General features: G+C 41.3%; 1 protein-coding gene across 21 annotated transcripts; it reads left to right on the plus strand.

Moving 5' to 3' along the window:
- Positions 1 to 27,887: 27,887 nt before the first annotated feature.
- EDAR (ectodysplasin A receptor) lies at positions 27,888 to 190,925 on the plus strand. 21 transcript variants are annotated; one of them, XM_077482599.1, is made up of 14 exons: positions 27,891 to 28,441; positions 116,965 to 117,028; positions 118,738 to 118,872; positions 123,014 to 123,087; positions 123,431 to 123,553; positions 124,177 to 124,358; positions 124,878 to 124,963; positions 168,513 to 168,599; positions 171,452 to 171,577; positions 174,118 to 174,189; positions 175,687 to 175,762; positions 176,894 to 177,050; positions 182,754 to 182,814; positions 186,785 to 190,925. In XM_077482599.1, the coding sequence occupies exons 4-14, from the start codon at positions 123,037 to 123,039 to the stop codon at positions 187,117 to 187,119; spliced, it is 1,356 nt and encodes a 451-aa protein (XP_077338725.1). In that variant the 5' UTR covers positions 27,891 to 28,441; positions 116,965 to 117,028; positions 118,738 to 118,872; positions 123,014 to 123,036; the 3' UTR covers positions 187,120 to 190,925. The 21 variants fall into 21 exon arrangements, with proteins under 21 accessions (XP_077338713.1, XP_077338731.1, XP_077338725.1 ...); XM_077482600.1 differs by lacking the exon at positions 27,891 to 28,441 and adding an exon at positions 113,891 to 114,106; XM_077482592.1 differs by lacking the exon at positions 27,891 to 28,441 and adding an exon at positions 115,312 to 115,459.
- Positions 190,926 to 279,567: the final 88,642 nt, after the last annotated feature.

A 279,567-nucleotide genomic window follows, 5' to 3' on the forward strand; every position in this document is an offset into this window, starting at 1 on the left:
GTTATAATTTGCTTGCTGCTGAACCTGCTTTATCTGCTAAACCCCCCCCCTTTTCTCCTGAAACATAAGAATAGCTGAACAGATACGTTCATAACCAAAAGGGGGAAGATTGTACTGAACAGTAGCCATTGGATGCATCTTGAGGGTTAATATCTGATGTTAGAATCTCTCTGGCGGGAAAAGCTGGAAAAGGCATTTAAAATCTTTTACTGTAGTGGGTCGGTTTTGTACCTTCCCAGTCAACAGTTAAAGGTCTGAAGTTATTCGATACCATTCCCTGCTTTTCGATTCTTGGGTGGGATAACTTACTACCAGTATAGATGTACTCATTATAACAGCTATAATAATATTAATGTTAATATCTCTCCACTGCCTAGTTTGGGTCGCTCTAGGTAACTCAAGGAGATATACGGTATGAACTTGGACAGATGACCTACCTGCGAGGTGGAAAGCATTTGAACTAGCTTCCATCCGTTCTGTTTTTTTTTTCCTTTTTCTTTTTTTTTTTTTTTCTTCTTCTCTTTTTTTTTTCTCTGCTCTTGATATCTCTGATTTAATTGTTCATCATTGAGGGTGGTATTAGCCCCCTGGGATATCTCTCAAGGTCTGGGTGAGAGGTATATTAGGGATATTAGATCAGGGTGGAGATAGGGGGGAAGGAAGGAAAGGGGAGGGGGAAAACAGTAAAGAGAATAACTTGGCGATCGATAGATAGTGAGAGGTGGACCTGGGTCTGGCCAAAATGAAAGGAAAGGCAGGTAAGGCAAATAAGACGATCACCCCGGCGGCAAGCCCGGTTGGAATCCAAAAATATATGGCTGCAAATTCTAGTATCAGAGAGGATGAAGAGATCGGTAGCCCTAGAATAGAAAAACCATCCCGCTCGGGCCCAAATAGACAGAAGGGGGAAGAGGGTAGGGGGGTAAAAAACCCTACCATAAAGTTAAGTGAGGTTAAAAAAAAAAGCGGAGTAAACCCACAAAATGAAGGAGTAGTCCAAAATAATCCCCAGGGAGCGGTGGGGATGGGTAACAGAGAGGCAGAAGAAATGGTCTCGGATAGTCATAAAGAATTCCCCCAGTCCCCACAAATTAGGGAGATGCTCTCTGAGATGTTCTCGAGAATGGAGGTCTCTCTAAGGGCGGATATCGCAACAATAAGAAGTGATATAGGCTTGGTTTTAGGGAGAGTGGAGGAGATAGAAAATAGAGTTGAGAACCAAGAGTGTAAGATAGACGGAATTGTAGAACAGATAACAGCCCTCCGTAGGTCAAATAGATCAATTAGATATAAGTTGGAGGATCAAGAAAATAGAAGTAGGAGGAAGAACATACGGATAAAGGGTCTCCCGGAGTCACATAGCGGTTCCGCCCTGGGAGAGATAGCTCAACAAATTTTTGGCCCTCTAGTGGATAAGGAAGTTACAGCCCCATTGAAAATTGATAGAATACATAGAATGACACGCCCCCGGGGGATCAGATCAGAAGCACCGCGAGACGTTATAGTGCGATTTCACAATGTAGCAGAAAAAATGCAGGTAATGAGAAGAGTGAGAATGCAGTCTGGGGTGGTCCATGAGGGCACGGAACTGCAGATCTATTCTGACTTAGCGGGGGAGACATTGGGAAGAAGAAGATGTTTAAAACCACTCACGGAATTATTGAGAGCGGCGGATATCCCATATCAATGGGGATTCCCAGCATGTCTCATAGGGAAGAAAGAGGGACGATCTGCAGTTCTACGCTTCCCAGAAGACCTCCCAGATTTTTGTGACCAGTTAGGTATACACCCTGCTCCAAAGATTGAATGGGGCTGGGAGGATGTATTAGGGGGTCAGGGGAATAGCATCCAGGGGAGGAATTGGCAGGATGGGCCGAGCAGTAGGAGATGAAAGTAGAATACTGGAAATGAGCTGAGGGAATGGGCAGCGCTGAGAGCTGAGGAGTGCGGGAGGAGGGGGAGGGAAGGTGGGGGGTGGGACGGGCGGATAAGGGTACGAGTCCTAGGGATACTATGGGGGTGCGGCGAACACAAATATCGGCCCACCAGTGCCATGGGCTTAACGGGAAGGGGGGTGTCCTACCCAGTCTCATAAGACGTTCCGTTATAGGACAAGGGGGAGGTAGGGAAGGGATAGGGGGGGAGGGAGGGAGAGGGTGGGAGGGGGGTTTTGGTGGCTTTTTGGGGCTCTCACTCGGTCCTCCCATGGGGTTAAGGGGGACAGGTACCACTGGATCCACTAGGCGCTTCAAGAAGGAAAGGAAAATGGAAAGCGAAGTAGAAGGGAAGGAAGGAAGGAAAAGAAAAAAAAAAAAGAAGGGGAGAAGAAAGAGGGGGTATTACCCCGTGTAGAGAGCTATGGTAGTCCTTAATGTTATCACTTATAATGTAAGGGGGTTAAATTCAAAAAGGAAAAGATATAGGATAAATGACGAACTGCAGTACATGGAAGCTAATATAGTATGCCTTCAAGAGACGCATATAACATGCACTTCTGGGGTTAGATTGAATTCGGCTAATTTTCCGGTGTGGTTTTATGGGGATTCCCCATCCCCTTACGCAAGAGGGGTTGCGATAGGGTTCAGTAGCACAATGAGGTTTAACCTAGAAGAACGTCTAGTGGATCCGGAGGGTCGTTACCTGTGCCTAAAAGGCAGGCTGTTGAATGTTAAATGTACAATTGTCAATATCTATGCACCAAACAAGAATACGGATAGATTCCTGAAGAAAGTATTAAATAAAATAGAAGATTTTAAAGAAGGGAAATTAATCCTGGCGGGGGACTTCAACTGGAGTATGAACCCTAAAATAGATACTACAGGGGCGGGCCCTAGGATATCTGAGCACAAACAGAAGAAGCTCTTAAGGGCGTTAACGGCATGTCAACTATACGATACCTGGAGAACACTGCATCCAAAAGATAGGGATTATACATGTTTTTCCTCGGTCCATGGTTCTTTCTCCCGAATAGATTATATTTTTTTGGAACATTCACTTTTAAGGGTACTTAAGAAGGCTGAAATAAAGATAAGAACAGTTTCAGATCATGCACCTGTGCTGATCCAGCTGGAGATCGGGGGGGATCTGGGACCGAGGATAAATTGGAGATTGAATGAATCCCTATTACAGGATAAAGATACAGTAGACAGGATCGAGCATGAGATTACACAATTTTTTAATCTGAACGACACACCGGAAACCTCTTGCCCTGTATTATGGGAAGCGCATAAGGCAGTTATAAGAGGGGTACTAATAGGGATTGGCGCAGGGAAAAAGAGAGAGAGGGAGAGGAGGAAAACCCTATTATATGAGGAAATTCAGAGATTGGAACAGATGGGGAGACCATGGGGGCTTCGGGACACCCAAGATTTAATAACTAAAAAGCGAGAGTTAGATGAGTGCTTGGAGCAGGATAGAAGAACGGCCTACCATATTCTGGGAAGAGAAAGGTACCAATGGGGGAATAAATCAGGTAAATGGTTGGCGAGGAGAGTGAAGGAAAAGAAAAATAGAACTTTTATCCCAAAAGTAAGAAACGCTGAGGGGGACATACAAAATATGCCAGATGATATTATGAATACATTTTTTTCATATTATAAGGGCCTTTATAACATCGGGCGACAGGATAAGGTAGAGAATCGAGTAGGGGAGGAAATAAAAGATTATTTAAATCAGATAGATCTCCCCAGGGCCAAGCAAATAGAAATGGATGCACTAGAAGCCCCAATATCAAGAGGGGAAGTTGAGAGGGCGATTAAAAATACAGCTAAGGGAGGCTGCCCGGGGCCCGATGGTTTCCCGATCTCATACTATAAGCAATTCCAAAAACAGCTAGTCCCAAAACTATGCGATTACTTTAACGCAGTAGGGAAGGGCGGAGAATTCCGCGAGGAAACACTTCTGACGCATGTGGTCCTGATCCTCAAAGAGGGAAAGGACCCAACGGCAGTGGAGAGCTTTAGGCCAATTTCCTTGCTAAACTCAGACATCAAACTGTTTGCAAAAATTATTGCTGAAAGATTAGGACCGCACGTGTCGGAGTGGATCCTGCGGGATCAGGTTGGATTTATTGAAGGGAGGGAGGGTCGGGATAACACACTAAAGACCATCATGTTATGCCAAGAAGCGGTAAGACGGGGGGCCCCCACGGTACTCATGTCAATAGATGCGGAAAAGGCATTTGACAGAGTGGGGTGGGGGTTCCTGTTTGAAGTGCTGGAAAGGTATGGATTAGGGGAGAGGATGAGGGGCTGGATAGAGGCCCTATACACCCACCCGAAAGCTAAAATAAGAATAAACGGAGCCCTGTCTCGCCCCCTTGAGTTGCTCAATGGGACAAGACAGGGCTGCCCACTATCCCCATTATTATTTATATTGTCGCTTGAACCCCTGCTGATGGCCATTAGAAAAAATCGGAACATTCATGGGATATTGGCGGCCGAGAGGGAGTTCAAGGTCGCTGCGTTTGCGGACGATCTTTTGCTCTATGTTTCTAACCCTGGGGCTTCTATACCAGCAATAATGGAAGAATTATTAAATTATGGGAAGGTTTCTAATTTCAAGGTTAATATATCTAAATCGGAAATTTTGAATTTAAATACGCCAATAATAGAGCAAAACATCCTCCAATCTAAATTTCCCTTTAGATGGTGTGGGAGGGAATTGGCCTATTTGGGAATAAGGTTGACAGCAAAGATGAGTGATCTGTTTGAGGCCAACTATATGCCCATACTAAATAAAATTAAACAACATTTGGAAAGGTGTCAATATAAAGCTCTATCATGGACAGGTAGAATAAACGTAGTCAAATCGTTTATTTTACCAATCTTCACCTATACGTGCCAAATGATCCCAATAGTGTTACCACAGGCTTATTTAAATAAACTAAAAACTTTGATTAATAGGTTTATATGGAAAAAAAAAGCGGCGAGGGTGGCACTGAATACCCTGATAAGAAGTAAAGACAGGGGAGGGTTGGCAATGCCGGATTTTAAAAAGTATTATGAGGCCATAGCAATTTCACGAATCCCGGATTGGATACACAATAAAAAGGGAAAGGACTGGGTTGAACTAGAAATTAAGTTAAGCAGTAGGGAATTAGGGGAAATAGTATGGATACCTGCAAAACATAGAGAATTAGGCTACAGCACAAACACACTGACAAAAAATTTACTTCAGATATGGGACACAATAAATAAGAGACATAACTGGGGACATAACTCAACACTAATGCCACTATTGGACACTAAATTTTTTATCCCAGGGCAAGAGGAATACTTATATTATAGTAGATGGGTTAAGAAAAATAACATTAAATTACAGGAGGTGATGGAAGGAAATAGGATGTGCACATACGAGGAAATTATAGGGAAATGGGGCCACAAACCATTAGATAAATGGAGATATCATCAATTATATTATTTTATTCAGTCTCTACCACAGCCACTACGGGGTAAGGAACAACTTAGACCACTGGAGAAGTTATTAGTGAACCGTCAGTGCCTCGAAAAAAGGATCTCAAAACTTTATAAAATCCTAATAGAAAGAATAGAGCAAAATTACCCCCCGTCTAGAAAAATGGGAAAGTGAAATCGGGTCCTTAAGTAACGATTATCATAGAAATAAGATAATTAGACGTACCTACTCGGTTGCCGTAGACTCACAAACACGAGAGATGTCATATAAACTTTTTACAAGATGGTACATAACCCCACAACAAGGAAACAAAATATGTAGTGCGACCCCCCGGGCATGCTGGAGAGGCTGCTTGGGGGAGGGGTCATTTGCTCATATATGGTGGCTTTGCCCTAAGATACAGACATTCTGGGGTAAAGTAATTGAAACTATTTTTGAAATAACTGGGGAAAGGATCAGGAGGGATCCATGGGTATGTTTATTCCATGATATAGAAAAAGGGGAGAGGGAGTATGGGAATTCCTTGATCCCCTGTTTATTAAATGCTGCTAAATCACTGATACCGCTAAGATGGAAAAGATCGGATCCCCCCTCAATGAGGGAATGGGCAGAAAGACTAGAAAGGATACGAATTATTGAAGAGTCAATGTATAAACTGGATAATATGGAGGAGAGGTACCAGAATAAATGGCATCTCTGGGTATTATTTGGTAAAACTGAAAATTATTTGAAGATGGTGGAAGGTTAATCAAAAAGAAATCCCATGGAGTAGGATCGAGTGAGAGAGGGGAGGGGGGGGGGGGGGGAGGGAGGGGAAAGGAGGATAATCTTTATAAGCACTGATGCTGTATGTATTATTATGTGGAATGGTTTATATATGTTTTATAGCTGTTTGTAAATTTTGGATAACCTCAAAAATAAAGAATTTATAAAAAAAAAAAACTCATCTCATTGCGTGCTTAGTTTTTTATTTAAATGCCGTTCGCAGCACTTCCCTGCACACCCACACTTGACAGGGGAGCACGCAGGTCTGTTTGTGACTTGGTGCATGCTCAGAAACGCGTTGTGTCCTCTGTGTTTCCCTCTGACGTCACACGCTGCTGCGTCCCCACACACTGGGTGTGCACTTCCCTGCACACCCACACTTGAGAGAGGAACGCGCAGGTCTGTTTGTGACTTGGTGCATGCTCAGAAACACGTCATGTCCTCTGTGTTTCCCTCTGATGTCACACGCTGCTGCGTCCCCACACACTGGGTGTGCACTTCCCTGCACACCCACACTTGACAGAGGAACGCGCAGGTCTGTTTGTGACTTGGTGCATGCTCAGAACTGCGTCATGTCCTCTGTGTTTCCCTCTGACGTCACACGCTGCTGCGTCCCCACACGCTGTCCCGACTGGCTGGATTGGGACTCCAGGGATTGTGAAACACAGCTGATTTTGTGTCCAGCGCCTCGCCGCTGATATCGCTGACATTTCCATCTACAGCCCTGCCTGACAATGGGACTAAAAAGCGGACGGTATACTCGCACAGCTCTCAATTCTTTTATGTAAGTGAGACTTTTATTTGCTTATTAAATAAATGCTTTAAACTGACTTGGTGCTCCTCTATATGTTTTTCTTGTGGATAGAAAAAGGGGCGGGAGGAGACACACTTAGCTCCTTTGAGCTATCCCATGTGGTTTCCGCTGACTGCTAGGGACAAATGCATTCTGCTACTATATGCTACTCCTTGTGAACATTCAGGCTTAAAGGGACATAAAATATGTATCTGTTTATGCATCTGGTTTCCAGACTAACTATCACATTTTTAGAGGCTCTGAAGTGCCGGGACATTAAAACCACCCATAAAATGACCCAACTGTATTTACTAGTAGGCATGATGAATCTTTTGAAGATTACATTTTTCTCACAAATTTAGAGAAGATAAACAAAGAAAAGGGAAATTTATATTTTTCCACAAGTTGTCATTTTAATAGGACATATTTTGCACACAGCATGTGCATACTTAAGGTGGTTGTATCATCCGCTTTGTGATTTCTACCTACAGGTAAGCCTAAAGTAAGGTTTACCTGTAGGTCAAATCAATACCTCCTATATATACGTTTTAGGAGATATTCACCCTGCATGCAGCCGCTGACGTCACTCCTATTAATCGGAATGATCTTGAAGTTTGTAAACTTACTTTGTGAAGATTCCCACACATTTAGTTTCTTCAATTCTATGATATGTATTTACTATGCCTTCTGAGCTACAGAGGTACTGGGAGGTGGAATGTCAGGGTTTGAAGTCAGTATAGGAATCACAGCTTTCAGGCAGCAGGGTACCTTGGCATATGTAGTCCTTAGAAATTGAAAGTAAACAGCAGAGGAGAGGCTGAAAAACACACAGGGAATCCAGAGATGGCCAGCAAATAAGCAGCATTCACAACATGAAAGAGATTTTTTCCAGGTAAGTTTTTATTGAATTGTAAAAAAAAAAATATTGTTTGTATTGCTATTATAATGCTGATGTTATACAATGAAAATGTATGCTGTGATTATAGATCTTTTTTGACAAAATGGAACATGCATTTGTAATATTTCTACCAAAGATGAAAAGCTATAGACTAACCGTTGTACTGCCTAATCTATTCTTATACAGTATGCATCTTTACTACAGCACAGATTTGGACACTGATTTATGTCTGTACAACATTTAATGGTATAAAATGTTCAAGCACAGTTTAAAAGGTAAAATCAACAGGATGACGAAAAGCAGACTAGGGATGAGCCGAACACCCCCTGGTTCGGTTCGCACCAGAACTTTCGAACGAACCCCAAATTCGAACGAACGTTAGAACCCCATTGAAGTCTATGGGACTCGAACGTTCGAAATGAAAAGTGCTAATTTTAACGGCTAATATGCAAGATACTGTCCTAAAAAGGGTTTGGGGACCTGGCTCCTGCCCCAGGGGACATGGGTCAATGCCTAAAATGTTTTTAACCACTTCCCACCCGGCCAATGCACATATACGGCCGGGTGGGAGCCGTCTACTCCTGATAGGACGTTCAGGAACGTCCATCAGGAGGAGCGGGATCGCGCGCGCGCGTGCCCGCGCAGCGGCGCGATCCCGATGCGCCCGTGTCACCGGGACACGGCGCATCTCAGATCGGCAGGAGGGCTCTGTGATTGGCCCTCCTGATCACATGACGGCCGTGTCCAATCACGGCCGTCATGTGATGTAAACAAACAGCCGGTTGCTAGGCAATCGGCTCCTCCTCTCCTCACACAGAAGTCATCGCTGAGGAGAGGAGAGCAGATTGCTGCAGCCGGCTGATGATCAGTGAGTATGAGCTGTTTTTTACAGCTTTTTACTCACTGATCTTCAGTCTAGTGTAAACACACAACACACCACACAGTGTAAACACAGTCCCCACATATGTCCCCATAACACACATGTCCCCAAAACATACATGTCCCCAAAAAATAAAAACACATGTCCCTAATAATAAAAACATGTCCCCCACATATGTCCCACTAAAATCACTTGTCCCAATGATTATGTGCACACATATGTACGTGATCACCTGCACACATATGTACATGATCATTTGCGTACATATGTCCGTGATCACACAAACCAATTATTATACACTTAACGGATTTTTTTTTTACCAAAAACATGTAGCAGAATACATTTTGGCTTAAATTTATGACAAAATTTGATTTTATTGGATTTCTTTTAAAATAGAAAAAAGAAAATATAGTTTTTTTTCAAAATTTCCGCTTTTTTGCGCTTATATCGCAAAAAATAAAAAACGGAGTCGTGAATACATACCACCAAAATAAATCTCTATTTGTGCGAACAAAATGATAAAAATTTAATTTGGGTACAGCGTAGCATGACCGCGCAATTGTCACTGAAAGCGCTAGAGCAATGAAAGCTGAAAATTGGGCTGGGAAGGAAGGGGGCGAAAGTGCCCTGTATTTTAGTGGTTAAAAATGGCCGTTTTGGCAGGAGCACTGATTTTAATGATGATTAAAGTGAAAAAAAAAGTGAGATATTCCTTTAACCACTTGCTTACTGGGCACTTAAACCCCCCTCAGTCCCAGACCAATTTTCAGCTTTCAGCGCTGATGCACTTTGAGTGACAATTACGCGGTCATACAACACTGTACCCAAATGAAATTTTTATCATTTTTTTCCCACAAATAGAGCTTTCTTTTGGTGGTATTTAGTTACAGCTCGGAGTTTTATTTTTTGCTAAACAAACAAAAAAAGATGCAAAAAAATAAATAAATAAATCATGTTTTAATAGTTTGTTATAAAATTTAGCAAACGGGTCATTTTTCTCCTTCATTGAAGTGCGCTGATTAGGCGGCACTGATAGGCTGCATTGGTGGGCACTGATGGGCTGCATTGGTGGGCACTGATGGGCTGCATTGGTGGGCACTGATAGGCTGCACTGGTGGGCACTGATAGGCATAGTTAAGGCGGCACTAATAGGCACAGATAAGGCGGCACCGATGGGCACAGATAAGGCGGCACTGATGGGCAAAGATGGGCACAGATAAGATGGCACGGATGGGTGGCACGGATAAGTGGCACGGATGGGTGGCACGGATGGGCACTGATAGGTACCACAGATAGATGGGACTGATGGGCACTGATAGGTGGCACTGATAGGTGGCTCTGATAGGTGGCACTGCTGGGCACTGATGGGCGGCACTGCTGGGCACTGATGGGCGGCACTGCTGGGCACTGATGGGCGGCACTGGGGTGCAGCACCTTTGAGGCAGATTTTGGGTGGCACTGTGGGTGGCACTGCTGGGTGGCACTGTGGGTGGCACTGTGGGCACTGCTGGGTGGCACTGTGGGCACTGCTGGGTGGCACTGTGGGCACTATGGGCACTGCTGGGTGGCACTGACAGGGGGGCACTTACTTTATTTCAGGATGGCACTGCGGGTGGCAGGTTGGGCACTGGCAGGGGGCAGGTGTCCGTTTAAATTGCTGGCCGTGATCGGGACTGATGTCCCGAACACGGCCGCCGGCGATCGGCTTTTTTTTTTTCTCCTCGCGCTGTCAGCGCGAGGAGGAATACTAGCCGATTACCGGCTCCGTTTTATCACATGATCAGCTGTCATTGGCTGACAGCTGATCACGTGATAAGGGGTCGGGATCGACCCCTTACACGGATCGGTGATCAGGCGAGTCTCACGGACTCGCCGATCACAGAGCGCGCCGCGCGCGCCCCTCAGGGGGCGCGCCGGCCGCTCGTAACCGGGACTACGTCAATAGACGTAGTCCCGGAAATGTGGGTCCGCGCTGTTGCCGTCATTTTGCAATAGCGCGGATCCCAAGTGGTTAAATATGGTGCCTGGGGGGTGTCTGTAGTATGCCTGTGAAGTGCCACGTCTTTCCCATGTTTAGAACAGTCCCTGCACAAAATGACATTAAACGGAAATAACACCATTTAAAACTGCTTGCGGTTTTAATGTTATATCTGGTTCCTGCAATATGGTTGAAAATCATTGAGAAAAATGGCCATTACCAGCCTATTTAGGTCTTGTACGCATATTAAGGGGAACCCCGTACCCATATTAAAAAAAGGAAATGCGTGTGGCCCCCCAGGCCCTATATACTCAGAACAGCAGTATACAGGCGGTGCAAACAAGACAGGGACTGTGTAGGTTTGTTGTGTTAAGTTGAATCTGTTTGTAATTTTCAACTGGTACATTTTTAAAGTGTAGCTCCAGTCAAAAAAAATATTTTTAAGCTTTTTGGAAAACATAGGGAAGGGTTATCACCCCTGTATAATTTGTTTTGTCGTACATCTTTTTTCATCTCACTTGCTGTTGTCTCCTTCCGTTTGCAAGTAGGAGATGTTTGTAAGTTGGATGTTTGAAAGTAGGGGCCTGCCCTATATGCTCTGCAGAAATGGCGGAACAAGGTGTTGGTTTTGCCACAACATTGTAAGCCCTCAAAGTGACTCTTGGTGGGCGCTGGAGCGCCCTGCTGTGAACGATTATATCAAGAATTGTAATTACATGCCATTGTTGAACAGTGGTAGAAAAATTGACCTTTGGTGGTTGTGGTGCTGGTGCCACAACACTATAAGTCCTCACCGTTACTCTGGGTGGGCACAGGAAGGGGCCCTCCTGTGAAATATTATATCAAGAATTGTAATTACATGTCCCTGTTAAACAGGGGCAGAAAAATTTGGCCTTAGGCACTGCTGCTGGTGCCACCACACTGCAACCTCTGCCATATACTCTAGTTTTATTGCAGGAATTAGCCCTGCTGCAAAGCATTGCATCAAAAATTGTACTTAAACGCCCCTGTTAAACAGGGGCAGAAAAATTGGGCCTTAGGCACTGGTGCTGGTGCCACCACACTGCAACCTCTCCCATATACTCTTGTTTGATTGCAGGAATTAGCCCTGCTGCAAAGCATTGCATCAAAAATTGTACTTAAACGCCCCTGTTAAACAGGGGCAGAAAAATTGGGCTGATGGCATCAACCAGAACCAGAAATGTTCTTCCAACATATCAGCGGAGGAGGAAGAGGATAGACAATCAACATAACAGGACAGTCACTCAGCATCAGCATAGGCAGTCTTGAAGGGATGTGGTATTTAAAAAAAAATTATTCAGTTACATCAGCTTCAGGTGCTTGGTAGCTGTGGGTTATCCAAGACTGATTCATCTTGATGAAGGTCAGTCGATCAACTGATTCGGTGGACAGGCGCACCCTGTGATCGGTAACAAAGCCACCAGCAGCACTGAAGGTGCGTTCCGAAAGAACGCTGGATGCAGGACAGGCCAGCAGCTCAATTGCATACTGTGCAAGCTCTGGCCAGTGATCCATCCTCAAGACCCAGTAAGCCAGAGGATTTTCGGTGGGAAAGGTGTCCAAGTCTGACCTTGCCCCTAGGTATTCCTGCACCATGTAAATCAGACGCTGGTGATGGGTGCTGGAACCGATCATACCTTGGGGCTGCGGACTAAAAAATTGTCTGAAAGCATCAGTCAGACGGCCACCTTCTCCACCGCTCCTTCTGACCGATACCTCAGCAACACGTTGTCCAGGACCAGGAGTTTGTAACCTCCCAGTCTCTGGGAACGCGTTGCACAGACCTTTCTGCAAGGCCTCCCGGAGATGTCTCATCCTCTGCTCCCTCTGCGATGGCAAGATAAGGTCAGCAACCTTACCCTTGTACCGTGGATCAAGGAGAGTGGCCAGCCAGTAATGGTCCCTCTCCTTGATCCGAAGAATACGAGGATCCTTCCGCAGGCTTTGCAGGATCAGGGAGGCCATGCAGCGTAGGTTAGCTGAGGCATTCGGTCCGGAGTCCTCTGGGTCACTAAGGACAACATGATCCGCAGCTACCTCCTCCCAGCCACGTACAAGTCCACGTGTTTCTTGGGACTGTAAATCATCCCTACACGACTGCTGCTGCTGATGCTGAGTGCCAGCCTCCACCTCCATGCTGATACAATCATCCTCCTCCTCCTCTTCCTCCTCCTCATCCTCTTCCTGTGTGATGGGTGGCACAGCAGGAACACTGTCTGGATAAAGGGGGCCTTGAAAGGCAAGGAAGTCCTCCTCTTCCTGCCTCTGTTCTGCCTCAAGTGCCCTGTCCATTATTCCACGCAGCGTATGCTCCAAGAGGTGGACAAGAGGTACAGTGTCACTGATGCATGCACTGTCACTGCTCACCATCCTTGTGGCCTCCTCAAACGGTGACAGGACAGTGCATGCATCCCTGATCATGCCCCACTGGCGTGGTGAGAAAAAACCGAGCTCCCCTGACCCTGTCCTGGTGCCGTAGTTGCACAGGTACTCATTGATGGCCCTCTGCTGCGTGTGCAGCCGCTGCAGCATGGCCAATGTTGAGTTTCATCTGGTGGGCATGTCACATATAAGGCAGTTCTTGGGCAGGTTCAACTCCTTTTGGAGCTCAGCCAGCCGAGCACAGGCATTAAATGATCAGCGGAAATGCACACAGACTTTCCTGGCCTGCTTCAGGACATCCTGTAAGCCGGGGTACCTGCCCAAGAACCGCTGCACCACCAGGTTAAGGACGTGAGCTACACAGGGCACATGGGTCAGTTGTCCCTGTCGGAGGGCGGAGAGGAGGTTGGTGCCATTGTCACAAACCACCATTCCTGGCTTAAGCTGGCGTGGCGTCAACCACCTCTCGGCCTGCCCCTGCAGAGCTGACAAAACATCCGCCCCAATGTGGCTCCTGTCCCCCAAACAAACCAGCGCAAGCATGGCATGGCATCGTTTTGCCTGCGTACTTGCGTAGCCCCTGGAACGCCTACGGAGCACCGCTGGTTCTGAGGACAGAGCACTGGAAGAGGCCATGGAGGAAGAAGAAGAGGAGGGGGTGGAGGAGAGAGGTGTGTCACAACCAATAGTAGCATTTTGGAGGCGGGGTGGCGGAACAACCTCCAACACTACTGCACCTTGTCCTGCATCCTTCCCAGCTGCCAGAAGAGTGACCCAATGGGCCGTGAAAGACAGGTAACGTCCCTGTCCATGCCTGCTGGACCATGAGTCAGCGGTAATATGCACCTTACCGCTGACCGCCCTGTCCAGCGAGGCAAGGACATTGCCTTCCACATGCCGGTAGAGAGCCGGAATCGCCTTCCGTGAGAAAAAGTGGCGTTTGGGGACCTGCCACTGAGGAACCGCACATTGTACAAACTCACGGAAGGGGGCCGAGTCTACCAACTGAAAAGGCAGCAGTTGAAGTGCTAGCAATTTAGCCAAGCTAGCATTCAACCGCTGGGCATGTGGATGGCTGGGAGTGAACTTCTTCCGCCGGTCCAGCAGCTGGGGCAGGGACATTTGCCTGCTATAATCGGACGTGGGTGTACCGCTAGCAGAGTTCCCGGAAGCACTTGGCTGTGACACACCTAATTCTACACCTTCATTCCTCTCAGAGCAGGTTTCAGAGAGGACTGAAGGTCTAGTGGGGTTGGAGATGCCAGCTGATGAGGAGCAAGGAGAGGTCCGCTTTGTTCTTTGGTGTGGGTCTTTGAGGTACGCTTGCCAACGAGCTGCATGGCAGGTCAACATATGTCTGGTCAAGCATGTGGTGCCCAAGCGGCTGATGTTTTGGCCACATGAGATACGCTTGAGACATATGTTGCAAATAGCAGCGGTGCGATCTGATGCACTCGTCTCAAAAAAGGCCCACACCAAAGAACTTTTAGAATAACGCGCAGAGGCAGCGCTCTGCACAGGCGGAGCTCTGCGGTGTGATTCAGTCGGTGTGCTGCCCCTAAGCTGGCCCCCGGAGGGCATCCTGCCTCGTTGGACATGTGCCTCCTCCTCCTCCTCCCTCCTTCCAGGCACCCACGTGGAGTCAGTGCCCTCATCATCCCCTCCCTCTTCATCGCTGTAGCAAACCTGGCAGTATGCTGCAGCTTGTGGAACATGACTGCCAGATTGCTGTCCTTCTTGAGCATCCCCTCTCTCTGCGCTCACGCTACTGCCTTCCTCTAGCTGAGTGTCATCATCAGAGCCCACAAAACACTGGGCATCCTCCTGGAGCATGTACCCAACACTGTGCTCAAAGAGTTCAGGAGACTCCTCAGGAGGACGTGGTGGGTCTATGGAAGGAGTCACTGATGATGACATTGAGAGGAGGGAAGACGATGCGTTGGCAGCTGCTTTGCTACTACCCTGAGACTAGGTGAGAGAGGATGAGGAGGATGAAGAGGGCTTGGTCATCCACTCTACCAAGTCGTTGGCATGTTGCGGTTCAACATGTCCAGCTGCCGAAAAGAAGGACAAGCATGTCCCATGGCCACGTGCTGATGACAAAGCACCGCGTCCACGACCAGCACTGTTGTCTCTAGACACAGAGCCTGCTTGCCCTCTTTTATCGGCTCGCGCCTGTCTGCCTCTCCTTGCTGGCCTTCCAGACATGGTAATGGCCTGAAGGGAGTTGGGTAAAACAGCAGTTGGGTAGTGTATATTGTGCTGGAGGCACACAACACCCACTAACTCCTGCAGATGCCTTTATTATAGAACACCAGAGATAAAGGGGTATATACAGATGTATACTGTGCTGTGCTGGAGGCACACACAACTTCCAATAACTCCTGCAGATGGCAAGTGGGCTCAAATAGAGAACAGCTATGTAGGTGGATATAGCGGTATGTACTGGGTACAGAGCACGCAGACAGCACGCACTATCTCCTAACACTACTGACTGCAAGCTCTATTATAAAAGATAGATCACTAGCTATATAGGTGAGGTGAATATAGCGGTGTATACTGCGGTCAGGGCACACAGACAATAACCACTACACAACAGCAAGATAGAAAGTCGGCCGAAAACGATCGGTGTGTACTGTGTTGAAGGTACACAGAACACCCACTGCTTCAGACGCCAACACACTACACGAGGCCGCCGCGATGGCGGCCTTATATAGTGTGGGGCGTGCACTACACAGCCTGAGCTATGATTGGCCACAGGCATCCTGCCTGTGGCCAATCATGGCTCTCCTCGCTGCTGGCGCTGCGATTGGCCAAGCATGCGGGGTCACAGTGCATGCTTGGCCAATCATGAGCCATCAATGCACTGCGCCATCGCAGTGCATTGTGGGCCGTGAGCGCCACATGAATTTGACGCGAACGGACCAAAATGTTCGGATTTCGCCGAACAGACGAACAGCCAATGTTCGAGTCGAACGTACGTTCGACTCGAACACGAAGCTCATCCCTAAAGCAGACACTTCTGAATAGTTTAAAGGGGGATTTCAGAAGCAGTAATTGACACATGACTACAGTACATACCCAACAATCAGAAAAGTTAAAATCTTTTATAGTAGCATGATGAAGTTTGAGCAAAGCATCATCCATATCAAGATGGAGATCCCTGAAAGAAACAGCACATTCAAAGGCACTTATCTTCATTCATCGGAAGGCTTACTTGAGGCAAAAACACAAGTGGCCAACTTTGCTTAAGGAACACCGCTAAAAAGGGCTACTGATAAGGAGGTCCCACCAGCCCTCTCCTGTATGGATCCCGGACTCCATCAGTTTAGCAAAGGGGCTCAGGGAGCTGACAAGCAGTGGGAATCAGACCATGGTCAGGGAGGGTGATCAGTGTGGTGGGGGGGCAATTACTGAAACCAATCTCCCTGTGTGGCTGTCCCTGCAATGGTTGCTGCTTCTGCTCCCTCCCTCCTGGCGGCTTTAGAGTGCCGCAGGGAGAGTCATACAGGGGTATCAGTTCCAGTAATCCCCCCCCCCTCCATACTACTGATCATCTTCCCTGTCCTTGATCCGATTCTCACTGCTTATGGGACTCCCCTTTGTACCTTTCTCCCCTGCTGCATTGCCAGCTTCTACATCTCATCATCCCGTTGGCTTTCAGCTTCTGCAGGGGGAGCCACAGGGGATCAGTGCCAGTAAATGCCCCCCCCCCCACCGCATTGATCACCTTCCCTCTCCTCTGTTCCCTGGACCCCCCTGTTCAGACCACTGGTATTTTACCAAAGCCCCACCAACACCATTATGAATTTAAAAAAAAGAAAGAATAATACAACTACAAAGCATTGTAAAAAATAATTTAGAAAATGATTATTCGCTTATTCACATGGGTTCTCTGGGTCATACAGTGTGAATGAGTGGTTTGTTTGTGCAGAGTGGGTGTGCATATATGTAAATGATACGGTCGGAAAGCACCCCTTTAGGGTACCTTTATGTTAATCACTAGGATACTATGTAAAAATAATGTGCACAGAAGAACTTGAATCTGTTATGCTACAGGTGGAAGCTATTTACACTACAGACCCTACTTCTGATACCCATGCTGCCTAGTTGCATAAGCGTAGGGTATATGAGCTTCTGCTTCAAAAAGAATTAGAAAGAAAAGGCTGTGAACTTCCCAAAATTTTTTGAGCTTCTGGACAGATCAGCATTCCCTATCAAATAATAAGGAAAGAATCAAACTCTGCTTACTGTTAACAATTTTGCATGTTTATTTATTGCTATTGCTTTTAAAGCAGCCAACGTACACCTATAATGGTTCGTGCAGCCACGCCAACCTGCCGCAGTATAATGACGGCGGCTGGTCGTCAAGTAATTAAAATACCATTCTGTACAATATTAGGGGAAAAACGAATGAAACAGCACATTTTGGTGACTGTTCTAATAACAGGTTGACAATACTAAGTGGGAGATTTACCATAACTGGTGCACCCAGAATCTGGTGCAGCTGTGCATAGTCACCAAACAGCTTCTTTCTTCAGCTTGTTCAACTGAGCATTGCCAAAAAAACCTGTAAGTGGATTGGTTACTATGCAGAACTGCACCAGATTCTGTATGCACCAGTTTTAGGAAATCTCACCCATAGTGTTTCCTGAAGTTTCCACTTACAACTGATGTAGAGATACAATACATAAGTGATAAAGTATGCTTTTTCACCCATTAACCACTTCAATACCGGGCAATTTTACCCCCCTCTTGCCCAGGCCCATTTTCAGCTCTCAGCACTGTTAGGCCGCGTACACACGCGGGGACTGTTCGGCCAACTTTGTCCACTGAACAGTGTTTCGGCGGACAGTCCGCCCGTGTGTGGGCTTTCAGCGGACAGTTTCAGTGAACAGTCCGCTGAACAAGGTTTTTCGGAAATTCCGAAAAACTGTCCGCTGAAACTTTGTTTCAGCGAACAGTCCCCTCGTGTTTAGGCTTGTTCGTCAAACTAAGTTCCGCGCATGCTCAGAAAGGATTTACACGCCGAAAGTTATAATGCAGTGTATAGGACATCGTATTTTTCGTCCCGTCGTACGCGCCGTTCACGTCATCGCGCACGGTTTCAGCAAACTGTTCGTTCGTCGTGTGTGGCCATGTCCGTCCATGCTAATTTTGAGCGGACTGTTTGCTGAAACTGTTTGACGGACAAAGTTAGGCGAACAGTCCCCGCGTGTGTACGCGGCCTTACACTTTAAATGACAATTGCATGGACAAGCAATACTGTACCCAAACTACATTTTTTGCATTTTGTTTACATAACTAGAGCTTTCTGGTGCTACTTAACCACCACTGGGTTTGTTTTTGTTTTTTTTTGAAAATTATGAAAAAATGCGCTTTTCTTCATTTCTGTTATAACATTTTGCACAAACTATGATATATATATATATATAAAAATAGATCAATCCTGATGTACTGATGGTCTAATTTCTTGAGGCCCGAAAATGTCAGGACAGTACAGACATCCCTCAAATGACCCCTGTTTCTAACGTAGACAGTCCAAGGTATTTAGTGGAAGGTATGGTGAAATAACGTAATTTTTTTCTTTTTTTTACATTACAGTCATGGTATGTATATATGGTGATATATAGGGCTTGTCCATTAGTGGTTATTTGTGTCCACATGGATGAGTTTACCCGTATCGCATATCTGAGAAATAGATAATTTTATAGGGCAGAAGATAGATAGCGCATATCTTCAGTAAGACAGTATTTACTAGCCTACCTTGTCTTTTTCTGTTCATCTCAATTTTTTTATGTGGCCAATAGATGGAAGGAAAGACAGATATACCCCCATCTCTTGATACCAGGTGGTGTTAGTGAGTACGGATGAGCCTTACCGGGTGCAGAACATGTGAACAGGAAAAAATTTGTTTGAACACGCAAACCCCGTTAAAGTCTATGGGACATGAACGTGAAAAATCGAAAGTGCTAATTTTAAAGGCTTATGTGCAAGTTATTGCCATAAAAAGTGTTTGGGGACCCGGGCCCTGCCCCAGGGGATATGTATCAATGCAAAAATAGATTTTAATGCTTAAAGTGAAACAATAAAAATGAAATATTCCTTTAAATATCATGCCTGGGGAGGTGTCCTTAATATGTCTGTAAAGTAGCACATCTTTACCATGTTTATAACAGTGCCACGGCAAAATGACATTTCTAAAGGAAAAAGTCATTTAAAACTGCTTGCGGCTGTAATGTATTGTCGGATCGAGGCACTATCTATAAAAATACCCCAAAAAATGGCATGGATGTCGCCCCAAGATCCATACCAGGCCCTTCAGGTCTGGTATGAATATTAAGGGGAACCCCGTACCCAATTTTTTTTTTAAATGGCGTGGGGGTCCTCCAGGCCCCAAGACACTATATACGCTGAACATCAGTATATATACTATACGGCCTGCCCTATATACTCTGCAGATTGGGCCTTAGGTGTAGTGGTACCAGAACACTGTAAGCCTTCACAGTTACTCTTGTTGAGCGCAGGAAAGGGCCCTGCTATGAAATATTATATCAAAAATTGTAATTACATTCCCCTGTTGAAATGCAAATGTCTCACGTGCCAATTTATTAAGTGGATGGATACGTTTATCAGTTGGTAAAGGACAAAATCACCCAATTAAACAATTTGTCAACAATTCCATTGATTCCGTAATGTATGGTCTTACTTGTACCTGTGGCCCTTTATACATTGGCAGCACCACCAGACCACCACATAGTAACTCACAATAACTTACCTGTTAAATCATGCAACATCTTTCCTCTGATAATTTCTGTTAACATTTTACATTAAATCACTCTGAATACTTGTTTTTTGAAGTAGTCATGTGACAGCAAAGCTCCAGCTGACCTGTGCATGACAATGGTGCTGATATTCCCATAACAATGATGCCATCCTGTTGGTGTCCATAGTTGCCAGTGTTGTTAAGGAATTATTTGCAGAGTACAGCTTGGCAGGAGGGAGGAGACAGGAGCGCCAACAGGGGATCTGAAAAAAGAAGGATCAGGGATGCTCTCTGCAAAACTATTGCACAGAGCTGGTAAGTTTGGTATTTTAAAGAAAAAAAGCGGAACTTCAGTCATTCTTTCATCGTTCCATCTATTTAATCTTCTGCCCTTGTTGTTTTAACTTTGGATAGTAAAATATATTTTTTTCTGCCAGTAAATACTTTATACAGCCCACTTCCTCTTTCTTGTCTGCCCATTAGCCTAGGCTTATCACATCATGCACAGCTCTCTCTCTCTCACTCTCGTGAGAATTTACCAGGAAGGGAGGGAGGGTGAGTCATAAGAGGGCCAATGAAAGCTGCAGATCTGGAGGTGTGCCTCTGTGTGTCGGTGTAAATCCAGGAAGTGGACAGGCAGCAGCTTTGGCTGCCCACAGTTAAAATAGATGCAGCCAGACTTAGTGGATGGAGATTTCTGCAGCATACTTGGCAAGTACAGAATCACACTATATATAAAATAATATGCAAAATGGTTGGAGGGAAGCTTCAGAATGGCAAAGATGTTATTATTACAAATTATGTGAGCAGCCTGCAGTTCCTCTTTAAGCAGTGAATGTGTATGGATTATTTTTGAAAAATAAAGATATTGCTTAGTGCCACTTTAACCACTTCAGCCCCGGAAGGATTTACCCCTTTCCTGACCAGAGCACTTTTTGCTATTCATCACTGCGTCGCTTTAACTGACAATTGCGCAGTCATGCGACGTGACTCCCGAACAAAATTTATGTCCTTTTTTCCCACAAATAGAGTTTTCTTTTGGTGGTATTTGATCACCTCTGCGGTTTTTATTTTTTGCGCTATAAACAAAAAAAGAGCGCCAATTTTGAAAAAATGCATTATTTTTTACTTTTTGCTATAATAAATATCCAAAAATATATACATATTTTTTTTCCTCAGTTTAGGCCGATACATATTCTTCTACATATTTTTGGTAAAAAAAAATCACAATAAACAATTATTGATTGGTTTGTGCAAAAGTTATAGCCTCTACAAAATAGGGGAGAGTTTTATGGCATTTTTATTAAGAATTTTTTTTCTTACTAGTAATGGCGGCGATCAGCAATTTTTATTGTGGCTGCGACTTTATGGCGGACACATCGGACAATTTTGACACATTTTTGGGACCATTGGCATTACTACAGCGATTAATGCTATAAAATTGCATCGATTACTGGAAAAATGTCACTGGCAGTGAAAGTGTTAACCACTAGGGGTTAAGTGTGTCCTAGGGGAGTGTTTCTAACTGTCTGGGGGATGGGCTGTGTGTGACATGACACTGATCACTTCTCCTGATGACAGGGAGCAGACGATCAGTGTCCTGTCATTAGGTAGAGCGGGGAGATGCTGTTTATATCGGCATCTCCCCGTTCTTGAGCTCTGTGACACGATCGCGGGTATACCCGCAGCGATCGTGTCTGTGGGTTCCGCGGGCACGGTCACAGAGCTCGCAGCAGGCGCGTGTGCGCGCACAGCAGGAAATTCAAAGTAATGTATGGGTATGTTACTTTGCCCAGCCGTGCCTTTCTGCCGACGTATATTTTCCGACAGCAGTCAGCAAGTGGTTAACCATTACATCTACAATGATTTTGCACAGAGCAGGTAGGTATGCCATGTTTATTCTTTTAAAGAAATAAAAATTGTGCCTTTAGAACCACTTTAGTATGCAGCTTCTTTATCTTTTAATTCTTGCCTGTGTAAGCTGCTACTCCATAAACACTGCACCAAGTTTCTTAATTCGGGGTTACTGCTTTCTCCTTCGGAGTCCTATACAGGCACCTTTGCAGTCAGGGACTAGAGTTGTGTCTCCCTACAATAGAAACATACAGCACCATAGCCATGAATGGCATTACACTCCCTTTTCCCACCCCTCCCTTGTCATTCCCTCTCCTTTTTCCAAGCCAACAGACTGAATTGAGACTACTCTGTCTACTGTTAACTCTTTCCTGTGAAGATGGGACATTCAGGAAAGCAGCACTGACAGAGCAGGAACCAGAAGCATTAAAAGTTGTAAACATTTACAAAGCTGTGCTGTAACCCCACCAAAGTTTAACTGTGTGAGTGTGCATGTTGTACAGGATGCCAGGTATGGGTCCTGGACAGCAAGTATACTGCTCCACTATTTGGGTGGTGGTCTCTTTAAGGGAGATGGTTTGAAGACATTGAGAAATAACTGGTTCTCACCCATGCAGGGTAAGGATTTTGGGGGTAGTCCAGTTGGAGATAACTGATTTTCTGTACTCTTTGGATTGGTAAGTCCTCATTTGGGGCCTGGAATTTCAGAGGTTCAAAAAGTTTTGGGAGGGAAGAACCTCCAAACCCTGATCACAGGGACTTTGGTCCTGAAGGTGTTAGGCTACCTGTGGAGGTTGTCTTGAAAGGCAGCATGTAGAAATCAGCACTCATGTCGGTGAGGCAAAGTGGAGTGGTTCACAAGCTGTGAGGAAGTGTGAATTCTCGGGGAACTGAGACATTGTTGCTGAACCTCTGCGGCCTTTGGGGAAGCTAAACCTCAGTGTGGGTTGAGCGTCTGCCAGTCAGCCTGTTGTATGGTTTTCTCAATATCAGGATTATGAACTGTTTGTTTAACTTTTGTTGAAGGAAGTTATTTGTGTTTGTGAGAGTCAAATATAGACAATTTACTTTTACAAGCAGTCCCAGACCATTATATGACAACGTGTATGGACAGCTCCCTCTGGGGTCCTTGTGGTGTATAGACACTGGTAGTAGCCATCTTATTCCATCCTTTGGCTTGATAAGAGTCTGGTGTTTGTTATACCTGATTAGGGGATAAACAGATGCATATTTAAAGTGGTTGTAAACTCTCCCCCACAACTTTGTCCCATGTAAATCAGCATAAAAAAACCCTAATGAACACTGCTTGTAGATATCTTCTTACTTGCTTAGTATTGTTGTAATTCTTGTTGCTCTGTAGAATGAAGTCACTGAGCATGCCCAGATCTCCCTTGATTTAAGGCACACTCTCTATGTGCTTATCTATCTGTTATCAGGACTTCCTACGGCACAACACTGAACTCTGCTAATCACTCAGAACTTCCTCCTACAACCATGTGGCCTCACATACAGCCTAAACTTGGCAATTACTGCAGTCTTATCGGCTGAAGCTGATAAGTCTGACAAAGGGAAACATTAGACATCGGCACAAGTAAATACTATAAAATAAACAAGTAAGCTATGAACAGGGAAGCAGGGTTGCCATAGAAATGTTGGATTGAGAAGGAGGCTTGGTTAACAGTACAGGAAGTGCTCAATGTAAGGGCGGAAATACACTCCACTGTGTACTCTGAAAACAATACTTAAGATGGCGCTGCCTAACCCCTGGAAACAAGTTTTTCTAAAGTTTCTTCAAACAGTAAGTAATATGCGATTTGGGCTGGATTACAGTGGCTATAGTCTGAGAATGACTTATGATAATGGACTAAATGAAAAGAAGCATCAGAGTGGGAGAGTTTACTTCCTCTTTAATGCATATATACAATTACAACATTTGTAGTCCTAAGACTTTTTGTGGACATTTATAGAGAAACTGAGTTATTGTCAAAGACATTTTTATTGAATTCTATTTAAAAACATGTGCTGAAAAAAAATCCAGAGTGGGTTTGAATGTATTGGTTCCTTCACATGTGCTCCTGAAGAAGGCTCTCTGAAATGCATTGAGCCTACATGTGAATTGTGCTTGGAATCCATACACGTTGTAAACCGCTAAGAGGAGCGTATTTTTAACAATGCTTTTGTGCGTGTTTTCAAATGGGGTTTAATAAAATTGTCTTTGACAATAACTCAGTTTCTCTATATATGTCCATAAGAAGTCTTATGGCTACAAATGTTGTTGTATATATGATGTTTAGGGATGTGGATTGTGGACATATAGCCATGGAAAGAGTCCCCGCCGGCTTACGCTGTTTATTTTTTACCATCCCTGTCCCATTGCAGAGATTTCCCTTCACTTCCTGCCCCGTAGTCAAACAAGAAATGAGAGTGAATTGATGCAAAGTAAGGGAATCAATCCCCCCCCCCCCAGGCCCTCAGAACTAGTGTCCCTACTCGAAAATTTCAGAGTGGGTCTTAAACAGAAAGGGGTGTGGCCTTGAAAGGAAGGGGTGGGTCATATTTAGATTAGGGGAGCATGAGTTTAGTCAGGCCTAGGGCAGCACAAACCCTAAATACACTATTGCATATAGCACACACAGGTATAAACAAGACCAAGGATAAATCCAAGGGAACAAAACAAGCTTAACTTACCAACCAGCCCGCAGACAACCAATTAAACCTGTCTAACAGTATGCCTTAAAAGCAGGGGTTTAGTCTGCACACATTTGCAAATGCATGTGTAAGCTACAGAGCCTCATCATGGCACCCTGGTATCTGTGTTAGCTAACATTATCTTATAAGTGTCCCAACGGTGGAGGCACATGTATTCTGATGGATAGGTGAGAGCAGGTGGACTGAAGGGGAGCCACCCCTTCTTAAAGGTACAGGAGTTGTAACATTTTGTCATGTTACAACCAAAAACATAAATGTATTTTATTGGAATTGTATGTGATAGACCAACATAAAGTAGCACATAATTGTGAAGTGGAAGGAAATGATAAATGGTTTTTAATTTTTTTACAAATAAATATGTGAAAAGTGTGGCATGCATTTGTATTCAGCCCCCCTGAGTCAAAACTTTGTACAACCACTTATCACTGAATTACATCAGCAAGTATTTTTGGGGATGTCTCTACCAGCTTTGCACATCTAGAGAGTGACATTTTTGCCCATTCTTCTTTGCAAAATAGGTTGAGCTCTGTCAGATTTGATAGAGAGTGTCTGTAAACAGCAATTTTCAAGTCTTGCCACATATTCTCAATTGGATTTAGGTCTGGACTTTGACTGGGCCATTCTAACAGATGAATATCCTTAGATGTAAACCATTCCATTGTAGCTCTGGCTGTATGTTTAGGGTCGTTGACCTGCTGGAAGGTGAAATTCCATCCCAGTCTCAAGTCTTTTGTAGACTAACAGGTTTTCTTCTAAGATTGCCCTGTATTTGGCTCCATCCATCTTTCCAACAACTCTGACCAGCTACCCTGTCCCTGTTGAAGAAAAGCATCCCAACAGCATGTTTCATGGTGGGGATGGTGTGTTCAGGGTGATGTGCAGTGTTAGTTTTCTGCCACGCATAGAGTTTTGCTTTTAGGCCAAAAAGTTCAATTTAGCTCTCATTTGACCACAGCACCTTCTTCCACGTGTTTACTGTGTCCCCCACATGGCTTCTTGTGAACAGCAAACGGGACTTCTTATGGCTTTCTTTTAACAATGGCTTCTTGCCACTCTTCCATAAAGGCCAGATTTGTGGTGTGCATGACTATTTGTTGTCCTGTAGACAGATTCTCCCACCTGAGCTGGGGTTCTCTGTAGCTCCTCTAGAGTTATCATGGGCCTCTTGGCTGCTTCTCTGATGAATGCTCTCTTTGCCCAGCCTGTCCGTTTAGGTGGATAGCCATGTCTTGGTAGGTTTGCAGATGTGCCATACTCTTTCCAATTTCGAATGATGGATTGGACAGCACTTCATGAGATGTTCAAAGCTTGGGATATTTTTGTATAACCAAACCCTGCTTTTAACTTCTCCACAACTTTATCCCTGACCTGTCTGGTGTGTTCCTTGGCCTTTATGATGCTGTTTGTTCACTAAGGTTCTCTAACAGCCTCTGAGGGCTTCACAGAACAGCTGTATTTGTACTGAGATTAAATTACACACAGGAGGACTCTATTTACTAATTAGACTTCTGAAGGCAATTGGTTCCGCTAGTTTTTCTTTAGGGGTATCAGAGTAAAGGGGGCTGAATACAAATGCACACCACAAAATGTTGAAACCCCTTTTATCATTTTCCTTCCACTTTGCACTGATAGCACTTCACTGTTTGTAATATTTTTTTATATTGTAGTGTAGAGTGAAAATTTGGTAGTGATACCTGCTTTCTGATTAATTAGCTTTTTTTTCTATTTTTGAATAGCATGTGGGGATTTTATTATGTATTTTAATCACTTATAAATGTCCTGAAGCTACAAGATAGTGCTTAAAGTCCTATTTGGAATTATCAAACTCTGTAGATCCACTCCATTATTGAATATATGTAGTCCAAATTGCTATATTCTTCAAGCATATATCTTCTCTTAATGTCTCCATGCAGTGCTTGTAATCCAATAATCAATGTGCTTACCCTCCACCAGATGTGCTCTCACCTGAAATAATATGACCTTACAGTTAAGTATGTCCCTCAGGGACTCAATGGGATTTACTCTGTGGGTGGATTCCTCCAGCTTTATTTATTTCCCAATACTTTACTTCTCTGGTATCCTCACACCATATTTGGATCAGAGATGCACATGGAAAAAAATAAAACCACCAAACAGAAGTGCTTATAACAATTAAAAATCACTTTCCTTTAGTCCCCAATCCTCCAGAAACTACACTCACATTAAAAGGGTACTTACAGCGCTCCACATATATACAGCAAGATAAAACGCCAATGGTGGAGATCAGCAAAACAATATAGTTTACCACTTGCGGCCAAACACAGAGCGTTGTGATGTCAGTTGCCCCTCCTCTATGCGTTGCGCCACAGGGTCACGTGGCTTCCTCAGGGGGATTCTGTCATATGTATTGTTTTCTGTTTGTATGTATGTATGTAAGGTAGAGCAAGTGCTGATGTAGTGTTGGGGATGGTCGCTGATGTAAAAATAATCACTTGTCAACAGCAGTAGCATGTGTAGTGGTAAGCAGTGACTGTGCTGCCTTTGTTAAGCTCAAGAGCTGCATGTTCACCACCTAGGTGAGCAGAGTGCTAAGGGTTAAAAGACTGTAGAAAGTGACAACATAAAAGCTGTTATGTCATCTGGGGACAGGTAATCAATAGAGAGGGAAGGGGGAGGAAAAAGCACCTTTCAAATGAAACCTGAGCTACACATTTACAGAGACTGGGTATAGGTTCACTTATACCCAGTCTCTGTAAATGTGTAGCTCAGTTTTCTTCCCCAGTGCGTCATCCTCAGTTGTCCAGACAAGAGTTAATAGAGATAGCAAGGGACAGATAGAAGCATCTCCTATATGCTGTTGTTTTTGGCTAGGCAGTCAGGTTTTATGCACCATAACGCTCAATATGTAGCGCAAACTGTGTGCACACTTTTTTCCGCAGTGTCCCACGTTTTCTTTTTCTCAGGTAAGGGGTCCAACTTATGAACTTGCACAGTGCATTCAGAAGACCCCCCCTGCCTATGACACCCGGACAGGAATTTTGGGACTCATCAAAATGTTCCTACATGGCTCCCTAGTCTGCAATTACACTCCTGCTTAACTGTGAGCTGTAGAACGTTCATGGGCATTTACATTTTTGATTGTTAAAAAATAGATATTAGAGTGCTTTCAGGCAAACTGTTTTTTTTTTTATATTTGTATATTTTATATTGCATGTAAAATTTGTTACAGTACTATCCCTAATGTTGTAAAGCGCTGCGCAAACTGTTGGCGCTATATAAATTCTCTATAATAATAATCTACTGGCTAGGACTGGAATACACGTATGACCAGGCATTTGAACACAAAGCATTTTCTTTTTTTATCCGTGTGCAAAAATAACCTGTGGTCAGAGTTCAAGGAACAGCCGTACTAATTCTCAAGGTGTTGTTTTAGTAAAAAGCTTTATGCTAATGACTTTAAAAAGTGGGCATACTTAAAAGGAAAGCTGCGTGATCATTCAGGTTCGGAATATGGTGGAAAACCCCTTTTAATTGTGCCAAAGCTTCCTAACTCTTTAGGCTACAATTATACAGACAGCTCTTTATGATATAATACATCCCTTGCAGCAAACCGGTATTTCTTTTTTTTTTCTTCTTCTTCTTTCTTAAAGGAAGCCTAGATGAAGAGAAGACAGGTAAGCCTCTAGGTGGTGTCAGAGAGTTTACATGTATACATTAAAAGGGGGAAGAAGAAAAAAAAAAAAAACTCTGCTCTCTCCAGGCTAAGTTTAATCACTTTTTGCAAAGCATGTGTACTGCTCGGAGAGAGACGTAGTGAACACACTTAGGTCTGCAACATTACCTGGAAATAATAGGGACCTCAAAGGACTGGTCACAGCCTGGCACAGATGAGAACTTGGTCACAAAGACAGAGCCAGCCTGGTATCAGAAAAGAACGCCTATGAAAACACTGGATGGTCAGCGCTCATACCTTCTTTGAAATACACTGAAGGTCTCATCTGGTAAGTCCATTTTACTAAATATATATTCTATCTGCACTGTCACTGTCTGAAAAAAGTGTTTGACATTGCTCAAAATCAATGGCGTAATATGTCCTGCTTTTTGTAGAACTACAAGTCTCAGCTAACACGAACGTCCCTAGGGCCGTTGAGTTAGTCTAAGATTTGTAGTGTCATAACTACATTTGGTAGCCTCTTGGCGTTTGTTTTTTTTAATATATGGAACGTATATTGTATAAAACTGGCTTGATATCTACCATTTAATACAAGCTATCATTTTCAGATGTAAAATCCACCTCCCCCCCTTTTTTTTATATTGTTCCTTTAAAGGTTGTTGACTCTTTAATCCTCGGCCGATAATTAATTGCCTGTTTTGATTGCTGCATTCCTAATAAAGCAGCTGAATCTACAGTTTAGTTTCCTATCCAGGCGAGGCGGTGCTCATCATCAGCTCTTTGGCTGAGGTTGAATGAATGTGGGGAATTACAGCCTGCGAATACAAGCCCTCAAGCACTTGCTGCAATGTATCTGCAGCTACTGTGTATATAGCCAATTTGTGTGTACTCTGGGCATAAAGATAAGGCTCCTGTCTAATCCCCCTTTTATAAACAAAAATACCGCTTAAATAAATAGATAGCACACATCTGATCTTACGTCTATATCCGTATAGGCTCCATAAATATGGCAAAGCAGGTGAACCATTATCTACATGTTGACATTAGTATATACTGTAGATAAAAAGTCAGTAACTATAGCAGGACTTTCAGGTGGTGCATGTGTATGGATTATTTTTGATTTATTTTTATCTTGTTTAGTGTCACCTTAACTATTTGAAATATATGCGGTACTGGAAACGCAGCGAATCCTGAGCATTTCCCACACTGGATTGAAATTGCACTTAGTTCATGCAATTTGCCACCAGTATCAATGTTAAATGACTGGCACCCCCAAAACAGGTCCCAAAATGCAGCGCAAACTGTTTTGGGAACACCCACGCGACCTGATACCGGTGTGGTTAAACAAAAAGGATGCCTGCACCTTTTTACGTGCAGTCCGAATCACATGCAGAGTTCCATACCACACAAGTGTGAACCCAGGCTAAGCTTTTGTAGTTGTAAGAGGAAATTCACAGTTCATTGAATCTTGTTACTTCTTAGCCCTTGTACACACGATCGGACATTCCGGCGGAAAATGTCCGATTGGACCGCGTTGTTGGATAATCCGACAGTGTGTGGGCTATATCAGACTTTTTCCGTCGGAATGTCTGACCAACAAAGTTTGAGAGCTGGATATAAAATTTTACGACAACATGATCCGATCGGACTTTGTCTGATTGTTTGTGGAGAATTCCGATTGGACAAAGTTCCACGCATGCTCAGATCAAATTACGAGACCAAAGCTATTGGCTACTAGCCTGAACGTAGTCCCATCCTAACGAATGAACGTCATCACGAACGAACGTGATTTTCTCAACTTTGTCCAACCGTGTGTATGCAACACCAGTTTCGGACAGAATCCATCTAAAAAAATCAGATTTTGTGGTCGGAATGTCCGACCGTGTGTACAAGGGCTAAGGCTGGGCATACATTATAACATTTTCTTGCTCAATCTCCTGTAGATTTACCTTCAAATATGTAATGCGAGGGCCTGCCTGATTGCACACAAATTGTATGTTTTTAGGTTTGACCTCATATTATATGGTTTTGGTAAATCTAAAGAAAAAATGTACAAGAAAATTGTATAATGTATGGGCAGCCTTAAGCAGCTCATAGATTTTGCAATTTTCGTTCCTACCACCATGGGTAGTCAGTGTTGATGAGGGAATCCCTCCGACGGCACTATTGTGTTCTGCTGGCGGGAAGCTTTCCTTGCTGGCATAACACAATGATCACTGTTGGCAGCTGTAACTGCTGGAAGTGTTTGCATGAAAAAAATACAACAGGCTGGTTGTACTGAAGTCGATCGATGGATAAACTTCAGTACAACCAGCCTGCCCATAGATAGGTCAAATCCCAGCTGGTTCCTGCTGAACTGGCCAAGATTTGATCCATCTATGGCCAGCTTTAGCAACTGATCTATCAGTGCATTGGGATGTTGAATATAAGAACTAGCCACTAATTTGTATGTAAGCTCATCAATTTGCTGACCAAAAACATATCAAATTATCATACAAAACGTTTGCAAAATCACCTGGATAATACAAATGCATAACTGGTTTCAAAAATACTTTATGCACTACAATCAATAAGGAAGAAGACATTTTTTGCAATGGTTAATTGTTAAAAAGTTTTGCACGTTTTGTACAAAGACGACTCCATTGAAAAATTGTTTTGAATCTACCTACAAGTATCATTGTGCCATGTGCCTGGGAGACAAACCGTCACCATATCATAATACTGGGGTAGGGCTATAATCTAATAGAATGTGGAGAAACTAATAACTTTGGCTCCCAAAAATGCTTAGGAAACTTCCATTATGGGTCCCTACCTACAAAATGTAACCTCCATTCAAAAAAAGATAGAAAAATGTGAAATTATGCTTTATGTCTGAATCCAAGAACACAAAAGGTTGACTAATTTCCCTTTCTTTACCTTGTGATCTAGATAGTAAAGCACTTCCTGTCCAAGGGTGACAACACTCATCGTACTTTATTCACAGAGAGGCAGTGTTGTCACCTTAGAGCAAGAAGTGTGTTAGGACGGAAGAATACCTTCTACACCTAACTTCCCTATAACATAGGGGATAGGCATTCTGTAATTCCAGCACACTTCAGATTAACAGGTATTTAGTGCCCTTATTGAATAGATATAACAAAACACTACTAATGCGTGTACATCAGACGGACTTTAGATTTAGAACATGTTTCAAATCTTTCTGACGGACTCAAGTCCGGTCGAAAAATCCATTCGTCTGTATGCTAGTCCGACGGACGAAAACCGATGCTAGGGCAGCTATTGGCTACTGGCTATGAACTTCCTTATTCTAGTCCGGTCGTACGTCATCACGGACGAATCCATCGGACTTTGGTGTGATTGTGTGTAGACAAGTCCGATTCAACGGAAGTCAATCAAAAGTTAGTCGAATGTCCGTCGAAAAGTCCGACAAAATTCAGTCCGTCGAAAAGTCTGGTCGTGTGTACATGACATAAGGGTATATTTAACAGCTCTAAATGGAGAAAATATGAGAATTTAATTGATATACAGTACTTTAAACATAATCATGTATTAGCTGCACAATAACAGAATATATGTCTTTATAGATATTTTAATTGCAATCATGTATACCTACCAGTCATAGAATATTTGAGGCCAAGCGTCACATCAAATTGTATTTTAATGGACAACTTAGAACAGAATCCACTTTGATCAGCCTGAGATCTGTGAGCATATCCCGTGCTGATCAAAGCAGAGCGGGGCGCATGTCACATCTGTGCCCACTCAGTTTATGCAGACTCGGGCAGACCCCACTGAGCTTTATGGGTGGCGGGGTGTAAACGGACCCTGCTGACCTTTTCCAGACCTGATCAGACTAAAAGGTAGGCAGATGTAAACAGGCACAAGTCCATTTCCATCCACCTGTATATAGGGCTCCATGGACCTTTCCGATCAGGTCTGCCTGAAAAACTGATAGGTGTATCTCATCAGAACACCTGTGTGAAAGGGGCCTTATGGCCCGTACACACAATCCGAAAATCAGACGAAAAATACCGCTTTCGACGCGATCGTACGATAATCGGATCGCTAGTATAGAGCTTTTCAAGAGCCGATCGCGACAATTCATCCGATATTATTAGATTGGGCAAGCACGAAAATTTTTCTCGTATGAAACCAGATCGTACAATTTTCGTTTAGTCAGTACAGTTGTCCTCCGAAAAATACAATAAAAATACATTACAACACATGACATCACTTCTGATTTTTTTTTTCTGTTATACGAGAATTTTCAGGACTTTAGTAACCTATTAAATTTCTACTTGTGACTATTAAGCAAAAAAAGTCGTACGATATTTGGATCGTGTGTATGGGCCATTAGTTGTCTTGTGCAGAGAAAGTGAAGTTTATGTTGCTTTTGTGTCTGGCGTAATGTTCACTAGTGTTATTTATTGAGGTCTGTGGTTAAGCCTGTTGGTGTTTTACGTCTGGTATATGATTCGCAAACATTTTCTTATCAAGCTTGCCAGGACATAGTGCTGAAGTCAAGATAAAAAGGAAAGCAGAAAGCAAAAAGTCCACAATGACATCATATTTCTTGGCATGTTGCATAAACTACCTCCTTTCAGAGCAGTGTGTCCATGATAAGTAAACAGAGATAAAATAGAAAAAATATTAGGATTGCCGTTCCGAGTCTGGTTTTACATTATATCACATGCAGATTCTTAGGGTGAGTTGTGACAGTTTTGTATGACTACACTGCTGTCCATGTCAGTCCTTAAATGGCCTAGAAAATAGATGAATCATCAGACTGTATTTGCAATAGTAGCAATTGCAGGGCACCAGACATGCATTGGGAAATGATTGCTTTGGGTGTAGGCTTTAGGCTTTAAAGTTCAGCTTCAGGGTACCTAAAAAGTCTCCCTTGCAGTGGGGCTGCACTTGCACTGCAAGGGTTAACTGCTTGTTTAGCCTGGGGCAAGGGTCCCCTAACTTTTTTAACTAAAGGCCAGCCTACTGTCCTTCAGACTTTAGGGGGGCGGATGGTGGTCGGCGGGAATAAAAAAATACATAGCGTCTGTAGTCAGTAGGAGGAGGAGTTGTGTTCCATAATGGGTATTAGTAATAGGAATAATACCTTATCATTTGGTGTCAGTGGGAGCAATAATGCCCCATCATCGGTATCAGTGGGAGGAACAGTGTCACATTGTTGGTATCAGTGGAAGGAATAGTGCCCAATCGTTGGTATTAGTGAGAGGAAGGGAATTCCATTGTTGGTATCAGTAGGAGGAATAGTGCCCCATCATTGGTATCAGTAGGAGGAATAGTGCCCCATCATTGGTGTCAGTGGGAGGAATAGTGCCTCATCATTGGTGTCAGTGGAAGGAATAGTGCCCTGTGGTTGGTGTCAGTGGAAGGAATAGTGCTCCATCATTGGTGTCAGTGGAAGGGACAGTGCCCCGTCATTAGTGTCAATGGGAGGGATAGTGCCCCATCATTTGTGTCAGTGGAAGGAATAGTGCCCCATCCCTATGAGTGGAAGGAATAGTGTCTCATCATTTGTGTCAGTGGAAGGAATAGTGCCCCATCATTGGTGTCAGTGGAAGGAATAGTACCCCATCCGTATGAGTGGAAGGAATAGTGTCTCATCATTTGTGTCAGTGGAAGGAATAGTGCCCCATCATTGGTGTCAGTGGAAGGAATAGTACCCCATCCGTATGAGTGGAAGGAATAGTGTCTCATCATTTGTGTCAGTGGAAGGAATAGTGCCCCATCATTGGTGTCAGTGGAAGGAATAGTACCCCATCCATATGAGTGGGAGGAATAGTACCCATTCCGTATGAGTGGAAGGAATCGTGCACCATCTGTATCAGTGGAAGGAATAGTGCCCCATCCGTGTCAGTGGAAGGAATAGTGCACCATCTGTATCAGTGGAAGGAATAGTGCCCCATCCATGTCAGTGGAAGGAATAGTGGCCCATCTGTATCAGTGGAAGGAATGGTGCCCCATCTGTATCAATGGGAGGAAAAGTGCTTCATACCTGTAGGAGGAATTCCCAAAGGCCCGATAAAGTAGTCTGGAGACCACTGGTCTAGGGGAACAGAAAAAGCAATTTTACACACCTTATCCTCTACATCCCTGGCAGATGGCACTCCCCTCATGCTCCAGTAGTGGACTGACCTTTGGCATCCTCATGTCCCATGGTCTTGATGACATCAGAGGTCCTTAGATCACTTGAGCATAAGGATGAAAAGGCTAAGGGGTCCAGTCTAGCAGTGCAAAGGAGCCTACAGGAGCTGAAGATCAGGTAAGTAAATCGACTTTACCAGATCCCTTAGAAGGCGTAGCCCCATTGCAAGAGAGAATTTTTAGGTGTCCTGGAGTTCAGCTTTAAAGAGGTTATAAACCTCAGACATGAAATATGAACAAAGCATAGCCCTCCAGAGCATGTAATTGTCTTAATTAAGAGTACTGAGTGTAATATCTGTCTGCTGCTTCGTTCCTCTGCTATCAGCATGAATCACTTCTAACAAGTTTTCCTGACACCAGGAGAAAAAAGGGTGACAGGGAAGGAATCTCCTGCTAATTGACAGCTTCAGCTCTATTCCTGTGTGCTGTGTAAAGGGGGTGTGTCCCTTCCATCCAATCAGCACTCAGAGCGCTCCTCCCTTTTTTCTGACAGCTCAGACAAGCTTTTTTAAATTGTGGACTTTTTATGGATGTAGAGAAGAGACAGGTAGAAATTGTGTAGGATTTGTTGTATCTCTGTGTATCACCTGAGACCAGTCCAGTACATTAGTGTGTTTGTCAGTGGGAATGGAATTTCTTGACACCTGGCATAAATATTTATCCATGGATTTTGGGCTATTTATGTTGCAGATGATTTTACAAGGAACCCCACATTACTTTTGTTATCTTTTGTTTGCACTTTGTTATACATGTATTTGATTTTGTTATGTGATGAAGTGGTATATTCTCCTAATTCCTTTGAATTTCTTCAGATATTAATCAAGTTTTTTTCCTATTGCACATCCATGACGGGTAATGCTATCCATCCAACATTGTATTAGTGTGAAGGAATGAATAATAGTCTCTGCTTGTGTTTACCGGAGAGTCCTGAAAAGGATAACTAAACCCAAAAACAAAAATGTAATACACTGTGGCTTACCTGTCTTTAGATGTGGCAGTTGCATTTGCTTTCTTTTTCAAGTAAAACACTATTTCAGCAAGAACAGAAAATACCTGTTGATCTTGCCAGAAATGCAGGATCCTTTTCAGCTCTATGAAGATAAACAAAGGCAGACATGTTTGGAGTCCAGTCTTGGTGATGACTTGGCTCCCTCCATAGGTACAGTGGAGGAGTGAATGTAGCTACCCAAGGATAGGAAGTGTGTTATGTACAGAATTATCAAGTGAAAATACAGAAAAAGGCACCTCACTTAACCCCTTCTGGACCGCCGACTGTACATATACTGTGGCAGGGAGGCCCAGCTGTGCAAAATCACGTACCTGTACGTGATTTTGTGCCTGCGGTGTAAGGAGCACACGCTCGCCGCCGTAGCATAGCTCCCGGTGATTGGACACAGCGGGAGCCAATCAGAGGATCCAGCAGCCGCGATGGCCATCCTGACCCACCGATCATTCACAGGAAACATGGAGCAGCAGTGTGCCTATGTAAACAAGGCACACCGCTGATCTGCCAGTCAGGAAAAGAGAGAGAAACACAAACTCTCTGTTTTCCTCCAGTGTAACACCCCCCCCCCCCCCCACAGTTAGAAAGCACCTCCCCAGGACACACTTAACCCCTTGATTGCACCTGGTGTTAACACCCTCCCTGCCAGTGTCATTTATACAGGGATCATTTTTTTTAGCACTGATCACTGTATTGGTGTCACTGGTCCCCAAAAAGTGTCACTTAGGGTCAGATTTGTCGACCACATTGTCGTAGGCCTCCTAAAAATCAGTGATCACCGCCATTACTAGTAAAAAGTCATAAATCTAACCCATAGTCTGTAGACGTGATAAGTTTTGCGCAAACCAATCAAATTCTTATTGGGATTTTTTTTTTTACCAAAAATATGTAGCAGAATGCATATTGACCCAAACTGATGAAGTTTGAAATTAGATTTTTTACATTACAGAGAGTAAGGACTATTGTTTTTTATTCAAAATTGCTGCTCTTTTTTTTTGTTTATAGCACAAAAATTTTAAACCGCAGAGGTGATAAAATACCACCAAAAGAAAGGTTTATTTTTGGGAAAAAAAGGACATCAATTTTATTTGGGTACAGCGTCGCACACCTGCACAATTGTCAGTTAAACAACGCAGTGCTGTATCGCAAAAAATGGCCTGGTCAGGAAGTGGGTAAAATCTTCCGGGGCTGAAGTGGCTAAAGTGTTACTAAACCCACAACAGTAAAATCAGTCTGTATATGTAGTAAGCATGCTTGTTATACTCACTGTGAAACCTAAGGGTTTAATCATCTACAATGTGCAAAAAGGCTGTTTGATTTTGTCTTGTCTGATTCTCTCCTTCTTCCACAGTCACCAAACCATCTCCTAATAGGATAGAGTCTAGGGGACAAACTGCACAATCTCAGTTTGGTGTGTATTGTCAGAGAGGTTTTTTTTTTTCTTGGGAGGGTGCATGTGATCAGTACAGGGTCAATCAGCACTGTCCAGACAGAGGGTCAGGGGTCCTGCAGCCTTATAGGACAATCAGAGTAGAATAAAAACTCCTCCTACAAGCTTTAATCAGTGCTTGGCCAGACACTGATAGAAGCCACAAGATTGCTATATTCTGCTGATGAGAAAAGGTATTTAGCAGTTTATATGTACTAAAATAATTGCATTTCCATGTTCTGTGTACTGTGGGAGACCAGATAAAGTGAATGCAGGGTCCTGGGTTTAGTAACACTTTAAGGATTAGTACGCAATATAATGAGGGTTATTTACGAAAGGCAAATCCACTTTGCACTACAAGTGCAAACTAGACGTGCAAAGTGCACTTGGAAGTGCAGTCGCTGTAAATCTGAGGGGTAGATCTGAAATTAGGGGAAGCTCTGCTGATTTTATCATCCCACCATGTGCAAGCTAAAATGCTGTCTTTTATTTTCCTTGCATGTCCCCCTCAGATCTACAGCAACTACACTTCCAAGTGCACTTTCATATATATATATATATATATATATATATATATATATATATATATATATATATATATTATCTACTGTTACTGCTTCTATTAATAGTGAATGTTAACTAACCGTAGACTTGAAACCAGCACTCAATTTCAAGATATGTCCAAATGTCCAGGTTAGTTTATTTTTTTTTTTTCAGGTGCTCTATAATTTTTATAGGACTGCAATTCTAAAATTTTAACAAAACGATAGCTTTTATGCAGAATCGTTCATTAAAATAGTTTCAATATTGCAATATGCCCTGAACATATCAGGCTTTCTGAACTTGTGTGAAGCTAAGTGAAGTTCACCTGTGTTCGCTTCATACATCCAATTATGTGAGTTGATTGGACGTCTGAAGTAAACATAGGTCCACTACATTTCACTTCATTGCATTCTACCTAGCTTCACACTTAGTAAATCAGGTCCGCCGCTGTGTTCTTTAGTAGCCCAGCAGTGTTAGTTAGAAACAGATTTATAGACATGGTTTGATATTGATGTAGAGTCCTGCTTGGAACATGGAAATAAAAGAACAATCAAAAGAATATTAAAATTCATTAGAAAATAGTAAATGGAAACAGATTTCTAGTGTATACAAGAAAACAACAGATGATGGTGACAGATATAGAAAGGAAGAAACAACAAAATAAGCAGTGACAGTTGGTAAAAAGAAATGTGAACAGTGTGGGCACAAGATGCTACACAAATAGCTACGTTTCAAATATAAAAAGTACAACGCAAATACATTTCTTTGCAGAGAAATTTCAAAGAGTCAATTGCTTTCGGGTTTGTGATACTAATTAATGATTGTACTGTCATCTAAAATGCAAAATAATAGTTCAGAATGTTCATCGCCAAAATTAGAATAGTTTACTATTAGCAAAAAGCTCATGAGCTCCTCGTTAAAGAGTCTTGACTGATGGAAACATGGCTCATTAGAGTGGTTCATAACAATAATGCAGATAAGCTTGAAGTAGTTCAGATGTGATTTGCTGCTATGGGGTTTTGTGTCTTAAGGGGTTGTGTCTGAACTCCAGTCAAGGTGTGTGTAGCCTCTACTGACCTGAAGACCTTTATCCCTCATAAGGGTAGACCACCCACTGGCGATCACAGCTTTATTGGTGGTTTTATCTTGCCAGCGGGTAAAGTTTATTTAATGTTCTAGGCCAGTGATGGCGAACTTTGGCACCCAGATGTTTTGGAGTGAAGTTGAGCATCATGGGAAATGTAGTTCCAAAACATCTGGGGTGCCAAGGTTCACCATAACTGGTCTAGGCCTTCAGTTCGGTTTTTGGGCTAGTCTAACGCATGTCCAGCACTCATGGTAAGGACAGGCTTTTTGGGCCATTGACATGTACTGTTCAGTGTCCTCACAGTATAACTGTGGCTGGCATTGGTTTTGTTGTTATGATGTAAATTAGTAAAGCTGGGGGCCTTGCTGTTTTACAAGTTAACCCCCCTGACGGTCTTCCCGAGTCTGGCTCGGGGTGGAATTTTTGTACCATTAGCGGTAACCCCGAGCCAGACTCGGGACTGCATCGCTGGATCCAGGAGGAGGTTAACTTACCTTCTCCCTCGGATCCAGCGCTGTCTCCCCGCTGTACGAGCGAGCCGTGCCTCGCTCGATCTATCACGGAGCCGATCTCCGTGCCCTGCGAGCATTGCGACGCACGGGGACGGAGAACGGCGCCAAATTCAAAAAGTGAAAACACACAGTATACATACAGTATAATGTAATCTTACAGATTACATTGCTGTATGTAAATATTTCACATCCTTTTTGTCCCTAGTGGTCTGTCCAGTGCCCTGCATGCAGTTTTATATAATAAAAACTGTTCTTTATGCCTGGAAACTGGAGATTGTCCATAGCAACCAAACTGTCATTTTACATCAAAAATGGTTTTACACCAGCTAGAAAACGGCAATAATAAATTGTAATCACTTGCAGAATTGAGCGATAGCGATTTGTGGGGAGATCCGTCATCAAATACTGAAAAGTAATGACAGTGACAATTCTGCAACTGAGCAAATTTCAGTGTTTTTGATTTGATTACATTATTGAATAATTTTTATTATTGTTATATTATTATTTGGTACAATTATTTATAGTTATTTATTATATTATAATTTATGATTTCATTTTTCAAACTTTATCATACCCGGGATGTCTGCTAGACTCTGGTTTGGACAGATTTAAGAGAGTTATTCCTAAGAATTACAGGACTACAATATAAAACGCCAAATTTTCATGCAAAATAATGGTACCGCTTTTAGCACCTAAAATTCGAAATAATTGTACCGCCAGGGAGGTTAACCTGCCATCTTTGGGCAAAGTTAGGCATTATGTTTGGTTATTTCTTTAGGATTGTGCTTCTCATCAATCATGGAGTCTGGAGGATGGCAAGTCTATAGAGGTCCCAATCGCTTGTAGTCACTGGTCAGACAGAATAATAATCCTCATTATAAAAAAGCTCTTAAGGCAGGCATGCAGCACTCTCCTGTCTGTAAGTCTGTTATTTTTTTAATTTCCTTTAACAGGCAAAGTTGTCCTACAAAAATGTCCATGCTTACAATGGTCAGCTTTTTTCATTTAGTGTAAACCTTTATCCCAAAAGGAAAAATAAACTTTTTTGGAAATGCTTTAAAAGAGTTAGATGGAGTTAGGCTGTAATTATGAAAAAGTAAATCTAACAATACCCTCTTTATAGGTTGACAGTGCTGCTGTCCAAGAGTGCTGTTGTTGCTGATTATCCATACATACAGTGGAAGAGTGAGCTTGGCCACAAAGAGGTGTGTTACTGGGTGATTACCAGGTCAAAGTAAAAAAAAAAATGCCTAAATAAAACTAATACTAATACTAAATCTAAGGATTGGTAAGCTGCAATTTAACACATTTATGGTTTTGGGTTTAAGAAATTAAACTGAATGAGGCCCAAGCTCAGCTTAAGTTAATAAATACTACAATTCACAAAATTAATTTTGCAGATTTACATTTGTTTTATGTACCCTTTCTAGGAGATACATATTGTAAGTTGCATTTAGTACTTGAAGGATTCATGTACACTAGCAGCTCCTAAACTTGAGTTTAAGAGCTTTTGATGTTTTTTGCCAAAGCTCCTAAACTCAACTCCATAAAAGCCTATGTGTCAATGTACCCATAGGCTTTTAGCATGTTTGAGAGCTGTGGCAATTAGGTGAGGTTCAACCTCCCTCAATTTTCCTCTCCTGAACGCAGAAGAAGGAACGTTTTGACTTCCGGCCGCGGGAAATACAAAACGTGACAGAACCGCTGCAAAATTGCACCATGGCCGCGGTAAATGACGGCAAATTTTACATGAGGTACTGTATAATGTTGATTACCATAGTGCTCTCTGTTTCTATAATTCCGTAGGTGTGACCCTCAGAAGGCAAAATACAGCTTCTTACAATTTATTCCAACCATTTCTGCGCTCTGTTTCATTTAAGTATGAAATACCTGCTTTAGGGGAAAAGTCTGACTTTTGCATATATTTTTGTGATACAAAATTGTTTCCATAGGTGGAAAAACAGCTAGAAAACCCTTAAAGGGAAAGACAAAGCTAATTACAATTATTCATAAAAATGCTGCCTCCACCCTCTTCCTACCTATGCTACATAGCCTGTATAAAAGAAATCTGTGTACATACCATTTTTTTTTTTTAATCCAGTCCAGTCACTTGATCCATAAGCTAAGCTCCAGCTTCCCTGTGTCAACGAGTGGCTGCTGAAGGGGAGAGGAGCGACAACAACAGAGGCACAATGGAAGCCAGAAGGTGATGTCATAGCTCTGAGAATGCCTTACACGGCTGCTGGATAATGTGACCAGACCAGATTAAAAATAATTTTTTACACATATCATGTTTATACAGGCTATGCTGAATGGGGGGGGGGGGGGGGGGGTAGCATTTTTAAGCATAGTTTAACTAGCGTTTACTACTTCCACTTTAATTATTATATCTGTGAATTATCTGGTTGGTTGTGGCCAATGGGGTCTTTTATGGTTAAATATCTGCTCAACCAACCCATGATTCATGTCATCAAAAAGAGGGACCTCTACTCAGTGGCCGTCCTCTTAGATCCCAGATACAATGGTAAAATGGCTGACCTGCTTCCACCAACCCAGAATCAGACCAAATGCAACAGTTTGAGGAGGTTTTCTGTAACAACCTCTACCTCACTTTTTAATAATAGCAAAATCTGCTCTGATGGCCAAGAAGCATCTGTTGCTCTGATTTTTGAAATGCAAGAGCAGCAGTGCCTGCATCAGTGCAGCTTTTCAAAGATTTTTTTTAAACCACAGTGGCTAGGCCTGACCGCAGGCAGCACTCACAAGCAGTCCCTAAATCATGTAAATGCAGACTAGATTGAGTCTAGGGCAGATATGGACACTCCAAGCAGGAGGTTGTTACAGAGAGGTGAATACTCCTGTCCCCTGACAGTGCAGCATGGGTAAAATAAATCAGTCCTGGATTAGCAATGAAAAGTTGCCACTCAATCTTTCATCAGCTGGACTTCAGCTTCCAAATGTCTACTGTTTACTGCAGGGTAAATCCTGCAATGTGGCTCAAAGTTTACAGCCTATTCCAGTGCCAATGTACTGTAAAGGTGCCACACAATGTTTTCACAGTTGATCCTCAGTTCCAAATGTCTAGTTTTCTGCTGAGTAAATCCAACACACCTCAACATTTGCAGTCTATTCTGGTGCTCCATTACTCAAACACAATTTGGCTTTTGTCTCACAGATAATAACATATAATGTTTATTTCAAGATAAAACCTGCCTAATATTATATTCTTATGTTGTGGATTTACCAAACAGCTTACATACTGTCCAGCCACTGCACAATATTTATGAATATTGTCTCTCAGATACAGATACTACACTATATTTATTGATAAAAAGATAACAACATCCTTTTCTGTTTCTATTTGTTACCTATTCAAGTGTTCACATACTGTCTGGTGTTGGGACAAACGTCAGAACAGCAAATGTTCAAGTCAAACTTGTGTTCAGACCAAACCTTGAGCTCCTTTTTAACCCTTTCCTGTGCTGCACAGTTTTCAAGGAGATTCCAGTGACGGACAAACTATTTTTGCTGTTTCTACATCTCATCTGCTAGCTAAAATTAAAGCTTTACTCCAGGCATCTATAGAAGACAAAAATGAATTGTGTTCCGTATTCATTAAACACTTGATAATTTTAAACGTACCAGATAAGTCATAAAAAAGCTGCAACAAAGCATAATTTGTGTCCAGCTCCCCTGCCTTTGCTACTGCGTTTACTGGCAATTACCAGCTGTCAAAATGCATATAAATCCTGTGTAATATGACACTTGTAGATAGTCTGCAGGTGTCATTGAGTTAATACAATGTAAAAAAGTATTGTTAAATTATATTTATTATTTTATTCATATGCAGATAGTTTGACCTTTGATTTGCACATCACATTATTTAAATAGACCTTACAAGTAAAAACATTTTTGAAATGTATTCCAATTTAACCCCTTAATCTAATAAAACCTAATTAACTCCCTCCTTACCTTCTCCCCTTAGCTATCATTTTTATGCCCATTTTTCATTTTTTTACCAGTGTATTTTTTCCCCATTTGTTTTGATTGTTATTCTTTTTAGGTACTGCGTACAAAATATGAAAAATTAAAAAAAAAAAACTTTTTTATTTCCAAATAACTTTGCCTGGCTGTATAATTTTCATTTACAGAAAAACTACTTTATTTTAAAAGTATTCTATTTAAAGGACAAGAACATTGTCCAAAAGGGATAATTTTTACCTTTTTTTTACGTTTTTGTCTGTGTTACATACAGTAGAATATAAAATAACCTGCATTACATTATTGTCAAAAAAACAAGTTTGTCCACAAAAAGACAACGTATTACATGGTTATCTTAAAGAGGAACTGCAGTCTGCTCACATAATTTGTAATAAAATCATCTTTGCCATTCCGAAGCTTCCCTTCAACCACTTTGCATATTATTTTATATATAGTGTGATTCTGTACTTACCAAATATGCTGCAGAAATCTCCCTCTGCTAAGTCTGGCTGCATCCATTTTAACTGTGGGCAGCTGAAGCTGCTGTCTGTTCACTTCCTGGATTTACACAGACACACAGAGGCACACCTCCCACTCTGCAGCCCTGCAGCTTTCATCGGCCCTCTTATGACTCATTTCCCTTCCCTTCCTGGCAAACTCTCACAAGAGTGAGAGAGAGAGAGAGATGTGCATGATGTCAAAAGCCTAGGCTAATGACCAGACAAGAAACAGGAAGTAGGCTGTATAAGGTCTTTACTGGTAGAAAAAAAAAGTTTTACTATACAAAGTTAAAACAACAAGGGCAGAAGATTTCATAGATGGAAAGTTCAAAAAAATGACTGAAGTTCCGCTTTAAGTAATAGCAGGCCCATAGTGGAATGTAGAAATTCCTCCATAAGGTTTATACAGGTTCTAGAGTTCAATTGATTAAAACCATCATTAAATTTAGTTTTGTGGGGTTTTTTTTGTTCTTCATTTTTTTTAATACAAGCAGTAGTTGTATGGTATGGTATCCCCTGTACAACACTCTGGAAGGAGAGACGCAACATCATGATCCGGTTGTGCTGCACTGCTTATGTGTTAACAAGGATTATGCTGCAAGGAGCAAAAGTAAAGTGACAGAGACACAATTTAATAACTTTCCTGCTTATTAATGTACTGTAAAATCACCTGCAGGGGAAGGATCTGTAATTGCTAATTAATTATAGCAAAGAAAAATCAGGTCTTCTGAACCGACAGACAGGGCTGTGCTGTGTAACATTGTAAATCACAGAACTAGCTGGATAGAAATACAAATCCTTTGGCAGGTATAACAGTCTGCATTTACAGCGGTCCCTTTATTAGGTACACCTAATATTAGAATAAAACACCTAAAATTAGCTACACAACTTGCTGAAGTTCAATTGCTTGGTGACTCAAATTGCTAGTCAGCCAATCGCATGACAGCAACTCAATGCATTTAGGCATCTAGACATGGTTAGGACAACTTGCTGAAGTTCAAGTCGAGCTTTAGAATGGGGAAGAAAGGGAATTTAAGTGACTTTGAACGTGGCATGGTTGTTGGTGCCAAATGGGCTAATCCGAATATTTCAAAAACTGCTGATCTACTTGGATTTTTACGCACAACCATCTCTGGGGTTTACAGAGAATGGTCCAAATAAGAGAAAATACTCAGTGAGCGGCAGTTGTGTGGATGAAAAATGCCTTGTTGATGTCAAAGGTCAAAGGAGAATTGGCAGACTGATTAAAAATGATAGAAAGGCAACTCAGTCAACTAAATGGCAGGTCGTTGTTTCTAATTTTTACTGACAGCCTACTGACTAGAATGGTACCAGCTGATTGTAGAAAAGCCAATGTAGCACCAATATTTAAAAAGGGCCCAGAATACATCCTTCTATGAGGAGGTGAGTTGCCAGCTAGATAAAGGAAGGCCCATAGATGTGGTGTATCTGGATTTTGCAAAAACATTTGACACAGTTCCCCATAAACGTTTACTGTACAAAATAAGGTCCGTAGGCATGGACCATAGGGTGAGTACATGGATTGAAAACTGGCTAAAAGGGTGAGTTCAGAGAGTGGTGATAAAAGGGGAGTACTCTGAATAGCCAGGGGTGCCCCAGGGTTCTGTGCTGGGACCAGTCATATTTAATTTGTTCATAAATTACCTGGAGAATGGGGTAAACAGTTCAGTCTCTGTATTTGTGGACAATACTAAGCTAAGCAGGGCAATAACTTCTCCGCAGGATGTGGAAACCTTGCAAAAAGATCTGAACAAATTAATGGGATGGGCAACTACATGGCAAATGAGGTTCAATGTGGAAAAATGTAAAATAATGCATTTGGATGGCAAAAATATGAATGCAATTTAAACACTGGGGGGAGAACCTCTGGGGGAATCTAGGATGAAAAAGGACCTGGGGGGTCTTAGTAGATGATAGGCTCAGCAATGGCATGCAATGCCAAGCTGCTGCTAACAAAGAAAACAGAATTTTGGAATGCATTAAAAAAGGGATCAACTCCAGAGAAAAACGATAATTCTCCCGCTCTACAAGACTCTGCTCTGGCCGCACCTGGAGTATGCTGTCCAGTTCTGGGCACCAGTCCTCAAGATGTACTGGAAATGGCGGGAGTACAAAGAAGGGCAACAAAGCTAATAAAGGGTCTGGAAAATATTAGTTATGAGGAAAGGTTGCAAGCACTGAATTTATTCTCTCTGGAAAAGAGATGCTTGAGAGGGGATATGATTTCAATATACAAATACCATACTGGTGACACCATAATAGGGATAAAACGTTTTCGCAAAAAGGGAGTTTAACAAGATTCATGGCCACTCATTAAAATTAGAAGAAAAGAGGTTTAACCTTAAACTACGTAGAGGGTTCTTTACTGTAAGAGTGGCAAGGAGGTGGAATTCCCTTCTGCAGATGGTGGTCTCAGCGGGAGGCATTGATAGTTTCAAGAAACTGGTAGATAAGCACCTGAACAACCGCAACATACAGGGATATGCAATGTAATACTGACATATAATCACACACATAGGTTGGACTTGATGGACTTTTTTTTTCAACCTCACCTACTATGTAACTATGTAACAGTAACCCAAATAGCCACTTGTTACAACCAAGGTATGCAGAATACCATCTTTAAATACACATCAAACCTTGAAGCAAATGGACCACACTGGGTGCCACTCCTGTCAGCTAAGAACAGGAAACTGAAGCTACAATTCACACAGGCTCACCAAAATTAGAAAAATAGAAGATTGTAAAAGATTTGCCTCATCTAATGAGTTCCCAATTTATTCTGCAACATTTAGATAGTAGGGTCAGAATTTGGCATAAACAACATGAAAGCATGGATCCATTCTGCCTTGTATCAATGGTTCAGGCTGGTGGTGGTGTGGGGGATATTTTCTTGGCACACTTTAGGCCCCTTAATACCAATTAAGCATTGCTTGAATGCCACAGCCTACCTGAGTATTGTTGCTGACCATGCTCATCCCTTTATGACTACAGTGTACCAATATTCTGATTGCTACTTCCAGCAGGATAATGCACCATGCCACAAAGCTCAAATTATCTCACCAGTGGTTTCTTGAACATGACAATGAGGTCACTGTACTCAAATGGCCTCCACAGTCACCAGATCTCAATCCAATAGAGCACCTTTGGTATGTGGTGGAACAGGCGATTCACATCATGGATGGGCAGCCGACAAATCTGCAGCAACTGCGTGATGCTCTCATGTCAATATGGACCAAAATCTCTGAGGAATGTTTCCAACACCTTGTTGAATCTATGCCATAAAGAATTAAGGCAGTTCTGAAGGCAAAAATGGTCCAACCTGGTACTAGCAAGGTGTACCTAATAAAGTGGTCAGTGAGTATATGGATTTCAGCTTTAAATGATTGACAGCATGTAATAAGCAGTGAATCACTGGACTTGCTAGGGCACAGTATAAAGGCATTATAGCAGGCAAAGTGGATTTGGAGGGCAGCAAAATGTTTATTCTTGTAGGAAATAATGAAGCTGACTATTCTCAACTGGCATTTGGACCCAATTCAGCTCTACATCTGTGGACATCTGTCTGTGATACATAGTTATTTACAAAGCTTTCTAGCCTTTGTTTGACATTTTCAGAGATGGCTGATATATGGCTAAGAAAAATGGTCAGGGTAGCAGCACATGTTTGATATATAATGTGCATAGCTAATGTCATTTGTAAGCATATTTCCTCTGTATTAATGGTAACAATGTGTGTGTTTCTTCTTGAACTTAAGAAATGCACTAACGTCAGTTTGACTGCTAACAATTGAACCTGAAATGAACAAAAAAGTCAGAACAATGTACAAATAAGCAGGAGAAAAAGGTTTTCTGTGTTACAAGATAGTCAGTAATATGCAGAATTTTACAACAATGTGGTTTCCTTAATCTTCAGTTGCTTCATGTTGGATCTCTGCCATGGGATATAAAACAGTTAATTCATTCATTTTAAAATTATTGTGGTAAAAGTTATAGAATTACTCACCCACGGGACAGGCCCTTACCTATATTTCGGAAGTAGTACTTGCATCAGAAAGGCTGTTTAGGATGAACTATTCCTGAACTTTAAGGTATGCCTTTAGCAACTGCTGAAAATAGTATCATGTACTAAAGTAGGTGCACATTTGAAACAACATATTCAATTACCGTTTTCTAAGCAAAATCATTTTTCTGTGATTCAGCACAGGTTCTTTGAGATTTTGGTTTAGAGATTCTTGGAGGAGAACAAGATGAGTATACAGAGGAAGGGATTAATTCATTTTAGGGATTACTTCTGGAGTTATGTTTGGTTAGAGTTAGACATGTTTTCATGGGTTAGGTGATAGGGTAGGAGGTTGGACTCACTTAAGGGATTAAGTATAGAGGAAGGTTAAGAATCAGTTGCTTACTTGAAGTGTTAAAAGATATGAGAGTTAAATGTAAGAATGAAGTGCTTACCTTATGGGCTAAGTGGGAAGGACAGCAAAAATCAAGAACTCATTTTAGTTTTATATGGTGATGGGGTAAGAATTCAGGTCCCACTTTAAGGTTGAGTGATAGGAGTGATAAAGCCAAACCAACCTATAAATTAAACTGTACCTTTCCAGCAGATATATTATAATGGTGTACTCTCCTAAAGAACTCTAGGAGCCTCCTGTTATCCAGCACTTCTGGGTGAGTTGGACAACATGCAGGGTCATAGGCAGTGTACCCATTGCATCATGCTAATGTTGCTTAGGCATAACTCTAATGATGCTTCAATACTATTTACCCAAGGACAGGGCATCACCAGGAGACAGATATACTCACAAGGAGAATTAAAGTGGAAGTAAACCCTTCTATCGTTTTCAGTCAAAGAAGCTGCCATCTTGGCCTCTAATGATTCTTCAACTGCCATAATGCCGCACATGTGATCAGTTATGAAACCAGCCATTGGATGGTTTGAAAGTTTGGTTGAGAGCACAACCAATGTGAAAGTTAGCATTTCCGGCTAGATGTAATTTCAAAGAAGATTTATCTTTATGTTTACAATTGTAATTTGAAAATCTGCATTGCCAGCACCAGGTATACAGATACAGTGTCTTGGAAAAAACATTTTACATACCGTAGCTGCATAATCTCTACTTAAGATCCAGATAGCATATTTAATTATTACATCAGTAAGCTAAAAAGTATATGTAAATCCCATCACTATAATCTAAGTTTTAACATGTTAAAGCTGAACACCAGCTATGATCTTAAAGGGGTTGTATAAGCATTTTTTTATTTTTTTTATCTTAATGCATTCTACGCATTAAGATAAACAGCCTTCTGTGTGCAGCAGCTCTAGTAGTCAGCATCAATACAGTGAGCGCCACAATCTCCTGGGTCCTGTGCGGAGCGGCTTTCCCTCTGCACGCTGACTACAGAGGGCCGCTTGCTTGGCATTGCCACCATTAACAGAATGCCAGGAATTTTTTCAATGAATACAAGGCATTCTCTGATTGGACAAGGAGGAGATAACAATGTCAACCCCCTCCACTTCCTCCAGTCATGAATTTATGTTATGAATTTATTAAAAAGATACAAGCCTTTCTGTAACTGGCAGCAGTGCTGAGCAAGCTGCACCCAATTGTTTTTTTACTGCTATCCATAGCCCTCTCAAAGAGATTTTCCATCACTTCCTGCCCTGCGGACAATGTTTTACCGGAGGTAAATTAGAGGAATGCTCCAACTACAAAAAAAAAAAAATATCTCTTTAGTAGAGTAAAAGAAGGCTAAGCCTCTGTCAGATTTTTAGTTCTGTGTTAATGCAAACACTTGCAGATTTGTTCTCACTTCCTGTCAAGTGAAACGTTGTCAATGAGTCAGAAAATGAAGGAAAATCTCTCCAGTTGAGGCCCAGATAGCAGTAAAAACCTGGTACTCCAGGTCCAAACTAAAAATACATTTTGGCTTTAAATACACTTTAATATTTATCTCTCATAGACACCATGAGTTTCCACTGGGAATTATAAAACTTTACTTAATAAAGTATATATTCAATCTGTCAATCTCAGTAATTTCTTTTAAAGTAAATGAAAGGTGGGAAACAGAATATAGTAAACGATATCTTTTACTACACTATGCTCAACAGGAATTCATGGCACAGCTTCAAAGATCTGCATTATTATTGGGGTTACAGGAGTATCACCGCATGCTATGCCATCATCCCATTGGTTGAATTTGGTTCACTTTAGTGAATATTTTATTACAAAAAGTGGATTCCTAAGCACTCATGAAATGCATAGAAAACATAACCTTTAATTCTGCTCCAATCCAATACAGATTTCTAGTACTGGTAACAAAGGATTTTCATGTTGCTGAGTTTTAATTTCCTTTAAATTTGTCCTATATGAAAGTTGGTGCTAAAACTTGACATTTTATTGACAGAAAATATAGGATTCATATGGTATGGTTCATATGTCTGTGCACTTTACATGCAGTATGTGCAGTAAAAATGATCAGCAGTAGTCTTTGTGTATGGCTGCGTATCTAGTTAAAATATGCATTTGCTTTTGTTCACATACATATTAGATTTAGCAAACCTGAGACTATTTTTTTAGAGAGAGCAATGACTGCAGCAACTTGAAGTCTACACTTGAAGACTATAACAGGACAAGTAGGATACCAGTTTAATTATTAATGTACTCAAAGTGTTACTAATCCCAAGTGTCCAATTATATATTGTAATCATGAAACCACACTTACTTGCATCCCTGTATGCTCATTTATATTATATATTATATTGCTATATTGCCACTATGTTCTGTTTATCACAGGATGGATTTCTTTTTTATTTTTTGCTTACCCAGACTACCATTTTTGTAGTGGTTCCATTTGGTAGTGGAGTCTCTATTATGGATCCATCGCAAGTTTTGCACCCCCCACCCGGGGTACTTATATACTCAGACCCCTTTCACACCAGGGCGTTTTGCAGGTGCTATAGCGTTAGAAATAGCACCTGCAATCCGCCCTAAAAAAGCTACACCATTGTCTGTAGTGTGAAAGCCTGAGGGCTTTCAAACTGCAGCGGTGCGCTGGCAGGACATCAGGGAAAAGTCCTGCCAGCAGCTTCTTTGAAGCGGCGAAGGAGCGGTGTGTTTACCACTCCTCCCCCGCTGCTCCCCATTGAAATCAATACCGCCGGCAAAATGCCGCTATTGCAGCGTATTGCCAGCGGTTTTAACCCTTTCTCGGCTGCTAGTGGGGGGTAAAAGTGCCCCACTAGCGGCAGAAATGCGCCACAAATCCGCCACAAATTTTTAGCGGCGTTTTACTGCCGGATTTGTGGCGGATTTGTGGCGCATTTCGACCGCTAGCGGGGCACTTTTACCCCCCGCTAGCAGCCGAGAAAGGGTTAAAACCGCCGTCAATACGCTGCAATAGCGGCATTTTGCCGGCGGTATTGATTTCAATGGGGAGCAGCGGTGGAGGAGCGGTAAAACGCTGCTAAAAATAGCGGCGTTTTACCGCCCACGCTATGGGAGGTGTGGTGTGAAAGGGGTCTTATATACTTGCAACTGCTCTGAACAGCGGCACAGAAAAGTTGCAGTTCAAGAGAATTTGTGATTCAGTCCACTGTCTTGTCCACCTAGACAGTTTATGTCATTACTGATGTACTGCACAGAAAGAATAACCAAAGCAGGTATAAGAACTAAGTAAATAACACATTGGGAGTTATTTACGAAAGGCAAATTCACTTTGCACTACAAGTGCAAACTACTAGTGCAAAGTGCACTTGAAATTGCACTGAAAGTGTACTTGGAAGTGCAGTCACTGTAAATCTGAGGGGTAGATCTGAAATGAGGGGGAGCTCTGCTGATTTTATTATCCAATCATGTGCAAACTAAAATTCAGTTTTTTTATTTTCCTTGCATGTCCCCTTTGGATCTACAGCGACTGCACTTTCAAGTGCAGTTTCAGTGCAATTTCAAGTGCACTTTGCACTTGTCGTTTGCACTTGCATTGCAAAGTGGATTTGCTTTTAGTAAATAATCCCCAATATGTAAATGTAAAAAAAAAAAAAAGAAAGAGAAATGCTTTGAAATTTCAGTTCACAGCTTGAGTGGGATCTCAAGTTTATGCTATTAAATATTTTCGATGTTCAGGATGTAGTAAACAATTTTTAGGTTATGCCCCCTTCTATGCATGGGGAGATATATTTCTTTATTGGAAAGATGCTACCCCACCCACAAAATCTACATGGCACTCTGTTTTGAACTCTGTTCCACTGCTGTATAAGATCACTTCCCTTAATCGGAATTGCCCAAAAAAAAATTGTCAAAATCTGGTCAGGATGGATAAATGCCTGGAGCTCTATGAGTGCAGATGTACCTCCACTTGGCCATAATGATGGACCTTGATTTGCATTTACCCTTGTGTATCCATGTTCCTTAATACCCTTAAGGGGTTTGTACTCAGTACTGTCCTTTGTCCTCCCCCTCCCCTTTTTTTATCCTTCCTCTCCACCGCAATTTCACCCCCCCCCCCCCTTTTTTTCCCCATTAGATGTTTTCTGTTTCCTGGGATATTTGTTATTTTTCTTACTTGGTAATCCTCTTTGTATGAGTTTAATGTCTAATGTGTGTCATACACTGCTTGTACTTCAGATATTTTCAATGAACCTTTTCTTGTTAAAAAAAAAAAAAATGTATCTTGGTACATACATTTTACTATATTCATGATGTTAATGTAATGTAATCAAACATAATGGCTCTTGGTTACATCGTAATGAGTGATTCTACACCGTATGACATACTGTTCATACATGTGGCTTCAACCATGGGAGGATAGTGTTATTTCAAAATGGGTGTGTGATATAAAGAGGTCCATTTATAGGACCAAGATAGTAACCATGACAGTAACAGATCAACTTTCAGCCATAAAAAGCACTGCTCAAAGCTACCATTCTGCTCAGTTGCCATATTTCAGGTTTGGATGTTGTTTTGTACATTATCCAATTTAACTTTCATATTTTTCTAACATCCAATACATTTTTATAAAACACTCTGCAAAATTTAAATTGTGTAGATACTGTATTAAACTTTTGTAAAAACCTTGTCAGATTTCTATGGATAGTATTAGTTAGTCACATTCAACTAGACGTGTTCTATAATGTTAAAGACATTTCCTAGTTTCCCAAGCCACTTTTTCCAATGTTCAAATGCATGTCAGGAAGATACCCCAGCATTTATATCCTCACCTTATGGCACTTCAATCCAATAACCATGAAATGTGTAGATGCTCCATGTCCATGAACAGGATGGGATGTGCGGAAGGTGTAGAACCACACTGTTTTAGCCATGTAGTCCTATTATTGGTGTCAGGAGGTATGCATAGGTATTGTTTCAATTTACACAGCTAAAAGTATAAAATGTTGTCAAATCACCAGGGTAGAGATGTTAAAATGGCATCATAAGTTGAAGACAGATGTTTTTGAAGCCCCCCTATTCCTGTTCAGCAATGGTTATTCCATTTGATGTAGATGGCCTCTTTCACACCTTTTGTGAGCCAGATGTCTTCTCTGTCCAAAATGTGCATCTCACTTAGATCTACAGAAAACCTATCCACTCAGACCAGTACCTGCTTTTTGACTCTAACCACCTACTAAAACACACAGTGGCAAATATTAAGGTTTTGCAACATCCCACTGAGATGGTAAAAACAAACAGAAAGTCTATAGACAAAGAGCACAGACATCTCATGAGTGCTTTGAAATGTTGTGGCTACCCAGACTTGGCCTTCATTAAAACATTCACAAAGTTAAGCAAAAACACTGGACTCTTGAAGAGAGGGGAGAAGCAGAACACACCAATTAATATACCGTTGTCATAACAGCTGTATCTGGAGTGTTCTGAAAACTTTCTTTAACACATACTGTATTGCACCCCTGTGGTCCACAAGCCCAGTAATTCACTGCAGCAGAATCTTGAACATCCTAAATTCCCAACACCCAAACACAAGCAAAATAATTTGGTATATGCAGTGTAGTGAGGAATGCAAAGACCTGCATATTGGGGAGATAAAACAATCTATAAATAAACAAATGGCTGAAAACAGCGGAGGCTACAGACCAACACTCAGCAGTCTTCCCATGTCTTAAGGAGAAGGGCATTCTTTCGAAGACATCAAGGTGCACATTTTGGACAGTGAGGGAAGATGTCTCCTAAGAGACATGAAAAAGGCCATCTATATCAAAATGGAACAGCTGTCCATGAATGGGGTGGGGACCGTAGATGTTCATCTATCTTCTATATATAATCCTGTCCTGATAAGGCTACCCTGGCGATTTAACAACAATTCACACCTTTAGCCATGTAAAAATTGAGGCACGTGATTATGTAACTAGAACAAGTTGGTTCTACAACTTTTTCACCTATTCTGTTCTTTGACAATCAACATTTCATGTTGATTGGATTAAGGAGTCTTAAGGTGTGGATATAAATGCTGGGGTATCTTCCTGACACACAATGGAACGGTAGTAGTGGCTTGGCCAGGTACAAAATGTCTTTAACATTATAGTCCAGTTGAATGTGACAAACTACTATTAGCTATACCATGACTTGAATAAATGAGAACCTTCACAGACATACTGACTAAAATGTGTATGCTTTCTGGATATTTAAAAAATTGCACTGAGCTTCAAGACAATATTTACTATACAGTATTTCCTGAAATTACAAATCTCACATAAAAAAGCTAAAACAGAGTTAAAGGATAAGTTTACCTTTCTGAATATGTTACAAATGCATTTAGGGTAAAACATGTATCATATTCAACAACCTCCCCCCCACCGCCGATCCCCCCTCACCCCCTGTCACAATTTGAAAACAGCGTCATTCATTCACAGAGTTCCGTGAATGACTAAACTACAAATACCTTCTTCCATTGTTGCAGATGGCTTGTAGTTCTCAATGAACTGTGATGGCGTTGATGAGCACTCTCATAGTTAATTGTTTCTTCCTAGACTTCAGTAACTGTCTGCCCGCATGGAAGGTATGGACATTAGAGTCCTTGTATAGGCACTTCCTGCTATAAGGTGACAACACACAGTCCCTGTCTCCCATTCATATTTGCATTGTCACCCTGTCACAAAGGTGTCTGATGGAGACTACCATTTCAACACATATTAATCATAGTTGATCCACTGTGGTCAATATCAGAAGAAATGTCATACAGCACTGAAGTGAATGTGTGTAGACAACAAATGCAACAAAGGGCAAAAAAAATAAAAAAATATTTGTTTTAAAAAATATATATATATATATTTTTATGATACAGGATAATTTAGCAGACTACTAGATGTCAGTCCAGAGGAAATATAGCTGGCTACTCGGTGTACTATTCAGAATAAAACTGTATTGGCTACATATAAAATGACACAGTGTAAAAGCTCTAACGCCTTTCGCCTATGTAAAAGCTTGAAGCTCTAACACCTATGCTATGTCATTTTATATGTAGCCAATAAAGATTTCTTGGACTGTTTGCACTGGGAATTGAACATTGCAGCAGGCCTTTGAATTCTGGATACAGCATTTGAGCTAGGGTATGGTTTTGCTTTACTAGATGTCATCATTTAGAATTTAATTCTACTTTAATATGGATGTCAGACCAGTTGAGAAAGGAATTTATTAATCAAATTGAGACCTATAGGAAATCTTTGTAGTGACTCCTGGCTTGCACTGCCTAGGTGTAATAAAACTCCCCCACTATTTGCTATCATCTGTACAACTAGCTTTTCTCCATGGACAGCAAGGTTTTCAGGTTTTTTTTCCAACTTTCTTCCTATGAATTTGTTATAATGCATAATGCTACATTGTCTGCAGAGGTCTAACAATATGTGAACCCGATGAGTGTGAATAATGTAGTAATTATTGTAGTATTTAGAAATCTTCTGAAGTTGTTATGCCTAATTGCCTAGTTATATTTTGCATGAAAAATAATATGTAAATAGTAACGTATCTCCTAATTAAGTAGGAGTTTCTGTAAGTTTAGTGACTAACATAGATATGTATGTCACTGTTACAGTTTACAATAAAATTATAGAAAACCACTTCCCAAGAACTTTGCAATGCTGATAAGTTAGGATGAATGCCACACTTGAACTATTAACATAACTATGGGTAATAAAAACAGATAAATGTGCATAGACAGCCTGTTTTGATATCTTCAAGCCCAATGTATAATTACTAGGCAAAGCATCCAAAGATGACTAATGCCAGGTACAGACTCTTAAATGTGCTTTCCAGCATTGCTAAACTCAATTTCTAAAAGCCAACAAGCTGTTGTTAAGATGGGTGTTACTTATAAAATAAATCTCCATTTTTAATGGATGAAAGTCTAAAATGCGTTATGCTGTATTAGGCAGATACTGGATTCTTCAGTTTAAAAATATCTGCAAGTAATTTTCAGAGAAACATGAATGTTTCATTTCTGATGGATCCCTATACCCCTCAGCCCAATTAAACAAATACTTGATTATTCTAATGTCCCATCTTTGATATATAATATTTCACCTAATCATTAAAATGTATATTTATGCCAAAGATACATGATTTTTGCAAGAATTGTAGCTGCTAGTGAAGTTTTTTATTGTTATTGTAAAACGTGCAGGAAGCGATCCAATACAAACAGAATATTTGGATACTTTTCTTGTAAACTCCCTTTAAGTGTACGTGTCTCTGCTCTCAGGCCAGTTATTTTTTGGACTAAAGTCCTGCCAGCACACCTGTATATGTATGAATATGAAGTTTACTTTTGAACTGTAATTAAATGCACATTATACTAGTAAGTTGGCACCCTACAAGGTCACTTCCAGAAACCCTTTTTTTTTTTTCAAGTTACCTAAATAAGTAGAATTAAGAGTAGCAAAAAATAAAAACCACATTGAGTCAGTGGCATCGTAGACATATGAGATAGCCAAGCAGAAGTATCAGCTTAGTATTAGCTTGATTGACGCCAAACAGAGGTTGTCCTATCTTGTGCTTTAGCTGTGACAGCTCAGTTGGGCTGATAGGAAGGTATAATGGTTCATTCCCACAGCCTCAAAGCTGAACTCTGATGAAAACAAAAATCCTTACTTGCAGTGGAGCTACTTCCACACTGCAAGGGTTACCCGTTTATTTCTAGGAGGAATAGGTATAGGTCTCCATGCTTTCCAGTCACCTCGGACATCATTAAGGCCTAAAACACACAGCCTGAATGTCTGCCGGCATTGGACGGTTCAATAGAACCTGGCCCACATTTGACCCGTTTGTACTGCAGTCAGTCCAACAGAAGCCAGCCGTTTGTTGAAGGGGCATGCCGATCAGCACTCTCAGCCAATGGCTGAGAGTGTGACCAGAGTGTTCTGGTGGGGGAGCTGTTCCCCTGTCAGAACACAATAGAATAGCAGGGGAGATCGATGTACTAACATTGGGTAGTTAGTACAGCGACTCCTCCGGAGCTGTCAGGCTTTTACGTTCAACCCTGCTGGGTTGAATGGGAAAAAAACGACTAGTGTGTACCAGGCTTTAGACTGTTGCAGGGACTATAGCACTGAATGTAAGGATGCCAAGGGACAATCCACTGCTGAAATGTAGGGGAGCACCATCTGCCAGGTGAGTGGGGGATCAGATAAGTAAAAGTGTGAAAAAAAATAAATAGATTATTTGTAATTAGCTGCTCCTGGAAATTGCAGCTAGTACAATGTACCATAGTGTGTTTATGGGATCTGTGGTGGGTTAGAAGGATCTGTCCACAGGCAACGCTGCCTTAGCAGCCAATCAGCAACACTACTTGTGCACATACCCCACCTCTGCTGTGACCTCATTACCCAAACCAAGTCCAAAGCTGCTATACTGACCAGTTAAGGACATCAAACAAACACCAGATGCCCAAGAGTTCTGCTGAGCACACTCCTGAGAAGTATTGGTTTGTCACTATAAAATGCCCACCCATTTGTCCCATTATAGCATTCTGTATGCATAATTCTAGAACAAAATATGCATACAGCAGACGTGACTTCTATAACGACTGAATGTTTAAAGTACCATATAAAACCTGCATTGGCATTACCTTTCTGTTACGCTTTTGTTTCTTCTTTTTTATGTTTTTACACCAACAGAATGCACACAATTTAACTTCACAGCTACTGATTATATTTCCATGAATCCTCCAACAGGTTTCTTCTTGAAAGAAGCCACAGACAAAGGCTTCATGGACCTTCCCTGTCAAGCTACCCTGCATTATTATGCTTTTTATTCTTCACCATAAAAAAAATCCCTTGATTCATGTTTAACTATTTCCCTTATAGACTTTATAACAATTATCCGTTTAAATTCCAAACTAAATCTCTCCATGGGATGATACACCTGAATGCATTGCCTAGAAGTAAGTTAACATGTAGGCACATGCTGCCTTCTTACACACAGCATACAGACATAACAACATCCTAAATTGAGCAGGAGAGAAGGTAGAACATGAAGACCAAGATGTGGCAGGGTGAGATATCTGTGGAAATAAACATTTTCCTTACTCACAGAGGCACTATTGTTTTTTGCTTTCTTGTACAGCACGTAAACCTTGAGTCGCAAAGGTAATAACCAGGTAAAAAAACTATATATATATATAATATAATAAAGAATAATAAAAATTATTCAATAATGTAATCAAATCCAAAAAAAACTGAAAAAGGGACATGTTTTGGTTGCTATGGACAATCTCCAAATTCCAAGCAGTAAAAAACAGTATTTATAATATAAAAGTGCATGCAGGGCACTGCACAGACCACTAGGGACAAAGGGGGTGTGTATTTTTTACTACAGCACTGCAATCTGTAAGATTACAGTGCTGTGTGTGTTTTGTGTGTTTTTACTTTTTTGAATTTGCCGCCGTTCTCCGCTCCCGTGCGTCGTAACGTCGCAGGGAACGGAGCTCGGCGGCATTCGGCACTGTGAATCGAGCGCAGGACGGCTCGATCACACAGCGCGGCGGACATCGCTGGATCCAGGGGACAAGGTAAGTAACGATCCCTGTGTCCTCCCCTGCATCGAGCGGTGCAAACCCGAGTCTGGCTCGGGGTTACCGCTATTGTAATGAAAATCCCAACCCGAGCCAGACTCGGGATTACCGCTAGGGAGGTTAATATATATATATATATATATATATATATATATATATATATATATATATATATATATGGAAAGTATTCACAGCGCTTCACTTCTTCCACATTTTGTTATGTTACAGCCTTATTCCAAAATGGATACAATTCATTATTTTCCGCAAAAATCTACAAACAATACCCCATAATGACAATGTGAAAGAAGTTTGTTTGAAATCTTTGCAAATTTCTTTAAAACATTTTTTTTTTAAATTACATATACATAAGTATTCACAGCCTTTGCCATGACACTCAAAATTGAGCTCAGGTGTATCCTGTTTTCACTGATCATCCTTGAAATTTTTCTACCACTTGATTGGAGTCCACCAGTGCTAAATTCAGTTGATTAACCACTTCAGCCCCAGAAGAATTAATTAATAAATTTTTCGCAATACGGCACTGCGTCATTTTAACTGACAATTGTGCGGTCATGCAACGTTGTACCCAAACAAAATGTATGTCCTTCTTTCCCCACAAATAGAGCTTTCTTTTGGTGGTATTTGATCACCTCTGTGGTTTACATTTTTTGTGCTATAAACAAAGAGCACCAATTTTGAAAAAAAAATGTTTTTAAATTTTTGCTATAATACAGATCCAAAAAAAAATATTAAAAAAAATGTATTCATAAGTTTAGGCCGATATATATTCTTCTACATATCGCCGTTAAAAGAAATCGCAATAGGTTTATGTTGATTGGTTTGTTCAAAAGTTATCACGTCTACAAAATAGAGGATAGATTTAGGGACTTTTATTTTTGTTTTATTGTTTTTACTACTAATGGCAGTGATCTGCGATTTTTAGCGGGACTTTGACATTGTGGCAGACAAATCTGACCCCAAATTACACTTTTTGGGGACCAGTGACATTATTACATTGATCAGTGCTATAAAAATGCACTGATCAATGTAAAAATGACACTGGCAGAAGAGGGGTTAACACTAGTGGGCGATCAAGGGGTTAAGTGTGTTCCCTGAGTGTGTTCTAACTGTATGGGGATGGGCTACCAGTGACATGACAGAGATCACTGTTCTCAATCACAGGGAACAATAGATCTCTGGCATGTCACTAGGCAGAACAGGGAAAAATGCCTTGTTTACATAGGCAGTTCCCCGTTCTGCCTGTGTACAAGGTAATCACGGGTCACCCACAGGCATGCTCCCACAGCGTGCAGCGGGAGCGAGCCATACAGCTATGGTGATTCGCGCAGGAGTGCCATACTATCGCCGTACTCCAATGGCCTCTACAATCACCAGATCTCAATCTATTAGAGCACCTTTGGTGTAACAGGAGATTCACATCATGGATGTGCAGCCAACAAATCTTCAGCAACCGGGCTATGCTATAATGTCAATATTAAAAATCTCTGAGGAATGTTTCTAACACCTTGTTAAATCTAAGCCATAAAGAATGAAGGCAGTTCTGAAGGTAACGCCAATAGCCCATATTAACATCACAAAATAGTCATAAGTCACGGACTTTGAATAAAGCCTGTGAACTAAAGGGTGGCAGCAACCTTCTTGTGCCCTTTCTCTGTACCTTATATTTCTTCTATTCTTTCTGTTCCTTTCCATAAGCACGGCTATTTGTGTATATATAGTTCTGAAGGTAAAAAGGGGTCCAACCCAGTACTAGCAAGGTGTACCTAATAAAGTGGGATCTATTAGCCAGCAAGTGCACTTTCATGTTCACTTGCTGCCTAAATAGATCCCACCATTTTTCAGATGCCATGGTAATGAGATATTCCCTTTACCTGTCAGTGGTCATAATGATATGGCTGATCATTTGTATATATACACTATGTCTATGTCATGTGGTGAAAGCGGAAAAAATGGATATCGTAGTTTGTTGCGTATGGGGCTGTGAAGCCGATGGTGACCCATGTCCACAGCCAAAAGCTTCTACAATGGTCACATGAACATCAGAACTGCACTACAGAGCAATGGAAGAAGGTGGCCTGGTCTGATGAATCATGTTTTCTTTTACATCATGTGGATGGCCGGGTGCATGTGCATCATTTACTTGGGGAAGAGATGGCAGCAAGATGCGGTATAACAAGGCAAGTTGGCAGAGGCAGTGTAATGCTTTGGCCAATGTTCTGCTGGGAAACCTTGGGTTCTGTCATTCATGTGGATGTTACTTTGGTGTCAATGGGTCAGGGCTGTTTTAGCAAAAGCAATGTTAGGTGGGCGGTCATAATGTTATGGCTGATCGGTGTATATACAGTATATATATATATATATATATATATATATATATATATATATATATATATATATATATGTTAGCAAGAGCCACTGGGCATCCAGTGCAGCCATAGACACGGAATTGTACTCTTATTTCATGTCATCCTAATCCTATTTCAGTTTAAGAACAACTTTAATATAGGAACACTTATTGATACCTGCTAGTTACTACACACAGTGGGGTTGATTATTAAAGCAATTAAGTTAAGAGAATTTTCTTAGTGAGTGTGGTGAGGTTTCATTTTGCAAATAATACCCAATCACTTGCAAAAAAAAAAAAAAAACATTTTTGCTTGCACATGATTGGATGATGGAAGTCAAAAGAACTTCACCTTATTCACTAAGCTCTTATGTAAATTCCTTAGAAAAGTAAAACTACAAAGTGAACAGCCTATTTGCTTTCAATATATCAACCCCAGTATTTCTACACAAACAAACACATTGAGGTTTATTTACTAAAGGAAAATCCACTTTGCACTGAAAGTGCACTTGGAAGTGCAGTCGCTGTAGATCTGAGGGGGACATGCAAGGAAAATAAAAAACAGCATTTTAGCTTGCAGATGATTGGATGATAAAATCAGCAGAGCTTCCACTCATTTCAGATCTCCCCCTTAGATTTAGAGCCACTGCACTTCCAAGTGCACTTTCATTGCAATTTCAAGTGCACTTGCAGTGCAAAGTGGATTTGCCTTTTCGTAAATAACCCCCATTGACTTTAATTTTAGATCTGAATCATTTTTTTTATTGTTCTCTCAAAATAGAATAGTAGAAGTAGCATGCTGGTATGAGGGAATTTTGCCTATAAAGTGTATTTTCTTGCAATGCCAAAATGCATCGGTGCCAGCTTTAATCTTTGCCCTTTTAAGAAATAGACCTGTACATATTTTTATTATTTGATTTTAAAGAGAGCAAAACAAAATGAAGCATAAGCAGTAAAACACTCCTGAACAATTGGTACCATTGAATGTCTTGGCAGTATTCCGATAAAACAAACTTGGTTTGCTAAACCATCCATGTATAGCAATTCCTTATAATCTGGAAATCCGCCAAGCATCTGCACATAGTGCACAAAATGATCTTTATGATTTTACTTAGGTAAAAGGATTGAGAAGACCTCTGACGTCTAATAATTTCCCTCTATATTCTTTTTAATTAACCCCTTTGGAAACATAGTATCCTTTGACAACTCCAATCTACAAACATGACTGAATTGTGGACACTTATTATTTATCCTAAAAAGTTTAAATGTACTGCATGCCAACTATCAGTTCATCCCTAAGCATTTTGCCAAATATATTTCCTAGATGGATTTACTTTTTTGGCAGGACATGTGAAGACTTAGGCTGATGAAATCCATCTTGAAATTTTAATTTAGAAAATATATGTTTCTATAAGGCTTTATTTCCTGTGGTATAGATGGCAACTATGTTTCCCAGAGGCAATGAATTCATTTTTTTTTTTAATCACATTATATTTTTTGTATAATGCAGTATACAATAGTAAAAATCAGTCAGCCATTCAAGAGATCAAAAATGCAATCAATTAATCAATCATTCAAACCAAGGATAACATTTTATATAAAAAAAAATTCTGAAGGTCATTGTTTTTATTTAGCCCAGGTAATAATTTCAAACATCCAGTCATATAAAGGGAAATTTGATTTTCCCTTTTCTTAATTTTGACAGTAAGAAATAAATCTCAAATCACAAAAAGTTGGGCACTCCTCGATACATTATTTGGTAATTTTTTTTATTTTTCTTTAAGAAAAACTGTTAACGCAGCTTCTGTATTCTGTACAGGCTTAAACATAATATTTTAAATAGTAATGTAGAGTTTTTTTGTTTTTTTTACATATTTAAAAGTTAATTCTTTGATTTTTTTTTACACATATTATGAGTACATGTATGTGAGTTTTTGACCTATTTAATACCTAGCCTAGCAATGAGAGAGGAAGAGTCATTCATGTCTCTCATGATGAATATTCTTACCGGCCTTACCTGAGGGGTACAATACTGGTACCTACTGAACTAATGTGTGCTGCTGTTTCTTCTTCATTGTCTAGTCACAGGTTTAAGATGGTTCTGGACCATACTGTAATGCACAACTGTCATAGTCTACAGGGAGGTTTAGGATCTAGGTGTGCGATGTGATTGGGTTGCGTGAATTAGAAGATTGGCTGGACAGAATTACAGAATTTTTCAAATTTTCCTTAAAGCAGAAGTACAGCCAAAGCTCATTTGCCTGTACTTCTCCTGTTGATTCACAGGAGTGCAGTTCGTTCTTCACTCCTGTGAACCATTTTCAGCAGACAACGAGCTGAACTCCGCTGTTTGCTGACGTGACAGAGTCGGTCCACGCTTGGGCAAGATCGGGACAATGGAGTCGGGATCCACCCACATGCCTGGACTGGCATCTGGCTCAGTCTCTCTCGAGGATGCTGAGAGCCTGAGCCAGCCATTCCTGCCCCTCCACAGCCCAGTGCTTCAATGAGCGAGAAGGTGGTAGAGCAGAGAGGTGCTGACTGACAGGCACCAGCTCTCTGCTCAGGGAGCTGAGAGAAACGAGTGATCGGCACTCGGCAGTGTTCGAGTGTTAGAGATGCCGGGGGGGATAGATGCAGGATTGGACCAATGCTGCATCCACCTAGGTAACTATGATTTAAAAAAGAGAAAACCCTTACATCTATTTTGAAGAATGCTATAAAATAATTTAATGTATAAAATAAATAGTAATTGTACAATTTTATTTGCAGAAAAACATGTCCTACTTTTTTCCAAGCAGGGTTTATATTAAGTTTGTATTTTAAAAGTCTTCAAACTGTAATTAGACCACAGGTGCCCAAGCTTCTGCACCTTGACAGTACAAAGCTCTAAGCTAATAGTAAGCTCTAAGAATACTCATTCAAAGCAGAGACGGACAAGCAAATTATAAGATAAATGAGTTTGAATTATGCAATTCAACTTGTATCTTCTGGAACTGAAGCTGAGACTCTCTTTGTCTAACAAGATGTCCTCAGGTCCATAGCCCAGGTACCTCCAGATAACTGTCCTCATGCTCCCTCTATCTCCAGAGTGTCCAAATGTCTTCAAAGTCTTGATGTTTGATTATGAAAATATTGACAATATTCTATAATCAATATCTCAGTGGGCAGAGTGACCAACTTTGGTGAAAGATGCAGTTTTATTTTATCTGAAGACATTTATTATCTTCATAGTCAGTTTTTTGGAATAGGCTAACTACAAACATATCTGCCCTGAATGTATCCATTGCTATATATACAGTAGTATGTTCCAAGATGAAGGCGCTCATGAATTAGAATTAGGGGCTACACTCCTTCACAAGGCAGTGTGGCTCTTACATATATTTGCAAATCTAAAATGAAAATCTCTGTTTTTAAAGCAAATTGTTAAACTGTTTAATTTGTTTGTGTGCTGGCTAGCTGGTAAGTGTGCCAGGAAAATCTTGTATTGTGTTTATTAATGTGATACTTATCATCAATGGCAGCTGGTGTTTTTTTTTGGAGGGAGGGGCAGAAAACGATCCACCCCCCACTTACCCCATCTCGCAGGCAGCACTCTGGGTGGCGGGCGGCGTCGCCTTCTCTCCGACCTGTTCTCTCCGGCTGTTTCCTTTCTTCCTCTGCTTCTCCTTCCTCATCCTCCTGGTGGCCAATCCAATCAGATCTCCTTTTGGCCAGTTGGGTGAAGGGTCTCACAACAAGCTTCCTGATTGGCCTGGGAGGAGAATCAGAGTTACAATAGCAAATATTAATTCGCTATTGTGACACAACTGGGTGGGCGAACCCACCTTTTCTGAAGCCTATTAGAGCCTGTGGCTCTAAGTACATGCTTTAAACCCCCCCCAGGAATCCATGCATCCGGTGCTCTGCATGTAGATCAGGGGGTCGGACACATGGATGGGGGGGGGCACCCGTGCTCCCCTAATGGATGGGGTCCCACTGGTTATGACACTTTTTGTATTGTTTTACACCTAAATGTTGTCATTTGGAATTTATGGGCATATAGAAACATTTTTTAACATTAGGTGCATGTATAGTGTGTTGGCACACATTTACCCACATTTTAGTAAAGAACCAGGAGCAAGTTCTGTTAATACCTAATCTTTTTATAGTTTTCATGTCTGTGTGTAATTTTACATGTTATATTGGAACTTGCTTCTAGATTGTAATTCTGAGTGAAGATCACAATATCATATACTTACTTTTACCTATTACCTAATTTTTCTATTACTTATATGTATTCATGCTGCATATTTACTGTATCTTGTCATAGAGAATCACAGAAAGAGCAACTTTTTGCTGGAGTAGTGAAACTTGGAGCTGTTTTTTCATAAGATGTTTGATTTCATTGTGGATTTCCACTACACGTTCTCTTATTATAAAAATGAAGAAAATTATAAGCATTCCCACAAATTATATATCGAGTATTCCTTTTCATATGCAATTTATTAGGTATATATTGAACACATAATTCACTATCTGTTTCATAAGGAGGTGTTGTTCTGAGTCTCATATTTTATCTGTGACTTTATGTAATGAAAAACATACATTTCAAGAATGCTTTTTATGTTCAGTGCAATTTTCTTACTTTTATTGTAATGGCCATGTAGTCGATTGTACTGTATATGGTGTGATATGACATGTATATATTTAATAATGAAAGCGATTTCTTGTGACCAGATTTGGCTTTTTTAAGCCAAAGGGATCAGCAAACTTGGGGGTGACCTCAGAATTTATGTTGTGCAAACGTGTTAAAGAATACAAATCATGACTAGGCATATGGCCTATACACCACTGGACCAGAAAGATAGAAGCCAGGAATAGCATCAAGCCAAGGAAAACTTCTCAAGAATACTGTTGACAATATCGTCATCACTAGTTCCACCTTGATCACTCTATGAAATCAGGAAGTGACTCCCTAGAATGCATTCCAGCTTCTCCTGATAATGTCCCATGTTAATGACGAAATGTGTAGGGTGTAGGGTGTAGGGTGGTACTTCCAGTATGTCAATTTGGCTTCAGCTGGAATGCACACTGGAGAACCAGCAACACTTCCTAATGTCATAGAGTGATCATTAGACTGCTTGTACATGGTGTACGTGCATTTTTAGTTATTTGTTGATAAAATAAAATGGTTTTACACTACAGGAGGCCACCCCTTTTTCCTTTAACATCGCTGTATGAGTGTCTGTTTTACCTGAGAGAGCCATACAGAAGCAAAGTGGACTAGTGGTGGTGATATTGGCAACAGTATTCCCAGCAAGACTGGAAGGTGTTCCTGGCTTCTATCTCTCTGGTCCAACGGTGTATGGTCATACCAGCAGGAGATTTTTGACTTTCTTGTTATTGAAGAAGTCAAATGTATCTGGTGAGTGTGAAGTGGATCCTTTGTACAGGGTAGATTGGAGCACAATTTTATTTGGAGCATAGAACATAGTTTTAGAACACGCAACAACACATTTATATTTGATTTGATATTTGAAGATTTTATTTTGAATGTTTGATATTGACTTTTGAGTACTAGATCATTTTTTTTTGTATTTTCTTTATTTTGACACTATTTGTGTTTACGTCAGAAGCTGCACACATTTATTTTATGTTATAGTTTTCATAACAGCAAGATTTTGACCATTTGTTCGATTAAAGCGGGAGTCCGCCGGGAGTCCGCAGTTTTTTTTTTTTTTTAAAAGCCAGCAGCTACAAATACTGCAGCCGCTGACTTTTAAAATAGTGACACTTACCCGCCCAGCGCGCCCGCGATGTCGGCACCCCGAAGCCGATCTCTTGATTGTCTCTCGGGTGCTGCCACCGCCATCTTGGGTATGGGAATCAGGAAGTGGAGCCTTTCGGCTTCATTTCCCGGTTCCCTACTGCGCATGCGCGAGTCTCGCTGTGCAATAAGGAAGGTCCCCGCTGTCTCTGGGATCCATGTGTTTCCCAGCAGGCAGCGGGGGACTTTCGGAAAGGGGCGTAGATTCTGCGGAAAGGGGCGTACCTTCTGCCGGAAGTGGGTGTAGATACCTGTACTGTACAGGTACCTGTACCTCCCTCCCCCCTGAAAGGTGCCAATTGTGGCGCCGGAGGGGGGGAGGATTCCAATGAGCGGAAGGTCCACTTTAGGGTGGACCTCCGCTTTAAGAGCTTTTTGGGAGGTCAGAAAAGGGCACGCTGACAAATGAAAAATACATGCATTCTAGATCAGCTTTTCTGAACCTTTTTAGGTTGGTGCTACAGAAATTTGAGAACTAATGTGGCAGTTATTCCATTGTTATGTGGCTTCCAAATACTGTACCTGTACTATACAACAGATAACAATATAATCTTCCTATAAAATGAGACCGTACGGGCCGTGCAGTTGCAAAATAATTCAAGTGAAGAAGGTTCGGAGGGCAGCATATAGTATCATCTGGGGCAAATGACTGAAAATATTACACTGACTCCTATCATAAACTAATAAGGTTCTGTGAAGCACACAGCTTGGATAGCAGTAAAGACATTCACCTGGAACCACATAGGTTATAGGACAGAACTTCAAAATCTTCACTAAGCTTCTTATAGCAGATACGAGTAGACAGGGATCAATGAGATGGAACAGAGATCAATCAATCTATTGCAAAGCATGGCTGCAAAGCATGGCAAGACATACATTCTGGCTAAACTGTTAAGGTCTCAGCTAGGCAACTATAAGGCCAGCCATACACAGTTTGAATCTCTGCCAATCTCTGCTGAACTGGCCGAGATTCAGCTCATTAGTGGGCAGGCTGAATGTACCAAGGGGATGGATCCTTCAATTTGGGTACCACCAGCCTGCTGGATTCGACCCCAATTATTGCAAGTGGCTGCTATAGATGCTAGCGATAATCACTTTCTTCTTCCAGCATGGGCGGCTTCCCCCGCCCCCTGCCGGGAAAAGACAATTGATCAGCAGGAGGCATTCACCTGTCAACACTATCTGTGTTCATTTGGGAATCGTGCAAATTCCTTTCCTGCAACCCTTGGTTGAAATAGAATTTTAAAATAGTGCAGATGGCAACAAATAAACAATGATTCACAATGCATGTTCCAGTTTAATGCTACACATCTGTCCGAAATAGAAAAAATCCTCTTTGTGACAGCAACAAAATGTAAGTAAGGATACATATGCCCTTTGTATTTAGATAATATTTACTTACTAGTTCAGTTTTAGTCCCAGTTCAGTGCAGGTTCCTGCATCGCACTGAGATCTGCGAACCACTGCAGGTGCCAATGTAAAGTTAATGACACCCCCAGACCGGTTCGCAGATGACAGTGCGAACTGTCGAATGGTGCAGGAACCGGATTGCATAAGTGTGAACACCCATGCAATCCGATTCCAGTGTGGACCAAAAAAGGGTCCTGCACCATTTTGGTGCGAATGCGATTCAATTTCAGCCATACAGTTTGTATGGCTGAAATTGCATTGCACAGACATTGCATGTGATCTGCACAGCAATGTAGTGCGAATCACATGCGATGTCTGTCATCGCACAAGTGTGAACCCAGCCTTAGGGCTCATTCACACACAGTTCCAACACATAAACAATGTGCCTTGAGTTCCATTAAAACGAGAGAATAGGACATGCAACTACTTTTTCCAGTGCAATGTGTTGCATCCATTACTCCATGATGGTTAAAAATAATAAATTAAATGGTTGCATGACATTTCTCTTGACAGTTTTCCTGATCATGACTATGGCCACTTACTGTATAATCTCCACTGAGATAGTCTGTTACAGGCTCACAATGCATTAGAACAATTGGGAGATAGGGACAAAGTGTTGTCGTCCTATAACAGGAAGTGCCTGCACAAGGACTTTTTATGGCACCTGGATCATTAGGTCGTATTCTAATGAAAGCTACAGATCGAAGAAATTAAAAGTTACTTTTAAATTACAATAACGTGTTAAAACTTACATGAGATGTTAGTGACTGTATTAACTTATACTTCAATGTCATTTTTCTTATAAAATATCTTTTACAAATTGTATGGCAAATAATTCTTTGTTAGAAAAAGTAGAGTTGTGTTTAGGAAAATCACTGCTTTCCTTCGTATGAAGTTGAATCATGAAAGCCGAAGAAAAAAAAGAACAATAGTACCATAATATACAAAACTATTTATTTTTTATTTTTCCATAAAATGAAGGGGAATTCTGGCTGGTTGCTATTGGCAACAACTCTAATTTTGTACTCAGCTTTTTATATGCAGTTTTCATGAATCGTCCCTTAAACGTATTACAAATTTGGTAACAGTACTAAAAAACATCAAACACACCATGTGGACCGTTTGCCTTTCTTTTAGTTATGTAGTGATTGTGTGCCTTAAAGGGAGTTGTATACCTTTGGCAATTTCAGTCTCATACTATACTATTTTGCTTAATCATATTCACATGCAAGATGATTTTTTATTTGAAAATAAACATTTTTTTTTTTGGGGGGGGGGAACAAGGATGGAAATAAAGGGGGGGAGATGAGAAATAAGAAGATAACAATAAAACTTTGGCCTGGCTGGGAATAGTACCAACCCAGGACCAGACATAGGGTATGTGGAACCGAATTCAGAGGGAGGAGTTTCCTCGACGTTGTCCCCATACATTACCATCAACTTAGCTTTTTTTTCCTTGGATTTATATATTACACTATAAGGGAAGCAAGAGGTAAAGGAAATAGAACGAATTGTTATGTTTTTCTTTTTACTATGTATAAATATGGAAATTCGATGTATGATATTCAGACTGCTTATGAAAAATTCCATTCTTGTTTATATGAAGGAAAAAAGGGGAAAAAATAAAGAAATTGGAAAAAAATAAAATAAAAGAAAAAGAAAAAGAAAAGAAAAATGTTGCTGTCTGATACTAAAATGAACTGTACTCTGCCTATGTGATGCAATTGTGTGACAATATTCCAGCTATCATCCTTTAATAAAAATATAAAAATAATAAAAAAATAATAATAAAAATGTAAAAATGGATAATCACCAAGAACTAGGGCTGGATTAACATGTGGCTATTGGAGTTACAGCACCGGGCCCCTACCATTAACTAGGTCCCCTGTCACACACCACAGGAAAAAAAAAAAGATCAAGCTTCGAGGGTCGTAGCTTGGGGTCACAGAGATCCCAAATTTGGAGGGTAGGTAGCTTGAAGTCCTACCCCACCGCTGATCAAAATACCCCACCACTATGGTTCCAGAGATACAAGGCTCCTTGCACAGCCTGTCAGAAGTTGCATACAGAGTGGCCAGTAAGGGCTGAGCTTCTTTTTGATATCTGTTCTTTACAAGTTAAAATATTTTTTTTGCTAGAAAATTACTTAGAACCCCTAAACATTATATATTAGAAAATAAAATGGCGGTCGTTGCAATACTTTATGTCACACCGCAATTTTTTGGGGAAAAATACACTTTTGAATTAAAAAATAAGAAAACAGTAAAGTTAGCCCAATGTTTTTATATTGGGAAAGATAATGTTACGCTGAGTAAATTGATACATTACATGTCATGCTTCAAAATTGCACCCGCTCGTGGAATGGTGACAAACTTTGACCCTTAAAAATCTCCATAGGCAACGTTTAAAAATGTCTACAGGTTACCAGTTTGAGTTACAGAGGAGCTCTTTTGCTAAAACTATTTCTATCACTCTAACAATCATGGTGATACCTCACATGTGTGGTTTGAACACTATCTTCATATGCGGGGGGTGACTTACATATGGGTTCACTTCTCTGCGGGACGGGGCGCTTTGTATTTATGCATCTATGTATTTTACTTTTCAATTAAAAAAATTCCCCTTTAAGACCATTGGGTGGAAGTGACGTCACTTCCGTCATCCAATGGTATGAAGCAGAGTGGGGGCCATCTTTCCCTCATTCGGCATCCAGCCTCACACGGGAAAGGACCCGATCATCTCCACTGCTACTGACGGCTCTGGTAAGCGGCGGAGACCACAGGGGAGTGGCAGGAGGGGGGTCACCTTTCCCACCCCTGATAAAAGTGATCCCGTGGCACAGAGACCACTTTTATCTAAAAGCATATCGCCCGCTGGTTAAAACATTACCGGGGTTATGGCAGCTATCTTCTGCCATAACAATGGTATTCCACATTAAACAGCTGCCATATAATGACAAACTGGCCCACTCTGTTTGCAGCAGACTGAGAGGATGAGCTCACATCACTTGTCAGAGGCACTGAGCTCAATGGACAGCTTGGAGTCTTGGATCAATGGTAAAGTCCCATTGGTCCAAGCTGTCCAATAAAAATGCTGCAGAGGAGGCTCTCCTCTCACTCCAGTGTCATAGAAGGGGGAATGTATCTAAAAGATAAATGCTCCCTTCCAGCCCTCTTAACTACAAGGAAAAACATGGGTTTATGTGTGTAAGATTTACCCCATCCCATGTTTTTCTCACACAGTTAAGAGGGGGAATAAGAATCTGCTGTTGCTGAAAATGTACTGTTATAATCAAGCTAATCTTATATTATCATACTATTTATGTTATAACATAATGTTTTTTTTATCTATTTACCGTGAAATTACTGGTTGGAAGTTATAACTTCAAACTTCAGTAATTTGTCCATTAAGCCACCTGCTTGAGTACAATTTTTGAAAATATAGTAAATTACCTTAAAAACAATATATAATCATTATTTGTATATTACTTATTTATGCTAATTAACCCCTTGCCACCCAGGTCAATTCGGACACTTCGCTCCTACATGTAAAAATCATATTTTTTTTATAGAAAATTACTCAGAACCCCCAAACATTATATATTTTTTTTTAGCAGACACTATAGGGAATAAAATGGTGGTCTTTGCAACTTTTTATGTTACACAGTATTTGTGCAGCAATTTTTTGAACACTTTTTTTGTAAAGAAACTGTTTCATGAATAAAAAAAAAATGAAAAAAAACAGTAAAGTTATCTTCAATTTTTGTATATATTGTGAAAGATGAGATTATGCAGAGTAAATAGATACCTAACATGTCATGCTTTAAAATTGTGCACACCTGTGCAATGGCACCAAACTTCAGTACTTAAGTGTGGTGCCATTCCACAGGTGTTTGGTGCCATTCCTCAGTACTGGCATCTTTGTCGGGCAATCTCTGGGGGAGCCGCAGTCTCTACCCTCATAGAGATTGTCAGTGCTCCTAGAGACCTTTCCAGAGCATGAAGGGGTCGGGAATTTATTTCCATAAAAGGGCCCACCAAAATCCTCAGCACTCAGCCCATGATAACCTTAATGCAGCCCTGCCAATAACCCATGCTATCTTGTGGGTGAAAGGGAATTTAGTCACATGCCCTCCATACATGCCATCCAGAAGTATAGGACATATTTATTTGTCCTTAGTGGGTAAATTAAGCAGCACAGGGGATCAAAAAGAGTGAATAAAACCTGCACCACCACCATTAAAGCTAAACTATTGCTGCGTCCTGCATTGGCAAAGCATGGGTTCAGTTTCAGTATCTTCCCAAGCAATATGAAGACGGTGTTACCCAAACTGCCCCGAAATCCAAGTAAAGACCTCAGGAAGCCCACTCTTTTCAGCTTCCCCATAGGTGACATATACACTGATCGCAATCCTGCTAATCAGTTCTTCAAACTATACATGTGAGACAGGGAAATGAGGCCAATAGGGATAAGAAAAAATATTTTGTATGTTGTGCATCATTTTGCATTGGCTGTCTTCTCAGAAATGCACATCATAATAACTTGAACCTGTTTCCAGAAGAACAATGACAATATTATATTTGATAGCTTGAGAGCATCTTTAAGACATTTATGATTTTTTAAGGGAGCTACTAAATTTACATAGCATTTTAACACAAAGCAGATAAGGTATACTAGATACTACACTGCAGACATAAATCATAACCAAAGGCCCCTGTTTAAATAAGTCCCAGATCCAGTTACTATAGCTTGCATGAGCCTCAAGAAGCGATTGAGCCAGATCCTTTTTTCATTTGTGTCTCACACTCTTCCCCTTTCAGACACTGTAATCCACAGTGGGACGGGTTTTAGCAGCAGGTTTAGGTAGTCAGTTCTGCAAATCCAGAAAGCAACGAGCAGGGCTAGGCGTGATCAAATGCTGATTGACAAGCTAGAGTCTTGTCAATCTGTAATGAAAAAGCTGATAGCCATTTCCGCCAGCAACATTTTCCATCCTATTGTAGTGCAAGCAGGCAAAGCCTACATGAGAGTGACAATTCAGCTCTGAATTCAGGAGCAGTGCAGCATTGTAGCCACACCATTACAGGAAGCTTCATTAGATGGACTTCACTGGCAGGATCAACTTTGCAGGGGGACTAAAATAATACTATAAGTATAGGTGTACTTAAAATTCAGCAATTCAGCACATTTTTTTTTATGGGAGATCATAGTCCTACTTCAATTATAAAATGTTCTATTCATACTTTTAGAAAGCTGTATACAATCTTTTACTTCACATTTAGAAATCCCCATTTATGTTCAATCACCGTCCCTTCATTTGTACTTCAGGATTTGAAGTCACAGATGAAATTAACAGCAATACATTGCAGGTTCAGACAACAGTCGTGCCATGTAAAACACATCATGTTACAACATGGGCAGTGTTTATCTGTTAATGCATCTATGCTACTAAATACACAGGGATCTGCCACATAATTATTATTTATAAAATAAAAAAGTACATTCCTTAGTGTACTAGAAACATTGCTAGTCTGAAAACAATAGATTAACACAGGGGTGTAACTAAAGCCATAGTAGCTTATGCAACAGCTACAAACTGGACCTTGTGTCACATTGGGGGAGGGTATTTCACAGGGATAAAACATCCCTATTAAGGCTATGTGGTCTCATTTTCATCATAAAGGTAGCATTAAAAAATAATTTTGATAAAACTTTTACATATCATCCAGCTGCACGAATGAGTGAAGGCTTTATATGAATCAGTGCTACAGAAAAACTTTCTGAAAGCCAGCACTTGAACATAGGTCACCCTACCTCCCCATGTGACAGCGCTTGGACCTAGTGATAGTTTGTTCACGCACCAAACAAGCCTTGCTCTGTGGGATAGGATAGAGAGCATTCCGATTTACCAAATGTCTAGATGTCTGGGTGTTTTAGATAGTTGCAGCAGTAAAAAGGGGGATTGCATGCTTAATTTAAGATGTGACATTGGCAGAATCCCACAAAAGATGATGCACACCAATGACATCATTTCATGTGAAAACTCCATGTAGAAATTTATGCCACGTACACACGACCGGACTTTCTGGCAGAAAAGGTCAGACGGAATTATTTCATCGGATATTCCGATCGTGTGTGGGCTTCATTGGACCTTTTTTTTAAAAAATTCTGACGGACCTAGGAATAGAACATGTTTTAAATCTTTCTGAAGGAATCAATTCCTATCGGAAAAACCGCTCACGTGTATCCTATTCCGACGGACTAAAAACAACACAAGGGCAGCTATTTGCTACTGGCTATTTAACTTCCTTTTTCTAGTCCCATTGTATGTGTTGTACATCACAGCGTTCTAAACAATTGGATTTTGGTGTGATCGTGTGTAGGCAAGTCTGTTTCAATGGAACGCCGTCGGAACTTCGTGGAAAAAAAATGTATTTTCTGACAGAAAAACTGGTCATGTATGCGGCATAAGCCTTTTCAAGGTAAAATGTGTATCAATGTGTTGGCTTTATTTGAAAAAGGTGTGAGGTCTTTGTGGAATTCAGGTAGTGATACAAAGAGTGTAGGGCTCTTCAAGCTGGTACTTGTTTTATCCAGGGTAGTGCGGTAGAGTTTTGAGCAGTGCATTTCTCCACAAAACTGTTAGGTGTTTGCTAAATGTCTGCAGATTTGCATTGTTTTTGTTTATCAGTCAGTCAGTGGCAATGCTAGAGGGGGGAAAGGGGGGAATTGCCTCCCCATAGTTATTCTTTGCCCCACGTGTGCTCCCATGCTAAATTAGGCTGCTGCGTCTGGACAATCGGACTGTCAGATCGGGACATCTTGCAGAGCGGGAGTGCTAGGCACTGGAATGTAAACTGCTGCATAAACTGGCACTAATAATAAACTGTAACCAATACTAAGGACTATTACTACATAAACTGTCACCAATACTAGGGACTATTACTGCATAAGCTGGCACAAATACTAGGGACTATTACTGTGTAAACTGGCACCAATACTGGGGCTATTACTGTGTAAACTGGCACCAATACTAGGGGTTATTACTATGCAAACTGGCACCAATATAGGGGCTCTTACTGCATAAACTGGCACCAATACTAGGGGCTATTACTGGATAAACTGTCACCAATACTATTGTTTTTTGGGAACCTGCAAGGTAAAGCCATAATGTGCTAGTATGCATTGCATATATTTGTCTTGAATAAGAAGTTAACAATATGAGAAAATATGAGAACAGATATAGCTGGTTCCTACTATTAATTTTTACTTGTCTTAAGCCAGCCATACATGGATTGAAATGTGTCTTGTTCAGCCAGATTTTGTTCCATGTATGAACAGGGAGCTTGTACAGAAGTGGATCTACTGATCCACTTCTGTACAACTGACCTGTCGAATTGAACGATAAAACTGATCCACATTTGGGCTTTACACAAAGGTTCAAGCAACATGCCTCCATTTACCTGGAATAGGTTTAAAGTATTCATAGACAAAACAAAAAAGGGCACACCAGCCCACTGCATTACACAAAGCACCATTTAAAGCAAAAATAATAACCATACTCACAAACATGAATGTATAAAAATGTTCAAATGACATCCAACAAGCATAAAGTCTAGTACGCACTTGTAGTTTCCTGTCGTTCAACCCATCGGGCTGAACAAAAAAAGAAAACTGACAGCTCAGGAGGAGCTACTGTACTGATTTTACGCTGTTAGTACAGCGATCTCCCCTGCTGTGCTATTGTGTTCTAACAGGGGGGCAGCCACCCCCACCAGAACATTCCAGTCAGTGCCATTGGCTGAGAGCGCTGATCGGGAATCGATCAGCAGACCTTTTTCGGTCATGCCCATTAGACAGAAGCCGGCCGAAAGTCCAACCGGCTCCAGTACACACGGGCCAAATGTTGGCTGGTCTATATTTAACCAGCTGATGCCATTTGACATTTGGCCCGTGTGCACTAGGCTTAACGCAGACACTGACACATTCCAAATTACTGTAATATTGTTCCAGATTAAGAATTTACTAGTTGTTAAAGCAATAGTCCAAATAAAAAAGCTCTATAGCCAGGACTTTACAGAGAAGGAAACTGAACATTTGTGTTTAACATTTTTAACTTTAGATCCACTTTAAGTAAAAGAACTGAATGCTTTATTTCAGAAAATACCAAGCTTGTTGTCTGATGTTGATTCCCTGTAATTGTCTGTAATTGTGTAGACAAACTGATGCTGTTTAAGCCTTTTAAATTACATCTGATGACTTAGAATTCCTTTACACTCATTGACATACAATGTATTTACTAAAGCAATATATCTAACTGTGCTAATCGCATAATGGCCCCTTAGCAAGTAAAACATTGAAGCCTCAAAGGTGTTGAAAGGATTATACTCAAATGTGACTCATCCATGATACATTTCAAAGGCAACAATCTACCTTCTCTCCAGTCACACAAACAAAGCATTTTGGAATCTAAGGTGTCAATAAACATACAGATTGGTATGCCTAGTACTAATCTGCCAATAATCAGAATCAGGGGTGGCCCATCTATTAAGGGCAAACAGGCGTCCCTCCTCCTATCCATCGCCGCCTCCCCTTATCCATGCATCCGGCCCCTTTCAGGACACCAGATACATGGATTCCAACGTGGGAGGGGTGTTTTTTTTGTAGCACTGATTAAAGCCAGGGGCTCTAATAGGCTTCAAATTAAGGTGGGCTCGGGGCATAGAGAATGCGCCCATAGCCCACCCAAGTGTGTTACAACAGGGAATTAATATTCGCTATTATAACACTGATCCTCCTCTGGGCAGGAAGCAGGTTTCTGATTAGCTGAAAGGACAGGCAATCCTATTTATTGGACACCTAGGAGGAGGGGAGAAGCCACATGCTGGAAGCGGAGAAGAGGACACGGAGCTGCTGTGCGCTGTCACCCGCTATTTGCCTAGATGGGGAAAGTGCCGGACTGCAGGGGGGGGGGTGCCACTAGCCGAGTTGTTTGCTGCCCCCCGCCCGGAAAAAAAAAGCACCAGCCGCCACTGATCAGAATATACACATTTCCACTTTCCTACGTACCTTCACAGTATTCTCTCAGATATGAAGGGCCTGGATTAAAGTGGTATAAAACCTCAAAGAACACATCAATTATATTGCAGTTTACCAATGTGGTGACTGCATTCGTTTTCTGTTGTTGCTTTTTTTTTCCTTTATTTTCAGCTGATGATCCTGTCAGTAACACGCCTTTTGTCTAAAGCCTCGTACACATGCATTGGCCCAAACTTGTCTTTCATATAAACAGCCACATAATTGCTAGCCAACAAATACGAATGTAGTGACGTACTACGTTGTTTTTCAGCTCTTTAGCGACACTCTTTGGGCTCCTTCTGCTAATTTGGTGTTAGTAGAAGTTTGGTGAGTGTTGATTCACGCTTTTCATTTTGCACTTTTCAGTTTGTTTCTGAACGGCCGTTCGTCAACCAGCCCTGTTGCGGAATCAGAGGATAAAACGTGTTATTTATTATTGGCCTTGGATTTATTGCTTTGACATTATTTTTTTGGTTGAATAATGATTTGAATCTGTATATTTTCTATATTTTTGGATGCATAGAATGCACTTTTTGGTTAATTTTTATTTGTAGATAGCATGTCTAATTTAATTTGTTTTCTTTTTTTAACCACTTTCAGACCGGACCATTTTGCTGGCTTAAGACCAGACCACTTTTTGCGATTCAGCACTGTGTCGCTTTAACTGACAATTGCGCGGTCATGCGACGTGGCTCCCAAACAAAATTGACATCCTTTTTTCCCCACAAATAGGGCTTTCTTTTGGTGGTATTTTATCACCCATGCGGTTTTTATTTTTTGCGCTATAAACAAAAATAGAGCGACAATTTCGAAAAAAACGCATTATTTTTTACTTTTTGTTATAATAAATATCCCCAAAAATATATAAAAAAACATTTTTTTTCCTTCAGTTTATGCCGATACGTATTCTACTACATATTCTTGGTAAAAAAAATCACAATAAGCGATTATTGATTGGTTTGCCCAAAAGTTATAGCGTTTACAAATTAGAGGATAGTTTTATGGCATTTTTATTAATAAGTTTTTTAACTAGTAATGGCGGCGATCAGCGATTTTTATTGTGACTGCGACATTATGGCGGATACATCGGACATTTTTGACACATTTTTGGGACGATTGTCATTTATACAGATATCAGTGCTATACAAATGCAATGATTCCTGTGCAAATGACACTGGCAGTGAAGGGGTTAACCAGGGGGTGGCAGTCTAGGGGTTAAGTGTTCCTAGGGGCGTGTTACTAACTGTGGAGGGCTGGGCTTTGTTTTAGTAAACACTGATCTCTGCTCCAATCACATGGAGCAGAGATCAGCGTCACTTGTTGCTAGGCAGAACAGGGAGATGCTGTTTAAAACGGCATCTCCCCGTTCAGCTGCCCCGTGAGACGATCGCGGGTATCCCTGCGGCGATCGAGTCCGCGGGACCCACGACCAGACTCACAGGGGTCCCGACCAGCACGCGAGCGAGCCGCCAGTGGCGCACGCGCAATGGCAGGGCAGCATATAAAAATGGATGTACCTGTACGCCAATATGCCTGCCCGTGCCATTCTGCCGACGTACATTGGTGTGCGCCGGTCGGGAACTGGTTAATGCACAATAAAAAAATGTGTAGAATAATACTTGGCTATTTGTTTTACTTCAAATGACATTTTGGGATTAGGCAGTTATATTTATAAAAATACAATGTAAAATTGACAAGGGATACCAACATACTATGGGATAATAGTGTTGTGGTAACTTGTCCAAAAAAAAAAAAAAAAATGCATAATAATATTATTCTTGATATCACTAGAAAAAAAAGCCTGTGGAAATTTGTTTGTAATAACTCCATCAATATCACCAGCAAAGCAGCTTCATTATTATCCCACTAAAGAAAAAGAGAATGCATTTTGAGATTTCATAATTTGCCACGTCATGAATGTTAATTCTCCATTACGAATGCTAGTTTACAAGACCGACTGCTTCGTACTCGTCCTTGCTTCTGAGCATGCGTGTTTGTACTTTGAAATTTTGTCTGACAGACTTGTGTAAAAACGCTCGGAAAATCCGTCAACGCACATTTGTTCGTGGAAATTTTGAAAACCTGCTGACCAACATTTGTCTGTGGAAAATCCAACAACAATTGTCCGATGGAGAGTACACATGGTCGGATTTACCGCCAACAGCCTGCCATCGAACTTTTCCCACCGGAAAGTCCGATCATATGTACGAGGCTTTAGAGTGTCTCTGCTCTGGATGGAGGAATGACAGAGACACCTTTGGAAAGTAGCATTGTCTGGGGAGATTGTAGCGTTATGCCCTGTACACACGGTCGGACTTTCCACCGACAAAATCCATCAGATTTTTTCCGACGGATTTTGGCCCAAACTTGTCTAGCATACACACGGTTGCACAAAGTTGTTGGAAAAACGTATCGTTCTGAACACGGTGACATAGAACACGTATATCAAGGGAGCAGCCTCAGCAACTTCCCCCGATATCCTTAGAATTCCCAATTCTTGACAATTATCAATTGGGATGATGGTACTGTTATATGTATTACGTATATTTTGCATTTGAGGCTATACTCAGTCTATGGCTATAGAACACGTATGATGGGACTATAAACGGGCCAGTAGCCAATAACTTTCGTCTCGTAATTTATTCTGAGCATGCGTGGCAGTTTGTCCGTTGGAATTGTATACACACGATCGGAATTTAAACGATCGGATTTTGTTGTCGGAAAATTTTAGATCCAGATCTCAAACTTTGTGTGTCGGAAATTCAGATGGAAAAAGTCAGATGGAGCCCACATACGATCGGATTTTCCGACAACACGATCCGATCGCACATTTTCCATTGGAAAGTCCGACCGTGTGTACAGGGCATTAGACTAGCAGATTTAGATGGACTTAATTAACATACTGTACCAAAGCTGAACTTCAGCTAATACTTTTCAAACAGGTAAAGCAACATTTTTTTTTCTATGATATATATTATATATATTAATAAATAAATAAGGGATGACCTTTGTAAGCACCCCTTTTAGTGTTAAATAATTTGTCTCAGATCTCTAATGCCCACTTTGCTGGACAGCTTGGTCAGTTAAAGGGAGTTAAGTAACAGACTTACTGACTGGATCACTAGGTAAAAATAAAAGAAAAAAGCCTAAAAAATAAAATAAAACTCCTGCAGCCATCATATCAAAGGATTTATAACTGCAATATATTTACATTTTTGTTTTTGAGTTTAATACCACTACAAGGTTTTAGTCATCTGGTTCCCCTGTCGCCTACATAATGTGGGCATTTGATTTGGGTAACAATTTTTCCACATTATCACCATGGATGGCCAGAACTTTTGCAGACTGTGCTGTTCACTCTTGACTATGTGGTCCAAGAAAATACATACAAACACTGATACAAGACACAATACATACACTGTCCCAAGGCACAAACACATATTAAACTCTGTACAATGAATAGTTTCCATGAAGTTTGAGCTTCATTGGGGGGTAGTTCTTTTTTGGTATGTTCAGTGTAATTTGTTATTTTCAGAACTTTGTCAGAAATAGCATTTAAGATAAGATATTGGTTAGCATCAATAAAGCATGTCCAAAGCTGCTCAGTAAATTTGCCAGGGGGATTTTCATTCCACAACTCCTCTGGTTTTCCATTATGTGGATATCTAGCGGGTGTTAGGTCCAAGCCTGCAATTAAACAGGAACTTTTACGTCTGCCTAGTTGACAGCATGCAATAAAGTCATCAGATTTTCATTTAACCCCTTGCACTAGATTTTTTAAATATATATTGGAATACAAGACTTCATTATTTTTTCGGAAACAAAAGCTAAAATCCCCTGAAGGGAAGTTTACAAAACTGACTTGGAATTTTCAATTTTGAATATTCTGTCATTTCTGCACAATAGTTATAGTTGGAAGGACAAGTCCATCTGACTCAGCATTGGAAGGAATCCAACACATTAAAATGTTACAACTCTAATTTTGAGTGACTGGGCTGCCCTGCCATAGCTTCTGCTATCACCTTTAGCTGTAGGCCATATACAAAGGTTTCAGCAGTTCATATCCAACTATTTTTGACAGTAATTTTGTAACAGTTTTAATGGATATAAATACTAATAGCTAATAGTTGAACCGACAGTTGGACTCCAAAGGAACAGAAATTAAACAAGATATACTGAAAAATACATGTTGCATGCAGAGCTCCCCTTTAAGCCTTTCCCATATTAATATAAAATGGTTGTTTTGTAAACAGACACAGTTGTCAGAGAAGCCATAAGACACTTTTCATCAATAAGAATGAAGAATTAACTTTTTTTAAAATAGAATTAAGATAAAAGTTGAACTCAGTTTCCGGTTTATAATATTTGTGACATAAACAGTATGCATTTGACGTATTTTCTGATTGTGGGAATGGATGCTCTGAAATGTCTGGAAGAATGACTCTGTGAGATGTCCTTGAACTGTAGTACATGCATATATCTTATAATATTCATAAACTGTGATGGCCATAAGTTCATTAGTAAACATTTTAGCCTCTGAGTTTCTCAATTATTCATTCTGCTTAGCTGGAAGGAAATACTCCCACAAATGTTCACATCAAAACTTAGATGCTGTCTTGTATAGAGTTTGCTGATGATATCTTTTTTTTTGTTTTTTTACAACAAATGGTTTGATATACTTACATTTATTAGAATCTTTATTGCCCTATTGCCAACAAAAAAAATATATTCTCATGTATTACTCCTAATTTTGTTTGTTTAGATTTTAATTAGAATCAAAGCTAAAAAAAATCTTACTAGTAAGACAGTTTTTGCACTATAATCTGTATACAATGCAGGTCTGTGCTAAGGCCATGCAGTAAGCCCTGTTCTATTTATTAATTAAATTTTTTTTTTATCTAGCAGCAGTTTCTTTGAAACATGTACTGTATTTTCCACTGCGTTAGCACTTTTGTTCTACGGTAATAGGCCTCAAACCAGGCATTAGCTATGACCATAGTTACCTCCATGTCTACCCTCCCCAGCAAATCTCGGCAGCAGTCAGCTTTTATGTCATGAAATCGGTTTATAGAGTGGAAGAGATGATGCCTATATGTTCCATGTATTAAAAAGGGTCTTTAGGTGTAGATGTTAATAAATGTAAGTCAGCCCCAACAGGCCTACATGGAGCTTAGAACTTTTGTCAAAGGCTGTGATTTGATTTTTAACTTCCATGAATCCAATTTATATTCGGATAAGACCACCCCTGAGTAAGGTACTGATATAGGGTGCAAGTATTCACTTTGAGGTTCGGTTATATGGATTGGCTTCTCTTGTCATAAACATTTCCATGGCCCTAATAGACAAAACCAAAGGCACATCATCTTCCTTTTCCTGTACCTAATAGGACTGATGTGAATATTACTGATTACAGTGTTGTTCCAATGGGCTGACAACTGTTAAATGCAGAGGTCTTCAAACTTTCTAAACAAAGGGTAATTTTTAATGTCCTTTATACTTTAGGGGGCTAGAATGTGGAAAATGGGAGTAGAAATGGCCCAGCATCACAGAGAGTAAACAATGCCTCAGACTTGGTGGTCAATGAGACAAAAATAAATAAATAAATAGCACCTGCTGTCAATAGGAGAATTAATAACACCCAGTCATTGGTATTAGTGGGAAGACCTGTGCTCTAATGTTGGTATCAGTGGGAAGATAAGTGCACCATCCTTGGTGTAATTGGGATGAATTATGCCCTAATGTCGGTGTCAGTGAGATGAATTATATCCAACTGTTACTGTCAATTAGTGCAATGATGCCCCATCATTGGTGTCAGTGGAAGGAATTGTGCCACATTGTTGGTTTCAGTTGAAGTAGTGCTCCATGGGCTGGATAAAGACAGCCACATCCAGCCCATAAGCTGCAGTCTGAAGACCACTGATTTAAAGCGATACCTACAAATGGTCAAGTGGTCGATTGCACATAGCTTTAGCATTGTCAATTTCCAGTGATAGCAAGATCATTTGCTGGTGAAAAGCACAATTATGTTAAGCAAAGAGTGGATGAGTATTATCATAAAGTGGATAATAATATTTGTTTTTGCATGGCTGACTGAAATAGATCAATCATTTGTTTGGTATGTGCTTTCTGGCAAGTCCTTATTTTAAATGATTTTCTATAAGAGCGGATGTTGCTGTGTAAAGTTTAATGAACTCTTCACCTTAGCCTCTGAACCCTACTTAATTGTTGCTCTGCAGACATATCGGTTGTCAACATTTAACATTCCCTTTGTGTTGTATTGCACAGTTGTTGTTTCTGTTCTGTCACAAAACTGACAGCAAAGCTTTTGGCCACAATGCAGATCATTTAGCTGTCAATGCCCAAGGAGCTCAACAAGTGAGATTTGTGGTTTTTCTGGCCGCACAAACAAGACATAACTGGCACAGATGAATTCTGTAATTAAGTCTGAACTGACAAATAATGAAAGATTAAAGCAAGTAAAACGAGAAGGTGCCTTGAATTTGCTGATATTTTACAACTACGGATCTCAGTGATATAGGTGTTAAAAAGTTCCCTCACTTAAATGGGTGAGGCACTTTATGGTTTATGAACAAAAATAAATAAAGTAATACTGAAATAAAGCTTGAAATGCTCACTCTATGGAATAAAGAAGATTTGTAGTACTTTAAGGGTAAGAAGTTACAAATGTGAAAGAGGGCGTTTACAAATGTTTTTAAAAGTAGTTATATGCTTCTTTTTTATATATATACATTTTACTGGGATTTTGTAGCTATAAAAACAAAAAAAAATGGTTGTAACACCACAAAATATTAAAAGGTTTAATGTCATATTTTAGGTATGAATCGTTTTTTGTCTGAGTCAGCCCCTTTCTTATATTTGTTGAATACTTATACCTATAGCCCAAAATTATCCATGAGAATGTCAATGTGTCTTGCTTGTTCCAGGTTTCAGGAGAGGGTTTATGTTCGAATCATCTACTATAAGTAGTGGTAACATAAGGAGTCAGCATTGCCTTCCCTGAAATAAATGGGCAGTAACATGATTGATCTCCCTGCTTAAGGGCCCTCAGTTGTCTGCAGCTGAAACTGATGCCCTAAGCCATGTAGAAATACACGTTTTGGAAGATTTTTTTCTTGCCTTGCTGCAAATTTATGAAAAAGAAAGACAGTGTGAGCTAAAAAAGGCAAATTTATTTTGCATTTGGGCCATTTTTTGTGCAGACTTAAGTTCAGCTTTGAACAAAATAAGCAAGTCATAAAAGCATGAAGTTAAGAAGGCTACCACAAACTCTTTCCACTAACCCTATCTTTCACTGCCACAGTAAACCTTGGTAAATAAAGTTTATATCATTTATATGGTTGTGAGAATTGGCCTGGAAAAATCTTAAAGTGGTTGTAAACCTCTGAAATGAAAATAAGCAAAGCATATCCTTTTATAGTGTGTACTTCCCTCAAGCAAAAACATCTAGTGTGAGTTCCAACTTTCCTCTCCTTCTTCTGTTATCTGCATGATCTGCTATCTGCATGAGTATCTTCTCATCATTTATCCTGATACCCCCTTCCAGCAGGCGATTGACAGCCCTAGCTGTGCATGTTTCCCTATGAGACTGTGTGGGGGGGAGGGGGGTGTCCATTCCCTCCACTCAGATTACACTAAGCTCTCCTCTCCATGCTGTGCAATGTGTGACATTAGATCCCTGCCCTCAGCCTACTGAACTTCAGAAATGATGCATTAACTCTGATCTTTAAGGCTTTATGTACACTAGCCTACACTGGCAGCGCCTAACTTTGAGTTTAGGAGCTTTTGGTGTTTTTTTTGGCAAAGCTCCTAAACTCAACTCAGTAATTTACTAAAGGCAAATACACGGTGCACTACATGTGCACTGCAAGTACACTTGGAAGCGCAGTCGCTGTAGATCTGAGGGGGACATGTAAGTAAAAATAAAAAACAGCATTTTTGTTTGCACATGATTGGATGATAGAAATCACCAGAGCTTCCCCTCATTTCAGATCTTCACCTCAGATCTACAGCGACTGCACTTCCAAGTGTACTTGCAGTGCACATGTACTGCACAGTAGATTTGCCTTTAATAAATGAAACCCTTTGTGTCAATGTACACATTGGCTTTTATTAGAGTTTGGGAGCTGACGTGGTTAGCTGAGCTTCAACCACGCTCTCTTGAACACGGCTGAATCGCATTCAGGATAGGAAAGTTTTGCAGGAAAACGCCAAATGCTGCAAAACCGTGGCAAAATCGCAGTGCATTTTCCCACAGCCACGGTAAATGTAGGCTAGTGTACATGAAGCCTAAGAAGACTGTAGAGGAGAAAGGGCCGCAGATAAACAGGTACGCCTTATTTAAGAGGATTTGTTTCATCTCTGTGTATCACCTGGGGCCAGTCACTTCATTGGGTTATATGTAAGGGTTTACAACAACTTTAAAGTGCAGGTGTACCTTTCACTAAATTCCCCTCAAAATTCCCCAGTCTCTGTATAAGACCCATTTTAAAAGTCAACAGGGATTGAGTGCATGGGTGCAGCCAAGAGCAGAAGTTAACAGCTGAGAATTTAAACATAGATGCAGACTAAAGCTTTGCAACTGAGGTAAGTAAGCAGATGGGATGAGGGGTTTAATGCAGCTTAACTAAGTAGGGCTGGGGTTAATGATAGTTTGGTGAAAGAGATAGCTGTACTTTAATATCTTCTTAGTTAAGCCACGTAAGGGCCAAGCAGAGAACCATTGTTAGCCTATGCTTAGGTAATTCGTTGGCCTTAATCTAGCCCTGCTAGTATACTGTTCAATCAACATTTGTGAGCAGGGACTACAGCAATGAGCATCCAAACAGATTGTTTTATTAGGCAGGTAGTAATTCGGGAAACAATAATTATACACAAGAATGCACTATGCATTGCTATGTTATGCATCTGTTTGTAAACTCAGAACCCGTGGTAGACAAGGTACTGTAATTGTAATGCCCATGATAATTCAGGGTATCTTATTTAAGAGGTCTTAGTAGCAATGTCCCATACAAGTATACAGTATGTAAGTGCACTTTTTTACTGTTGTTTCTCTTCCAAATTGTTAGCATAATGTTGTTGGCTAACTAGTACTGATTGGCTCATTAAATATGATGTAGTGAACAATATATACCAAACAATAGCACCCTGCAACATAAGCAATCTGCACAGGGAACTACTCAATCTAAGGGTTAAACAGAATCCATATACAACATAAATCTCACAGTGCCTCACCTGCATGAAATACATTGGCAGTTGTTCATCTGGAAATTCAAACATCTGAGACTCTATCTAAATAAAAGCGTTAGGATGAATGCCTTAGACTCCCCTTTGTACTTTTACGGAAGCTTGTTTCCTTTTCAGATTGGAATCTAACATATACTGCTATTTATTAAAACAAATGAGCAGAACCTGAGTTTGCTTACATATTTAGAAGGAAGTTTGAGTTTTGCCTGCCTAGTGAAAGACAATGATAGAGGGCTTTTTTTCTAACAAGAACACTTAGAGGTATCTGTTTAAACAAGGAATATGGACATTCTTTTTGACGTATGTCAGCCAGGTGCAGAAACAGAAATCTGTTACATCTATCTATCTATCTATCTATCTATCTATCTATCTATCTATCTATCTATCTATCTATCTATCTATCTATCTGGTCTAGATACTTTTTTAGTTAAAGCTGGCCATACATTGATCGTAATTTCACCAGTTCAGTAGGACCTGGCAACATTTTGAGCCATATATATGTGGCTATTCCATTCGTGGGAAGTCAATCTATTGATCAACTTTTCAAGAACAATAGAAAAAAAAAAACTTTTCAAGAACAGAGTTGGTATATTTTACCTAAATCCAGGCATGCAGCCAATTGGCTGCAGTGTTGATCAGTATATTCTGATGGCGGGGGAGTCCCGTTGTCAGAATACAATGACACAGTGGGGAGGATTTCCCCTATTCACCTCAAATGTGTGGATGGGGAAATCGGGAACACTGTAAAATTGCTAGTATTTGGTCACAAATTAATAGTTGCATGACAGAAAACTGTAAAATCCACATCTACTATAATGCACTCTTACATTTTAGTAATAGTGAGCCCATTTTTTTTTTTGATTCTCAATGTTCTCTTTTTAACAGGCTGAATAAAAATGACACAACTCATTGTACATATACTGTGTCATATTTTGGCATATAATACATTCATGTGTAATGCACACCTTAGGGCTCATTCACATGGGCACTCAGTCTAATGCAGGATGAAGGGTCATTTGTTTACTTGTCTTACTAACACTACTCTGTATGCAGGCAGCCTATTGAAAGTTAATAGGGATGCATCAACTGTAAAGACTCACCTGTAAACATGTGTCTAATAAGATAATATTTATCTTTCCGGATAAGTGTATTTTCTGCTTTGTGACTTGCACTGTTTAGTTAATGTTGCCCAGCAGAAGTGGTGTTGTCTGAGAGGTAAGGGTTAACTTTGCTGGCCAGGTTTTCCCAGGCTTTTCAGAGAAGTACCACCCTCTGCTGGAAAAAAAAACATTTAAAAAGGAGAACTGTATCTATATTAGGGGTTCCCCGGGGGTTCATGTATACTCTCTGCATGAGAAGAGGACAGTGCTTCTGAGGGTATAATCAGGCCACTTTTTCACTTAATCACTTGTGTCAGCCCAGTCAGGGTTCAAAGGGTATGGATTGATATTGCAGAATGGACTTAGAGACTAAGGGACTTTCTCACCTACAGTGTTTAAGGGGTGACTACCTTATGGGGCAAAGGGGAGCACCAGGGGAACAACTAAAGGGCACATAGAAGAATTTGCACTTGAATGTGTATGGAAGATGATTTTGAGAACTATTATCTTTAACTACTTCTGTAAAATAACTGGAAAATGCTATATTACTGTTGCTAATGACTACAGTAATAGTGTCATGTGCATAAGCAGCAAGCCAGTTGGGAAGCAGGTAACATGGCAGGGGTAACAGGAGCCCTGGTAGTGAGCGAGCATAGTGCCTAGGCTCCTTCCCTGGTTGTGGCACTTGGGCACAGCACGTTCAGGTGCATGGACCCAGATGCACAGGTGGTATAAAAAATTGTACTATATTGTACTGTATTATTGTACACTAAAAATAGGTTGAGAACGTTGAAAGAGCAGTATGTAATGTTTAATTGCTATATTTGTACCCACTGGGGAGATGTCTTCTTACTATTGAACCAATGACCACCTGTCAGGTAAGGGGACACAGAGAGCATTGAAGACCTAACCTTGCCCCATTCTATTAAAAAGAAATGTGTTCAAGGCTATTCTCATGAACAATTGTATCGGGACAATGTGCAGGTGGAAATCTCCTTCGTTGGGACATATACAGCAAATCAGAAGTTCCTTCTTCTCTACTGTATCGTATATTAAAGAGAGAGTTTTTTCTGGAGGTCCAGCTCAGCTCTTACTTACTAATCCTGCAGATACATTTATCAGTATCCTCCAAAAAGACCCTGCAGCCATCTAAAAAAAAAAATAGGTAAAAGCACAGATAAATGAAGTATTTTAAATGTTGTGTTGCACTGTTTTCTCTTTTCACACACAATCTTTTATTTACTTGCAAACTTTAAGTTTGACTACTCCAGGAGAAGTAAATTCCCTAGCACACCCCTCTTACCTCTATGCATTTCATAGCCCTCTCCTCATTCGGGAGTGTCTATTTACAGCTCCTCCACTCTTTCTTCACCTCTCTACATACTCTTTTGTGTAGCTGCTGGGGAGGAGCAAGGGTGAATACAATAGAGCATCTTTTGAATGACAACTGTAATGCCGCGTACACACGACCGGACTTTTAGAGGGACTAGGTCCGCCGGTCTTTCCAACGGACTTTCGGCGGAATTCCGACGGACTTTCTGAATGTACGGACTTGGCCACACACAATCACACCAAAGTCCGACTGATTCGAATGTGATGACGTACGACTGGACTAGAATAAGGAAGTTCATAGCCAGTAGCCAATAGCTGCCCTAGCGTCGGTTTTTGTCCGTCAGACTAGCATACACATGAACGGATTTCTCAGTCCGGCGGAGTTCCGGTGGAAAAATTGAAAACATGTTCTGGATTTTTGGCAAGCAAAGGTCCGATGGAGCCCACACACGATCAAATTGTCCGACGGACTCATTCCGTCGGACCTTTGCTGTCCAAAAGTCCGGTCGTGTGTACGCGACATAAGTCTGCTGGGGCTGCGAACATCACATCCAAGATCGCAGCACCCAGCAGTAGTCTCACAGCTTTTGAATGTTTACAGGGAAGCTCAGTTTCCAAAAACCTAAATATTCTCCCTTGCAGTGGGGCTGCACACCCACTGTAGGCGTTAGTTGCTCCTTTAATTCTAGGGGACTTGGTAAAGCACTTACTTGACGCCACATACTTTCCTGATCTTCTGCTCCTGCAGGTTCCCTTGCACTGTTAGACTGGTCCCCACAGCCTCTTCTCCCTAATGCCCCAGCAGTCTTCTGACCGTGCCCTTCATTGGACATGAGGCACTGAGAACCAGAGCATGGTGGAGAGTAATCTTACAGGGAGCAGAAGATCAGGTAAGCAAATCTGCTTTTCTGTCCTCTAGACATATAAGTGAAGATTTTTAGGTTTTAAACAAAGTCAACATACTCAGTTTCAGCTCCATTTTACAAATTACATCAAGTACTGAGAACATGAGAAGGTAACCTTCAGCTTTATATTTACTTAGTCTTGTTTTTACTTCTAGTTTTTCTGTGTAGAGGATGTACATCATGAAATCCTATGAGATAGTATAACTATATCATAACTGAAGCACCTAGACTGTGAAGGTCGTTATATGATGGAGTAGCCTCAGGCAAGGAGTCTGCAGTTAATGACAGACGAGTCTCAACAGTGTACAGCAAGGTGTCAAGACTAAGTCATGTCTTCAAACAGTCAGTGTGCATTCCAGACTTAAAAGATGAGGCTTTGTGTAAAGCTTCTTGTCTTTTTTTTTTTCTCTACTCACTCTGGAATGGGATAAAAGTACTTGTGTCCTTCAGATAAGGAGGGGGATTCACCAAAGCACTAATCTAGCAGCTCCTGCACTTCCTTTAACCATTACTCTTTCTGCTAGTGTGGAGAGTTTACACATAAACGTTGTTTTGCCTAAAAATAATTGCTCAGTAGTTCATACTTCATAAAATTCATTTAATCATGTAAATGGCAGGAACCTATCTTAACTTTACAACAAAGCTGAAAATATTGTGGATTAAACTCAGGAAACTGTCATTTAAAAAAAGTTCCTGTCTGAAAGCAGATAAAATAAATGTGTGTGAGTGTATGTACACACACTCAATAAGGATAATTGGGCCCCTTTCACACTTGTGTGACTTGTCATGCAACTTTGTTGCATGACAAGTTACACACGTGTGAAAGGGGCCTAGTTATGTGAGTGTGTGTGTATACATATACTCACACAAATGTATTTTATCTGCTTTCAGGCAGGAGCTTTTCCATGATTTCCAATGAGTATCATTCATATCTTCAAGTCGCAGCAGAATAGTCCCTGCAATACTTTGGTCCGACTTTGATGAGAATTGAGGTCCATAGACCTCAAGATTACACAGGCATTGCTTCAAGTCGCATCAAAATCGTGGCAAAAAAGTGCGGCAAAATCACGTAACTTTCAGGTTGCACAAGTGTGAAAGGGCCCTAAGATAGACACTTACTAAACCAGGGGTAGGCAACCATAGAGAAATGGAGATCTATTTGAACAACACCGATAAAGTCAAAGATCACTGGGCACAGTGTCCTGTTGTGAGGGCCGGTTCACACCAGAACACAATGCTAGAAAGGCATGTTCCAGTGTGTTGCTTGAACCATTTTCAAATGCACTGCCTTTGTGATCTACTGTGGGTACCCCAAATGTACATAGCAAATGCAGTGGACATAAAAAAGTATTACAAGAGAGTGCAGGGTTTGGAAGTGTGCTCCGCTCAGAATGCAGGGGTCAATGGTGCGTTACGCTCAGAGTGCAGGGTTCAGGAGTGTGTTACACTCAGAATACAGGGCTCAGAAGTGAGTTATTCTCAGAATGCAGGGTTCAGGAGTGAGTTACACTCAGAATGCAGGGCTAAGGAGAACGTTGCGCTCAGAATGCAGGGTTCAGGAGTGTGTTGCGCTCAGAATGCAGGGATCAGGTGTGTGTTACGCTCAAAATGCAGGGATTAGGAGTGTGTTATGCTCAGAATGCAGGGATCAGGAGTGTGTTATGTTCGGAATGTAGGGATCAGGAGTGTGTTATGCTCAGAATGCAAAATTAGGAGTGTGTTACGCTCAGAATTCAGGGATCAGGAGTGTGCATTGTGCTCAGAATGCAGGGATCGGGAGTGGGTTGCGCTCAGAATGCAGGGATTGGGGGGGTGTGTGATGTGATGGGTGCTAGAGGACACTGCTATAGGGGTGGCCCTGCCCATAGCAGTGTCCACATCCACCTTCACATCACCCCCCCCCCCCCCACACACACACACAGTACTGTTCTCCCCCCCCCTTCCCTCCCATTGCAACATTCCATTGCATCCTACATGTGCACGTGGGACCAAGAAGCAGCACAGCTCTGGACAGGGGCGGGAGCAGGAGCTGGCCAAGTGCCTTTTCATATTAACAAGCTGGGGATTGGTTGCTTAGGACCTAGCAACCAATCAAATATGGGTTAACTAGAAAAGTTAACTTGGCCAGCTCCTCCGCCTGCCCTCTGTCTGGAGCTGTGCTGCCTCTTGCTCTCACTCTGATGACAATGGCAGAGGAGGCAGAAGGTGAGGGAGAAAGGAGGACCAAAGGCTCGGCAGAGGAGGCTGAGGGGAAGACTGGCAGCTAGCAGTGGAAGGCGGGGTTGGCGGCGCAGACCTGTTCCCGGTCTACCTGTCACCTACCCACAGTCAGCCTGCGATCGTCAGGTTGCCGACCCCTGTATTAGACAGATACTTATGAAATGAATCTAAAAAAAAGCATAATAAAATGAAAAAAAAATTACAATATACAAATGATGAACTATTTATTGTATATAATGTTTCTGGTTGATGATTAATTTACAGTATACTGTGAATTTAATATTACTTTGGAAAATTAGGTATCCATGATTTACCTAATTGTATGTACTTGATATATGATGTAAGCATATTTTTTCTTAACTAACATCCACATCTAATAACATTTTCCTGATTTACTTTTATCTGCCTCTGACTACAAGATTTTTGTTAATCTAGGAGAGTTAAAGTGGTTGTAAACCCTCACATATACCCAGTGATGTGAATAGCATCAGATGATACACATAGTGAAACAAATCATCCTATATAGGTTTTTCTTATTTTTCTGCAGTCCTCTCTTTCCCTACACCTCTTCAACAGGGCAAAAAAGTGTTAAATCCTTCTTCACCTGTCAGTATCATGGAGGAGGGGGTGGAGAGGCTACAATTAAAGTGTGTGAGACCTGATTGGAGGAAAGGAACACACCCCATCCACACAGCAGAAGAACTGTGTTGTGAATGGACAGGCTTTGTGCTGAGCTCCCTCCCCAAAACATTGCATCAGGAAAACTTTTCAGAAATGTCTACATCTGAAGCGTGTGAGGTGATGTGAAGATGGGCTGTGTGTGAAAACAAGTTAGAAGAGCAGTAGAACACTGCCAATATGCTCCCCCCCCCCCCAGCCTGCGCTCCTGACGGGCTCCAGTCTGGCCAACCTCTTGGTATGCTAACCTCTTGGTATGCTCCTGGGTTTTATATACTATATGTGGGCAAATTAGATAAAATATAGTAATGTACCTATACCTTGGTGGCATCCAAGGTTGCCAACTGTCAGAAAAATCATGGACAGTTTGTTATTTTTACACCTGTCTGTGAATGTCCATTGCGGACATGTAGACTGCATGCCCATAATCAACATTCACGGACAGATGAAAAATCATGGATATTGCAAACTGTCCATTCATTTTCTGACAGTTGGCAACTCTAGTGGCAGCTCCATAAAATAGGAGATTTTGTGAATTACGGTGGGGGCTCTGTGTCACCTAGAAAGGATTTTGTACTTTTTTGTTTGAGATTGAGGACTTGTGTGCAAAGTACAACACTCTGCTCCCTTGTTGCAGAGAGAATGTAGGTATGTCACCTTTGATGAATGAATGGGGTGAGGTGATGAGCCTCTTGTGTATTTCGTATCCTAACAATTATGGTAAGAACATGTTTTCAAGGATTTGTGTCTAGACATATTTTCTCAAATGATGTCAATTGTCTCATAGCTTTACATTTTACTTTGAATGAATGGAAAAAATATGATCTTTACAGTGATTTGCAATGATTCAATGGAGGTTCAATAATGGTCCTTATTTGCTTTGATAAGTTAAAAAGCTTTGAGAAGATTCCTGTAGATTCTGGAAACAGCTGAGCTGAGTTTGTAAAGCCCACAGTAACTGGGCATGTACATCATCATTACAATGCATGATACACAATATTCAAGATGACAAGAAATCCTGTTGATGACAACCCAAACCACGATAGTGAAGTCATATGTAAGCAATTTTAGTAGCAGCTTATATCTCCACAGGAGGGGGCATTATACCTTCCAGTCTGGGTGGAGCAAAACCATATCAACAGGAGAGATAACAACATCTGGGGGGTGGGAGGAGTTGGTGGAAATACATAGATGAAGAGGAGAAGCCAAGCATCTAAAGGGTGGGACATCTCAAGGATTGGGGGGAAATCAGGAAGCTAGGGAGGGGGGGAGACCCAGTGCAAAGCTGCAACCACTGTTGAAAGGGTCTCTGAGCATCACATAACTTATTCTAAAGCAGAGCCACCACAATAAATCACTAGGGATCTAATCTCCACCCAGGCAACCCAAATTTTATCAACCTTTTTGGGACACGTAGGACTCATATATGTAAGGGCCCTTTTCATGCCAGCGAGACTAAGCAGACCAAACCCTAGTACACACCACTAGTTTTTGTTTCATTCAACCCAGTGGGTTAAACGAGAAGAAACAGACAGCTCAGGTCGGAGCCGCTGTACTAACAATCCAATGTTGTTACAGCGATCTCCCCTGCTGTTTATTATTATTATAATTATTATTATTATTATTATTATTATTATTATTATACATTAATTATATAGAACCAAAAGTTTATGCAGCGATTTACAATGTAGAGAGGGGACAGCACAATTACAGTACAGTTCAATACAGAAGGGACAGGAGGGCCTGTTTTATTGTGTTCTGACAGGGGGACGGTCCCTTCACCAGACCACTCCGGTCAGCTATTAGCTGAGAGCGCTGATCATGAACCTTTGTCAGAAGCTGACCGAACGGCTGGTTTCTGTCGGACCAGCTGCTATACAAAAAAAGAAACACATTGGTCATGAGACTTTGTATAAGGCAAATCACTAGTACAATGGTAATATAAGGTATACATAATTTCAAATGTTATTTAAAAATTATTAGACCTTCCATAGTCCTGCAAATACATGATGGCAAATTTCCAAATATGAAATATAAACATATTAAAATGATCTGATGCATATACATTCATAAAATGCTGATATTTATATACGTAATAATGTTTGCAAATAGAGATACATGATTACACAAGTTGGTACAGATCAAATTTCATGACATCCTAATATTCTAGGCGTTTCGTAGATCCCTGTCCACTTCATCAGGAGATGATGCAAGAAAGGTATCTATAAGGATGAGTAAGTGCCAAAATGAAAGAGTATATAATGTAAATAAGTTGTACATAAATCTCCCAAAAGAGAGAGGGAAGGGAAAAATAATTTACAGGCCAATGGCCTTGTTACTTATGACTCAGCTCAAAACAAAACAGGCCCAGCATCCTAGTGATGGGGGGCGCCGGCAAACTTCTACCCTAGGAGCTGTGGCAAGGTAACCCCCCCAAGCCATGGGAACAGCAGGAGAACAGGCCAAGCTTCCAAACAGTGCAAATCCATGGGGTATGTGGATTAATGGTGGCACACCCAGCCAACACTGGTCTAAAAAAATGTGTATAATACTAAGTGTAACATATGTAATCATTACAAATATCAGTATTTGGTGTCTATATTGTGTAACCAGCAGGATAGAGGAGGGACTCCAGAGTGATAGGAAGGAAAAAAGACCAGTGAACCACATATCCAAGGAAAAGAAGCCATGTGGGTCCATAGTGAAAGCAACCATAAACTGGGAGCAATAGAGGTGTCCGAATGGGTAAACCTGAGAAAGAACATGATCTAAAAGTGCCAAAGTATAAAGGGGAATTCAAGTAAGGTTGATAACAGAGGTAATACCCTCAAGTCTTACATCTTATATTCCATGGAGAAAGCAGTCCACAATAACCCAGCAGAAGGGAGTGAAGGAATGTTCAACTGGTCAGACTTATAACCCTGAAGCCAGGGGCGGGTCCCCACCAGCGTCATGCAAGCGTCAGGTGCATGAAGGGGAAGACAGACCCCCGACCCCACAAAGCAGTATCATATACATAGGTCAAATAATGTCCGGTTTCTATTGAACCGGCCGTTGCCGCCCGACATTCGGCCCGTGTGTACTAGACTTTAGGTGCTTAAAGGTTGATTGAAATGTGTCTTTAACTTTGAAAGCCCTCTAGTCTCTATAGGCTTTGTTAGCTATTCAGGCAAATTTTGGAGGAAAACTATTAACTCACATAGTAAAATCAATTATAACATCAAATAATAATTAATAGAACACATATCTATAGCTACACCCACCCAAAATCGACAAAGTGGTCCAGTTTCCAAAGCCTTTTCACTAAATCTGGAACCTAAAGCCTTTATAAATTGTAGTGTAGACTCAACAAAATATGGAGCAAAAATAAAATGTGAAGCCCTAATGCAACATTTCATTGTAACAAAAATTAGCGTACAAATATATGCATCTAATGAAAGGCATATAATTAATGCCTGTATCTATTGTTAGTAAAACTGGCTGGGAGGTGGCACAGACTGAAATGTTTGATGGAGCATTGCTGGATTTGGTGCCTACAGGTGACTACATCAGTTACAGTTGCCTATGGAAGAGAAGATTTCACAGAAAATAGGCCTTGAAAAGAGTTTATAATAATAAAATGGATGAAATCTCATATTTGCCTGGTTAACAATAAGATGTCATATTTTATTGGTCATTTGCTTATATATTTATATATATATTTTTTTAATTCTATTCATTCTTGCTACAGATACTATCAGGTGTACAGGCAGGGGTTGCTGGAACTAGGGTTAAGAACCGGAAGATTATAATGTGGGCTTGACATTGACAATTTTTTTTACACCATTGGCTGGTTGAGTGCTGCATTTTTGTATAGAATGAGGTCTACATTTCGGAGAAACATACAGATAATTGTGACTGTTCTTTCTTCTTTAGTATACAAGATAACAAACTAATATGTGTATCCTTGGTAAACAAAGAATTGACTTCTTAATGATGGAGTCATTCAGTAGAGTTGCTTTTTCCTGTCCTCCCTTAATGACCACATAGGAATCAGACAATGTTTTGCAGTAGGCAGAGGCTACATTGCAGTATCTCTGCACTTCTTCCCTTTTTTGTTCTAACTGCACAGATTAATTTCTGAAGAAACATATAAACACGAGGGCATATTTTTTAGACTGCCTTTGGCAAAATAGATAATAACTTTGTCCTTTAGACCCTTGCTGTAAACATGCTTCATTCTCTTTTTGTATTAATTTAGGGAAACTAATGAAACTTTTTATGCTGTATTAGTCACAAAGCTTCATTTGTAGTTTAGCAGCTTGCCAATAAATTACTTTAAACAAATAGCAGATCATGGAATATGAACAATTTGAGAATGCCGCTTATGTTTAAATACTGCCATCTAGCGGTATATTTGTGTATTGTGTTTAACACATATTTGTTTTAAGAGTACATTTAAGAACAAGAAAAGAAAATTTTTTTGTCACTCTTCGAGGAGAGTAGGTCAGGACCACGGAATTAACTTGTCATATTAAATGACAATAAACTGTTTTAACATATCTGCATGTACTTTAAATACTGTACTTGAAATTCTGCTTCTTCTATTAAAAATTGTTAGTGTGAAAAATGGGTGCCTGATTCTTGTGGCTTGGCAGTCTTCCTGATCCAGTGGCTTGAATACTTTCTTAGCCCCTGACCAAGAAGAAGTATGCAGATTAATAGTTCTGACTTCTGTTTACTGGATGCTTTTTCCAGGTCATGGATTGAGGATCTGAATGGCATCTAGGTGAGTGCATTCCTAATGGCAGCTAAAACAGGTGTGCTTCAATAGTAACATATCACTTCCCCAACTCATTTATTTAAAAATTTAAATCAAAATCCATCAGGAATAATGTATTACTTTTTAACAATAGTGTAATTTACCCATACACCGATTATCAGAAGTGAAGTGCCCCTTACATTGCGGTCATTGGGGAATTACATTGGTGGTCAGCAGATAAGTGTTCCATTAGATTGGTGGTCATTGGGGAATTGTTCGCTTATATTTGTGGTCAATAGAAGAGTGTCCCCTTAGATTGGTGGTCAATAGGGAAATGCCCCATTTACATTGATGGTCAATGGAAGAGTGTCACTTTACATTGGTGGTCAGTGGAGAAGTGTCCTCTTATACTGGTGATTAGTGAAGAAGTGCCCCTTACACTGAGGTCAGTGCAGAACTACCTCCCTAAACTTGTGGCCAATGTGGGCTCTTCTTACATTGTTGATCAGTGGAGAAGTACACCTTTACATTGGTGGTTAGTGGAGAAGTACTCCCTTGCATTGATGGTCAGTGTAGATGTGCCCCTTAAATTTGTGCTCAGTGGAGAATTGCCTCTATACATTTGTGGTTAGTGAGGTGTTGTCTTAGATAGATGGTTAGTGTACTAGCCTTTTTATATTGGTGATCAGAGGAAACTTGCTTACTTACATTGGTGGTCTGTGGGAGTAAGGTCTATACAGACAGGTAAAACTGTCACTGGTGTTTGTGTTCTCTTGGAAACAAAGGAAAAAGCTGCACTAAGGCAAATAAAAAATAAGTCCACGATAAAACCCATATAAATGAAATGAGAATTTTTGTAATTTACCTGAGAAACAAGAGGGGGCACTCTTTTGGACTGCTACATACATAGAGAAAAATCGGGGTCAGATGTATGCATGCACCATTAGGTGGTAGATCAACGTGCCCAAATTGACCTCCCCTTGTTCCCAAGGTGTTCTGCTTCCACATATTCCTTTCTTGGTGTACCCCTTTTTCCTCACACTGTTTTCATTACCATTTAACATCCACAAGCCCATAGCAAAGATGACACTTTCTCTGTAACTCCCAGCTGTTTATTTATTCTGAACTATAGAGATGGTATCAGAAGAATACAGCATCATGAATAAAAAAAAACACAGAATGGCTTAACCACTTTCAGACCGGACCATTTTGCTGGTAAATGACCAGAGGTCTTTTTACACTTTGGCACTGCGCTGCTTTAACTGGTAATTGCGCGGTCATGCAATGTTGTACCCAAACAAAATTTGCGTCCTTTTCTTCCCACAAATAGAGCTTTCTTTTGATGGTATTTGATTGCCTCTGCGATTTTTATTTTTTGCGATATAAACGTAAAAAGACCGCAAATTTTGAAAAAAAATGATATTTTCTACTTTTTGTTATTAGAAAAATCCAATAAACTCAATTTTAGTCATACATTTAGGCCAAAATGTATTCAGCCACATGTCTTTGGTAAAAAAAAAGTCAATAATTGTATATTTATTGGTTTGCGCAAAAGTTGTCACATCTACAAACTAAGGTACGTTTTCTGGAATTTACGCAGCTTTTAGTTTACGACTGCCTATCTCATTTCTTGAGGTGCTAAAATGGCAGGGCAGTACAAAACCCCCCCAAATGACCCCATTTTGGAAAGTAGACCCCCTAAGGAAATTGATAAGAGGCATGTTGAGCCCATTGAATATTTTATTTTTTTGCCTCAAGCGATTGAATAATGACAAAAAAAAATTTTTTTTTATTTTTTACACAAAGTTGTCACTAAATGATATATTGCTCACACATGCTATGGGCGTATGTGAAATGACACCCCAAAATAAATTCTGCTGCTTCTCCTGAGTACGGGGATACCACATATGTGGGACTTTTTGGGAGCCTAGCCGCGTACGGGGCCCCGAAAACCAAGCACCGCCTTCAGGCTTTCTAAGGGCGTAAATTTTTGAGTTCACTTCTCACTACCTATTACAGTTTTGAAGGCCATAAAATGCCAAGATGGCACAAAACCCCCACAAATGACCCCATTTTAGAAAGTAGACACCCCAAGCTATTTGCTGAGAGGCATGTTGAGTTCATGGAATATTTTATATTTTGCCACAAGTTGCGGGAAAATTACAAACTTTTTTTTTTTTTTTTTTTTTTTCACAAAGTTGTCACTAAATGATATATTGCTCATGCATGCCATGGGCATATGTGAAATGACACCCCAAAATAAATTCTGCTGCTTCTCCTGAGTACGGGGATACCACATATGTGGGACTTTTTGGGAGCCTAGCCGCGTACGGGGCCCCGAAAACCAAGCACCGCCTTCAGGCTTTCTAAGGGCGTAAATTTTTGAGTTCACTTCTCACTACCTATTACAGTTTTGAAGGCCATAAAATGCCAAGATGGCACAAAACCCCCACAAATGACCCCATTTTAGAAAGTAGACACCCCAAGCTATTTGCTGAGAGGCATGTTGAGTCCATGGAATATTTTATATTTTGCCACAAGTTGCGGGAAAATTACAAACTTTTTTTTTTTTTCACAAAGTTGTCACTAAATGATATATTGCTCACGCATGCCATGGGCATATGTGAAATGACACCCCAAAACAAATTCTGCTGCTTCTCCTGAGTACGGGGATACCACATATGTGGGACTTTTTGGGAGCCTAGCCACGTACGGGGCCCCGAAAACCAAGCACCGCCTTCAGGCTTTCTAAGGGCGTTACAGTTTTGAAGGCCATAAAATGCCAAGATGGCACAAACCCCCCCCAAATGACCCCATTTTGGAAAGTAGACACCCCTAAATTTAGGGGTACACTAGTGAGACTAGGTAATAAATGGCGGGTGCCCTGAAACTATAAAAAAATAACTAACCAACCAGCGTCACCTGTAACAGTTATATGGTGATCACTGGTGAAAGGGTTAACTAGGGGGCAATCAGGGGGCTTTATGCGGTAGTATATGGGGGTCCCTGGCGCTATAAAAAGCTGCGGCGAACCTAAATACCTACCTGCCTAACTAGCGTCACCTGTGACACTAATACAGCGATCAGAAAAACGATCGCTTATTAGGCTGGGTTCACACTGGAGCGATGCGGGAACGCCACGAATGCGCGGCGGGTTCCCGCATCGCATGCCTCCCGGCGGCAGTTCACACTGCCCTATGCGAACTGCTGGGAGTGTCAGTGAAATGTTACTGACACCCCCAGATCAGTTCGCATATCGCAGTGCGATCTGCAAACTCGGATCGCATGGTGTGAACACCCATGCGATCCGATTCTGCTGCGGGCCAAAAAAAGGGTCCCGTGCGAATTTGCGGCGGGTGCGGCGGGTGTGGCGGGTGCGGCGGGTGCGGCGAATGGCTGAACTCGAATCGCACAGAGATCGGATGTGATTTGCACTGCAGTGCGGTGCGAATCACATCCGTTCTCATAAACCGCTGCAATGTGAACCCAGCCTTAGTGACACTGGCGACGGGGGGTGATCACGGGGTTAAACCTTTATTGGGGGGGTTAGGGGGGTACCTTAGAACTAAAGGGGGCTAACCCTAACTGCCCTAACAGTTATTAGTCACAAATGACACCCGCCGGGTGATCAGGGGGTTAAACCTTTATTAGGTAATAAATGGCGGGTGCCCTGAAACTATAAAAAAATAACTAACCAACCAGCGTCACCTGTAACAGTTATATGGTGATCACTGGTGAAAGGGTTAACTAGGGGGCAATCAGGGGGCTTTATGCGGTAGTATATGGGGGTCCCTGGCGCTATAAAAAGCTGCGGCGAACCTAAATACCTACCTGCCTAACTAGCGTCACCTGTGACACTAATACGGCGATCAGAAAAATGATCGCTTATTAGGCTGGGTTCACACTGGAGCGATGCGGAAACGCCGCGAATTCGCGGCGGGTTCCCGCATCGCATGCCTCCCGGCGGCAGTTCACACTGCCCTATGCGAACTGCTGGGAGTGTCAGTGAAATGTTACTGACACCCCCAGATCAGTTCGCATATCGCAGTGCGATCTGCAAACTCGGATCGCATGGTGTGAACACCCATGCGATCCGATTCTGCTGCGGGCCAAAAAAAGGGTCCCGTGCGAATTTGCGGCGGGTGCGGCGGGTGCGGCGAATGGCTGAACTCGAATCGCACAGAGATCGGATGTGATTTGCACTGCAGTGCGGTGCGAATCACATTCGTTCTCATAAACCGCTGCAATGTGAACCCAGCCTTAGTGACACTGGCGACGGGGGGTGATCACGGGGTTAAACCTTTATTGGGGGGGTTAGGGGGGTACATTAGAACTAAAGGGGGCTAACTCTAACTGCCCTAACAGTTATTACAGTCACAAATGACACCAATGCAAAAAAAAAAAAAAAAAAAAAAAAAATGACATTGGTGTCACTGTGACTGGGGGGCAGGGGTAATTGGGGGGGTGATCGGGGGGTAAAGGGGGGGTGTGAGTGTGCCTGGCATGTTCTACTGTGTGTGTAGAGTGTTGGTGCAACTCACCGATCCGCTCTCCTCCGTGTCGGAACGAAAAATACCGACACGGAGGAGAGAATACATCACTTCCTCTACTGTGTTTACATTACAGGAGAGGAAGTGATGTCACGGGGGATTCCTATTCGTCGGGAGCGATCGCGAGGGGGTGGCCATGAATGAATGGCCGCCCCCTCATCCCGGATCGCTCTCGAAGGAATGCCGACCGCCGCAGGCACCGGGGTGGGCCCGATCGGGCCCCCCACCCGCGGGCAGGCAGGGACTTATATATACGCCCATATGCCTGCCCGTGCCATTCTGCCGACGTATATCGTCGTGCGGCGGTCGGCAAGTGGTTAAATAATACGTGTAAGCATGAGATTAAGTTATCTGCCTTTAGAGTAATTGGAATATTATCAGTAGGTAACACATTTTTTTCTAGCATTTGAATACTGAGAAACGTACTATTCCTTCCTTGCTTTTAATAGTGTAGTCTATGTGGCCGCCATTCAGATCTTGGTTTCATTAACTGGTATGACACTTGGAATAAGCATGGAGGACAGAGGACAGCAAATAAGATTTTTCAGATTTAACCACTTGCATGCTTGTTCCACTAGTGTGGGAAGCCTGTTGTCACTTAAAAGAGATGAAACAGCAACAATTATTAAAAGCACACAGTGGCCTAGTGGTACTTGTATGGATGTTTAAATACCTAGTAGAGTGCCCCAAGAAGCTTAATGCCCAAAGCATTCTAATATGCAAATCTAGAACGTCTAAAATAAAAGCTCAGGTTCTCCCCTTCCCAATTTCCCACAGATTTTGGTGAGTTGGGATGCCGATCATAACTAAGGGTGAAGTGAGATCCAGGAGTTGGTTCAAGCTCTCAATCATGGGGGTTTGTTTGGATTTGTGTACCTGTTTTACCCAAGCTGTTACACCATGGGGTTGGGGGCAAGGCAGGACTTAGGGTGGTGGGGGCCCCTGGGCTTGAGTCACTTTCGGGCCTTACCTTCTATACATTACCATATTTATCGGCGTATAACACACACCCCAAGTTTAGGAGGGAATTTTAAGGAAAAAAAACTTTTAGGAGGGAAGTTTAAGGAAAAAGCTTCCATTTAAATGCCCATCAATGCAGCCTTATTAATGTCCATCTGCAACCTTGCCCATCCATCTCAAGCCTTCGTCAGTGTCATTGCAGCCTTGTCAGTGTCATTTGCAGCCTTGTCAGTGTAGCCTTGTCATTTGAAACCTTGCCCCAGTGTCATTTGCAGCCTTGTCATTTGCAGCCTTGAAGTTTAAAAATGGGGCTGCCGAGATACAGAGTCCTGTGTATCTCGGCGGCTCTCGGGTCCTCTCGCAGTCCCAAGTAGAGCCGAGAGTAGCTGAGTGTACTTGGCTCGGCTCACAGTCACTCCCAGTCCCTGTGTTATGTCCATCATAGGGCGGGACTGGGCGTGACTGTGAGCGGAGCCGAACTGGGCTATGTATCTCGGCAGGGCCCATGGGCTTGAGCCAAGTCAAGCCCAATGGTAAGTCCAGCCCTGGTTGGGGGTGTATAAAAATAAGGGGGCGCGAGAAACATAAGTATACCATAAGGCACATTTGCTCAAAACCACATAGTATAAGTGAAAAAAATGCTATGAACATACCATTGTGATTAACCGCTTCCCGACCACCTCACGCAGATATACTGCAGCAGAAGGGCATGTACAGGCAGATTAACGAACCTGTACATTGCCCTGCCGGGAGCTCCATGACCATCTCACGGTGAGGAAGAACAGGGAGATGCTAATGTAAACAAGTATCTCCGCGTTCTGCCTAATGACATTGTCACTGATTAGCCCTCCCAGTAATCAAGTAACACACAGCCCCCCCCCCCCCCCCCCACAGTTAGAATCACTCCCTAGGGCACCCTTCACTGCCAATGACATTTTACAGTAATCAATGCAATTTTATAGCATTGGTCGCTGTATTAATGCCAATGGTCCCAAAAATGTGTCAAAATTGTCCGATGTGTCCGCCATAATGTCACAGTCATGATAAAATTCACTGATCGCCGCCATTACTAGTAAAAAAAATTATCAATAAAAATGCCATAAAACTATCCCCCTATTTTGTAGACGCTATAACTTTTGCGCAAACCAATCAATAAAAGCTTATTGTGTTTTTTTGTTTTTTTACCAAAAATATGTAGAAGAATACGTATCGGCCTAAATTGAGGAAAAAATTTTTTTATATATTTTTTGGGGATATTTATTATAGCAAAAAGTAAAAAATGATGTGTTTTTTTCAAAAATTTACGCTATTTTTTTGTTTATAGCGCAAAAAATGAAAACCACAGAGGTGATTAAATACCACCAAAAGAAATCTCTATTTGTGGGGAAAAAAGGACGGAAATTTTGTTTGGGAGCCACGTCGCATGTCCGCGCAATTGTCAGTTAAAACGACGCAGTGCCGAATCGCAAAAAGTGCTCTGGTCTGGAAGGGAGTAAATTCTTCCAGGGCTGAAGTGGTTAACATAAAACATATAAATACTGTGAAACCAAAATGTGAAAACGATATGTGCATCAGTAAACAGCCAGCAAATCAGTACCAGGCTACCACAAATGTGTGGAATACTCTGGACTGCTAGAACATCATATGCGTTACAAATACACTAACAATTAAAAAGTGCTATGTGCATTATTAAACAAATAAAATATAGGTAAGTATCCTACTTACCAGACCTCTTTATTTAAAATGAAAGGCCAGGTGGGACTTTGTTAGGACCACGATCTTTGGTCTTAACTGTTTACAAGTAGATAAGAATGGCTCCGCCAGAGTGGATAACAGAAAAAAGATGAAAAGGACAATACCATTGTATCATAACAACAGACTAAATGGCTGCTTACTTTATAAGTGCCTTTCCTTGGCACTGGAGGTGATAGGCTCTGCAATGTTAGGTGGAGTGTAGGCAGGCGTATCGCTTGCTTCCGCTTGTGGTGAGCAGCGTGCGTTCCACTGCCTAGTTTGTGGAAAACCGGAAGTGGCTGGACAGATTGCATGTATGGATATTCCTTGACGTACTTTTCGTCGTATGACGTTGTCAGGAAGTGTTTGGGTTTTCCATGCTAAAATACAGGTTTAACAAAAATGGTGAGTCTCAAAAAAATAAATAAAAATGACTGACACAGTATACAAAAGAGTGTCATATTCAGTGATTTAAAAAAAAAAACATTATTGACGTTGAAATGTATTAAACATAGTTCATGTAATCGAATGCAGAGCAAGCATGCTATTAGAGTTCAGAGACCCATATTAACAAATCAGTTTTTAGTTTAGTAAATATAGTATGAAAAAAATGTCTTGTTCTGTATCTAAAATCACATAGTTTAAATAAATTTCTTTGGAAGATAATGCTCCATTGATTGCATATCTGGATTTACAAAGTGCTATATTTTTTATATAAAGAATGTTTTAGCTAATGGGCCCAGTCTGATTTTGCCTTTTGCCAGCTGCAAAGGTGGATCATCGATTTTCCAATTTAAAGAAACACGGTTGCTACCAGTGCTGTCGTACTCAATATTTGAATCTTGTCTTTCTCTTATATCGATAGTTTTAGTCATTGACCTTGAACAAGCATGCAGATTAGAAACCTGATCTTCAGACTTCCAGGTGACTGATTTTGATTATTCAGTCTATTGGATGACAATGGCATCCAGGCAAATAGCATTTTGAGAGGGAGTGCTCAGTGACGGCAACCTATATATTCATCAGCACTAGGATTTTTGTGGAGTACAAACAGAGCTTGTCCTATATGATTAAAATCCCATTCATTTGCGGTACATGAATGTTTTAAAATCTACATTTGTGTTGCCAGCACATGCACTGGCCATGTAAGTTTATAATTTCATATTACTCACCTGCTCTCCACATGTGCTTCATATATGTGATATTTTATTAAAACCATTTAGTGTAATTGCAGGTTTTTCCACTAGAAGTCACTGACACATATGTAAAACTGCAGCAAGGCAACAGAACTGAACATGATAAAGAAACATGTACTAACAGCCAAACTGCTTTGAGTTGGTACATTCAAAATAAGCACTTAACATCCAAAGTCTAGAACATCAGAATAAATACAAAACAGGTTATATGCTTCTCTTCAATAAAGTAAGGATATACCTTTATAGCACATCCGTTTTATTTGTAACACTTATTGATCCTGAAGTATCAAAGGTTGCTGGGATTTTTTACATCATAGTTAAAATCGCAGTGTTATTTTTTCAGGCACAATTTTTGTGTGGCTTTTTGAAGGAATCTATGTATTTTTTTTTTTCATTTTAATTTTTATGTTTTATTTTTTATTTTTTTGCTTAATAGGTTATTTTCATAAATTTTTATATGGGTAAGGGAGGTAACAAGGGGAGCAAAATGAGGAGTCATTGTGGAATGTTTACTATTTCCTTTGGTTTTAATCATTTTTTCAAAAAAGAAGAAATATCATGAAAAGATTATAAAATAATTTAAAATATTTATTCACATGCTTAAGAAAATCAGGTAAGGAATAATAAGGAATAATATATAAATACATTATTAGACTGTAGTTGGAGTAGGACTGCACTCTAACTGTACCCAAAGACATGTGATGACAACCATCTGATCCTAATTTTTGTTTGTGAGATTAGATGTCATTGTAAGAAAATCTCACCAAATTGTGGTTGTTTATTCTGAGTGGTTGAAATGAATACAATTACTACACTTGATAGCTTCTTGTTTCCTTTGGGTCCTTATGACTTGATATCCTCGTGGAGAACCTGATGAGAGTGTATGGTGGAGCAAACCGATACTACATGGTTCATTGTGAGAGAACAGCAATTAAAATGCAGAGTGACTTTCTTTTTAATTAAAGGAGGCAATTTTATCTGGTGAGTGCACATTGGTGGATGATCTCACTGTGTGCAGATGTGTGGTTTTAGTGGAGGATAACAGATCTAACCTATCAGAAGAAAGTCATTAGCTTATAAGTTCACGTGGAAACGGATTTAAAGATTGTTTTATTGGCACCATATTCACTTTTTAAATAATTAATATTCTATTCTATTATTCAATATGCAATTTTTTTGAAATTGAGCACATGCACTTTACCATAATATTCATTCAACGCCCCCCATTTTACATTTATAATAATGTGATGATTAGTGCAGTGTCCACTTAAAAAAAATTGTTATCTACATACTGGTTTCTGATAAGTGATTTGTTTTTGTTTCTAATCAGTGATGCAAAGTATTAAGGTCAGAGGATCAACTTACTAGCCAGGCAACTAGCAGTTTCAAAAAGAGAACAGCAATTGCAGCCTCCGTGTTTCCCTTATGATAAGCTTACACTAAATTAACCTACCTGGTTAACAACAAATCTAATGGAGGGTACCTACTATAATGCCACGTACACACGACCAAACTTTCTGGCAGAAAAGTTCAGACGGAATCATTCCGTCGGATATTACGATCGTGTGTGGGCTTCATTCAGACGGACCTAGAAATAGAACTTATTTCAAATCTGTCCGACTGAATCAATTGCTATAAGGAAAACCGCTCGTCTGTATGCTGGTCCAATGGACCAAATACAACGCAAGGGCAGCTATTGGCTACTGGGTATTGAACTTCCTTTTCTAATCCCGTCATACGTCATCACGTTCCAAACGAACTGACTTTGCTCTGTTCGTTTGTGGGCATGTCCGTTCATTCGGAAGTCTGTTGAAAGTCTGTCGGAACTCCGTTGGGAAGACCGTCGGACATTTTCTGCTGGAAAGTCCGGTCGTGTGTACGCGCCATTAGGCTTCATTCACATGGCTGTTTAGCTGCATACTCTAGATTTCGGCAACAAGAATCAGCGGATTCTTGACACTGTTATCACAGGTGCATGCAAAAAGTGGTGCCCACTCAGACTATATGTGGGCAGTGCCACTTGCCTTGCATGTGAACGTCAGCACACGTATTACCCCGCCCCTCCCCCAGCTTGGGTCAGCCTCTGTTTAGCTGAAAACTGTAGACCTGGCTACATATATAAACCAATGACAGACTGACAATGGTTGCTGCTGTTTGCATGCAGCTGTACACCACAGGGTTACCTGCAGTTAGGGACACCGTCAGTGGTATTTGTGGCTAAATAGCCATGTGTGGCTTTATGCTAGTTTCTTTAACTACTTCCCACCCGGCCAATGTGTATATATGGCCGGGTGGGAGTCTTCAACTTCTGACTGGACGCAGCGGTGCGATCCCGATGCCCTCATGTCACCCGGACATGACGCATCTCGGATCGGCAGGAGCACTCTGATTGTCCCTCCTGATCACATGATGGCCATGCCCAATCACAGCTGTCATGTGATGTAAACAAACAGCTAGTTGCTAGGCAATCGGCTCTCCTCCCCTCACATGGAAGCTGTCGCTGGTGATCAGTGAGTATGAGATTTTTTTACAGCTTTTTACTCACTGATCACCAGTCTAGTGAACACACAATGTCCCCACAGATGTCCCCAAAGCACACATGTCCCCAAAACACACATGTCCCCAAATAATATAAACACATGTCCCCAATAATAAAAACACATGTCCCCCACATATGTCCCACTAAAATCACATGTCCCAATGATTATCCTGACTCATATGTCCGTGATCACCTGCACATATCTGTACATGATCATTTGCGTACATATGTCCGTGATCACACAAACCAATTATTATACACTTAACAGAATTTTGTTTACCAAAGACATGTAGCAGAATAAATTTTGGCTTAAATGTATGACAAAATTAGATTTTATTTGATTTCTTTTAAAATAGAAAAATAAAATATTGTTTTTTTTCAAAATGTATGCTATTTTTTCGCTTATATCGCAAAAAAAAAAAAATGGAGTCATGAGTAAATACCACCAAAATAAAGCTCTATTTGTGCAAACAAAATGATAAAAATTTCATTTGGGTACAGTGAAGCATGACCGCGCAATTGTCATTGAAAGTGCGAGAGCGATGAAAGCTGAAAATTGGGCTGGGAAGGAAGGGGGCAAAAGTGCCCTGTATTGTAGTGGTTAATGGCCTGTGCATCCTTCTCTCTGTTCCAGAGTTGCAGCCTCAGTCTCCTCAGCATTCATCAGGTATCAGATGGCTGTGTTCCCCACCATGCACTATATAGTTCTATCCTCTGACCTCCTCTGTCCAGAAATAAGATAGAAGTCGGAGGACTAAACCAGGCAGGGCAATGGTGGACATGGGCATCCGTCAAAGTCATTCACAGGGCGCAGCAGGCTTCACACAGGTGCAGTAGGGAACCAGCTGTGAAGCCTTTCGATTTCACTGCCGCTTTCCTTTAGTGGAGATGGTGACAGCAGCAACCGATAGCCAATTGAAAAAACGGCTCGGGTGAGGACACCGCTGGTACATATCCTAATATTAAAAGTCAGCAGCTATAGTATTTGTAGCTGTTGACTGGAGCTCCTCTTTAAGTAAATGTCATTTTAGGTAACGCTCTAAGTTCAGCTGATGTGAATGATTGAAAGAAATATGCTTTGGTAATGTAATATACAAAAAACAAATAACACATTAATTTACAGGTATATTTCAGTTATTAGAATAATGTTCTTAAGGAAATATTTTACTCTTTTGTATTAATGACACATTGTAGTAGATGTCTACCTCAGTTAGAGTGGGTTGGTAAAATTCCCTCTTTACGTTATACGTTTACAGTTAGAACATTTCCAGACATGCCCACCTGGATTCTAATGATAATCTTCACATTAGCATTGAATGCAAGAGCAAAGAATAATGACTAATTTAAGTGGGTGGGTAATTGACACAGAACTCTTTATTCCTTGATATGGCAATACCACATCCGTAAAACTGTTCTGATATCACATTCACCTCTTGAGGCTACTATAAATGTAAATCCAGTGCATCCTGTTATCCTGCTATTTGGTTGTATGCCTGTAATTTGTTACGACTTTTAATTGGGTTAATAGGGTGTAACTTTTTAGCCATGACTGAGAGTCTTCTATCAATGAGAACATTATTCATTTCCATCTGGTCTTCAGCCTCATGGAGTTAGGAGTTATAAAGGCAAAAGGTTTTTTATCTTAATGTAAACCAAGGTACTAGTGCACTCCACCCAACTAATAGCCCCGATAAATGCCTATTAATTAAATAAATAAAGGGAAGCTGCCAACATAAATAGTGATCTCTACACCAAACAAGGAAATATGCAAAAACACATAAGTTTTTTTGCACATTTTTATCTTAATTCATATCCTTTAAGATAAAGAAAAACCTCTTGTGTGTAGCAGCGCCCCCCCCCCCCCCCCCCAGCACCCCTTAATTACTTACCTGAGCCACTTTTCTCTCCAGCGATGTCCACAAGTGTCTAAGCCATCCAGGACACTGCTCCTTATTAGCTAAGACACAGCAGTGGCGCCATTGGCTCCCGCGGCTGTCTGAACGGGCACTTGGATAGGATGGAGGGGCCAGAAGCAGCAAAGAGGGACCTGAGAAGAGGAGGATCCAGGCTGCTCTGTATAAAACCAACTGCACAGAGGAGGTAAGTATAACATATTTGTTGTTTTAAAAAATAAATACTTTACAATCACTCTGAGGAATTGCAGGTATGGATATTTTTACATAGTCACATTGGTCCTTGTCTACAATTCTTAGCTTAGAGCTATACGCTAATCTGTATTTATATGCTAAAAAATTTTAAATGCGGGTACACTATTGGATTGTGGTTTGTATGTTTTTTTTCTGTGGTTGCTTGAGTTTAGGGAAATGTCCAAATTGGGCCCAATTAGCCATTTTCCCTCCCCGGTGTCATGTGACTTGCTAATGTTACAAGGTCTCAGGTGTGAATGGGGGGCAGGTGTGTTAAATTTGGTGTTATCACTCTCACTCTCCCATACTGGTCACTTGAAGTTCAACATGGCATCTCATGGCAAAGAACTCTCTGAGAATCTGAAAAAAAAATTGTTGCTCTACATAAAGACGGCCTAGGCTGTAAGAAGATTGCTAAGACCCTGAAACTGCAGCATGGTGGCCAAGACCATACAGCTGTTTAACAGGACAGTTTCCACTCAGAACAGGCCTCACCGTGGTCAACCAAAGAAGTTGAGTGCACATGCTCAGTGTCATATCCAGAGGTTGTCTACGGGAAATAGACGTATGAGTGCTGCCAGCGTTGCTGCAGAGGTTGAAGGGGTGGGGGGTCAGCCTGTCAGTGCTCAGACCATATGCCTCACATTGCATAAAATTGGTCTACATGGCTGTCATCCCAGAAGGAAGCCTCTTCTAAAGATGATGCACAAGAAAGCAAACAGTTTGTTGAAGACAAGCAGACTAAGGACATGGATTACTGGAACCATGTCCTGTGGTCTAATGAGGCCAAGATAAACTTATTTGGTTCAGATGGTGTCAAGCGTCTGTGGCAGCAACCAGGTGAGGAGTACAAAGACAAGTGTGTCTTGCCTACAGTCAAACATGGTGGTGGAAGTGTCATGGTCTGGCGCTGCATGAGTGCTGCTGGCACTGAAGTGCTACAGTTAATTGAGGGAATCATGAATGCCAACATGTACTGTGACATACTGAAGCAGAGCAGTATCCCCTCTCTCTGGAGACTGGACCGCAAGGCAGTATTCCAACATGATAACGACCCCAAACACACCTCCAAGACAACCACTGCCTTGCTAAAGAAGCTGAGGGCAAGGGTGATGGACTGGCCAAGCATGTCTCCAGACCTAAACCCTATTGAGCATCTGTGAGGCATCTTCAAGCAAAAGGTGGAGGAGGGCAAGGTCTCTAACATCAACCAGCTCTGTGATATCATGGAGGAGTGGAAGAGGACTCCAGTGGCAACATGTGAAGCTCTGGTGAACTCCATGCCCAAGAGTGTTAGGGCAGTGCTGGAAAATAATGGTGGCCACACAAAATATTGACACTGTGGGCCCAATTTGGACATCGTCACTTAGGGTTGTACTCACTTTTGATGTCAGCAGTTTAGACAATAAAGGCAGTGTGTTGAGTTATTTTGAGGGGACAGCAAATTTACACTGTTATACAAGCTGTCCAGTCATCATTTTACATTGTAGCAAAGTGTAATTTCTTCAGTGTTGTCACATGAAAGGATATAATAAAACTCCCTTTCTGTAACGTACCAGGTTGCATACCTTTCAAAATTGGGGGGGGGGGGTAGGGGTACCTTACAAGGGAGGCAGTTACAACTAACCACTGACTCTAAATATATCACAACAAAAATAAAGATAATAAAGCCTCAAATATAATCACAAAAAGGTACCAAGTGGGTTGATTTCCTAACTGACCCTAATCTTTCGTTATGCATCAATTCAATTATGCTTCCACTTTTGCACAAACTTCTTTTGTTATTTATTCAGACTGCAGTCACCTTTATCAGTGGTTACGTGTCATGGCATAGTTTAACACTGGACATCTTCCACTGTGTCCGGGAGTCCTTTTGTAGGCCATGGGCCCTGCTGCTGCAGTAAAGGCATGACTCGCCATTTAAGGAGATTATATGGCAAATGAGCAGTTTTGGATAGTGGATACCCATCATGTTTTGATTCACTTGAAAGGTCATTTAACATTGGACAATAAAATACACAGTACCCGACTTTAACCTGTAGGTATTTAAAGAGAGTAATACCTATAGAAAACGGTATCTGTGAGAGGGTAGCGACATGGTCATAAACACAGTAACATCCCATCAGCCACACCTCAGTCATCTTGATTGGTCAGGCCATTTCTGCCAACACCCTCCTCAGGCTACAGTTCTCTTTTAACATCAAAACAAAGAACATCAGCCGGGGCATATGAGGGTTCCTGGTCTGTCTTGCTCATTGATTGGACTTTACTAAATCAAGATTTTGTTAAGTATTTTTGATTCTTAAATGCTTTTTGTTTTCTGTTGTATTATTGTCTTGTTTTTTTTTAAAAACCCTTTTTATGTAAATATTCTATTTGCACCATTTTACTTTTTTCGTTCTTAAACAATCTTTTGAAAAAAGATAACTTGTCTCTACCGCAGTACTATAATATACCTGTCTATAATGAAATAGTTTATTTTAAGTCACAAGTGTTATCGCCAATATTGTGAATGGGTGATTGGCCGAACTCTACCTGGTGGCAGTGTGGTAGTGTGATAAATCGAAATCCAGTTAGTGTGGTAAATCGAAATCCAGTGACAGTCACTCTCAGACTGCTGGCACTTAGATTGTGGTTCTGCAAGCTGGAAAATCTTTGTGCAGGGTGAGACGGAGAGTGCCATTGTCATGTATCAGTAACAGTAGAGTGTGAGTGTGACCAGTCATTTGCCATAAGTTGATGCAGGTGCCCCAGGTCTGACACGGTATCTGTCCCACTCCATAGTAAGCCTGTGGAGACATCACCACCCAGGAACTGCAGCCATTGTTACTGCTGTTTCCTCTTCCCACTGGGGTGATCATGTGATCGCACTAGAGCACCCATAGGTTAGGTAAGTATACCTAACTTTCTAAAAAACAAAAATCATTTTGGTTTTATATATACTTTTCAATTTCCAGAGCTCTGTTATTAACAATATTCATGGTCATAAAGGTCTATTTTTTGTCTTCATAGAGCAGTGGTTCTCATCCAATGGGCTGTGGCCTCCATCCTGCTTAGGTGTGCATTGGCAGAACACTCAACACTTGCTGTGAAAAAAATGACTGCTTAAATGAAAGAAACAGCCACAGTCTCACAGTTCACCGTGTAAACACAACCATTAACCAGACATTTTGAACCTGCAGCCAATCAGCAAAGGTCTGAAACTGTCACATGACAGTATCATATTATCCTGACTGGCTTCAGTTCCAGGGCGTCTGATCAGTTACATATTGTGATTGCATATTACACTAAGTGAACTGAGGGACCACAGCCGTTTTATTAATTTAAGATTTAATTTGTGTGTTGGGTATTGTCAGGTCCTGTATTTGTGTAATCATGCCTCTTGTGTGTCCGCATCTTATAATCACACAGTCCTCCTCTCTGTCTCCAACTTGCCCCTCCCTTGCTTCTCCTCTCTAGTCCTCCCATCTAGTTCAGGATGTGCTCCTGTGGCCCTCACTCCAGCATTCAGCAGTCAGGCAATGGTATAGCAGAGAGCATGCCAGGCAGCACTTAGCTTTATGACCCCAGCTGCACAGATTGATTGCACCAACTGCACATTCCCATACATTCCTCCACTCCTGCACAGCACTTTATCCCATTAGGATGGTGAGCCATAGGTTCCCAGAAGATGCTCTTCTCCAATAACACCCCCTGCAGCCAGGTAGGTGATTCTGGAATGTGTACGTTGTAACGTCGTTGAGAAGATGACCAGCCAAGCAGCTTATATTTTATCCCACCTCTGCTTTCCAGATGCATTCGTCCTTGAGAGTGTGACTTATATGGAATTATGGTCAACTTGGTGCACTATCAAACTTCTTGATATCTTGATCACACATGGTTGGTCCCCTACGTGTCATTTTTGGTGGACCTTGGGCTACCATTTCATTACTGGTGTCTCCAACAGGCCTGAAATTGAGAAGGGGAATCAGGTAGGCTCTACAGGGCCCTGTGATTTCCAATGGTGACCATGCACACACTAAATGCTGAGTGTGAATGGCCACAGCAGGGAAGAAGGGAGAAAAAAAACAGACAAAAAGATACAAGGGAAAAGGAAAGAAGGTATAGATAAAGAGAAGAGAGAGAGAGAGAGAATGAGAGAAAGGCAAAGAAATTCAATGAGATAAAATAAGGATGAAAGTGAGAGAAAAGCAGAGAGGGAGATAATAAAGGCAAAAGAGATTGAGAGATAGAGAAACAGATAGAAATAAAATGAGAGAAGCAAAGAAAGAATAAGAAGGACAGGAATTAGAAAGAAAGTGAGAGAGCGAGACATAGACAATGAGTGGGACTGAGAAAAAAGAAAGCTTCAAATAGACTTAAATACTTTTTATCACTGAGTGTATTCAAATTACAGTAACTCATCTTCAATTGATTGGTCCCTTTTAATTTATTTTAAATACGTATTTTGTATTCCCCATTTATTGTATCGGTATAAACTTTCTTTCACTGTTGCGGCATGGAAGGTTTTGGAAGAATTTACAGGGCCCTTGTCTCACTAAGGTTGAAACCACTGATATAGAGTATTATTATAAAACACCCCTTAATACAGACTAGCCTGTATTATTTTGGTCATATAGGACTCTTCTTTTTTGTGCCTATATATGGACAGTTGTTATGTACTGCAACAGCCCAGAATGCAGAAGTGTATCTTTAATTGTGCTATATCACTAAAATTATGTTAGCTTCCCACCAAGTGATGCTCTTAAATGAGTAGTGCCCCCATCTTTATCATTTAGCTTTTCTTAGTGAAATGTTTTCTCTTGTTGTCATGTATGACCTATGTGAAGGGCTCATTGAACTCCCTATGACCGTTTGTCTTTTCGGTGGTGCTAGAAATGGATTGGCTGGAAGTAGAAGTATATTTAAGATATGACAATTTGAGTCTGGCTATAAGTGGAGTTTCAGGCACATTTTCTGTGTTCACTCTAATAAAGAGCTAAGGATGTTATTCACCTCCGTATTTCTCTCATCACAACATCTAGCATTTGGATGCTGTCCCGTGATACAGTTCAGTGTGAGTACGTAAACTGGTGTTTATTCATTTATTGATTTTCCTATAATGATGACAGCTCCTTTCTTGACCAATGCTTCTTTTATTGCTAAGATTGCATTTTATATTTGCACTCGGTGTTTAAACAATCTGTATTGGTGGAGACTAACCATCACTTTGTAATTTTTGGCTGATACTGAAGGAAAAAGATATAATACTGTACATCCATTAGGCTATACAGTCCGTGCATTAAACCTCTGCAGGTAGCAATGATTTTGCCACCATGCCAGCGTCTTACCCTGGGGCAATGGTTACCAACAGTGTAAGACATTAAGGACATATGGTTTCCTAAACACTGGATTAATTGCAGGTTCTAGTTAAGTAACAGTTTCTCAAAGACCTTTGTGTATTTCATTGCTAACTGTTTATGTGGGTGGAAAAGAGGCAGGGCTGCCAGATCCCTCACCTCACCAGTAAGCTGAGAGGATAAAAGGGAAAAAAAGTTTATGTTCAAACCCCAAAAAACAATTGCCTTGCCTAGATAAATGCCTACATTGGCAACTACCCTGGAATTCTGCCTTCTTTCTTTAAAGTGCTTGTGTGAGTATTATGAACTGTAAACTATTTTATTTAATAACAGCATATATTGTGAATGCATGTCAGATATAAAGAATTAGCAATTTTACCTATTTACATGCAAAATACAGAAACATTTTCATAGAAGTATTTTGATGCATAAGCAGCCATAACCCTTAGCAACAAAGCAAGTGCCTTCTTTTATTACTTTAGATCAGTGTTGATTGGTTATTTGGGGTTACTGTATTTTTGCATTATGTTCCATGCCCTATTACACAATATTTAGTTAAAGGCATTTGGAGTTTAGAACCTAAGGATAATATTTTGTATGGTATCCTATTAAAATATTGTAGAAATGTAAAGTATGGTAATACTACATGTGTATAACTGCCAGGATAGTGTAAGAAAGAAGGCGCCACAGAAAAACGATCCGACAAGTACAATTCTGTTTCCGTATCAGAGGCAGAATGATAATCTATCTTGTTACTGCCGGAAGCAATTATTCTGCAAATCAGACACTTGTCTGCTTCTTTACTTACACCGTACACAGTATGTGTACAAAGCATGATTTACATTAATAATGGTAGACCAGTCTATCTTATATGCATAATGTATACTATGTATACACAACACTGTAGCTGTTTGCGATATACAGTGTTTTTATTACTGCTAAGGACATCATGAGACACATTTGTAAACTGTGCTATATAAATCCTTAATAATAATATGTAATTTTTTGGTATGTTAGGATACAATGAACTCAGTCTTTCCTTTCTAAATGTTTTAGTGTTTGTTTTATAAAAGTGTCAGAATGTGAAGGATTTTAGTTGGATAATAAAGCATACCTGACAATTTGATCATGAAAAATTGGCTTTATCATTGCTCTGTGTTCCAGAATTTGAACATATAAAATAACTATGAGTACGGGTATATTAAAACATATGCTTTTACAGGCTCCTGTGCCCAGTGGAAAGTAATACACGCTGATATCGGAGAATTGTAGACACACAAGTTGAGGTGACTATGCAGAAATCCCTTACGTTGCTGTAGACAGCTCTATTCAGTTATGTCTATAACAACTTCATAGCAGTTAGCAAAATGTAGACATTTCTTTGGGCACAAAGGATATATCAAAAAGCTAGGAAATCATTTGTCAATAATTAAACAGTATAATAAATACTGTTTATATGTGTGGTAACTTCTGTGCCCTGAATATTAGAAATGTGAAGGGCTGCTTCCAATTTCTTGCACTTTAATATGCATGCATGAATTATGAAATGTCCTGCTCCCAGATCTATATATCATATTATATATATAAGAATAAATCCTGCAGACATCATGTGTATCAAGTTTCAGTAGCGCATTGTGATATTATTTATTGAAGAATTACCTCAGGTGACAGCAAGTATTATTCGAAGCAGTTGAAGTAAATATTCCCAATGCCACTCCTTTGCCAAGTCAATTTACTTTCAATGTATTTCCTCTGATCTCTGTTATTCTTGACATTTCTATGAAATCTCAAGATGAGAATGTAACCCAAGGCACAAGGGTGGGTGCATATGAATAGGACTCTGTTTATTCTTCCTCAACAGTTAAAATGTCAGTAATCTTGGTACCATGCTGGTCATTGCAAAATACACATTAATGTGTCCTAAGCAGACTTTTATATCTATTTTGCTTCACTCTTTCTATTCCTTATATACAGTATTTTAGGATCATTTTGTGTTATGCTTGGTAAACAATCTGCTAAACTATATCACACATTTTGATAAACCATGGCTGGTGACTGAAAGATCAAAATAGCAATTGGTAACGTTTTAGGTATATCCAGCTCAGCAGAAACCATGGAAACTCCTTGAAATGTATCACGAATAGAAGGACTCCAGCTGGCAAGCATGTTTGGGCTAGATTGCTCAGCATGTTTCCAAACCCAATTAGGATAAGCAGATGAATTAATGGATACCTGGTCCTCCACGAGACATATGGGGTTGATTTACTAAAACTGGAGAGAACAAAATCTGGTGCAGCTTTGCATAGAAACCAATCAGCCTCCAGGTTTTATTGTCAAAGCTTAATTGAACATGCAGAAGTTAGTAGCTGATTGGCTACCGTGCACAGCGGCATCAGAATCTGATTGATCCAGTTTTAGTAAATCTCCCCCAAAGATTGTATAACAGATGTTTTAAACACCAAGTTTATCCAGGGTGATAATGCATAAAATACATGGGCGATTCATTTACAGCAAGTAACTTTCACCGTGTTGTTCCCCTTATGATTTGGATCAAAATGTGCATCTGTATAGCAAATTGCTTCCCTTATGTGTTAGGCCTACTGAATTTACCAATGAAAGAACTAATTGTGGTGGAAACATGGAGGCTTTGAAACGTCCTGCTATTTGCATTGAAAAAACGAACCCTCCAATTTTCTAAGCACAGGCCAGAGGCAGAAGACGGTAAGTATATACACATCCAATCTATGACAGTCTTTGTGTGTGTGTGAAGGGGAGGAGGTGGGTGGATGGATCAACAACAGTACCTAACAAGATGAAAGAAAACATACCAGGAGAAATTAGAGGCAATATACATAGCTTTTGATGACCTGTGTGTTTATACACCTCTGTTTTGCTAATTACTGGCTGCCGTGGGTATTTAATACTTCTGTGGGTGTAAATTACCTGATCCCCACCTCATGCTGTGGTTCCTCCTGTCACTTCATATGTCCTGCAGAGATGAACAGTTTGGCAAGAAGAACCACAGTGCGCAGCATGGAATAGGTATTCTACACACCTGGAAGAGTATAATACATGCAGCAGCCAGAGTGAAGGGAAGCAGTGGTGTTTTAATACACGGACCACCAGAAAAGTAAGTATATCTCTTCCTTCTTCAGGTATTGTATGTCTTCTATCAGTTTTGATTCTGTAGTTACACTATAATTTAGCTCTTAACCCTAAATGGGTTTCGTTTGCTAAAGCATTGTGTAAACAATTGTCCATTTTTTTTATACTGCTTATACTTTTTTTCATGTCTTTTATGCAGTGCTGATGATTTCCTCTAGGATCTTTTGTAGTGATGGCTGCACGTCGTAGATGATGGCAGGCTCCCTGATGGTTGAAACAATAGACCATGCCTGTGCAAATTGTGTGGGCACAGCTGCTTATAATCTCTATCAGGAGCATGTCTGACAGAGTGACAATACAGGAGCATAACTGGGATTTAGTTGTCCCCCTATAACAGGAAGTGCGTAAAAATTTAGATTCACCCCCAGGTATCATATTAATGAAAGCTGCAAATATAAAAATACTGAAAAACACATTTGAAATTACATTAACGTGTTAAATCTTATATTGGATTTTAGTTATTCAGTTTAGCTCTACTTTAACAGTAACCTTTATTCTTTCTGTAAGCTTATACTCACTGCTTTTAATTACTGCGTGCATACAATATAGAATAACACCATACAGATTGATTGTGTTTAGAGGCAAACCCTATAATGTTCCCTGTATAAACACACGCCCTGTCATTCGGCTACCTTGCTGAAGTCTCTGTTAAAAAGCTCAGCATTCCAAGGTATATAAAATCCCACCAAATTCCTGCTATAAATGCCATACAAATTTATTTATTTTTTCACATAGAACATTTAAAATGTCTATTTTCACAAGAGCCATGACCCCCTAATTCACTATAAAGCCATGCCGTTTCATTTCTGAAGTTGCCTTTTGTTTGGAAGACATAAAGTAACCTGTTAATGCAAACAGCCAATAATGTGGCTGCACCTTAACACATGAGTCAAGCAGACATGGTCAAGAGGTTTGTTTGTTGTTCAGCCAAACATTAAAAAAGGGAATTTGAAAGCACTAAGCAACTTTGACTACAGAATGATTATTGGTCCCATACCTGGTGTTTGCAGAATATCATAAATTGCTAACATTCTAGGGTTTAAGGAGAATGATGAAAACAATATAACATATCAACAATAGCCAGACTTGGCCAAGAATTTTACAGCTGTTTAAGGAACTACTCCTTGTGAAAGTGGTGTGAAGGAAGGCACTTCTGCAGCAGTAGAAGACTAAGTTGGGTTCCACTCCTGTCCACTCAGAAAAGGCGAATAAAGCTACCAAGTGATCATCAAAGCTGAAAAAAGGTGCCTTTATTGGCAAACTTAGACTGTCGCTGAAACATGTAGATGGCCAAAATCTGGCATACACAGCTTAATTGCATGAATCATTCTGGTATTCTGTCTACAGTTCAGGCTGATGCTGGTGGAATAACAGTATTGGAAATGGCTTCTTGGCATGCCTTATGCCCTTTAACACCAAATTAGCATAACATTGAATGTAACTCTTTATGGGTGCTAAATAATGCAACACTGAGTATAGTTACCACAACTCATTTTATGAAATGGTAAATCTAAACAAAACCAATATTTTGGTAGATGGCTGCAAAGTTAAATGAAGCCCGTTATGACCAAAGCATGGAGGCTGCTGTTGAATATACAATAGTATATAATACTGTATCCTCTTGTTTCTACAGTCAGTCAATGGGTTAAAAGTGAGTGTTAATTAAGTATCTTTGTAAATATGCCATAATAACCAAACTGCCGTGGTAGTGTACAGGCATCAGCCAAACTAAACACTTTCCAGTATGTGCTAAAAGTGCATTTTACAATTTCCTATTAGAGGAAGGCTGTAAGACCTTTTAAATGATAGAAAATGAATTGTATATTAGAAAGGAAGAACTAAACTGGTTCTTCTCTCCCTTTGTTGAGCCAAGGGTAATTTTTTCAGAGAAAATTGACTTACAGAACAATTTGCCCTTCTGAGACTTGTCTTAACTAGCGGAATAGCTGTAAGGAGAATAGAATGCAAGCACTATACATTTTGAAATAATCTGCCATTATTTCAGTGTCAGTTGAAGGAAAACTAGAGCTTACATGTAAGCTGATTTGAATTCTGAGGCACTCAGATACATAGACCAATGGGGATATTTAAATGCAAAAATCTATCCCTATGATATCCCTGTGTTGGCTGAATTGCTGTACGCTTTACTATTGATTTTGTATTTATGTAACATTGTGTATGGTGAGTGTGACTTTGATTTTCTTAAAATTAAGTTAGGGCCTTAAGTGCTAGGTCATATTTTTTTGTTACCTTGTAGGCTTATGCAAGACAAATGCTTAATTTTTCCTAAAATCTACTTACATTGGGAGTTGAGTTGGCCGGACCCAAGTGTTAATTTTAGGATTAGTTAGTACTCAGCCCTGCTTGGACTTTTTTGTATTTTTTTGGATTAAAATAAAAACTTAAATAAAAAAAGTAAACATTGATCCAAACTGAGGTTCAGATTGTCCCTGGACATTTCTACTTACAACTGAACAGTGTGAAGTAAACAACATATCTGCTGATAAACATTTCCAGAGTTTGTACACTGAATTTGCCAGTATTGTGAAGCATCATACATTAGTACTTGAAGATGCTGTACTGCTATACCAAAATTCCCCTGGGTTTGCTGTGCTAGGCCATCCATGAGATAGACCCTCAGGTTTGAAGCTGCTGAATTCCCAGGGTGACCCTTACCCACAGTCAGGGTATCCATCCATCCTTGGAGCATCTGTGTTACCTAAGAGGATAACTACCCACTTTTTATTGGTCAGTTTTTTACAATCTTAGGTCTTTGGTAAGGTAAGCCCTGACTAACTCTTAGGATCAATTGTACAGGTTTTAAAAGGATGCCTAGTCCTCGTTGTTCCCTCATTTATAATCTGCTAAATGCATGGGCTTACACCCCCAGGCAGATTTTGCCCTGCATATGCACCCATAACTGGAAGCTTCGGTATTAAGTGTGAGGCTGGCTAAAATTTTGTTACATTTAAATGGACTTTCACAGCAAAATTAGATTTTTCACTACTGTATTCCACCCCCTTTCACAATCTACAAAGCATTTTTTTATTTGGGGGTGGGGGATTGTTGTATTTACCAGTTTTTTCTTCCAGTCCAGCCGACCCATGTCATCATTCTTGCCTAGGCAACAATGATGTAACCCTGCTCTAGCAGCCTCCTGGGATATCTATATCACATATTACAGGAGGCATAAAATGAGACATCAGACAGCGCTGGAGGATTGACCCGAGCAGCGTATATCATCAGAGGGCTGGCTGTAAGAAACAGGAAGATACAGCCAGCTCCTGATGATGTCAGAAGAGCATATTGCTGTGTGGGGCCTGGTATGCAGAAGTGAATCTCAGCAGAACAATGCTGGATTTACTGGGTATGTGAGTATGTTTATGGAGGATAACCCAGTAAGAAAGGTGAGGGGGACTGAAGTTTTTCTTTGTATTTCAGCCACTTTACAGAGTACCATAGCTACTGCAGACTGTTTAGGTAGATTGTACCTGTTTCCTGCAACCTTTGTTTAAATTTAAAGGGCTGGTCTTTCCAAAAATGGTAATTCACTATGAGGTGGTCTGGTAAAGCCAGTTACTCATTGTCTACATTTGTCTACTGGGGATTCCATTGATTTTCCTGTCGTAGCTCTTGACTTTACTCCACCTTATCTTCTCTATAACATGAAATATATTAAAGGTACAACAGGGAAAGTGAGCCTTGCTTGTACTTTTACAGCAACAGTGCATAACTGGGAATTCAACCACTGGGTCCTTGTGAGATGCAAAAAATCACTGTGCAATTGATCTCTCCTTGCTCTACCAGAAACTGAAAGGGTGGTATGATTCTTTAAATGAATCCTCCTTCCAAAAATATTCATCTTGCCTGTAGATTTAAAAACAACCAAGAACTAAAAGTCTGCGTTACTGCCACTGTTTAGATTATGTACCACAAGGTTTGTTTTACAATCAATGTAAGAGATCTTCTTCGAGTATGCATGTCACTGATATTACAGAGGCTGCCACTGAATGAGTTTATGTAAATGTTTTTTTTATTATCTAGTTAGGTAAAATGTACAAAAAATAAATTTAATTAATCAGAGTCAAATGTACCTTCTTTTATAGGTGGGAGACACAGTAGGAAGAATATGAACAAACAAAGTGATAGTAAATGGACCCACATATTCCCCTTTTTAATGGTGAGTATTTTATTTCTTTATTAGTATTAGTAATGCTAATATAACACTGGCAGGAACTCTGCAAAACTTTTGCTTTAATACTGAAATAATTATGCTCCCTAAAGAGACTGTCTGCCCTCGCAACATTTACCTTTCAGGTATATTAAAGGGCTAGTTGTCGATAATATAATAATATCAACCAGTCTTGTCCCAGTTAGCTGAAAATGTTATAGCTACCAAAAATGTATAAATTGATTAAATGATATATTATTGTCAATAAATTAACACTTTAAATTGTGAATACAGTTAAAAATCAATGAATCATAATGACATTGTGTTTTATGCTTTGATCTTATTTTTGCAGGTGTCTTTGGTGTATTCAGCTCTAGCAGAGTACTCTAATTGTGGCGAAAATGAATATTATAATCAGACAACTGGCTTGTGCCATAGCTGTCCAGAGTGTGAGCCAGGGGAAGAGCCATCCAACGTAAGTAGATAGCACAATTATCAATGGTCTTAACAGTGCCAATGGAGAAGGCTTACATAATAGCAGTCATCTAAATGTTAAAAAGGAACTGAACTCTGGAAGCAGTGCCCAAAAAAGGCAGGCAGAGTGCAAAAGACTAGCCACCAGTATTACCCGTGGTCTCTTTTCAGCTGATCTGTAGTGCAGGATAAGTTAGAAAATCATGTAGTGTCTCTCCTGTTTATGGTAAACTGCAAAAACATTTGCAGTGAGCTAAATAACAAAAGCAGTGGTCTTTTGATGGCTGAAAAAAATTAATCTGTTCTAATTTATTATTTAATGAATTAATTAATTAATTACTATTGTGATTGAGGCCTGACCACCATAATGACAATCTCAGGGTGTTATGTCATATCCCAGTTTTATTAATGACTCCAGTAATAGCATATATGCACAGATCATTAATTAATTGAGACAAAAGGCTGTAACCTTAAACATTAAATGATGGTTAGATTTGCCCTTTTTAATTAGCTCTGTAGCACTAAAAACTGTTAAAAAATGTTAGTAGCAATCAACTACTAATAATATCTTTGATGTGATGTGATCTGTAATTTATCTACAATAATGATGTGTTTTCACTTTAGTCCTGTGGATATGGCACCAAAGATGAGGACTATGGTTGCATGCCTTGTCTTTCCGGCAAGTATTCTAAAGGTGGCTACCAAATATGCAGAAGACATAAGGACTGTGAAGGATTTTTCCGGGCTACTATTTTAACTCCTGGAGATTCCAAGAATGATGCAGAATGCGGTCCTTGCCTTCCAGGGTAAGATGATGTATGGTAAAAGACATAACATTGCATCTAGTGTGAATTGATACAAAGTAGATCAGTAAAAACTCGGACTGAGACCAATACACTATAATAACACCAATCACTCTTTCTGGAATGTAGGTCCAGTTTATATGATTCATCATAACAGCTTGAATCATATAACTCATTACAAAATGACAGTAGTATAAGACTTTCAGTGAAGGCAATGCCTCATGTTAAGATAATGTAAACCATATTTTCTCTTGGAAACTACAGACCCTTACATTTATTTTATTTTTTTGCAAACATGGAGTGTGATCCAGCTCTAATAATATGACATTGTAAAACACATAAGTAATATATTTTTCACCACATTTTCAGAGCCTATCTATCTAAAGTACAATACACTTTGAATCCACACATATCCCACGTTATGACGTAGACAACAAATTGATTGGATTGTTATACATATCCAACATTAAAACTGTATAAAAAAAGTATATTTATTTACTTTATGATGTTCCTTTGTCTAAGGTACTATATGCTGGAGAGCCGTCCTAAAAGCATGTATGGCATGGTTTGTCACTCTTGCTCACTGGCACCTCCAAATGTCAAGGAATGTAAGTAGACTGCCATTTTTCTTGTACTAATTTTCAGATTGATAATACCTCTTTACAATATCCAATGCAGGAATATAGAGTGTAATTTAAAGGACATTTGGCAAGATAGAAAATGTGGGAGCTTCTGTTGCTGTCTTGCCTGTGAAAGCATAAAGGCTGTCATCCTTATTTATTTTTCATCACTTATAATTGTTACTGCCATATAACAAATAGGCAATTCAGGGGTCCCAGCTTTGCTGGCTGTATGCTTGTTTTGAGCTATTAAATGGGTTGTAAAGGAAGAAGGTTTTTTATCTTAATGCATTCTACGCATTAAGATAAAAATCCTTCTGTGTGCAGCAGCCCCCCAAGACACCTTTCACACTGAGGCACTTGAAAACTGCCTATAAAATGCTGAGTGCTTTTGCAGAGCTTTTCAAGTGCTCTTGAGCCATTAGCAGTGTGCTTTTTTGGAGGATAACAAAATACTGCAGGAACCATTTTGAGGATCTTTTGAAGTGCTTTTGAGGCACTTCCCATTCATTTCAATGGAGAGGGGCATTTTTGAGACACTTTTTTTAGCGCTCCAAACATGCTCCAAAGATGCTGCTTGTAGAAGTTTTTCCACCTCCTCGTCAGTGCACCTCCTCAGTGTGATCTTAATGGAAATAGGTTTTCGTGAGCTTTTCAGGCACTTTTTTTTTAGCACAAAAGCACCTGAAAAGCGCCTCAGTGTGAAAGGGGTCTAACACTTACCTGAGGTCCCTCTCTGTGAAGTGATGTCCACGATTGTCACAGTCATCCGTCAATCCAGCTAGCCAATCAGGGGGAAAGAGGGGGTGGGGCCGGGTCAGGGCTCTGTGTCTGAATGGACACAGGGAGCTGTGACTCAGGTCGTGTGCCCCCATAGCAAGCTGCTTGCTGTGGGGGCACTTACTAGAAGGGAGGGGACAGGAGCAGCAAAGAGGACCCGAGAAGAGGAGGATCAGGGATGCTCTGTGCAAATCCACTGCACAAAACAAGTAAGTATAACGTTTGTTATTTTTATAGGAAAAAAAACAAGACTTTACAGTCACTTTCAGTAGTGAAGCCTTGAAACTTGTACCAGTAAAAAAAGTCAGCAAATTACAGTCTCATTATTTCTATACTGGCATGCTCCCTTTAACATTTAAGTCAATTATATGTTTGTAGAATATATAGCAAATGAATTAAATATAAGCAGAAAAACATATGCTACATATCAGTTGTGTTTTTCTTGGAGCGAATTTGAAAGTCTTGAAATATGCTTTAAAGCTATGCATCCGAAAGCATTAATGTGTATACAAGTTGATGAGCATTTCTTTTTGAAGACTAGACAGAAGACTGGTAAGAATAATGATTTTTGCATTTTTGTTTTCCCACATTTTGCATTTTTGTTATAAAAGGTCTATCTAGATCCCCTAAAGCGAAAGATGTATAATCTCACTCAAGTGGCATATTACTTGTATTTTTTCCTTAAATCAGCTCTATAATTATTGCAGGACTTGTGGAATGTGGTGGAAAGTTAGTGCTTCTTGTATACAGTATGATCTCATATGGACCTTACAGCCCCATATGACTTGTTCTAATAAACAAGTGATATCACTGTAACCTGCATATTGCATGCTTTTTTATATTAATATATAAGCTTCAACAGGCAAGATGTAATATTGTAGTGCTTTGTATCCTGCAATTTACCAAGAAAAATGTCTGTTTCCACATCAGTGTGGTCACCCCACAACTGTCTTTAAATGCTTTTTACCAGGTATTGGGGTTGATTTACTAAAGGCAAATCCACTTTGCACTACAAGTGCACTGAAAGTGCACTTGGAAGTGCAGTTTCTGTAGATCTAAGGGGAAGATCTGAAATCAGGGGAAGCTCTGCTGATTTTATCATCCAATCATGTGCAAGCTAAAATGCTGTTTTTTATTTTCCTTGCATGTTCCCCTCAGATCTACAGTGACTGCACTTGAAACTGCACTTTCAGTGCACTTGTAGTGCAAAGTGGATTTGCCTTTCATAAATAACCCCCATTGTGTTGTAAATATTTGTTTTTCCCCTTATTGTATTCTATGCATTAAGGGGAAAAACCTTCTGTGCTGAAGCTCCCCCCAGACTCTCCCCTTTTTCTTACCTGAGCCCAAACTAATCCAGCAACGAGCGCAGCAGCTCCAGATGTTGTTGCTCCTCTCCTTGGACAGATTGATAGCAGCAAGAGCCATTGGCTCCTGCTGCTATCAATCAAAGGATGTGACATGGGAGTCGGGGGCAGAGTCCCACTGTCTGTGTCAATGGACGCAGCAGCAGGTTTTGGGAACGAGCACGCATGTGTGCCCCCATGAAAAGCGGCTTTCTGTGGGGGCACCCAATGAAGAGGAGGAGCCGGGAGTGCTGGTGGGGGCCCCTAGAAAAAGAGGATTAAGGCTGCTCTGTGCAAAACCAGAGCAGGTAAGTATAGATGTGTTTGTTATTTATTTATTTTTTTAAACGTAGCTTTACAATCGCTTTAACTCAGTATTATAGTAAAGCATAACAATGCCAAAATTGGAGTTTGCTCTTTTCAACCAATCTTCCCCCTCCGAAATGACAAAGGTGATTTTTTGGGGGTTTTTATTTATTTTTTATTATTTTTGTTCTGGCCCCAACCCTTGTCCCTGACCCTGCAGCCTCCTGGGATACTTGCATCATATCTCTCACAAGGCTGCAGGACCATGGACACAGAGGGGACAAAGGGCAGGCCCCACGCATATTCCAGAGCTGGCTGTCTGAACCTAGAAAAAGCAGCCAGCTGAGGAGGTCCAAGGTGTCTGTGTGGGACCTGGGCTATGTCATCCAAACTGCAGATCACAGCAGAACAATGCTGGATTCCCTATGCAGGTGAATATGTGTTGTACAGACAACCTGGTGATACAGGTAAGAGTGGAGGGAAAAAACATGCAGGGAGTTTAGTACTGCTTTATGGAATATAAAATACATTCAATACATTTATTGCCAGTTAATTATGTTGCAAGTTGACTATTGTTTAGTTTGCCATGACAAGATTCTGTGTTCTAACTCAGGTTTGTCTATGGAAGTTGATGAACCACCTCAGAAAAAGGAATAGTTACAGGGAAACCAGAAGAATTGCTGTAGAAAGTTAAGTGTGCAGACTATAATTCTTAAAGCGGGAGTTCCGCCGTTTTTTTTTTTTTTTTTTTTTAAAGTCAGCAGCTACAAATACTGCAGCTGCTGACTTTTAAAATAAGGACACTTACCCGCCCAGCCACCTGAGATGTCGGCACCAGAAGCCGATCTCTCGATCGGCTCTCGGGTGCTGCCGTCACCATCTTGGGTATGGGAATCAGGAAGTGGAGCCTTGCGGCTTCACTTCCCGGTTCCCTACTGTGCATGCATGAGTCACGCTGCGCAATAAGGATGGTCCCCACTGTCGCTGGGATCCGTGTGTTTCCCAACAGACAGCGGGGGACCCGCAGGAAGTGGCGTAAATATCCGCAGATTCTGCGGATATCTATGCCGGAAGTGGGTGCAAATACCTGTATACAGGTATCTGCACCCCCCTCCCCCCGAAAGGTGGCAATTGTGGCGCCGGAGGGGGGAGGGTTCCAATGAGCGGAAGCTCCCCTTTAGGGTGGAGCTCCGCTTTAAATGAAAATGATTGTACTTCAAGACAGAAATCTCTTGCGAGAGAGCAAAAGGGGGTTGATTTGTATCATAGTTCATCAATACCTGCACATTGAGAATAACTTTCAAATGTTACCTGTTCTACATAGGAGGGGAATGCAGAATCCTGCAAATCATGCCATGAAAAAAACAGTTATATCTATTGCTTAATTTGAAGTACAACTCCATCTGTGTCTTTCTACTGTAAGAAAATTTGTGATTTAAAAAAAAAGTAAATGAAGTAAAAAACGTGTTTTACTAACAATATAATATGGCTTCTATAAATATCGGATCGAACTGTTTAATAGGCATAATTGCAAACAGTAGCAGAAACATGAAGTTCATGGAGTTGAACAAGACTCCTTCCCTTTTCAATGATAATCTTTATTCCTTCTACAAATGCTTTAAAAAAAAGACATACACGTTGGCCTGTTCTACTAATTTTTTAAATAATTAGCATCCATGACTGGCCACTATCTAGCTTAATTAAAGCGCTAAAGTATGCCTCTACATAGATCTAAACCAGACTTCAATTTTTCCTTTGAAAAAGACGTAAAAATATAAAAATATTTTCAAATGGTTTAGCTAAGCATCATAAGCTTTTTTCTAATTTAAGGGAAAAAACACATAGCAGTTGAATACCAGATAAATATATAGGTTCAACACAAAATATATTGTATAATTGATATACAATAGTCCCTTTTGCCACCAAAACAGCCCTGACCCATCAAGGCATGGATGTCACTAGAATTCTGAATATATGCTATGGTCCTCAGCACCCACTAACAAGCCAGATTTTATGTATTACCTCGGGGAGATGCAGACTAGAATCCTACAATCACTGAGCAGCAAATTATATCACCTGTGATGTATTTCAGTTATCTTGCAAACCTGGCCTGTTGGTGGGCCCTGAGGACAGGGTTGATGACCACTGGTTTATGGCACCGAGCTGTCAGTAGCAGATCTTTTAAGTCCTGTAAGTTGTAAGGTGGGGCCTCCATGGACCAGACTTGCTTTTCCAGCACTTTCCTCAGATGCTCTATTGCAGTGATGGCAAACCTTGGCACCCCAGATGTTTTGGAACTACATTTCCCATGATGTTCAGCTACACTTCAGAGTGCATGAGCATCATGGGAAATGTAGTTTCAAAACATCTGGGGTGCCAAGGTTCACCATCACTGCTATTGGATTGAGACCTAGAGAATGTAGAGGCTAGGCCAACTCCTCAAATTTGTAGTTGTGTTCCTCAAACCAGAACAATTTTTTTGCATTGTGGCAAGGTACATTATCCTGCTAAAAGTGGCCACTGCCATCAAGGAATACCATTTTCATGAAGGGGTGTGCTTGGTCAGCAACATTTATGTAGGTGGTAAATGTCAAAATAACATCCACGTGAATGGCAGGACCCAAGGTTTCCCAGCAGAACATTGCCCAAAGCATCACACTGCCTCTGCTGGCTGGCCTTCTTCCCTTACTGCAACCTGGTGCCATTTTTTCCCAGGTAAGCGATGCACATGCACCCAGTCATCTACATGATGAAAATGAAAACGTGATTGCTCAGACTAGGCTACCTTCTTCCATTGCTTCCGTGATCCAGTTCTGATGTTCATGTGTCCATTGTAGGCACTTTTGGCTGTGCACATGGGTCAGCATGATGGGCACCCTGACCGGTCTGCACAAAAAACTGTGATGCCCATTTTGTTCTGATTTCAACACATCAACTTCAAGGACAACATGTTTACATGCTACCTAATATATCCCATCAACTTTCAGATGCCACTGTAATGAGATAATCAATGTTATTCACTTATCCTGTGAGTGGTCATAAAGTTTTTTTTTTTTTTTCTTTTGGCTTGACAGGCATACTCTAGAGTGGGGTGGGTGACTGAGAGCAGAGGAATATTTCAGAGCCCATACTGCTGATTCTGTTGAATGGACACATGTGGATCCCATAATAATCACCTTTATTTCATGTAGCTATACAGTTACATGTGAAGAGAGCAGCTAAATGTATATATTTTTACAGAAATGTGCTAATTGTTTACAACCCTTATTTTCTTCCTGCAGCACCATTTTTCTGGCTTGTAAAGTTTGCCTGATCAAAAACAATAGGCTTTATGTAGTCTCTAATAGTGCCATACATCTACATTATACCTGGTACCCAAGGACTATGTCGCCTGACATAGTGAAGCTCAGAGCAGCATTTATATCTGTGCTGAGAGAGATTGTTTCTTGTAATTCAAAAATAGAAAGTTGTTTGGTAATGCTGATATGTGCACTTGATTGATTTAAGTGATGTGTGATTGCTAAAAAATAAGTAATAAGTAAGAGTTGGCTTTTTTTGCTAGGTACTGACAGATTTATATGTTGTTATTCTTGGAGTTAAGCAGATTGCATAACATACCCCCTAAATGTAGACAAACAATGAAGAAACCTATTTTTTGTGTTGGGATGCGCCTAAAGATTTAACAGTCTTTTAAAGGAGATTAAAAAATGCTTTTTTTTTCTGGCTGTCTCTGGTTCCAGTATATTCTGAGTCACTGACCCAGAACAAGCCTACAGCCATGAAACCCAGAATTTCTCATCTTTATATGTCCTGGTAAACAGCTCAAAAAATTGGAAGGTACATGATCATTATGGCAAACAAAATTCTATTCTGACAATTTTTTATTTCTCCAATGCCCAGTCTGATGCTTTACAGCAAAATACTAAGTCTATAAAAAGCTCAAACCGGTAAAAGAAAGCAAACACATTCATACAGTCATACATATGTTATTATAAGCTTAGTCTGCACATATTTATGTTATTTTAAGAATAATAATAGCCCTTTTTTTACTAATTTTTTAAGACAGAGGCTCTATAAGCAGGACAAGGCAAGCATGCAGCAGAATAGGTGTAAATTGTCATTGCGGCTTACTTGATAGATTAAGTTGTCATAGGCCTTGGGGTTCATTGTATTTTAGGTTAAGTGTTAGGGAGGCAGGTAAATAGTACAAATGTACCAATTCTGATCCTGTACACACATATAAGTTCACAATAGTAACTGACAGCAAGCTTTTACATCCGTTTTTGATTTGCAATACTAGTCAGCATAATAAAGGAAGGGGAGCACTATTTAGTCTAACCCTGAAGTCATCTGTAACAGTCTGATGTCATACTTAAACCATAGTCCTGCCTTTCTTAATATTTTCGGGTGTGGTTTGTCACTATGTACTGTTGTGTCTGGGCATCATCCTGTTTTACAGTACATTAATTATTACAGTCACATAAAGAGGAGTTGGAATGGAGCCTACGGTCAAATGCTATGGATTTCATAGCATATTGGATAGCAAAATGTTTATAGGCCAGCTGTAATTGTGTTTAAAATATTTATAGCGCTGACATATGACTTAACAATCAAATTACAGTGCCAGAGTTCTTTCCAAGATTAGTCCAGTATAATATTGGACAGATGTATTTCATTCCGCCAAAAATACTTAATGATTCAAAGCAGATCATATACAGAATGTACAATGAAAACAGGCTGAGTGTGAGCAAAATGAAGAATCATTTTTCAAAAAGACATAAACTAAAACCAATGAGAACATCTAAAGCAATCACAGATGATGAAAAGTGAGGAGTCAAACCCATCTTTATTACCAAAAATCATTGATATTAAAGGGCACTGGTCACAACACACTATAAGATGACCTGGTCAACATATTCCATGACAATGCAGTGAATCTGGACATTAGGCTTGAGTAACCAATTTCCATACGATACCACTATTTATAGTTTTTTTTCAGAATTTAACTTTTTTTTAAACTCTTTCAAAGGTGGCATTTTAAACTAAAAAAAAAAATAAAAAAAAAAACAGCATAAAAAAGCAAATGACCTATCAATGACCTATCAATCAAAACTTCTAGCAAGAGATCATTGTGGTCTTGTTGTACAGCATTGGTGTTGCCAACATAAACAGTTCCAAGTACTTTGTTCCTTCTGCAACAGCTTGGCGGGTCATGGGCTCCAAAGATACCCCAAGAGCCTGAAAGCATCCTTTGTGTGTGCTGCAGTCACCTTGTGAGATAACCCTCTCCCTAACTGACTCCCATACTACCTTACTGCATGTGTTTTGTTTTCTTCTCAGGTTCCAAGAAGAAAAAAAGATCACACAAACGTGTGAAGTGTGTTGAGAGCGACTGAGAGTCAGAGCGTCAGTCTTGTCTGTCCGTCTTTATATGCCATTTTCCTTGTCACATTCCATATCTTGTCGACCGTCCACAATATCTTGTGCTATGTCATATCATTAACATTACTAACCCATAATAATTATTCATGATCAGCATGTTCTGTCTTTTCTCTATGTTGATATGTAAGCAATAAATAATAAATATGCAGTGTTTTTCCACAAGCAACAGTGCCAATTTTCTTGGAAGACACCATTTATTAGATGTGAATAATTACATCGTCAAATGTCCCAATAAAGGCCACAAAAAGATTAAATAAATATTATGTGAATATTTTCAAAATCAACTGACCCAATAAAGGCCACAAACATATTAAATAAATAATATGCCATATTTTGAATTATTATAGTAATAGAAGAATGGGATAAACGACCAAAAAAAAATCAAACAGGTGCTACACACAGGGAATCTGACTTTCAAAGCACAAAAAGTGCAAGTTTATATTTTACTTGCTTTTCACATACACCATACAAACTATCCTGGTTCTCAGTCAACAGACGGTACAATATAAAAAATATCTACCTAAAATGAGTATGCACTATAGTTACCATAGCTACTTCAATAGTATTAATGTGTTTGTTTGCACATAGTTTGGTTGATTTACTAAAACTGGAGCACTCAGAATCTAGTGCAGCTGTGTATGGCAGCCAACCAGCTTCTAAATTCAGCTTGTTCAATTAAGTTTTGGCAATACAACCTGGAAGCTGATTGGTATCTATACAGAGTTGCACCAGATTTTGCACTTTCCAGTTTTAGTAAAACAACCCTATAATGCACATTTATGTTAACAATTTGTCCCCTGGTAGCTAGTAAGCACTGCACTTGACATATCAGCTTCAACTGTTTTGAGCCCTAATGAGGGGAACCACTGTTCCTATCTATTGCAAATAATCAGTTACTCGGTTTCATTCTCTTAAAATTGCACACCCAACAACAATAGCAATTGCAAATCTGACTTATTTCTGTATTTACTAAATTGCAGAATACTTTATGTGTATTTATGAGAATCACTACTTGTTATCAAGCCCAAAATAGCAAGTGGTCTAGAATCAAATATTTCTATTTATGTTAGATGTTTAAAGGCACCCATCCTAATAAGGATTACATACACACAAAACTGCAAATTAGGGGACTTGTAAAACATTATATAATATTTATATAAAAATCACACTGTAAATAAAGAGTATTTTTATATAACTATTTTATATGGTTTTAATATATATATGGCACCTTACAATTCCCTTAATTTGTAGCTTTGTATGTAATCTGTTTACGGCAGATGCAATACTGGTGCATCATGAACCACATCCGATTTATTTCAAACATGGTTTTTAAATATAACAAAAAATTGTACATTTGTCACATCTGCTGGTACACTGTGGGGTTGATTTACTAAAATTGTAGAGTCCAAAATCTGGCGCCGCTCTGCATATTTTTTGTTTTTTTTGTCAAAGCTTAAGCTGTCCATACACCTATAGATTTTCTATGGTTAGATGGAAAAAGTGGGAGATTCCTCCATCCACACAGTTTAGCAACCATGGAGAAATCTGTTGCACTTTTTCCATCTAACCATAGAAAATCTGCAGATAATCTATAGGCGTATGGCTAGCTTAAATTGAACAAGCTGACGTTAGAAGCTGATTAGCTACCATGCACAGCTGCACCAGATTTTGCACTCTTCAGTTTCATTAAATCAACCCCAGTGTGTTGTGCATTTTGAGATACTGAAAAAGTCCTTACAGGCAAGATCCTTTGTCCCATCATAATAGATTAGCTATTCACTGGACTTGGTAGGACAATGAAGGCATGGGGCATTCACTTTGTCAGAAAATTTGCCTCAGAGCCTAGGTGCTGAAATTTATTTTTGCAAATACTACCCAATCACATACAAGGAAATAAAAGACAGCATTTTTGCTTGCACAAGATTGGATGATGGAAGTCAGCAGAGCCTCATTCACCAAGCCCTGGGGAAAATTACTTGCAAAGTGAAAGGTCTATTTGTCGTGATAATAAATTGACCCGTGTCTCAACACATTCTACATTTAAGCATCAATACTTTACTGTTTACTGAGGCTATTAGGGTCTCCCAAAAAATCTGCATTGGTCATTAATTGCTAAAGAAATTTTTAAAACATTTTGGCACACTCAACAATGGGATCTTGGACATATGTTCAGTTTGTTCTCATGTTAATTAATTTTACTCAGTTTTATAGTAATGCCACTTTTCCACAGCATGGAATATTGAACCATTTACATCAGTCCCTGCTTACAGTTTACCACAGTAATACCAACACATATATTAGAGCACCCATCAAATGAAACCTAAGACCTCCAACACTGCCAAAGTACATTAAGCAAGTGTGTGTGCAGGCACTTACATGTAAACATAGACATAAAACTGTGCAAAAATTAATAAAATAAAGTAATAGAATACAAAATATTATTATTGTAATTATTCAGGAGTGTATATCATTAACTGTAAGCTTAATTTGCTTTTCTGGAAAAAATAAGCATTTCCCATTCTGAATCGTGTTGTCCTCATGCAGGATTCTTCCATTGCACACAACAAATTCAGCTCCAACATATTATTCCTGAAGCCAGTAATTAGTATGTACATGTAGCTTGGTATTTATTGAGGCATAGTCCTTCTGCTCATTCTCAAGGCACGTATTGTTCTGTGAAGAATGCAGTCACACATCTTAACCTACTTGCTGCATCTCTTAAACCTTTTTGCCACGTTATTATTCATATCCAAGGAACACAGGGCCATTCACATAAGAATGTCAGACGGTAGCAGCTGTGTGTTTACCTCCTCATGCAGGTGCTTTGCTTGGCAGCTCCTAGAAAACCACATGTATAGTCCGAACCTGCAGAGAGATGCCTAAGACAAAGGGCCTGCGTATCCCTGTAATTAATTACTACTGGGACCTTGACTTCAAATATGTGTCATAGGAACTGATTGCACTGGAAAAGCATTGTGTCACAGAAAGCAATTCAGCTTCAATTAGGAGCTGCTCCATAGAAAATCAATTTTGAAGAAATAATAGAATTTTCCTAACAATTACGGTTCATAAAAGAACTTTTAGGTTCCTCTGTAATTTTGGAATAATCACTTTAAGAAGTTAGAAAAAAAGTAAGAAAACACATATCCATGAATTTACAATTTAGTGTTCTAATGATCTAATTGTAAACATAGCCATGGACCATAACCTGATTATCATTATCTTAAAATCACACTTAAAGGACCGATATACATAAAGTAATCATTCATACACTATTTGCATACACTATGAATACAAAAAGTGGCATATATAAATTGGCTGGGAGTTTAGAAAAAAAAGTTAGAAAAAAAGTGAGAAAACACATATCCATGAATTTACAATTTAGTGTTTGAATGATCTAATTGTAAACATAGCCAAATGCCTCTCCTGGACCATAACCTGATTATCATTATCTTAAAATTACACTTAAAGGACCGATAGACATAAAGTAATCATTCATACACTATTTGCATACACTATGAATGCAAAAAGTGGCATATATAAATTGGCTGGGAGTTTTTTGGTGGTATAATTGGACAGGACTTAAAAATTGTTCTATATCAAAAATTAGAAATGTGACAGGTGATGATGTTTGATTGGTATTGGCCAGACAGAGACCCTTTAGAATATTTTTAATACCAAATGAATAGCAATGTTCCAGAATACCACCCAGCAGTAATAAAAGCTGGTATAGTTGCATATATAACAATGAAAGCATATTCAATGCACATCAAACAACTTGGCTGTTCATATAAACTGCTTAAAACAAACCTTTGTATAAATGTGTATCAAAAAGAGAGTAGTGGCGGTACAAAAAAAATATGTGTACATGGGCTGCCTACATCCCTAATTCTAATAATAATTACTTATCTAATAATTCATTTGTATAAAAAAAAATCACAGCAATTGGTAGTTAATGAAATGTAAAATTTAAAAAGAGTCAACTATGTATATAATCCCAAATTTAAGGCACATTGATGCTAAATCAGAACCAGGTTGAAATAAAATAATCTACTAAAAGAAAAATTTCCACTTACGTAATTACGTGAGCTCTTCCAATAAAACTGTACATTGACTGGACAATGCATCTTTTCTACTCCATTGAATAACATGTGCACTGCAACTCCCATTAATCTGTTCATTTTCTATATGAAATCCCCCTGAAGGCAGGTGTCTGCGTCTACTAACAAATATTCACTCTATAGAAGTAATCAAAGAAAGTGTATTCAACGGAAAACTGAAGAATGATTTTTATAGCTTTTCTTCTATAACACATGTTATACTAACGCGGTTACTACCTTGTACTTATTTTATAATACTAACCCTTTTGTGTTGCTCTTTGGCACACAAAGACATTTTATGTGTTTTCTGTTTGTGAAAAATAATCTAGCATTAAAAGATTTTTTTTGTAGAACGGATACTTGCACACCTTTTTGTGCATGTCACATGACCAGGTTATTGGCTGTGAATATGGGTGTTCCTTGGGTCTCACGTTTTACAAGTTACCTCTCTCAAAGCTGTATCACTCTAAGCCATTCTTTTGAGTTTGGTGTCTGGGAGTTTGTAGTGCATCTATTTGTATTGCAAGCACACTAGGATAAAAAATGAACTTAATGGATACATTTGTAGTCAATCCTTAGGAAAGTAAACAGCGACCAACTAAACTATACGGCCACCAAAAAAATGTATTTTTCATTGCATGCATATACTGCTGACTACAGACTGATTATCAACATAATTGTCCATCAATGGATTCTTCTTTCATATGTGGACTGTCCATATTTCTTGATAGCCTCTTGTTATCATGGGCAGTTCTTTGGTGTATCACTTATTTTTTATTTGTTGTCTACTACAACTTGTATTGTAGAAAGCAGTCTTGGTAAGCGGTGTTGTTTTATTGTGTATTTAAAGGTCAGTAGGGAAACAAACCTGATTGCATGGCTAAACTGCTTTATTCTAATATTCTTGCATAGTGAGTGCCTAGACAAGACCTGTACTCTTTCTTATAGCATGTGTTCTCTATTCCTTTGTGATTAAGGAACATTCATTTCCTCCTTTCTGTCTCTTCAATTGTTTTCATCTGGAGCAGCAGAAGGAAATTGAGTGGTAAAATGAACATATAAATTAATAGTTTTGCTTTAAATAAATACCCAATAACTTTAGGTGATCTAAATGTTAATAGATTATTGTTTTTAAGGGCACCTTATATGTTTTTTACAACGAAGATCCGATCATCAGAAGTGCACTGTGCTATATCATGTTTATGGTGCTCAATACGGTACTCATGCAGCTCTTTTTAATCATCTCCTAGTTCATGGTTTAAATTTGATTCTCGTGCAAGATATTATGATTATATAAAATCTTTCTCAGCTTGCTTTGATTGTCAGTGTATTATGTCTCTGCTTTGAAAATTGTGTTGTATTGTAGCCTAGAGGTAATTACTTTTAATCAGAGCACACCAAAGACCAATTTTATGGAGATAGTAAAATCATGTACATAACTCAGTATGTTTTCATAGCAACACCCTCAGTCCAAAGGGTTTGTTAAAAGGCTACGGAAATTACTAGTATAAAGACAGCTCTACTACATATCCTCATCATAGATGATAATATAAAGGAGATCCTTACTACGTGGGTCAAAGCTGGAGAACTATGCTAGGTGTTGTGTCTACTTTATGATCACTGCCACAGTTGCATAGAGCCAGCAATCATAGTAAGCCTGCTCTTTTGCGTTCTTACTCCTATTCCTTTGCATCATTTCATGATTTTTAATGATACAGTTCCCTGTTTTCTGCAATGGAATGAAGTCTGTGGTTTGGGCAGATGCATTCTCCCTTTTACCAGTGGGTGCCAACAATAAGTGCTAGAAGCCTTCTGTACGTTATTGACCAAGCTGTGGATGCTTTCCAGAAAAAAAAATGTTGCTAATGGGCCAAATGCCTCATTGACTGTATTGTACAATTTGTTCTTTCTAATTTTCTAATATAAATATTTATTGTCAGCCAATTTTTAACACCTATTCAGCCTTTTTGGTTGTCTGAACTGCAGATTTACAATAGTTATTTGGGTGTTAAATGCAACATATACTATTTACCTGTCTTGATGGTTGCATTTTCTTCAGATATTGAACACTAGGGTTCAAGCTTATCAAAGGGACATGATTTAATTAGGAATTGAGTATGAACTTAGGTGGAGTACAGTCAGTGCTCATTATTCAATATCTCCCATACCTTCTGCTGGGCATTAGCTATAAAATGTCCTTGGAGAGCAGTATTGTCTTACTAAAAAAAAACGTGCTTCCTATGGACAGGATTTTTAAATCAACCAGAAAATAAAATAAATTACAAAAACCCCTATAATGAGAAGAAAATGGCAGCAAAGGGGTTGATTGCCCAATGAGATATCAGTCAGAATCATATTTTCCTAACTGACCCTAATCTCTTCCTATGCAGTTTTTCAGATTTCCTATGCTTTCTTTGCAACAGCTTCCAAATCACTGACACTATTGCTGCTTTGTGCACCCCCTCCCCCTTTCTACACAAAAACACATTTTATTATGAGGGGGCTGAGTTAACCAAAAAAAAACTTTTTTGTCCATTTAAGCATGATGGCCATAATTTAAGAACCATGAAGGTTTAATCCTTTCATGACTAAGCCTATTTTTGGAATTTGGTGTTTACAAGTTAAAATCCATATTTTCTACTAGAATATTACTTGGAACCCCCAAACATTTTATATATTTTTTTAACAGAGACTCTAGAGAATAAAACGGCGATTGTTGCATTATTTTATGTCACACGGTATTTGCGCAGCGGTGTTTTAAATGCAACTTTTTGGGAAAAGGGACACTTTCATGAATTAAAAAAAAAAAACAGTAAAATTAGCCCAATTTTTTTGCATAATGGGAAAGATAATGTTACGCCGAGTAAATAGATACCAAACATGTCACACTTTATAATTGCACGCACTTGTGGATTGACGACAAAGTACGGTACCTAAAAATCTCAATAGGCGACGCTTTAAACATTTTTTACGGTTACCAGGTTAGCGTTATAGAGGAGGTCTAGTGCTAGAATTATTGCTCTCGCTCTGACGATCGCGGCGATACCTCACATGTGTGATTTGAACATCGTTTACATACGCGGGGCGCGACTTCCGTATGCGTTTTCTTTGCTTCGCGAGCTCGCGGGTATGGCGGGCGCTTTAACATTTTTTTTTTTATTATTTATTTATTTTATTTATTTTAAAATGACTACATTGTTTAAAATAAAAAAAAAAATTGATCACTTTTATTGCTGTCACAAGGAATGTAAACATCCCTTGTGACAGTAATAGGCGGTGACAGGTACTCTTTATGGAGGGATCGGGGGTCCCTCCTTTAGACTTCAGTGTATTCAGATCGCCGAAAACTGCGATTCTGAATACCGGATATTTTTTTTAAACCGGCGCCATTGGCAGCCGAGTAGACGGGAAGTGATGTCATGACGTCGCTTCCGTGTTTACTATGAGGAGACTGGAACGAAGCTGATTACGGCTTCGTTCCAGTTCCTCCCCAGCGGCCGGAGGCATCGGATGGCGAATCGGTGCTCCCGATCGAGCGGGAGCATCGGTAACAGCAGCGGGAGGTGGCGGGAGGCGGCGGGAGGGGGGGACGTCCCCTCCCACTCCTCCGGCATAACAGCCGAGCGGCTTTTAGCCGCATCGGTTGTTATGCCTGGATAGCCAATCGCCCGCTGAACAAAACGGTACCGGGATGATGCCTGCAGGTGCGGGCATCATCCCGGTATACCCCCCGGAAGCCGAGTACGCACATCTGCGTACGCTCGGCGGGAAAGGGTTAAATAAATTCTCCCAGGTGAATCTGCACATAATAATACCATAAATCTGTGTGGCATACCTCCCAAAGCATTTTTTACTGACTAAACTTGGAAAATGTACTGACAGAGCATATTTTTTACTGACAATCTAAAAAAATTACAGCACTAAAAATGAAGACAACCAATATTTAAACAGAATAAACACAATATGCAAACACTAACAATACCCATAACAAGTAATTTGGCTGGTTTTATAATTAAAAAGTCATTTACTGACAGCAACCCTGGCAGGAATCCAAATCTTGAACCTGCAGGATTCACCTTGAACCCATGGTAGCAGTTAACCTGGACCTCATTCCCAGAGAACATACTTCCTTTGAACTAAATAAGGTTTACAGACTAAAATCTATCAACACTAGCTGTTTGTAACTCAAATTATTACACTGTTGGATCATAAAGTATGCTGTCCGGTGTGTAAATTCATGTGGAAATAAACTGTAATAGTCTCTGAACAAGCTTGTTTATGCCTCAAAGGCATATTTCTTAGTTTTAAAAATATAAATTGTTTTGGTCAGGTTTACAGGGATCTGCTGTTTTTTTTAGCACATACCGTTTTCTTTATATAAGCTTTGTGTAGACTGCTTTCCTCTAATAAACATCACACAAAGAATATTGTGTCACAAACAGAATAAAACTATACTGAAAAAGGGCAGAATTATTATTTTGCTTTTATATTATTTAGAAGTTTAACAGAATGGGTAGTTAGCCGAATGATCAGACAGGATGTAAGTGTAATACACACTTTACTAGACAGGTGTAAAGTTAGAAGCAGTAATGCAAAACAGGTTCAGAATGGCAAAAATCATGCACAGACTAGAGAATAATAAACGTGGACTCTTGGTATTGTTTTTGTGACTCAACCAGAGTAACATGTTTAGTCTCCATGAGACTCTTTAACAACAGAGAATGAAAATGGCAATCACTATTTCAGTAAACAGTACAGAACACAGTTATTTGCAATTATCTTCATTGACAGTGTCCCTCACAGCGTAGTGTGGTAGCAAATGGGGAGGGACATCCCACAGTAGCTGGGTCTTTTGGAGAAGCTGTGGAATATTAGGCTCTCGCTCAGCTGCCCACTGGCCAACTGGATCTTTTAGAGAAGTTTTGTGCTATTGGGCGCTGAGCCAGCTACACCATTTCTAACAGTGGAGAGCGTCTCACGTGGCTGCAGATCACTTGTCCAGCTACTTCTGCTTAATTAGGTCTGGTCATTCTGTGCTGCAGAGGAAAGGAAGCAGGGAAAAGTATCTTCACTGGGCAAGTCTAGGAACCTGGGAGGTTAAGGGGTAAGGAGTTAAATGGGCCTGTGCATGCATCTGAACATGGTGAGCAAATATATATTCTGTTACACTTCAATCCACTTGAACTTGCTGTCCCTGATAAGTTTGCAGACTTTTGGTACTATCTGCTGGGGCAAGAGGCAATGCATCTTTGTCTCCAGGTGTGTCAGTAGCTGGTGGTAAAAAGAGCTTCATAGCAGAAGCATGGACCTCAGCTGGGTGACTATTGGGCTGCGTAATATTGTCAGGATCCACAACTTCTCCTAGAAATAATGGTTGGAGAGAAGAAGACAGCAGCCTTTTAACCTCTGGTGTCAGAGACATTTGTAGTTCATGAACTTGGATAGCTTCTTTAACTAGTTGCTGACCGCCGGCCGTCAAATGACGGCCAGGCGGCGCAGCTATTGTGGCGGGAGGCCGTCATATGACGGCCTCCCGTTTAAACAGGGATGCGCGCGATCGTGCGCGCGCATCCCTGTTTCTTCGGTGGCGGCGTGTCACGGAGACACCGCTCGCCACCGAAGGGGGTGAACAGCCATTCGTTATGGCTGTTTACCACGTGATCGGCCGTGATGAAGTCACGGCCGATCACAGATGGTAACACCCCGAACGTGCATGCGCGCTGCGCGTGCACGTCGGTGGCGGCGTGTTCCCCGGGAACACTGCTAGTCACCAACGCTGGTAAACAGCCATTGGCCGGCTGTTTACCCACGTGATTGGCTGTGATCCTTTCACTCAAATGTAAAGAAACCGCGGTAACGGGATGTTACCGGGTTCTCCTCCTCACACACCGATCGTGTGTGAGGAGGAGATTGCGGTAACATCTCGTTACCGCATACAGTGTACACCAAACATACTGATTGCCCCCCCCCAATAAAGAGGACCTGTCACCACCCCTCATAGTACCTGTCAATCACAGTCCATCAGAGTACCTGTCACAGCCCATCAGAGTACCCGAGTACCTGTCCCGGCCCATCAGAGTACCCAAGTACCTGTCCCGGCCCATCAGAGTACCCGAGTACCTGTCCCGGCCCATCAGAGTACCCGAGTACCTGTCCTGGCCCATCAGAGTACCCGAGTACCTGTCCCGGCCCATCAGAGTACCCGAGTACCTGTCCCGGCCCATCAGAGTACCCGAGTACCTGTCACGGCACATCAGGGTACCTGAGTACCTGTCACGGCTCATCAGAGTACCTGTCCCGGCCCATCAGAGTACCCGAGTACCTGTCCCGGCCCATCAGAGTACCCGAGTACCTGTCCCGGCCCATCAGAGTACCCGAGTACCTGTCACCAGGCCATCAGAGTACGCGAGTACCTGTCACCAGGCCATCGGAGTATGCGAGTACCTGTCACCAGGCCATCGGAGTATGCGAGTACCTGTCACCAGGCCATCAGAGTACCCGAGTACCTGTCACCAGGCCATCAGAGTACCCGAGTACCTGTCACCAGGCCATCAGAGTACCCGAGTACCTGTCACCAGGCCATCAGAGTACCCGAGTACCTGTCACCAGGCCATCAGAGTACCCGAGTACCTGTCACCAGGCCATCAGAGTACCCGAGTACCTGTCACCAGGCCATCAGAGTACCCAAGTACCTGTCACCAGGCCATCAGACCTATTTGCAGCCCATGTCTCATAGAATATACGTTGGGGTGTTTGCTTTCCAAAATGGGGTCATTTTGTGGGTAATTTCACTGTCCTGGTGGTCCAGGACCTTCAAAAGTGTGATGGGTAGGAATGAAATAAGATGTGTCATTTATGCTCCTAGAACGCCTGAACGTACTACTTCAATGTTTGGCCCATCTATGTGGCCAGGCTGTGTAAAAGTCCTACACATGTGGTATCGCCATACTCGGGAAGAGTAGCAGAATGTATTTTGGGGTGTAATTTTTGCTATATACATGCTATGTGTTAGAAATATCTTATAAATTGACAATTTTGTGTAAAAAAAAAATGCGTTTTAATTTTTTTCCACATATTCCAAAAACTTCTGGAAAAAAATGAACCGTTCAAAAGACTCATTATGCCTCACAGATTATACGTTGGGGTGTTTGCTTTCCAAAATGGGGTCATTTTATGGGAAATTCCATTGTCCTGGTACTCCAGGGCCTTCAAAAGTGTAATAGGTGGTTGAGAAATGAGATGCGTCATTTTTGCTCGTAGAACGTCTGAAGGTACTACATCGATGTTGGTGCTCTGTATGTGGCCAGGCTGTGTAAAAGTCTCACACATGTGGTATCGCCGTACTCGGGAAGAGTAGCAGAATGTATTTTGGGGGGTAATTTGTTGTATACATATGCTGTGTGTGAGAAATAACCTGATAATATGACAATTTAGTAAAAAAAAATAAAAAAAAATAAAAAATCTTCATTTTGCAAAGAATTGTGGGAAAAAATGACAACTTAAAAAAACTCACCATGCTACTTACTTAATACCTTGGGATGTCTACTTTGTAAAAAGGGGTCATTTGGGGGGTATTTGTACTTTCCTGACTAGTTAGAGTCTCAAGAAATGAGATACACCTGATGTACTGAAGGCCTGATCAGAAGTGATGAATTTTCAGTGATTGGCACCATAGATTGTAGACTCTATAACTTTCACAAAGACCAAATAATATATACTAATGTGGGTTATTTTTACCAAAGATAGGTAGCAGTATAAATTTTGGCCAAAATTTATGAAGAAAAAATACTAATTAGCAAAAATTTATGACAGAAACGAAGAAAAAGGCATTTTTTTCACAAAATTTACGTTTTATTTTATTTATAGCACAAAAAATAAAAAACCCACTAGTGATTAAATACCACTAAAAGAAAGCTCTATTTGTGTGGAAAAAAGGACGCAAGTTTCATATGGATACTGTGTTGGATGACTGAGTAATTGTCATTCAAAGTGTGAGAGCGCTGAAAGCTGAAAATTGGTCTGGTCAGGAAGGGGGTGTAACTGCACTGTACTGAGGTGGTTAAAAACCCTATTATGGGAATCTCTGTGGGTCTCATCTGGTTTGAAGAGTTTATGGTGCAGGCATCTTGGTTTCTATTTCTTCTCTCTGGATATTGTAGAATGGCACAGCTAGAATGGGATATTCTAAAACAACTCCAGGGATTTCTTGCCATTGTGTCTACAATTTTCCTTTCACCCACCACTGGTTTATGTTCTGCACTGTATGGGTGAAGCCAAATGTAACATGGTAGGGTGAACAGCCTAGCAAGGAATGTGCTATATGGTTATACTTCCAGACCAATTTGACTAACTAATGGGTCCATTTCCATTGTTTGCAGGAACTAGGCCTTAGCGCAATTGTATCAGGGTACCACTGAATGTCACACATGCCCCATTGCCTTGTGGGTGGTATGGAGTAGAATAAAAATGAATGACTAGTGAGTAGAACAGGGTCCCTAATCTGAATGTATCTTCTGTAGACAGCCTTAAGGAAGGCAAAACTGTTTCTACACCATCTGGACAATGAAGATGGCTGTCTGGTTGCAGATCTGTTCTACCCCCACAAACTTGGTGAACTTATCCACCATAACTAAGACATGATGGTATCTGTATTCCGACATATTGAGTGTAAGAAAGTTGATGGTCAGTACTTCTAGTGGGGCAGACATGTGCCAAGTCAGAGATGGAATGTGGGCATCTGAACCTTTGACACTAAACAGACCACAAATAGAGAGTGTGGGCATTTGACAGCACAACCTGCAAGCTCATTGAAGAGTCATAGAGGAACATTATTCTGCAATACTCTATATCATCCCTGAGGATGATATGGCACCATTAACTCAGCAGTTTGTTGGCTTCTGGTAGTACCTTCCACAGGATGCTCTTTCAGTGTCTCTGTCCAGTAACAATTCTAGTATATAGATGAGGTTTACTAATAGGCCCTCTTCTAGTCGAGTCATTGTTTGACTCCTGGCAGCAGAACATTCTAGTTTAATGGCTTTCACTGTGCATGTGTGGAGATGGCCCAACTCGACAGCCCCAGCATGGTGGTGGTGACCTTGACCACCTCTTATGTGGTGTTCTCCATCTTAAAGAGAGTCATCTACTGCTCCCAAATGCATTTTCATCCAAATTTCTGGTATTTTCGTTATTGTTTTAACAAACGATAATGAGCGTGCAGAATCCGAAAACTGAAAGACTGAAAGATCCGACATTGTGACAACAGTTCGATATAGATAGGAGATTCGACATGACACTGACAACAGCAATCTGTGTCCATCGAACCTGTGATCGAATGTACCTAACCTAACTCTATTAGTCCAAGATTATTCGGCATAGAGAGAAAAGATTCGACATGAAGATTCGACAGACACCATAAGCCTTCAATGACAGATTCGACCTTAATTATTTCGGATTTTCGGACGAATGCATTTTTTAACTAAACAAAAGAAATAAAAACAAATTTCGGGAGTAACTAAATAAATGTATTTTTCGGACGAAAACGAAATTGTGAAATTAAATATTTCTGTGTGCACATGTCTACTGCTTGCCTATCCTAGGAGCAAACCTGTCCATGCTTCAGTGCAGTTAATTCTGTCTGGATCTGTCAAATTGCCAAATCTGGTGACATTAATAAGGCGTGATTGTGAAGAGTGGGAGATTTTTCTTTGGGAAGATAAAAATTTTGCCCGCATATGTTCACCAAGGGTCAATGCATTTTTACAAAAAATTCCCCAAAAATATAAAAATGTTTGTGTTGGGCTGCATTCATAGCTGTCTTAGGCTACAAGCAGCCCTTGGACCGCAGGTTGAACACCCCTGCTCTAAGTATTTGGGCAATTGTTGAGGTAGAAATCCTACCAGGAATAATGTGATCATTTCAGCAGGGACAGTAGGCTGCTATGCTTTGGAAAAGTATTACTGGGCTCTACTGTCATGCCACTTCCATTACTATTGTTTGATATGCCTGATTCTATTTATAGATGCCAAGTTTAACAGAACATGCAGTGGTGTTGCTAGGAGGTGGCTATTGAGGCTATAGCCCCAAATCTGGGGCCCATAGCCCCAAGTCTCTTAGAGCAGGGTCTCTGCCTAACCAGCGGGCCACATCTGCAGTGGGCAGGCTGCATGAGAAAGGCGGATGAGAGGAGAGAAGCGAGCGGGCGGACAAGCAGAGATTACATCATCTCTCTCCGCCCTGCTCCACATCACCGATCTTCCAAGTGACAACCTACATCTGGTGGCAGGTAACGTTGCAAGTGACAATCCATATCAAGTGGCAGGTGATGTGGCTAGTGACAATCTGCAAATAGTGGCAGGTGATGTGGCAAGTGACAATCCGTATCAGGTAGCAGGTGACGTGGCAAGTGACAATCCGCATCAGGTGGCAGGTGACGTGGCAAGTGGCAATCTGCAAATGGTGGCAGGTGACATGGCAATCTGCAAATGGTGGCAGGTGACATGGCAAGAGACAATCCACATTAGATGGCAAGTGACAATTCAAATCTAGTGGTAGGTGATGGTGGCAAGTAACAAGCTGCATCTGGTGACAGGCAACGGTGGCAAGTGATACGCTGCATCTGGCGATAGGTGATGGTGGAAAGTGACATGCTGCATCTGGTGGCAGGAGATGTGGCAAGTGACACGTCCAGGGCTCCCTCTGATTCTGCATTATGGTAAGTGGAACCACTTCATTATTTATTAGAATGTAACAATAGAAACAATGCACTTCAATTACCCTGAAACCATATCAACCATGGTGCCATGATGATTGAAGCGCCAACACCAGCCATTGCCTGTGAAAAATTGCTTACCACCAAAATGCCCCCCCCCCCCCGGGCCTGCAAAGGGGTTGGTGACCGCTGCTATGGGCTCTTGCCTCTTACCTCTTTTACAGAACTAGCAATGCCCCTGAGAACATGTAATAGGCTGAATGAACATACAGAGTGTAACTAGAGTTTATTAGACAAGTGCAAAGTTAGAAGGAATAATGGAAAAATGTAACAAAAATCAATACACTGTAGAATAATGAAAGCTGCACAAACATAGGCTGTTCACAGCAATGTGCCTGACTCAGGGTAACATTTTGCTGCACAGCATAATCTCTGCAGAACACTTTAACAACAGAGAGTCAAGCTGAGAATCACTGTTTTAGTAAAACAATATAGAACACAGCTACTTGCCATTATCTTTATAGACATTGTAAAGTCAGGGGTAGCTCTGGTAAAACCGGTGAACAGCTGTAGAGATCAAAGGCCCAAGGACTAAATGTTACTCCACTGGAACTGGTGCTCTCTTTTAGCGATTGGGGAGGGGCTCCCCATAGTAGAGTGTTCTTTTGGGGAAGTTGAATGGTATTAGACTCTGACCCGGCTGCCCTTACACTGATTCTGACAATGGAGAACTTCTCACCTGGCTACAGAAACGTACACAGCTACCTCCGCCTCAGGTATGACCTGTCTGAGCTCCTGAGGGAGAGATGTCCCTGGGCATGTCCAGGAACCCAAGGAGATGTGGGAGAAGGAGATAAACGAGATAAAGATGCCTACACTGAAGCATAGTGAGTAAAGGGGCACTTTGCTTCAGTAGATTTAGCTATCACTTTTCAGTACCGAAATCTATCAGTAAGGCTCTTGAAATAAATTGAAATAATTCCATATGGGCAGTTTGCCCAGTTCTCTAGCCCTATAAAGGCTATTTAATTAACACACCTATGTCTGACTTTATCATAGAGTGTCTAAATTATTCTTGACTTTATAGTCTGGCATGGGCTATGATGGTGAAATCATCAAGTCTATAACTTAACTGATCTGTGAATGAGGCAACAGAGTAGACACAACAAAACAGATCATTGTTATTGAGACAAACCTTTCATAAAAGCTATGCTAAGAAAATAGGTATTTTGTCATTAATATCTTGTTTTGTATTTTGCATTTAGGAAGATACTTTCACATATTTCCCAGAACAACCCCAATAAGAATTGCTTACCCTTTTATGCTTTGAGCCCTTAGTTAGCCATTGTTAAACAATGGATCATAATTTAAATTATAATCACTTTACATTCAAAGAATATCTAATCTATTCACATACCTGTTCACCTGAACATTGTGTATAATAAATGGCAAAATATTTGCATGCAAAAACATATTACGTGTTTGCATATATAGTAAAACCTTGGACTGAGAGTAACTTGGTCTGAGAGTGTTTTGCAAGACAAGGAAATTTTTTTTTATAAATTTTGACTTGGTATACAAGCGATGTCTTGATATATAAGTAGCGTCAGGTCAGAACTGAGTATTAAAGAGAAGAGAGGCGCCTCTAAGTGTAGCAATAAGGTTACATTTAATGAAGGTACAACATTTAGCAACTCACATGATTAAAGCTGTCCACATAGACTAGGGGTCAGAAACGCGCGTCCCGTGAGCCCCACCCAGCTCACCACCGCTAAATGTCCAACCCATGATTAATTGGACATTTTCGCCACTGTCCTCTTCATTGGACAGCAGGAAGCGGCCGTTATCACAGGGCTGGATGAGGACAGAAACTGCTGGAGTTAACTTTTCCATTAAACAGCAGGTGATTGGTTGCCGGGCGATCCTAGTAACCAATCACCAGCCTGTTAATGTGAAAATTTAACATCAGCAGTTCCCGCCCCCCCATCCAGCCCTGTAATGCCAATCTCTGCTGCTCTGCTTGCTATACACCTGTGTAAGGTAGGAGAGTTCTACCTACACAGCATGTGTTTGTGGGGTGGGGTGCAGGGGACAGAGGAAAATACAGTGGTGGGTGCAGGGGACAAAAGACATTGTTATAGGGGTACAGTGGACACTGCAATGGGGACAGGGACCTCATCTCACCTGGGGACTGGAACCCTATGACCACTGGGGAAAGGGACCCCTTCTCTTCTGGGGAAAGGGACCCCATCACCCCTGGGGACAGGGCCCACATCTCCACTAAGGGCAGGAACCCCATTTTCCCTAGAGACAGGAACCCCATCTCCAGACCATGCTGGCTGGCAGGGCTGGCACCAGCCACACTTGGGTGCCAGGATAGGGGTGGGGGCAGTAAAATCTGAATCCCCAGCCACATACTCCCTCAGGGTGAACTGACTTTGTGTTATGAAGCACCGTAAAGTGGGGTAAACCTGTACTGTTATTACTATGTTAGGATTTGTAGTATCTTCATTTATTGGCAGGTGAATGTGGCGCTCCATACATTCACATACATTGAATCTGGCCCTTAAGGCGAAAAAGGTTGTTGACCCCTGACATAGACAATCCTCCATACCGCCATCAATGTAATCCCTTCCACACTGCACTCCTTGCCACGCTGCGCTCCTCACTTTCAGATCACTCTACTGCATTGTTATTTTCCCAGTCACGATTTTAGACTGACAGCGGTGATAGCCATCGGTGCAGAAGATGGTCAGCTTTACACCAGATGCCTGCATACTTAGATGTGCCTGTTTTATTCATCAACCATGTGAGCTGCTAAATGTTATACCTTCATTAAATGTAACCATATTGCTACACTTGGAGGCGCCTCTCTTCTCTTTTATACTCTGTAGCTCCTGCTGGATTTTGCTTCTAATCCCCTTGTGGAGGCTGCCATTTGTGGATAGACATTTTTATGGACCTGAAGGACTTAGAAATAAATGGTTGTGAAACAAATCATCTGAGTTTCCAATATTTCTTATGGGGAAATTTGCTTTAATATACAAGTGCTTTTGGATTATTACAAGTTTCTGGAACGAATTATGCTTGCAATTCAATGTTTTACTGTACTTACTGCCACGTCAATCTTTTACCTCATTTTCCTTTCATTTTCCCACATGGAGCAAGGCAGCAAGTTCACATTCATTTATCCCATCAGCAAATTATTACCTTTTTTTTGCTCTTCCACCACTTCATCTGCCAGGAACATAGGAAAATCACTTTTCCATTACTAGTCATTGCTTACACAGAGCTATGGACTCCCAGTGTAACTCATTGGGGTTTATTTAATAATAGACTTTGCACTTTGCAAGTACAGTTGCATTCATTTTCCCCAGAGCTTAGTGAATGTGGTGATACTCTGCTAATTTCCATCACCCAGTTATGTGCAGGAAAATATGTTTTTTTTAAGTTCCTTGCACCTGAGTGGGAATTATTTACAAAGTGAATCTTGACCACATTCACTAAGCTCTGGGGAAAATGCGAGCAACTGCACAGTCTGTTTGCCTTTAGTATAACAACCTCATTGCTTTACAATGAGGCTTACTAACAGTACATTTAAAGTATAACTAAAGGAAAAACGTTTTTTTCTTTTGGATAGTGGGGAGAGGGATCGCATTGCTTGTCTGTCTTTATTGCTATCTGTGCCCCTGTTAAGGAGATTCACCCTCTCTATTTGTCCTGTCTACCGTTATTATTGAAAGAGAAAGTAAAAGAAAATCAAAAATGTTGGGTTGCCCCCCAGAAAGGTAATAGAGGGGAAATCTTCCAATGGGGACACTCGTTCTGGTGACTTGGGGGTCCCCAAGGAACTCCCATAATTTGCTGGCATTTCCTCTCAATTCCTGTTTGGCTATGGTACAGATGTGAAGGGAAATCTCTGCAATGCGACAAAGATGGCAAAAAGATTTCTGACAGGGGTTATAACCTTCCTTTACTCTATCCAAAATAAAAATAAAAAGTTTTGCCTAAAGTTCTGCTTTAATATACAATTTAACACAAGTAAGCATATGTTTCGGCACTTTCTTAATATAGCAACTTTACCAAGGTCTCATAAAAAGTAGCACTCTTAATGGAAAATTGAGAAGAGAAAAAAAAATGTATGCCATGTAATCTCATAAACTGTACAGAAATACCTGGCATACATTTCTCTGTGATTAAATGATACCAAAGTGAATATTCTTTTACAGCTAGTCATAATCTTGCGGTTCAACATTTCAAGCTTACATTCTCAATGTCAAATTATTTTTTATGAGTTTGATAAAAAAAAAAACATTATGTGCCTCACCATAGTTTAGCCCTTCACATGATTGTATATCCAGGCTTATTCAATTCTGTTGTGACCATCAAAGAATGCTTAGAAATTGTTACTCGAGCATACAATTGTTGCCCAAGAATGCATTTGTAAACAACGAGATTCCGTGAAGGCCTTAATTAGAAAATATTAGCCTTTGAAGGCACCCAATCACACACCACTACGCCGAAGCTTTGAAAACTCCATATGGCCTTTTAGCTAAGCTAAGAACTGGTTCGCTGGCAGTATATCCCACAATAAAATGAGGGTAATCTATAGGGTCATTGATTTTCACAAAAGTTAAGTCTTTCGTACTGATTTTTAGTTGCTCTTTGCGTAAGCTAGAATAGAGCAAACAAACTGTATTGTTTCTAAGGAGGGCTAATATTCATTTAATAAAGCACAGCCTTAAAACAGCCTTAAAACAAAAATGGTGAGGAACTTTTCAGGGACATATAGAGGTTGATTTACTAAAACTGGAGAGTGCAAAATCTGGAGCAGCTGTACATGGTATCCAGTCAGCTTCTAACTTCAGCTTCTTCAATTAAGCTTTGACAAAAAAAACCTGGAAGCTGATTGGTTTCTATGCAGAGCTGCACCAGATTTTGCACTCTCCATCTTTAGTAAATCAGGTCCAAAGTCTCCATCATTAGTTCTTTGGGTCAGGCTGGAGCCTCAGGGAAGTCTGCTGATAGTATATACAGGCACCAGGAAATGCCTAATATCAAACTGTATGGATGGATTTGTACGTTTGAACTTGTAACATGTTTGCTTTAAACACTTGTTAACAGGTAGTAGCGCAAACTCTTTTTTAGAGGCTTGCTAATATGAATTTTTGTGCACACAGGAAGGTTGTTGCCTATTGTGATAAATTGGATTATATAATGAATCAACATTTTCTTGTGTTGGGTCACTGTAAACATGCATAAGACCTAATAACATATGCTTTTAATATTTTTAGGTTAAAAAATGTACAATTGAGTTTTAATTAGGAAACAAATACAAAATACGAAATATGTCGTATAAATGACTAATACAATTAAATCCTATAATCATTCATTAAATTCTTTGGAATGTTTGAACTAGTTTACAAAATTAAGTCATAGACTCTGAAATGTAGTTGGCTTGATTTAAATTTTTTTTTTTTTTAAACTGGCATTAGGTGACATATCTGGAGTGAGTTTTGGTGTTGTATGTATTGGTATATATACATACATCTATACAATATATATATATATATATATATATATATATATATATATATATATATATATATAGAGAGAGAGAGAGAGAGAGAGAGAGAGAGAGAGAGAGAGAGAGATAGATATCGAGAGAGAGAGAAGATATTTGTATAATTACAACCTGCAGAAACCATCAGAAATTATATTGTATAATTGTAAATATTTGTGTTCTAACCACCATAAAAAAGAGAAAGGAGAAATGGGATTTTTCTTTATATCTATTAAATGAGCCCCATATCAGATTTTATGTAAATGGATATGTAGCTAGAAGAGGGTAAGAGGGGCAAGGTATGAAGGATACAGAATAGACAGGGGCAACCTTGAGCAATATAATGTGTATTATGTGCATTAGGTGGTGGAAGCATAGTTCTATACTAAAATATACTGTAAAACTTTTCTCAACCTGCAATAATAACTACATTGTTTTTTTTTTCCCTTTTGCAGTAATTTATAATTAGGTTCAGTAAATAATTTATGGAATTAGAAAAAATGGTATCATTTGTATAAATGAATGGTTGTACTTTGCAATGCATTTCTCTTTAACCCTTAATAGATAAGCCTCTGTTTGTTAACCAAAAAAATATATACATTGCATTCACAGTATACTTTTGAAATACCATGGGGTTTATGTACCTTTTTATTTTTTTGTTTTTTTTATATTTCAGTATACGGTACACCCAAGTTAGATCAGTTAATTTCTGGAGTTGCAATGTGCACTGCTGTTACCAAGAAAATTAAATATTCTGATCCAAAACCTGGTTATCTTAGAGCAATGCTGCCAAATATGGATCATGGTAGCCACTTGGCCGCAGCTTCATAAACAATTAGGAGAAGCCTGTGAACATATCTTAGCTATTCTGGCAGAACCATATGCCACCTCAATAAAGTTTTATATTAGATTCCAACAAAGCCATGTTGATAGAAATCCTGGATGAGGTATTTGCTATGTCTTGCCACTCTGGTATTTCTAAAGTTATAGTAAGGTCCCTTTCCCAATGTTCAATATAAGAACATTTACAACCTAAGCCCATTAAATGACTATATAATATGGAGAGTCTGATATTTTTTTCCTATTTTAAACTACTAATGATACATGTGTTTTTTTATTTGAATTACAGTTTTATGCCGCATACAAAGCCCGACCATGTTTATGCTCCATCGAACATTTGCTGTCGGAATTTCCGCACACAAATGTTTGAGAGCAGGTTCTCAAATTTTCCAACAACAAAACTTTGTTGGCGGAAAGTCCGATCGCATGCACACAAGTCTGTGCCCAAAAGTCCATGCTAGCTTAGAATCAAGTACAAGACGGAAGCGCTCAGTCTTGTAAAACTAGCATTCGTAATGGAGATAGCACATTCGTCACACTGCAAATTTAGAAATTTTTCACTGCAGCACATTCTCTTCTTCTTTACAATGCTAGAATAATGAAGTTGCTTTGCTGCTGATATTCACACAGAGTTCTGACAAAAATTTTTTTATTATTTCTCATGATCTCATGAATAATCTTTGTTTTTGTTGTTTTTTACATACATTGGGTACATAAACGTCATCTGCTCCTGCTCTTGATATCACAGACTCCTGGACATTCTTGCGCTCCCAATTATGTGCTCCTCAGGCCACCAATTTTGGCTTTCAAATAGTCGATGTCTGCTGTGGGAGTCACTGGCTTCATCAATTCCAACAGTTTCTCCAGCACTGCCTTCCTCTTTAGCTTGTTGGAGTAGTCACTGTTTTTGACTTGCCAGAGACATGGCAGCTCCCTGTATTTGTCCGTGAAGTTTGGCAGGAAGTCTGGGTCTGTAAATTTATCAATTTTCTCTGAAAGACACAACACAAGACAAACCCTAATGTCAGGCTAAACTTTCCTAATCTTGTCCCAATATAGGCCTTAATCTATAAGCAGTATAGACTACTAACCACTGATGGCCCAAATTAAAATTGTACCTTCGTTTGCATGAACGACGCTTACGATACGCCGTCCTCCGTTCACAGATCATACGTACGGCGCACGCGTGTTATGCTTTATATACACTGTACATGTGTGAAACTCCACCCCTGACCTTATTTCTAGTGTATTCCCGCCCCTTTCAGCGTAGTGGGAGAACACATGGCAGAGAGACAGCAGGTGCATGCAGAGAGCAGCAAAAAGGAGGAAAGCCTGGAGCAAGGCAGTTCCCAATCCCGGAGGAGATATAAGGCCTCAAATATATCCTTTGTAGAGATGATGGAGATGGTGGACATCTTGAAGAAGGCCGACTATGATGGGAAGTATGGACCGTACCGAAACCCAAATGTGAGAAAGGCTAAGATCATGACTAATGTTGTGAGAAGTCTGCACAGGAATTTTGGGGTACGACAATCCAAGGAGCAATTGAGGAAACGCTGGTCAGACCTGAAGTTGAGGGAGCACGATCAGTACAGAACAATCAGGAAACTGCTCATAGTGCTCTAAAATTTGCCCCAATAAGGCCCCAATGAAGCTATTTTGCTGGTGATACTGATGGAGTTATTGCAAACAAATTTTCAAAGGCTTTTTTTGGCCAACAATCCAATTGTGTGTATGAGGCTTTAGACTCAGATCAGATCCAAACAGGACTTTTTATTAAACCAGCATTTGTTTGAATAAGCTGCACAATAAATGGTGAAGTGGGAGCTAAGTTGCAAAGTACATTTTGTACTTTTGGGTGTCTTAAGTACTGTGGCTTTTTGACCTGGGACAACTGTAAGCAAGAGACAATAGTACTAGTGGGTCTATTCCATGAGAATGTATTCCATGCCTGTGTATTCTTACCTCCTTGCTGCAGTATTCCTGCTAGTCCTGTGATTTCTTCACATGTGTTGTTTGGCTCTGTGCTCATCTTTGGGCATCGCCTGCTATTCTGCGGGTTTTTATTTCCTTTCCCATCAATCACTTCCTGGACTGTCTCCCAGTTTGGCTGCCTATGTATAAATGTGCTCAGTCCAGCCACATGTTGCCTGAGCAGCTCTCTGAGCTCCTGTTTGCTACTACTCATGTATACTGTGTCTGACTACCTGTGTACCAATCCTGGCTTCATCTACGTGCTTGTCTGCTGCTCATCCTGACTTTGGCTTGTCTCCTGGATTTCCAGTTGTCTCCTGCTTTTTGTACTCTGCACACGTGGATGGTCTCCGCATCCTCAACTGGTTGTACCTGGTGGCTGCGACCTGGCTCCAGCTTGCTGCAAGACCATCTGCACCATCAGGGGCCCTGGCGAAGAATCAAGCTGGGGCTTAGACTCCACGACCTGAGGAACCCAGAGTTGGCGATTCACAAGGGCTTACTACCACAGACTCTTGACAGTAAGGAGTACATTCATCCCATTATATGGCTGCTGTCTGAAACTACAGCTCCCAAGACTCTTAGCTCTCTGCTTAGAAGTCTATGGGTTTGCTTGGCTTTAACTCTCCCCCTGCTGGTCGGAGGGGAATGGTGCAACATAACATCAGTATCTCAGTAAAGGAATAAAAGACAGTGAGATTGATTTACTGAATGCAAATATACTGTGCATTTAAAAAGTGCACTTCGAGTGCACTGCAGGTGCAGTTGCTTTAGTTCTGAGAGGCAGCTCTGATGATTTTTATCATTCAATCATGTGCATGTCCAGTATTTTATTTTTCTTGCATGTTTCCCTCAGATCTAGAGCAACTGCACTTGTGGGTGCACTTGCAGTGCACAGACTATTTACATTTAGTAAATCAACCCCAATGTCTCCTTCTCCATATTACTGTAGCACAACACCTGGCTACATGTGCATATGTTAATATATATGTACCATATTTATCGGCGTATAACACGCACTTTTTCCCCCTTAAAATCGGGGGAAAGTCATGGGTGCGTGTTATACGCCAATCTGTCTGTCTGTCTCAGCGGCAGGAAATTTAAACATGGGCAAGGCTGCAAAGCTGCAAACAGCGCTGGGCAAGCTGCAAATGATGCTGCACAAGCTGCAAATGACACTGATCATTCTGCAATGATGGACAAGGCTGCAGATGCACACTGATAAGGCTGCATTGACGGACATTTAAATGTAAGTTTTTTTTTCGTTAAACTTCCCTCCTAAAACTTTTTTCCTTAAAATGCCCTCCTAAACTTGGGGTGTGTGTTATACGCCGGTGCGTGTTATACCCCGATAAATACGGTATATACATCTATGTTATGTTTTGTGAGCACAGAGAAGCAATAGATGAAAAAATGTGCACTAATTGATGATTACATATTGGCCCAGCATCAATCAATGTAAGAAAAGTGTTTTCTGCTCTAGTTATAATTAAAGTCATTTAAATGGGCTCTATATTTTATTTCTACCCACAGTCTCAAAAACTGTTCTTAGACCCCTTTCACACTGAGGCACTTTTCAGGTGTTTCAGCACTACAAATAGCGCCTGTAAAGCTCCTGAAACTGCCCCTCATGCCTCCCCAGTGTGAAAGCCCGAGTGCTTTCACACTGGATCGGTGAGCTTGCAGGATGGGAAAAAAAGTCCTGCAAGCAGCATCTTTGGGGTGGTGTAAATGCGCTGTATACACCGCTCCTACACCACCCCTGCCATTGCTTCTGAAGCTCCTCAACATGGGTGGTTTTAACCTTTTCTTCGGCCACTAGCGGGGGTTAAAAGTGCTAATGGACCCACCGCCCCAGGGTGAAAGCAGCCTTATAGTATATGGCTATGTCCCTACCAACACCAAAAGTAAGAGGTTTGACAACATTGATTTGGAGTAAAGGTATAATAATTTTTCCTTACATCTGCATACATGTTTTCCTTCTCCCTAACACATTGTAGCCAGTATCAGTACTTTGCAGCAATGGAGCTGTGGATTTCACTCTCACTGGGATTCTTTTAAATGAGTAATTCATATTTCTGATTACCTCTCATAGTTACTGATCATTTGTTGGCATGCAATTCCTATAAAGCAGTCAGGTAAACTAATGCGTTGGCATTCATCCATTTCTGCCATCTCCATAAAAATGTAACTAAGCAAGCGGTGCCAAATATAAAATTACCTACCAAGGTATTCATGCAGCAGCAGGCCATCAGTATCTACTCATATTTCCTTTAATTAAATGCTGTTTGATTCTCAGATTACTAACATGCTTTGACTATGTCCCTTTTATTAGTCTGCGCTGAAGAGTTTAGCAGACTTCCAGTGAAGATCAAGTATACTTTACATTACGCTATCAACGCTGCCTGTGCTGATCTCATCAAATAGTATGATCCTCTATAACACAGCACCAGTTAGACATAAAATAAGGTTCACTGGAATTATGTACTATAATTAGTATAACTAAAGGCTCCTGTATAACAGTGTAAAATGTACAGCATCCATTTACTATGTGATGTAATGAACAAGCCTCATAAAATAAACAAACAAAAGACTCATATGCTTTCCCTCCTGGACACTGCAGATCATAGTAGCAACAGAGCCAATGTTGTTTCCTCCAGAAAGCAGTGGTGTGGCCAGGTGCTAATTGACAAGTTACGGGCTTGTGAATCAGCAGTGATAATGCTGATAGCCACACCGCTATACAGTACCATTTTTCATCCCACTGTAGTGCAAGCAGGCACGGTCTACATGAGAGTGGCAACTCTGCTCTGAATTCATGAATAGCATTGTTCTCACACCATCACAGAAAATGTAATTAGGTGAACTTCACTGGTGAGTTCAACAGGTATTGTGGGGTGGGTGCTTGCAGAAGGACTAAAGCCTTGTACACACGATCGGATTGTTGGCCAACAAAACTGTGGACTTTTGTCAGAAGGGCGTTGGCCCAAACTTGTCTTGCATACAAACGGCAAGGAATTGTCGGCCAACAAATAGTTACTTAATATGTGTTTTTTCAGCTCTTTAGCGCCACCCTTTGGGCTACTTCTGCTAATTTTGTTTTAGTAGAAGTTTGTTGAGTGTTGATTTGCGCTTTTCATTTCACACTTTTCATTTTGCGCTTTTCAGTTAGTTTCTGACCAGCAATGTTGTGGAATCAGAGCAGATAAGGTGTTATTATTGGCCTTGGAGTTATTGCTTTGACCCAAGTCCAGTCCAGGAACAATAGGAGGAGGGGTCCTTGGACCAAAAATTGATTGCTTTATTAATCATGACCAATTATGTCATATGCCTTTGCTGCGGGAGCTCCAGGAGAATAATCCAGAGATTTTTTGGAATTATCTCCAGGTGACGGGCCCCTGCTTTCACCAACTCTTGGCATTGTTGACCCCCTATATTAAGAAGCAGAACACATGCACGGGGCTTTTATTTTATTTTTTGGTTGAATAATGATTTGATTTTCTATATTTTTGGATGCATAGAATAGACATGTGCAAAAGGAAAAAATTTGTTTAGTTTCGTTTCGTTTTAATTCGTTAATTCATTAATTTCGTTTAGTTATATTCGTTAACTTCCTTAAATTCGTTTTCGGATTTCGTTTAGTTTTCTACCGAATTCGAAAAATCGGCCACATTCGAAAATATTTCAACCAAATTCGAAAATATTTCTACCGGATTCGAAATGATTTCAACATGATTCGACATTATTTCAACCACATTCGAAAATATTTTGTGACCCGAATTTAGGGCCATGTATCTCGGGGTCACTTGGTGCTAGAAACTCCAAATTTGTTCTAGTATGATTGTGTTTGCATAACAAATTTGGGGTTTCTAGCTATAAGTGACCCCGAGATATGTGGCCCCAAAATCGGGTTGCAAAATGTCATTCTCTGCTCTAATAACTAATAACATTTTGCGACCCGATTTTGGGGCCACATATCTCGGGGTCACTTATAGCTAGAAACCCCAAATTTGGTATGCAAACACAATAGTACTAGCACTACAACATATCCAAATTTGAAGTGTCTAGCACCAAGTGACCCCGAGATACATGGCCCTAAAATCGGGTCACAAAATATTTTCGAATGTGGTTGAAATAATGTCGAATGCAGTTGAAATAATTTCGAATGCGGTTGAAATCATTTCGAATCATGTCGAATTCATTCGAATTCATTCGTTATATTTCTTTCGTATTCGTTGTAATTTGTTATTTTTTTATTCGGACATTCTTAATAACATAAGATGCAAAATTCGGCCGAATTTCGATTCGTTACGAAACGAATTGCACAAGCCTAGCATAGAATGCACTTTTTGGTTAAGTTCTCTTGGCAAATAGCATGCCTAATTGTATTTGTTTTCTTTTTTTAATGCACAATAAAAAAAATTGTGGAGAATAATACTTGTCTATGTGTTTTACTTCAAATGACAGTTTGGGAGTAGGCAGTTACATTTAAAAAAATACAATGTAAAATTGACAAGGGACATCAACATAGTTGTATCTTTGATCTTAAAAACTACGGGATAATAGTGTTGTGGTAACCCAAATAAAAAAAAAAGCATAATAATATTATTATTGATATCACTAGAAAAAAAAGCCTATGAAAATTTGTTTGCAATAACTCCATCAATATCACCAGCAAAGCAGCTCCATTATTATCCCATTAAAGAAGAAGAGAATGTGCGCTGCATTTCAAGATTTCATAATTTGCCACATCACGAATGTTAATTCTCCATTATGAACGCTAGTTTACAAGACCAACTGCTTCTGGCTCGCCCTTCCTTCCGAGCATTCGTGTTTGTACTTTGGACTTTTGTCAGAAGGACTTGTGTACACATGCTCGGAAAATCCGACAACAGACATTTGTCTGTGGAAAATTTTAAAACCTACTATCCAACATTTGTACATGGAAAATCCAACAACAGTTGTCCAATGAGCATACAGACGGTCAGATGTTCCACCAACAGCCTATCATCACACATTTCACGTCAGAAAATCCAATCATGTGTACGAGGCTTTAGAGAAAACTGTAACTGCAGCACTTTTTTTTATCTGTAGGCCATAGTTCTACTTTAACCAGTTCCCGACCGGCGCACAACGATGTATGTTGGCAGAATGGCATGGGCAGGCAAACTGACGTACAGGTACATCCAGTTGAATTTGCTGCCCTGCCCTCACATGCGTGCTGCCGGCGGCATGCGCGTGTGCCGGTCGGGACCCCCGTGAGTCCGGTGGCGGGTCCCGCGGACTCGATCACCGCGGGCATACCCGCGATCGTCTCACGGGGAAGGAGAACAGGGAGATGCCATTGTAAACAGCATCTCCCCATTCTACCTAGCAACAAGTGACACTGATCGCTGCTTCCTATGATTGGAGCAGAGATCAGTGTTCATTAACACACAGTCCCAGCCCCACAGTTAGTAACATGTCCTTAGGACACACTTAACTCCTACACTGCCACCCCCTGTTTAACCCCTTCGCTGCCAGTGTCATTTACACAGGAATCAGGGCATTTGTATAGCACTGATTGCTGTATAAATGACAACGGCCCCAAAAATGTCCGATGTGTCCGCCATAATGTCGCAGTCACAATAAAAATCGCTGATCACCGCCATTACTAGAAAAAAAATTATTAATAAAAATGCCATAAAACTATCCCCTATTTTGTAAACGCTATAAATTTTGCGCAAACCAATCAATAATCGCTTATTGTTATATTTTTTTTTTTTTACCAAAAATATGTAGAAGAATAAATATCGGCCTAAACTGAGGAAAAAAAATTTTTTAGATATTTTTGGGGGATATTTATTATAGCAAAATGTAAAAAATAATGTGTTTTTTTCAAAATTGTCGCTCTTTTTTTGTTTATAGTGCAAAAAATAAAAACCACAGGGGTGATCAAATACCACCAAAAGAAAGCTCTATTTGTGGGGAAAAAAGGACGTCAATTTTGTTTGGGAGCCACGTCGCACGACTGCACAATTGTTAGTTAAAGCGACGCAGTGCCGAATCGTAAAAAGTGGTCCGGTCATTGGCCTGCAAAATGGTCCGGTCTGAAAGTGGTTAAACAGAATGTATAGGGATTTTGTATATATTTTCTGTCTTTACATTTTGATGGTGAAGCCTAAAAATAAAAATGGCAACAAACATTTTTTAGTGAACTAAAAATTAAATATTGCATCTAAGTTGTATGTAGTCCTTTATGTAGTAAGCATGGGGAGATTCTGGCTCATTTTCGCTTTATTTTCTCTATCACGTTAAAAAAAAAATACATTACAGAGATTAGAAGCTCAAACTGAAATGTACACACAGAGCTGAAAGACCCAATGCATTGACTCATTCCATTATGGATTGCTCAAGCCCTAAGCTTTGGATCATGCCTGAAAGAAGATGACTAGTGCTAGGCTGTCTTTTTTGCTAACCCATAAAGCTCTGGGAGTCTATTCATGTATTAAACATTTATTTGTTTAAAAAAAAAACAAAGAGAGTGCGAGTGTGTGGGTATAGAAGCAATAGATATAAAAAATGAATATTGGATATGACATATACGGTATATAAAACATATAAAATTATTATTTTCATTGTGGGAGTGAAAAGTCCAGCCTATATATCCACCCAAATTAATGATTGATTTTTTTCCTTTATTCTGAGCATGTGCCAGAATTACCAGACCAGCAGTCCAGACTTGTCTCATGTTTGCTTTGAAATAAAAAATCTTGAATGCTGTGCTTGTAGACTGGTGGTGTTGTCAATATTAATAAATTATAATAACTATAATTTTATAATAAAAATATAAGTATAACTAAATATTTACAACAGGCAACAGTTGCTATTTAAATGAAACCAGCAGAGACACATATGTAGGCTACCATTGATTATTTTTTCAGAAAATATTGGTTGTCTGACTATTTTGCTGACTTCAGTGCTTTTTGAGTCATTCGCTTCTATTTGACTCACTGCATATTTTTTACAGGTAGTGAGTCAAAGGGTATTTAAAGTGTTACTTTACCCACAACAATAAAATCATATGCATTAACGCATGTTTGTTATACTTTGCATTGTGTAAAGGGGCTGTTTGATCCTGTATGCACAGATTTTCCCCTTCTTGCATTGCCCCTTCTTGGGAGAGTGTGTGTGATCAGCACAGGGCCAATCAGTAGTGTCCAGACAGAGGGGTCCTGCATTCTGATAGGTCAGCCAGTTTAATATGAAAACTCCTCCTACATCTTTAACAAGGCACTGATAGAAGTAAAAAAACTGCTATTATACTGCTGGGTTTAGTAACACTTTAAGCCATTTATATTATTTTTAAGATTATTACCATTTTATACTAATTTTGTTGATAATATTTTTAGATTTGCTCCCCCTCACCCTGATATACAATAAATTCAGATGTCAAAATCACATGAGGTACACATATTATTTTCCTTTCTTTATGCGGGCTCACTGACAGCTTTTCCAATAATAAAATAGAAAAAGTGCTGATACTTACCTTCCCCATGCTCCCCTGCCATCCCATTACTTCTGTAGCGGCCACAACCTTTGCTGCGCGGCCTTTGAATTAATGGGCTTACCCTTCTCCTGGCCTGCTCTTCCGTGGCTAGGGGTTCCCAGGGTTGATACCCAACGACTTGTACACCGACACAAATAAAGTCCTTTCAAAAGGTTTTATTTTGCAGTAGAACTTTCACAAAACACAGTCTCTTTGGGAACAGAGGGCGCTAGTGTAGAACTCAGGTACCTTGTACTGCAGGTTTAACAAAGTCTCTATTTCCACCCAGAGAGTAGCCACTCGCAGCTGGGTTCTTCAAGGCTGAACAGATCTCTAGCCAGAGGTCATGGCAGTCTGCACGTTGACTCAAACGTGAATAATCAACTGAAGATGAACAGGAACCTTTTCCCAACTGTACCTGGAACGTTTCCCGCTTCCTTTGAGGTACTGGAAAAGTGTGGACTCGTCAATGTCCTTCACAACTCAGTAACCAGGCACTTCTCAGGATGCCACTTGTCGGCCCTCCTCCGAAGACTCCTCCCCCAGTCACTTGCATGAGCTGTGGTGACCCTCCAAGCCGAGAGCACACCCGGACACTCTGAATCCTCCCTCAGTTATAGCACCTCAGACCAGCAGGTTCTGAGACTTGGGAACAGACAGATCCCTTCCCCAGACTAGTCGGGTCTATCAGGGGCCACTGACAGGAACATGTTGCGGGATGTCGAACACCCCGTGACCGGGACCCCTCATGGGGCTACCCCGGTCCTGGAACCAGAACAGACCACACGGGTCTCTCAAACAACTCTGGAACCCCGAACACGTGACCCACACCTCTCCCAGACTCCTCAGCAGGCCCGGCACTCCTGCTGATTGGCTCCGAGAGGGCCATACTCAAACATCCAACCAAGCTAGGTTCTAGCCTGTCATGTGCACCTCACCGCTCACATGACCAGGCAGAACATCAATCATGGCCTGGCCAGACTGGTGTTAAGCCTTATCTACACAATTAACCCTCAGTACTGTAAGGTTCTGAGGCAAAAACTAAAATTACAATGTGTGTGACATTTGATCACAAATGTCATCCGCTACACTTCATTGAAGCTAGGAGTTCCAATTCTATGTAATCGCAATGTCAGACTTGGTGGAGTTTACAGGTGACAGTGTTTGGGTCTGGTGATTGGCATGAGCTCTGCATCTTGGGAGAAGGTGACATGCTCCTGCATGCTCAAGAAGCATTCATGGTATTACTTGGTATCAGCTCATTTACACTTGCTTAGACTTCAACACACATTAAAGTGCCTACCGCTTCAACATGCTTTTTTGATGTATTTTTGATGCTTCTGTGATGCTTCGTGGTGCTTTTTTTTGAAGCTTTAATGGAGCTTGCTAGATTCCCTTTGTGTTTGTGTGGATATCCCATACCTGCAATTTGTCCAAAACAAAGCAAAGCTAAAGTTGAATTAAAGCCTCTCAAAAGCTTCAGGTGCTTCAAGCGAGCTTTGTCATGGAGTTCTATGGAGGATTTGAAGACGCTCTGAAACATCACTAAAGCAACATGGGGTATAATTTTTTGAAGCAAAGCAAAACACAATGGGGTTGATTTACTAAAACTAGAGTGTGCAAAAGCTGATGCAGCTGTGCATGGTAACCAATTAGCTTTTAACTTTAGCTTTTTCAATTAAGCTTTGACAAAAAACCTGGAAGCTGATTGGTTTCTATGCAGAACTTCACCACATTTTGCACTTTCTGGTTTTAGCGAGCCACAATGTGTGAACAGGACTGTAAACTAACCATTTTATTTAGTGACAAGAGTTTTGATTGGCACTTTATTGTGTGTTGGAGTTGAAGCAAGTGTAAATGAGCCCTAAAAGCCTTTCAAAAGCTGCAGGTGCTTCAAGCAAGCATTGTCATAGAGTTCTATGGAGGCTTTGAAGACGCTTTGAAGCACCACTAAAGCGACACGGGGTATAATTTTTTTTGAAGCAAAGCAAAAGCAAGGTGTAAACAGGATTGTAAACTAACCATTTAATTTAGTGACAGGGGCTTTGACTGGTGTTCAGAGTTTTAAAAAAGTGTGTCCAATGCCATGTGAGTTTCGGTGGAACATTGGGATGAAGGGGCATTGAAGTAAAAATTAGTATCATCAGATGGGGAATTTTGTCAGAAGAGTTGCAGGTTAGGCATCAGGGTTTTAGCATGTATAGTCTAATATATTGTAAATGTTGCATCATTCACTTTCAGCAATAAAAACAGCCATATAAGATTTTGTTTTGACAGGTTAGACACTTTGATGTTTTTTTAAATCTTTTTTTATAGGTGTGCTTTGTGTTGCGTCTATGTGTTCAGTGTTTTCTCGATGGCCTTTATGTGAACAGCAAAGCATAATTACATATTTTTTTGGAAGCTCGATAGTAGGAGCTGTGTATATGTTGGTGGTTTTCCAAAATACACTTTTAACACCCAGATACTTGAATAGAAATGATTCCAGTTTGGGGAAACAAAGCAATTGAGAAAGTACAGTAAAAATTAACCGCTTCCTGCCCACACGGTTTATAAACATGTCCAATAAGTTATGAATTGTGTGAATAAGACGGCTGTAGCAGGTCTTAGGGTGTGTGCTAAAACTCACACGCTCATCAGAAACGAATCAATTCAGTTCCCGGAAACTTCTGAAGATGCCACAGAATAGAAAAGTGAAGTGTAGCACACTGGAAAATATTGATGCATCCTGTATTGGTTCAGGTGTGAGCGGAGCTGATCTAGCAACACCCATTCTCCACTGCAGCAACAGATATAAGGCTATTTTTTTTTACTGATCTGAATATAGATGCATTGTTGTCTATGGAACAATACACGCAACTGCATAAAAATAAGTAAGACAGAGACGTGTACAGAGCTGTAAAACAAAAATAGAGAATTCTACTTTTGAGTTCAATCATTTTTGCGTTTACATCCATATTTTGCAACACTGGCAATGAAGAAGAATTTTACGCTTGTATACATACGCATATACCTGTACACACATTTACGAAAGGTCTTTAACAAACATTTTAATCTGGATCGTTTAGTCATCAAGATCCTGAGTATAAACATCAGTAAATTCTTACCTCTGTGTGCTACTGGCCTTAAAGTGAATAGGTATTTATAAAAACAGAAAACACTAGCTCATTATAGGTGATGTGTTGTTGCAGAAGTGCCATGGTCAGTTAGATTAGATTCTTTCTGACTTTATCTACCCCTACACTTTTTCCAAGAATGTAAAAGAAAAAAATTCCAATGTTACCAGAAACTCTTAATGAAGTAAATATAAATATAGCCCCAGGTTTCTGCGCCCATGTCTGATCTTCATTATGACACTGGGATTTATTGTATGTGCGGAAACATTTTTTTAATTTTCTACTTAACAACTAGAAAAAACAACTAGATTTAATGAAATAAACTACAGATGGAATGCCAATCTGTGCAAAAAAAATAAAAAAATACATAAGAAACTTCAAAAGCAAAAAGTAATTAGGCATGGAACCGTCGCATTTCCTAAAATGAAAAAAAAAAAAGCTTTGAACAGTTAACTGTCATATAGGATGTGGTTAAAAATAGTTTCTTGTTAAATGTTAAAATGGTCTTTGTTTTAGAAAGCATGTTAGATCTGGGCTAGTGTCCTGTGAATAGTGTTTTGGATTGCAGTAGTGTGAATATGTAGTATGACCGTACCAGTGTTGTCATTTTCACAGCAAGTGCCCAAAATTTTGATAAACAGATTCGTAAACTGGAGGAAAAAAAACAAATGCCGCTATTAGCTGAGACTATAATATCATTTCTCTGATTTTACAATCAGTTCTTAAGAATTTTTATTATCAGTATTTACCACTGGTTGCATGTGGTTGAGTGGTGCCATGGTTTAGCCAAGTCTTTGGAAATGTTGGCTATCACTTTCTAATTTGAATAGGTCAGGGTATTATTGAATATATACTATTGTGTTGTTTGAATATTTTCTTTTCTTAATCACCCTGTAAGATATTGTACACTCATAATCAGTGTCGGAGAATTTGACCATACATGTGATTTTAAACCTAATTTCAAAATCATTATTTTAACTGTTTTCTCATAAGAATCTATTTCAGTCATACAACTTTCACCTGACATTTACACTTTTAATTAAACATAATATGAATAATTGTGTGAATCCTGAGTGAAAACATTGATAAATAGACTCCACAGAGTTATGTCCAGAAATACTTTGCAGTAGACAAAGGTTTCATATTAGATTTTAGACCTGGAAGATTTATTTGTTACTTGTTCTCCTAATAAAATTGTATTTGAAACATATTCTAAATAATCTTTAGTTTTCTTATGCTATAGGTTGGTTATGTTTTCGATAAATGGTGTAACTAGTTTGGCAACCTAAATCAAATAACATATTTAATTAAAGTAAAAATGAATTTATACCAAAAAGCCTTTTCCCTACCCTCATCATGAAAATTGTTTATATAGACCTCAGAATGCAGAAAATATAAAACCCTCAGATGTAGAAATTTGTATCTTCCTGCTGCTTTGTTCTACCCATGCTAAGGCAATAACTACATTGTGTGGAGACCTATCTCTCTGAAACCCGTCTCTAAACTCCAAACACATACTCATGGTCTGGACATCCCACGTGTATTAGTCATTCTTGGGAAAAGTTGACAATTATTCTCTATGTTGCATGAGAAAGGATCTGGCTGCATTGAGATGGGTTGTCATATGGTATAAAGACTGCTTGACTGTGGGTGGGTCTGGGCAGTTAGAAAATATGTTTTTCTACATATAAAGTGCATATAATAATTTTCAATTGGCTGCAGGTAGTGGGTAAATGATTTCAATTCCACTTCAATTGAAGGAGGAATCAAATCGTATATTTTTTAACCTGTTACTTCATGTTAACTGATCAGTGTTTTTTTCCATGGCAGGCATTGGAACAGCACATTATCCTCCAGGTGGTTCAGCAAAAACTTTGGGCACCAGCCCTACTTCTCCCTTTCAACATGCACACAAAGGTGAGAGACATGCATTCTCATGCCACATTCTGCAAATTAGAGGGAGCATTCCACAATAGGTGGCACCCATTTTCTAATCCTTCATTGAATCCCTCCTACATGTGATGGAGTTTGAAAACAGCAATAGCTGAAAGTGTCCTAGTAAAAGCATAGTAATGAGGCAGGATGGGGGGCGTTTTTCAACCAGCTTTGGAAAGTGTGTTTACACTTATAGCAAGAGCATTATTAAGGCAAAGCTGCAGAGCTTGTTTTTATCTAGAGGTACCCCTTCCCTGCAAAGAAAATTATTTTGGTAAATGTGAACTAACCCTTTATCAGAAGGTCTAACGATTAGGTATTTTGGTATAAAATGCATAAAGGTCGGTAAGCTACTATATATATATTATATTTATATATTTATATATATATATATATATATATATATATATATATATATATAAAATAACTAGTTACAATGCCTTTAAGTCATTGATGTACCTTTCTTGTGTTTCACTTTTGCATCGCCTGTAAGGCAAGGCTGTGATTCTGCCACATACAGAATTGTATGCTTGCCATGTGAACTCCTTCATTTGGCCATTGTGTTGCCTATCCCGTCTATTAGATAGGCAATCTAATGTTCAACTGAAGGAGTGTGCACAGCAAGCTGTTGTGAATTGCATGAATTGTTGTAAATTGTGAGGCAGGAGCTTAGCGTTGTCAGCATTCAGCATGACATGCTGTTACTGAAAGGATCTCCAAGCAAGCAACTTTTTAACAGATAATTACTTAGTTACATAGTAGGTGAGGTTGAAAAAAGACACAAGTCCAACCTATGTGTGTGATTATATGTCAGTATTACATTGTATATCCCTGTATGTTGTGGTCATTCAGGTGCATACCTAATCGTTTTTTTTTAAACTACCGATGATCCCCGCTGAGACCACCATCCATACAAAAAATGAGGTGGATGGAGGAATCACCTCCCCCCACACTTCCTCACCGGGACATTGTATTCTGGCTGCAGCTACTGGCCAATGAAAGTTTTCCATACAGCCAGCTTTATTTCCTTTTATTTACTTGTCTACCAAGGTATGTTTATAAACGTCATGGTAGACAAGTGGTTAAAATAGACTCACAGCTGCTACTTGAGGGCAGAGGAGACAATGAGGGTCTAATAGACCCCAATGGCAATACATTGAAACTAAAATGATACATTTAAAAAATAATTCTATAAAATAAATAAAAATAATTTTAAAAACATGTATACTGTAGAGCCTTCATCACACTCCATACAGTATAAAAAGCGAGAGTAGGGTGAGCACATGTATGTAAATCTCAATTGCACAAAACATGTGAGGCATAATTGTGAACATCAGCGCAAGAGTAATACTTCTAGAGCCATAATTCATGGTTAACTCTGAATTAATGACATGTAAGGTCTTTTAAAGCATTGTCTATAGAGAATTTTAGTTACCATAGTCTTTTGCAATTACATAGGCATGCATAATTTTGACTTGATGTGTTTGGTATCTATTTACTCCCCGAAACCCCATCTTTTGTATTTTACCAAACAATTAGGTATAAAATTGTGTCTGTTTTCATTTAAATTTATTTGAATTAATTTTAGTGTATTTTTATTATGAAAGTGCAATATGTCACCATTGTATTCTCCAGGGTCTCAGCTTTCAGAAAAAAAAATATACTTTTACAATAATTTCTAGCAAAATATAGATTTTAAAATGTGTGAAAAAAATTTAAAAATTGCCCCATATACAAGTAGTTAAAGTCAGACAAATACCTGCTGAGCATTTCAGTGAAGTCAACCTAGTACACCTTCCTAGGATGGCTTGGCAACAATGTTTCACTGCTCCTGAATGCATAGCATAGTTTTCACAAGTATGTAGGTTGTGGCTATCAACATTGCTGCTGCTGATTTACACATCTGTAGCTTTTCAATCAGCAGCTAGGCACACCTACTCCTACCCACTGCTTTCTGGATAGACAGCGTTGGCTCAGTTGCTGAAATCCCCCCACTTTGATCTACAGCGTCTTGGCGGGAGAACATATGAGACACAAATGAAGGAGGATTTGGTTCTGTCAGAGAAGGTACAGGAGGTTTTCTGTTTACTTTAGTAGGTTTGTACATCACATCGTAACTGGCTTAGGGACTTGTTTAAACTGTGACACAGGAACCTTTAGTTGTTCTTTAATTGCATTTAATCAGCTGCATAACCTCTGTATTTCTCATGTATCAGTAATGTATTTGTGTATCCAAAGCCAAAACCTTTTTAATCATGGATATGGTAGGGAGGTGTTGAAACCCCTTTTCAATTATTATTGTGGTTTACATCCTGCTAGAGAGACACACACTAAATGGGAAATGTAGTGTAATCTTCCAACAGGGGCACCTGTTTTGGTGACAGCTGTCTAAGAGGGGATTTTGCCCCACTTTGGAGAGATTTCCTTCTATTTCCTGTTGTGTTTCTAGGGCAAGAAGTAAGGTGATATATCCCCAATGGAACATAAAACACAGACTGGGGCTTTTATCCTTCCTCTACTGTAGCCAATAAAGAAAAGTTTTTGCTTTAGATAAACCTAATGGGATAAGCTCTTACAAAGCCCTGATGAGCAATGCAATGCAGCACTTTAGTGGACCAAACCAAGGTGTGTTCTTGTGCTTTCTCATGCAGTTTTATGTATTCACTGTATCTAGTCTCCACAAAAATGGTGTCATACTGCAAGTAATGCTGACAAACATCAGCAATAATGTTCTAAACCTCCCACGAGCTCTGTGCATGAGCCTTTAATAAATATTAAAATATCTTGAAATATGTACAATTTTTATGTGATAGTAACTTGATCTCTTTTCTTAGTGGATGTTCCTGGACAAGGACACCTGGCCACAGCTTTGATTATCGCCATGTCTACGATATTTATCATGGCCATTGCAATTGTTCTTATCATCATGTTCTATATTGTCAAGACCAAACCAACTAGAGGTAAAGACTGCATGATTTTTGTTAAATGATAAAGTGTTGCCCAAAAATTCTAATTAAGAAGGTACTGCAAAACCCTTAGATGACAAATTCAAGTTGATCAGTGTATATACAAAAAAAGAAAATCATTTAATTCAGAATTCAAACATTTTTATTACATCATAAATATGCATTTTTTCCAATGCCAAATTGGAGTCTGCATATAACACAAAATAATTTTCTGCCGCAAGATAGCCGGCTACTGTGAAGCCAGGCTACATACCCTGGAACCCAAGAAACTGCACCTTTTAAACCTTGCCTAGTCCTTACATGTACAGCAAAACTCCAATAGAATGAAACTGCTTTGTTCTCTTGTTGAACCTTAGGTTTATTGTAGAAAAAGATATACACAGGTTATCCCAACATCAACAAAGAACCTTGATGTTTTTCGTACAGAGTGCTTAATCATATAGGTTGACAATTAGACATGTGTGAAACGCATCAAGGTTCCCTTGTTGACGTCTGTTTATCCGTACATACCTTTTTCTACAATAAACCTATGGTTGAGGAAGAGTATGAAGCAGTTTCATTGTATTGAAGTTTTGGTGCACACTATTTTTGTTATGTTTAATAACTATGTTCTACTGTAGACTTATTTTTTAAACCATTATATAGATACAATTAATTGTGCACTGCAAAATGCTCTATTGTATTATTATTGCATATCTCCCTAATTAAATCTGGGACTTGCCTGTCTATAGAAATTAGAGCTGACTAAAGGTTTTCTGGACCTTGTCATATACTCCTTAGACATCAAAGTGCATTTCATTTACCACATACATGAGGCTAAACGGGACCATCTGGAACATACTGTCCTAGTTTTACATATACAATGTTGAGCATTACAGCATCCACCAATTCCTTTTTAGTTCAGAAAGCAGTAAATGCTCACTTCATAAGAAACTGTAGAAATGTCTTGGAGTATGAGATATTTTTAAAGGTCTGGCCACTCAAAACTAAATTTTTGTATATCAGTAGGTGATGGAGAGATGAAGTACCCTATAGTATAGTATAATCTATTATTATAAAGTATAATCTTTTTGTAGCTTTTAGCTGCTTCAGCTGTGAGGTCTTTCCAAAGATCCAAAAGGCCAGCAATCAAATAAATCCTATTAATGTTTATTGAAACATGGCAAACTTTTATGTTGATGGGTTTCAGTCACTGCTGTTCTTAGTCATAGCAAGATGGAAAAATGTCCACTTCCTTTTATACAACAACCCCTAACTCCAGGTAGGGTATAATAGATGAATGTGACCAGAATAGCTTAACACACAAAGGAGAAAGAACAACAAAAACAGGCTTCCTGTGGGGTATGTTTCCCCCTTATTTCTAGATTTAGTTTCTCTTCTCTATATTTACTTTCCTTCTGCAGTCTCCAGTTCCTTAACGTTTCACGTCTTTCTCTACAATCTTTCCTTGGCCTGCTAATATCTTTTCTGCATTATGCTTTCCCTTTATACATGTTATAGCACTTTTCTCCTCATCAGTTTTCTCTATATGTTCTCTGCATATTTCTCCATCTGCTAATCTTTATGTATGATATTGTCTAGTTCTTAATATGTCACTTCTTCATTTGTTCTTATCTATAGTCTACCCTTCTTTTTCTTATGCACTCGTGGTAAACCAAATTTCTAATTTGTAAGGTGCAGTTGGTCTGATTACACCTGTAAAAAGTTTCATCTTCAAAGTCATGGAAACTATATTTCATTATAATATCAAGTGCACTACAAATTAACATTTTCTTCTTTCATTCCTGCTTTAGTTTTATTTCTTGTTTTGTTTTTCTACATTTTTCTGCACTGGTAGACCTATGTATTGAGAATAATTCGATTTAGAAAAATTGAAATGTCCTTTTGTCCCTGGACTCCTTAGGAAACCTTTTTAGAAGCCCAATTTTTAGTTTAACTTCTATATTTCTCTCAGGGCTTTTTTTCAGTGGGAATCAGGGGGAGCACAGCTCCAGCACCTTCAGCACTGAATGCATGAAATGACAAGGGGTGCTGGGATGTGAGATCCACTGTTGATGGAGGGTCATGCTTATGGGAGATCTGTTGTTGCTGCCAGGGGTCCATTGTTGTTAAGGTGGTATTTTGTTTTGGGGATCCATTGTTGTTGGGGTGAGTCTTTTGTTGCTGGCTGCAGGCTATCTATTTTACTGCTTTTCCTGTTATCATTAACAAATTCAATACAATTTACTTAGCACCATAAAATGATACTTCTGTATTCTCTAAAAGAGGCAGTACTGGGAGGTGGGTAGGGGGTGGAACCAAGCAATGGTGCTTGGAGGTGGGTAGGGGGCAGAGAACAGGGGTGACTCGGAAGGGGGGAGTAGCTGCACTTATTTCCCTGATTTTTCTTATTAGTTTTTCTATATGTAAACAGCAGCAGTGCCTTTTCAGTCTGAAAATCATGGTAAAGTCTTATAAGTACTTCAAGCAGCTCCCTATTACGATACTTACTTGAATGTGATCTAATTGGTGACTAAAATGTATTTGCCTTTCAGCATGCTGCACTATTCATGCAAAGAATGTGGAAGCTCAAGTCAATAACCAGGAAGAGAAAAAAGATGTCCCAGGTTAGCATGGATATAAATGACATGAAACCAAATGTTGGAATAACATGTATTTTTGCCAAATAGAATGTTACAATAAACATTCAGGGAAATATAACAAGTTAATTCAATAGGTCCCTGCGCCGGCATGTGATACTTCTGCATGCAGTATGCTTTGGTGAGTGCCTCAGTGGCAATCATGGCTAAAGCTGGCCATAGATGGATCCCCCGATCCACACAAGTCAGGTGACAGGTCCGCTGTGTTGGTGTATTTTGACAGTGGGGACTCCTTTGCTGTTAGAATATACTGATCAGCACTGTGACCGACTGGCTGCATGGGCAGATTGAATGAAAATTTTCCAACATTCTCATTCTAGAGAAGCCGATTGTTAAATCAACTTCTCTCAAGTGGGAATGGCTACAGATGGATCGACATTTGGCTGGTCCCATCTATGACCAGCTTAAGGGCCTTCCCTGTAACTAGGTGACCATGGTGGTCCATAGTCATATGTAACTTTTGACCAGGCCAGGCTGGGGCTTTTTCGCTTGGCTTTGGCAGAGTAATAAAGGACACCAGGAAAGGTAACTACCAGCATAGAGTGGGAGAGTAGGTTTTTAAAGTATATTTAAAAACAAAAACATAAAGCCTAATAAATTGCAGCTCACTCTTCCTTGGTGGCTGTATTTGGCTTTTGATTTAGTTCTTTTTGTTTTCACTTGGCGATCCTGCTAGTCAGTGCCGGTTCACATCTATGCAGCTTCAAAGTCACGTAACTTTGACAGCCGACATCCTGCAAAACTTCATTGCAGTTTTCTTGCGACTTCATTAACAGAAGGCATTGCAAGTTGTGATGAAGTCCCCCCAAAATAGTGCATACACCTCTAGGCCACTGTGACTTGAGTCCCATTGATTAGAATTGCAGTTAATGGGGTGCAACTTGTCATGCGACATAAAACTCTCAAATCACACGACAAGTCATGGCAGTGTGAACCAAGTGTAAGACTCTTCTTTTCCTACAGTGATAACCCTTACTTACTGTAATGTATTTATTGTGGAGCATATATACCTCCACCTGATTTTTATAACATGGGGGGAAGATGTTCTATAATTCACAAATTCGAAACTGGGCAAGTATGAGTATAAGATTGTAAGTAAGTATAAGTATAAGACTGCCAGAGTATGTGATTAATCCTGAGTCTATGTAGCTTTCTTCTGAGGTCTCACAAAAAAACTCATTAAGATATACGTGCATGCTGATTTCCTTCCACTTACGCGGCAACAGCAGTGCAAAAATATACATTTACATTTAATTTGCATTATTTTAAAATATTGCAAACCAGATAATCTATCATCTCTACAGGGACAGAAACAAAGTAAGCCCTAAAATTCAAAACCTACAAAAAAAAAACACTGTGACTTTACTTATAAATAATATTGTAATGGACAAATTTCTTTCTTTCACTGATTTACCTTTTTATTCAGGGGTATCTGTTTTAAAAGAAGAATGACTTATTTTACAGGTGAAAATGTTGTCATCTACCCTGAAAAGGATGAATTTGAAAAACTTTCAGAAAAGCAAACAAAGACAGAGAAGAGGTATACTCTGCAAAGAACAGATCATGTTTCTATGTCTTTTTGTATTGTTCTCCTGACCCTCTGTGCTTTCAGCATTTATTGTACAAAAGGTACAATAAATATATACAGTATCTGATAAAAGTGAGTACACCCCTCACATGTTTGTAAATATTTTATTATATTTTTTCATGTGACAACACTGAAGAAATTACACTTTGCTACAATATAAAGTAGTAAGTGTACAGCTTGTATAACAGCAGTTTAGACATTAATGGCTGTATGTTGAGTTATTTTGAGGGGACAGCAAATTTACACTGTTATGCCCAGTACACACAATGAGATTATCGGACGAATCATCGTGCGTTTTTTCTTTTGCATGCTAATCTTACGTCGAAGCTGATGAATTTACTAAAGTCACGAAAATTCTCGTATGACAGAATAAAAATTCGTAAGTGATATAATGTGTTGTAATGCATTTGTATTGCATTTTCGAATGACAGCTGTACTGATCAAACGAAAATCGTACGATCTGGCACCATACGAAAAAAAATTCTGTGCATGTCTGATAGAATAATATCGGATGAATTGTCCTGATTGGCTCTCGAAAGCTCTGTACTAATGATCCGATTATTGTACGATCAATTTAAACGCGGCATTTTTCGTACGATTTTTGGATTGTGTGTACGGGACATTATACTAGCTGTACGCTCACTACTTTACATTGTAGCAAAGTGTCATTTCTTCAGTGTTGTCACATGAAAAGATATAATAAAATATTTATAAAAATGTGAGGGGTGTACTCACTTTTGTGAGCTACTGTATATAATATGCAGTATAGATACACACACACACATATATATATATATATACACATACACATACATAAGCACACAAATATACAGTACATACATTCACACACTATTTAGAAATCATATTTAAAAAATAACATTTTTACTAAGGTACAAATTTAAGTAGAACTTTTTAAACAATATTATTCTGTGTATATTTACGTGTATTCTGATTCCACCTGTATTAAATTGTACAAAAAAAAAGTACTGCACAAACTGTTGGCACTATATAAATCCGGTAGAATAATAATAATAATAAATGTGTATATATTGTAATAATTGGTGTTTGTCTTTCCTTTCCCAGTGAAAATGATGCTTCCTCTGAGAATGAACATCTTCTGAGCCGCAGTATGGACAGTGACGAAGAAGCAGCTCTTGACAAACAGGGAACACCTGATCTCTGTCTCCTATCATTAGTTCACCTGGCAAGAGACAAATCAACTACAAACAAACTGACTGGGGTAAGGTACCATTTGCCTTATGAGTCCCACTTACAAAATCTCTACAAACACAATATTTTTTCCACTTAGCTACAAACCGCCATGTATTATGCTGCTGTTTACTTTCAGTTATTAAGGACTACATGTCCCATGGTACCTTGCTGCCTGCAAGCAGTGATACGATCCTGTACTGACCCCACCTCCCGAAACTCCTTCTCTCAGCATCTCTGTAGTTTAGAAGGTAGGCTCTGTGAAAGCTATGACACACCAGTGCCTACTCATAGGGCACAGTGAAAACGTGTGACAGAGTTCAAGGAAGTAAATGCATGGGGATTTTCACAAAAGTAAGTGTACAAACTTCTAGATTGTTCAGATTAATAGGAGTAGGCTAGAAATAATTGAAATACAATGTGAAAATGAATATATCATTTTAGATTTTGACCATATACATACCTCCCAACATTTTGAAATGGGAATGAGGGACACCTGCTAACAAATGTATGTATGCATAGGACACGCCCCCTGTCACACCCCCTAAAGGAGAATTAACAAGAAAAAAAGGTTAATTAAATCCACAAGGGCTTTTTTTCACCACTACTATTCCTTTATATTGGCTTTTAAAATGTACAAATGCAGCAATTTAGAAATTGGATAAAAGGTTTAGCACTGGGAAACACTTTTTGAAAGCTAAAAAGTGCATTTTATATACAACTATATGGATCAGACCAAAATGAGGGACACATGAGGAGTAAAGAGGGACAGAGAGGGACATTGCTCCAAATCACGGACAGTGCCTCAGGGACAGTTGGGAGCTATGCCATAGATACATTTTAACTTATTAGCTCAAATTTAAACTGTGACAATGATGTTTCTTGTTTCTTTTTAGAATAGTACAGCCTTGTAGAATTGTGTGACAATAATATGATGTATATTTTTCTGTTCCTTCCCATGAAATTTACTGGAAATCCATAGATCAGAGATTTCATAGAGCCTGCCTTCTGAACTACAGAGGTGCTGAGAGGAGGAGTGTCAGGAGGTACAGTCAGTATAGGAATCACAGGTTGCAGGTAACAAGGTACCATGGGATATGTAGTCCTTAGAAATTGAAAGCAAAACAGCAGAGAAAAAGCTGCAAATCATGCAGTGAATCCAGTAAGTTGTGGAAAGAGCAGACAGGCAGCAATCATAACATGAAATTGGATTTTTTATGTAAGCTTACAGTATATTGGATTGTCAAAAATTACTATTGTTTGTGTTGCTATTACAATATGGATGTTGTAAAAAGAAAGTGTATGCTGTGACCATAGCACTCCTTCAAATATTTTGTCTCATTTATGCCCGCTGTAAGCAGTTGCATTGTTGGCACTTAGCTTACCCAGAAGTATCCCAACCACTGACTTGTAAACTATTTAGCCTAATTGAATTTAAGTGTCATTACCATGAATATCCAGGATAGAACAATCCTCCTTGTTGATACATCACAACTGGAAATTGCCCAAACCCATAACACTCAAAACCCTGCACAGATGCCTTGTTTTCCTAAGCAGAGTAAATTCTTATTGTAACAATTAGTTACTTGTACTGAACGTTTGAAATGGTATTGCTACCAAACCTTGCATGAGAAAGAAGATAGTGTTTAATGCTTAATTATTGGCCCTCAATTTGTTTTCGTAGGTTCCTTATTGCGTAATTTCAGAACAAAAACATTTCAGACGGTACAAAAAAGTACATACAGTGCCTTGCAAAAGTATTCACCCCCTTGGCATTTTTCATGTTTTGTTGCCTCGCAACCTGGAATTACCATGGATTGTTTGAGTATTTGCATCATTTAATTTACAGGACATGCCCACAACTTTGAAGATTGTGAAGTAAACAACAAATAGGACAAAATAATAATGCAATGCTTTGTAGAGCCACCTTTTGCGGCTATCACAGCTCCAAGTCACTTTGGATAAGTCTCTATGAGCTTGCCACATCTTACCACTGGGAATTTTGCCCATTCCTCTTTGCAAAACTGCTTCAGCTCCTTCAAGTTGAATGGTTTGCGCTTGTGAACAGCAATCTTTAAGACTAACCACAGATTTTCTATTAGATTGAGGTCTGGGCTTTGGCTAGGCCATTCCAACACATTTACATGTTTCTCCTTAAACTACTCACGTGTTGCTTTAGCAGTGTGTTTGGAGTCATTGTCCTGCTGGAAGGAGAACCTCCATCCTACCCTTAAATCACACACAGAGTGGTATGGGTTTTGCTCAAGAATATCCCTGTATTTAGCACCATCCATCTTTCCCTCAACTCTGACCAGTTTCCCAATCCTGACTGCTGAAAAACATCCCCACAGCATGATGCTGCCACCACCATGTTTTACTGTGGGGATGGTGTTCTTTGGGTGATGTGATGTGTTGGGTTTGCACCAGACATTGCATTTTCTTTAATGGCCAAAAAGTTCAATTTTAGCCTCATCAGACCAGAACATCTTCCTCCATACATTTTGGGAGTCTCCTACGTGCCTTTTCGCAAACTCAAAATGTGCCATTTAGTTTTTTCGCCATGAAGCCCAACTCTATGGAGCATATGGCTTATTGTTGTCCTATGTACAGATACCCCAGTATCAGCTGTGGAACTCTGCAGCTCCTCCAGGGATACCTTAGGTCTCTGTGCTGCCTCTCTGATTAATGCCTTTCTTCCATCCATGCGTTCTGGTGTGTGACCATCTCTTGGCAGGTTTGCTGTTGTGCCATGTTCTTTCCATTTGGTTATGATAGATTGATGGTGCTCCTAGGGATCATCAAAGATTTGGATATTTTTTATAACCTAACCCTGACTTGTACTTCTCAACAACATTGTTCCTTACTTGTTTGGAGAGTACCTTGGTCTTCATGGCAGTGTTTGGTTAGTGGTGCCTCTTGCTTAGGTGTTGCAGCCTCTGGGGCCTTTCAAAAAGGTGTGTATATGTAATGACAGATCATGTGACACTTAGATTGCACACAAGTGGACATCATTTCCCTAATTATGTAACTTCTGAAGGTAATTGGTTGCACCAGAGCTTTTTGTGGGCTTCATGACAAAGGGGGTCAATATATATATGCACATGCCAATTATCAGTTTTTTATTTCAGAAAAATAGTTTTATGTATATATTTTTTCTAATTTTACTTCATCAACTTAGACTTTTATGTTCTGATCCATCACATATAATTCATTTTAAAAAAAAAACATTGAACCAAAGGCTGTAATGTAACAAAATAGGTAAAAACCAAGGGGGGTGAACACTTTTGCAAGGCACTGTATGAATTGCTCTGGTATTGGCCTCCAGTGTGTTTCAAAGACAGAAACGCATAAGATAATGTTGCACTCTATTCCTTTTTTTACAGCAGCCGTTCTCAACCTTTTTATGCTCAAGGAACCCTTGAAAAAATGTTAAGGTCTCGACAAATCTTCAAAATTATTTTTTGATCTACAGCTCACAGGATGTTAGTGTGCTCAGTGAGTTGTATATATAAAAATAACTAAAAGCATAAAGAATAAACTGAAAACATGGGATAAGCTGCTAAGACATTTACCCAAAATGTTTTCTGGGCCCATCAGTCCTCAATTTTATAATATGAATGCGACTGTAAGCCAGGGGTAGAACTGATGAAGGAAAGAGGTATTATGACAGAAAGGAGCACAGCAAAGGAAGGCTAATGAGTAATAAGAAAGCTGAAAAGGGAAAAAATGTGAGGAAAGGAAAAAATGAAAGTTGTGGCCAAGGCAGGGGCAGTGAGAGAAAGAGCAAACTATAAGCCAAGTAACCGAACTGATGAGGGCTCACGTCTAAAGGAATGTCAAACTTAGAAGCTCAGTTTGGAAAATCAAATCTGGGTCACACCGTTGCCATAACCAATTATTTGTTTAACAAGTGGGCATCATTACCATTGAAGATATTACAGAAATCAATGAATAAAGGACAAGCGGATGATATGTTAGCTCTGCCCGTTCAATTCATAGATCATGTTTCATTCATGGAAACTGTACTAACAACTTCTATGAATGAAGCAGCTGGTTGATAAAAGGACAGGCATAATCAGGCACTCTTAATGAGAAACCTCTAAGCCCTTGTACACACGGTCGGACATTCCGACAACAAAATCCATTGTATTTTTTCCAACGGATTTTGTCCGAAACTGGTGTTGCATACACACGGTTGGACACAGTTGTCGGAAAATCCGATCATTCGGAACGTGATGACGTTCGTGCCTTGTGACGGGACTACGTTGCGGCTAGTAGCCAATAGCTTTGGTGTCGTAATTTGATCTGAGCATACGTGGCACTTTGTCCGATCAGAATTCTCTACAAACGATCGGACAAAGTCCAATCGGATCATGCTGTTGGAAAATTTTATAGCCCAGCTCTCAAACTTTGGCGGTCGGATATTCCGACGGAAACAGTCCAATGGAGCCCACACACGGTCGGATTATCCAACAACACGGTCCGATCGGACATTTTCCATCGGAATATCCGACCGTGTGTACAAGGGCTTACAGTCCTTTAGTTCTATTAACCCCTATCATATCTGAAGATTAAAGCAGCGGGGAAGGTGGGGCAGCGGAGGAGGAAGATTTTGGTGAAAGGAAGACAAAACAGCACAAGGTGAGAAATGTCCCTTGTACTGTATATTTTTTATTTATTTTTTGAGACAAGGTGAAGGCAACAATGAGGGGGTTACCGCAGCTGCAGGAGAGGTGCGAGGGTCACATGAAATGACCTTGAGGGCTGGATTCTGCCCCCGGGCCTTGTGAATGAGACATGTGACCTAGAGCATTCATAGGGGCATTTTTGGTTACTGTATATTTGCATTGGGGTGCAGTTCAGAATGTATGGTAATTCACTGCAAGACACATATGCCATGCATTACCCTGCACATGTAACATGGGGCTTAGTGAGTGTTACTGTGCCCACAGGGGTGTGTAGCCAGCCTTAAAGTGTATCTTACCCCAACATTTTATATTTCTGATATGGGTCTTGTTGTACATGTACTTGTATTAAAAAATATCCAGTTTTCTTTGCATTGCTTCCTTTGTCTGAAATAGCTAGTGGTCCTTAAAGTCCTCCTGCTTTCCTATTTGAAACTGACCATACCAGGGAATGGAAGCACATCCATCTAAGCATGGTCAGTTTTTTGTTTGCATTTGTACCTGGGAGCACAGCTTGCATGTATTCCAGTGGTCAGACTTCTGTACAGCTCTTTACAGGGAAGATCTGTGTCCTTTTGTTTTCTGCCTCTTGCTGACATTTCCCCTTGTGGAGCTCTTTACAAGGGAAGATTAGTGTGCTGCTGTTTCTCTGCCTCCTACTGACATGCCCCACACCCCCACAGTTTCCATTCCTCAGCCCCTTATGCAGCTAAAAACAGAGGCCGTATGACCACGTATAAAAAAAAAAAAAGAAGAAAAACAAAACAAACAGTTTGCCTTGTATTCCTAATATAATCTGAATGCCGTGTTTTACAAGGTGAGGGTTTTCATATGCTTTAAGCAGGAAAAAAAATACTACTAGTCATTTGTAACAGCATGGTTTTTATCATTAAGTTGCTTATACTGAAAAACAAATTACAATCTATAGTACAAATTATTAATGTGTAACTTTCTGAATATAGATAGTTTTGGATTTTGGAAGAACCAATGATTATGAAAACATACAGTCTGGGTCAGTCAATTTATGAAAATATTTTTTTTTCCCTCAGATTCAAAGTCGAAGGAAAAAGATTTTAGACCTCTATGCAAATGTATGCAATGTTGCAGAAGGTGAGTATTCAAAGTATAAAGTACTGTGAATTCAAAGATAAACTGAAGTCACAGAAATTGATTTTCAACCAGTTAAACAATGTATTAACCTCCATGTTCATAGTTCTACCTCATTTTTCCTGTTACAGCAGATGTACAGTGTGTCTAAGTATGATTGTTCTGTCCAATAGGCACCAAAGTTTAATCATGCCTCCCACTGCATTTTGTAATTTAACTGACTTGGTCAGACAACTCCTCTCTTCCTTAGCACCAAGTGTCTACATGAGGACTTTTATGATGAGAGGGGTGGATATTACTTATCTTTTCCAGCATGGAGCACTGGAGTGGGATTTTAGGAAGTACATTTCCTAAAAGATCAAAGGGCTAATTCAAACAAAGTTCCCTTACAAAAGATAAAATATAAGAGTACAAGGCTAGAAAGAGAAAAGGTGATAGATTTCAGTTGAGCTTAGAAATCCTCAACTTTTATCCCTTATTTTGGCCCTTTTTTACTTAACTGCCAAAAATGTTTGCTTTGTATTGACAATAACAATATATCATTTCAAACATTATGAGCAGTTATGGAGCGACAAAGATAAAAGCCATTTGACATTGTTGGTCAGTGATGCTTCTTATACCTACAGTGAGGGGGGAAAAAGTATTTGATCCCCTGCTGATTTTGTACATTTGCCCACTGACAGAAAGGATCAGACTATAATGTTAATGGTAGGTTTATGTTAACAGCGAGAGACAGAATAATAAAAAAAAATTCAGAAAAAGGGATTTCCAAAAAGTTATAAATTGATTTGCATTTTAATGAGTAAAAAGTATTTGACCCCTTCGCAAAATATGACTTAGTATTTGGTAGCAAAACCCTTGTTGGCAATCACAGAGGTCAGATGTTTCTTGTAGTTGGCTACCAGGTTTGCACACATCTCAGGAGGGAATTTGTCCCACTCCTCTTTGCAGATCCTCTCCAAGTCATTAAGGTTTCAGGGCTGATGTTTGGTAACTCAAACCTTAAGCTCCCATTACATATTTTCTATGGAATTAAGGTCTGGAGACTGGCTAGGCCAGGACCTTAATGTGCCTCTTCTTGAGCTACTTCTTTGTTGCCTTGGTCATGTGTTTTGGGTCATTGGCATGCTGGAATACCCATTTATGACCCATTTTCATTGCCCTGGCTGAGGGAAGAAGGTTCTCACCCAAGATTTGAAGGAACATGGCCCCATCCATCGTCACTTTAATGCAGTGAAGTTGTCCTGTCCCCTTAGCAGAAAAACACCCCCAAAGTATAATGTTTCAACCTCCATGTTTGATGGTAGGGATGGTTTTCTTGGGGTCATAGGCAGCATTCCTCCTCCCCCAAACATGACGACTTGAGTTTATGCCAAAGAGCTCAATATTCGTCTCATCTGAGCTCAACACTTTCACCCAGTTCTCCTGAATTATTCAGATGGGCCTGTGCATGTGCTTTCTTGAGCAGGGGGGGCTTGTGGGCACTGCAGGATTTCATTCCTTCACAGTGTAGTGTGTTACCATTTGTTTTCTTGGTGACTATGGTCCTAGCTGCCTTGATGTCATTGACAAGATTCTCCAGTGTAGTTCTGGGCTGATAAGTTCTGGGCTGATACTTCACTTTTCTCATGAAACGCCACAAGGTGAGAATTTGCATACTGAGATTGACAGTTATTTTGTATTTCTTCCGTTTGTGAATCATTACAAAATGTTGAAAGAAGAGGGGCCGGGCGGGATTATTGCGGTGCTATAGAATCAATTTAAAAGGGAGATGCCTCCCTCAAAGGGGGAGTTCAAGGGCAGAGAGACTATATAGTATAAAATTAGAAAAAAGCTTTATTAGACATAGTAATAAAAAACAATAATAAAAGTAAATTCAAAATTTTGAAATTACAGATACCAGTACCAATACAATGATTAGGGATACACTATCCACATTTCGTCAATTAATTCAAATCGAGAAATTCTTGGCTGTTCTGATGGAGTCCCAACATGTTTCGCCAAAACAAAGGCTTCTTCAGGGGAGCCAGTAATTGACATAAGATGGTTGTAAAACAGAAAAAGATTCACTGTAAATAAAATACAACAAAATTTGTGAATTAGGTCTAAAAATAGAGTGCAGCCCAAACTCTGAATGCTCACACAAATATCAGAGAAATACTAATAAGCTTCGAGAGCCTTATGCATTAAAATGAGTACTATGCCTACCTATCTCCAACCAAGAGCCCCGCCAGCACGATTAAATAGGGACGCCTTTAAAGCATGAAGAGCGGACCAATAGAGAAATCCCCAGATAGTGGCTGCAGGAGATAAATGGAACAGACAAATGCCCACTATCGTTAGAATTCATAGGGCCAAATGGACTCCCATTGTCAAATTACCATACTAGAGGAAATAACGGTGTGGTTTAAAGTTAGAGGACATTGTCCTCTAAATTTAAACCACACCGTTATTTCCTCTAGTATGGTAATTTGACAATGGGAGTCCATTTGGCCCTATGAATTCTAACGATAGTGGGCATTTATCTGTTCCATTTATCTCCTGCAGCCACTATCTGGGGATTTCTCTATTGGTCCGCTCTTCATGCTTTAAAGGCGTCCCTATTTAATCGTGCTGGCGGGGCTCTTGGTTGGAGATAGGTAGGCATAGTACTCATTTTAATGCATAAGGCTCTCGAAGCTTATTAGTATTTCTCTGATAATTGTGTGAGCATTCAGAGTTTGGGCTGCACTCTATTTTTAGACCTAATTCACAAATTTTGTTGTATTTTATTTACAGTGAATCTTTTTCTGTTTTACAACCATCTTATGTCAATTACTGGCTCCCCTGAAGAAGCCTTTGTTTAGGCGAAACATGTTGGGACTCCATCAGAACAGCCAAGAATTTCTCGATTTGAATTAATTGACGAAATGTGGATAGTGTATCCCTAATCATTGTATTGGTACTGGTATCTGTAATTTCAAAATTTTGAATTTACTTTTATTATTGTTTTTTATTACTATGTCTAATAAAGCTTTTTTCTAATTTTATACTATATAGTCTCTCTGCCCTTGCCCTCCCCCTTTGAGGGAGGCATCTCCCTTTTAAATTGATTCTATAGCACCACAATAATCCCGCCCGGCCCCTCTTCTTTCTTCATTTGACAAACTTGGGATGAGGTGCTCTGACAAATTGCTGCCCGACCTGGTTTCTCTTTTTTTTCTGATTACAAAATGTTGTCACACCCTCACCAAGCTGCTTGATGATGGTCTTGTAGCCTATTCCAGCCTTGTGTAGGTCTGCAGTCTTGTTCCTGACATCCTTGGACAGCTCTTTGGTCTTAGCCATGGTGGAGACATTGGAATCTGATTGATTAATTTGCTTTTGTGGACAGTTGTCTTTTATACAGGTAATAAACTGAGATTAGGAGCACTCCCTTTAAGAGAGTGCTCCTAATCTCAGCTCGTTACCTGTATAGAAGACATCTAGAAGTCAGAAATCTTGCTGATTGATAGGGGATCAAGTACTTATTTCACTCATTAAAATGCAAATCAATTTATAACTTTTTTTAAATGCATTTTTCTGGATATTTTTGTTGTTATTCTATCTCTGACTGTTAAAATATACCTACCATTAAAATTATAGACCGATTATTTATTTTTCAGTGGCCAAATGTACAAAATCAGCAGGGGATCAAAACTTTTTTCCCCTCATTGTATTGTGTGAATATAATCAAACCTTTGAGGAAACTAACTGGCCATCATTCAAGCCAAATAATCAGGATCTACTAGTCAAATGGCCAAGTGTACATGATGGTTTGTGCATCAGTTTTGCTTTTAGATTTGATCAGGGAAGTTTATTTGCATTTGTAAGTATTTGCTATTCCTTGGGCTACATGTGTGTCTTTTCTTCTGATTCTAAATCCATATCACAATTCTGATTAGAACACCAAATTTACTGTATAACTTATCAATATTTTTTCTTTTATCTTTAGGTTTAAGCCCAACAGAACTTCCTTTTGATTGCTTAGAAAAGACAAGCAGGATGCTTAGCTCAACTTACAATACAGAAAAAGCAATAGTGAAAACATGGCGTCACCTTGCCGAAAGTTTTGGTCTAAAAAGGGATGAAATTGGAGGAATGACAGATGGACTTCAGCTTTTTGATCGGATTAGTACTGCAGGGTACAGCATCCCAGACCTGTTAACCAAATTAGTACAGATTGAAAGACTAGACGCTGTGGAGTCCCTTTGTGCGGATATTGTGGAGTGGGCACAATCTACACCAATAGTCACAACACCTACAGTGCCAAACACAGAAAATGTATGAATTGCAGTGAGACATATATCTTAATACCTGGACTATGTATCTTTCCTTTTGGATAAGCTACAATGCCCATGTTTGGCTGGACACTATGGATCAAAACAGTGCAAGGAAACTATGTAGCACCAAGAAGGATGATAAGACTTTTAGAAGTATTTTAGAAATCAACAGACTTTTCTAATGGTGAACCACACATGAGGATAATGGCTCATTAAGTACTGTTACATACCACTGTTCATTGCATACCTTTTGTATATGAACCTGTGACCAGAAGGGCTACTTTCTCTCCGAATTCTCAACGTTTACTGGTTTTCTATGGAATACAACAGTTTAAAACAAACTAACGTATTCTTCTGCAACACATATTTCAGTAATGAAAAAAACATGTGAAAATTACTTTTTGTTCTATTAACTACAAATATCTAATGAAAAGTATGTTGAGGTGCAACCCAATTCAGGAGTATCCAAAGGACATCTGAAGAGAGCACTCAGTACATTCCAAAAAATATTTATTTCTACCTTTTAAGCCTTCCTAAAACAGCTGACTGCCAGGATCTGAAGGTAGCAAACAGTTTAAGAAGTGTAAAACTTAAAAAAAAAATTGTCCTAGTGCATATATATGTCTGACATTGGAGTCCGTAGAGGACAGATCAATAGATTCACTTTAACAAAAGTCCTTTCGGCCTCACATACCTTTCCTTTCTCAACTCTGTAGCCTCCAAATCCCAGCATGGAGCATAACATTGCCACAGTGTATATACATGCCTTACAGTACAGTTTATGCAGGCCAAAGCAGTAGGATTCACTTTAACACCAGCCCTTTCAGCCTTACATGCCTTCCCTAGCTTCCACTGGTAATAAATAGAGGGAGTACCATGTAGCTTGCAAAGCATGACACGAAGCATACAGAGGTCTAAGGACTTCCTTTCTCCCCATTCCTTAGTTTCTGAATAGCCAATTACCATGCACTAATGCTGTCACCTGGCAGCTAGAGCATTGAATCACATGTGCCATGTACCCACAAGTTCTAAATATTGTTCATTACTTCTGGCAGCTGAACTGAGCAGAGGAGAAGCAAAAGGGAAGGTGAGTATAAGCTACTTGGAGGGATGCTATTCAAATTAATGATTTCAACGTACGTAGAGTCTCACTGAGAATGTTTTGTGGAGTGAAAGAGAAATGTGTTTCCTTGGACCTGTATAAAAATTGCAGTAACATTTCTTGAATGTACAAAACAATATTTTAACGATCAACTGTCTCTTCTTAGCTTGATAAACATGATTATCAAAGGCCTTATACGATGATTAAACACACAGGACAGGTTTTCACAAAATGGGGTTCAGGATGCATGTGCTGTGCACAGTAAATGCTCATTGTGTAGTGCATAAACATTCATTCTATTCTCTAAACTGCATTATTTCATACCTCCCAACTTTTTGAGATGGGAAAGAGGGACACCTATTAGCAAAAGTATGTAGACATAGGACACGCCCCCTGCCACTCCCTTTAAAGAAGAATTATACAAAAAAATATTAGTTAAACCCACATGTGCTTTTTTTTTACCACTACTATTTCTTTATATTGGCTTTTGAAATTAGCAAATGCAGCAAATTAGTAATTGGATGAATAGTTTAGCACTGGGAAACACTTTTTGAAAGATAAAAAGTGCATGTTATATACAAATGTATAGATCAGACCAAAATGAGGGACAAATGAGGAGTAAAGAGGGACAGAGGGACTTTTACAAATCAGGGACAGGCCATTGAAATCAGGGACAGTTGGGAGCTATGTTATTTTATTTTATCATTAATTTCCTCCTAGTTTAGGCTTAGGATATCTATTATATGTTGTACATTAAGCATCCTTGCACAAAGAAAAGTCAGTGCAGATTTAACCCATGAATGTTGCCAAAGACATCCATTTTGTGTCATGTTCTAATGACCTTAGAAAGCAGCAGAGTGGAAAAAATCTTTATTCAGCAATAACCTTTCCATTAAGATCTTGGTCACACCAAATGCAGTTCAGTGCATTTTTAATCTGCATAGCAAATGAACAATACTTCCATGTATTCCAGAGGCCATAGTTCAAACCAGTGAAGTGAGTTCTAGTGCGGCCATCAAAAGTAGAACATGCTGCATTTTTTCTGTATGGAACTCTTCTGCAGTATGGCAAAACACATCAAAAATGCATTGGAAATGCATTGGAAAGATGTTCTAAACTGGGATGAGAAAAAAAAAGGGGGAAAAAAATTTACCAGAATGCATAAAAATGCTTCAAAAACATGTATGCAGAAATGTATCCAAAAATGCAGAAATTGTAGTGTAAATTGATCCCAACAGTAGCAGTTGCAGGTTCTGTACAACATGCTGGAATGAAGGACAAGTGCAGTGAGGAGAATATGAATGAAATGTTGTAAAAATGGAAAAATTAATTAAGTTACCAATGTACATCAGCACATTTTTGGTTATAAGCTACTTTAAAAAGGTGAGCCCCCCCCCCCCCCCCAACCTGATATTTTAAGTTGCACAAACATGTCAGCCATAATCTAATAATATCAACATTCAATAAACTGTGTTTCACCCAAAAAGGGCTTATTCATGGATCATTAAACCTTATGATTGGGCCTTTTTTTGGTGAAACATGTTAGAGTATGGCTTGGTCTGGGCTGAAACTTATGTGATCTAGTCCTGGAATAATAAATCTGCCATTGGAGTGCAGCTGACTTGTTTGTTCATTCAAAGTGTGAAGCATTGACAAGCTCCATCGGCCTATACCTGAAACTACAGAGATGGGCGGATTGTCAGCTTTGAGTTGCAGTTCCTTTTAGCACCCCAACATATTAGGTTGTTTTTGTCTGACAGGTGGAAACACACCCAGGATTCTTACATATCTTGGGGACTTGGGTGAAGGAATCACACCTCATGTATCTTGGGGATTATAGGGAATGTAGCAAAAGGAGAGAGACTTTCCTGCTTCTTAGAATGCATGAGATTCCAAAGTGTGTGTGTGTGTGTGTGTGTGTGTGTGTGTGTGTGTGTGTGTGTGTGTGTGTGTGTGTGTGTGTGTGTGTGTGTGTGTGTGTAATCAAATATCAAATTCTTCTCAATATACAAGGGTTCTTCAAAAAGTTGCTGCACTTTAGCTTATTTTATTAAGAATTTCAAAAGCAAATTACATCACTCATACTAAACTGCAATGTCAGCTGGCTTGCCACACAACCAATTATTACTCCTCCCGCCCTCAGTGTTTCCAACAAAAATATAAAAGTGCAGGAACTTTTTTAAGACTCCTCATCCATGAATGTGTGGGAAAAGCAACAATTTGGTATCTGCACAATTTCATAAGTGAACTCTGCAATTAGCCAATTACGAAAGCGTATGCAGTAAGACAATGCAAAGAGCAATGTGAGTGTGCCAGGTATAGTAATGCACTGCAAATAATCAGCTTCAGTTCACTGAAAGATGACTTGTGAGTCATTGCTATGTATTACTGTGTAGGAGTGACAGAGTATGACAGCTCGTAGACTATTTACTGATATGGACATATAAATGTGATAGACAATGATCACATCTTTTGGAAGGATGAGATTAAAATGTAGTGAGCAATTACCAGGCTGTGGAAATGTTGCATTCACCGATTACAAATCCTGATCCCTTGTATGCATCCATAATATAATGAACTCAAATGGAATTGCACGAGTACTACAGAATAGAATTGTTTATGTTTTCATTTTGTATATATAAGTTATTATATTGTATGCTTGTGACTTTACAATTCCTAATAAAAAGGTACCAAAAATGTTTTTGAAGTTACTTTTGCATATATTATTTATAGGTGGGAAAATCTGCTGGAATTTGTTTTGACAAGTACATGGTCAATCCTGATAAAAATGAATTGAACTCGAACCATTGAAATCTATAGAAGCAAATTCTGTTAATAGATCCTGGTCATTATAATGCTAATAGGCTAACTACTGTCAAAAAAGGCATGGGAAGTTAGGTGCAACCATAGGAGACACTGCAAAAAAAAAATACTATACAGCCAGAAGAGGGAACCTTTGCAAGGCATTGGGGGCAACATTGAAACAAATTTAAAAAAAAACTCCTTTGTGTTACAGAACAGTGTGATCTTCACAGACAGTTTCAGTGACATTTTACATTGGCAGTGCATAAATACCGCAAAAGCACCCTAACCTGATTCATTTTCGTTTAATAGCAATCAGTGGTGCTCCAAAAAATTTTTGGGGGGGGGGTCGGGGGTTTGCAAACAAACTGAAAAGTTAAACTATTAGTAATGTGGGTGTGTATATATCACCATTTATCAGGTGATTATGTATCATTACTGCTAGATAAAACTGTGCCCATCATATGCAGCCTCACTGTGCCCGTCACAGTAGGCCTATCACATCCACATTTCAAGTAAAATAAAATAAAACCACTTAGCATAAGGTGTCCTCATCAGAGCCCCCTTTTACATCAGATGTCCCAATCAGAGTCCCTTTTTACATGAGGTGTCCCAATCAGAGTCCCCCTTTACAACAGGTGTTCCCATCAGCATCCCCCTATACATCAGGTGTCATCATCAGAGTCCTCCTATACATCAGGTGTCCCAATCAGAGTCCCCCTATAAATCACGTTTCTTCATCAAAGTCCCTCTTTATGTCAGGTGTCCCCATCAGAGTCCCCCTTTACATCAGACATCCCCATCAGAGTCCCCCTTTACATCAGACATCCCCATCAGAGTCCCCCTTTACAACAGATGTCCCCATCAGAGTCCCCCTTTCCATCAGATGTCCCCATCAGAGTCCCCCCTTACAGCAGATGCCCCCCTTTACAACAGGTGTCCCCATCATCATCCCCCTATAAATCAGGTGTCCTCATCAGAGTGCCTCTTTACATCAGATGTCCTCACCAGAGTCCCCCTTTACATCCGGTGTCCCCATCAGAGTCCTCCTTTACATTAGATGTCCCCATCAGTGTCCCCCTTTACATCAGATTTTACCACCAGAGTCTTCCTTTACATAAGATGTCCCCATCAGAGTCCTCCTTTACATCAGATGTGGTTTAAACTATGCTAAATATTGAGCGTGGCTTATAGGGGCTTATGGTTAAATCGAGTCTGAGATGAAAGAAGGTTGGAGGGAGAGAGAAAGAAGGACGGAGGGAGAGGGAAAGAGGGATGGAGGGAAAGAGGGACGGAGGGAGAGAGAAAGAGGGACGGAGGGAGAGAGAAAGACGGACAGAGAAAGAGGGATGGAGAAAGAAAAAAAGAAAAGAAAGAAAGAAAAGAAAGAAAAGAAAGAAAGAGGGATGGAGGGACAGCAGGCCCAATAGCAATATGTGTGTAGCGGGTGCCCATGGGCCTGCATTTCCCTCTGGCCACAACCAGGACTGACACAAACACAGACTCTCATGAGGGAGAGAAGCTTGTCAGCTACTGCGGGAGTATTTCCCTCTCCCTCTCCTTCTCTCACTGTGCAGTGAGGAGAGACACACAGAGCTGCTCACTCTGCTCCCTTACCATCAGCCTTATCATCAGCCAGAGCTGCTGAAGCAAAGGATTGTGGCACATGTAGTCCCTAACACAAACAGCCAAATCACTTCCTATGGGGACAAAACTACACAGACCAGCTGCCCTCAGCATAAAAGATAGGAAAGGACACCATCTTGTCTGGCTGGGGGAAGGAGACACTACGAGACAGAGGAGAAGACCAGACCTGGGGAGGGGTGTTGCCTCCCGGTATGGCGTACAAATGGGATGCAAAAAATTGTATTACTGCCATCTTGTGGCCAAAAAGGATATACAAACTGAGCTGATGGTACGTAGCACACCGTGTTTACAATCATAATATTAAACTCAAAAATATTAAGTAAAAATTATAATATAAAAAATCCATCAAATCCAAATGAAGAGGAGGAAAAAAAATGTTGTAATTATATTATGAATTATTAATAAAACAATTAATGTCCCATTCGACATTGAGACCATGGGGTATGTAAGATTGCATAATAAAAATCCATTTGGTTTCCATTCTAGAGATGGCTCTAATTTTATTTGTACCCCTCCAGTGAGGTTGGAGTTTATCCAAGGCTACAAATAATGTCCTTTTCAATTTTTTATTGTGATATTTAGCATAATGGCTAGATAAATTGTGCTTACTAAAACCACGCTTTATATTCCCTATATGCTCAAACAAACGGACACGTAAGGCTCTCTTACTACGTCCAATATACATCCAATATTCTTTCGTTCCCCCTCTGCTACGTAACATCAGCTCAGTTTGGATATCCTTTTTGGCCACAAGATGGCAGTAATACTTTTTTTATGTCCCAATCATTCACATAGGATGCCATCAGTTAAAATGGTGTGCTTTCCATGTGTCTATCTCCACACATAGAGCTGCCAGTACTCAAGATGGCGCCGTGTGACTATATAAAGTTCATTCGTAATGACAGCGCCACTGGCCAATCCCCAAGATGTCCTATTGTGATGAAACGCGTAGAGAGGAGCCTGTGGCGGTGATGTCATTACATTTGATATCCGGAGATTGATGGGACTTAGTTGGTAGGCAGATGGAAGCCTGTGGAGACGCCGCAAATTCCGAGACTATTTGTTTACCAATACTCTGCTTGAAGATGTTTTATCTTGTATGCGCAATTCTTTTATTTTATTAAATCTTGTATAAATTACTACACTATGGAAGCCTTTTCTGCTTTTGTCTCATGAGCGAAACAGTTATTTCTTCAAGTGTAGAAGCCGATATAGGTTGTGGGGGAGACCTGAATTTTTCCCCTATCGCTTGGAGAGACTATCTGTATGGTAGTCATTTACTGCTTTGATACTCACCTTGGTGCGATTCATCTTGGATTTGGGATCTTTTCACTGCTGTCGTGTTTGGAGAAACGTTTGGACTTTATGGACTCTGTTTCATGTATTAGGTTGAGAATTGACCAATACACTGTCCTATATTATTATTAGTTTGGAGCATTAATTTGCACTTCTTCATGATTTTTTCACATATTAGCATGTGTTTTTATTAATGCATCGTTTTTTTAAGATTTAGTGATTACGTTACTCACACATATATATTTCTTATTATTTTTTCTTTTGGTGTCTGCTTAAGTCTTCTTTTTAAGAGTTTTTTCACCATTACTCCTAGTTTTATAAAAAAAAAAAATATTATTTTTTATTATTATTAATTTAAATTTATTTTTGTACAATAGAGTATATAACATTATTTTGAGTGTATAAGTGGGAATTATTTTAGTTATATGCCATTTATTAGGGATTTTTCACTTTAATCTCTCTTATCATCAATTAGCGCTGCACTTATATTTTTTATTTTCTGTTTGGAGTTTGGTATCAGGCTTTACGTTGCTGGCAGATTTTTTACTATTTAACCGTTTTCTCTAGCGCAGCGTTTATCTCTTTGGTTTTATTCTATATTTGTGGTTAATTACTAACAAAGTACTGAAGAAAGTTTAGGTAAAAATGTTTATTTAGTATTGGGCAAAGCAAAGAAAGGTAAGAACCTCTGTCAGGTTTCCTTTGCCTTCTGTGTCGCTACTAGGGAGATATTTTCCCTATTTTGTACCAGGACAAAGTTCATATGTACTTGAAACATTAATCTTTAGACATGAGTTCTAAGCCAAAAATTAATGATAAGCAAAAAAACATGAGGAATTTAATTCCGATAAAGGAAGCACGTCATATTATATTTGCTTGTGATTTGAAATTGTGTTGTCTTTCTTTAATGTCAGGATGTACTTTTATTTTAAAGTAATTGGCTTGGCAAGGGACTAAACATATTTGAATGCAATATTTACTCGTTCCAGCTCCATAGCAAATCATTCTTCATAATAAGAATGCTTTAAAAATTGTACCAGATGTGTTCTTCATATTATCAATAATACCAGGAACTGCCCTATTTTTTATATAAGTGCCATCTCAGCAAAGAAGATAATAAAAGTAGGATATTATGCATACATCTGCTACATTTAAGGTAAAGTATTAAGTAGTTTTTTTCTTCAAACATGGCTTTGGAATTTGCTCCTTTGTGATGTTTTGCTGTGGTTTCCTTTCATCTTTATGTTCACTCGGCTCATCTCATGAATACATCCACAGTAAGCATAAATGAAACGTGGGCGCAGTATGAAATTTGCATTCATTAAGACACGATGAAACACAGGGAAGGAGGAAGAGCCACAGACATGACTAGAAAAGCAAAAGGTAAAGGTGACATGGAATACATTTAGAATAATGTGACATAAAAATACAGTGCTGTTCTGTTGGGTATGATAGCCAGAGCTAGAAAGTCATTTGTTGAGGAGATATATATATATATATATATATATATATATATATATATATATATATATAATTAGTATTTTTTTTTAAAACAGCTTATTTCATTGCAGGTGAAAGGATGTCTGCTAAATGTGCTACTGGAACTTTGGATTAACCACCTCAATACCAAGCACTTAAACACCTTCCTGCCCAGACCAATTTTCAGCTTTCAGCACTCTCGCACTTTGAATGACGATTGCGCGGTCATGCTACACTGTACCCAAATGAATTTTTTTTTTAAATTCCCACAAATAGAGCTTTCTTTTGGTGGTATTTGATCACCTCTACGGTTTTTATTTTTTGCTAAACAAATAAAAAAATACCGAAAATATTGAAAAAAATATGTTTTTTTTGTTTCAGTTCAAAACTTTGTAAATAAGTATATTCTCTCCTTCACTGATGGGTACTGATGGGGCTGCACTGACGGGCACTGATAAGGCGGCACTGATGGGCACTGATAAGGTGGAACCAATGAAGTGGCACTGATGAGGTGACATTGAGGGGCACTGATATGTGGCACTGATAGGCGGCACTGATGGGCACTGATAGGTGGCACTGATGGGCAACACGAATGGACACTGATAGGTGGCACAAATTGGCACTGTTAGCTGGCACGGATTGGCATGGATAGGCGGCATGAATGGGCATGGATAGGCGGCACAGATGGGCATGGATAGGCACTGATAGGCGGAATGGATGGGCACTGATAGGTGGCACGGATGGGCACTGATAAGTGGCATTGTATTGAATTTTTTTGTACTGATGAATGGCAATCAGTGTCAAACAATAATGCATGCCAATCAGTGATGCCCATTGTGGGCACTGATTGGCATCCATTATGGGCACTGATTGGCATCCATTGTGGGCACTGACTGGCATCCCTGGTGGTCTAGGGTGGTATACCTGATTGGACACGGCTGATCACGTGGTAAAGAGTCTCCATCGGAGACTGTTTACCGAGATCGTAGGTGCGGGGTGTCAGACTGACACACCGCAACAACGATCGCCGCAATGCACGCCCACGAGGGCGCGCAGCGGCTCAAAATCCTGAGGACATCATATGAGACCCAGTCAGGATTTTGAAACCACTGTGCAGCCATCATTTGCCTATAAGGTGGGCGGCAAGTGGTTAATCATTTGTGGAAGGTGAACAGACAAGTCATGTCAGATCCTGCCAGTGGCTACCAGAGGATTGGTTTAGAGCACCTAGCAACCCCATTATTAAATATCAACCTGTTATAAAGCTACTAAAACAATGTTGTGCTTAACCCATTCTAAGTATATTGGAGCATGCAGTTTCCCATCTCTAAGAAAAAGAATTCCACACAAGGCATGTTCTACTGATTTATTGTGTGCTTTTTGAATTTGAGACTTTAATAAAGTAAGGTGTATGCTTTTTTAACGCAGATCATGTGGGATGCTCACTAATAAAGATGGGCCGAACACCCCTTAGTTCAGTTCACGCCAGAACTCTCAAACATTGCAAAAGTTCGGACCTGAACGGCGAACCCCATTGAAGTGTATGGGATCCAAAGAAGAAAAATCAAAAGACCCCATTTTATAGGTGTATATGCAAGTTATTTCCCATAAAAAGGGTATGGGGACCCGGCTACTGCCCTGGGAAACATGTACCAATGCAAAAATATTTTTTTTTAAAGTTTTTAAACACTCGTAATGAGACCCAGTGGATCCATCATCTCAAAACAATGAGCCTGAATATTGAGCTAGATCTGAATTGTTTCCTGTCAAATTTTTAATATTTTAACATTGTAAACATTTTATAATATATATTATTTGTATTGTTTTCATTATTATTATTATATTTTTTTAAATTTCATTTTTCATGTATTACTTATGCATTTACTATTAGTTCCAATAGCAAACCGGAATTGACGTCTATGGTTTCCTTGGAAATTGTTTGATGTGATCAAACCAGAAACATGGCATTTTTGTCTCTCCTGTGGACATTTTTTGATCCATAGGAGCAATACTTTTATCCAACCAACAATATGGCCGCCATGCTCATGTTAATTGGGTATATGGAGGGGCGTTTACTCCTCCGCCCTCTATTTAAGCTGGTTCAGCCTACCGGAAACTAGGTCCTTGATGATGCCCTGTGGGAGGGCGAAACGTTGACGCTGTTTCCGGGAACACTGACGTCAGTTCCGATCGTTTGGAACGCACGCTACGAATGATGGTTTCATACGATCTGTTCCATGCTTGATGCTTGTTAATCCCTTTGTTTTGTAAGTACCCATCTTTTGTTTAAATAAATCGGTTTTTGATGGTACTTCACTATTAGTTCCCCCTTTCTTTACTTCTGGGTACATGTCTATTTGGCTTAAACTCTTCATTGAGGAACCCTGGATCTGGTGACCTGGCTTTCCGCATACCATCATAAAGACATCTATACCAAGCCTGAATTGATCCTCCAGACTAAAAAGCTGGGGGTTATGTGGATCTGGTGTGTGGGGACTCTCAAGGGGGTGTTGTGCACCTGAAGTTTTTATTCACTTTGGATTGGAGCACTTTCAGTGATTTGTTCTTGGACTTTATGTTGGTTCGCCTTATATATAATTTATACTCACATATGTTTGCGAGAGCTGTATTTATATATTTTATGGTTTTCAAGTGATTAGCACTTTGTGTATAGCAGCTGCAATTGTTTTCACATCATTGATTTTGTTTTTACATCATCAGCGCAAGTTTATATTTAGTTTATATACATTTCTTACATTTTAAGCACTTGCCCACTGGGCACTTCAACCCCCTTCCTAACCAGACCAATTTTCAGCTTTCAGGGCTCTCACATTTTGAATGACAATTAGTCAGTCATGCAACACTGTACCCATATAAAAATTTTGTTCACACAAAGAGAGCTTTTTTTGGCAGTATTTAATCACCACTAGACATGTGCATTAGTTTTCGTACAAATTTCAGGTATTTTCATTATCGTTTTATCAAACGATAACGAATGTGCATAATCCGAAAACCGAAAGATCCGACATAAACAAAGGCTTTATTTTCGTTTTCATTGTGACAACAGTTCGATATAGATAGGAGATTCGACATGACGCTGACAATAGCAATCTGTGTCCATCGAACCTGTGGTCGAATGTGCCTAACCTTAGCTCTATTAGTCCAAGATTATTCTATATAGAGAGAAAAAATTTGACATAGAGAGAAAAGATTCGACATTATAGAGACAATAGTAAAATAGGTTGAATGTGCCTAACCTACCTCTATTAGTCCAAGATTATTTGACATAGAGAGAAAACATTCGACATGAAGATTCGACGAAGCAGTCGCTGCGAGTGGACATTTATGGTCAAATGCTCCGCCCATAGGCTATAGAAGAATTCTAATGTTGGTTGACTGATTAATAAATATAAATATTACTAGTGTCATACAACATTAGAATTCTACTATAGCTTGTAGGCCGGACATTCGACCAAAAATGTACGATTGCAGCGTCGTACAGTTTAGCTGTTCCTTGGAATCTTCCACCTAAAAGCTATTCCGTAGAATCTTCTTAGAACATTTGACTGACACCATTAGCCTTCAATGATAGATTGGACCTTAATTATTTCAGACAAATGCATTTTTTAACCAAACAAACTAAATAAAAACTAATTTCGGGAATAACTAAATAAAATAAAAATTCAGACGAAAACTAAATTCCGAAACAAAATATTTCAGTATGCACATGTCTAATTACCACTGGGTTTTTAATTCTTTGCGCTATAAATGAAAAAACTGAAAAATTACTGAAACATTTGTAAATTTGTAAAAAAAAAGATGCATTTTTCTTCGTTTCTGTTACTAATTTGTAAAATTTTATAATTTTTCTTTATACTGTTACATATTTTTGGTAAAAATAACCCAAATCAGTGCTTATTATTTGGTCTTTGTGATATAGAGTCTACAAACTATGGTGCCAATCATTGAAAATTGATCACACCTGATGCACTGACGGCCTATTTCATTTCTTGAGACATTAACAAGCCAGGAAAGTACAAATATTCCCCAAATTACCCATTTTTGGAAAGTAGATATTCCAAAGTATTTAGTAAGAGGCATGGTGAGTTTCTTGAAGTTCTTTTTCCCCAAAATTCTTAAAATACCCAAAATACATTCTGCTACTCCTCCGGAGCATCGCGATACATGTGAGACTTTTTTACAGCCTAGCCACATACATAGGCCCAACATGCAGGGAGAACGTCAGGCGTTCTAGGGACATAAATTACACATTTCCTTTCTTGACTACCTTTCACACTTTTGAAGGCCCTAGAACACCATGATAATGGAAGTGCCCAAAAAAATGACCCCATTTTGGAAAGCAAACACCCCAACGCATATTTTATGAGGCATAATGAGTCTTTACCATGTAATATTTTTTCCACAAGTTTTTGGAAAATGTGGAAATAAAATGAAAACACGTTTTCTTTTTTTTACACAAAGTTGTCAATTTATACAATATTTCTAACACAGAGCATGTACATAGCAGAAATTACACCCCAAAATATATTCTACTACTCCTGCTGAGTATGGCGATACCACATGTGAAACTTTTACACAGCCTGGCCACATACAGAGGGCCAACATGCAGGTGGTCTAGGAGCATAAATTTCAAATCTCATTTGACTACTTTACACTTTTGTGAGGCACTGTAGTGGCATGAATGTGGCATGAATTTTCGGGTGACAGACCATTTTCTCTCTTTTCTGATGTAGCATGGATGAGCACTGATGTGGCATGGGTGAGAATTGATGTGGCATGGTTGAGCACTGATGTGGCATGGATGTGGCACAGATGAGTACTGATGTGGCCTAGATGTGACACGGATTAGCACTTATGTGGCACGGATGAGAACTACTGTGGCACAATGATTAACAAAAAGGATCAGTACCAAAAACATGAATAACAATTATCATAAACCAGTGCTGCTCCTAGAATTAGTATGAAAATAATAACAATGGAATAAATGAAAAAAAGGGTACTGACTGATCAATCTAGTGATACATTTTTCATTTCATAAAATTTCAAAACATCAGTGTATATTCATAATAAATATCCAAAAATACGTGAAAGACCAAAAAAAGTGTATCTTATATATAAGAATGCCCAAACAAAAAAAAATAATAATAATAATGCGATATGAGTAGTAACAGTCCAATGTATAAACTCCAACACGTGATTCAGTGAAGTAAAGTGCTCAATTCATCAAAAATTGGTGCTCCACCCAAAGTGAGATATTCAAATGCACTCAGATAAATTTGGCCAGCAAGTGACCATTAGGCATGGATAAGATAAGTATTAATTCTCTTCACTCGATAGGTGTGATCACCATAATAAAAAGCTTGACTGAAGTGACTGATGTGGCATGGATGATCACCAATATGGCACGGATGATCACTGATGTGGCACAGATGAGCATGAATGAGGCTTTAATGAGCCATGGATGGGGATGGATAAGCCTTGGATGAGCATGGATGGGGATGGATGAGCCATGGATGGGGATGGATGTGCCACAGATGAGCATGGATGGGGATGGATGAGCATGAATGAGGCAGGAATTGGCACAGATCAGTGCTGTGGGCACTTTAGGTCCAGCCCACAGTGCTGTTGCACTCAATTTCTCCCCTTTCCTGTACCAATTGGTAGGGAGAGGGGAAGAGCTGAAGCACGTGCCAGCTTGTTGACAACTGATCGCTGCCTCAATGGACGGTCATGTGGTAAAGGGCCGCTGTCGCTGTCCCTGTACTGTGATGTGTCAGTCACGGACATTGCTGGGTGCATGCCCCAGGGGAGCGCGCAGGAGTGCAATTCTAGGAGGACACCATAGTACACCCTCTAAGCCCTTGTACACACGGTCGGAAAATCCGTTGGGATGTGTCCTATCGGACCGTGTTGTCGGATAATCCGACTGTGTGTGGTATGCATCGGACTGATTCCATCGGAATATCCGTCGGACCCAATTTTCCAACTTGTTGGAAATATTTTCCAACAAACTGGTCCAAACGGACATACTCCGATCATGTGTAGAGACTTTTGATTGGATCAAGTGCCACGCATGCTCAGATCAAATTCCTACATCAAAGCTATTGGCTACTAGCCTGAATGTAGTCCCATCGTAACGAAATTACGTCATCACGTTCTGAAAGATCGGATTTTTCGACATCTTTGACCGACCGTGTGTATGCAACAGTTTCGGACAAGATCTGACAGACAAAATCCGACAGATTTGGTTGTCGAAATCTCCGACCGTGTGTACAGGGGCTTAGAGTTATCCGACCGCTCTGTAGCCATCATTCGGCTGTGGCCCGGTCAGTAAGTAGTTAAAGGAACAGATTTTAATGATGCTTAACTACTTCCTGATCAGCCTCCGTTGCTATACGAGATGTCGTCGGCCATCCACAATCGCTCCTCACTGTCAGTGTAAACAGACAGATCCCTGTTCTGTCAGGGAAGTAGAGAGAGATCTGTTGTTCCTAGTGATCAGCAACAGCGATCTTTCTCTACTCCAAGTCAGTACACTGCCCCACAGTTATAAACAGCTCCCTAGGGAACAACTTGTTTGCCCCCTAGTGTTAACCCCTTCCCTGCCAGTGACATTTATACAGTGACATTTATACAGTAATCAGTGGCTATTTTTGGCTCTGATTGCTAAAAAAATGTCAATGGTCCCAAAAAAGTGTCAAAAGTGTCCGATCTGTCCACTGCAATCCTGCTAAAAATCCCTGATTACCGCCATTACAAGTACAGTGCCTTGCGAAAGTTTTCGGCCCCCTTGAAATTTTCAACCTTTTGCCACATTTCAGGCTTCAAACATAAAGATATAACATTTTTATTTTTTGTGAAGAATCATCAACAAGTGGGACACAATTGTGAAGTGGAACGAAATCTATTGGATTTTTGAAACTTTTTTAACTAATAAAAAAATGAAAAGTGGGGCGTGCAAAATTATTCGGCCCCCTTGCGTTAATACTTTGTAGAGCCACCTTTTGCTGTGATTACAGCTGCAAGTCGCTTGGGGTATGTCTCTATCAGTTTTGCACATCGAGAGACTGAAATTCTTGCCCATTCTTCCTTGCAAAACAGCTCGAGCTCAGTGAGGTTGGATGGAGAGCATTTGTGAACAGCAGTTTTCAGCTCTTTCCACAGATTCTCGATTGGATTCAGGTCTGGACTTTGACTTGGCCATTGTAACACCTGGATACGTTTATTTGTGAACCATTCCTTTGTAGATTTTGCTGTATGTTTGGGATCATTGTCTTGTTGGAAGATAAATCTCCGTCACAGTTTCAGGTCTTTTGCAGACTCCAACAGGTTTTCATCCAGAATGGTCCTGTATTTGGCTGCATCCATCTTCCCCTCAATTTTAACCATCTTCCCTGTCCCTGCTGAAGAAAAGCAGACCCAAACCATGATGCTGCCACCACCATGTTTGACAGTGGGGATGGTGTGTTGAGGGTGATGAGCTGTGTTGCTTTTACGCCAAACATATCATTTTGCATTGTGGGCAAATTGTTCAATTTTGGTTTCATCTGACCAGAGCACCTTCTTCCACATGTTTGGTGTGTCTCCCAGGTGGCTTGTGGCAAACTTTAGACAAGACTTTTTATGGATATCTTTGAGAAATGGCTTTCTTCTTGCCACTCTTCCATAAAGGCCAGATTTGTGCAGTGTACGACTGATTGTTGTCCTATGGACAGACTCTCCCACCTCAGCTGTAGTTCTCTGCAGTTCATCCAGAGTGATCATGGGCCTTTTGGCTGCCTCTCTGATCAGTCTTCTCCTTGTCTGAGCTGAAAGTTTAGAGGGATGGCCAGGTCTTGGTAGATTTGCAGTGGCCTGATACTCCTTCCATTTCAAAATGATCGCTTGCACAGTGCTCCTTGGGATGTTTAAAGCTTGGGAAATCTTTTTGTATCCAAATCCGGCTTTAAACTTCTCCACAACAGTATTACGGACCTGCCTGGTGTGTTCCTTGGTCTTCATGATGCTCTCTGCGCTTTCAACAGAACCCTGAGACTATCACAGAGCAGGTGCATTTATACAGAGACTTGATTACACACAGGTGGATTCTATTTATCACCATCAGTCATTTAGGACAACATTGGATCATTCAGAGATCCTCGCTGAACTTCTGGAGTGAGTTTGCTGCACTGAAAGTAAAGGGGCCGAATAATTTTGCACGCACCACTTTTCAGTTTTTTATTTGCTAAAAAAGTTTAAATTATCCAATAGATTTCGTTCCACTTCACAATTGTGTCCCACTTGTTGGTGATTCTTCACAAAAAATTAAAATTGTATATCTTTATGTTTGAAGCCTGAAATGTGGCAAAAGGTTGAAAAGTTCAAGGGGGCCGAATACTTTCGCAAGGCACTATAAAAAAGAAAAAAAAAACAGGATTTTTAAACCAGCTTACCTGTAAAATCCTTTTCTTTGATGTACATCAGGGGACACAGAGCCATAGTACTTACTATGTGGGTTATACGGCCACTGATAGGTGATGGACACTGGCACGCCTGACTGCCATTTGTGACCGATCAGCTGTGTCTGTTTTACTACTTAAGCGCTGCTTCAGTGCAGGTCTGACAGGGCTGGGAGATGGACGTTGATCTGGGTTTACCTGGGGGACCACGATTTGAACCCTTTCTGTGCAGGTATTTTTGCTGGTTTTTGGGTGCTAACATTATTGTCCCTATGGATGGATAGATTAATGTGGATATGCCGTGTTGTATGCATATTCATCTGGTCATATAATTTGCTTGATTGCATTTCCCCTATGGGATTTAAAATATATAATATATATTCATATATTATACATATTGATTTTTTTCTCTTTTGTTTTTTTACCTGCCAGTTGGCACAATTTTATGGGACCCTGGGGCCTTTGATGCGTCCCTATTCTGTGTATTAGTGGCCTGTTAGCGACATCACTTTTTGACTACAGGCTTTTTGGCCCCAGTGCACATGTAGACCCCTTGTCGGTCCAATTTTTTGGACTGCAATGTGGCAGACAGAATTGGTGAAATAGCAGGGGACCACAACATGTTTCCCTTCCGTTTTACAAATTCCTTTTTTTCTTCTTGCTGATGCACCATTCATATACTCTTCAAATAATATCTGGATGGATGGGATTCGCAGTGGGCCCCGCGTCATGATGTCTCTTCTGCATTTATTTTAGAATTGTTTTGGATGCTAAAATGTACCTATCTAGTGATTAGGATGTAAGTATGTGTATTATATTAGCGAATGGTATTATAACAATCTTGGTTGTGATTTTTCTGGTTGATTTTTTGGTTTAAATCTTTTAGATATGGTGCTACCTGAACAAAAAAACCCTGATGAAGGAGAATACAATTCATCTCTGAAACGTCGTAGGGTTTGGGTTGCTCCATCATACCTATCCATGATTTTTTGTATAGTGCTATGCATCCTTGATTATTTATATGATTTTTGATATTGTAACTATGTATTTTTTTGTATAATAAATCTTTGTATACTTTTCTATACATGTGAATATGTGGAACTGTGAAAACGTTTGAAAAAACCTGTGCCCTGTTCCACTAAGGAAACCTCTGATATCACCAACTGGGATAATAGATGATCCATAGCTAGAAAGAGAGGCTTCTTTTTCTCTGGATCCTTGGGAACATTTGACCTTAGAAAACAAGGAGACGGAAACTCTCGGAACTCTAGTTTGTAACCTAGAGAAACTGCAGAAGCCAACCGTCTGTCTTGACATTGTTCCTGCCAGATCCTTGAAAATTGCAGGAGCCTTCCCCCCACCTGAGCGAGTGGTGGCGCCCCTTCATAAGTAGGCTTTAGCATTCTGCTTTGTGGGCTTTTTTTCCCCAAGATCTCTTCTGACCTTGGTGCTGCCCTTTGGGTCTTCCCCTTGAACCTCACGGTTTCTGTCAAGACTGCCTAGAGGCTGATGCACGCCTAAAGGAGAAATGTTTAATCTTCTTCTTTACTGGTAAAAGAGAGCTTTTCACATTAGAGATCCTTTGGATGTATTTATCCAGATCGTCTCCAAATAGCCGTTCACCATGAAAGGGGAAACTGGCTAAGAGCTTTTTACATGGTGCTTCCGCTGACCAATTTTTCAGCCATAGAACTCTGCAAGAATGCACTAGTCGAAGCATAAGTCGTGAGGCTTGAATGATAGAATCCTTCATAGCATCAACTGTGAAACATAGTGCGTCTGATACATCAGCCCATTGCTGGGCCTGCTGATCAGGCAGAATTTTAAGTATCTCCACAAACTGTTCCTTAATGGACTGGTATTCACCAATTGCAGCAAGAACCGGCTACGCTACTGAAATTGCTAAAGACACATTGCTTTTAGAAAGAAGTTCCAACTTTTTATCTGTTTGATCCTTTAACATCAGCGCATTATCCATAACCCCCCATTTTTTATAGAAATCCTCTTCTATAGGATAAAGTGTGGAGAATTTCTTAGGAGGATAATATTGTTTATCTGGATGTTCCCATTCAGAATACATAAGCTTTTTTAGCCATATGTGAATAGGAAAAGCATCCCCAGATGGGGGAGGTTTTAATTATCCCAAATTAGAGGTGGGTTCCTCAAGAGCCTGCGCTGCAGGCAGCAAAAAGTTTGGACGAACCAATTTAGTAAGAGAGTGCACAAGCAACCTGTCTTGAGATGCTACTCTTTCTATATTAGTATCCTCAGAAGAGGATAAATAAGTATCTTCCAAATCTTTGGGAAGATCTACCTGATCCCCAGCCTCTTGCACCTCAATAAGAGGGTCCTAAGCACTATATGGGGATCTGCTACATTTGGCCCCACTATGGAGAGATATCAAAGCATCAATCTTATTTTCCAAATTACAAATGGTAGAAGAAAAAAAAAACCTCTTGTGTGATATATACAGGGACTGAAGTGTCTAGCGAAGTTGCAACAACAGTTTCCCCTGACGGTTCAATCTGACCAGCCGCATCACTCTCAGAAGAGGATGACATTCTTTTGGAAATGGATTTAGTTTGTTCTGAAACCATTGACTCTTTAGAACCCTTAGAAGAGTTCCTGGCCCCTTTACCATGCATAGCCTTAAGCACAAAGCAGAGGCACTACCAGCAAAAGAATGTACACTTCTAGGTTATAGTCCAGCACTATAAGCTGCTATTAATACCTAGCCTGGTAAAGTATAATGTGTCAAAGGGAATGCCTGTGTCACCAAACCTGAAGCAAGCCAACCTCCTGCTCATATGTCCCTCCACAGCCAGCAGCAGCTACACACACAGTGCCTTAACACGTCTGATGCCATTAGCCACACCCCCCATGCTAATTATGGCCCCCTTTCCTTCAAAAGAAAGTGTCTTCACGTGCGAGCAGTGGATTTCAGGCGCCTTGCGAACAGTTGATATGGCGGCAGTGGCGTAAATCTACCGCTGAACAGCCACGTGGTCTGTCTTTTTTTTCTTTTTTCAAAAAAGAAATGCTTTTGGCATATAAGTCCCCCGAAGGGAAAAAAAACAACAACATTAGGGCACAGGAGGAGAACCAGATCCCCCTTTATTACTGGAGGATCTGCTTGTGGCTGGAGGAGAGGAGAAATGAAGGCTTCTGACACAGCGCTGTTTCCAGCATCAGGTGGTGAGTGCTCAATACAGCCCCCAGTGGTGACACATAGGCATGACAACATTATAACTTAAAAGGAGAAAATCTTCACTTACCTTTCCTCGCTGCAGGGTTATCTGAGATAAACCCAATCTTCACCCTTCATGGTGTGCTCCAAAACCTTCAGGAACAGGGGAACCTAGAGGATACCCACAATCCTGGACCTGCAACAGCACCCTACCAGTAAAAACTTTATGGCCTTACTACCAAAAAGTACTGGATCCCAGGGTCCAGCTCTCTAAGCCCTTGTACACACGGTCGGACATTCTGACGGAAAATGTCCGATCGGACCGTGTTGTCGGATAATCCGACCGTGTGTGGGCTCCATCGGACTGTTTCCGTCGGAATATCCGACTGACAAAGTTTTAGAGCTGGGCTATAAAATTTTCCGACAACATGATCCGATTGGAATTTGTCCGATCGTTTTTAGAGAATTCCGATCGGACAAAGTGCCACGCATGCTCAGATCAAATTCCTAGACCAAAGCTTTTGGCTACTAGCCTGAACGTAGTTCCATCGTAACGAAATAAAGTCATCACGTTCCGAACGATCAGGTTTTCCGACAACTTTGTCCAACCGTGTGTATGCAACACCAGCTTCGGACAAAATCCGATGGATTTTGTTGTCGGAATGTCCGACCGTGTGTACAAGGGCTTAAAAGAGAAGCCTTGTTTCTTCAGACACGAGGCCCGGGTAGCATTCCTTTAGCCCATGAATGGACATCTGAACGGAACCGGTCAGCATGGCTTCCAGCGGAGCTCAGCTCAGCACAGCACATCTTTACTCGTGACCAACACCTTAGACACTGGCGGAAAAAACTGAGGACTCCCAGTAGTGGGAGGGGTTATATAGGGAGTACACTTCTTGCCTTAGGGCGTGCCAGTGTCCATCACCTATCAGTGGCCCTATAACTTACATAGTAAGTACTATGGCGCTGTGTCCCCTGACCTAAGAAAAGAAAAATTATATTAAAAATGCCATAAATCTATCCCTTATTTTGTAGATGCTATACCTTTTGTGCAAACCAATCAATATACGCTTATTGCAATTTTTTTGACCATAAATATGTAGAAGAATACATATTGCCCTAACCTGATGAAGGAATTTTTTTGGGGGGATATTTATTATAGCAAAAAGTTAAAAATATTGTTTTTTTTTCAAAATTGTTGCTCTTTTTTTGTTTATAGCGCACAAAATAAAAACTGCAGAGGTGATAAAATACCACATTAAAAAGCTCTATTTGTGTAAAAAAAGGACTTTCATTTTGTTTGGGTACATCGCTTGACCGCGCATTTGTCAGTTGGAGCGACGCAGTGCTGTATCGCAAAAAATGGCCTAGTCATTAAGGGGGCAAGCCTTCCTTAAAAGTGGTTAAAGCGAAACAATAAAAATGAAAAATGTCTTTAAATATAAAAAAAATTTAATTTGACACCTCTGTCACACAGTTGCGGAAAAAATTGGGTGTTGTTGGTGCCCTCATCCCCTAACCTTCTAGAGGTAGTCTTGATGAAAGCAAGAATTGGCCTTGCTGTAAAAAATTTACAATTGACGCCCATTTCAAACAGTTGTTGAAAAAAATGGTCTTTGGGAGTTGTTGGTGCCTTTACCTCATAACATTCTGGAAGTAGTCTTAATGAAAGCAAGAATTGGCCTTGCTGTAAAAAATATTAAATTTGACACCCCTTGGTTGTCAAAGGGGCCTTACACTTCAAAATACATTCTGCTACTCCTCCAGAGTATGGCGATCCCACATGTGTGAGACCTTTTCAGTCTAGCCACCACATAGAGAGGCCCAAAATCAAGGGAGCACCTTCAGGCTTTCTAGGGGCAGAAATTATGCGCCTAATTTCCTGACTACCTATTGCAATTTTGGAGGCCCTGGAGTAGCAAGATAGTTTAGGCACTCACAAAATTACCACATTTTGGAGAGTCAACACCCCGACATATTATTTAGGTGGGATGGTTCGTCTTTTGAACACTTGATATTTTTTGCCACATGTTTTTGGAAAATATTTAAAGAATTTTTTTTTTTAATTTACGCAAAATTTTCAATTTAAGAAGATATTTTTCACACACAGCCAGGGCCGTCATCAGGGGGGTAGAGGCAGTACTCATGTAAGGAGTATCCCTAGGGGCCCAGCCGGCCAAGGCCCGCTCCCCCCTACAGCAGAGCATGAAATTCATCTTGTACCAGCTCTGCCACTAATCTGCATACCACTGCAGAGAGGAGTAAACAAGACAAACCTCTACCGCCTACTTTCACTTTTACCTGCCCCTCCCAAGTCCCCACCCCCACCCTACGGCTGTGGCTATGCGGAGCATTTTTTTAAGTATTCTACACATAGTAATGACATTTAACAAGCTCGCTACCCGAGCACCAGACTGGCAACACCCCCAGTAGCAGGTGATCGTGGGCAGCACTCGCTCACTCCTCATCCATTCACTGCTGAGGCGGAGCCTGCTGGCTGCTGCTGGGTTTGCTTGCAATGTGATTGGCCAAGACAGGGGAGGGGGGAGTGGCCAGCTCATCAGTGGTGAACGTTTACACAGCAATAACAGGTGCATGCAGATAGATCCAAGAGTACAGCATGGAGGGTAAGTCACAAAAATGTAATGTGTGCTGCTGACTGTGCCCCCTGTACCTCCTGTGCTGCCTGTAGATTTTATTTGGATTTTATTTATCTACTTCTTCGATGGGAGGCTGACAAGCTAGTAAAATTGAGTTACATTGTGAAAATGGATGACTCTGGGAGCAGATGAGAGTTACATTTTGGGAAGCCTCTTCACTATGTAACTCTCATTCCCACCCAGAGTCATCCATTTTCACAATGCAACTCAATCATCTTCATCCCCACCCAGCATCTACTCCATCCCTCCAGTCTCCACAACACATCGCCACCCATACCCGGCACCATCCATCTCTCCAGTCTCCACAACACATCGCCATGCATGCCCAGCACCATCCATTCCTCCAGTCTCCATAACGCATCGCCACCCACGCCCAGCACCATCCATCCCTCCAGTCTCCACAACACATCCCACCCCACGCCTAGCATTATCCATCCCTCCAGTCTCCACAGTGCATTCCCAACCACACCCAGCACTATCTACCCTTCCAATCTCCACAACGCATCGCCACCCATGCCCAACACCACCATCTCTCCAGTCTCAAAAACGCATCCCCACACACACCCAGCACCATCCATCCCTCCAGTCTCCACAACACATCCCCACCCACGCCCAGCACCATCCAACCCTCCAGTCTCCACAACGCATCCCCAACCATGCCCAGCACTATCCATCTCTCCAGTCTCCACAACGCATCGCCACCCACGCCCAGCACCATCCATCCCTCCAGTCTCCACAACGCATCCCCACCCACGCCCTGCATTAATCATCCCTCCAGTCTCCACAAGGCATCCCCAACCATGCCCAGCACTAACCATCTCTCCAGTCTCCACAACACATCCCCTCCTACGCTCAGTACCATCAACCCCTCCAGTCTCCATAACGCATCACCACCCACGCCCAGCCTCTTCCATCCCTTCAGTTTCCACAATGCATCCCCACCCACGCCCAGCACCATCCATCCCTCTAGTCTCCACAATGCATCGCCACCCACGCCCAGCGCCATCATTCCCTCCAGTCTCCACAATGCATCCCCACCCATGCCCAGCACCATCCATCACTCTAGTCTCCACAACGCATCCCCACCCAAGCCCAGCACCATCCATCCCTCCAGTCTCCACAATGCATTGCCACCCACGCCCAGCCCCATCCATCCCTCCAGTATCCACAACGCATCCCCAACCATGCACAGCCCTATCCATCCCTCCAGTCTCCACAACACATCCCCACCCATGCCCAGCACCATCCAACCCTCCAGTCTCCACAACGCATCCCCAACCATGCCCAGCACTATCCATCTCTCCAGTCTCCACAACGTATCCCCACCAATGCCCAGCACCATCCATCCCTCCAGTCTCCACAATGCATCGCCACCCACGCCCAGCACCATCCATCCCTCCAGTCTCCACAATGCATCCCCACCCACGCCCAGCATTATCCATCCCTCCAGTCTCCACAATACATCTCACCACGCCCAGCAGTATCCATCCCTCCAGTCTCCACAACGCATCAGCATTCACGCCCAGCACCATCCATCTCTTCAGTCTCCAAAAGGCATCCCCACCCACGCCCAGCACCATCCACCCCTCTAGTCTCCACAACACATTGCCACCCATGCCCAGCACCATCCATCCCTCCAGTCTCCAGGGCACATCACCACCCATGCCCAGCACCATCCATCCCTCCAGTCTTCACAATGCATCCCATCCCCACTCACACCCAGCACCATCCATCCCTCCAGTCTTCAAAGATGTAAGAGTGTTAAAATAAAAGTAGGTGCATGGAAGGACTCGTGGGATGGCCTGTGGGCAGATTCAGTGGAATGACCAGTGGGCCTGGAGAATGTTGGGGTTCGGGTGCCGGGGGCCCAGGCCTAAAACAGTGTAAGGGGCCCCAAAATTTCTGATGGCTGCCCTCCACACAGCATTGGCATACTTACAACCCAAAACACATTCTGCTACTCCTCCTGAGTATGGAGATATCACATGTGTGAAACGGTTTCACTGTTTGGACTGATTATGTACCAGACATTGTATCTTGTGTATCACACAAATCAATTATATCAAAACCATGTACTCTATTGGTCGTCCCCATACAAGTGATCAGGGAATAGAGCTTAGTGTAGCATCAACCAAAGCAATCAACATTGCTAAAAGCAAAACAAGCTTAGCCTACTAAAATGTGGTTGCCCCCAGAAATGGCATGTTTACTGGCCAGGAAGTATTGGAGGCTGAAGAAAGGAAGAAAAAAGATTTTCTGTGGTTTCAGGAGTGCAGTTGTCCAGAGGGATTTGCTGGGACTGGTGTCTCATATGCTGGGACTGGTGTCTCACAGGAACGTAGTCAAGCATGCAGATGGGTCAGTTCAGGTGGCAGGCTTACACATGGTCAGCAAACAGGCAAAGAAACCGGCAAAGGCAGCAGGCAGAAACATGATCAATAACCAGTCCATGGTCAGTACAGGCAGAGGCACATGTCAATGAGTCCTTATGGTGACAATGCACCTGTGAACGAGTCATTATGGTAAGATTGGTGGGATGGTGTTCATGGACACTGAGACTGCTACAGCTGTGATCAGGGACACAGTGAATGGCGCAGCAGTGACCAGGGACACTGCAGTGACTACTGTAAGATATCACTGTGCAAAGCACTGTTCCTTCCTTAAAGACTGTCGTTCATGTAGTCTCTTTACCACGGTAATGGCTATAATTGCTCACAACTAGGGATGAACTTTCTGTTTGGGTCAAACATGAGTTTGACTCGAACATTGGCTGTTCTCGAAAACCAAACATTATGGGCCGCTTGTGCCAAATTTGAGCGGCACGTAACAGCCCATAATGCACTGCTGGAGCGCAATGCATTGCTGTATGATGATTGGCCAGTGCATGCACTATGACCTGCATGCTTTGGCCAATCACAGCGCCCAGGGTCCCTTTCGCCAATCATGGCTCAGGGGGACTAAGACCACGGCCACACTATATAAGGCTGACTGCAGGTCTGCCTCATGTAGTGTGTCGTTGCCGGCATGGACAGAGAGAGAGTGTCATTTAGATTGAGCAGGCAGATTATTCAGTTAGCTGCAGTGTATTTCATATATATCCACTGCATACAGTTTAGCTAGATCTCACTGCAGTCCGTTCCTGGTGGTGTACTGTTTCTAATATACTTCAGGCAGGTGATTCAGTTAGCTGCAGTGCATTTCATATATATATATATATATATATATATATATATATATATATATGTATATATATATATCCACAGCATACGGTTTAGCTAGATCTCATTGCAGTCCGTTCCTGGTGTACTCACGGTTTCTACTCTGGCAGACAGGTGATTCAGTTAGACGCAGTGTAATATAAACACACACAGTCAGTCTAATATATATATGTGTGTGTGTATGTGTGTGTGTGTGTGTGTGTGTAAAGGCTGGCCGGAGGCCTGCCTGTATTTGTGGGAGGAGTCAGAGAGGCTATTTAATCCTCCTCCTCTGTCAGGGCCAGTGTTGATGTTTTCTGGGTTAGAGCGATGGTCGGTAGTGGCAATGGCCCCCCGTCATTCCCTGGGTTTCACCGCCCTGCCATCTGCCCTTGCAGTCCATGTTCCAGCAGCGTTTGGGGGGGAAACTGCCCGCTTCTCCCGGTGTTCATTCCGGGGGGTGGGGGGCAGTCCATCCATCCTCCACCACCCACATCTCCCTCTGGATAGCATGTTGCCCACCTGCGTTCATGCCGGGGGGAGTGGGGGTGCGTCCATCATTTCCATATTTTCGCATCATCACTCTCCCCGCCCGCCCACTCCCTCCAGCTCCTCTCTCCCCAGGCTCTTGTTCGCTCCATGTGGCAGCCACCAGCCAATTCTCCCTGTGTGGGGGGGGGGGTGATCGGCCGCTGGCTCCACTCCCCAAACACATCTATCGCCAAGAGGGAGCCGCCCGCCCGTCTTAGCGTTCTGGTCAGCATTTTCTGTCTTAGCGTTCTGCCCAGCATTTTCTGTCATAGAGCTCTGCCCCAGCTTTTTCTGGCATAGCGTTCGGTCCAGCAGTCCTGTCTTAGCGTTCGGTTCAGCATTTCTGTCATAGCATTCCGTCCAGCATTTCTGTCGTAGCGTTCTGTCCAGCATTTCTGTCGTAGCGTTCTGTCCAGCATTTCTGTCATAGCATTCGGTCCAGCATTTCTGTCATAGCATTCGGTCTAGCATTTCTGTCATAGCATTCGGTCCAGCATTTCTGTCATAGCATTCGGTCCAGTATTTCTGTCATATCGTTCGATCCAGCATTTCTTTCATAGCGTTCTGTCCAGCATTTCTGACATAGCGTTCTGGCCAGCATTTCTGACATAGCGTTCTGCCCAGCATTTCTGTCATAGCGTTCTGTCCAGCATTTATGTCACAGCGTTCGGTCCAGCATTTCCGTCATAGCGTTCTGTCCAGCTTTTCTGTCATAGCGTTCAGTCCAGCATTTTCTGTCATAGCATTCCGTTGAGCATTTTTCTGTCATAGCGTTCTGTCCAGCATTTTCTGTTATAGCGTTTGGTCCAGCATTTCTGTCATAGTGTTCTGTCCAGCATTTCTGTCATAGCGTTCTGTCCAGCTTTTTTCTGTCATAACGTTTGGGCCAGCTTTTTCTGTCATAGCGTTTGGCCCAGCATTTTTCTGTCATAGCGTTCAGTCCAGCATTTCTGTCATTGCGTTCTGTCCAGCATTTTCTGATATAGCATTCTGTCCAGCATTTCGGTCATAGTGTTCTGTCCAGCAGTTCTTTCTTAGCGTTTCTGCCCCTGGATTTCTGTCTTAGCGTTTATGCCCCTGGATTTCTGTCTTAGCTTTTCTGCCCCTGGATTTCTGGCATACCGTTTCTGCCCCTGGATTTCTGCCTTAGCGTTTCTGCCCCTGGATTTCTGCCGTAGCGTATCTGCCCCTGGATTTCTGTCGTAGTGTTTCTGCCCCTGGATTTATGCCGTAGCGTATCTGCCCCTGGATTTCTGTCGTAACGTTTCTGCCCCTGGATTTCTGTCGTATCGTTTCTGCCCCTGGATTTCTGTCGTAGTTTTTCTGCCCCTGGATTTCTGTCGTAGTGTTCTGCCCCTGGATTTCTGTCATAGTGTTCTGCCCCTGGATTTCTGTCGTAGTGTTCTGCCCCTGGATTTCTGTCTTAGTGTTCTATCCAGGATTTCTGTTGTTGCGTCATGCCCCGGCATTTTGTCTCGGGGTACATTCTCTGCGTTTCTGTCATAGCATTTCCTGCCCCATTTCTTAGTGTTCTGCCCAGCATTTCTAGCTCAGCGTTCAGTCTCAGCATTTCTGTCATAGTGTTTCTGCCCCAGGATTTCTGTCATGGCATTGCTGCCTCAGCATTTCTGCCCCAGGATTTCTGTCATTGCATTTCTGCCTCAACATTCAGTCTCAGATTGTTTCTGTCATTTGCGTTTCTGCCCAGGATTTCTGTCATGGCATTTCTGCCTCAGAGTTCTGTCATAGCGTTCTGACCCCAGGATTTCTGTCGTAGCATTTCTGCCTCAGTGTTTCTGCCCAGGATTTCTGTCATTGCATTTCTGCCATAGCATTTCTGCCCAGGATTTCTGTCATTGCATTTCTGCCTCAGCGTTCTGTCATTGCGTTTCTGCCCCTGCATTTCTGTTACATTTCTGCCTCAGCATTCAGTTTCAGCATTTTCTGTCATAGCATTTCTGTCATAGCGTCTTCTGTCATAGCATTGTCTTCTGTCATGGCGTTTCTGCCCCAAGATTTAAGTCATTAAGTTTCTGCCTCAGCATTTAGTTTCAGCATTTCTGTCACAGCATTCTGTCATAGTGTTGCTGTCCTTGCATTTCTGGCCCAGCATTTCTGTCATATCATTTTCAGCCTCTGTGTTCAGACTCAGCATTTCTCAGAGGGGCATTCTTGTTCACTCATGGCATACTACGGTACCTGTTTTCATCTTCGTTGGTTGTCATGTCTCATTGTGTCTGTGTTCATGTTTGTACCTGGGACAGTTAGCTAGGGCGCACGCGTCAGGATCTGTCGCATCTACAGATCCATACGGGCTGAGGTTTCGTTTGTTAATGATTGTTGACCACAATCTTCTCACCCGTATACCATACGTCATAGGATGCATGTTCATTCACCACACCTGTATGACTACCCACCACGGTCGGTGGGTACACTAGCCCTGAGTTTTTCTGTTAATTACCTGTCTCTGCGCTGCAGGTTACTCGGGCTCACTCACTACCTACACAAGGGAGGGGGGGTCCATCATCAGGTTCATTTACGCGCAGTGGTCTTGACATTTCTCCTCATGTTCTCATTCTTAGGTAGGCTAAGGGGCGTTGTTCTCATGTCTGGTTGTCTGTCATTTATCTAGTTGTGTTCTCAGGTTGGTCTGTCTTGGCATCCATACCGATATCAACCATGCCTGCACTCTCTTTCATTAGCCTTGCCCGTTGTTGGGGCTAATTGATTGGTGCAGATGTCGTTTAGCCACTGGGCTCACCCTGGGGTCAGAAGCAGTCGTCAATTTTCTTCAGTTGGCATCCTGTTGCATAGAGGCCCATGTTACCGCCCTGGGATTTATACTCTCTCAGGGTGTGTCCTAAGCCACGGTCCTTAGGTGGTAGGTTTGACCAATGTCATCATGATTCTAGATTCCACTCTCAGCTCTGATCTCTTGTCTAGGAGGTTGCCTGGAGTACTGCTCAGGGACATCAGTCCAGTCATCTTTGCCAATCCCCGGTCTGTTCCAGTTGGGGGGGAGGGGGGCTTTAGTCACTTTGGGTATGTCTGTATCATGCCATGGGAATTATTTCCCTGGGATAGAGTCTGACTCTCCTTCCTCGGTTCAGGATTCAGTCTCGGTTAGTAGGTCCCAGGCTGAAGCACGACCTGATCATATCAGGTGGGACCAGTGTTCTGTGTCTGGCATGGTTTCTCCACGTTTGACAATGCTCATTGCCATGGTGCCTACTCCATCACATCCATCAGACATCCAGCATTTTGCACTCCTGCCAGTCGTCCTTTTTGCACTCACCCTCTCACTTCCTCATACCAAGTATGGGTAGGCCAGGGTTTGGGGGGCATTTCACTGAGCTACATCACTGGTGTCCGTTGAGGTATTTTAGTCTTCTCGGCCATCATTTTGCAGGGGTTCCTCGGGCCAGCCCTTGCTCCCTTTCCCCCACGTATCCTCTCATTCACAAGCAGATCATTCTCATGTCTGCCTTGGGCATCAGGCTCAATCCTATCCTTCACGGGATGTTCAGTTGGGTTCTGCGTAGCTTCGCAAGGCTCTAAAGGGGGTTCCTTCTCATCATCAAGTTAGGAGTCGTTGGGTTCTCCTGTCACAGCGGATACTTACCGGTTACTTACTGTTGTCATCCGGGCACGCGTTATTCTATGGGTTGGATCATTACCTTCCCTTTTTCACCTAAACTTGTGTCTTTTTGCCCTTTTTTCAGGCATACTGACCAGCTTGGCCATGGCACACCTCAGGCCTTGGTTCTTAGGAATATCACCTTTCCCACTTGAAGACTCTGACTACAAGTGTAAAGGCTGGCGGGAGGAGTCAGAGAGGCTATTTAATCCTCCTCCTCTGTCAGGGCCAATGTTGGTGTTTTCTGGGTTCCCACCCACCCGTTTCCCCCAGCCTTTCATACATACTCATAGTATTTTCTTATTCTTACATTCAGGGTATGCCCTCTTTTCAGGCATACTGACCAGCTAGGCCATGGCCACTTTAAGACTCTGACTACAAATATATATATGCACTGCATACAGTTTAGCATTCACTGCAGTCCATTACATGCAGTTTCTACTATACTTCAGCCAAGCAGGCGATTCAGTTAGCTGCAGTGTATTTCATATATATATATATATATATATATATATATATATACATATATACACACACATTCAGTCTAGTATATATATATTAAATATATATATCCACTGCATACAGTTTGGCTATATCTCACTGCAGGCCATTCCTGGTGTACTGTTTCTAATATACTTCAGGCGTTGTACACAGTACACAGTACCGTGTACCCCTAGTGCAGTTGCAACTACTTTTCTGGTGGTGTACACAGTACACAATACATACAGTGCACCCATAGTTGTATTAGACTTCTGGTGGTGTACACAATACCATGCACTCTGTGTACAAGGAGCCAGTGGAATAATACAATACCGTGCACTCCGTGGTAAGTACCCAGGGCAGTTTGTCCGGCCCCCTTTTTTGATATGTGCAACCATATTCCCACTAATTGTAGTTTATCATTCCTTAGATACCCTCCAGCTTCAGCCCCTGATGAGTGTGATACACACGAAACGCGTTGGGATTTTTGAGATGCAGACACTTGCCCCTATTCAATCACCAATTTTGGGCATTTGGGACATTGACACATACTCTCATTTAATCATGTTTTGTGAACACTACTTCTTTACTTATTATGGTCTTACTGTTTTTTTATTCTTTCATTTGCCAGTGCTGTTTATATGTTATATGTATATTTATGAATTCATTGTAATGTGTTTACCAACCAATCCAGATCTCCATGGGGCACTTGGCTACCATACATTATTGTACCCTAGAGGCCTGTGTTGTATGCACTCATACATATGTTTGTGTCAATACATATGAAATTACATTTATTATAATGTTTTTTTCTTTTACGTGGTTTCTGTGATTGATGTGTTTTACACAATTTTCCATGACAAATAAATATGTATTTTACTTAATGTCACCTCCATAATTTCTATAGCCTCACTTAAAGTCCCAAACTCCTTATTGTAATCACACAGGAAGAGGACGAGGAGGAGGCATGGCCTCCCTGATCATGCAAAGCCTGCGGAAGGATCCTCGTATTCGTGGTCTCAAGGAGAGGGATCATTACTGGCTGGCAACCCTCCTTGATCTACGTTACAAGCATAAGGTTGCGGACCTTATCTTGCCATCGCAGAGAGAGCAGAGGATGAAACATCTTCGGGAGGCCTTGCAGAAAGGTTTGTGCAACACGTTCCCAGAGCCTGGGAGGTTACAAATTCCTGATCCTGGACAATGTGTTGCTGAGGCTTTGGTCAGTCACAGAAGGAGTGGTGGAGAAGGTGGCCACCTGACCGATGCGTTCGGACAACTTTTTAGTCTGCAGCCCCAAGGTATGATCGGTTCCAGCAACCATTGCCAGCATTTGAATTACATGATGCCTAGGAGCAAGATCAGACTTGGACACCTTTCCCACCGAAAATCCTCTGGGTTACTGGGTCTTGAGGATGGATCACTGGCCAGAGCTTGCACAGAATGCAGTTGAGCTATTGGCCTGTCCTGCATCCAGCGTTCTTTGGGAACACACATTCAGTGCTGCTGGAGGCTTTGTAACCGATCACATGGTATGCCCGTCCACCGACTCGGTCAATCGACTGACCTTCATAAAAATGAATCAGTCTTGGATCACCACCAGCTACCAAGAACCTGATGCTGAAGTAACCAAATTTTTTTTTTTTTTGAAACATCAGATCCCTTCAAGACTGCCTATGCTGAGTGACTATCCTGTTATGCTGAGTGACTATCCTCTTCCTCCTCAATGATCATGCTGATAGCTTGTAAGAACATTTTTGGTTCTGGGCGCCGCCACCAGTAGCTAAGGCCCAATTTTTCAGCCCCTGTTTAACAGGGGCGTGTAATTACAATTTTATATGCAATATTTTGCAGGAGGGTTCGTTGCTGCGCTCAACTACAGTATCTGTGAGAGGTTGCAGTGTTGTGGCACCAGCACCAGTGCCTAAGGCCCAATTTTTCAGATGTGCAGGGAGCTACAATGGTGGGATAGATGAGAAAGGGGAACATTGGTGTGGCAGATGAGTAGGGTGGTACAGTGGTGGTGCAGATGTGCAGGGGGTTAAAGTGGTGGGGCAGATGAGAAAGGTGGTATATTGGTGGGGCAGATGAGCAGGGTGGTACAGTGGTGGGGCAATTGAACAGGGGGTTACAGTGGTGGGACAGATGAGCAGGGGGTACAGTGGTGGGGCAGATGAGCAGGGTAGTACAGTGGTGGGGCAGATGTGCAGGGGGTTACAGTGGTGGGGCAGATGAGCAGGGGGTACAGTGGTGGGGCAGATGAGCAGGGGGGTAAAGTGGTGGAGCAGATGAGCAGGGGGTACAGTGGTGGAGCAGATGAGCAGGGGGATACAGTGGTGGGGCAGATGAGCAGGGGGTACAGTGGTGGGGCAGATGAGCAGGGAGTTACAGTGGTGGGGCAGATGAGCATGGGGTACAGTGGTGAAAACGATTTGCAGGGGGCACAGTAATCTGAGGGGTGGAATTGCTGGAATTGGGGCTGATCTGAAGCGTGAGAGTGCAGGATGTTAATTTCTCACTACTAAGTAGTTTACAGTATTTACTTGGCGCAGATGTGCAGGGGGTTACAGTGGTGGGGCAGATGAGCAGGGGGGTACAGTGGTGGGGCAGATGAGCAGGGGGTACAGTGGTGGGGCAGATGAGCAGGGGAATACAGTGGTGGGGCAGATGAGCAGGGGGTACAGTGGTGGGGCAGATGAGCAGGGAGTTACAGTGGGGGGGCAGATGAGCATGGGGTACAGTGGTGAAAAAGATTTGCAGGGGGCACAGTAATCTGAGGGGTGGAATTGCTGGAATTGGGGCTGATCTGAAGCGTGAGAGTGCAGGATGTTAATTTCTCACTACTAAGTAGTTTACAGTATTTACTTTATAAAAAATTATTTTTGCTATTGAGAGTGTGAAGTTGACATTTTTTGTTAGAAAATCATCACGCTAAATTTCTTTGAAAACTTTTTTCGACACATTGTGCTTAAAAGGTTGCCTACCCCTGCCTTATACTGTAATACAGGGACATGCAATTAGCAGACCTCCAGCTGTTACAGAACTACAAGTCCCATGAGGCATAGCAAGACTCTGACAGCTACAAGCATGATACCCAGAGGCAGAAGCATGATGGAACTTGTAGTTTTGCATCAGCTGGAGGTCTGCTAATTGCATATCCCTGCTGTAGTAGATTAAATTTAGGGACAATACAGTGTTTCCACATTAACAGGTATAGCGGATGACATTTTGGACAAAATGCCACACGCATGTAAATTTAGTTTTTGCCTCAGAACAATAGGGGTTCTGAGGGTTAATTATGTAGGTCAGGCCTTAACACCAGTCTGGCCAGGCTGTGTTTGGAAGTTCTGCCTGGTAATGTGAACGGTGAGGTGCACATGAAAGGCCAGAACGAGGTCTGGTTGGATGTTTAGGTATCGGCCTTCTCGGAGCCAATCAGTGGGAGTGCCGGGGCCCGTTCAGGAGTCTGGGAAGGGGAACTTAAGGGGTGTGGGTCACGTGTTTTTGGAGAGAGGTGTTCGTGAGACCTGTGTGGTCTGTTCTGGTTCCAGGACCGGGGTAGCCCCGTGAGAGGTCACGGTCACGGGGGGGTTCGACATCCCACAACATGTTCCTGTTTGTGGCCCCTGATAGACCTACTTGGTCTGGGGTAGGGATCTGTCTGTTCCAGAGTCTCGGAACCTGCTGGTCCAAGGTGCAGTAACTGAGGGAGGATTCAAAGTGTCCGGGTGTGCTCTCAGCTTGGAGGGACACCACAGCTCGTGGAAGTGACAGGGGGAGGACTCTTCGGAGGAGGGCCGGCAAGTGACATCCTGAGAAGTGCCTGGTTACCGAGTTGGGAAGGACATTGACTAATTCACACTTTTCCAGTACCACTGAGGAGACGGGAAATGTTCCAGGTACAGAGGAAAAAGGTTCATGTTCACCCTTAGTTGATTGTTCAAGTTTGAGTCAATGCGCTGACTGCCATTATCTCTGGCTACTCTCTGGGTGGAAATAGAGACTTTGCTAGACCTGCAGTTCAAGGTGCCTGAGTTCTTCACCCGTGCCCTCTGTTCCCTAAGAGACTGTGTTATTTGAAAGTTCTTACTGCAAAATAAAACCTTTTAAAGAGGACTTCATCTGTGTCAGTGTTCAAGTCGTTGGGTATCAACCCTGGGAACCCCTAGACATAGAAGAGCAGGCCAAGAGAAGGTAACTGGTAAGTCCAATAAGTCAAGGCCGCCCTGCAATGGGTTATGGCCGCTACACAGGAAAAAAGGTCAAAATGGACTTACAACTGTTGGGGTTGCGGTCACCCAGCTGGGGTGGTGGGGCGACTTAGGTATTCCCATCCTGGGTGCCCTGTGGGGGTTCTCGGGTGGGTGAATGAAGTATGAGAAGGAGTCAGTGAAAAAAGGGCTTTTGGGTAGTTCAAGTGGCAGAGGCGCCCAACGTGTTTGCTCAAAGGATAGGCACAAGTCATCTGCTTTGGTAAGACATCCAAGTACTTTATTTCACCGAATAAAATGTGTTTCATGGCTTTAAATTGCCACTGCCTTAGTTCAAGGTGATAAAATAGATGCACCAACCATGACACACTTCATGGCCATCAGTGTTGGTTGCAAAATGATCAACATGTATAAGCTGTGAGATAACCCACACAACAGAAAACCACTTGGAAAGGCTTTCAAAATTATGAAAACTTATGCCACGTACACACGATCAGACTTTCCGGCAGAATAGGTCCCACAGACTGACGGACTTTGCAGCGGAGGTCCAACGGACTTTCAAACGAACGGACTTGCCCACACACGATTACTCCAAAAGTCCACCTGCTTTGAACGTGTTGACGTACAGCACGTATGACGGGACTAGAAAAAGGAAGTTCAAGTCCCAGTACACCAACCTTTGGGCTCCTTCTGCTAATCTTGTGTTTATCTCGTGTTAGTAGAAGTTTGGTTAGAGGTGATTTGCACTTTTCAGACTCCAGCTTATTTAATTTTTCTGCAGTTCAGTTTGTGCTTGTGGGTTTGTATCTGGTTTTCAGTGCGTGTTGGTCAGTTCGTACCTGTATATCAGGGCGTTCTGGTCTGCTCATTCCTGTTCTTCAGGTCGCTCTTCACAGGCCTTGCTGTTTTTCAATGCATTTGTTTAAGCCAACCATTTTGAAGCTATGGTGCAAGGACGTACTCATTCTCGAGTTTGTGCGGGGGCTTGGTGTTGGGGTTAATACTTTGACCCGAGCCCAGTCCATGAACAGGGCAAGGAGGAGTTCATGGACGAAAAATTGGCAGTGCCAGTGTGACCAATTCTCACACATGCCTTTGCTTCCTGAGATCCGTGAGAATAATCCTGAGGATTTCAGGAATTATCTCAGGATGATGGACCCTGTTTTTCACCATCTGCTGGCTTTGCTGACCCCTTATATCACAGGCAGGATATCTGCATGTGGCAAGCCATCACGCCACAGCAGAGGCTAGTTGCCACATTGCGGTACTTGGCGACTGGGAGAAGCCTTCAGACCTCAAGTTCACAACAGGCATCTTCCCCCAGGCTCTGAGGATCATTATCCCAGAGACCTGTTCTGCCATTATTCAGGTCCTGCAGAAGGACTATATTAAGGTAGGTTTTAACCTTTAGCAAACATTAAATACATATAATGTAATCTTAATGTCTTGTATTAATTTCATCATTACCTAATTACCATGCATGCAGGATTTTATTTTTTAAACTCCCTTTTTGGCCTACATGCATATTTGCCTTCACAGCATGCAATCCTGGGCCCATATACACCTATAGCCTAGTCCCTTTAACAATGTAGATTGTCAGCTCCATTGTACTGCTTTCCCCCTCAAATGTGTCCAAATGTAATGTGTGGCCTTAAATTAATTTCTAACCCTCCCCCGCCCTCTCTAACGTGTCCAAATGTAATGTGTGGCCTTAAATTAATTTCTAACTCTCCCCCACCCCCTCAAATATCTCCAAATGTAATGTGTGGCCTTAAATTAATTTCTAACCCTCCACCTCCCCCACCCCATACAATTTTATTCATGGGCCATCAGAGGGGGTGAGGAATCTGATAAGTGGGCCATATATTTTTACTTTCTTAAATACTATTTCAAAAAATGTTTATACTACTGTTGTGCAAGAATGTTTTTGTGTTAAAACTACTTATATTTTTTTTTTCTTGTTTGCCAGTTTTCCAACTGTGGAGGTCGATCGATGGGAAGCATGTTCACATTGTGCCACCACCCCATTCGGGGTCTTACTATTTCAACTACAAGGGGTTTCATAGTGTAGTGTTGATGGCGGTGGTGTCGGCACAATATGAATTTATGTACTTGGACGTGGGGAAGAATGGCCAGATGTCGGATGGAGGAGTCTTCGCCCAGACGGAGTTCTGCCAGAGTCTCCAGACTGGTGGCCTGGGATTGCCACCTGATGCCAAGAACATTGAGGGACTCACCTTTGTATTCCTCACAGATGAAGCCTTCGGTCTGGGCGAGCACCTGATGAGGCCGTTCCCCCAAAGGACCCTCACCCTGGAGAGGAGGGTTTTTAACTACCGGCTGGCCAGAGCGAGAAGAGTTGTGGAGAATACCTTTGGGATAATGGCCAGATGGTTCCGTCTGTTTCTCTCAGCCATCAATATGGCGAACTATAAACTAAATCATATAATCCTGTGCTGTTGCATACTTCATAATTTTTTAAGACAACATTCCCAAACTTATATATCTTCAGTTGGGCCAGACTTAGTGCAGAATCTGTACTTACAGGCCTGGATACTGGCTTAGCCCCCCCAAACCGCCCGTCAAGTGCGGGACAGATATGTAAATTATTTTAATGGTAGGGGGGCATTGCAATGCCAGAACATATTTAACCTTTATATTAATAAAAAAAAAAAAATATGATAAAATCTCGAAATGTATTTCTTGTTTGCTTTTTCTTTTTGGCTGTCTCCTAGGTTCTCCTAGTGCACTTGTAGTGCCAAGTGGATTTCCTTTTAGTAAATAAGCCCCTTTGTCACTGTAAACACAAAATGAATTACAAAACTGGTATTGAGTATTGAAAGAAGAAGCCACACACACTGTTATCTTTTAACAATTTTACTCTGTGCACATTCAAACATGTGCGTTTTTTAAAACGTGAGTCAACGTTATTTTTTTTTGTGTTTTATTTTTTTCTCAATATAAAAGAACATTTTTTGGCACAATATTTTTTTTGGTCTTTTCTGTATTATTTTTGTATTTTTTGGTAAAAAAAATCTTTTTTTTAAAACTGGCATTTTTAAAAAAAATAACATACCCAACTCTGGAACTTACAAAGTTCAACATGTACAACTTGCAGGTTATGTCACCCATGTAAAAGCCAAATTTTGAAGATGCACACAAATTGGGAGTCCAAATGGGTAATGTCAACATGTGCGATCTCCCATCATGGGGGATCAATGTTTTGTGGGTGCAATCCCTTCCTCTCACCTACTAGCATTATGAGGAAGGAGTTGCAACCACAAAACACGTACATTGAGATCACCTGATGGTAGATAGCACATGTTGACACACCGTGTGCATCTTCAAAATTTGCCTTTTTAAATTTTAAAAATATAAAAAAAACAAGGTCCTCATCTAAAAAGGAAATGAAGAACATGATCGATTGCATTTTAGGGGAAAAGGGATTAGATTCTCCCCAAAACCTCGATCATGTTCTTCATTTCCTGCTGCATGATGTCCAGCCGATTTCTCATGGCATCAATCTGGCCGTTCCAGGCCATGATCTGCCCAATGAGTCTTTGGGCGCTGTCAATGGTAAATGGGTCCGCCGCTTGCCCTTCCACAACCAGATCACCTAAATTGTAGAAAAAATATGTATTTAGAAATATGCAGGCATAAATAGATTACCTGAAGATGAGGTGTCAGACACTCACCTGGTGGGGTGCACATCTCACCCGCCTCTCCTTCCTCCAGATCCTCGGGGGGGGGGGGCTCGGGCTAACTACCCAATCAGGCTGGTGAGGTCGGGGGCCCTGGGATCCTCTGACTGTTGTCTGAATCTTTTCTCCCCTATGAGAATGAAACAAAAAGGTATACTTAGCACACTGATATTTGAGTCCAGAAATAGGAATATGAAACATTGCTTTGAAATGGTTTACAATTGTCTGTTTGGGAAAAGATCCAAGTTGAAGACATGATTCAAATTCCCTTTTAACCAAACTGCAATACTTACCTTTTTTGGCCAAGTCTCACAGATGGAGACACCTCAAGTATCCCCTGGAGCCCATGTGTGGGTTACCCTAAAAAATGTTCTCTGGTGTCCCACACTACACTAGTGCTCATGAGTCCTGATGTGTACAGCTGCTGTGTCCTCTCCTTACATTACACTGAATCAAGTTTTTAAAATCATTCTAGTTTCAAAGACATCTACACAACAATATCCTAAACTTCTTTTTAATAAGACAAATTATCAAGACCAAAATGTAGGTATAACCCTGTGCTAGCTAAATAAATCATATTTATTGACAAATGAACGATATTTGGAAACATGGTATGTATTGGTAAACGAACGATAATTACGAACGAAAAGCACATGGAGCAGCATGCAAGTTAATTAGCATAATAAGAACACACAAGTACTTACTTTTTTTAAGCACCTTCCTTATTTTTCGATACTGATCCGGCTCCCTCATTTTAAGGTCAGACCAGCGCTTTTTCAATTGGTCTTTAGACCGTCGTACCCCAAATTGCTGCTCCAGAGTGGTCACAACTGAGGACATTATTTGGTCCTTCCGCAAATTGGGATGGGTGTACAGACCATTTTTGCCATCATAGTCCTCCCTCCTCAAGAAGTACACCATCTCCACCACTTCTTCAAAGGCCATGCTGGTGGCCTTCAATCTCTGCCTGGATCTGGATGTTTGGGGCTCCGTCCTTTCCTCCGCGTTAGTTCCTGAAAATCTCTCCGCCATCTTTATCTTTATACTCCCACTGTGCACTGAAGAGAGAAGGGGGGGAAATTCGTCATAAAGAACGTCAGGGGCAGGCGACGTGGGCGACGCAGGTGGAGCTGGACACATGCGCAGTATATAAAGTTAGTACGCTGTCGTACGTATGTCTGACTGGAAGTAGTAAGCGTCCTAAACGAAGGTAAGTTTTGAACTTGGCCCATCACAGTGGTCTATACTGCTTCAAAGTTGAGGCCTATATTGGGGTAAGATACTGAGACTTTGGACTGACATCAGTGTTTTTGTTTCTTGTGTGTGTGTGCGTGTTGTATGTGTGTGCCCTATATTGGGATAAGATAACACTGTGAGTTTGGACTGACACTCACTAGTGTTTTTGTCTTGTTTATTGTCTTTCGGGGCAGGAGTTTGTGACCTATTTTATTGACCTATATTGAGATAACCGAAACCTGTGAGAGGTCAAGCACCCTTTGTATTACAACAAGCAAGCAAAGAAGGCAAAACTGGAGACTTTTCTGGAGTTTATGAAGGCTCGAGTCCCCCAGGCAGACATTAAAGCGGAGCTCCACCCTAAAGTGGAACTTCCGCTCATTGGAACCCTCCCCCCCTCTGGCGCCACAATTGGCACCTTTCAGGGGGAGGGGGGTGCAGATACCTGTATAGTACAGGTATTTGCACCCACTTCCGGCATAGATATCCGCAGAATCTGCGGATATTTACGCCAATTCCTGGGGGTTCCCCGCTGTCTGCTGGGTAACACACGGATCCAAGAGACAGCGGGGACCATCCTTATTGCGCAGCGCGACTCGCGCATGTGCAGTAGGGAACCGGGAAGTGAAGCCGCAAGGCTCCACTTCCTGATTCCCATACCCAAGATGGCGGCAGCAGCACCCGAGAGCCGATCGAGAGATCGGCTTCGGGTGCCGACATCGTGGGCGCGTGGGCGGGTAAGTGTCCTTATTTTAAAAGTCAGCAGCTGCAGTATTTGTAGCTGCTGACTTTTAACCAAAAAAAAAATGGCGGAACTCCCGCTTTAAGTTTGTGGAAAATAAAATTGGAATCTTGCGGAATATGTACAGGCGGGAGCACAATAAGATACAGAATCCCCTCAGATCAGGAGCAGCAGCAGATGAGGTTTATGTCCCCAAGCTGTGGTACTTCCACAAACTCTGTTTTCTTGACAACCAGACTGAAGCAAGGGAATCACTTTCGACCCTTCCCTTCACCGCAGCAGAGGCTTCCCAGGAAGAACCTTCCATCCTCGAGGAAGTGGATGCTCCCAGCTGGAGCCAGGTATAATATTTTTATGAAATATTGATTGTTTCTAATATTAATGATGTTAACTAAAATGTTTGAATTGCTTACAAATCAATGATTTTATCCCAATAAATATGTATACATATCACTAGACAGTAGTGGCCAAAAATGTTGGTAAAATGTTGGTAAACAGCTAGAAAAATGCTGGGGTCAAAATGCTAGCCTATTCTATTTATTTAAAATTCAATTTGCAAGTCATGAGCTGAAAATTGTGTGTGATTGATGAAGCCAAAAAAATTTAATATGTCCCTTTTTTTATACACAGAATGAGCTCAGCCAGGAGAAGGTCATGCCTAGTGGTAGACAGGAGGAGGCCGTGACCAGTGGCAGGCAGGAGGAGGCTGTGCCCAGTGGCAGCCAGGAGGTGGCTGGGCCCAGTAGGAGCCTCACAGAATGCCAGTTGCCTCCCCTCCGCCTTCCCAGCAAAAGTCCCAGGAAGGTGACCAGAACAGAGGAGGAATCACTTGCTCTCAATCGGGAAGCCAGTTGTAGTACAACAGCCTGGGGACATAGATGTCATCTGCTGCTGTTCCTGATCTCTGGGAGTCCTGGACCAGTGTGTGCTCCCTATTATATGGACGCAAGATCCCAATTTTGTTTTCCACTGACTTGATGTGTGCACTGGGGGACAAAAGGCTTCACAAATTCCAAAAGTGTCTCCAGTGTTTATTTTCAAAAAATACTTTCCTATGTGTTTTTATTCAAAAATGACAGTTTGTTTGTGAGTAGGCAGGTACATGTCAAAAAGACTATGGGGGTTATTTACAAAAGGCAAATTCATTTAGCACTACAAGTGCAAACTGCACTTGAAATTGCACTGCAAGTGCACTTGGAACTGCAGTCGATGTAAATCTGAGGGGAAGATCTGAAATGAGGGGAAGCTCTAATGATTTTATCATCCAATCATGTGCAAGCTAAAATGCTGTTTTTTTAGTTTCCTTGCATGTGCCCCTTGGATCCACAGCGACTGCACTGCCAAGTGCTCTTTCAGTGCAATTTCAAGTGCACTTTGCACTTGTAGTGCTAAAAGAATTTGCCTTTTTTTTAAATAACCCCCCATTTGTCAAATTAACAAGGGACACCAACCTCATTAAGGTTCAGAAAAAATACAAGATAATAATGTTATTGTGGTAACTGGAAACTCCCAAAAAAAATATATGGAAATCACTAGAATTTTTTTTTAAATAATAGTAAAATATATATTGATGAAATATAAAATTATAAAATATGAGTCTAAAAAAATTATCATAAACATTATTTATGGAGATCGGGCTTTTAAAAACTAGACTATTAGACATGAGATGAGGATAAATAATGAAGAAAGAAGTTTGTGAGAAGTCTGTGTGAATATGAGCAGCAAAACAACTTCATTCTTCTAGCATTTTAAAGAAGAAAATAATACGCTCTATTAAAAGATCATAGAATTATCAGCGTGAGGAATGTGCTAGCTTCAATACGAATGCTACTTTTACCACAATGAGCGCTTCCGTCTTGTACTTGCTTCAGAGCATGCGTCATTTTTGGTCCTTCAGACTAGCACACAGACGAACGGTTTTCACTCTAGAAAGTCGAGTCCGTCAGACAGATTTAAAACATGTTTTATTTCTAGGTGCGTTGGACTTTTGGGGGAAAAAAAGTCTGCTGGAGCCCATACACGATCGTAATATCTGACGGATTCATTCCGTCGGACCTAGTCTGCCGGCAAGTCCGATCGTGTGTACACGGCATTAGTCTTAACTTCACAGTGGTCTTGGGTGTATTGGTATTAGCTCTGATTTACTTATCAGCCAGTAAAATGTAGAATCAGTGTGCATTTTGATGGGGTCATTATTCAAGAAATCAGGTGGGGACGAGCATGTCTGGAAACGAGCATGTCTGGAAATGTCTGGAAACGCAGTGGCTGGTACTGTACAAGTTCTGTGATCGGCAAGACTGAGGTTTCTAGGCACACAGTGCCCTTGATTGGGATGCATACACAACACTGATGATTGGTTATGTATGCATCCTAGCTGGTCTGACCATCTTGCTGTCTGTGTAAAAGTTAAGAGAGTCTATTTCAAAGTCCATGCCTTGGAATGGTATGTGCTGGTTTTGGGGTAAGCTTGGTCTTACCAAGGACAAAACCCACACTCGCTTTGTCTCTTGGATCTATAATTTTGATTTAGGCTACCATAGCTATTGTTTCAATGGAAGCATTGGAGAAAACATAGGTCAAAACATCATATTATGGCTAGCTACAGCAATTAGATGTGTTCCAAATAGAAACTAAAAAGCACTTTGAAGAAGGGACTAACTATACAGAGCATCTTTTAGCTATGGAGTGAGGAAGGGACAAAATTAAAGGCAAACAAACAAGAATGCATGTGTAACATGATGTCAACATATACAAACAACAAATATCACAGGAATTCCTCTTCCCATACGGTTTTTGCTTCTCCATTCCCAAGGAAAAAAATTGGAACTTGATGCTGACACAGATTATAAAAATAAAACATACATCAGTTAATCAAGTTAGGTTTCATTATATTAAAGGCAAAAAAGAAATTGCCACATTTTCAGTTTCTTTTCTGGTTTACAGTTACTTAAACTGAACTGAGGTACCCAGCAAATACTTCAGGTTTGGCCCTGCCCATTTTGGTATCAAAGGTTTCTTAAATGATTGTATATCACAAATGAAGTGGCTACATCATTTCTGAATTAGAAAACATGCACTGTAAGAACTGGTGAATATGGCAAGGTATAAAACATATAAAAGCATGTTTTGTGACATAAGAAAATTCTATACTATAACAAGGAATATCTAACATAACTTTGTATTTTGCTTTACAGTTTAGGGATCCGATGCTTTGTGTCATGAAAGGAAACAGACTGGCTTTTTACAGAGCAGTATCCCAGTCACTGCAATGTTCTGCTGCATTACAGCACCAATGTCACTGATCAAGAACAGCTGTGCCTTCTTCTTTACTGGAGCTGACACCAGTGTTCTTTACTGGCTGGCTAAGCATAGAGGTGCTGGCTGTCATTAACTGTTCATAAAACACTTTGCTTTATTTCCATTTTAGTGAATTGATTCGCTCATGCTGGAGGATATTATGGAGCCAAGTACATTCTTTCTTGTTCAAATTTTTATTGAAGGTAAAAGAAAACAAGAAATCTTAACAGAATACAATTGAAAGACATTTTCCCCTGGATGGGGGGTGGGGGGTAATGGTAGAATGGTAGTTTAATGAAGAGGTAGAGGCGCAGCCCTGTTCAACAAAACATACAGAAAATATCAGCAAAGTAAGAGAAAGTAACATATGACTACACCACGCAGACCAGGTAAATGACATGCAGGGGATTATGGTTTGGTGAGGTCTAGGAACCGTTCTAGTCTCTGAGAACCTTGGTTAATTATTGGTGACTTCTGATGAAGTCACCCGGAGGTTTACCAGGAACCAGGTGTCTGAGTGTCCTCATACCGGGTATAGGTTAGATTGTGTGATGGGCATGTAGGCATTCAAGGATCTTGACTTAGGGAGATTGCGGTTCAACAGAGATGCCTAGCTTCCACAATTGCGGATTGATGTCGGTTGGAGCTGAGAAGTTTACATCCAGGAGAGCAGAGAGGAGGTGAGAAGGGGGAAGTAGAGGAATAGGAAGAAGGCAGCTCAGAAAGAGAAAATGAGGGACAAAAAAAAAAAAGGGAGGGGGGGGTTCACTGGGAGGAGGGGAGCGGGAATGGGGATCTAGTCTCTATGAGTAAACAAAGTTGTCGGTATGGTTATTCAGGGTAGTAGTAGGGCGTTGTCAAAGTCAGGGGGTAGATAATGGTCGACCCAAGGTTTCCAAAGGGGAATTTTGGGACCCTGTCTAGCAGAACTGCTTCCATTTTGCCATGAATTATGGCTCTGGTAACGCCAGGGGCGGACTGACCATTAGGTCATTAGGGCCCCGACCGAGGGGTCTCTTATCGGGTGCTGTGACTGTGTGTAAATTGAAGAGAGAGAATCGCTCGCTATTTACCAATTGGGGGAGGAGGCTTCCGCTTTAAATCCACACCCCTTGTCTCTCATTGGCTCCAAAGAAACTGAATTTGTGGCGCCAAATCTGAGTCATGAGCAGGAGAGGAGCTAGCTGGAGGAAGCATGGGAAATGTCAGCTGACAACTAGAGCACATAGGACACTGAACTGAACTGAACTGAGCGAGGGAGGGGGAGAGCGCCACCCCAGGAGCCTGGACATTGTCACTGCTCATAAGACACCCCTCGGGTCAATGGACAAGTGAGGAAAGGAGAAACTTGATCTCGTGTGTGTGTGTGTGTGTGTGTTTTTCTGCCTTCCATAATGTATAAATCTGTGCTTTAAACTTGTCCTGTACCTCAGCGGGACAGGTCTGGTGAATGTAAAATTCTTGAATATGTTAAGAATATACTGGGACTTTTCAGGTACTACATACATCATAGATGCATTTTCACAAAGTAATTATTTTTAATATATGTGTATGTAGAATATCTCTGCAGCATCTGAAAAGTCCCAGTATATATTATATTCATGAATTTGCGCAATAACAGCAAAGGTTGTGGTGCCACAATACAGTGCTTTCTGGTATTATTTGGCGAAGTGTGGGAGACCAAGGTCATCTTGCAGTTTGTATAAATACATAGTTGATCTTGCCACACTATCTGGTCTTACCCCAGACGTAGGTGGGGACTCTGCATTGTAGTATGCAAAGTGAGATAGCACTTGGATTGGTAAAACTCTGAACAAATATAACATTTTAGGGAGGATTGCCATTTTAGTCACTGTGAGACATCCCAGCCACACCAGGGGCAAGGCAGCCCAGAAAGACATGAGATTAAATGAATGGGTCAACATGAGTGGATAGCTGGCTGAGCATAGGGTGGGCAGGGTCAGCAGAAAGTTTAATGCCCAGGTATGAAAACTAGTGAAATGTTAAGGGCTCTAGATTTCTGAGGGTTTACAATTAGTCCTGAAATTGCTGCAAATCAGTTCAATAATGAGAGGAGGGTGGGAGTGGATGTCAGTGGGGAGGGGAGAAAGAGGAGGATGTCATCCGCAAAGAGGCAGAGTTTATGGTGGATTCCACCCATTTCCAGGCTCTTTATCTCTGGGTTAGAATGTCTAAAGTGGACTAGGGGTTCAATGGCAAGGGCAAAAATAAGCGGGAGAGCGGGCAGCCCTGCCTTGTTCCGTGACACACTGGAAATGTATCTGATTTGTAGCCTGCATATTTTTTATTTTTTTTTGCAAATCTTTTTATTAAAGTTTATGCAGTAAACAACAGCAAGCAAACTAACAAACAAAAAAGAACACATACATTGGTCACGACTACAGTTACAGGCGTGATGTATACAGATTTGTAATACAAGATAGTTTGGTACATACAGAATATGACGGAGAGTCTAAGGCACCTCATTGGCCACAGATAGCTGACTCCATGAGCAGCAGGACAACTTGGGGTTACAACACTCTACTCAGACACATGACATTTCCACTGGTGCAGTTTCCCGGTTACTAGCTAAGGGTAACTTGTTAAGTAGGCTACGGGTCAGAGGCTGTGGAGGTGTCAGCCAGCCAGCTGGACCAGACCTTGTCATATTTTTGCGGGCAGCCCCTATTAGCATAGCAGTCTTTGTAAAGAGGCAGGCTGTCGTTGACCAATTTCTTCCACAGGGAGAGAGGAGGGGGAGTTGGCTTACGCCAGCTGAGGGCTATGGCCTTGCGGGCGTAGAAAAGGAGAAGCCCAACCAGGGTGCATCGCGCCACAGTGGGAATAATATGATCTATCAGGCCCAGTATGCAAATTTCTATGGAGGGCTGGAGCGATATGGAGGTGACCTGTGTAATGACCCTCAGTATCTCCTTCCAATAGTCGACAATGGCCGGGCAGGTCCAAAAAATATGAGTGAAGTCCCCAGGTATTGTCCCACAACGCCAACACCCCGGGGGGGAGGCGGGGTTCATTTTGTGCAATCTATATGGGGTGAAATATGCTCGGTGGACCATCTTAAACTGTATTAGCCGGTCTCTCAGGGAGACCAGGGATCTGAAAGGGAAGTCCCACATGTCATCCCAATCATCATTATCAAAGGTGGGAATGTCGCGCACCCATTTGTCTCTGAGCTTTCCCAAGGTAGGGAGGGAGGTCGTTATCAAATGGGAGTAAAGTTTCGAGGTGGGCTTATTTTCACATCTGGACGTGAGGAGGTCCTCTAGTGCGGACTGGACAACCTGGGGGGGAGACCCGGAGAACTGGCATCTGAAGGCATGGGAGAGTTGTAGATATCTAAAAAAATAGCTCTGCGGGATGTTGAAGTCAGAAATCAACTTGGGGAATGGGGCCAGCGATTGGTCGGAAATTATTTGGTCTGCTGTTTTAACGTTAAACTTAGTCCAAGCATGGGGTTCAGGTAGTTTGTAAAACTGCTCCAGGGTGGGGTTCAACCACAAGGGGGCAGCTGGAGAAAGGGCATTGGCAGGGTATTTTTCAAGTTTAAGTCCTGCCCCCCATGCACGCAACGTGGTGCGCATGGAGGGGGTCAACGGGTATGGGGCTCTTGGGCCACGATACAGCAAAAATTTCAGCGCTTCCAGTGACTTCACCACCGCCGCCTCAACCAAGGTGGCAGGGTTCGTCCTATCAGGAGTGAGCCACCAAGCCGCAGTAACCAGCTGGGTGGCTAAAAAATATTTGTACAGGTCAGGGCACGCCAGTCCTCCCTGGGAGGACGGACGTGTAAGCGTTGACCATCCATACCTGGGGGACTGGCCCCCCCAGATAAAGGAGGTAAAAAGGCTATGCAGTCGGGAGAAAAATGATTTAGGGATCCATTGCGGGGATTGACGAAGTAGGTAGAGAAGTTTGGGCAGGATTTTCATTTTTATCAGGTTTATCCGCCCTAGCAATGATAGGGGTAGAGATTCCCATGCCTTCAGTCGCAGCCACGTCTCCTGAACCACTGGGGATAGATTCAGAGGTATGAAGTCCGAAGCCTGCCTCGAGACCACCACCCCAAGGTACTTGAAGCTCTCCACCCACTGTAGAGGTATATCGGGGGGGGCGGTGTCGCGGGCTGCTGGGTCTATAGGGAACAGAAGTGACTTTGACCAATTAACCTTAAGGCCCGTGATCGTGGAGAATGAGTTCAGAATTTGTAGTGCCCCTCTGAGAGAGGAGTCCGCATCGTTAAGGAAGAGAAGGAGGTCGTCCGCATACAGGGCGACCCTCTCCTCCAGCCAGCCAACACGCAGGCCCCTAATGTGCAGGGAGGTACGTAAGGCCTCCGCCAGGGGTTCCATTGCGATGGCGAACAGGGCCGGAGAAAGAGGGCAGCCCTGTCTCGTGCCCCTGGACAGAGGAAAGGACCGGGAGAGACCCCCCCCCAGCTTAATGGCTGACGTGGGGTGCTGGTAGAGCGTCTGTAACCATGTAATAAATACCAAGGGGAACCCCATCCTGCGGAGGACCTCCCACAGAAAAGGCCACTCCACAGTGTCGAAGGCCTTCTCTATGTCTAGGGAGGCCACCACCCGGGAACCCACATTGAGGTGTTGTGCATGTATGTTGGTAAACAGGCGTCTTAAGTTGATGTCCGTGGCTCTGTTGGGCATAAAACCGGTCTGGTCCGTCTCTATCACAGATGGCAGAAGGGGCTGTAGTCTCATAGTGAGCAATTTGGTAAGGATTTTGAAGTCTGCATTTAGGAGGGCGATAGGCCTATATGAGGCGCAGGATGTGGGGTCCTTAGGGGCTTTATGGATTAGTATTATGTGTGCATGACTCAAGGAGGTGGGAAGGGTGCCCTCCGCCAGACAGTGAGTATAGAGCTGGGCCAGCCGGGGGGCAAGAAGGGCCCCATGGGTTTTGTAGAACTCCATGGGGAGACCATCTGGACCCGGGGATTTTCCTGCAGGAAAGGAGCAAATTGCCCTCTGTACCTCCTCCGGGGTAATGGGCTTCACCAAATTTTCTCTCTCGGCGTCCGAGAGCCAGCCGAGTGCCAGGGGGTCCAGCCAAGGCGCCAGGTCCTGTGGCATGAGATCCGAGGGAAGCACAGAGGTATAAAGGGAACCATAGTATTGCCGAAATGCGCCCAAAATGTCTGGGAGAGAGGAGACCGATTCACCCGAAGGGGACACCACACTAGGTATCACCGTCAGGGGCAGGTCGTGTTGAGCTAACATTGCCAGGAGGCGACCGTTCCGGTCCCCCTGCTCGAAAAATCTTTGCTTGTTGCGGTAAAGGTCCAGTCTGGTAAGCTCTGTGAGGTGGAGGTGTAATTCACGTTTCGCCGCATTAAGGGCTTCAAAACTAGAGTCGGTGGGGTCAGCTGTGTAGGCCTCAGTCTGGGTATCTACCTTGCTCTGTAGCTCAGTCGTGGTGGCAGCTTGCTCTCTACGGATCCCAGCTATGGAGGAAATATAATGACCTCTACTGAAGGCCTTGAATGCGTCCCAAGTAACCCCTGGGGAGGAGGACCCTGCATTAATCTGCCAGTATTCGGCAAGGCGGGGCGGGATAGTGTTGGTCAAATCGGCGTGGGAGAGTCAGTGGGTTCCCAGGCGCCAAAGGGCTGAGGTTCGGGAAGTAGGGGAGCGGACATTAAGGAGGAGGGGGCAGTGGTCCGACAGCCCGCTGGGCAAATACGTGGCGTCTAGCACGTCCGATAGCATGGCAGGATTGGCAAAAGCTAAGTCGATGCGTGAGGACGTTTTATAGGTGGTGGAAAAGCAGGAGTAGGCCCTAGTCGAGGGGTGTTTCCACCTCCAGACCTCCGTCACTCCCATGGCCTGCGCCCAATTGGGTAGGTCTGAGGAGCATTGTTTGGGGGGGACCGGCCTGTCTAAGTCTGGAGCTAGGATAGCGTTAAAATCGCCCATAAGTAGCAGCCTAGCGGGGCAGTATGGGGTAACCTTTTCCAGGATAGTGTATAAGGTGGATGCTGAAAAGGGAGGAGGCAGGTATACATTAACCACAATATATCTCGTACCCCAAACTGTAAAAACTGTAGCCTGCATATTTGAGGTATGCTGAGGGGGAGGTATATAGGGAGGAGACCCAGCAGAGAAAATGTGGTCCAAAACCCCATCTTTGTAGTATGAATTCGAGATATGGCCAGGAGAGGGGATCAAAGGCCTTTTTGATATCCAATGATACTAAGCATGTAGACATATGACGTGAACGGGCCACGTGTGTTAGTATAACTGCCCTACGAACATTGTCTCTGGCTTGCCTCAGTAGGATGAACACAACTTGATCTTTATGGATTAGAGACCCTATAATCAGATTTAAGCGGGTGGAGATGATTTTTGCAATAAGTTTGAGGTCTATGTTTAGTAAGGAAATGGGTCAGTAGTTGGCTTTTGGAAGCATGGAGACAATGGCCGCAAGAGAGTCAGCACAAAAAGAGTTTCCTTTTAGAATAGAGTTGAAGGAGGGGTGTTTGTAAGTCAGCATAGTGTTTATAATATTAAGCCGTGAAACTGTCGGGGCCCGGGGGTCTTGTTTTTATTCAACGTGACTTCCAGTTCAGAGATGTGTTGGTCTAGATTGGCCCATTGAGGGGCCATCTGGGAAGGGAGCATGAGGGTAGAAAAGAGTGTTGAGGCACAAGCTTATCAAACTATCAGCCAAATAGAGTTTGGCCAAGTGCTTTTGGAAGACAGTCTGATTGGTTTGTATGCATGGTCCATTCTACGAAGGGATAGTGCAAGGAAGATATCCGGTTTGTTAGCTTTTGCATAATATTTATGCCTGGATCCGTGTAAGGCTTTTTCAGCTGAATCGGTCAGGAAAAGATCCAACTCCAGTCTGGCCCTCTCCAAGGCCTGCCTGTGTGTAAGCGTGGGGTTGTTTTGAAAGGCGGCATGAGATTGGTGGAAAGTGGTTTCTAGTTTTTGGTGTAGGCTTTGATGTTCCCTCTTGAGGCGAGTGGCTAATCTAATACAAGCGCCACAGATAACAAATTTGTGGGCTTCCCAGTTGGGGAGGGGGAGACGTCATCTGTGACGTTATGGGTTATGTAGTCCTTGATGGCTAGGGAGATTTCCATGCGGCGTGAAGGGTGGGCAAAGAGGGTTTCATTTAGGCACCAAGTGTGGCCCATCTGTCTGGGCATTAGGCATTAGGGATTCTAGAGAGGTGCGGACAGCGTTGTGGTCTGACCAAGTAACTGGTAGGATGACCGACGCAAGGAGCATGGGGGACAACCCAATTGAGATGAAGATGTAATCAATGCGCAACAGTGTTTTATGGGGGTGCGAGTAGAAGGTGTACTGTTGTCTGACAGGGTTGACCTCCCTTCAGGAGTCTAGTAGTGAGTGGCGATGCAGCAATTTATGGCACTTTCAGACCACGGCCTTACCCTTCGGGCTAGCCACAGCACCACGGGTATTCACAAAAAAACTGGCCCCACCTCTAGCCAGGTTGAGGGCACAGGGCATAACAGTGTTGGCATACCTAGACGATCTATTTTTTATTTTTTTTTATATAAACTTTATTTTATTTTCCAAGATAACAAACAATAACGAAGAAAAAAAAACATAAATATCAAAAGTCAGAGTTTACAGAAACAAGGAAAGGTATATCAGGGTTAGGGTTAATCACCGTAGCATGAATGTAGAGAAACCTAGGATACTTTCAAAAGTCTGCATCTTTTTTTTTTTTTCAAATATATATTTTTATTTATCTCCGGTTAGGGGAAGACCCCACAATACAGGCAGAAAACAATTAGAGCTATAAGTACAGAAAGCATTGTGGTACAAAGAGAGAGTAACACCCCGATCAGTGCAATGAACAAGACATGGTAAATCAAACGGGTATATAGGAGATCCTTGCTTCCATAAAAAGTAAGAACAGTGGGCGTGAAAGCTCATTTAAATGGTACAGGAGTGGGGTACAGCCTCTGCGCTCCCCCCTTCTAAACAAGGGGAGGAAATCAGAGTTGCCGGAGGAATATAAGGGGGAGAGTTAAGGAGGGAAGGGGACAGAGATGGAAGAAAGGAAAGGAGGGGGAAAGAGGTAGGGGACAGACAGGGAAAGAATAGACCGATAGACATGGCGGTGGTTCAGGTCGTCAGCCCCACAAAGGGGCCGGGGGAGAATCAGGGCCTTAGCAAAGATTGGCCTTCAGCGGAGAATATGAACAAACACCAGATGTCCCATGTTTTTTTATAGATTTCTTGTTTGTGTTGTGCAGTGAGAATTAGGTCCTCCATTTTCCGTACATCTTCTACTTTCCGCAGCCAATGCGCCACGGTCGGGGAGGGAACGTTGTTTCCAGTGAAGGGGGATACACGCTTTAGCTGCATTGAGGAGGTGGCATATAAGTGATTTCCTATATTTTTTAAGGGGGTTTACTGAGAGATGAAGTAAAAAGAAAGCGGCATCATCCGGGACGGGGTAGTCTGTAAATTTCTGGGAGATGCGACGGACCTCATCCCAGAATGTCCGCAGCCTGGAGCAGGACCAAAACATATGAAGCAGTGTACCATTTTCCTCATTACAGTGCCAGCACCGATCTGAGGACGAGGGGAAGCACTTGCTCAACCTGGAGGGTGTCAGGTACCAACGGGTAAGGATCTTGAAGTTGGTTTCCTGAATTTTGGTACAGAGAGAAGATTTAAGGGCCAGAGTGATAATGCGTTGCGTTTGGAGCGGTGAGAATTTACGGTTGAGGTCTTGCTCCCACTTGGTTAGGCAGGGTAGCTCTGGTGAGTCTGCTGGGTAGGATAACAGGGCATAAGTCTGGGAGAGTACGTGAGCCAACGGGTCAGTCCTCAAGCATAGGCTCTCAAATGGTGTCAGGTGTTGCTCGAAGTCCCGGGGACGTGGTAGTGATTGTAGGAAATGGTGCAATTGTAAGGCTGTCCAGAATGGGAGACGGTATGTTCCTGATGATACAGTGAGCTCTGTCAAAGAGGGCCATCTCCCCTCCATCAGGCATTTGGCGGCATGGTCGTGGCCGCAGTCGACTAGAGACGCATAGGTAGCATAGTGTAGACCCGGTTCGAAACTTGGGTGGCCCAAGACGGGAAGCAGGGGAGAGACTTTAGAGATAAGAGAGGTTCGGATGGCGGCACCATGGCTATGTTTCAGCGTTGTACCAATGAGAAGGTGCAGTTTCAGGGGTGTCGGGAGCTCTTTATAGCACCACAGCGCTCTGTTCAAGGGTATATGGGTCTGGGCCTGCTCGATCTGCACCCAGAGTTTAGATGCCTATTACGCCTCCAATCAATGATCCTACCTAAATGGGACGTCAAATAGTAGTTACATATGTTGGGAAGCGCTAGGCCCCCCCATTGTTTGGGGAGTGTTAGCTGCGCGTGGGCGTAGCCTAGGCTTCTTTTACGCGCCCAGACAAACTTGGTGAAGAGGGACTGCACCTGTCTAAAAAAGAGAGGTGGTATATAAATGTGCAGGGCCTGGATGAGGTAAATAAATTTGGGTAGGATATTCATTTTCAGGAGGTTGCATCTCCCAAACCAAGAGTGAAGTCCTCCCTGCCACTGTTCAAGGAGTAACCGAGACTTAGTCAGTAGGGGTGGAAAGTTAAGGTCAAATGTCTGGGTAATAGTAAAAATGATTTGACTCATGAGCTATGGCATGTTATTGCCATCATCCCGGAAATGATACATATAATTGGATAACACCTCAAATTTATTGGGATTTTTAAGGCAATATAGAAAAAAATACTAAAATATATATGAAAAAATATATAAATTTTTATTACAACTATCAAAAGATATTACAAAACCACAATGATCCATAAAATAACAGTGTTGTGCTAACATATGTATATGGCATAGAATGTTACTACATGCGTAGACTCTATCCAGCAAAACAGGCAGCTCTTTTCCTACGCGTTTCGAAAAATGTGCATTAACAATTTCTTCTTCAGGGAAGCCACTGTCTGCAAGCACACAACAAGCAATAAATATTACAGAAATTACATATATACAAAAGACATGATACATTGAAACCCAATACTTGAATACTCACATGCTATTTCTGTACCAAAAGTAGGCACTATCTCCTCTTTAGGCGACCGTTCCAGAAACGGAAAGACAGGCCAAGAGAGGAGGGGATTGAGCCACAAACGTGGAGATGGTAAGGATAATGGTAATATGGATCTGTTTGCAAGGTCACCGCATTCAAAGCCCTGGAGTCCAAATGAACTCAACAAAGGATGGGAATAAAAGATTCCTTTGCACAAATGTCCAATGGCCCATCAAATAGGAAGATGTTATGTTGTATAAACCTCAATCTTGTCTAAAAGACCTACAACAAAAAGAACCAAGAAACATTTTAGTCTACTCCCTAGCCTTACATCTAACATAGGACAGAGATTCCCAAAGTGTAGCTTACCGCCATAACGAGGTTTCCTAGTTTTATACGAATATCACCGAATCTGGGGCATCCAAAGGACATAAGAGAAATTCCCACCTACTTAGAGCTTCTGGCGTCTGCCTTAAATAGCCCTTATTGAGTGGATTGACACCAAAAGACTTCCTCCAATCAACACAGAGGCTCCTCCCATCTCTCTAACCACTTCATTCTGATTGGAGGTTCTCCGAAGAGCTCATCCTCTTTTCAACAATAACTTTTTTTCATTGGAGATCACCCAGGTGATTGCTCCAGGTATATAGATTCTTATTGGTCAAAATCGCGGCATTTTTGTGAGTCAGTGAGGGTTCGGGGCGGTACTGCTATACCCATGGCTTCGGACTTAGTAAAGTTTATTTTCAGGTGGGAGATCGCTCCAGAATGCTGGAATTCTCTAAGGAGGTTCGGTAATGATATTCTGGGGTTAATCAGCGAGAATAAAAGGTCATCTGCATAAGCTGATATTTTGTAGTGGGAGTCACCAGACCGGAGTCCTGAGATATCAGGGTTATGTCTAATAGTACAAAGAAATGGTTCCAGGGAGAGGGCAAAAAGCAGGGGGGACAGGGGGCAGCCTTGTCTCGTCCCGTTCCCGATGGGGAAGGGGCTCGAGAGGACTCTGTTTGCCTTGACTTGAGCAGTAGGGGCTGAATAAATATTGGTGATCCACCGCAACATTTTGTCCCCTAAACCTATGTGGCGGAGGACAGAGAACATATAGAACCAGTTGACTCTGTCGAAAGCCTTTTCGGCATCTGTATTATGAAAGTCTGCATCTTATGACATCATCAAATTATGCCCAACCATAAGGAGGGGAGCATGTATGCATATGATCTACTATAGTATCAGGTCTTGGGTGTGTCACTCCAAAGCAGAGACAGATCAATAGGTGACATACCTCCTACAACCCTGAAAAATGGGGAAGGAAGAGCTTATAGAGAGGGGGAAAGGGTAAAGGGAGGGGGAAGGGAAAGGGAAAACACATTTGGGTGCATGTAACCAATAAGCAATCACCAAAACTATACATATGGATTATTATAAGTTGTAAGGAGTTTGGGGATCTCCAGCCTGCAGGTCTCGCCTTCGAAAATGGTACTTTAGGGTATAAACCCAGGAGGGGCGGCACCCGTCAGCCCTATAGTGGCAGAGGTGTAGTGTATTCAGGTGGCCCATATACTGTAAAATTTTGTCATATTTATCTTTGCATGTTGCCATCCACCTCTCCGCCTTCATAATAGTGTTAACCAATCTAACCCAGTCAGGAAATCCCGGAACTTGAGTAGACATCCAGTGGATGGGAAATAGGCGCCGATCGGCGTTCAGAAGGTGTGGTAGGATCGTTTTGCGGTAAAGGCTAAGCGGGGTGGATGGCACATGAAGCAAGAATTCCATAGGAGAATCCCGCATATCAATATCTAAAATGACTTTTATCTGGGCCCTGACATCTCTCCAGAAGGGCCGGATCTCCGGGCATTCCCACCAAACATGGAGGAACGTGCCCCGGAGGCCACAACCCCGCCAGCAGGCGGCAGAGGCCGTAGGGTACATTTTGGCCAGTGTGGTTGGGACCCAATGCCATCGAGTTAGCAGTTTAAAGCTATTTTCCTGCATCTTAGTATCCACTGAGCTTTTGTGGGTTAGATAATATAGGTGGCTCAATTGGGTCTCCGTAAAAGTGTGCTGTAGGTCTCTTTCCCATTCTCGGATATACATCGGCTTACTCTGCGGTTCCGCGGACTGCCACAGCCCGTATAGTACTGAGATAGAATGAGGAATAGGGTCAGTGGACTTACATAGCTTCTCAAACGGGGCTAATGAGGATGGGGGTCGTACAGGGTGAGGTAGACCCCGGATGAAGTGATGTAACTGTCTGTAGCACCATTCATCCATCGGAAAGTGACCAAACTGAGTGCGGAGCCAATCTAGCGAGACCAAGCCCCCTTCATGTACAAACCTTCCACATCTCGTGTCCCCGTCCCCTGCCCACGTGCGGAAATAGGCTAGGTGCTCCCCTAGACCAAACCAGGGGAATCCCCCTAAGGGTGAAAGCGTGGCTGTAGGCTGCGATAGCAGACCCTGTGCATTGAGTGTATCCATGAGCTTCAGCACGTGGATAGAGACCGGCGACACAAAGTCCGATAGGCTCCCGACACTCCCAAGGAAGCCATGGGGCATGGGACAAATTGCAGCCTGCTAGGAAGTTCTCAAGGGGGACCCATGATATGGTGGCAGTATGATGGTGCCAATCTAAAATTCTTTGCAAGGCAATCGCCTCATAGTACCTTTTAACAGAAGGGACCCCCAGCCCCCCCAGGTTCTTAAGATGCTGCAATGTACGGAGGGCCAGACAGGCCGTACGTCCTCACCAGATAAATCTCAAGAACAGACTGTTGAAGGCTGAGAAAAAGGACCTGGGAAGAGAAATGGGCACCATCTGCAGATAGAAGAGAATTCTGGGCAGTACATTCATTTTCAGGATACTGACTCGGCCTATCCATGAGAAGGTGTCCCTGCCCCAGTGTAGGAGATCAGCTTTAATCGTATTAAGCAAGGGGGCATAATTACATGTATACAGTTGTGTGCCACAACCTCGGACACTGCCTGATGAAATCCCTTCCACTGCAGTGGTCATACTCTCTTTCTGAGGTTCAGCAGGAGCAGGAGGAAGAGACCTGAACATCCCAGCCCTGCAGGTGCAGCAGCTGATTGATAATTATAAAACCACTCCCACTGGAATTCACACTGGACATGGGCACAGACAGACACACAGTGATTTCTTTAGAATAACAAAGGCAGGCCGAAGGGCCCCTCCATACCAAGGACTCCGGTGCACGTAGCAGCCGGAACGCTCCCCAGAAGCGCCAGCTGTAACAGCAAGCCAGAACCACCACAACCGGACCACCTCACAGCTAACCGGGGCCACCACAACCAGATAAGCTTGCACCCCCTCCCCGCCTCTGGGGGTCAGGAAGGATTTTTTTCCCCACTGGCGCGATTGGCCGGCACCGCCAGGGGTTTTTTGGCCTTCCCCTGGATCAACGGGAGGGCCGTAGGTTTAGCATACCCCTACTACCCCCTCCTTGTTCACTGCACACCATCTTTAGGACTACCATTCTACCTCACCAACAGGTCCTATTCTGGGTGGGGATCTTCGCCTCAAGCAAAGGTAGCTGGAATAGCCAGCAACTCACCACCCAAATACAAAAAACCCCTCCGCACAGACGCCCAAGATTAACTTGCGCGCTTACTAATAGCCATAGCACGGCAGCAAGTCTGATACCTAGCTGTCTTCAGGTTATAACCCTGATCAGGATCATCATCTTAGGCCCCCTAGTACTATCAACCTCAGCCACGGACCATGTGCCACTTCAAATACTCAGCAGAAGTTCTCCACAGACTAAGGAATACTAACACAACATTGCCATCTTCCATACAAACGATCCTTCAAAAAGAACAACTACTAAACACCGGACGACAAGCAACCATCAAACAGAGGAAGATATCTACTCAACCACAACAATTAGCATCAACGCCAGGTCCGCAGTCAAACACAGACTGGAAGTACACGACTTCATCACCGAGAACAACTTAGATTGCCTCTTCATCACCGAAAGCTGGCTAACCCCTGACTGCAACACCATCCTCACCGAATTGGTGCCGAAGAACTACAGGATCCTAACCAAACACCGGATAGGGAAAAAAGGAGGAGGCCTAGCAGTGATCTTTAAATCTCACCTGGTGCTCACCAAACCATCTTCACAGAACCCAGTGCCTTTTATGGAGACCTTGATGCTACATCTTCAATCAACACCCAATGACACCACTCATATTATACTATGCTACAGACTGCCGGGACCTAAGACCAATTTTCTTTCACCCCTCACGGAGTTGATTGCAATACACACCCTATTCAAAAATTTCCTGGCACTTGGAGATTTTAACCTCTGGGCAAACGAGCCCCAAGACCCTATCGCGACCGCCTGCATCAATCAACTGGAAGAACTGGGTCTCCAGCAACTGATAAAGACTCCCACACATGCGTCAGGACACATCCTGGACCACATCTTTAAACAAAACATTGACATCAACATACTCGACAACATGACATTGCCATAGACGGACCACCACGCCATCAAATTCAAAATCTCCTCCAACATCACCCACGAAAAACTGCAACAAGCATTGGATCAGATCACAGAAAAAACTGTACTCCGAATCCTTCAAAACCACTTTATTCAATAAGATAACTACAATGAACTTAAGCCACTCTGCGGAGCAAACACTCAACTCCCTGAACAAGGCATTACTACAATCGTCAGACTCAGTAGCCCCAAAACGCAGGACTCTCATCAGGAAAAAAAACTCTGGATGGTTTAATGGCTCCCTCTCTCTACTAAAGCAAGAACGCAGAAGAGCTGAAAGAACTTAGAGAAGAAATCTCACAAGGAAAATCACTGAAACTACAAAGGTCTCACAGAGAACTATCACAAAGCAATCTTCAAAGCTAAAAAGGATAATTTCTCATATACGATTTCAATGGCCTTAAACCGCCCGCGGGAACTGTTTAAAATAGTCGCTCAATGAACCCCGTATGCTTAGAGCACCCAGCAAACGAAACCCAGGATTACTGCAACAAACTGTCTGATTTTTTCATCGATAAAGTCGAAACCATCAGGAAAACAATCTTTCAGAAGAGAACAGCAAACCTCAGCGATCAAAAACAAAGAAATGACGTCTACACCAACATCCCACAACCATCGAAGTTTCTACTAAACCCAATTACAGCGGGCACCGCTAAAAACATCATCAATAAACTTTGTGATCGTACATCACCAATTGACATCATCCTCACAAAACTACTGAAAGAATGTTCCGACATCGTGGCTCCCACTATAAACGCACCTCATAAACCGATCATTCCAAGAAGGGATCGTTCCTGGCAACTTCAAACAAGGCATCATCAAACCCCTGCTAAAGAAACCTAACCTCGACCCTCAGGACTCAAACAACCGTAGGCCAATTACAAGCCATTTCTAAGATCATGGAGAAAGCTGTAGTACAACAGTTACAACTCCACCTGGATACACACAAACTCCTGGACCCATTGCAATCAGGCTTCCGCCCGGGCCATGGAACAGAAACAGCCCTCCTCAAGATATGGGACGATGCCCTCGAAGCAGCGGATGATGGAGAGTCATGTCTCCTGGTACTATTAGACCTCAGAGCAGTGTTTGATACAGTAGACCACACTACTGTACTCGTCCGCCTTTCAGAAGTAGCAGGAGTCACAGGCTCAGATCTCCAATCTTCCTAGGAAATCGTACACAGACAGTGAAACTAGGAGAATTCTTCTCTGAACCCCGGGCAGTCATTTGCGGAGTCCCTCACCAGTCCTCTTCAACATTTACATCTGCCCACTCCTCCAAATTATCAAATGTTCAGACCTCTGCTTCCACCCGTACGCTGACGACACACAACTTTATTTCCGTATCACTGGACAAAGAGATCACCAACAACTAGAAAATTGCCTTAATCTAATAGAAGACTGGATGACCACCAACTCCCTCAAACTCAACTAATCAAAGACAGAGCTTCTTATCTTATACCCAAACCATAATTCCTTAACCAAAACCTCCTGGACACCACCCGCCAACTTTGGGTCATTTTGGACTCACAAATGTCAATGGATGCACAAATAGGAGCAGTAGTCAGTGGTTCTCACCATCTGCTACGCCTACTACGCAGACTCATCCCTTTTATCCCAAAGAAGGACAAAGCAGTGGTAGTTGGAACAGTCATTAAATCACGACTGGACTACGCAAACTCGCTTTACATAGGATTACCACAATATCAACTTGTGCGATAACAACTTATCCAAAACATGGCGGCAAGACTGATAACAGGAAAAAAACCATGGGAATCAATTTCTCCTTCCCTGAGGAGCCTACATTGGCTAACCATAAAGAATCGGATCACATTCAAGACCCTCTGCCTCACCCACAAATGCGTGCATAGAGACGCTCCTCAATACCTAAATGAGAAAATAAATCATTACACACCAAGCCGCAGTCTTCGATCAGCTAACAAAAGCCTCCTCCTCGTGCCCAAATCCCGGTACAAATCAAAGGGGGATCGGAGATTCGCTATCCAAGGACCTCGGTTATGGAACGCTCTACCAACCAACATCCGCCTGGAAGGAAACCACCTGGCCTTTAGGAAAAAACTCAAGACCTTCTAAATGTTGGACAACCAAACTCTTCCCAGCGCCTTGAGGCAATTCAGTTCGCGTTGTGCACTATACAAATACTTAATTCATTCATTTAATGGTAGCAGGGAGGTAGATACCCAGGTACTTTAAGGAGGAGCTACACCATGTGAAGGAGAATGATGCCTCTAGTTGGGATCGCATCGCAGGGGGGGGGTATCAAGGGGGAGGATCTCCTATTTACTGTAGTTGATCTTGAAATTAGATAGGGAATGAAACCTCTGCAACTCTGCCATGATATTGGGGAGGGAGATCAGTCCTAGACGATCTATTGTTAATAGACCAGTCAGTGACTCGCTTAAGGCAAAGCATACACATTACAACCAGTTACCTGGAAAGTCTGTGTTGGATCCTCAACCTAGAGAAGTCTTCCTTAAAACCAGTAAGAAAGCTGGATTACTTAGGTCTGATCATAGATACAGCCCAGAAAAGGGTGTTCTTGCCTCCAGCAAAGATCAGCTCCATACAAGAGCTGGTACGGATGGTCAGGTCAAAAGCAAATCCTTCAATTTGCCTTTGCATGAGGTTGTTAGAAAGATGGTAGCTTCATTCGAAGCAGTCCCCTATGCCCAGTTCCATTCAAGACTGTTGCAAAACAGAATCCTCTCTGCTTGGAACAAGACAATCCAAGCTTTGGACTTGCCGTTGCTGCTGTCCCCAAAAGTGTCTCAAAGCCTCAGTTGGTGGTTGCGAAGCCAGAATTTGCTGAAGGGGAAATCCTTCAGACCAATAATTTGGAAAGTAGTAACAGGTGCCAGCCTCTCAGGCTGCGGAGCGGTACTAGAGGAGACAACTGTCCAGGGACAGTGGTCAAAACTCGAAAGAGCCCTGCCCATCAACATCCTAGAGATTCGGACAGAGTATCTGGCTCTGAAAACCTGGACCTCCAGGTTAAAGAATTGTCCAGTCCGGATTTAATCCTACAATGCCACATCAATCACCAAGGGGGCACCAGGAGTCTCTCAGCTCAGAGAGAAGTGAACCATATCCTAACTTGGGCAGAAAGGAATGTCCCATCCCTATCGGCAGTTGTCATTCTGGGAGTAGAACATTGGCAGGTGGACTAAGTCGCCAGCAGTTATTCCCAGAGGAATGGTCTGTTCACCCCAAAGTGTTTCGGGCTGTTTGCCAAAGATGGGGGACTCCAGACACAGATCTTCTAGCGTTCAGATTCAATATGAAGTTAGTCAACTCTGTGTTCAGGATAAGGGCTACACTAGCATGCAGAGCAGATGCCCTGGTAACCCTGTGGGATCAGTATTCACTAATCACGCTTTTCCACCCCGATTTAGTTGCTGCCTCGACTTCTTTGCAGGATCAAGCTGGAAAGAAAGCCAGTAATTCTGGTAGCACTAGCATGGTACGCAGAGATCGTGAAGATGGCAGTGGAGGGTCCTTGGTCTCTTCCACACTCTATCACAGGGAAGATATTCAATCATACTTTTTTACGAACGCTAAATTTAACGGCTTGGCTATTGAAACCCACATTCTGAGGAAGCGTGGGCTTTGCAGGTCTGTTATCTGAACTTTAACCAACGCAAAGAAACCAGTTTCCAGAGCTGTATATTATAAAGTTTGGAAAGCTTACATTTCCTGGTGTGAATCCAAGGGTTGGCACCCTATATAATGTTTGGGAGGGGGGGGGGGTTATACTGTAAGTCATTTTCTAGGAAGAAAATACTGATTTAAACTTGTGAACAAAAAGTGCCAGAAAAAGCCAAGTGGAGGAAATTCATACTACCTTGTCTTTCACGTTGATTTCTGCCTCGTGGTCCTGAAGAAGCTTCACAACATCCAGCTTCCCGCTGCGGCATGCCCAGTAAACAGCTGTGGAATCCAACTACAAGGCAAAGAATAGGTTGAATTTTCATTTAAGGTTCTAATTTATTTGAAAATTCTGTGCAATCTAACACACAAAACAGTAACCTGGTATACAAAAAGTCAAAAACTAAAAAAAAATAGTTGACAGTTCCCCGGCTATGGACGCCCACACTGTCCCTAAACAGCCCAACCCTGTCACTGTTTGGACAGCCCTGTGAGACCCATGGCATACAACGGGGTGCAAGTAACACTAAAGTCCCACACCACCATTCACTATTGCGCACATAACTTTATAGCAATAAAGGCCCGGTTCTCTTCTAGTCCATTTATACAGTTTCATTCTCAAGTTCTGATGAAGAGGGTGGTTTTTGATGCTGGAAGGGTGTTGGTGACTCTTTTGATGGCAGCCCTGGCCTTTGCTGGAATAAAGTCGGATCTGGACCTTTCAGCAGTGGTGTGGTAGCTTTAATTTCATTTGTGTTACAATTTTGTTCCGGTAAGGATCAAAGGGAGGATTAAAGGAACTTCCACGCATTTCAGTGTCCAGAAATGTTCTCTTCATCAGGGCTTGCCATAAGAAACACTAAGGGGGCACCAGTAATGACTGGACCTAGAATAGTATTTTATCCAGTGTGATAATCTTCACAGATGCTATCAGTAGTTTGCTTGGTATTGGGGGATGAGAGACCCCGGCATAACATGGGTGGAGAGGAATGTGAATGGCTCAGCCTTGAACTCCTCCTAAGCCACGTCTCTGATGCTGATGCATTTTGCACCACCCATCGGAGATTAATCATAGAGGTGGTTCACCATTGTTTTCTTTTGAAAGCCTTGAAGAAGGAGGGTATTTTTGGACCCCCAAAATGTGTTGGATGATCTTTATTTGTCCCTGTAACATCTAAGAAAGCCATTTTACCTTCTATAGGATCGGCTTTTCTGTCGACCCAGATCAAAGATTTGCACAGCCTTGTCTGCAGGAGACCAATTTTTTTTTCTACAGTTCAGTAACACTTGCAGTGCTTATCCCTCCCCCCCCCCCCCCAGCCTGTGATTGGACACTGAAAGGAGAAGCAGCAGACTGATAAACTGATCTTTAGGTCACTCTGCTCTCTCCTGCTGTCAGCATGCCATTTGTAAGCACTGCAACATAACTTATTGGCGCCTTGTACTCCTAGTCTGAGCTCTGCTGTATATGGGATCGGTTGACGCCAAGTTAAATTCTCTACTCTCATCAGTTCCTTGTGTTGCTTCCTCCTTCCTCCAGTCTGAGCCCTGCTATACAGGGACTGCAAAATGCAGATACCAAATCAAAATCAGGCATTGAAACGGAAAAAAAACACAATCAAAAACGTAAATGTATTTTATTGGGAATTTATGTGATAGACCAACACAAAATGGCACATAATTGTGAAGTGGAGGGAAAATTATACAAATAAATATCTGAAAAGCGTGACGGGCATTTGTATTCAGCCCCCTTTACTCTGATACCCCTAACTAAAATCTAATGGAACCAATTGCCTTCAGAAGTCTTAGTAAATAGAGCCCACCGGTGTGTAATATAATCTCATTATAAATACAGCTGTTTTGTGAAGCCCTCAGAGGTTTGAACACACCAGACAGGTCAGGGATAAAGTTGTGGAGAAGTATAAAGCAGGGTTAGGCTATAAAAAAAAATCCCAAGCTTTGAACATCTCACAGAGCACTGTTCAATCCATCATCGGAAAATGGAAAGAGCATGGCACAACTGCAAACCTACCAAGACATGGCCGTCCACCTAAACTGACCGGCCGGGCAAAGAAAGCATTCATTAGAGAAGCAGCCAAGAGGTGACTCTGGAGGAGTGACTCTCCATGGCGATTCTGGAGGAGCTGCAGAGATCCACAGCTTAGGTGGGAGAAATCTGTTCACAGGACAACTATTAGTAGTTAACGCCACAAATCTGCCCTTTATGGAGGAGTGACAAGAAGAAAGTCATTGTTGAAGGAAAGCAATAAGAAGTCCCGTTTACAGTTTGCGAAAAGCCATGTGGGGGACACACACAGCAAACATGTGGAAGAAGGTGCTCTGGTCAGATGAGAACAAAATTTGACTTTTTGGCCTAAAAGCAAAGCGCTATGTGTGGCGGAAAACTAACACTACACATCACCCTGAACACATCATCCCCACTGTGAAACATGGTGGTGGCAGCATCATGTGGTGGGGATTCTTTTCTTCAGCAGGGACAGGGAAGTTGATGGGAAGATGGATGGAGCCAAATACAGGACAATCTTAGAAGAAAACCTGTTAGAGTCTGCAAATGACTTGAGACTGGGGTGGAGGTTCACCTTCCAGCAGGACAGTGACCCTAAACATACAGTCAGAGCTACAATGGAATGGTTTCGATCAAAGCATATTCATGTGTTAAAATGGCCCAGTCACAGTCCAGACCTAAATCCAATTGAGAATCTGTGGCAAGAGTTGAAAATTGCTGTTCACAGAAGCTCTCCATCCAATCTGACAGAGCTTGAGATATTTTGCAAAGAAGAATGTGCAAAGCTGGTGGACACATCCCCAAAAAGACTTGCAGCTGTAATGGCAGAGAAAGGGGGTTCTACAAAGTTTTTCCACACTTTTCACATTTATTTGTATCATTTATCATTTTCCTTCCACTTCACAATTATATGCACTTTGTGTTGGTCTATCACATAAAATACATTTATGTTTTTGGTTGTAATATGACAAATGTGGAACATTTCAAGCGGTATGAATACTTTTTCACGGCATTGTAAATATTGAAGTTTAACTGTTAGAGAAAGGTGAGTTGCATTCTCTTTTCATTTCATTTAATTTCTCTGATAACAGCGGCTGATCACTGTGGTAAATGAATGTTTGGTTGTGCTCGACGGACGTGTCGCTGTCATACCCAGTCTCTGAAGTTGGCGGAAGCTCTGCTGTCGATGAGTTTCTTGATGATCTCTATGTGACCCTCCAGTGATGCTCTGAAGTCCGGTCCTCCTGACCTGCAACAAACACACATCAAGGTGAGCTCACAGAGATCAGCCAGAGTCATAGCATTCTTCATTCATAGAAAACATTCTATTCCATGTTTGAAAAGAAATGAAGGGTCTGTAATTTTTATCATAGGTGTATTTTATATGATAGAGACAGAACATCAACCAAAAATCCAGAAAAAAAAACACATGATACAAATGTTATAAATAGAATTGCAGTTCAGTGAGTAACATAAGTATTTGATCCCCAAGCAAAAGATGACTTAGTTGGTGGAGAAACCCTTGTTGGCAATCAGAGGTCAGACGTTTCTTGTAGTTGGTGACCAGGTTTGCTCACATCTCAGGAGGGATTTTGGTCCACTCTTCTTTACAGATCTTCTCTAGATCCTTAAGGTTCCTTGGATGTGTCTTGGCAACTCGAAGTTTCAGCTCCATCCATATATTTTCTATACGATTAAGGTCTGGAGACTGGCTAGGCCACTCCATCACCTTAATGTGCTTCTTCTTCAGCCACTCCTTTGTTGACTCAGCGGTATGTTTTGGGTCATTATCATGCTGGAAGACCCATCCACGAGCCATCTTCAGTGTTCTGGCTGAGGGAAGAAGATTCTCATCCAAGATTTTACAATGCATGACCATGTCCATTGGCACCTCAATGCGGCAAAGTCGGCTGTACCTTTAGCAGAGAAACAGCCCCAAAGCATCATGTTTCCACCTCTGTGTGTGACTGCAAGGATGGTGTTCTTAGGGTCATAGTCAGCATTTTTCTTCCTCCAAACACAGCGAGTCGAGTTAATGTAAAAGAGCTCAGTTTTGGTCTCATCTAAGCACAGCACTTTCTCCCAATCCTTCTCTGAATCATTTAGATGTTCATTTACAAACTTCAGATGGGCTGTACATGTGTGTTCTTGAGGAGGGGGACCTTGCAGGGACTGCAGGATTTCAATCCATGGCGGAGTATTGTGTTACCAATGGTTTGTTTGGTGACTGTGGTCCCAACTGCCTTGAGATAACTCACAAGCTCCTCCCATGTAGTTCTGGGCTGATCCCTCACTTTTCTCATGACCATCCTCACCCCATGAAGCTTCTTGCATGAAGCTCAAGACTGAGGGCGATTGATGGTTATTTTGTATTTCTTTCTTTCATGTGTGAATAATCACTCCAACAGTTGTCTCCTTCTCTCAAAGCTTCTTGCTGATGGTCTTGTTGCCCATTCCAGCCTTGTGCAGGTCTACAATCTTGTTCCTGACATCCTCTGACATTTTTTTGGTCTTCCCCATGATGGGGGGCAGAAGTATTGTTGGTTGGTAGAGGATCAAATACTTATTTTACTCAATGAACTGCAACATTTTTTGAGCCAGTAACTCTGCAGTAGGCAGTCTGCAAGAGGTTAAAGGGTAACTCCACTTTCGTGAGAAAAAAAGTACCGGTACAAATTTTTTGTGAGATACTCCCAAAGGGAAATCACATCTCAAGGGTTGCAGACCCCGCCCCTTTCCTTATTAGAGCCCTGCATGTGCAGCAGCTAATTGATAATTATGAAGTCACTGCCATTCATATTCACTTAGCACATGGACACAGAGAAACAAACCACTTTTTCTTCAGAATAGCAAATGGTAGGAATCTGCTACAAAATTTGTTACAATCCCTTTTTTTCTCAACAAAAGTGGAGTTACTTTTTAACATATATATATGTAGCACTGACCCCTGAAGGAGCTGCTGGTTTTTGCTGGGCTTACCATTACCTCACCTGCTCACTGTGTCCATCTTAGGAGTCCCGTTGTAGAGTGGATTAAAGAATATTAGCTCCAACACTTAGTCCTTTTTCTGGATGTTTATTTAACAAAAACACACACTTTTGCAATAGAGGGGTAGAGGATAAGGGGAATTCAGTTACCTTTGTAGTTTTGCGGGTTAAAGGTATTTCCTTGATCCAGAGGACAAACGATTTCCACAAGCTGGATCTAGCTAGCAATCATCGGATAGGCCTCTCTCACCGACCTAGCAGCCGATGATATGCCCAGTCAAAGTCTCTGCCACAGACTTGATAAGTTTAGCGAACTTGTTATGCAATCCTCTGCCACAGGAAGGCTCAATAAGCTTCTGGTTGAAAAATTAAAGAGGTTCCCTACAGTACCTGATTCTTTCAGCTGACCCGGCAATACTGTGTGGTAGACAACCCAGGATGCATCCTCCAACTGAGTCTCCAGGCTCTTCCATGAGGCACCAGACTTATTGCTCTGCCCTCTTCATAAAAGTCCCCCCCGGATCCTCAAGTTGCATGGCTTCTCCCCTCAGGCAAGACAGCACAGGATCCTCTCTGGATCAGTAGGTCTCAGAACCTCTGGGCCCACTCTTCAGTTGCGAAGCCTCAGGCATTGATCAAAGCAGCACACTCCCAAGGCCAGGAGAGCCACTAGGTGGGGAAAAACGAACCCAATAAAAATGGCGTTGGTACCTTAAGTACCCTTATCCAGAATGCACAGTGGGTAGACCACTCCCACTGGGCTATTTCTGAGCAAAAGGGGTACCCAAAAGATTTGGCTTGTTGCACTTCTAAAACTTACCGGTGGGGACAGCGACACCCACAGCCAAGTGGAAACTAGCACAACCCAGCCAAAACTGGTACAGAAGCCATAACTTTAGCATAATTAGCCTAAGCCAAACTGCAGCTTCAGACAAACTTAAATTTACAAAAATAATAGTACAATACCAGCGCTACATATATATAAATAAATAAAAGGCATACCCCACTTTTAAGTACACATTGGGGCTATTTACAATTTTTTTTTCACAATCAAAGGTTTTTATTAAAACTTAGAATAAGCGAACATTGGACAATGATATACATGAATCATATAAAGAAAATTAACACGTCAGTTTAAATGTATAAGAACACGATAACTAATAAGTGTTTACTATAGGTTTGGTGATATATATATATATATATAAAAAAAAAAAAAAAAAAAGGAAAAAAGAGATAATGCAAAGGGTGTTTGAATGAGGGGGGGAGGAAGATGAGGGAGAGGAAAAAGGTAAAGAGAAGGTAGGGAATGGGTATAGTGATAGCAATGGAAGGAAGCAAGGGAGATATGCAAATAGGGACCAAGTAATGTGATTAATAATGCAAAAGTATGTGTGAATGTATAGTTAACATAACCAACAGCTCCATTATTCTTAGAATCAGTCTATCAAAAAATAATTAATCTGCAGAAAAGACATCATATTTTGAGTGTATGGTATTCAGATGAGCAGGTGAATAATAGCCAAGATTGCCAGGTTTTGTTAAAATTCGTGCTATTTTCTTTTTTCATGGCCACAATTGCCTCCATTTTGTAAATATAGTGTACCCCGTCCAACCAATCCCTAACCTTTGGGACACGTTCGATTTTCCAGTGTAGGGGGATGAGCGTTTTAGCTGCAAATAACAGGAGTCTGGAGAGTGATTTCTTGTACTTACATAAAGTAAGAGGGTTAATGTTAATCAGACAGGCAGCGGCATTAAGTTCTATTTTGGTACCCGTGATGTGTTTGATCCATTTTTTTATTTCGTCCCAGTAGGCAAGGATTAGGGGGCATTCCCACCAGATATGTAAGAAGGTACCTAGGTGGTTTTTACAACACCAGCAAGTATCTGGGGTTGTGTTGGACCATCTCTTGGCTTTCTGAGGTGTGATGTACTACTCAGTAAGGATTTTGTAGGAAATGCTTTAGTAATTTGAGCTTAGTGAACATTTGTGATTCAAAATACATGCCTTTTCCCATTGTTTTTTAGATATTTTCATTCCCAGATCGTGCTTCTACTGTGCTTTATACTTATTGTTATCTTTGTGTTGCATTTGGTTCAACCATGAGTAGGCTAGAGATAGTATTTGGTATATAGTATATGGTATTTGCTACCGGAGATTTCTTGAAGCATGAATTTTCCAGGTGCATCATTGGGAGGCAGTATGATGATTATTTATGTTTGCTGTTTACTAGGGATGAGCCGAACACCCCCCGGTTTAGTTTCCCACCAGAACCTGTGAACTGACTGAAAATTTGCGCAAACTTTAGAACCCCGTTAAAGTCTATGGGACTTGAACGGTCAAAATCAAAAGTGGTAATTTTAAAGGCTAATATGCAAGTTATTGTCCTAAAAAGGGTTTGGGGACCCGGGTCCTGCCCCAGGGGACATGTATCAATGTAAAACGGCCGCTTTTTCGGGAGCACCGATTTTAATGATGCTTAAAATTAAAAAATATTCCTTTAAATATCATACCTGGGGGGTGTCTATAGTATGCCTGTAAAGTGGCGTGTGTTTTCCGTGCTTAGAACAGTCCCTGCACAAAATTACATTTTGAAAGGAATAAAAGTCATTTAAAACTGCTTGCGGCTTTAATGTAATGTCTGGTCCTGTCAATATGGATGAAAATCAGTGAGACAAACGGCATGGGTACCCCCAGTCCATTACGAGGCCCTTTGGGTCTTGTATGGATATTAAGGGGAACCCCCCACCCAAATTAAAAAAAGGAAAGGTGTGGGGGCCCCAGGCCCTATCTACTGTGAACAGCAGTATACAGGCGATGCAAACAAGACAGGGACTGTAGGTTTGTTGTTAAGTAGAATCTGTTTGTATTTTGAACTGGTACATTTTTAAAGTGTAGCTCCAGTCAAAAAATCTATTTATAAGCTTTTTGGAAAACATAAGGCAGGGTCATCACCCCTGTAACATTTGTTTTGCTGTCTGTGCACCTCTTCAAAAGATTTCACCTCACTTTCTGTCCCACTGTCAAATGTTTTTTGAACATTTGGGGTTTTTAGTGAAACAAGGATTGGTGATAAAGCATTAGTGGAGAGGAGACATGGTTTTCCAATATCAGCTCTTACAGGAGAGAATTTCCCTTCCTAGGGGTAGATTTCATTGCACTTCCTGTTGTCTCATTCCATTTGCAAGTAAGAGACGTTTGTAAGTTGGATGTTTAAAAGTAGGGCCCTGCCCTATATGCTCTGCAGAAATTTGGGCCTAAGGTGTTGATGTTGCCACAACACTGTAAACCCTCACAGTTACTCTTGGTGGGCGCTGGAATGCCCTGCTGTGAACTATTATATCAAGATTTGTAATTACATGCCATTGTTGAACAGTGGTAGAAAAATTTGGCCTTTGGTGGTGGTGCTGGTGCCACAACACTGTAAGTCCTCACAATTACTCTTGGTGGGTGCTGGAACGGGCCCTTCTGTGAAATATTATATCAAGAATTGTAATTACATGTCCCTGTTACATAGTTACATAGTTAGTCAGGTTGAAAAAAGACACAAGTCCACCCAGTTCAACCACAAAAAAAAAAAAAAATATATATATATATATATATATATATATATATATATATATATATATATATATATATTGTTAACCTTCAAAATCTATATTTCTGATTTATTAATCAGAAGATATGATATGGGTTGAAAAGAGAATTCTTATTGACAAAGGAAAGGAAGGTTTAACATAACACCATTTATTAGAGTACGTTACAGGTTTATCTAATACACAGAAAATATCTATAGTCTAAGTGAGGGAGTAAAATATTAGTTTAAAATACAACAAGAGTACAATACATTCATTACAATACAAAACAGGACATATGACAATTCGGTATACCTTGTAAGTGCTGGGAGATGATCTGATAATTTACCTACTCTCTGGTCAGTCTCATCTGCCATTATCCTAGGTTTGGGGTCCCCTTAAAAAGGGCCATCTCTCATTGACTTGCATAGGACCACACTGATTGGTTAGCCCTCTCCTCCCCTCAATAGCACCTCCTCTTTTGGGTTTAATTGGTTAGTGATAATTAGTCTGAAGCCCACTTAATTAAAGAGGAAGTTTGCTCTTGAATAGGACACTTAACTATGCATAGTCCCAGCCGGGGTAAATTGTCCATTCCTGAACAGATCAAAGAAATATTTTAAGCATATCAACCACCCTTTGAAATGGATAAATGGTTGATTAGCACGGAAGAATACACAAGCCTTTATCTAGCAAATGAATTCGGCTCCGTACCGACTACACACCCCAAATGGTATCTGTTCGTGGGTTTTGATTATTACATTAGGTAAACAGCAGGACATCTCCCTCACACCCACACTTAGCATACCTGTGAGACAAAGGTATTGTTAATTGAATTATATACGCTGACCAGACGTCTGTTCCTGTAAATCAAACCATCTGGGCAGGTTAAGCTAAACTACTTCTTTATTTCTTATACTAATATATACATCTATAATACAAATATTCCCCGTTGCTAATGGAGATTACTCATAAACTCCTCATAAGGCAACAATATATATATATATATATATATCTAATAATATCATACCAGCCCATATACCCAATTCTATACCCACAGTTGATCCAGAATTCCTTCCTGATCCCCAGAGAGGCAATCGGATTTCCCCCGGATCAACTTTACCTATAAATGTTAGTACCCAGTTATATTATGTACACTTAGGAAATAATCCAGGCCTTTCTTAAAGCAATCCACTGAGCTGGCCATAACCACCTCTGCAGGGAGTCTATTCCACATTTTCACAGCTCTTACTGTGAAGAAACCTTTCCGTATTTGGAGAGTGCCCCCTTGTCCTCTTTGTTGACTGTAAAGTGAATAGCTCAACACCAAGTTCCCTATATGGACTCCTTATATATTTGTACACGTTGATCATATCCCCCCTTAATCTCCTCTTATCAAGAGTGAATAAATTCAGTTCCTCTAATCTTTCCTCATAGCTGAGTTCCTCCATGCCTCTTATCAGTTTGGTTGCCCTTCTCTGCACTTTCTCCAGTTCCCCGATATCCTTTTTGAGAACTGGTGCCCAAAACTGAACTGCATATTCCAGATGAGGTCTTACTAATGATTTGAACAGGGGCAAAATCATATCTCTCTCTCTGGAGACATACCTCTCTTAATACAGGAAAGGACTTTGCTCGCTTTGGAAACCGCAGCTTGGCATTGCATGCTATTATTGAGCTTATGATTTACCAAAACCCCCAGATCCTTCTCCACTATGGATTCCCCCAGTTGTACTCCCCCTAGCATGTATGATGCATACATATTCTTAGCCCCCAAGTGCATAACTTTACATTTCTCAACATTAAACCTCATCTGCCACAGTCGCCCAATTAGACAGAGCATTGAGGTCGGCTTGTAAATTGGAGACATCCTGTAAGGACGTTATTCCACTGCATAGCTTGGTGTCATCTGCAAAGACGGAAATGTTACTTTTGATCCCAGACCCAATATCATTTATAAAGATATTAAAAAGTAAGGGTCCCAACACTGAACCTTGGGGTACACCACAGATAACCTTAGACCATTCAGAGTAAGAATCATTAACCACTACTCTCTGAATTCTGTCTTTTAGCCAGTTTTCTATCCATTTACAAACTGATATTTCCAAACCTGTAGACTTTACCTTACACATGAGCCGTGTGTGCAGAACTGTATTGAACGCTTTTGCAAAATCCAAGTATATCACATCCACCGCCACCCCTCTGTCCAAGGTTTTACTTACCACCTCATAAAAAGAAATCAGGTTTGTCTGACAACTTCTGTCTTTCATGAATCCATGCTGTCTGTTGCTCAAAATATTTTTTTCCTGCAAGAACTCGTCTATGTGGTCTTTTATTAAAGGGGTTGTAAAGGTAAATGTTTTTTCACCTTAATGCATTCTATGCATTAAGGTGAAAAAACATCTGACAGTGCCTGCGCCCCCAGCCCCCCCCTGTTTTACTTACCTCACCCCTCGAATGTCCCGCGCTCGTCCCCCGACATCCTTTCCACTGTTCAGCCTGGCTGCCGATTGGCTGGAGTGGATGAATGGAAAGCAGCACAGCCATTGGCTCACGCTGCGGTCAATCACATCCACTGACGCGGAGTGCCGGGGGGCGGGGCCGTGTGATACAGCGAGCGGCTATAGCCGCCGGCTGTATCACGGGAGCACGCCCGCAGATGCTTCTCACCATGCGAGGGAGCTTGCATGAACGTGAGAAGCACCTGCGGGAGGAAGCAGAGACAGCCGCCGAGGGACCCCAGAAGAGCAGGTCCGGGGCCAATCTGTGCAAAACGACCTGCACAGTGGAGGTAAGTATAACATGTTTGTTATTTAAAAAAAAAATAATAATTCACTTTACAATCCCTTTAATCCCTCCAGTATCTTCCCAACTATAGAAGTTAAACTAACGGTCTATAGTTACTTGATAAAGACTTTGTTCCCTTTTTAAATATAGGCACCACATTGGCCCTGCGCCAATCCAGTGGTACTATTCCTGTCAATAACGAGTCCCTAAAAATTAGATACAATGGCTTTGAAATTACAGAGCTCAATTCTTTTAGGATCCGTGGGTGGATACCATCAGATCCGGGTGCTTTATCCACCTTTATTCTGTCCAAATATTTCTGGACCATATCACTTTTGAGCCATTGTGGATTTGGGGCTGCGTCAGTACCACCCCCATTATGGACATGAGCTCCCCCATGCTCCTTTGTATATACAGAGCTGAAGAAAGTATTTAATAAGTTAGCCTTCTCTTTGTCCCCAGTCACCCACTCCAGATTATTTTGCAAAGGGCCTACATGCTCAGACTTAACCTTTTTTTTTTTTTTTTTTTTATTTCATAATCTTTATTCATTTTCAAAATACTTTTACATAATAAAAGCAAGAAAAACATTCTCTATAGTATGTGTAGCACTTATTTCACCTTTACAAATACAGTAATACTTTAGTGAGTAATAAAAACCTTTAGAAAACATTCCTATCCATGATGTGTCAATATTTCTTCTATCTAACCCCTCTTTTCACTCATTGCTCATATAATCCTCCTTCCCCTCCTACTTCCTCTCTCTCTAACCAGCTTTCACCTCTCCCATACCTCATTCTGGGTATCTCATTCTATCCAGCCAGGGTTTCCACATCTTTTTAAATTCTTTAAAATTTCCTCTCCTCAAATATATCACCCTCTCCTTCCATATTGTCTCCATAATTGCTATCTGCCAGTCCGCTACTGAAGGAGCATTTTTTGCTTGCCACCTTTGAGCTAACAATTTTCTTGCCTAAAACAAACATCTCAGTATTGCTTTATTGGTATGTCGCGATCTCCCTATTGCTTCACCCAGGCCCAGCACACATATCCTGGGATCCCCCCTGATCGTTACACCAAATGTTTCATTCAAGGTGATAACAATCTCTGACCAGTAACGAAACAATTTTGGGCATCGCCAGAACATGTGAGCTAGGTCTCCAGACTCTTGACATCTAGGGCACCTATCATCTGCTCTACGTCCGAAACTAAACAGTCTTTTTGGTGTATAATAGGCCCTATGCAGCAGCATTAAGTGTGACATCTTCTGGGAGACTTAACCTTTTTACTATTAATATATTTTAAGAATTTTTTTGGGGTTTGTCCTACTATCTTTTGCAATCTGTCTTTCATTTTGAATGTTTGCATCCTTGATTTCCTTTTTACATATTCTGTTATATTCCTTGTAATATTTAAATGACACTAGCGTTCCTTCATTTTTATATTTTTTAAAAGCTCTTTTTTTATAGTTTATAGCTTTTTTAACTTTGGCCGTGAGCCACATCGGTTTTATTTTTAACCTTTTAAACTTATTGCCCATGGGAATATACTTTGCCGTGAGATCACAGTCTTTTTGAAGAATTCCCATTTCTGTTCTGTGCCCATTGATGCCAATATTCTCTCCCAGAACTCAAAAAATGGAGCCCAAGCCAGTCACCAAATGGTGAACCGCACTAAGCCCCTAGCAGCGCTTTGTTGTTTTTAAAGCTTAAACATTCAACTGTAATTTTTTTAAATGTGATACAAACTATCAAACTGCGCCCAGTAAGAAAACTTATAATATATACAATTAATTTCAAACCAAAAAAGTAAATGATATCACATATGCCAGAAACATAAAATATAGTCCGTTAGTATATTGAATAATAGTTCACATTCAGCACCAATCCTGCCAATATAAAAGTACTGTAAGTCAAAAAGTGGCAAAAGTTGCTAGCAGATCGTTCAGATTCACAGTAGTCCACCACCACACCTCCTGTGCAAATCCCTGTAGGTTATGCACTTACCAGAAAACCCTGGTTTAAAAGCACATCTGATATCACCGGAAAACCGATCTTATCATTAGCTCTCACGTATAGCAGGTCATCGGATGTATCCTGTCGGCTGTATAATAGTGACTTTCCCAGAAGGTATTTTGCACATATAAAGGAATGGAGAAACTACATAGCGTAATTTCGTACGTATCAAAAGATTTATTTCTGTTAAAAACACTCATAAAATTGCGCACTCACAAAGTAAACATCTTGAATAATGCATAGAATTCAAACTCGAAATCTGATCGGTATGGTCTAACCTTACACCGCCGTCCGCGGTGTTCCCGGGAAGGGTAGACTGTCCAACGATCGTACACTCAGGTAGGCTGCGTGACTGGAAGGCCAATACATTGCCTTCCACATGCCGGTAGAGAGCCGGAATCGCCTTCCGTGCGAAAAAGGGGGCAAAGTCTACCAACTGAAAAGGCAGCAGTTGAAGTGCTAGCAATTTAGCCAAACCAGTATTCAACCGCTGGGCATGTGGATGGCTGGAACTGAACTTCTTTCGGCGGTGCAGCAGCTGGGGCAGGGAAATTTGCCTGGTACAATCGGATGTCGGTGTACCGATAGCAGATTGCCCGCAAGTACTTGGCCCACATCAAACAACTTTTGGAATAACGCGCAGAGGCAGCGCCCTGCACATGCGTAGCTCTGTGGTGTGATGCAGTCGGTGTGCTTCCCTTAAGCTGGCCCCTGGAGGGAATCCTGCCTCATTGAAGCTGTGCCTCCTCCTCCTCTCAGGCACCAACGTGAAGTCAGTGATCTCATCATCCCCTCCCTCCTCATCACTGGAGCAAACCTGGCAGTATGCTGTAGCTGGGGGAACATGACTGCCAGATTGCTGTCCTTGGGGCACCCCCTCTCTAGGCTCACGTTACTGCCTTCCTCTAGCTGGGTATCATCATCAGAGCCTTCAAAACGCTGGGCATCCTCCTGGAGCATGTACCCAACACTGTGGTCAAACAGTTCGGGGGACTCCTCAGGAGGACATGGTGGGGCTAAGGAAAGAGTGACTGATGGCATTGAGCTGAGGAAAGAGGCCAAGTTGACAGCTTCTTTGCCAAAGTACCTGAGCCTGGGTGAGAGAGGATGAGGACAGCTTGGTTATCTCACTCTACCAAGTCTTCAGCATGTTGTGGCTCAACACAGCCAGCTGCCAAAAAAAAGGACAAGCGTGCCCCCATGGCCACGTGCTGATGAGGATGCACCAAGTCCACAACCAGCACTGCTGCCTCTAGACACAGAGCCCGCTTTCCCTCTTTTATTGGCTCGTGACAGTCTGCCTCTCCTTGGTGGCCTTCTAGACATACTAATGGCCTGCAGGGAGATGTAGCTGCACAAAGCTGGGATGTATATATACTGATTATACTGCAGCTAGCAGAATCAACTGCCTGCCTGTAGTATTATCAGAACGAGAACACCGGCAATTGGGGTAGCTTTATGTGCACACTGCTCAGAGTACACAGTACACCAACTGTAATGACTGCAGCTGCCTGCGGTATAGGATCAGAAGAACACCAGCAATTGGGGTAGCTTTAAAGAGGAAGTAAACTCTCCCACTCTGATGCTTCTTTTCATTTAGTCCATTATAAGTAATTGTCAAACTATAGCCAATGTAATCCAGCCCAAATCGCATATTACTTACTGTTTAAAGTAACTTTAAACAAATTGTTTCCAGGGCTTAGGCAACGCCATCTTAAGTATTGTTTTCTGAGTCCACAGTGGAGTGTATTTCCACCCTTACATGGAGCACTTCCTGTACTGTTAACCAAGCCTCCTTCTCAATCCTAACATTTCTATGGCAACCCTGCTTCCTTGTTCATAGCTGACTTGTTTTATTTCATAGTATTTACTTGTGCCAATTGTCTAATGTTTGCATGTGTCAGTCTTATCAGCTTCAGCTGATAAGACTGCAGTAATGGCCTGGTTTACACTGTATGTCACATGGGGTGTAGGAGAAAGCTCTGAGTGATTATGCAGGCTCCTGAGAGTTCAGTGTTGTGCTGTAGGAAGTCCTTATAACAGATAGACAAGCACATAGTGAGTGTGTCATAAATTAGGGGAGATCTGGGCATGCTCAGTGACACCATTCTAAAGAACAAAAAGGATTACAATACTAAGCAAGTAAGGAGATATCTACAAGCAGTGTTCATTAGGGTTTTTATGCTGATTTACATGGGACAAAGTTGTGGGGGAGAGTTTACAACCCCACTTTAAGTGCACACTGTGCAGAGTACACAGTACACCAACTGTAATTACTGCAGCTGCCTGCGGTATAGGATCAGAGGAATACCAGCAATTGGGGTAGCTTTAAGTGCTCACTGTGCCGAGTACACAGTACACCAACTGTAATTACTGCAGCTGCCTGCCTGTGGTATAGGATCAGAAGAACACCAGCAATTGGGCTAGCTTTAAGTGCACACTGTGCAAAGGACACAGTACACAGGAACGAATCTAGCTAAACTGAATACAATATATATATATATATATATATATATATATATATATATATATATATATATATATATATATACACACATACACACACCACCTAGGATGCATATTATATATATATATTACACACACACACACACACACACAATACACTCACTGCAGCTGACTCGCCTCCTGCCTGCTCTAACTCAAATTAAATGAATTGACACTGCCTAGCTCTCACGCTGGAACACGCTACACAAGGCCGACTTCAAGGTGGCCTTATAAAGTGTGGGACGTGTACTAAACCCCCTGAGCCATAGTTGGCCAAAGCCACCCTGGCTTTGGCTAATTATGGCTCGCTGTACAGACAGCTCTGTGATTGGCCAAGCATGCATAGTGCATGCTTGGCCAATCATCAGCCTGCAATGCACTGTGATGCCGCAGTGACTTATGGGCCTCGATGTGCCACTCGAATTTGGCACAAACGGCCCATAATGATCGGAATTCGCCAAACGGGAGAACATGGGTTTGACTCGAACACGAACCTTATCCCTACTGTTTACCATGAAATCCCTCATTTGTATGTAGTACCAGGATATGAAACCTCCCCTTCTGATTGCATATTTTCAAAAGGTTTAACCCTAGAGCCTGCCATACAATGAGTGACTAGGAGGGTCCGAGTATTCTTCAGATGTAGGTCTGGAATGAAATCGGGGTTATTGTTGATTGGTGTCAGTGGGCTGGGTATAGAGGCAAGTTTGTATTTACCAGCTATTTTGTGCCAGATGTTGAGTGTATTTTCTATTAGTGGATGGTTTATTTTTTTCTCTGATTTGGAGTGAGAGGACCATCGATAGAAAGGAATTTGCATTGGGGCTAGGTTTTATTCTAGTTGAATCCAATCTTTGTTCGATTCGTGCCAATGCAAGTCTGTAATTCTGGTGTTGTGGGAAGCTTGATGATACTTTTTGAAACCCGGTAGATCTATACCCCCTCTGTTTTTGGGAAGTGTAAGTAGATTAAATGAAAAAGTTTTTGGTGTCCAATTTGGAAGTCTCCAATTATTTAAGACAATATGAGTTAGTGAGTCTATATGGTTAGTTAAGTTTATACTCAAGTACTTAAGTGTGTTGTGTTCCCATTTATAAGGGTAGTTATCTTTCATTAACTTCAATTGATCTGGTGGGAGACTAAGGTTGAGTGCCTCAGATTTTGATTGATTTATTTTAAAATTGGAAATGAATCAAAAAGTTTTTTGAGATTGGGGACAGAAGTATGAGGTTGTGTAAGGAAAAACAAGAGATCATCCGGAGGTGGCTATTTTATATTCTCTTTTTCCTAATGTAAATCCTTTAATGTCATTGGCTAAATTTATTCTGTTCTTATTAGTGGTTCCAAATAGATAATAAAGAGGAGAGGAGAAAGGGGGCATCCTTGACGTGTACCATTATGAATTTTTATAGGGTCAAAGAGAATATTATTTATTTTAACCACTTGCCGCCCGCCCTATAACAAAAGCACGACGGCATAGTGGTTTCAAAATCCTGACCGGACGCCATATGACGTGATCAGGATTTTGAGCCGTTGCGCGCATCGCGGCGATCGTTGTTGCGGTGTGTCAGTCTGACACCCTGCAACTACGATCTCAGTAAAGAGTCTCCAACGGAGACTCTTTACCACGTGATCAGCCGTGTCCAATCACGGCTGATCACAGTGTAAATAGGAAGAGCCGGTGATCGGCTTTTCCTCACTCTCGTCTGTCAGACGCGAGTAGAGGAGAGCCGATCGGCTGCTCCTCTGACGGGGGGTCTGTGCTGATCGATTATGAGCGCAGTCCCCTGAGGATGCCCACACTGGACCACCAGGGACGCCACCAGGGATGCCCAGCACAAGGTATGCCACCCTAGACCACCAGGGATTCCAGTCAGTGCCCACAATGGATGCCAATCAGTGCCCACAATGGGCATCACTGATTGGCATGCATTATTGTTTGGCACTGATTGGCATCCATTAGTACAGTATAAAACAATACAATGCCACCTATCAGTGCCCATCTGTGCCGCCTATCAGTGCCCATCCATGCCGCCTATCAGTGCCCATCTGTGCCGTCTATCCGTGCCCATCTGTTCCACCTATCCATGCCAATCCGTGCCAGCTATCAGTGCCAATTTGTGCTACCTATCAGTGCCCATCCGTGTCGCCCATCAGTGTCGCCCATCAGTACCGCCTATCAGTGCCACATATCAGTGTCCATCAATGCTACCTCATCAGTGCCACTTCATTGGTGCCACCTCATTGGTGCCCATCAGTGCTGCCTTATCAGTGCCCATCAGTGAAGGAGAAAACTTACTTATTTACAAAGTTTTGAAACTGAAACAAAAAAAACATTTTTTTTTTCAACATTTTCGGTATTTTTTTATTTGTTTAGCAAAAAATAGAAACCGTAGAGCTAATCAAATACCCCCAAAAGAAAGCTCTATTTGTGGGAAAAAAATGATAAAAATTTCATTTGGGTACAGTGTAGCATGACCACGCAATTGTCATTCAAATTGCAACAGCACTGAAAGCTCAAAATTGGTCTGGGCAGGAAGGTGTTTAAGTGCCCAGTATTGAAGTGGTTATTTTTAGCCTATGGGTTTCGATAGAGTGCCGAGATCCACAATATCATATTTTCGCTAAGTCCAATATGAGAGCAAGTGGACAACATGTAGTCCTAAGAGACCCTTTTCTAAAGGCTTTTCGGCGTTAGTGGATAATAATAGTGCTTTCGTCTTAGTTGCCGGCAAAATTTATTAGATTCAGTGCTTTATTTATATTATCTCGGGCTTCTCTGCCTGGCATGAACCCTACTTGTTCTGGGCCTATGATCTTTGCTAGAAGGGGTTTTATTCTGTTGGCTAGTATTTTGACAAGGAGCTTCGGGTCAACGTTCAAGAGTGAAATGGGCCTATAGTTCACACAATCTGTATGATCTTTATCGGGTTTGGGGACTACTGCAATGTGTGTCATGAGTAGGGAATTGGAGCTGTGTTTATTTTTTGCTAGGAGATTGAATGCCGATAGAAGGGGTTTAGAAAGCAATTGTGTGTAGGTTTTGTAATATTGAGAGGTGCAACCATCTGGGCCTGGACTGTTCCCTGTTTTAAGACCTTGGAAGGCTTCTAATGCCCCATACACACTATCAGTTTTTCTGCTGAGTTTTTCCATCAGGTATACCAAAACCATGTAGTACAAGGGCCTGCCTGATTGCATACAATTGGAAACTCCTCAGGTTTGACCTCATATTATATGGTTTTGGTAAATCTGAAGGAAAAACTCAGCAGAAAAACTGATAGTGTGTATGGGGCTTTAGATTTCAGCAATGGATATGGGTTCATCTAATTTACTCAAATCCTCCTGCGTTAGAGAAGGGATTTTGCCATCTCTAAGGAACTCTTGGATTACTTCCTGTCTTAAGGTTATTAAGTGTGAGGGTTTGTGTTGTTCTGGGAGGTTGTACAACCTAGAGTAGAAGCTATGGAAGATTTCAGCAATATCTGTGGGTTTGTGTCTTGGGATTCCTTTTTTTGTCCCATATAGCGTGTACATGACTTGGCATTGTCGTGTCTTTAAGTGCTCTGGCCAATTGTTTCACACATTTATTTCCGTATTCATAATAAATACTATTTTTGAAGAAAATAGCTTTTTTGACTTTTAAGTCTAATATTAATTTCAGGGAGTTACTACATTGTGTCAGTTCCTCTTCTAGTTTGATCGAGATGGATGGTTTGTGTTGCAATTCGAGTTTGGCAATTTGGGAAGGTAGTCTAGTGATCTCCTCTCTTTCTTTCTAGCTCCCCATTTTATAAATTCCCCTCTTATAAGCCTCATACACACGATAGGACTTTGTACAAACTTTCCCTTGGATATTTGTACAAAGGGTGTCGGCCCTGAACTTGTATTGCATACACACAGCAGGACTTTTTCAGCCAACTTTCACCAAATCATGTGGTTTTTCTGCTCTTTACCGCCACCTTTGGTCAACTTCTGTATTGTTGTCTGATGTTTTGCATTGGTTCTGAGCATGCCTGTTTGTACTTTGTACAAAAGTCCTATGGTTTTCTGTACACACGATCAGACTTTGCTCCATCGGACTTTTGTTGCCAGAAAGTTTGTCCGTTCGCACAGCCAAAAAAAGTCAGATGAAAACAAAAAAAAGTTTGTCCGATTGAGTGTACACATGGTTGGATGTTGCTCCAAAACAGCTAATTTGCATGTTTGTTGTCAAAAAGTCTGATCGTGTGTATGGGCCTTTACACTCTTGTGAGCTTCTCAATTATTTTGTAGATGTGCATTTGTTTTCGTCCGAATGCATTTCCGTCCGAATTTCGGGTATTTTCCTTATCATTTTAACAAACGATAACGAACGCGCAGAATCCGAAAACCGAAAGATCTGACATAACCAAATGCTCTATTTTCGTTTTTGTTGTGACAACAGTTCGATATAGATAAGAGATTTGACATGACGCTGACAATAGCAATCTGTGTCCATCGAACCTGTGGTCAAATGTGCCTAACCTTAGCTCTATTAATCCAAGATTATTCTGCATAGAGAGAAAAGATTCGACAGAGAGAAAAGATTCAACATTATAGAGACAATAGCAAAAAAGGTTGAATGTGCCTAATCTAACTCTATTAGTCCAAGATTATTCGACAGAGAGAAAAGCTTTGACATGAAGATTTGGCAAAGCAGTCGCTGTGAGTGGACATTTATGGTCAATGCTCTGCCCATAGGCTATAGAAGAATTCTAATGTTGGTTGACTGATTAATAAATATAATTATTACTAGTGTCATACAACCTTAGAATTCTACTATAGCTTGTAGGCCAAACATTCGACCGGAAATGTACGATTAGAATTCTACTATAGCTTGTAGGCCGAACATTCGAAATGTACGATTACAGCATCACACAGTTTAGCGGCTCCGTCGAATCTTCCGCATACAAGCTATTCCGTCGAATCTTCTTAGAACATTTGACAGACACCATAAGCCTTCAATGACAGATACGACCTTAATTATTTTGGATTTTCGGACGAATGCATTTTTTAAAGAAAACAAAATAAATAAAAACTAATTTTGTGAGTAACTAAATAAATGTATTTTTTCGACGAAAACGAAATTCCGAAACAAAATATTTCAGTGTGCACATGTCTAATATTTAGTGGGTTTGTGTCAGAGTCAACGTTATCTTTAAAGTATGCGTTTATTGTGTCATGGATTTTGTCCTTTATAGTTTACTCTGTCAGAAGAGTTGCATTAAGTCTTCAGTTAAAGGAGGATTGTTTGGCTGGGTCAAATGTCAGAGATGGCTGTAGGAGCGTGGTCGGAAAGGGAAATAATACATATCTCTGCTGCTTCCGAATTGTTTAGATCCCTTTGGGAGATAAAGATTAAATCAATCCGAGAGTATCTTTTGTGTGGGGGGTAGAAGAAGGTATAATCTCTTTCGGTAGGATGGGTGGATCTCCAGGTGTCTACCAATCATAAAGAGCTTAATAGAGATTTCATTATTTTAAGAATCCTGTATGTTACAGACGTATGGCCAGTTGATGCGTGTTTGAGTGGTGATAGGGGGATGTTGAAATCTCCTCCCAGAATGATGCACCCCTCACCAAAAAACACTTGAGTTCAACTACTTTGCGGCACAATGGAATGTGTGCCTTATTCAGAAAATAAACATTTGTTAGTATAACAGGGGAGCCTTCCCGAAAACCTTTTAGAAAAATATAGTGCCCTTCAGGGTCTGAGTTGGTACTGTAGATCAAAGGGACAATCTTTCTTAATTAAGATGGAGACCCCTTTGGTTTTAGCAAGAGGGCTGGTGGTGTGATAGATTTTTGTGAAAATGTTATCAGTGAATTTGGGAATGTGTTTGCTTTTAAAATGTGTTTCTTGTTATCACTAACGGAGAGCTCACTCCTTTTCATGTATTGCGTACCAAATTTAATATACCTGCACAGGCCCATTTTAGGTATCTCCAGATAGCACATGCTTATAGATGTCAGTTCTTAGGTCAACCAACTATACTGGAATATTCAGAGCTTGAATCCACCCTTTGGGTGAAAGATTTGGAGAAACCCAAGTCTCAGATTTACGAGTCCCTGCTGGTCGCTGCCATCCCCGAGCTGTCCTCCCTCCGCAGGAAACGGGTGGGGGATATACCGGGGCTGGATGAAGATAATTGGAGGGAGATTTGGGATTTTAACTTTTTCCCCTCTGGTCTCAGCCAGGGACAAACTGTTCCAATACAAAATTGTACACAGAGCTCACTACACACCCCATAGGCTGCACCTAATGTTGTCAACACATTCCCCGGCGTGCTGGAGTTGCTCTTATCAGCCAGGGGACTTTTTTCACACTTTCTGGGATTTCCCAGCAATTGTATTTTATTGGAAGGGAATTCTCCATTTGATAGCTAGGACCTCTGGGATTAGTGTCCCTTATGACCCTAAATATTGTCTGCTGGGGCTAGTGGAACAAATGTCAATCCTTAAAGCTAGGAAAATACTCATATCCCTATTGCTGTATTATGCACGCAAGGCCATCACGATGAACTGGAAACAATCATCTCCCCCCTCTGTCAGGTTCTGGAAAAACCTGGTAAATGCCAGTTTGCCTTTTTATAGAGCCACCTACTCGGGCAGGGGTTGCCCACGAAAATTTGAAAAGGTGTGGACCTGTTGGTTGGAAGATAACACTACAGCAACTGATGCGATAACCAACCCTTAGATTAACATTATGGTTTTAGTATGATGGTATGCTGACCCAAGTATTCTTGTGTCATAATATCCTGCCAATATAATATTGAGCACAGTTTCTTATGAACTAAACCTCTCCCCACATTGGGGTATAGATAAGTAAGGTTGTGTTTGTTGTTGGTCTGCCCTGTTGCGTTTTTTTGCAGCTTCAGAGGCAGTATGTTCTAGTTATATGATGTGCCTGGTTGTGGTCTGCTGCCGCATCAGAAGTTCTGCCCCTGAGTGGGTAATGTTTGGCCCCCGTGTGGGTAATGTCTGTATGTTAATTAAAAATTCAATAAAAAAAGATTTTGCAAAAAAAATAAAAAATTTGTTTCTTGAAAGAACACTATTGCTGGGCATACTTTTTTGAGTTCTTTTAATAGTTTAGGCCTTTTTTTCGGGTATATTGAGGCCATTGTGTGAGATAATAGTTGGCGTTTTCCCTAAGAATGCATATGCCATTTTTTAAAATAGAAAATAGTGACTAAATATTAAAGGGAAGATGGAGAGAAAAGAAGAGGGGGATGGGGAAGGGAGAGGTTGTAGGGATTAAAAGGGCGGGGGGCGGTTGAGTAGTTGCTCAGAAAACCCACCTAGAAGGTGGAGAGACCATCTGGACCAGGATTTTTACCTGGTATTAATGAGTCAATTACCTTCTGAACTTCAATCTCTGAGAATTCTTTTTCTAATTGTTCAACCTCTTCTAGTGTTAAAGTTGGTACAGCAGTATCCTTTATATATTGTCATATATTATACAATCGGGAATAGAAAGTATTTTGCTTTTGGATCATATACCATATCACCTGTTTCTGTCTTCACCTTAACAATGGCTGTGGTGTTTATTCGCTGGCGTAATGCTCTAGCTAATAATTTACCAGGTTTATTTCCTTGTTAATAATATAAGGTGCGATTTCTATTTCTGTTTGTTCATTTAGTAAAGTTTGTAATTCTAGTCGCTTATCTGTTAATTCTATTAATATCTCCTGTGTTGAATTTTGTTTATGTTGCTTTTCCAACTGAGCAATTTCCTGTAAGAGCAGTACTGATCTATTTCCTTTTTTTTAACCTAGCTCCATGTTTTTTTTTTTTTCATAAAAGACCCCTCACTATACATTTCAATGTTTCCCATTGATTAGAGAGGGAAGTACTATTATTAACATGATCCTGCATAAAATTCGCTATCGCTGACCCGATCTCTGAGATACATGCCTCATCATATAATAAATTGTTGTTTAGTTTCCATTTGCCTCTAGATGCATTACTGCCTAGCACATCCATTACCAGAAATATAGGGTCATGATCTGACCAGAGAAAGTTACCTATCTCCGGGGAGGAAATCGTAGCCGCTCCCAGCTGATTTATCAAAAAATAGTCTAATCTATGGTATGTGCCATGAACTTTTGAATAAAACGTGTAATCTTTCTCCAATGGGTGGAATGCTCTTCATACATCAACAAAGTGATATCGATCAAGAATTTCTTTAAATTTTCTTTTTATCAGCACTCATCTGGGGCCCTAGTGGTGCCTTAGTATCCATTTCTCGATTAAAGACAAAATTGAAATCTCCTCCTACTATTGTCACCCCCTCGGCTCTTTCCATAAGATCTACTGGTAGTTGAGTGCCTGTTTTAATCTGGTTCACGTTAGGTAAATATATATTAATAAATGTGTATTTTTTATCATATATATTTAAATTTTACTAGTAATGCCCTACCTTTGCGATTCATCCATTTTTCTACAACCTGATGGGGGATTGATTTATGAATTACTAGAGAGACTCCTCTACATTTTGAATAGGCATAGGTATTGTGACACCAGACTGGATAGTGCCTATTTTGTATATTTGGTATATGATCAGAGCGAAAAAGCGTCTCCTGAAAGAAGACAATGCCAACATTTTGTTTATGAAGAAATGTATGACTTGCAATATTTTTGCCGCTATGTTTAACCCTCTAATGTTTAAAGAGCATATTTTTATGGCACCCATAGGGAAAAAGAAAGAGGAAGGGAGGAAGGAAAGAGGGAAAAAAAAAAAAAAAAAAAAACAACCCACCTAATCAACTCACTTCCTACTTGACTCCTTTGAGTCTAACCTTACTATGTAAGTTCCCTACATTGGGGAATGAACAGGGCCCCCCTATTGATAGGACATGCCTAGTCCAGGTTTATTTATTTAACTATTCTTCCAAACTAGGAAGAGAGAAAGAAAAAAAAAAAGTAAAACAAAACAAAATGGAGAGAAAAGAGAAGAAGAAAAAAGGAGAAAGAAGAGAGAAAAAAAAAGGAGGAGAAACCTCTCTCCCCCCTTCCCCTCATCACACTCATATTTTATTAACATCCACTTTCACATATGACCTAATTTGTTCTGTTTAGTATAGGTTATACCATATTATATAAATACAAGTTCTACTCTTACTACCATATACATTTTCACATCATATCTCTTTAGTCAGTTTACCACCTATTAATTTTGAATATAGCGTTCCAATGCCTGCCAAAGGCGACACCCACACCTATGACCAGGCAGAACATAGCACCGTCCAGCCAAACTGATACTGAGACTATAATTTACTGAAATTAACCCTAAAACCCAACTATGGTCTTAGGAAAACTAAATTGACAAAAAAACATACCTAATAATACCTAAACATACATAATTTTATACCGAGTTTTATAATAAAATCACTGGTGTTCTGCACTTAAAGGCGTCTTCTTCTTTGTCCCTTTCTTGCCAGAGTTTGCATCTACTTTTAGAAGTGCAGCCTTAGCGTTACTTCCAGCCATTTGGTCAGTGTATTCTATCCTCAGAATTTAAAGGGTCCACAACTCAGAAGCGCCCTATGAACTTTCTTCAGCCTTTCAGAAACATTTTCACACCTACTATGGTAGTTTGCAAAATAACAGTGTCTTGTATGTATTTTCAAGATAGCCTTTCAAGCCTGTAGCGAATATTTAAAAAAATAGCGATGTTCAGCAACCTTAAGAAATGGCAGACAATGAAAGGGGTAAAGTTAATGTATGTTTTTACCATACTGGTCAAAGTAATCGGTTACCTTTACCCATAGATCTCCACTGGTGTATATGCTTACCTTCATTTCACTCTTTCAGCCACTGGGAGACACACATCTATGGCTGCTTGGCCCAACGCTGTCAAATAGGTGAGAGTCTCAGGATCATAGATGTGGTCAGTACAAAAGTGGAAAATTGTATTGAATACTGTAAATTTTCCTTTCCTGGTCCCAATCCATGGCAGCATACATGCTGTAGTATCCTTGCCTACTTCTGCCCCAGAACAGAGCTATAAAGTGTTGACACCCACACAACAGCCTATTCCTAGTACAATGCTAGGAATGAACTGGGTGGGTTTAGTATTCTGCCATGGATTAGGGCCAGGAAAGTAAAATTATGGTAAGTATTTGATACAACCTGGTACCAACATGGCAGCATACATTTTGTTGACCAAACACTAGCTAACAGAGTAGGAAACATAAGATTTAGGTTGGCGAACCACATGCCCTTGGGTCAGTATTGAACAAAGAGTAATACCTGAATGTGATCCATCCTGGAGATGTAACAAACTTTTTGAGGACAATCACACACAATCTCCCCAAAAAAATCCTGAGTCCTGTCCCTGAGCTACTTGCATATTATATTGAAAATAAAATAAGAATATTTTTTTTGCCTTAATATCTACCCTAATTCACATTGCAAATTGTATATTGTTCTCGTTTGTAGCCCAAATACTGAAATTTGCACATAAAACTATAATTTTGTAACTTTTGGAAATGACAGTAAAAACTTGGCTGTGCCAGTGCATTTTGGGTGTTGTGTCAGTAAATTTCAATCTGGTAGGTTGGCAACACTGAATGCCCTTCAGGCACTGGGTTTTGTGTGAGGCGCTTTCCAGACCTTGGTGTGGTAAAAGTCAGCTACAGAGTACATCTCAGGTCCAGAGCCACTGGCATTGCCACTGTGCTTGCCTTGTCTCTGAGAACTCAGTAAGTGGACCAGTAAGGCTGAGCACTGGACGCTCACTCAATTTTGTTGGTTGCTGACACCAATGCTTTCCTGATGTCTTGTCTATAAAAGAGGTTAACAATTTGGGACTGAGCACCGACATCATCTGCAGGTTGGAGTTTTGTGCACACTGCTCACTTTCCATCCATACAGCATCAAAGAATCATCTCCCTGCTGTTGCAGTCTTGTGGAACTTTACGCTTCAAACTGTTCCTGCTATCCATCTACATTGAACCCCACCTGCTACTAGCTAGAGTTTTGTTAGTATTTGAGGCCTTGCTTCTTACGCTTAACCTGTATATTACATATACACCTTGTCCTGATTCTGGACATGGGGGGAGATAGTCCACCTGTACCAGGTGGCCTCAGCTCACATTCTAACAGGTTGGGGATGACGCTGACATTTGCAGCCTGGAACCATGTCCTCTGCTGTTAGAGTCTCTTTCGTCTTCAGGGTCCTTTTTGGCTCTGTCAAGTATAACTGGCTCTTTTGTCCCCTCAGCTGACGTTTTATTCTATGGTCATGAAGGACTTTATGATCCAAATTATTATTTATAATGTGAGGCCATAAGCACACTCACATATTTTGTGTGTGATTTTAAGTTGTTTAAATCCCTGTTGAATTGAAGATGCAGTGCCCACATGAAGATTGGATGTGTCCTGATTGGATGTTTTCTCCCCTAAGCCCTTGCTGGCCTTGCATTCATTTGGTTTGGATGTTATTGAGAAGTGGTCTGTTCCCTCTGTGGATCCAACCATGTCTCACATGACATGGTGAATACTGCGTCCATAGAGGGCACAGGAGCGCTGACCCCTCTCTCCTGCACCCGTCAACATCCAATAGATAGATTCATGCATTGCATGAATCTATCTATCTATTGTCGCCGCTGCTGCCCCCTATTCAGGTGTCCGGCCATGGCACTTGATGGGCACAGTGGCTGCGCTTAGTGGCAGAGTTTGATGGGCACAGTGGCAGCGTTTGATGGCACAGTGGCTGTGTATGTCGAGATAAGGCCGGGACGGCTTAACAGTAAACTTACATTCCTCACCCAGGGGCAGATCCAGAGTTTTGTCTCGGGAGGGGCACTGCCAGAAAATAAGATTTTTGGGGGCAATTTATTTAGGAATTGGCTGGTGTTGGTGCTTCAATTATTTCATTCATTATTTCTATCATCACATTGTTATAGAAAATGAAATCGGTCAACTCACCATAATGCAGAATCAGTGGGAGCCCCGAGCGTGTCACTTGCCACCGTTGCCTGCCACAGGTTGCGGATTGTCCACTTGCCGCAGGTTGCAGATTGTCCACTTGCCGCAAGTTGCGGATGTCCACTTGCCGCAAGTTGCGGATGTCCACTTGCCGCAAGTTGCGGATGTCCACTTGCCGCAAGTTGCGGATGTCCACTTGCCGCAAGTTGCGGATGTCCACTTGCCGCAAGTTGCGGATGTCCACTTGCCGCAAGTTGCGGATGTCCACTTGCCGCAAGTTGCGGATGTCCACTTGCCGCAAGTTGCGGATGTCCACTTGCCGCAAGTTGCGGATGTCCACTTGCCATGTCACCTGCCACACATTGTGGATTGTCCGCTTGCCACATCAGCTATCACAAGTTGCAGATTGTGCACTTGCCAGGTCACCTGCCACAAGTTGCGGATTGTCCACTTGCCACGTCACCAGCCACACATTGCGTATTGTCCACTTGCCATACGTTGCGGATTGTCCACTTGCCAAATCACCTGCCACACATTGTGGATTGTCCACTTGCCACTTCACCTGCCACATCACCTGTCACACGTTGCGGATTGCACACTTGCCACACGTTGCAGAATGTCCACTTGCCACGTCACCTGCCACACATTGTGTATTGTCCACTTGCCAAATCACCTGCCACACGTTGCGGATTGGCCACTTGCCACGTGAGCTGCCACAAGTTGTGGATTGTCCACTTGCCACGTGAGCTGCTACACATTGCGGATTGTCACTTGACGCGTCACCTGCCACACGTTGCGGACTGTCATTTTCCTGTTAAGGTGGGGAATGGGGATTGTAACTTCCTGTGTCCCAGTCTGAATTGGGCAGCAGAGAGATGATGTACTCTCTCTGCTGCCTGCACAGTGAGTGAGGGCAGAACTGCCAGGATGCAGGACGGGCGCCAGGCGGTGAGAGATGTCATCTCTCTGTTCTGCCACCCGCTGATTGGCCACCCGCCGAGACCCCCCCGTTCGCTCTCTCACCCTCCCGCCGAGCCGCCCAGCTGCATCCGCTCGTACAGTCACACGGGCAGCTTGGCGGCTCACCTGCCGCCTGCACTACACGCCGACTCACCAGGCCCCACTCGGCTGCAGGTCCCATAGCTCCCGAGTGGGTTGCTATGGCGGTAGTTCCGCCACTGTCAGACAGGTCAATTGTTTAACAGAAAAGTTTTTATTTAACAAACCAGTATTACAATACAATATCAAATATTTCTTAGTTACAGTGTCAGTTTGAGATATCCATTTTCAGGTGTTAGCATCCTACAAATCCATGATATCATCATTTATAACATTATAACATTTCTCAACTTGTGAAATTCCCAAGTATATTCCCGTCTAAGCCCGTCCTCAATCTCTCTCCCCGGGGGTAGGGGAGCTGTCAGTTGCATAGCAAATTCATTTAAAATAAAGGGGGGAATCCATTACTTGGTCTCCTTCCTCTCCGGCCCCTCATCCACTCGCATCCACCCATGCCGACCACACCTTGTCAAATTTAGCCAGGCACCGTCTACTCTCATAGTTGAGTTTCTAAAAGGGTAGTACTGAATCAACCACCTTTTGCCAGGATTTCAGTGCGGGAGGTTCGGCTGACTTCCAATGTATCATTATCTCCCTCCTAGCATAGAATAATGAGAAAGGAATGCAGAGTTTTGCATACCTGTCACCCTCAACCTCCCCCAAGTAGTTCAGCAGGAGCACCATTGGTTCCTTTGGTACAAGTGTCCCCAGGCCTGGATTTTAGGGTAGGCCCACACCATATGCCAGAATGTGCCTACTTCTGTGTTGCATCTGGGGCATGAGGAGTCTAAGTTCGGGTATATGCTGGCTATTCTATGCCCTGTGGATGAACTTCAACTGGATGAATCTGACTTTGGCCGCTATCATAGATGGTATAAAGGTCGATATACAGTCTTTCCATTCGTCTTCTCCCAGGGCCTGAATGTCCTCCCTTCATTTGTCCAATGTGAGCATGGGTTTAGTACGAGAGACAGGAACAAATGCAGTTTACGGAACTGAAACACACATATTCACTTCCCAACATCTCAGAATTCAGATTCTGGCAACTAAGACATGCCATGAAAGCCCAGTTCCCCGCAGGCACTGACACTCGAGTCTGACTCCGTCGAGCGCCTGCTCATATCCAGCGTAATAGATAGGTCAATTTGGTTGGTCGCTGGCTGGTTGGTAAGTTTGAGCTTGGGAATCTCCTTGTATTTGTTTGACATGCGTCACCCTTTCAGTGCTCCTTGCTGCAATAGACCAGTTAAAGGTGGGGGCAGTGGCCACTTGTTTAAGATGCAAAATGTATATTGCAATTAATGTTTTCAGGTGTAGGCGTCCTGTCACGCGTTTTTGTTTTTATGTACATATATGTGAGAGTGGCGGTCTTACATTTTTTTTGTGGGGGGGGGATGGATTTTATGTGCTGGGTTTAACTTTACAATTAAAAATATATATATTTTTTTTACTTAACTTTTACATCACATAGGGGACAAAAAGTCGACTATGTGATGATTGGTGGCAGGTTCTCTTTAATGAGAGACATTCAGGGTCTAAGGCTTGGTTCACATCTATGCAGTTTGCCTTTGATCCATTTCTGCATATTTTTGCCAATATGCTGTTCGGCAGAATAA

The sequence above is a fragment of the Lithobates pipiens genome, unplaced genomic scaffold, assembly GCF_037356315.1.
Source record: "Lithobates pipiens isolate NorthernLeopardFrog02 unplaced genomic scaffold, aLitPip1_a1.2 Scaffold_16, whole genome shotgun sequence".
In the NCBI taxonomy this organism is placed as follows: Eukaryota; Metazoa; Chordata; class Amphibia; order Anura; family Ranidae; genus Lithobates; species Lithobates pipiens.

What these genes read in the sequence shown, in the direction of transcription:
- EDAR (XM_077482585.1), top strand. Translation starts at nt 115,388, where the DNA reads ATGTTATTCACCTCCGTATTTCTCTCATCACAACATCTAGCATTTGGA. An exon ending in CAGGGGAAGAGCCATCCAAC is followed by an intron (nt 123,554 to 124,176) that starts GTAAGTAGATAG and finishes TTTTCACTTTAG; the next exon opens with TCCTGTGGATATGGCACCAA. An exon ending in TGTATGCAATGTTGCAGAAG is followed by an intron (nt 182,815 to 186,784) that starts GTGAGTATTCAA and finishes TTTTATCTTTAG; the next exon opens with GTTTAAGCCCAACAGAACTT.